General features: G+C 43.9%; 27 protein-coding genes across 29 annotated transcripts in view; 15 read left to right on the top strand and 12 right to left on the bottom strand.

The window, feature by feature from the left end:
• Window positions 1-346: 346 nt before the first annotated feature.
• l3mbtl1b (L3MBTL histone methyl-lysine binding protein 1b) lies at window positions 347-7,761 on the bottom strand. Its single transcript, XM_068756749.1, has 21 exons — window positions 7,633-7,761; window positions 6,870-7,065; window positions 6,577-6,763; window positions 6,369-6,498; window positions 6,113-6,164; window positions 5,696-5,790; window positions 5,506-5,610; window positions 5,290-5,425; window positions 5,121-5,212; window positions 4,887-5,038; window positions 4,524-4,627; window positions 4,172-4,257; window positions 3,962-4,072; window positions 3,758-3,872; window positions 3,250-3,349; window positions 2,540-2,734; window positions 2,324-2,407; window positions 2,174-2,238; window positions 1,911-2,083; window positions 1,693-1,755; window positions 347-475 (listed from the first exon to the last, which is right to left on the bottom strand). Exons 1-21 carry the CDS (start codon window positions 7,741-7,743, stop codon window positions 347-349), a joined length of 2,481 nt encoding a protein of 826 aa, XP_068612850.1. The 5' UTR covers window positions 7,744-7,761.
• Window positions 7,762-10,186: 2,425 nt separating this feature from the next.
• LOC137917804 (putative transmembrane protein 244) lies at window positions 10,187-12,423 on the top strand. Its single transcript, XM_068760539.1, has 6 exons — window positions 10,187-10,222; window positions 10,512-10,597; window positions 11,819-11,892; window positions 11,982-12,107; window positions 12,196-12,240; window positions 12,329-12,423. Exons 1-6 carry the CDS (start codon window positions 10,190-10,192, stop codon window positions 12,421-12,423), a joined length of 459 nt encoding a protein of 152 aa, XP_068616640.1. The 5' UTR covers window positions 10,187-10,189.
• A 1,640-nt stretch (window positions 12,424-14,063) lies between these two features.
• LOC137914618 (zinc finger protein ZFP2-like) lies at window positions 14,064-16,069 on the top strand. Its single transcript, XM_068758139.1, has 3 exons — window positions 14,064-14,235; window positions 14,547-15,099; window positions 15,187-16,069. The coding sequence occupies exons 1-3, from the start codon at window positions 14,064-14,066 to the stop codon at window positions 15,941-15,943; spliced, it is 1,482 nt and encodes a 493-aa protein (XP_068614240.1). The 3' UTR covers window positions 15,944-16,069.
• A 2,082-nt stretch (window positions 16,070-18,151) lies between these two features.
• On the top strand, window positions 18,152-31,082 carry ptpn3 (protein tyrosine phosphatase non-receptor type 3). Its single transcript, XM_068755022.1, has 26 exons — window positions 18,152-18,200; window positions 19,326-19,444; window positions 20,193-20,327; window positions 20,425-20,467; window positions 20,621-20,702; window positions 21,211-21,255; window positions 21,345-21,397; window positions 21,477-21,594; window positions 21,695-21,782; window positions 21,889-21,977; window positions 22,058-22,121; window positions 22,262-22,467; window positions 22,538-22,663; window positions 22,795-22,956; window positions 23,786-23,882; window positions 23,979-24,056; window positions 24,182-24,238; window positions 25,078-25,234; window positions 25,359-25,534; window positions 25,771-25,861; window positions 26,022-26,083; window positions 26,194-26,340; window positions 27,007-27,135; window positions 27,892-28,037; window positions 28,121-28,256; window positions 29,427-31,082. The coding sequence occupies exons 2-26, from the start codon at window positions 19,376-19,378 to the stop codon at window positions 29,499-29,501; spliced, it is 2,631 nt and encodes an 876-aa protein (XP_068611123.1). The 5' UTR covers window positions 18,152-18,200; window positions 19,326-19,375; the 3' UTR covers window positions 29,502-31,082.
• Window positions 31,083-31,904: 822 nt separating this feature from the next.
• epb41l4b (erythrocyte membrane protein band 4.1 like 4B) lies at window positions 31,905-47,757 on the top strand. The gene is made up of 23 exons (XM_068756321.1): window positions 31,905-32,183; window positions 34,528-34,632; window positions 34,714-34,756; window positions 35,246-35,324; window positions 35,579-35,623; window positions 37,443-37,495; window positions 38,126-38,246; window positions 38,807-38,894; window positions 38,978-39,066; window positions 39,718-39,787; window positions 39,879-40,048; window positions 40,903-41,012; window positions 41,594-41,627; window positions 41,920-41,953; window positions 42,085-42,188; window positions 43,738-43,874; window positions 44,553-44,674; window positions 44,767-44,880; window positions 44,959-45,014; window positions 45,087-45,239; window positions 45,351-45,471; window positions 45,604-45,740; window positions 46,486-47,757. Exons 1-23 carry the CDS (start codon window positions 31,905-31,907, stop codon window positions 46,547-46,549), a joined length of 2,328 nt encoding a protein of 775 aa, XP_068612422.1. The 3' UTR covers window positions 46,550-47,757.
• A 1,110-nt stretch (window positions 47,758-48,867) lies between these two features.
• On the bottom strand, window positions 48,868-58,875 carry esrp1 (epithelial splicing regulatory protein 1). Its single transcript, XM_068755750.1, has 16 exons — window positions 58,744-58,875; window positions 58,207-58,353; window positions 57,935-58,051; window positions 57,455-57,566; window positions 56,974-57,117; window positions 56,701-56,755; window positions 56,483-56,593; window positions 56,247-56,379; window positions 56,102-56,144; window positions 55,077-55,396; window positions 54,146-54,370; window positions 53,799-54,051; window positions 52,477-52,657; window positions 51,598-51,733; window positions 51,001-51,090; window positions 48,868-50,055 (listed from the first exon to the last, which is right to left on the bottom strand). Exons 1-16 carry the CDS (start codon window positions 58,873-58,875, stop codon window positions 49,921-49,923), a joined length of 2,334 nt encoding a protein of 777 aa, XP_068611851.1. The 3' UTR covers window positions 48,868-49,920.
• Window positions 58,876-59,665: 790 nt separating this feature from the next.
• Window positions 59,666-72,662, top strand: virma (vir like m6A methyltransferase associated). The gene is made up of 27 exons (XM_068759921.1): window positions 59,666-59,728; window positions 60,205-60,317; window positions 61,104-61,190; window positions 62,728-62,776; window positions 62,854-63,013; window positions 63,099-63,218; window positions 63,957-64,190; window positions 64,661-65,391; window positions 65,625-65,762; window positions 65,870-66,093; window positions 66,161-66,688; window positions 66,770-66,924; window positions 67,004-67,086; window positions 67,846-67,939; window positions 68,164-68,552; window positions 68,627-68,782; window positions 68,858-69,093; window positions 69,172-69,421; window positions 69,501-69,718; window positions 69,842-69,974; window positions 70,097-70,237; window positions 70,317-70,471; window positions 70,692-70,788; window positions 71,054-71,220; window positions 71,419-71,768; window positions 71,994-72,137; window positions 72,251-72,662. The coding sequence occupies exons 1-27, from the start codon at window positions 59,666-59,668 to the stop codon at window positions 72,439-72,441; spliced, it is 5,406 nt and encodes a 1,801-aa protein (XP_068616022.1). The 3' UTR covers window positions 72,442-72,662.
• A 571-nt stretch (window positions 72,663-73,233) lies between these two features.
• On the bottom strand, window positions 73,234-75,433 carry rnf41l (ring finger protein 41, like). Its single transcript, XM_068760580.1, has 5 exons — window positions 75,228-75,433; window positions 74,998-75,137; window positions 73,977-74,139; window positions 73,750-73,870; window positions 73,234-73,635 (listed from the first exon to the last, which is right to left on the bottom strand). The coding sequence occupies exons 1-5, from the start codon at window positions 75,431-75,433 to the stop codon at window positions 73,234-73,236; spliced, it is 1,032 nt and encodes a 343-aa protein (XP_068616681.1).
• A 1,810-nt stretch (window positions 75,434-77,243) lies between these two features.
• rad54b (RAD54 homolog B) lies at window positions 77,244-86,648 on the top strand. The gene is made up of 15 exons (XM_068759382.1): window positions 77,244-77,390; window positions 77,486-77,675; window positions 82,088-82,327; window positions 82,882-83,181; window positions 83,375-83,537; window positions 83,623-83,848; window positions 84,083-84,169; window positions 84,248-84,368; window positions 84,447-84,586; window positions 84,660-84,950; window positions 85,040-85,203; window positions 85,316-85,577; window positions 85,850-85,916; window positions 86,149-86,346; window positions 86,431-86,648. Exons 1-15 carry the CDS (start codon window positions 77,244-77,246, stop codon window positions 86,646-86,648), a joined length of 2,814 nt encoding a protein of 937 aa, XP_068615483.1.
• On the top strand, window positions 79,819-81,193 carry LOC137916345 (fibrinogen silencer-binding protein). Its single transcript, XM_068759393.1, has 2 exons — window positions 79,819-80,225; window positions 80,632-81,193. Exons 1-2 carry the CDS (start codon window positions 79,819-79,821, stop codon window positions 81,191-81,193), a joined length of 969 nt encoding a protein of 322 aa, XP_068615494.1.
• A 3,031-nt stretch (window positions 86,649-89,679) lies between the features above and the next one.
• On the top strand, window positions 89,680-91,048 carry gem (GTP binding protein overexpressed in skeletal muscle). Its single transcript, XM_068760386.1, has 4 exons — window positions 89,680-89,971; window positions 90,344-90,420; window positions 90,501-90,684; window positions 90,765-91,048. The coding sequence occupies exons 1-4, from the start codon at window positions 89,680-89,682 to the stop codon at window positions 91,046-91,048; spliced, it is 837 nt and encodes a 278-aa protein (XP_068616487.1).
• A 3,200-nt stretch (window positions 91,049-94,248) lies between these two features.
• On the top strand, window positions 94,249-102,904 carry cdh17 (cadherin 17, LI cadherin (liver-intestine)). Its single transcript, XM_068760130.1, has 18 exons — window positions 94,249-94,302; window positions 94,821-94,916; window positions 95,459-95,596; window positions 95,693-95,828; window positions 96,110-96,268; window positions 96,627-96,779; window positions 97,839-98,044; window positions 98,153-98,284; window positions 98,368-98,518; window positions 99,516-99,719; window positions 99,798-99,874; window positions 99,952-100,140; window positions 100,355-100,599; window positions 101,430-101,560; window positions 101,702-101,920; window positions 102,016-102,126; window positions 102,583-102,699; window positions 102,813-102,904. The coding sequence occupies exons 1-18, from the start codon at window positions 94,249-94,251 to the stop codon at window positions 102,902-102,904; spliced, it is 2,610 nt and encodes an 869-aa protein (XP_068616231.1).
• A 1,985-nt stretch (window positions 102,905-104,889) lies between these two features.
• Window positions 104,890-109,448, bottom strand: pdp1 (pyruvate dehydrogenase phosphatase catalytic subunit 1). The gene is made up of 8 exons (XM_068756355.1): window positions 109,215-109,448; window positions 108,959-109,126; window positions 108,049-108,260; window positions 107,853-107,934; window positions 107,367-107,461; window positions 107,082-107,250; window positions 106,788-107,006; window positions 104,890-106,221 (listed from the first exon to the last, which is right to left on the bottom strand). The coding sequence occupies exons 1-8, from the start codon at window positions 109,425-109,427 to the stop codon at window positions 105,841-105,843; spliced, it is 1,539 nt and encodes a 512-aa protein (XP_068612456.1). The 5' UTR covers window positions 109,428-109,448; the 3' UTR covers window positions 104,890-105,840.
• A 3,005-nt stretch (window positions 109,449-112,453) lies between these two features.
• On the bottom strand, window positions 112,454-121,676 carry tmem67 (transmembrane protein 67). Its single transcript, XM_068757153.1, has 28 exons — window positions 121,475-121,676; window positions 121,261-121,349; window positions 121,095-121,185; window positions 120,860-120,959; window positions 119,168-119,228; window positions 118,972-119,043; window positions 118,827-118,889; window positions 118,272-118,426; window positions 118,039-118,147; window positions 117,661-117,747; window positions 117,354-117,419; window positions 117,129-117,282; window positions 116,554-116,674; window positions 116,358-116,454; window positions 115,771-115,827; window positions 115,548-115,646; window positions 115,356-115,454; window positions 115,013-115,099; window positions 114,799-114,898; window positions 114,555-114,694; window positions 114,320-114,460; window positions 114,089-114,169; window positions 113,882-113,998; window positions 113,663-113,779; window positions 113,463-113,570; window positions 113,209-113,311; window positions 112,984-113,126; window positions 112,454-112,901 (listed from the first exon to the last, which is right to left on the bottom strand). The coding sequence occupies exons 1-28, from the start codon at window positions 121,674-121,676 to the stop codon at window positions 112,821-112,823; spliced, it is 2,940 nt and encodes a 979-aa protein (XP_068613254.1). The 3' UTR covers window positions 112,454-112,820.
• A 744-nt stretch (window positions 121,677-122,420) lies between these two features.
• On the top strand, window positions 122,421-123,770 carry rbm12ba (RNA binding motif protein 12Ba). The gene has a single exon (XM_068758148.1). It carries the CDS (start codon window positions 122,421-122,423, stop codon window positions 123,768-123,770), a length of 1,350 nt encoding a protein of 449 aa, XP_068614249.1.
• Window positions 123,771-124,110: 340 nt separating this feature from the next.
• si:ch211-197h24.6 (uncharacterized) lies at window positions 124,111-128,748 on the bottom strand. 2 transcript variants are annotated; one of them, XM_068760462.1, is made up of 11 exons: window positions 128,667-128,748; window positions 127,485-127,512; window positions 126,444-126,521; window positions 126,220-126,359; window positions 126,019-126,144; window positions 125,551-125,596; window positions 125,340-125,405; window positions 124,872-125,254; window positions 124,679-124,783; window positions 124,385-124,481; window positions 124,111-124,255 (listed from the first exon to the last, which is right to left on the bottom strand). In XM_068760462.1, exons 1-11 carry the CDS (start codon window positions 128,736-128,738, stop codon window positions 124,212-124,214), a joined length of 1,185 nt encoding a protein of 394 aa, XP_068616563.1. In that variant the 5' UTR covers window positions 128,739-128,748; the 3' UTR covers window positions 124,111-124,211. The 2 variants fall into 2 exon arrangements, with proteins under 2 accessions (XP_068616563.1, XP_068616564.1); XM_068760463.1 differs by lacking the exon at window positions 127,485-127,512 and having other exon boundaries at window positions 128,667-128,744.
• A 1,337-nt stretch (window positions 128,749-130,085) lies between these two features.
• Window positions 130,086-138,759, top strand: tex10 (testis expressed 10). The gene is made up of 15 exons (XM_068760351.1): window positions 130,086-130,268; window positions 130,368-130,555; window positions 130,661-130,987; window positions 131,069-131,260; window positions 131,402-131,654; window positions 131,756-131,868; window positions 132,598-132,848; window positions 133,029-133,164; window positions 134,162-134,331; window positions 135,258-135,435; window positions 136,266-136,488; window positions 137,621-137,701; window positions 137,779-137,963; window positions 138,041-138,251; window positions 138,359-138,759. The coding sequence occupies exons 1-15, from the start codon at window positions 130,086-130,088 to the stop codon at window positions 138,479-138,481; spliced, it is 2,814 nt and encodes a 937-aa protein (XP_068616452.1). The 3' UTR covers window positions 138,482-138,759.
• A 544-nt stretch (window positions 138,760-139,303) lies between these two features.
• invs (inversin) lies at window positions 139,304-150,408 on the bottom strand. The gene is made up of 18 exons (XM_068758158.1): window positions 150,337-150,408; window positions 149,270-149,369; window positions 148,850-149,016; window positions 147,490-147,663; window positions 146,748-146,915; window positions 146,465-146,645; window positions 146,017-146,126; window positions 145,456-145,627; window positions 144,691-144,846; window positions 144,469-144,590; window positions 143,982-144,089; window positions 143,786-143,892; window positions 143,492-143,701; window positions 142,363-142,574; window positions 141,658-142,219; window positions 140,959-141,110; window positions 139,505-139,591; window positions 139,304-139,432 (listed from the first exon to the last, which is right to left on the bottom strand). The coding sequence occupies exons 1-18, from the start codon at window positions 150,406-150,408 to the stop codon at window positions 139,317-139,319; spliced, it is 2,976 nt and encodes a 991-aa protein (XP_068614259.1). The 3' UTR covers window positions 139,304-139,316.
• A 4,945-nt stretch (window positions 150,409-155,353) lies between these two features.
• On the top strand, window positions 155,354-161,725 carry erp44 (endoplasmic reticulum protein 44). Its single transcript, XM_068756634.1, has 11 exons — window positions 155,354-155,470; window positions 157,386-157,458; window positions 157,912-157,951; window positions 158,250-158,365; window positions 159,028-159,212; window positions 159,320-159,435; window positions 159,525-159,699; window positions 159,844-159,955; window positions 160,046-160,187; window positions 161,389-161,491; window positions 161,587-161,725. Exons 1-11 carry the CDS (start codon window positions 155,411-155,413, stop codon window positions 161,695-161,697), a joined length of 1,233 nt encoding a protein of 410 aa, XP_068612735.1. The 5' UTR covers window positions 155,354-155,410; the 3' UTR covers window positions 161,698-161,725.
• Window positions 161,726-164,062: 2,337 nt separating this feature from the next.
• On the bottom strand, window positions 164,063-170,304 carry stx17 (syntaxin 17). The gene is made up of 7 exons (XM_068756636.1): window positions 170,189-170,304; window positions 169,547-169,716; window positions 169,391-169,456; window positions 167,582-167,902; window positions 167,192-167,242; window positions 165,921-166,007; window positions 164,063-164,327 (listed from the first exon to the last, which is right to left on the bottom strand). Exons 2-7 carry the CDS (start codon window positions 169,667-169,669, stop codon window positions 164,070-164,072), a joined length of 906 nt encoding a protein of 301 aa, XP_068612737.1. The 5' UTR covers window positions 169,670-169,716; window positions 170,189-170,304; the 3' UTR covers window positions 164,063-164,069.
• Window positions 170,305-172,631: 2,327 nt separating this feature from the next.
• On the bottom strand, window positions 172,632-188,291 carry nr4a3 (nuclear receptor subfamily 4, group A, member 3). Of its 2 annotated transcripts, none has more exons than XM_068755289.1 (7): window positions 188,174-188,291; window positions 183,829-184,658; window positions 179,547-179,676; window positions 178,871-179,034; window positions 178,575-178,774; window positions 175,947-176,125; window positions 172,632-174,429 (listed from the first exon to the last, which is right to left on the bottom strand). In XM_068755289.1, exons 2-7 carry the CDS (start codon window positions 184,654-184,656, stop codon window positions 174,167-174,169), a joined length of 1,764 nt encoding a protein of 587 aa, XP_068611390.1. In that variant the 5' UTR covers window positions 184,657-184,658; window positions 188,174-188,291; the 3' UTR covers window positions 172,632-174,166. The 2 variants fall into 2 exon arrangements, with proteins under 2 accessions (XP_068611390.1, XP_068611398.1); XM_068755297.1 differs by lacking the exon at window positions 188,174-188,291 and adding an exon at window positions 187,544-187,619.
• Window positions 188,292-236,763: 48,472 nt separating this feature from the next.
• On the bottom strand, window positions 236,764-240,300 carry sec61b (SEC61 translocon subunit beta). The gene is made up of 4 exons (XM_068760367.1): window positions 240,172-240,300; window positions 239,566-239,663; window positions 238,046-238,150; window positions 236,764-237,310 (listed from the first exon to the last, which is right to left on the bottom strand). Exons 1-4 carry the CDS (start codon window positions 240,172-240,174, stop codon window positions 237,223-237,225), a joined length of 294 nt encoding a protein of 97 aa, XP_068616468.1. The 5' UTR covers window positions 240,175-240,300; the 3' UTR covers window positions 236,764-237,222.
• Window positions 240,301-241,020: 720 nt separating this feature from the next.
• Window positions 241,021-243,082, top strand: alg2 (ALG2 alpha-1,3/1,6-mannosyltransferase). The gene is made up of 4 exons (XM_068758169.1): window positions 241,021-241,191; window positions 241,304-241,441; window positions 241,875-242,042; window positions 242,342-243,082. The coding sequence occupies exons 1-4, from the start codon at window positions 241,021-241,023 to the stop codon at window positions 243,080-243,082; spliced, it is 1,218 nt and encodes a 405-aa protein (XP_068614270.1).
• A 1,173-nt stretch (window positions 243,083-244,255) lies between these two features.
• Window positions 244,256-245,117, bottom strand: LOC137914671 (phospholipase A and acyltransferase 2-like). Its single transcript, XM_068758188.1, has 3 exons — window positions 245,103-245,117; window positions 244,679-244,802; window positions 244,256-244,581 (listed from the first exon to the last, which is right to left on the bottom strand). Exons 1-3 carry the CDS (start codon window positions 245,115-245,117, stop codon window positions 244,256-244,258), a joined length of 465 nt encoding a protein of 154 aa, XP_068614289.1.
• A 10,925-nt stretch (window positions 245,118-256,042) lies between these two features.
• Window positions 256,043-258,098, top strand: LOC137917732 (DOMON domain-containing protein FRRS1L). The gene is made up of 5 exons (XM_068760456.1): window positions 256,043-256,235; window positions 256,500-256,584; window positions 256,747-256,885; window positions 257,594-257,840; window positions 257,926-258,098. The coding sequence occupies exons 1-5, from the start codon at window positions 256,043-256,045 to the stop codon at window positions 258,096-258,098; spliced, it is 837 nt and encodes a 278-aa protein (XP_068616557.1).
• A 1,132-nt stretch (window positions 258,099-259,230) lies between these two features.
• tmem245 (transmembrane protein 245) lies at window positions 259,231-267,832 on the top strand. The gene is made up of 18 exons (XM_068759064.1): window positions 259,231-259,908; window positions 260,628-260,745; window positions 261,603-261,698; window positions 262,058-262,165; window positions 262,292-262,495; window positions 262,597-262,766; window positions 262,922-262,945; window positions 264,043-264,147; window positions 264,222-264,304; window positions 264,398-264,488; window positions 264,570-264,668; window positions 264,764-264,892; window positions 265,130-265,252; window positions 265,580-265,725; window positions 265,799-265,899; window positions 265,979-266,153; window positions 266,444-266,638; window positions 266,742-267,832. The coding sequence occupies exons 1-18, from the start codon at window positions 259,327-259,329 to the stop codon at window positions 266,788-266,790; spliced, it is 2,598 nt and encodes an 865-aa protein (XP_068615165.1). The 5' UTR covers window positions 259,231-259,326; the 3' UTR covers window positions 266,791-267,832.
• A 2,582-nt stretch (window positions 267,833-270,414) lies between these two features.
• galnt1 (UDP-N-acetyl-alpha-D-galactosamine:polypeptide N-acetylgalactosaminyltransferase 1) overlaps window positions 270,415-278,967 on the bottom strand; it is a 10,091-nt gene continuing 1,538 nt past the window's right edge. Inside the window, exons 3-12 of the mRNA XM_068756366.1 lie at window positions 276,721-276,887; window positions 275,965-276,092; window positions 275,788-275,867; window positions 275,242-275,412; window positions 273,522-273,639; window positions 273,033-273,213; window positions 271,575-271,714; window positions 271,308-271,406; window positions 271,015-271,149; window positions 270,415-270,561 (exon numbers count right to left, since the gene is read on the bottom strand). Coding sequence (XP_068612467.1) covers window positions 270,415-270,561; window positions 271,015-271,149; window positions 271,308-271,406; window positions 271,575-271,714; window positions 273,033-273,213; window positions 273,522-273,639; window positions 275,242-275,412; window positions 275,788-275,867; window positions 275,965-276,092; window positions 276,721-276,887 — 1,366 coding nt within the window. The remainder of the gene's footprint in view (window positions 270,562-271,014; window positions 271,150-271,307; window positions 271,407-271,574; window positions 271,715-273,032; window positions 273,214-273,521; window positions 273,640-275,241; window positions 275,413-275,787; window positions 275,868-275,964; window positions 276,093-276,720; window positions 276,888-278,967) is intronic.

Genomic DNA, 278,967 nt, shown 5'->3' on the forward strand with positions numbered 1-278,967 from the left:
AGCTCCAGCACCACTGCAGTCCAAACGACAGTCCAAGAATCAAGATCAAATCAGATTCTTGAACTGCAAACATTTTAAGAAGCATTGAAGGTGCCTGTAGTGTCGTTTTCGTATCGAGTAAACAATGCATTATCATGTTATTATGTGAAAGTCTCCCTCGGGGGGGTTGATCAGTACCATCCGTCATGGAGAAAGGAGCGATACGGGGGGGGGGGGGGCTTCTAGTTTCTTTTTGTCGCTGCAGAACTTTACAAGCAAAGCTTGTTGTTGAATTTCACCAAAGTATTTAGTGAACGAAACCAGAACCGAGGTGGGGGGGGGGGGGGATTCCTCACTGAGTCAGGTCCTACTCTTCATCCGCGTTCTTCAACATGAGGATGGAGTTGAAGATCTTGAGGGCGGGTCCCAACTTGATTGACAGAATTTTGACAATGTCTGCTTGGGTAAGCAACAGGAAGGCCTCGCCATCTATTTGCTAAAAGAAAAAACCAAACAAAGAATTCATTGAAGAACAAAGATCATTTCAACTGAAGCTTCTGATCACGGACTTTCTTCCTTCTCATGTTTTTCTCACAATCAACATCCAAATGGAAAACTTGATTAGCAGCGTAATGCTCCAGTATGTTCAACCAGCTAAATAAACTGTACCGTTGCACTTTTTTTTAACCAAACAGTTGAATGTAATCCTAATAAAACTGAATACACAAATTGTGAAAAGCCTTTCCAAAGGAAAAGGTCTGCTACTGCTGTACAACGTGATCGCTACGAACTCACTGACATTGGTGGCTGGCTAAGAGACGTCATGGAAAAGAATGAGCCCCCCCCCCAGATACCTCCCGTCTCCCACAGATGCCCTCACCAGATGATCTAGTGACCCACATCTGTCTCTGGGAGGAAACCCACCAGCTGTCCATAAATCTACTTTGGTGTACACAAAGACTTTGGCAAATAATGGGAACCCAACTGAACGACATGTTTTTTTTTAATTATAAACAGGAGTCATCTGGAGATGACGCGTTTTCCTGCCATTTCATGCTCAGGGGAAATAAAAACACATGCAGAGAGGTTTCAGGTCCCTTTTCAGAATACGCAAAGAGCGCTGCAAATACATGAATATTTAAATGATTGTGTCAGTGCTCGTCTGAGGCTGCTAGATATGTGCATGCATTATGTAGCAGTTTTTACTTTTAGCGCTCATCCGCTACACCAAAAATAGGGCTACATGCATGTCTTTTCTATTATTCACTCAGACAATAGAGAGCCTGTTCATTTATAATAAAAAAAAAAAAGGCATCTGACAGTTAGAACTCTGAACTACTGGACAGGCGACAGGTGATGGGCGGGGTCAGAATGGTTCTAGGTGGAGCTGCGTCGACCTCCATTGATCACACTGTTTTTGGGGGGGGGGGGGGGGGGGGGGCTTCGGGATTTTGATAGGCATAATCGGAAAAAGGTTTGTGCTCCGCTCAGCTAAACTGCTCCTATGTTTAAAACGCAAGTTCTTCTCACTGGGTTTGGGATTCTGTCTGGATTGAAACCATTTTAATATATAAATGTCCGATTCTTTTAATTGATAGACAGACCACTTGACACATTTAAACAGTATTGCACGTGCGCATACATAGACACGCGCACAGAAACATTTTGAACCCGAAGAACAGCACTGGTGAGGTAAAGTGATGAAGTGCTCACCTCCGTCTTGAATGTTGCAGCATGCTCTTTACATCCCGGGAATCCTTTGACAAAACCGGCCACCTAACGAACAAAGACAACTTAGCAAGGAGCTGCATGCAGGCCGTCCGACACAGACCCCCCCCCCCCGTGAGCCTGAACAACAAGACGCCTTCATGACGCGTGAATGGATGAGGAGCCGCGCCTGCTTTTCATGCGAGTGTGTGAGCACGTCTGACCTCCTCAGCGCTCCAAGTGGCCACTCTCTTGGCAGTCAGCCCCAGGACCTCGGGCAGCAGCTGGCAATGTTTGTCCCAGCAGAGGGCCACCCGGTGGGGGGGGGAGGCAGAGATGCCGGGGGAAAACACAGACTCGTGGAGGGCCTGCTGGAGGGAGATGGCTTCAGGAGAGACTGTGGGAGAGGGAGGAGGAATCCACAGTTAGCGTCACTGACCTTGTGACGTAGCGGCTCAACCTCACCTCACTTTAGATCAACGCACACCTTTGATATCATCCGTTTCCTCTTTGACGTAATGCATTTTCAGGTATTTGGGAACTGGAGCAGTCCTGAAAACGACAAAGGCAGGAATAAGTGTCCGGAACAGAATCTTCTGCGGTGAACTTTGTGCGAGCGACGGCTTCGCGACGGCACCGTTTCGGCCTTGCTCCATTCTGGTTCTGCTCAGCGGTTCCACCTGGCGGCTCCAGCTGTCCTGAACGGTTAGCCTCTGGTTTCCTAGCAACACAAAGTAACCAGCATTCAGGTACAAACACTGGAAATAAGAGTTGCGTGGAACAAACTGCGAGGAATTATCTGGGGGGGGTTGGTCGCTTTACGTGTGTGTCGATGCCGTCTTTAGAGACAGACCTGTTCTGGACGTCTTCGGCTCCTTCTGGCTGGTCCGGCGTCGACGTGGTTTGTGATGGAGTGTTTGCGTGAGGATCGGGGCGTCGTCCGCGGGGATGAGGCCCACTGAGGGCGAGGGGTCGTTCTCCGCTCAAGCGATCTGGCAGCAAACCCTCTTTGTTTAGATTAATCTCAGAGTAGGGGCAGCTCACCTGACTGCACGCACGCACACGCACACGCACACACACACACACACACACACACAGTGGGTATGACAAAGAGATCTGCTTTGTATTCAACTGCTGACAAAAAGAAGAAAAACATTTCTAAGACTTAAAAACACCAACAACACTTTTATGCCGTTGTCAGCATAAAAACATGAAAACACACAAAAACCTTGGGACTATTTCTTCAGAGTACAAATAGTCAAACACTGAAAAAAAAAAGTGATGCAATCAAACAATTCATTTTTCATTGGAGCAGCAATAAGGGCAGCAAAGAAGGAAAATAAGTGACGTTTTCACAGTTTCTAAACAGATCAGATTTCACTGATTTACATATTTTATAAACCAGCATTCACATTACCTGTAAGAGTACGGCATATTTACTGAGACAAAAACATGTGTGAAGTATTTGAAGTACTTAAATGCAAAATGACACAAAGATTTAGGACACACATTAAACTCAAAGTGAATTCATGAAATCAAAGCACAGCGCATGTGGCTACTGACGTGTAGTGGGTCCCATAGCGGGGTCCTCTGATGTGTCCAACCCCGTTGCATCCTGGGGTGGGACACCCTTGTCCTGGGGCAGCAAGTAAATCACTGGAGCCTGAAATAAACACACAAATAATCAAACAATAATAATCTAGTATATATGTCCACAGAAGCTGAAAGCAGCAGCAGAACACGAATGAAGAACAGGGGAAGCTTTTGTAACAGAAATCAAACGGCAGCGTTAATAATCGTTTAGAAAATGCTAATCTGATTAAGATAAACAGTTTTGTTGTGAAGTCTGTTTCTATTAATCTACCGGTAATAAAAGTATCCATCATCCATCATCCACACAACTTTAACATCCCTTGCGTAAAGGCTGTGTAATTTATTTGGGCTCACCTTCGAGGGAAACTTATATTATAACCCTGTCCTACTCCCTATTTTACAATTTGAAGATATGACTGGAAGTCCAAACGCAATCCTCCCAACAATGAATGCTCTCCAGCAGGACAGTGGGGCTCACCATTGGGGTATTGTAGCGGGTGTCCCGTTTTCTGACACCACCCCACAGGATGCAGATCAGGGCAGTCGGTCTCCACCCAATAATCGTACTCTGAACTCCAACCATCGAAATGAATCTAGCGAATAAAGAGAGGAGGGTTTTACTCAAAGCTGTGCACGGAGACATTCAAGCCATGCCGTTTGTGAGAGCGACACCTCCGCGTACCTTGAGTCGGTGGTCCTCTGTGTCTGCTATTGTTGCAGCACGGATGAGCATCGGGTTCCTCTTATCGACAGCTTCCACTTTCATCCCAACCTGGAAGCCATGTGGAGGTCGCTGTACACGCAGGGCAGAGGAGGAATCACGCTGCTATTGTAAATATAAAACAATGCATACTTGTACGTGTGTGTGTGTGTGTGTGCGTGTGAGTCGCACTGGTTTGAATGCCCGCGCTGGAGCGGCCTGTGTGCTCGTCTCCTCCAGGTATTTCTCCCATTGGAAACTCTGTGGCTGTTTATTTTCTGAGAACAAGGAATAAACATTAATCGGATCCCATCAGTCAATGCAGACAAACATGAAGACAATTCATCAAAAACCAGCCTCAGAACATGACAGGGTTATAAATGTCACCATTACTGCACTGAATATAGCTTGGATACATGTGTTTATAGAATCCCTATTATAAACATGACAAATGTGTCCTACAGGGGAAAAAAAAAAACATTTCGATGAGCATTTATTAGATCCTGCATCGTCCTACAATATATTTAAAATAATTTATACCTACCCATTTGTGTCTTGATCTGCGTCTTGCCAGCCGGGGTGGTCAACGTTAGCCCCGCCTCTTCACAGAAGCCCACGGGATGGATGTACGGACTGCTGGCGTCACACCTAGACAACATAACAACACATGGTAAACAACAACAGCCGCTTATGGTTGCAAAACGAATGGATGAGTTCTTTATTTACTGTCTAACTTCAGGTTGATTTAGTGAATTTGGAGCATTTAATGATGAGGCAAGTAAAAAAAAAAAAAAAAAAAGGTCATCAACAAACATGTTTTTGTCAAACTGCAGCTTCACTCAGTAGATTAAAAACAACAACAACAACAACAACTTGGGCAGAAAGAAACTTTAAGGCAGGCCCCTACCAATAATCGTAGGTGTCGTCCCAGGTGTCAAAATGAATAAGCAGTCTGTTATCGACAACGGCAGCGGTGGTCGCCACGCAGACCAAGGACGGGTTCTTCCTGTCGACTGCTTCCAGCTTCATCCCAGCTCTGAAGCCCGACGGAGTAACGGACTGAAAAAAAGAAAAAGACGCATCAAGCACATTCAGACCCCGAGCCGAGCGACGGACCTCCGAGGCCTTGATTAATGCTCACTGTGTTGAGGCTCTTGAAGAGATGTTTTGGGGCGAGTTGACCTCTGCAGTTCTTCACATACATGCTCCAATTAAACTCGCCATCCTTACAACCTGCAAGAAAACGCACTCGGTACGGCTGTTCGGTTTAGCTGCAGACCGATGACCTCCTTTCTGATGCGCGCGCCGACCTTTAGGCAGCAACAACTTGTGTCCGTTCTTCTCGCACCAACCGGCTGGTTTCATATCCCAGGAGTCGGCGTTAGCCCAGAAGTCGTAGCATTCGGGGTAACCATCGAAATGAAGCCTCACCCTATAACCTTGGATCTGGAAGAGACAGCGCGCGCGCGTGAAGGCGAAGCTTCCACGCGTGCGTTTACTGAAACCACGGCGACGAGCGGCCGCACCTCAGCGACGGTGAGCACGCAGAACAGAGACGGGTGAGACGGATCCAATCCCTCCAGCTTCATTCCGACCTTAAAACTGTTCCTGCTCTGAGGAAACGATTGATGCTACGAGGCAAAGGTGCAGAAGAGTCATGAATCGGCTGCTATTAGAGGGAGTCGAGAAAAGCCTCCGGCTCGGTTTAAGAAATACCTCTTTGAAGAGTTTAACAGGAGCAGCGACAGCCCTCTCCTCTTCCAGGTAGGCAGGCCAGCTCCACGCCCGCTTCTTATTGGGCGGAGCCGTCACTGAGGGGCGGGCAAAACAAATGCATATGGTTGGTGCATAATGAGAAAGCTACAAATGAAGATATCACTCGTCTCCATTTCTGATCATTAGATTTGATCAGTTTATGTGAAAGAGAGAACGGTGCCAGTCGAAGTTAGTTTAGAAGGTTTTAGGGCCTCAAAGTACAATCACGATAACAAACACGTGATTCGGCTTACAAAAATGGTGATCAACAGTCATATCGGTTCCTAAAGGGAAACTACAACTTTTTGTAGTCTTGCAAATCCATAAAATTATATATTTTTTAATGCGTCTGGAAACACTGCCCAGCAGCACTCGTACCCAGCCTGGACATTTTGCCACCTCTTCTGCCTTTGGTAGTCTTTGCCTTTTCCTAAAAGGAAAAAAAGAAAGTTTATATGTTAATAATCACAACAAGCAACTTGTGAGTTCTTGCGACCAAAATATGAAGAGAGAAATCCGAGATCAGGAATATTCCAGAAAAACACTTTGTTGTAAAACTTTAGTTTGTACAGAGAGGCAATGCGAGACTCTAGAGTGGCCTGCAGCTGGAGACAGATAGGATTGTCCTCCTGACCTCTGGTTCCTCTTGGTTTTCTTCCTCTTCATCACCAGAATCCATGTAGATCTTCCTCTTCTTGCGCACACGTTTGCCCAGCCTCTCGCCCTCAGCAGCCTGACACTCCCGAGCTTCACCCGGAGATGATCTTCCGGGGGAGAAAAAAAAAAGTTTTGAAATGAAACAAAGCAATAAAGAAGACTGTATCCAGACGTGTGGTTTGTACCTGCCGCTGGACGGCTGGGCACAAATAGAGCTGCAGAATTTGCCCTGAAAGAGGGCTTCCTGGAGAAGATGTCTACCACAGGCCCGGCACCTTGACAGCTCCCCATTTGGGACTGCGTCTGCACTGGAACCAACTTCAACACTGGGACCAACTTCTACGCTGGGGCCCTCCATACTGGGGGCCTCCTCTAAAGACAGAAGCACGGGAGCAGGAGCTGATGAAACAGAAAAGGGGGGGGGGCATGAAGCAAAAAGTCTTGACATGATGCTAATGCTGAGAGTGAGCTGACATACGTTTAGCTTGAGACAATTCAGGCTGACTCTGATTGGCTGGAGCTGCACCTGTGCTGCTCTGTGTTTGGCTCTCTGGCGGAGGGGTGGGCGTGTGCGACTGTGCCGGGTCCAAGGTCTTACATTTAGGTGCTGCCGGTTGCCCTTTGACCTCTAGGTCTGTGACAATCTCCAGAGTTCCAAACTCTGTCATGCGGAACTGAGACAGAGGGAAAAAAAAAGTGACATGCTAATTATTACGCTTTCTATCTCAAAAAAAAAAAACCCAGCTGAGGCAAAGTTGAACGTGACCCAAATCATTATTTATCTTAGCTCGTTTACACAGTAATCCAGTAATATCAGTACAACAACAACCCTTTTCTATCTATCCCGCATTTGTCCGACAACGCAACAGTAGCGTAACACACCATCAGCAAGAATGAGGTTTTTGCACGTGTGCTGGAACAAACCCTCTCTATATGACAAAACAACGTCACAACAATAATTTATTTTCCTTTTACACGGCTGCTAATCTCACACTCTGCTCGGAGGGTAAGGAGATCCCGCAGGCTACATGACAACCTAAATAACTGCAGCATCGATTAAATATGTTGCATACCATCTCGCTCACGCGCTTCCCCTTGAGACTAATGATATATATTTTTTAAATAATAATCAAGAATGATGTATTATTTCCCACCTCCGTCTGCCTGACATGACAAGAACTCCTGCTCTAATATTTGTATGTGATCAGAGATCCTGTAGACGTATACAAATATCTTCATACCCTGATATCACTCCCTGGCAGGGTTGCAATACCATCCTTCCAATCCAGAGCTCCCATCATGTCAAACTCAGCACCCTGAGAGGGGCCATCACTCGGCGGAGTGTCAGTCATTCCCACTCCTCTTATATCCCCTACCTGCAAATAAATAATAAACAGTGCCTCAAAGACAGCATCACTCATCGATGCTGTAAAAAGTTTTTTTTTTTTTTTTACAAAATACAAAGAAGGTTTGATAAAATACATCGTGATTGATTATCGGGATGAGAGAGAGACTCTTCTAGACGCAAACTGCTTCCAGAGACAAATTATGCTGTTTCTACCTGCGTGTAACGTAAACAGCAATTCCCCCAACATCACCGCTAGATGGCGACGGTGCGCTTTGTCTTACGAGACACACCATGCACTTCGATTTCAGCCCAAACAGTCAATAATAATATTGTTTTTTCTGGACAATAAACGGGGAAACGCGAGCGCAAGCGGTCCCAATAGAAAGAACCTTTAGCGCGATCAGTGACAAACATGAGGAAAGATGTCTCAACTTTAAGTTAACCACATAAGTTCACCTTTTCCTTGTTTTAAAAGTATCTCCGGCGTCGGGATGTTTGTGTGGCTGAGAACAAGGGAGGGGGTAATTCGTGCGTCAAATTAAATGATAACGCTGTTTTTTGCGCCGACTGACCAAACTTAGCGGCGTTTTAACCCGACTAATATTACGATATAACGTTTCGCTGTTGACGCACGTTCAGCGCTGAATTACGGTGATTTATCTGCTCGCATACGGGCCGTAATGTTGCGCAAAGTAAACAACACATCGAGCTAATAGAGCCTCCGTTAAGTTCGACCTCGCACTTAATACCCCCCCAGTTTTATTCTAACCATAAATAAAGTGCGAGAGCGCCCATGATTAGCATTCGCCTTATACAAAATGGCGGAGCACGGGAAGAGGCCACCAACACGTTTAAACTATGTAAATTACTCGAGTTAGCCGGTTAAACAAATCGTGCGACGCCGCTGCGCGTCGAACAAACGCAAACGCGTGCGGCGTAATTCACGGACTGATTGTTTTCTTTCACTCGGGCCGTTTTCTTCACTTTCCCCTTGTCACGGAATGTCAAGCCCCGGGGTTGCTAGCTAGCGCTGACGTGAAAGCTAGCAAGCCAGCTAGCCTCCACTCCGTTCAACTCAACTGCGGGTTGCTAGCCCAGCAGCTAGCCCAGCTAGCCTGCTAGCATTGCGGCTGGACGCAGCCAGCTAAGGGCGAGCTGTAATAAATAAGTTTCCCCGGTGAACAACAATAGGAAAACGCATTTATTCGTGCACCACATTATCACGCGCACTCACAATAAACACCGGGCGACTGTTACGCGCTTCAACGGTGTTCGCTTCATTTATTTATTCTGTAGAAACTTGAAAAGAAAAGAAGAAGAAGAAAAAACAAAAACACGATTTATCCTCGCCGTTTTAAATCAGATTTGAAATAACGTGAACTAATGCTAATAAGCGAGGCAAAGGACGGCTTGGGGAAAAATGTCGTCCCTGTTAATGACAATTAATAAGTGTTATCGGCGGTATTGTTTTTTTTAATAAAAATGTGGAACTCACCTCGTTTCTGTTTTAACTCTTATTTAGACGCTGGATCGGAGGATGCGCATGCGTGTGAGATGCGCTTCGCCGGACAACTTTGGGTCTCGGAAAAGTTCAGTTTACTATCGGTGGTCAATAACAGGCCTGTTAATACTTCAAACACGCCCCAAAAACTCAGTTCGGTATCGATATGACAAATAGTACCGATCGATTAGAGCCGCCGTCCCCCCCCCAGTGAGCAGGAGAGTATCGGAGGAGCGCCGCGTCGCATCCAGCGCAGAGGCCGTCATTAGTTTCTGCGTGCCGCTGCTGACTGTCCGATTATACACTCATCCGAATGCGTCGCTAACCAAAAAAATAAATAAAAGAAAAAGTCTGGAATGATTTTTAAATGCGCAAACAGTTAATTCGCAATATTTCTGCAAGAGCGTGTGAAATGAACGATTGTAAGTATATATATAATAAACCCGGTCGCCGAGACAACAACGCGATAAATTGTTATTTTTGCGTAGAGCCTGTCCTTGCGTGACACTCGAGCTTGGTTTATGTTTTGGGATTTAACTCCAAAGTTAATCGATTATTACTAGATTGATTTTTTTTTTTTTTTTTTTTACGATGCCAAACCCTCCCATATGCGGCGATTTTATTTTCTCCGGGGAAAATAAGACGATCTGAGCCGTTCGGGCAACACTTTCCGGGAAAAGACGCACCGTTGTGAATACAAATGGCTAAAGTGAACCACGAGGCTGCATTCTGATGCGCGCCATCAGACGCGCGTCGGAATAAATCTTCACTTCGATCAACAAAGGCCGGCTCGATATAGGAAGGTGACATGAGTCCACAAACAGCGACGCAGGTCTTCCGTTTGCCGCTAGAGGGCGACCAGTTCATTCGGGATTACGGGGGGGGGGGCGCGTATCGTGCTGCAGATCCGGATTATTCTGTAATACCACATTTAGTGCGAAACAATGAGATGGCATTCACAGGCAAAGCGGCGGACTCGAAGGTAGGAGAGCGGCCGACGCATCCCGATCCGATCCTTTATCACGTGCGGACAGTGCGGGTATATTCACGAACACGATACGAAGTCTTTCTGACGCAGACGTGAGCAAAGAGCGCGTACAAACGCAGAAAGACGCGTCGGCATCTGAGCAGCAGAAAGTCGCTGTCCTGGACGTAAAGCCGTGACGTCATCGCCTCCTCTGGCGCGTCTCTGGTCGCAGTTTAGGAACGTGGAACAACCATGAAGACGCATTGCTGTGTTCTAATCCCGCTGCTGTCTCTTAATCCCGCAGACCGTGCTCCTCAACTTGTTTCTGTGTCTGGTTATATTTTACTCTCTCTTTTACATGATCGGCAGCGTGTGCTTCGGTGCCTTCAGGTGAGTCTCTCACACGCATGCGCACAACAGAACAGCCGACCTTTCTGATATGTGCTGATTATACATGAAGGCTATTTAGAGTGTACTGTGTGGGATTTTACCTTTTGAAACTCAATGGATTTGTTAGGAATGTGTGAGCAATGTCTAACAATCGGAATGATGCAACAGATGAGAACATTCTCTAATTGAATTTATCTGATGATGATGAATATATTTATTGGGTAGAATGTTAGAGTACAAGTACAGTCAAACAGTAGCATGTATTACAGTACAAGTACAGTCAAACAGTAGCATGTATTACAGCAGCGGTCCCCAACCGTAAATTTAAAAAGAGGAATATAATCTTACCAATCAACTTTAGATTATGCACTTGCAATAACTATTAAATAAATAATTAATAGTTACACAATATCTACTCACCATAAATTGTGGTCCCAATAATTACTTCTGTCCTTCATGGTTTTTTGTTTCATAATTTCCATATTCTTATTTTTAATCCGGGTTCTTGTTTTTTAATCCGGGTTCTGGTCTCAATGTGCCGAAACAGGCTTGAACCCTTCATTGCTCGTTAACGGAGCGAATCAGCTGTTAATTCCCGTTTTAAGTCATTCCTGGTTTCTCTTCTTGGAGGTCGTCGGCGCCTCTTCTTCCTCCTTCTTCCTCCTCAGTTGGACTTTTCTCCTTAGCAAAGAAGCTCTCCAAATACTTTTGTTTCTTTTTATTAATTTTTGCGAGTTCACGGCTGTTTTTTTAGCAACGTATCAAGACGCGATTGTTACGTTGGAGAAAATCCGGTCGTTTTTCAAAATAAAACACCTTTTAGACGCTAATAATCGATACAACGGAATTTGTATACATTAGTTGTTCTTTCTTTGCGGCCCGGTAACAAATGCCTCACGGACCGGTACCGGGCCGCGGCCCGGTGGTTGGGGACCCCTGATTTACACGACGTCTTCAGGCTGATCGGAGCTGTCGGGTTCTACCTGACATGAAGCCTTCAAAATAAAAGTCTTGGTATTCTATTTGAATCGTATACTATAAAGGATCGATGCGGAGTTTGACGGAACGCCCACAGTTCTTTCAAACTGTTATTGCCTTTTAACAGTACAAATGTCACTAAATGGTCCTGTAGGTTAAAATGCCTGGTTACACTTCCTGTTGCTAAGAGATAAGGTACAGTATATCAATTATTTCCCCCCTCTTTTCTCATCCCTTCTTCAGGCTGGATCGCTTTGACGGACTGATTCCATTTGACTTCAAGACCAAACCTGCTGAATCCAACTCTAAATATTTGGGTGAGTTCACTAAATGCAACACGATGTTGAATAAGTCTGAACATTTTTCCACTTCCTGTATAGTTTTTTGCTGTATTGCTCCTTGTCAGTGAATCTCCTATCTTTGGAGCTCACCTACTTCTGCAGTGGCTTTTTGTTTGCTGGAGTGGTGCGGAGGCGGGTTTGGGACTATGGCTTCACCGTCACACTTCTACACGTGTTTATCACCAGTCTAGGTGAGCAGGAAACGAATACGTCACCCCCCCCCCCCCCCCCCCAGGGGTCACAAATGACGGAATGTGTTTGGAAACGTGTGTGTTGCAGTGATGCTGGAGTTTCCTATGGTGTGGCAGTGGTGGCTGGCTTTAGGTAATGCAGATATAAGTAATTGCACTCAACGCTTCGACCTCAGTTTGTTCTAATGCACTGGTTTGTTGTTGTTGTTGCTGTTACACAGGGAGCGGCTTGTTTCTGATGATCTGCAATGGTCAGCTGATTGCTTATTTCACCTGCCAGAGTGACCAAAGTTATGCCTCCTTCAGCATCTACTGACTGACAAACAGCCACTCTGAATAATTTCATGAAGACTTGCAGATTGTAGACCAACTTCATTTATTCATCTTGACGACGGGACAATTGTAATTGTCTCTCGTCAGGATCAAACCCGGGACCTTCTTGCTGCGGGGCAACAGCGCTACCCACTGTGCCACCATGCCTAACCATAAGATCAACTTAATCTGCCTTTTCTCATAAAAAAAAGAAAACTCCTCACCATTTGTCAGAGCTGAGTCCAATTTGTGTGTTTGATACAAAAAATGGGTGACAACAACTTTTTATGCAAATTCCAATGGCAGCGCTTCATTATGCAGGACTTTAAAGCATGCTATGAAGTCATTTCAGTACCTCAGTGAGATGGGAATGTCACAGGAGAATGGGCAAGTTGCAATATGTGTGTGTATATTTTAAAGATGTGAATTTAATATTTATTTTCAATAAAATGAAAATATGTTTAAAGTTGAGTTTTTCTTTTTTCATATTTGGCAATAATGTAGTGAAACAGTGATCAGTCTATTTTGAATTACTGAATGCAATAAAACATAAATATGTAAAATAATTTAATAATGTGACAAATGAATCATACATTATTTTGCAGCTACAGTCACAATAGCTTAGTCGAGTATTTAAAAATAGAGTTTGATTTCAATCATTTCTGACATTAGAAAATAGATATTTGACCAAATACGCTCCCAGAGGATTCAGCATTTTGAAAGCAGCTCCGGTGCCACATCCTCTACTGAACTCATGAGGGAGAATCCAGGGAAGGCCTCGCCGGTCACCCCCAGGCTGGCATCGCTCAGTCACTGAGGCTGGGTCGGGCTGCAATGTGAACTCAGGGTCGATGTTGGTGACGTGACAGGGACCAGTCTGGGCAGAAAGGGTGAAAGGAAATACAGTCGGTAACAATCTGCATCATTAAAAAAAAAAAAACACTTGTTCTTCGATTCTGTATCACTTTTGGGATGAAAGGGGGCTTGACTCTCCTTGCCAGGCGGTCATCCCGATTGATGGATGCAAAGAATCACCCCAAAGTGAACTGGTTTCGGCCAGTCTGGTGGGAGAAGAAGAAAGACCTGACTTCCTCATTTTGCTAAAAGCACAATTTATTTTTCATTTTGGTTTTGTAGGTTAAAGTGTTTTATATTTTGTGCTGCTGAGTTAATGTTGCTGATCAATTTTAATTTATTATTATTTATTGATGTTATTTAATTGTATAAATTGTAGTTTAAGGATTAAAAAAATGTCAGGCAAATTGATGCACTTCAAATATTTTCTGTTGCAGACCAAAAAAATTGCAATAAAGTTATTCTTTGTTGTAAGTTGATCTATATTTCTTTTTATATTAATAAGGATACAAGAGTGATTTTATTTGGGGGGGTCGCGACATGTTTTTTTCTTCCTAGGGGGGTCGTAACAGAAAATAATTTTGATTCCCTTCCATCAGTCGTCGTAGTTTTACCCTCAGCGACAGCGGAACAAAAAAAGCTTAGATGATTTCCGAGTCGGAGGTTATTGTGGGGGACAACAACCGGAAGTTAACAAATACTTTTTGTAGCGTTAGCTCTCTGCGCACGCACGATCAGTGAAAGGCGGTATTTTACTTGTTTCTCAAGTATTTCGTTCAGTTAACAAAAATGTCTTCACTTGAGTTCTTGGGAAATGTAGTTAAAAAGCGAGTAACAGCTCCCGAAGAGGATATTTTTGGAAAGTTTGATAAAACTCCCGCCAAGGACGAAGAAGCGTTAAATCGTCAGCACGGACTGCTGAGTCGCAGCCTGAGACCCGAATTGAAGTTACACAGGATAGGTAAACAAAAAGTCATTATACATTAATAAAACGGAAGATTTTATCCATATTTTATCAAACGGTAACTCTTGTCCTCGTGTATATATATATATTGTTTAAGGACTTTCAACGGAAACAAGACCGGAAGGGCTTTTTTGAAATGCTCATCTTACACAGGATGTTTGACTGTACTTGTACTGTAATACATGCTACTGTTTGGCTGTACTTGTACTGCTCTAACATTCTATCTAATGAATATATGCATCATCATTATCATCTACGTCTGTGTCATCACAATAGCGTCACACTCCTCTTGTTCTCTGCCCCTCCAGATCGCCCACAGCGTCGTGTCTGTAAGGAGGAGGAGGAAGAGGAAGAGGAGGAGGAGCTCCCTGCTGACCAGCAGCTCTGGAACCAGGAGGTGAAGTCCAGCATGAAGCAAGAGGACGCAGAGCTTCCTCACCTGAAAGAGGAACCGGAGGAACTCCCCACCAGTCAGGAGAGAGAGCAGCTTGTACTGAAGGAGGAGACTCATGTCGTCATGTTGACTCCAGCTCATGAGGAAAATGACCAGAGTGAAGATCAGACTCTCTACATGAAAGATGAAGATGGTGCAGCAGAGACCGAGTCTGTCGTCAACATGCCGATTATAATCTCTGTGGTTGGAGCAGCAGACGTTGACCTGCTGATCTCTAACAGCTCTCACGTATCTGTCAGCCATGATGAGGGAGGTGAAACGAGCAGAAGAGATGTTGAGATTGAGCCCCAGTTTCAATCCCAGGGAAGAAATAACGCAAGTAAGAAGCCATATGTTTGTACATTATGTAACAAGGGTTACACAACACGCAAGGGCCGGAAAGTCCACATGAGAATCCACACTGGTGAGATGCTCCATGAATGTAAAACATGTGGGAAACAATTCACACAAATAGCTAATTTGAATGTCCACATGAGAATCCACACTGGTGAGATGCTCCATGAATGTAAAACATGTGGGAAACAATTCACACAAATAGCTAATTTGAATGTCCACATGAGAATCCACACTGGTGAGGAGCCCCATGAATGTAAAACATGTGGGAAACAATTCATATACAAATTTCATTTGAATCTCCACATGAGAATCCACACTGGTGAGAAGCCCCATGAATGTAAAACATGTGGGAAACAATTCACACAAATATCTAATTTGAATGTCCACATGAGAATCCACACTGGTGAGAAGCCCCATGAATGTAAAACATGTGGGAAACAATTCACACAAATAGCTAATTTGAATGTCCACATGAGAATCCACACTGGTGAGAAGCCCCATGAATGTAAAACATGTGGGAAACAATTCATACAAAAATCTCATTTGAATGTCCACATGAGAATCCACACTGGTGAGAAGCCCCATGAATGTAAAACATGTGGGAAACAATTCACAGAAAAATCTAATTTGAATGTCCACATGAGAATCCACACTGGTGAGAAGCCCCATGAATGTAAAACATGTGGGAAACAATTCACAGAAAAATCTGCTTTGAATGTTCACATGAGAATCCACACTGGTGAGAAGCCCCATGAATGTAAAACATGCGGGAAACAATGCACACAAAAATCTGCTTTGAATGTTCACATGAGAATCCACACTGGTGAGACACCCTGTGAATGTAAAACATGTGGGAAACAATCCATACAAAAATCTGATTTAAATGTCCACATGAGACTCCACAATGATGGTTAAGCCTCATGATTGTCAGACATTTGGTGAACAATTCACACAAAATTCTAATTTGAAAAGGCACATGACAATAAAAACGGGAAAAGCCTCACAGTTTAAATGTGTGAAAAACCTTTCAGTCACGCCAATGTTTTGAAACGCCACATGAAATGTGTCCACCCTGGGGGGACGGCCTCCCTTTGACATATCTATGAAAAGATATATTTAGTATATGAAGCGACAATTGTTTTTTAGATTTTTGTAAGATGGAGCACAACGAGTTGGTCTCTTTCAGAAGGATTGCTGAGAATTGAACTTTGTCTTCGGGAACCTGTTATGTAGAAATGTTTGTTCTTGAAGGTTGATCGTGTTGAATACTTTATTCATGACTGTCATTCTGTATGAATATATTAAAAATCACTTTGTTTTCTGACTGCAGAGGCATTATTGAAAGTAGTCAGCAACCAGAAATGGAAGTTGTTGCAAAGGACATTCTTTTAAAGGGGACATATTATGAAAAACTCACTTTGATTTTGGGTCCTTATCAACAAACAGCTAAAAGAAAAGAAAAAGAAAGTTAAAGTTAGACAATAGAAATGATAAAACCAGGGTTTGCAGGGTTAGGCTTAGGGCTCCTGGAGACCAGAAGCCATCGCGTGATGCGGATTCAGTCTCACCGTGGATCTGAAGGTGCAGGTTGATGCTTTTCAGCGGGCAGGATGGTTTGCGGAGGACTCTGTTGCACCGCTCTCAACGTACTTTATGTCGTAAGTGTTTGATTCATTTAAATCTTTCTCGCTGATGGAAAGATAAGAACTTTAAGGCATCACGCAGCGGAACCCGTTTGTCTGACCGGGTTCCGTGTGTGAACACCGGCGACAGGTGTTCACACACGGAACAGGTAATAAATCCGGTTTATCAATAGTAGTATTGTTACTGCAGTGATAAGAACAGATGCTCTTTGTTAAATTTAATCTAAGCGATTTATGAATGTCTAAACATCTGAGAATTTAAGACCTCAGGGTTTCAGCCAAGAGACAAAATGATGCTGCGTTCGTGTCTCAATTAGAACGTAGGAAAATACCAAACTCTGTAGAGAGAAAATTAATTCAATCATTTTCTCTCAGTAAAGTTATTTACTGATCAATGTGCCACTTCTCATTAATCGACATGAGCATGATTGGCTATTGTTATGGCCGTCAGCTCATTCCTATGTTGTTTTCAGAGTTGATCACGTGACTGCACGTTCTTCAGTTTCTGTTGCCAAATTGGGATTAAGAAATGTAATTTAATGAATGAATTCGGGCATCAGTCGGCAAGTATCTAGAAAGTAAAATGCTGGTTTCTGATGCAAAAGTGAAATTAGGTGACCTATATCCTCGGATGGAAAACTGCCTTCAACACAGTAAAATGCAGTTTTAAGAATGAGAGGTTCCTCAATGGTTATGTAAGCAAAACGATTCCTAATAGCTGCCTACTCCTTGGGCAGTCAAGCAAATCTGTTGTGCTACAGTCTCTGGATAAATCTTGAAAGAGGGGCAGTTATCTAGCACAGGAGGGCAGGTTCAGACACGACCATATATAAGGGCATTACAGAGAAACCTCCCCGGCCGGTAACCCATCCAGGTAATTAAGTAGAGGTCTCCAATGAGCATAGAACCTGTCAGACGAACCTCTAAGTGAGAATTTAATCTTCTCCAGTTTCAGAAGACCTAATATATCATGGAGCCAGACTTTGATTAATGGCGGTTGGGAGGACTTCCATAATAAGATAATTCTTTTACGAGCAACAAGCGAGGCAGAGGCAATAAGGTCTCTCCGGATGGCTGTGATCTGGAGGTCATCTGGGGGCAAGCCGAAGATGCCGATATTTGGAGTTGGAGTTATATTTATGCCTAATATATCTGAAATTGTTTTAAAGAACAGTTTCCAGAACGTTTGAGAATTATTTAGTATAATAATAATAATCACTCAAACTTCACACTGAATAGGATTCCCAGAAACTTCTAGTCTACGTAATGAGATAATTAGATGCTAATTACACTTTTACTTGAGTCGTATTTCTCCCCCTGCTGTGCGCGCGCCCCCTAGTGCACGGATCCCGTCATGGGCGCGCGCAGCGTCAGGGGCGGGGCGGGGCCGCGCGGATTCAACCCAGCGCAGGGATGAGAGACTCGTCCCGGATATGTGCCGGATTTTACCTGCCAGCCTGAAAGACTTCCGCAGCGGACAGTCTGGGGGAGCATGACCCGCCCCGGACGCCGGACGCCGGACTACTGAGGTAGACCTCCCTTCATTTCCACTTTAAACCTTCTCTACGGAGAATGAGAACAGGAAAGTCGTAGCAACGAGCGCTGTCGGGAGTTGTAGGAAAGTTTGCCATTTGTTCCTCCTTCTGGGTGCAGCTGTAGCAAAGTAGATGTTGTCAACAAACAGGTTCCTTGTTCGTGTTCTGGGCACAAAGTCCGGCGGGGGGGGGGGGGGGGGGGGGGGGTCACGTCAGGGTCACCTCAGGGTTCATTGTTGGACAAACTGGGACCGTCGAACTCATGATCTGGCCTAATCTACTGAGATGGGCCCTGTTTATTAATGTTTAGTAAAGTGTAAGCTACATGCTAGGTGTGTCGTAATTCTTTGTGTGTGCAGCATCATAAACCAATATAAGCCGATTTGTTATCACCTGTGGTCGTTATGTGGGACATACCATGTCACATATCTGGAATAGCTGCACAGCAGCATCATCATCGTCATCATCATCATCATCATCATTTACTTGTAGATTCATCAGACCTCTGCCAGCGAGAGGTTTAGAACGGAGCAGCGCTGTGTTAATTTATGCAGAGTGAGTCCCTGTGTTCAAACATTAACTCCAAACCTTCAGAAACAGACCCATTAATCTGTTACCTGCAAACCAAATGTATGTGCACACACTCACACACACACATACACACGCACACACACACACACACACACGCCACAGAGTGGTAGCCATAGAACCTGCGTTGCTTCCAGCGCTCTGATCTTAAATCAGAGGGTTCTTGTTGCAGGTGGGCGTGGTCAGCTCTGAAAATATTTAACATTCTTATCATTCAGCTGCCCGCTAAGGCGGGGAGAGAGGGAGGGAGGGAGAGAGCGAGGGAGGGAGGGAGGGAGGGAGGACTGCAGGCAAAGGGAAGGGACATGTTCAGACCCAGGCCTAATAATAAGGAATTACACAAACACACACAAACACACGCACACACACACACACACACACGCACACACTCGCATTCACGGTGCATTACTCACTGCAGACTCACAATGTCATCCCTGAGGGAGGTGCTCTCATCTAAAGACACCGCCCAGGAACATCTGACACTGTTTTTGTGCTGTGTGTGTGTGTGTGTGTGTGTGTGTGTGTGTGTAGGTGTCCGCTCAGTGACCAGCAGAGGACAGGGTGTTGCTGTGGTAACAGACATGCCAAAACTGGACCTGCTCTGCTTGGTTCAGCTGCTGGACGGCACAATCGAGACCTTCAGAGTCGGCGTGCGTAACGTACACACACACACGCACACACACACACACACACACACACGCACACACACACACACACACGCTGTTTCTTCCCAAGGAGGTGGCTCATTGGTTCCTCCTTCGGGCTCTGCCAATGATTGCCAGTGCGTGATTCACTGACTGACTGCTCGTTCCTGTTCCCATTGATCTTTATGATCTTTATCACATGAAGGAAATTAATCACAAATGGCGCCCTCTTGGACCTCGCTCTGCAGCATGTCTGTGTGAACAGTGGGAGGGTGCTTTCAGTAGACATGACTTGCATTCGTTTGTATTTTTATACACATTTTTGCTAAAGAAATACAATTTTTCTTTATTCAGGAATAGTCATCTTCACCAGGTTTTTGTATCCACACGCGTCCAAAACGTTCTTGCTGCAAGAACACAGTGTTCACAGCAGCTTACTATAAACAAGGGAATGAAGTGTGACGTGAATCTGGAAACAGCAAGTGGGGAGAAACTGCAGATGGTCCTCAGAGTGATCAATAAAACAAGGAATAGTTTAGCTGCAGTGTTGAGCTGCAGATGGTGTTTTGGAAATGTTATTTTCACTAGAGTATTTGCATTATTTATTTCTTTTTCTCCTTTCAGCATTTTAACTTATAAAACAATGACGGAGAAAGTTAAATATATTCACCCATGTCTATGCGTGATATATAAATACATTTCACTCAGTCCTTTGGCTGGAAGTGATGCTTTTTGTTGTTTCCCCCTCTGTCAGAAGCAGGATGAAGGCGTGGTTCTGTTGGACCTGGTGTGCAGCCACCTGGGCCTGCAGGAGAGGCAGCTCTTCAATCTGCAGATCAGAGAATCTAACACGGCCATCGCCTCCATCACAGCCAACGCACACTCTCCTGTGAGCTGAGACTGTGTTTAGATGATGCTTTCTATTGGGCATACTTGCATGAATGTTTTTATTTAGTCATTATGCTAAATGGATTTCTCTGTCTCAGCGATGGTTGGAGCCGGAGAAACCCTTGAAGAAGCAGATTAAAGGTATCTGACCTTCTCTGGGCGGAGAGAATTCACTGTCCTCAGCTTCAAAAGCATTTCTCTAGGGCACAGACACATTGATGTTTTCACAGTGTTGTAATGCGTTTACGAATAGACGATGAGCGATCCAGTAGACAATGTGTTTGTTCTCTGTAGGTCTTGCTTCTCCCTTTTATTTGAACTTCAGAGTGCGATTCTTCATCTCTGATCCCAACTCTTTACAGCATGAACAGACGAGGTTCGTATACGTGTTCCAGGCTGTTCTGTGTGTAGCTGTGGCTAATGCTGTATGACTCACAGTGACTTTGTGGGGACTGTGGATGAATCAAAGCATTTACTGGTTGATTGCGACTTTTATTTTTATTTTTTTTCATTCGCTTTCTGTGTTTGACTTATAAATATATTTATTGTGATGCAGTGGCAAACCTAATAAAGGGTTAAACAGGAGCCGACGGCCACGCTTACTCTCCTCTGACAGGTTGTACTTAGGCACGGTGCTTTGAGGCTCTCTAAAGTTATTCCTCCTCCAAAGAAATGTCAGTAAAACCATCTGGTAGATTTCAACATGTATAAAAGTAAGGGTGTCATCAAATTTATAAGGAATTATTTTCACGCGTTATCTGGAGACTAGAATGCACTGAAGAGTCAGTGATGTCTTCCAGTTTTGATCCAATCAGCTGTCTGACTGATTCCCACTTGCGTGACTAAAAAGAGTGAATAAAGTCTTTGTGTTTTGTTTCCGGCAGGCACCTGTACTTCCTCCAGATTAGGAGTGACGTTAGGGAAGGACGGTGTGTAAATCATAAACACAACCCACCCGTCCCCCGGTACTCCGTTTGTATTTAGCTCTTGCCGTATATAATTATGGACGTGATTGCAGGTTGCAGTGCCCGCTGAGTGCAGCTGTAGTGTTGGCTTCTTACGCCGTGCAGGGTAAGTCCTCCGAAACAAACAAAGTGCTTAATAATAACGATGAGAAATGAGTCCTGTTCCTCGTCTCCATCGCCTGCAGCGGAGACGGGGGATCACTGTCCATCCCGGCTCCCTGGTTACCTCTCAAAGTGCCACTTCCTGCCTGAGCAAGATGAAGACTTCCTGTCGAAGGTGGAGGATCTTCATCCGCAGCACAAGTAATTTCATTCGATACACAACTGTCACAGGCAAACAGCTGGCTTGTTGTATAAAACTGTGTGTGTGTGTGTGTGTGTGTGTGTGTGTGTGTGTTCTCAGGGGGCTGAAGCAGAGTGACGCCGAGTTGTATTTCCTCAACACAGCACGAACCCTGGAGCTGTACGGAGTGGAACTGCACGATGCCGTGGTGGAATAATTCACTTGATTGATCTCTCGCCTGATATCACATATTTTTATTTAACAACTTCTCATTTGCAACACTTTCTCTCTCTCTCTCTCTCTCTCTCTCTCAGGATGCCAATAACGCCCCTCTGATGGTGGGTTTGGCCTCCAGTGGCGTTGCTATATTTTGTAATATGGTTTGTTCCAGTTTCTTCCCTTGGTGAGTTTTGCAGCCATAATATTAAAGGCATGTTTGTGTGTTTTCTGAGGTGGGCATCAAAATATATTGTTCACATGTAGGGGGAATATAATCAAGATTTCTTTCAAGAGGAAACGCTTTTTTATACATCTAAAACGTAAACACGTGAGTCCCTCTGTTCATTTTTATTTCATTGCTTTACACAGTTGAGTAGTGGAATCAATCCATCTATTACTACACTCGGCATAACCAAAATGTGTCCTTGATTATTAAATTCACATTATAATGCTTCGTATCTGTTGCAGGGGGAGACCCAGGATTGTGAGGTATCTCTGGGCCTTCCCTGTCCAAAGACCTGTAAGAACCTATGGAGGTCGTGCGTGGATCATCACTCTTTCTTCAGCGCCAGCCGGGCTGCCGGGAGCCTCAAACGCAACAACGACAGCACAATTCAGTCCTACAAAAAAATGATAACGCAACACCTGGGTCTCAGCAACAATAAAAATCAGAGGTGAGCCAGCACTGGTTCTCACTTTACATTCACTCATCCATACTGATGACTGAGTGAATGTCATTTGCAGTGGTCCAGTTTGCCAGCGTGTGGTGGGAGGGATGGTTTGGAACCCGGAGATACAGCGATCCATTTCATCAGAGCATCTTGAGACAAAGAGTCTGCCCTCTAGGTCACCTCCGTCCACCCCCAACTGGTACTACCTGCAGGATCCACCAAAACTTGAATGAGATACTGCAGCTTTTTTTTTAAGGCCTCGGCATCTCAGGTTGGTGTGTGTCCTGTCTTTTGGTAGAATCTTACACTCGCCTGATCTCTCTCCGGCAGGCGAAGTGCTCGGGTTCGCCATGGCATCCGAAAACATCGGCCCTCCTCCGTCGAATTGACCAATGACCTGAAAGACATGTCCGAAGGAGAGGATGTCTTCTACACGTACAGGGCATCTGTAAGCAGCAGTAAGGACAGTGAGGGGGACGCTTCACTGCATCAGTTAGTATCAGTTATAACATCAATATTTCTTATGTCCTATCTGTCTCTCAACTCGGTGGGCATACTTGGTCCATGTTAGGAGGGAAAGTAAGTAATCATTTGTCAAATTTGGATTTAGTGCAGTTTCATTAATGTCTTTCAAAAATGCCAGAGGTGAATGTTTTATTTTTATTGGTACTGTTACATGTCGATGAATTACGTACGAAGGACTCTCAATGGAAACAAGACCACAAGGGCTTTTTTTTTTTAAATACTCCTCTTAGACAGGATGTTTGACCGTACTTGTACTGTAATACACACTATTGTTTGACTGTACTTGTACTGCTCCAACATTCTCTCTAATAAATATTTCAATTTATAGGGGTGATGTATAACCTCAGCACATCTCTTGTGTCTCTGCAGAGTTCAGTGAGTGATTGTTAAAAGGCATGAAAAGTAGAGTAAGGGGAGATTGTGTACTTTCTTGGTCATTGACATACCTGAAAACCCCGTCCAATTAAAATCCATAAATGAGAAACATATTATGTGACTGTGTGCCAGAGTGAGGTGCGCAGGTACAAAATCAAAGTGGAAGGTATTTTTGATATATAAATGACTGTTTGGGGAAACATTTATTTTTATTAAAGAATCATGCTAAAACTACACAGATCATGTGATAGGCCTGTTCTTTAATTTATATTAAATAATTACTCAAAAAATAAAAGTATACTATTAGAAATAGAAAAAAAAAAGGTACGAGAGAAATTAGAATATATTATTGCCGGTAGTATGTTTGAAAGTCCAATAATCCCCAAATTAGGGTGGAAATAATCTCTTTCATCTCTTTCAGTTTTTCTGGCACTTCTGATTTGAGCGACGAGGGTCTTTTGCACACTGATGATAGTATTGGAGAGGACGATTATGACCAGACCTCAAACAACAATAAGGTTTACTATTTTGTAATCCACTCTAAATGGGTGTATTACTGTGTGTCCCTCTATGTATGTGCATTTGAGAGTTGTTTTTATTTGTCTTCCATGCAGGGCGTTCTGGGAGACGGCGACTTAATGCTCATACGTATTGTGCCTGATCACCAGGGCAAGTTTGGCTTCAATGTTAAAGTGGGTCTCACGCTCTCCTGAAACCTTCACATCGGTCAGAGTGTTGTTTGTATTTATTGAAATGAATTGCGTTTGTGCTTTCGCTGTTCTGCTGTTGGTCTACGTAATGTCTCGACTCCTCCCAGGGTGGAGTGGATCAGAAGATGCCCTTGGCCGTATCTCACGTTAAACCCGACTCTCCGGTAAGAGCTGCCTCGATGTGTTTGTGTGTTGATGGTTGGGTGTCTTCAGGTTGCATCAAGCAATCCTTCTTGGAGGAAGTGTGAGCACAATGTGGGCTGAATGACACACATTTAGCCAGAAGTACTGGACTAACAGCCTGCGACAATTTGTCAAATAATTAATTGGTTGTTTGACAGGAAATCACATACATCTACGGGCTTTGGGCTTTGGGACAGTTGTGATCCATAATAATAATAATCCGATCAATACATTTAGACTGATTAGTTGATTTGTATTTAATTAATTTAAGGCTAAAACTGACATTGGAAATTTCTGATTTTAAAAATTAAGATGTAATATAATACAATCTATTGCCAGATGCTAATTTAAAAAAAATCCCAAAATAAAAACAAACCGCTCTAATTGGACTATCCTGATTCGTTTGATTTGTGATAAATACAAAATTAGAAGAATGTTTTCACAATTTTCAAACAACTGATCTTTTTTTAGGAGGTTCAAAAAAATTGCAAGATGTAATAAATAAGGGAAGATTGTGAACACGCCTTGAAACTGATGGTTCTTCAGATCTTGTGTTGCTAAGTTGAGGAGGTTTTTAACTTCTTCACTGCAGCATCCACACTTATCATGCACCACCAGGGTTTAGTTGCTGTAATGCTTCAGGTGATTCGGCTTTAGAATCTACAGACTTGGATGAAACTGTAATTTGTCTGCAGGTACCTCAAATCTAGTTTCTTCATATTTACTGGCCAAGATCGAGGCTGAGGCCCATAAATCAGCAGTGTTGGTGTACGTTGTGGAGATAATCAGCTTTTGTTTTTTGACCCTGTGTCGTTCCCAGGCAGGTCAGTGCGAGCCCAAACTCTTGGAGGGAGATCTGGTCGTCCTCATCAATGGCCGGGACATTTCTGAGCATACACATGACCAGGTTGTCATGTTCATTAGAGCCAGCAGAGAGTCGCACACCAGAGAGCTCGCCTTGCTTATCAGACGTAAAGGTGTGTGTGTGTGCGTGTGTGTGTGGGTGTGTAACAAAAGAAGGGAAGTGCTGACGCGGCATGAGATCCAAATACAGTGACTGACTGAATATTTACACAGCATTGAACTGCCCTTGTTTTCCAGGTCCAGGCCGGGTGGCACCCCTGCTGCTGTTGCCCCCCGCCCTCACACTCACCGACCAATCGCAGGGCGAGAAAATGCAGCTGTCGGGCCAGTCAGAGAAGGTCACGACACTGGAAGAATCAGTCAGACAGCTGGAGAGGGGCATACAGTCTGGCACACTCTGTTTTCATTTTGAGGTATTTCAAGTGCAGGCAGGTGCTGAACAAAAGCTGCACTAGAATAAATCTCTGTTTTAATCAGGGTTTAGTTTGTTCAACTCAGTTATTTCAGAGATGATGCTGACCTGTATTTGTGCTGATTTTGGGACAGATGTTGGCCTTAATCTGTACTTGGACAGAAAAAAACACAAAGATGCCATGCTGGCTTCGTTTCTGTGTTTGTTTATGTGCATACGTATGCTTTTAATTTCTAGAACCTATACAGGAGGAAGCCGGGTCTCTTTCTAAACTGTGCTCGGCTCTCTGAGAACATGGACAAGAATCGCTATAGGGATGTTTTACCCTGTAAGTTATTTTGACTGTGTGTTTGTCTGTGCGCTCCTGTTTCTGGCTTCCTGTTCTTTTTTCTGCAGCTGTGGCTTCTCGTGAAATGTGATTGGTTGACCCTGCACTATGTCGAAGGCTCCATTACGGCCCTCTCATGCTGCTGTGTTGCTCTCCTCAGATGATTCTACCAGAGTCGTGCTCCAGGGCCAGGACGACTACATCAACGCCAGCCACATCACGGTGTGCATCACGGATATGGAAGCGTTTGTCTTGCGCCTGATGATATTAAATGTTATGACGTCTTTCTCTGTGTGTGTGTGTGTGTGTGTGTGTGTTTGTCCGTCTCTTAGGTGACGCCCCCAGTGTCTGGTGTGTGTTTGCACTACATCGCGGCTCAGGGTCCATTGCCACAGACCTGCACTCACTTTTGGCAGACTGTTTGGGAGCACCAGATACATACCATCATCATGCTAACAACTCTGACAGAGAGGGGACGGGTATACCAACACCCACACGTGCATGCTTTTACTCTGAAACAGGAATGTAAATGAGTGCAGAGAAAGGGCCTCGCTTGAAATCACACGGCTCAGTATCACTTCTGCACTAACGCGGTGATTACAGCAGCACTACTCGCATATTACACGCTGTTTCATGTATTATTCGAAACATGATTACTGTAATTACGCGTTTCAGTGCTGATGTTTGTGCCCAATATAATGAGTCGACCCAGTTGTGAGTGATTATGGGGTTTTGTGATGTAAAATGTGAGCAGGGAGGAAATGAGATTTCTCCTTTGATGGCGAAGATGAATACACGCAGAGGCAGCAAGCTATCAAGGTCCTGGTGAAAGTGGATGTCTCGCAGCTTTTCTGTTGCTTGGTAACGGGAAGCTTCCATTAATTGATTATTTTCAAAGTACTTTTGAGTTTTGCTGTACTTGAGGATCACACACACACACACACACACACACAGATAGACAATCACTTCAAATGCATCGCTCTTGTTCCTCGACTGCCTGGTGAAAGGTGCCAGACTTATAGAATATATGTTTGTTTTCATGAGAGCCCTGCGCGGCTGATGTAGCAGCAGGACTAAATTGTGTCCTGACCGATGACTCATGCCAGACGTAATGTCATTTGCCTGTTGATGTCATACAATTGCAGACAAAGTGCCACCAATATTGGCCACATCCGCCGGAAGCAAAGGATTATGGACACATGAGGGTCAAGTGTCACATGGAGGAATGTAACCTGGTGTATGTGACACGACAGTTCACCCTGACGCACGCACAGGTAGAGTAACAAAAGCAGAGCTTGTACCATATGTCACATGACAGAGCTCTCAGCAGGTGGCAGCCATTCCTGGGAAACGCTCTGTAGCCAACAGGCAGTCACGTTTGTGTGGGTGGTTCAGTCTTTTTGCGTGTGTGGGTAGGGGTTTGCATTAGTGTGTGTGTGTGTGTGTGTGTGTGTGGAGACATTTTAGCTCACTAATGTGCAGGACAGGCCTTTTCTGATAAGTTTATGCGGCAGACGTTCAGATTGGAGGAACTGCTCTTTGTACAGCGTCTTCCTACGAGAACAGGTGACTGAGATCATGCTCAAGGAGGCATGAAGTCTGAACGCACACATGCACGCACAGATACTGCTGTGTTGGGCCCATCTGCTCCTCTGGCAGAGCAAATGAATCCCTGCGTGGAGTCGCAGGCCACATGACTATCATAAACCCTAAACTCAGCTGTTCTCTCTGCCTTCTCTTTTTGTTTTCCAGCTTTGGTCTTTTTGTCTACCCTCTCCTTTCCGCCTGTTTTGCCGTTCTCGTCTTGCCGAGTCCCTCTTCGTTTGCTAACCTACTGTCACATGAAGGTCTGTTCTCCTCACCTGTTTTCGTTTCCTCACATCCTGAATATAGTACCTTGGTGTACTAATCTAATGTGGATTCTGGTTATACTGTATGTATCCCAGGGTTACATATTTATCTTTCTAAATACAGTCAATAATTTAATCCTCCCTCATCTTTTATTTTTGATTTTTGTGTGTTTGTGTTAGATGGGCGAGGAACGCGCCGTCACACACCTTCAGTACGTTGCTTGGCCGGACCACGGCGTACCCGATGACCCCTCAGACTTCCTCCTATTCGCCAACTCGATCAGGGGGAGGAGGAGAGGGGAGGAGCCACTCATGGTACACTGCAGGTAACGCACAAACACGCGGATCAAACACTGGCAGCACATACTGGGTCTGCCTCTGCTGTACACGTTGGGTTTGGCTCTTTCAGTGCTGGGATTGGACGGACAGGCGTTCTCATCACCATGGAGACGGCGCTGACTCTGTTGGAAAAGGGTCGGCCGGTGTTCCCGTTGGACATAGTCAAAACACTGAGAGATCAGCGAGCCATGATGGTCCAGACCACGGTACAGAAAAAAGTAGCAAAGATTAATGTATTAATGTATTAATTATGTGATCGCCGGCGTCTGTCTGTATGTTCATCCGTCCGTCTGTTAGCAAGATAGCTCAAAATGTTCTGGACGGATCTGGATTAAATTTCCAGGAAATAATGTGAATGTTACCGGAAACGGATGATTACATTTTGGTGACGATCCAGAAGAGATCTTGGATTCTGGATCACTTTTGAAATTTTTGGTAACATTGCAGTCAATGGTGTATAAAGATACCAATAACAATTTAGAACCTTTTGAACCGTGTGGATCGGCGTAAACCTAACTAGGAGGGGAATGAGCTGCTAGGCGGAGTTCTGTCTGGATGTTTGTCCAACATCCTAGCCACTTGAATCCTCTTGGCTCAATTCAGGCTGGTCAAATGCATATATTTGAAAATAATTCAATTAGAACATTGATAATTGATTAATAAGCCTGAAAGAGAGTGATCAACTCCTGGAATATTTTTTTGTTTTTGAATGCTTAGAGTTACTAAACTGGCAGTTTTGTGATATTAGGTGCGCTTTGGTGAAAAGGGGAACTGGAAATGTGGCAGCCCTCCAATCACAGGCCTGCTTCTAGTGCACCACCGCTACCACTATGAAATGAGATCCAGTCCCTCAGGCCTTTTCTCTTTGACGGTTTTGTGCTGATGTCACGCTTCCACAGGTTCTTTTCTCATGTGTCTGTGTCTCTGACAATAATGGAAAACTTCACTAGCCAGAGGACAAACCTTCATGCTAAGAATCCATTCGCAGTCCCACGACCGCAACCAACAATGGGTTTGCGGCATCGCGGTGCTTTTCAGCTTGCTTACTCAGTCTGTTAGTCTGAAATCAGTCTCACGCAATAGAATGATCTGGACCTTTAGAAATTACTGTGCAAATTTTCATCGGGCAACGCTGTCGCCACAAAAATGCTGTTTTATTTTTAGTGCTGGTAGCAGCACGACTATCGTCATCAGGTTGGTGACATTCATCATTTGTTGCAATTAAAGTTCGAAATAAGATGCATTGAAAACCTTTTATTTTCACGGCTTATGTTAATGATTTAAATTCATTGTTTCATATAATCCTAAATACTATTACCCTTTCAAAAAACAGCAGAGTTGTGTTTAATTAGCTCTTTGTATGTTGTGTTTTCCAGTGCCAGTTCCAGTTTGTGTGTGAGGCCATTATCCAAGTGTACAAACAGAAACAGGGCAGATCTACAACGGCGTAACCCAAACTGACAAAGGATCCCAACAGGACACATCGCTGCGGACGACTTCCAGAGCGCCAGTGGAGTAATCTGTCTTCGTCCATCGTCCTCGCTCACTTCTGAGGACAGCCGTCTGTGGCCCACCAGCTTGTCAGCCTGAGCTTTAAATGATAGAGCATTAAGCTTTTAGAGGCTGCAGTCTCCATAGAGACTGATGTGAGCCGCTCTTACTTTCTGTCCAGGAGGCCACTGAGGAATGTTTCCTCTACTTATAAAGCTGTGTGTGCCTTTGACTGACTCCCATTCGATGGATCAAACGGGGCAGGAGGGGCAGACTGGGATCGATATAAAGATTACGAGGCTTTAGATCACTACTGCAGATGGTCATGGTGAACTCTCCAGAGCATCAAACCTGCAGTTTAACACTATTAAATTATTGAGACACTAAATAAACACACTGATTATAAGAGCATGAGGAATTGACTGTTTATTTTCATCACAAATCAGTCTGGTTATGAGGAAAATGAAGTAAAAGTTGATGTAATAGTATCTGCAAGCTCGTATTTTGTATATTTATTTCAGCGCTGTGTGTGTGTGTGTGGCCTGTAGAATAAATGAGGTGAAACTACCCATCTAAGGGTTAAAGTTTCCTCATATATTCATCCTCAAACAGAAGATACCTCGAGAGACATTTTGTGAAGAAAAAAAAAAAAAAGAGGTTATTTTTTTTTTAAAGATGGTACGTGAGGAAGAGAGTCTCGCTGGATAAAAGGACTGATTTCCGTTTGCAAATATAAATAGTGATTGGGTCGATATGTTTTTATTCTTTCTCTCACAGAATAGTTATTTTTGGTCCCGGGTGCCGCCAGGGCTGACCGATGTTCCTCATGGATGGGTCACATGCAGAGAAGGATTTCTCCTCCAGGGATCAATAGAGTAAATAAAATAAAATAAAATCTAAAAATGTGATTAATTTTTTTCTCTTTGTTACTTCCACCAGAGTACAGTATGGTTTTACTTTCATCTATTTATCAGCAGGTTTGTGCAAAGCCACAGAACAGATTCCTACACTTGGTAGGAGGATAAGTTTTAGGGGTTTACTGTATCTGGAATTTTTTTAACCCTTTAATTTCTCAAGGAATTATTCATGTAGGGCGGCTCGGTGGCGCAGTGGTAAGCACTGTTGCCTCACAGCGAGATGGTCGCAGGTTCGTCTCCGGCTTGTGGCCATTCTGTGTGGAGTTTGCATGTTCTCCCCGTGCCTGCGTGGGTTCCCTCCGGGTTCTCCGGCTTCCTCCCACCACCAAAGACATGCAGCCTAGGCTGATTGGTGACCCTAAATTGTCCGTAGGTGTGAGTGTGTGTGTGGCTGGTTGTCTGTCTCTGTGTTGCCCTGCGATGAACTGGCGGCTTGTCCAGGGTGTACCCTGCCTCTCGCCCATTGACTGCTGGGATTGACTCCAGCTTGGCCCGTGACCCGATAGCGGAATAAGCGGTGAGAAATGAATTATTCATGTATGTCGATAGAACCAAAAATGTCTCATGATGGTGAGTGTGAGATCTTGTCTCATTCCAGATAAGGCTTAATTGAAATAAAAATATTTTTTGCCACGAACTGTATTTTTCCTGCTTCAGTTTGTTTTTTTCCCAAAATAAAAGTAGGCATATTCTAACGTTTTACATGCAATGACATTAAGTGACATTCAACCCCATGAAAAAGGCCAGATGTCTTTGGGAGATTGTAACATTTCGTACATGAAACTATGATTGAGCTAAATATTTATGAATAATCCAAACATTACTGCATACTCTTGGGATGGGACATCAATAAAAGTCACCATCATTATGTTGGGGACCTTTGGCCAGCTAGGTGGCGCTGGTTCGCTGCAACCGGCGCGTCGGCCGGCGCGCACAGAAGTTTGTTCTGCGCTGTGGTTTTACGCAGGCGCAGATCACACTGTTTGTCCAGTTTTCGCTGGTAGACTTTTTTACCTGTGAGGTACACGAGTTTCGCTTCCCCGGTGAGAACCAGCGAGCACGATCCCGAGTGGCCGTGGAGCTCCCGCTGCGGCGCATCGGACGGGATTCTTCCGTGTTTTTTTTTTAAGCTTCTGCGCGCAACAGCGAGTCTAAGCGGGGAGGCAGGTGCGCGGAGGACACGGGATTGCTCCTTCTATTTCCGCGAGCGAGTCCCGCCGTTCACCGAATCATTGGCGGTCGATTCGTGCTACTTTCGATTGGTATGCGGCTCGAGTCCCCGCAGCTGCAGCCGACATTCAGACTGGGAAGTGATCGGCAGTCCCGAAGTCTCCTCCGCGCCTGCTAAGTGACTCCTGTCCCCGGGGAGGCGGGCGAGGAGGAGGTGGGAGCAGCAGCAGGAGCAGCAGGAGCAGCCCGGCTCTCCTCGCCTTGTCGATCAGGAAGATGATGGGCTTTCTGCGCCGGACATTCAGCCTCCGCTCCCGGAGCCGCATCCAGACGAGGGAGAAGGATGAGCGGGATGGGGGGATGGGGGGAGAGGGAGGGGATGGAGGAGTAACCGGGAACCCCCTTCTCATGGCCCATCAGCAGCAGGTTGTACACGCGCCCGCCGTGGTCACCGGGGGGGTGTCGGTTCACATCCCAGCGGCCGGGACGGCGAGGACCACCATCACCTGCCGCGTCCTGCTGCTGGACGGCTCGGACGTCACCGTGGATCTGCCTGTGAGTGCACGGTGGAGGGCAAACATCCATGCGGGGCGGGCTCCAGGTGGTCCTTAATGGGGGGGGTGGGGGGGTTGATCGATTTAGCCTCATCCCAGGGTTGATCTCAATTTATATTCAACTTCTCAAATGTCAAATGTAAAAAAAGAATGTTCTGAGGTTGATCTCTGTAATGGTGAAATCGGAATTTAACACAAAACCATGTTGAATACGACGTAAAAGTTATTTTTGAAATGTATTTATCGCTTTTTCAGCCATCATCAAGAACAGTATATCAGTCATTATTTATGACCCCCCAGGTTTTGCCTCTCTGCTGTCCCACAGCGGCCCTTTACAGCGTCAGCATTGTTTGTGATTGTTGAGGTGCAGCTCCAGATGGTGTTATGATCAGTTCATCACAGTAATCCCAATCTGAGGGGGAATCTACAATAGCCCCGAAGCTGCCCCCTCCCATCCTTTCACTTTCTTTTCCTCTTCCTCCTCTTTGCCTTCATTTCATCTCCCTTGACTCCGCCTCCTCGTGTCATCTACCCCACTAATGATCTTTTGCGTTTCCTCGGTGGCCTTCAGCCATACTAATTTTCCTTCCCTCCTGCTCTCTATCAGTGTCCCATTGTCTTCTCCTCTTCCCCCGACCGCCTGATCTGGTTTACGAGTATAGGGACCCGGTGACACGAGTGTGTGTGAGGGTTAGGTAGGACGACGAGCAACTTGTGCGTGGGCTTTCATTCGTAAGTGGAGTGTTGTGAGATGTTTTCATGTGTCACCGAAGCTGTTGCGTACATGCATCATCTACTAAACGCTCGCGTTGTGAGTTATATCGGTAGAGCGCATTCAACAGATTGCAACAGCAGCACAAAGCCGCAGCCTTCGCTGAGCTGTTGCAGCTCCCACAAGCAAACGACACAGGGCTTGTCAAGCTGGCAGGTTAGTCACAGGTGCGTTGGAACAAGTTTGTTCACGTCAGGTGTCCCGAACGCAGTTGAAATCACTTATTAAAGCTTATTAGTCTGTCACTGCAGGCAAAGTGAAGACAAAAGCGCAAGGTTAAAAGGAAACTGTCAAATATTCTCCTCAGCGCATGTGACGCTCTGCGGGGTTTTTTGCGGCTGTGATAAAGGCTGTAAGTTCAACCGGCCTCTCTAAAACAAGCTGCAGAACGAACAAGAGCATTCTGGCAAAAAATGTTTTTTCTTTTCTGTCCCCAATCCTTTAATACCTCTGATTTCCTCACACATTCATGCACTCACCAGGAAGTTTAGATTTGTTATCAGGATCCAAAGTGCAAGGCTGTCATCTTTCCACACCCCCACTGTGTCTAATATGGGTCAGATTGTGGAGAGGTCTTCCCACGGGGCAGCCCTCGACTGTCCAGATGAACGACATGTTGCTACAGGAGTAGTTCTGAATAAGGGCTTTTCCCTTAAGTCAGTTAATATAATTTATGCTTCGTATAGCACGTTTAGATGCGTAACGGTTCACTCAAAGTGTTTTACAGGTGTAGCATTGAAGGTACAAAATCAAGTACGGCACACAATACAAATAGAGTTCGGCAAAGAGAGTGTAAAGATAAAGAAATGATAAAAAATATATATAAGATGATAGGAATATAAAAAAAGTATATAAGCTTTACAAGGGTAAAACACGGGATTGAAATAGATTATGTAAGAGACTAAAGATGATAAAACTGAATGATAAAAAGAATAAGAATGTAGATTTAAAAAATAAAACAATGGATAATTTATATATATAGGTATAGAAACATGAGACTAATATGTAGCTATTATATGCAGTTTCAAGAAACAGTCACATTTACTTAATTTATGTGAAAGTTGAAAAGTTATATTCTTGTAATTCTTTACACTGAATGATAAATATATGATTACGGATCTACTAAGTTGGTTTCCAGGGTCAAGTAATTGGGTTGTATAATTAATTTGGCATGAGACGGATCACAGTAAAATGATGTTTGTACTAGCATCACCTTAGTGTGTGCAATGATTCAACGATTATTTTATCACAGTTGTGGCGGCTCTCTCTGTGACCTCTCTGTGGTCTCTATGTGACCTCTCTGTGATCTCTATATGATCTCTCTGATCTTTATATGATCTCTATGTGATCTCTGATCGCTCTGTGATCTCTATGTGGTCTCTCTGTGATCTCTGATCTCTGTGTGATCTCTATGTGATTTCTCTGTGATCTCTCTGTGATCTCGATGTGACCTCTATGTGATCTCTCTGTGACCTCTTTGTGACCTCTCTGTGATCTCTACATGATCTCTGGTTTTACTTCTGTTGTGGATGCTCATCCAGCCGTAGACACTCAAATCTCTGTTATTTTGCAGAGTAAGTCCAAAGGCCAGGACCTTTTCGATCAGATTATGTATCACATAGATCTGGTTGAGACTGACTACTTCGGATTGCAGTTCATGGACACAGAACACGTCTCAGTGAGTAACAAGTAAGAGGCTCCTATTCTATCACAGAAGACCACAAACTGATGCCACTCACCTTCTTCTTATCTTTTATAGCACTGGTTGGACATGTCCAAGCTTATTAAGAAACAGCTCCCAGGTAAATTAATCTCATCGGTTTTCTCATGGGGCTTGCATGAGTTTTGTGTGCTGGAAAATGTGCAGTACATGTATGTGGAAACAAGTAAGTGGGGAGCAGGTGGCACATTATCTCACGTTGACATGGTGATTAGCGTGGACATTATAGGAGCCGTATACCCTTGTTTGCTCTTGAGCTTGTAGCAGGAGGATGAGTGATACAACAGGAGAGAGGAGAAATTGCTATGCTACTTGTTATTTTTTTTATCACTGTAGTTTTAGAGTCCTACGGAATAGCTGGCCAGTGAACAAAACAAAGAAATAGCAAAACAAGCCAGAAGAAATGTCGGTGAATAAAACCTTTATGGCCAGGCAGGTGGGGATGGGTGTAAAATCAAGCATTTTAATTTGATTCAATTAATTTCCGGCAATTGCTTCATCTCTCCACTTCATCTGTGTCTTCCATTCCTTCCTTTTTTATTAAGCTTTACACTCTCTTTACGTCTTTCAGATGGGCCTCCTTATAGACTATTCTTCAGGGTGAAGTTTTACTCTTCGGAGCCAAACAACCTGCGCGAGGAATTTACAAGGTAAAACTCTCACAGGCAAATCTAGATGCACACGTGAACGCAGGGTTTCCTCCGGAGCCCTGTGCGGCGGTCCAAAGGGAGCGTCTGGCTAATTACTTTGGTGCTGTGGGCAGATTCAAATCAAGGCCAAACGGATGAAGCCTTGTCAAAACAGATTGTGTCGGAGATTAGGAAAAGGCTGTGATGCACGGTTTGATTTGTAATCTTTTCCAGTCTTAACCTTGTGTTGTTGTTGTTGTTGTTTATACCAACAGGTATCTGTTTGTGTTGCAACTTCGACAAGATATTCTGTCTGGCAAGTAAGTTCCCGTGGAGCTGATAACACACATGCATGTAATGTGAACATTAAATTACTGGAGTAATTACCGGGGGTTCATACATATAATGTATGAACCCCGGTTCATACACTACACACATGTGCAGTTTATCGTACATGTGTTTTAGTAGTATCTGGAATATTCTCTTATTTCCTTGTAGCAGAGATTTTGTTCTGAAGACTGACACACCCTCGTTTCTGTATAATAAACATAAAACCTGTTCGAGTGGTTCAGAGTGGGAAGATTTCATGTAAATCTACATTGAACTTTGAAGTATTCTGCTTTATTAATATCACGTTGTAAACGGCAATGCAGATCCTAACTAACACGCTGAGACTTTACAGTAATGTACTAAAGTTAACAACAAAGCAACATGGGAAGGTAAAAAAAAAACAAGAACTAACAGTTGGGCATGAAACAAACGTGTTACAGCCTGCGCAGCCTTTTGACATCGGGGCAACCTCCACAAGTTACTGTTTTTATTGTCCCTTAACGTGTCAAACTGGAAAGGCCACATCAAGTTCCCTGTAAAAGTGTGTTAATTGAATTTAATTGTTTATTTTGAATACATAAATAAAATAACGAAAAAAAACATAATGAAATGAATATTCGAAAAAAAGTAAAGTAAAACTTATGTACTCCCACCCCTTGTCCTTAAGTAAATGGCATAATAAACTTCCTACTATCGCCTACATATTTACATAGGTACATACATGCATACATTCACACACACACACACACACACTATATGCATGAATACATATTAATAGTTTTTAACAGTTTTTAGTTCTCATCACAATTTTGGTCTTGATTGTTTATAATGTGAGTGAAAGCAGGTGGCGTGTTGTCTTGCGATTGTAGCCTCTGAACGGCTGAAAGCTGGCGTGTGCTGCAAAAGCACTTGGAGCGATGAGTCAGACAGAAGGACGTAATGGAATAATCACTCTTGCCATTTTAGTTGTAGTTTCGCAATCGCATTCTTTAAATCAATAGATACAGGACACATAATATAGCTTTAAATATAGTTGACATGTTGTAAACATACAGTCATTTCTGGTGACCTGTATTGTGTTGAAAATTTAAAAGAATACAATAATTATATGGGGCGGCTCGGTGGCGCAGTGGTTCTGGGTTCGAGTCCTCTCAGTGCTGAGTTTGTATGTTCTCCCCGTGTGTCTGTACTATTGCGACCATCTCGTTTACAAGGAAACGGATGATTTAGACTGTTTGGAAGCATAAAAATAAGGAACATACTCTGGTATTATTTATTTTTACAAATAGAGGCTCGTAGATGATAAACACAGTCATGAATAACTACAAATGAATTCATTTACATTTTGAAGCTATATGTCTAAATCTGAGCTCAGCTTCATGACTGACGAAAGCATTTATTCAATAAAACATTTTTCTCACTCCTCAAGAGTGTCAGTTGTGAATCATTAATGGGTAACTTCTCCTCAGGCTTCCTGCATAAACACACTCACCTGTGGGGTACGCACAAACAGATTGGGGGGGGACACCTGGACGGCTCTTTCTTAGACACAGACACACACTCAAACAGTGTGTCCCCCCCCCCCCATCTCTCTTTCTCCTGGTTCTATCTGGGTCATGGGTCCCTTGAGTCCAGTTCTATTATAATGCTCAGGAGATCAGGAACAGCAGAGGGCTACTTGATTTAGGACAAGGTTTCCTCTTTTACTCAGTAAGACACACACAAATGCACACACACACACGCTCTCACACATCACACTGTGGGTTGTGTATGAATGCTCTCTCACCAGTGTTTCTTTCCCTCGCTCAGATTGAAATGTCCGTATGACATCTCCGTAGAGCTGGCGACTTACTGTTTACAAAGTAAGTAGACTCCTGTTTGTTTAGATGCTGTGATTTAATTAGCGAGTTTTAACATCCGCATCTCAAAGGTCTGCTAGTTTTGCACATTTTATCCATTAGCTACAAATCACATGCGTATTTACATTACTGTTCTCAACATACTAGATTGATTTGTGATATACTATTGGGAAGCCAGTAATCTATTAATTTCAACGTGATAAGATCCAGTGAGCAAAATGTCATTCAGATCATGTCAAAATTCATGATTTTCAGACATCAAAAAAGATGTCCTCAGTTGAGCCAGAATGAAAATCAACTAATTCTGGTCATCAGTGGACGTCCAGATGTTGGCCTGGCCCAATGGAGGCGATATCAGTACACTTATGTATTTGGTCATTTCTTGGTTTTCTGATCAATAATTTGTGGTAAAGCATTTGTGAGCAGGGAATTGTTTCAGGACTCGTACTTCAATATCGAGGGACTGGAAAACGTCAAAAACATTTTGATTTGTGTCATCAGAAAATCAAACTGCCGATCGATGAAAAGAGGAGGGCAGTGTAAAATGACATGAAATCACTTTAAAGGCCTGCTACAAATTGAGGACTGTCATGCTTTGCTGATTCATCTGATAAAATATAATGTCAAATCCAGGTGAGCTCGGCGACTGCGATCCCTTGGAGCACTCTCCTGAGTTTGTGTCTGAGTTTCGCTTCAGTCCCAAGCAGAGCGAGGCCATGGAGGCGGATATCTTCAAAGTGTGGTTGGAGCTGAGGTGAGTGAGGTCCCCCCCCACACAGATGCGATTTATTGTAATTCATTTATTTGCTGATTTGGGTGTAATAACTGGGCAGAAAGCAGAAGCTGAGTAGCATTTAGCGGCAGAGGAAGTCCTTCTGCTTCTGCCTCTTGTTGCACTAGCGATCAGGGCGTCTAAATTTCGCTCCCTGCTTTCTCTCTTCCACTGGCTTGGCTTCACCCTCACTGGCATGTAAAGGGGGATTAAGGAATTAATCCCTGGAGGGTCTTGATTGATTATTTGACGCAGCACTGGTCGGATTGGTCCAACCTCAGATTAGATTACGTACACATATGCTACACCCCGCAGAGCCGGATGAACCGCACAAGGACAAACTCACTCACCCTGTTCAGTCATTCTAACACAGCAGGTCTGAGTCATGGATGCTGCATGGACTTAGTCATCTGCTATTTCCCTTTAATTACCAGTAGTGGTCAGGAAGTGTCTATTGATCATTTTATTTTTCAGATGGAGGCAGAGGTAAAATTGAGAATACTTGATGTTCTTTTTTTTTTCTTCCCCCGTTTAATCCTCAGGGGGAAGAGTCCGTCTCAAGCAGAGATTTCTTTTCTCAACAAATGCAAGTGGCTGGAGCTGTACGGAGTGGACATGCACTTTGTCAAGGTGTGTAAGTGTATTTTATAATCTTAAATATCACTATGCCACAGTGTGTTTGAGGACTAAATGTACACGTTGTGTGTCTTCAGGGCAGAGACGGAGGAGAGTATGCACTTGGTCTCACTCCTACTGGCATCTTAGTGTTTGAAGGCAACAACAAAATTGGCCTCTTCTTTTGGTAAGGTCATTGAACGCATCCCAATAATAGAGGTTCCCAAGGCAGCTGTTTTGGCACCTTGGGATGATTTAAGTATGGGCCCAGAGGTGCCGTAAAATCACAAACATATTGCATTTAATGAAAGAAATGAACAGCTAGTCAAAATCTCCTTATTTATCCATTTGAAACTAGAAAGCACTTAGAGCAAGCCTCCGCCAACGCCACTGTCAGATAATTATTTTCTTTTTTTTCTTCTCCTGTAAGAGCCTTGTCTGCAATTTCTGCCAGCATTTGAAATGAATGAAGAAATGTGCATTGTGTTAATGCTTACATTTGCGTTCTCATTTGCAGTAATTTTAATTAATAGAATCACTATTTTTGTTCACAAAAACTTAGCTTTAATGCCATCGTTTAAAGTGATCAAGCAAAGCTCTACTACATAGGACTTAGCATCTTCATGTGTGGACATCACTTTTCTCAGAAACTGCATCATGGTAAAAGATCATTCTTAGTTTTTACACTCATCAGGTCCCAATCAGCCAAAATAGCCAAGAAAAGTAAAAAGTGCATGTCGTGCATGAGTTTTTGGCCTTATGAGGTTAATGTAATATTGGTGCCGGTCTGATTGGATAACCTTAAAACGTAAAAAATATTTTGTTTGTGTTTAAAAAGGCCCAAAATCACTCGGTTGGACTTTAAAAAGAGTCGACTCACGTTGGTCGTGGTGGAGGACGACGATCAGGTTTGTAGTTCCTCACCAACGACACACACACACACGCACACGCACACACAGAAACATGTCATACATTGTTTGTTGTCTTCTGCCTGTTCAGGGTCGGGAACAGGAGCACACCTTTGTGTTCCAGCTGGCCAGTTCCAAGACCTGCAAGAACCTTTGGAAGTGTGCAGTGGAAAGCCACGCCTTCTTCCGGCTACGTCAGCCGACCACAGGAAAGGCCAGCCACAGCGACTTCACGCGACTCGGGTCACGGTTCAGGTTCAGGTACAGTGCAAACACGGACTCACCTGTGAAGGTTCAAATGAAGAATGATCATGTAATTTGGCTCATTCAGGTAGTTGTGGGCAGCTTGGATGTCAGGCATATGGGTAATAGTGCGTCAAATGAAAGAGAGCCGCTGTATCTATGGTTACAATGTATCTATGGTTACATGGATCCGTTCCTATTGCAACTGAGATATCCTCTTCATATTGTTTGTTTTCGTCTGGCTCTTTCGGAGATGGTCGTAGAAAATTCTCACACTTGAATTGCACTTCTTTTTATTCGATGAAGCAGCGGAACAAAGCAGCGCGGAGGCTGTTGTACATGCGCGTCATTCAATTAACAAGCTGCAGGCAGTGGAAGTAAAAAGAGGAACACAGGGTAATGTAAAAGAAGTACAATCTATAAATATACCAATGTCACTTATTAGGACCAAAAGATTTTTAATGAAAAACAGAACAGAAGCCTGAAGAATTTGATGCAGAAGTGAAGTAATCCAGAATCTGTCTTTGCAACCTGTATGTGCTCACCTCAAACATTTGTCGTCTCCTTCTTGGAACAAAATCCACCTTTACACACAATGTAGTTCTTTTTTTGAGAGATTAAAAAAAAAAAAAAACAACGAAACGATCCCATATTCACCTTTAACTGGAGGTAAATTGGAAGAAATTTCAGTAAAATATGTGCAATATTCTTTTAAATGTAAATTCCTTCTTTTTTTTTACTTGTGATATTTCTGTGCTTCCTCATGAAATGTCCAATCTGATTAAAAAAAAGTACGTTTTGGTCTTTATTCCCTGGGGTCAATTCTCAGCCTATATCATTTTAACTTTCTTCTATGTGCTTTTACATCTCAGCGGTAAAACAGAATATCAGGCCACTCATGGAAGCAGACTGAGGAGAGCCAGCACATTTGAGAGAAGGCCAAGCAAGAGATACCCGTCTCGCACGCAGTCACTCGGCAGAGGTGAGAATTATCCACTCGCTGAATGCTGAAAGCTGAAAGCACCTGTTTCATCCTTTGCAAGCTTCCACATGTTACCTACTTTTAGAAAACCTGATTCTGCTGTACAACATTAAATGTTTAACATAATACTTTTAAGGGAAAGTAAAATTGTCTTGCTTACAAAATAGTCAAAAAAATGACCAGGTTGTTGCACATAAATGTCACAGTTCTTCTTTGCCAAAAGCATCTCCAGTATACTTCACTCCTCCATATTTCCCTCTCTCTGCACACGAGCCTGTCTCACCGTGCTCTATTATGCATGAACGATCAAGGGCAGACTGCACGCTGCATTTGCTTCAGGACTGCGCTACCATCCACCCACCTTTTATTTATCGAATGCTTTGTCAGCTTGAAAATACAAATATGAATGAATGTTGAGGTGTTCTTAATAGCTCAGTGTGATAGCGTGTGCAAAGAGTGGACAGAAAAACAGCCTTGCATTAGGTAACTCCTTTTATCAAGTACAGATCAATGAGGATTGCGCGACACTCGTTTTCTCTCTACTTTTCCTCGCTAACGAAAATCATATTTTCCCCTGTCAGCTGCAATTTCCCCAGCCAAGCCGCCACATATCAGGTAAAAAGCAAAATCTACAAATGCATATCAAATACACGTGCGTATTTACTCTGAGGACATTGCATTGTTTATGTTCATTCTTTATCCTCCAACTTTGACCTTAATCCACTTAATTACCTGGATAATCTGAACTCTAGTATTAAAATACCCCTTTGTAATAGTAAAATATACTTCGCTTTGTATTTTTTAACCCATTTTTCCCATTGTCTGTTCTGAATGATCAAACAACATACTTCAGGGAGAACAAGGTTTTGGTTTTAGATCTGTAGTCATTAATGTCATTCTTTTCCAGCTCTCATGCCAGCCCTGATCCCAGCCTACGTCCAGTGAGTGACCTCCAATAACCCGCTACCACACACACACACACACACACACACGGAGCTGCCACTGATCTAGCTTCACCCTTGTGACATTTAATTTCAGTGCTGATCAATCTGCCTCCTCTGCTTCCCTCCAGTACCAGCATAACATTCCTATTGGTCATGAACCGTGGCACAGACCCCTCCCAGCTCTAACGCCGCCCGTTTACCTGCAGCCATCTGGACACACACCATCACACAGGTGAGGCAACCAATCACAAAGGACATAGGGAGCAGGGGTGAAGTGATGTTAGTGTCAGACTTAGGCACCCAGGAGTTTCTATTTTTAGCTGAAGGTCTCTGTCCAGCAGTTACGCTTCATTTCACTCGTCAACATCATATCCCGCTGTGTGTCTTGTCTGCCGCCGTTCTCATGTATGTGTGTGTGTGTGTGTGTGTGTGTGATCTTCCATCTCCTTGTCATGTTCAGGCCTACTGTTGAGGCTGCAAGTTCAGAGTCCAGTTTCCCCCCTGTTCCGGAGCGAACCTCCAGCACCCTCCCAGGATCCTTCATTGTGGTTCACAGGGACAAGGTCATGACTGCACTTTGACCCCTGTTTTACCCCAGGGATCTGTTTCAAAACTCAGATCCTTAAAGCCAAGATTTACAAAGACCAGTGTCCTAAAGGGGGAGAGGTTCTCTTCACCACCCTCGCGTCTGTCACCATCAGTTTGTTGCATCCCCTTGTGTGCTTCAGTGTGTTGCTTCATGAAATTCTCACCAGAAATGGGACAAAGGACATCATCATCTCGATGAAATGTTTTCAAACTGACTGTCAACGTCTTCTCAAAGAGGGATTAGGATAGATGAAAGCGAGGCATGCGGGGAGACAAGGAGAAGCATGAGGACAAAGATCTCACTCCTAAGGACATGTCCAACATGAACGCAGACATGAAACGTGTTTCTTTGAATTCAGTGTGACTTATTGACATCATTATGTGCAATGCCGGTTTCAGGTAATCCTTCTTTAAATCCACTTAGAGTTTCCAGCAAAGATTCTCCTTATAAATCATGGATAAGAATTTTCTTATTTACTTCACTGTCATTTTAGAGAATCTTCAATGTTAAACTTCCTGTTTCCAAGACAGAATATAAGACCTAAAAACGAATTATGACATCATCACTCATTATACATTCATGGAGCCTAGAAGACCCAACCTGGACACAAGTAATACAAAGAAAGGACAGCTTCGTGTTTTTCCTGTAGGCATTTTCACATTTTCATTTGCTTTAATCCTTCGACATGTTTGCTGCAAGGTCTCATTAACGTTTATCGTCATGCCTTAGGAATCCTTTGACGGTCGATTTCACTGTAACTTGAGTATGATGTGTTGAGTGTGTTACTTCTCGCCGGGTGGAAGTGGTAGAGCTGAGCACATTAAAAAGCTGGTTTAGGGATCAAGCTGCTTATAGTACATAGAAATTGAAGCATGAACTCAAAGCCTGCATCTATGGTGTTGTGGTTTTAAAGATGAGTATGGATATACATGATTTTGTTATTACATTGTTATTGTAGGTTATCAATTGCTCAAGGAAACAACTGTTTACAGAAATTGTTGCCAACGTTTTGTGTGCTGTATGATGAACTTGAATCATATGATGCCTTTAGGGATGTCGCCACATTGCTTTTCAAATAAACAAAATGTTTAAAATTGCAATTTCCGTTTGTTAAAAGACTAAGTGACATTTTCCAAGTGGAATATATATAATATATATGCATTATTTATTTTTGCTTACATGTCATCTTCAGTTTCCCCCTCAGTGATTCCACTTCCGATCAGTTCAGCATTGAAGAGAATGAGACTTTGTATTCTGGCAAAGTCCACCACCATCACCGCGGCCACACACACAGCCAGGACACGCTCTGCCACGCGCACACTAAGAACAGTGAGTACTCCCAGCTTGTGGAGGAGCTGTCCAAACCGCCGCGGGTCTGTCTGTAAATCTGTGAAACGTCTGTACGGTCAGTGATGATGTTCTTTTCATGCTCTTTGTTGTATGTTGGTCAGCATCCTGTAATTTGTTCTCATCCAATTATCACACAAAACACTTTAGCACTTGAACATTTTCTCAGTTCGTTTCAAGCTATTGTGAGAGGTTAGTTGTGGAAAATCAAGTTGTGGAAAATCAAGTGCATGTCTTTCGGCTGTTTCAGCTTTGAAAGTTGCCATTTAATTTATATGGAAAAAGAAGCCTCAAATTACATTCAGTTCAAAATTGGAATGCCTTTTGCACAGAATGGGGGTTATAAATATTTAGTATGCCCTCGTTTACATTGAAAGTGCATTATGTTTCTTATTAATAATAAACATTGCAGCAGATGTTTCTTGAAAGATATATCCTAAGAAATATCCACTGTTTGAACTTGTATCATAAGCAGAAACTTTAGTTCATCCTCCCTGATTGATCACAAAATCACAATGTCTGTTAAGAAATGGTTTTAGTACTCCAGCAGACAAACCAATCTGGGCTTCCTTTACTGAAATAAACGGCATATTTTTTTTGAATGAATGAATGAAAATAGATTGTAATTGTTTTATCTTCCTTTTTGTTTTCATGCATTAGAGCGGCGAGCGCCTCCCTGCCCTGCAGATGAGTTGGACATCTCTCAGTCTCTCCTAAAGCCTGTGGAGTCCGACAGTCATTTCCCCCCCTGGCCCTCTCTGCATGTCAACATGGACAACAAGGTCAGACACTTTCCCCAACATGCTGTCCCATTTCATTTCTCCATCATATTTTTCTTAAGTATTTCTACCCCCCCCCCCCCCCCCTCTGTCAGGGAGAGGAGAAGCAGCTGTCTGAAAAATCTCTGCACTCTCCTGCCTCTCCAGCAACGCTCCCCGACCGTCTCAAATGCAACATCCTCAAGGCCCAGATGGAAGCAGCCTTCAGGGTGGGTGTAGAAGTTCACTTTTAGATCCGAGCATTGTGTAGTGTAATTAACAGGAGTGTCCTCTCCTCCACGATGAAGAAGGAAGCTCCAACAACACCGAGAATGAAGAACTCCAACGAGGCTCTCAATGACAGGCATGTGCCCTTATATCTTCACAGACTTGCATGTGTTTCTGAACAAATTCACGTTATGACTCTGGTCTGCAGGTATCAGAACTCGTCCCAAGACTCGGCTGTTTCTAGCCTCACTGCCGACAAGGTGCCACATCGGCTAGACCGCAATCCAACACCAGAGGGTCTACAGTCCAAAGCAAACGCAAGCTCCAACCGGCGAAAACGGCTGGTCAGGCAGTTCAGTTTGTGAGTACCGTACCCATCACCTTTGATTGTCGCTCAGAAGATAGCTATCTATACTCTGGAAACTAATACTCAACAAATCATTTGGTCCATATTAAATTTGTTGCTGGTCAGTAACCACGAAGATGAAGATAATCTCCCAGAAGCCCTTGCTGCCATCTCCTCCCAGAGTACAAAGAGATTTGGATCTACCAGCTCATTGGACAGACAGATACAGCCCTCCATATACCCACAGGTGACACGCATGTCCACACACACACACACACCTTATAAAGCTGGGAAGAGTCTTTGTTTCGTGTGATAATCCACATTATCTGTAATTAAACAGGGATGCCTGTGTTTGTGTGTACACTGATGTGCATTCCAGGTGGATAATTTGCCATCACTGGAGCTGGGAAGTCCGAGCTATCCGTCTCCTTCGCCTTCTCCCCACCTCTCCCCTCCTTACTGCCATCGCTCCATTCCTCACTTGGTCCCTCATATTGCTGCCACCCTTAATGAAAGGTACTTAATTTGTACTTAATTTCAAATGTATATTTACATTTTCTCATTACAGTTTTAAATATTTAGGCATGACTCTTCCTTTCTGTCTTCTATTATCAATTATTCTGCTTTTTATTTCATCAGATAATTATGTGATTATGTTAGTTATGTGATCGCCGCGGTTTGTTTGACATCCGTCCATCTGTCTGTTAGCAAGATAACTCAAAAAGTTCTTGATGGCTCTTGATGACATTTTCGTTAACATTGCAGTCGATTTTGTTCCTCAATATCTCGATTGATTATTGACCAATATTTATGGTATTGACACAGTCATGTAGCGTGGGGACCTCTAGCTCACCACCGAATTTCATCCGGATCGGATACAGAATGACGTTAGGAACAAATATTACATTTTAATTTACGGATTCAAAAATCTGTTACAAATACACATCAACTCTGATTCACTTTTACTTTTCATGGTTTGTGTATAAAGATACCAAAAAAACATATAACCTTTTGATGATGATCCAGATCACCATGTAGACGGTATAAATCTGATTATGATGGGAATGAGCTGCTCGGTGGAGGTCTGCGCTCTCTGAGGGCTTTTCTAGTTCATTTATGAAATGCCTGTAGTAATGTCTGATGGTGAAAGGTTCACCTCTTTACCAAGATGCACATTCGGTCCAAACGCTAATAATAACTGTGCTGAAATGCATTTTTGAAGTTCTACTAATGTGAGGTTTTTGTCTTTTTCTGTTTGTAGCGGAGAAGACATGAGGGTGGACAGAGAGAAGATACGAAGAGCCCTCCTTATGACCAAGCTCTGAGACCTTGACCCCCGCGACATCAGCATTAAGTGACGGAAGTGGAAGCAGACATGTACATCAACATTTGCATAATACATTCAGCAGCTATATATATATATATATATATATTTGCACAAAGGCAATTGTTATACTTGCTTGTTATTTTAGAATGATGGTAATTTATATTGAGCAAACTGTAAAAAAAAACAACGCAACCAAAATGGATTGACTCACATAACGGACAGATGTGACTGGTGCTGCCTGTATGATGACTACATTACATTTATCTGACTTTATTTGGGGATTGATTGTGTGTGATTTCATCAACACTGTGTCCTTGCTGATGCCTAACAGCAACTTTTGGAGGCTTTGATTTGCACACTTGGAAAACCCACACGCTGAAGTGAAAGTCAATTTGCTATCAGGCCAGTTTGTTCAGAATGTAAATAGAGAGCGCGAATGACAAGCTGACGACGGAGCATGCAATTCTTACTTCCTCGTTTATATGGTATCTGTTCTGACACACCTAATCATTTACTGAAGGCGAGTTCTGACTGCAGCTGCAGTCGCCATGTACCCACTAGAAGGAGACAAAGCTGCAGACTCGGCTCTGTGGCAGCTGATCATATTCATGCCGTACTGTCATGAGAAACGCATGATTTAAAAGTTTTCATCTCAGGTCAAGATAGAGAGGTCATCTTATTTAATATTAGCTATTGTTTAAGGATGACCCTGCAGCTTAACGACTTCATTCCAGTGAATTTTTTATTTTATTTTTTGTCACATCTACAGCAGCATATGTGTTGGGGTCATATAATTATGCTGTTCATGCCATCATTTGGATCCTAATAAAAGCCAAATCATCCCTGTAACAACTGGCAGCATCATTAGTCTTTTTACTGCCGTGGGGGAATGTGGACTCGCCCCACCCTGCGTGCCTGCATGGTTTGCAAAGAAGCCCTCACCCACCCACTGGGGGAATGTTGCTGGAAAGAATACCGATGATTTATCTACGCTACACACCTATTAGGTAGTGTACCGTCAGCCTGTGATTGTTCGCGTAGATTAGTTTGCCTTTGATAGTTCGTCTTTGCTCCAAGGTGTACACAAAAGAAAGAAAGAAAGCTGAACCATTTGTTTAAAACTATCCTAAAAATCATCACAGAACATTAAAGATAATCTGGAATTATTGTTACGTGAAAGGCAACGTCGATGAATATACTGTGCAATACACACAATGGACAAATACATAAATTCTGTCTGACATCCGTCCACGAGTCCTCCATGTTTTGGTCTTAAAGTCTGCTGGCAGTAATCCATCCATTTTCTTGTAGATGAGACCACCTCAATTGTCTCGTCTACAGCCGCTTATCCCCCCCTTGCAGGTCACGGTTGTTGCTGGAGCCTATCCCAGCTGGCTACGGGCGAAAGGCAGGGTACACCCTGGATGAGACGCCAGCTCATTCCCGGGCGCTGGCAGTATTAATACTTTAACAGTTTTTAAATACCTACTTTCCTAGAAACAGAGGTGCCAGTGGTTTGTGGCTCATCCTAAAGTGCCTTCATAAATTATTTTGTAGATGCACTCTTAGATTGCAGAGACCCCTATTCAATCAGGAACCGAACCCTTGTTGACCTGGGTAAGAAGGAAGTTTGGCTACTTTCTTTTGATATATGCAATACTATGTATTCAACATCTTTTCCCTGTCATTTTCACATCACTTCATTGTAAATTCTAACTTGAAATGTAACATTGTCAACTAAGCCGAATGGCTGTTGGCACCGCTCGTGTGAAGAAGCAACACCACGTGTCCCATTTCAGGTAGCGTAAGTGATAAAACAAGTACTTTGGGCTTTGATAAATGTATTTTTCGTTGCATTCCGATGCTGCTTCAGACCATGTTTTCTACGAGTGGGAGAATCAGTGTGTTTAAAAGGGATCAAGTTGGGTGGAGTGCACAAGATTGTGTTACACAATGCCTTGAGGGAGCACGGACATTGTTTTGTGTCTTCCTTCTCTCTTCCCTCTTCCTGCGCTCTTAGTCCCTTTTCCACAGTCTTAAAAAAAACAAACCTCATCCCCACAGACAATGTGTTTAGTGTCTGTGTGACAATAGTTTCGTTGCACGGAATGAGAGTGTCTATTTGGTAATCGGTGAGGACAGTGTGAGGGAGTTCCCAGAGCTTTGCCTCCAGCCACATTCTGTCATCGAATGGCTCCACCTGTGTGTTTGCACTGCTGCACATCACACACCCATCCAGACTCCAGAAAAGAATACAGCAAGGTGGGGGTGAACACTCTGAAGGAAAATCTTAAAATCAAACAGCTGAAGGGCAGCAGACTTCATGTTTATTGGTTTATCCATCATTTCTGCAGGTGGACGTGCCGAACAGGAAGTCCTACTGTGGGACAGCAAAACGACATCCAAAAGGCAACTTTGTGAGGCACTAATGGCAAATAAACTCTTAGGATACAGGTCAGAGAAGTCCTTCTTTGTTGCCTTTCCTTCCAAACTTTCCATCTACCCTCCAAATGATTCAATTTGATAATTCCAAACATCAGTGTAGATGGTGGAGAGAAGACGAGGAAAGTGTGATGGACTGGTTAATATATTCTGCATAACATATGTAATAAAAAAAAAAAGTCTGAAGCTATCTCTGGCTTCTGAGACTCACTCAGTATGCTGAAAGCTTCCGACATGACCAAAAACAACATTGGCGTAACGCAACATGGAACTGGGGGCTTTTCTTTTTAATGTGAGATATTGCATTGTTGTAATTGAGGTCTGATGCAAAAATCAGACAACTTGACAAATTCACTGTAAAATCTATGATATCATTCAAAGACACTGCTAGCATAGTCAATAGTAGTCCTGTTGATTAGCAGTGCATTGATATTTGGCATTATGTAAACATCTTAATATTTTACCTACTAACTTCTTCATGCACAAAAAGCTTCCAATACAATCACTGTATCTGTATCAAATGTATATAAACACATAAAATGCATTGCATAAACAGGTTAAGTATTGAGACGTAACAACGCAGCCATAATACTCATTTCCAGCTCTTTCACACTCAAACACATTCACGCACACACGCTCACTCTTCACAGAGAAGCGTAAGGAAAAGATTTATCTTGATTTCTACTTGGTCATATCAAGGTTAAAAAGTCTATAATGCTTTTAAAATACACAGTGTGCAATATAAGACAAAACTGCTATTTCTGGCTATGGCCACAGTGATTTAGGTACAAAATACATTACTTTATGTTCTTATTGATATAAATAACATATCTAAAAAGTTTTTTTTTTATTCATTTAAACCTAACAATGCATTACAAGTCCTTGACATATAGCAAATTGTCACATGACCTTTGTATATTTATGACCCTACAGCAGGGTCAGGTCCATAAACTGCACCTCTGGCTTGGTCATGAGAGCAGGGAGAGACATGAGGGGAGTATCACCTCCACTGGACTGACCAATCAGACTGCTGTTCAGGAGAGAAACTGATTCCACAGGATTCTGGAGGGGAGGAGGAAGGAGAGTTAAAAAGGTAAGGACAAGGAAGATAGAAGAGTATGATCCACATATCAAACACGAAGCCCTTACACCAACACCAGCTGTTACCCATCACCTTCCCAACCACCTGAAGGCTAGACCCGTTATTATTAGCAGTTGTTGTTACACTACAACACACCAAATGACCTTTTGTGAAGCCCCCAAAACCCCTTAGCTACTATTGCATCTCAAGCTTTCCTTTAACACATTAAACACAGGGCTCGACTGTATTGAAGGGGTCTTGGCAGGTATACGCTCTCTTCCAAGTGCATTCCAGTTAATATTTCTATTTTCATATACTTATCCAAGTTTTAAAAAGACATTCTGATGTGGGTCAGATAACAAAAATGAACGGGATTAACTGTGGAAGAATGGGTTTCCCAAAAGGCCTCCTCCAATTAAACAACTCTATTGGCCCTTTGATTTGCCTTGTGTCTTACTGGTGCTTTATTTTTGGCGTATAGAGACATCTACAAATCTACAGTGCGGGATTAGGGCTGCTTAGCTATGCACTGGCCGACTGCTTTTCAATAGCAAGCTTTAGCAAATGGACAATTAGTCCTCTTCTGTTCTTCTAATGCAGTAACTGGACTTTGTGCAAACAGAAACAAGATTATGTAAACTCCAGAGACAAAGACAAACCCAAAGATTAAGAACTTTCCCCGAATCACTCAACGCAACCAAATGTTTTTCCATATTGTTGGTGGTGTGAGCGGTTAGTGAAAAAAGAAAAGTCCTTTCTACATAGGATGAGCTAGACAGGGATTGCTTTCATGTTGATCCCACTAATCCCCGGTGACCCGTCAAGACCCAAGCCGCAGCTACAACCCCTGTCTAAACTAAATCCACTTTGCAGAGTCTACCACCAATCCTTACCTTCCACCTGTCTCAGACATGTTAAATACACACCCATTCTTTGGGCTGCGTAATTAATGTCCCAGCTGGGTCTTGAGCATGAACGTGCCCGTGGGCGTGCATGAGAGCATCCTCGGGGGCATACTGTGGTGTGAGGAATGAGGAGGAATGAAAGGGAGACGGTGCTGAGAGACAAGCGACAACAAACGGCAACCTAAACGCTGCATGACCATGGAAACGCCAACATGGTGGTGAAAGGGGGGGGGGGACGGGGTTCATGGGGGGAAAACCCACTATATTCTCTCAGTGTGATATTTTCATTTTATATAGTATATATATAACTCTATATTACATCCCAGGGATTCATCGCTCTATTCTAAAATTACATGAGAGTATACTTGACTAGTTCCTGCAATTCAAGTCTAAGCAAGCAGGAGTGCTTGTGTGTTGAACATGGAGAGTAGACAGGATAAACTAGTTTGATAGCCTCGAGGCAAACACAGTGGATACCTGACTATACACACCCACAACAGAAAGAAAGTTGGATACTGAACTCAGATCCAACTGAAAGGTATGTGACGGTTTACAGCACACAGGATTTGCATGTCGAGGAGCAGTATGTATGGCTGGCTGTAGAAAACGGTCGGGTACCTGGTATCCCTGCACGGCATTCAGGAGGTCTTTGACTCCGTTGCTGTAGGTCAGACCTGGCATGCGCACCAACCCCGCTGGAGATGAAAGGGAGGGGGAGGGGAAGAAACCTACAGTGGTAGGTGAGCCAGGTGGACTGGAGAGAGGCAAGAGAGGGAATGCATAGAAAGACTGTTATCACGAAAATACCCCTTTAAAAAAAAAACACACACACACACGCAATGTGAATTATTTGAAAGCTGCAGGAAACAAAGCCAATATGAATCCTAAGACTGACAGAAGCTCTGGGTGTCATTTAGAAATGTCCTCTCAATGACTGGGGCTGACCAGGGCCAGGCAGAGGTCACTGACGTTTACCAAGTGTTCTCTGAGACCACAGTTTTCAGTTATTAACTACCCTTGTCCCAGTCTTTCCCCTTGGCAAGATGAATGGAACCAAGAACAGGCTGTTCCTCTTTTTACACCTCTGAACTAGTCTGTATGCATAGGCATACAGACAATAAACAGAGCAATGCAAACAATAAACCAGGTATAAAACCGTGCTATGCTTATGCTTCATCATTTTATTTGCAGACCAAACAGTAGAATTTGCAGCACCATCTTTTGCAAGTAGTTGGAAAAAGTTCAAAAATGCAAGTTGGTGATGGGGGAAAAAAAACGAGGACCACAAATTTACATGACAGAATTAGCTCCAGTGAAATGTTGAAATGTTTAAGTGCATTTGTGCTGAGGAGGTCGCCATGGTAATTCATATGCAAACATAAGGTCAGACAGCCAAACATTTAAACAATGCTGGTTTAGTTTTATTTGCCTACAAGTTAGCAATGTCTTCAGTTAGTGCCAGAACGTCCGTCACATTCTAATTTCACCTCTGCTCACCTGGGATAGTAGGCTGCGTAGTTCATGTACAGCTGAGCTGAAGCGGGGTAGTACGCGTGTCCCGGTGGCAGGGGGCGCGGGCTTAGCAACACCTGACCCATGGGAGGGTAGAGGGCAGCAGCAGCCTCGGCAGAAAGGACAGGTGGACCAGGGGCAAAGGAGAACGATGGTGGAGACAAACCTGGAGTGGAGGGAATGGACAAAGAAAAAAAGAATGTAAAAGAAAGAGACACACAAGGCCATGATGGCGAGGTCTGGTTATTGTTTGGTTCCGAGAGGCGCTCATGCAAACATGCAAACAAATGCCATCATATCTTAGTACCCGACACTAGATTCATTCTAATAGGGATGCCTTTGATTGTCGTGTAGCTCACCCAGTCTATTTTGCAGATCTGCGGCCAGGTGGGCAATGATCAAGTCTAAACCCCATCATCCTTTCTACATATCCATATGCCATCTACAATTTTTGGTGTTTTGGTCGCATGAAGACCGCTCAACTCTCCTCTTGTGACTAACGGTTGTGTCTTAACTTGGAAAATATTTTTTGCTTGAGAAGTTCAAAAAGGTAAACTTGTCTTAGTATGACTTCATCGCTGTCCACACATACGCGTTCTTGAATCACAAAGTTGTAAAAAAAAAAATCCCATTTAAATAATTTCACTGGAACGCTATCAAAACTATACCTCTCAGTAAAAACTAACAGTAGACCCGTGCACATAAAAGAAAAAAAGGCACAGAGAACGAAGCTTGTTTCTTTGTACCAAATCCTCTGCCCACCTTTCCCCACAGCTCCACCGATTTGAAAAGCACAGGAGACATTATGCGCCTGATGTGCATCAGCCCAAGGAGGCTAAATCCCACAACCACTACGACGATCTGATAAGACTGGAGAGTAGTAAGATTCTTTTGCATACCGGAGTAGCTGTTATGCTTACACTTCTCCATCCCCCTCAGATAGTCACAAAGTATTCAATCAGTGCTAAGTGAGTACAATTATGAATGAGTAACAAACATGCTGCTGAGAAAGATGAGCTACAATCAGAATGTGTGATCACACGTGAAAAGGTGTGTGTGTGTGGGGGGGGGGGGGGGGGGCAGTCAACACACGAGGTTCAGCAAAGCATGCAGATTGGCAACTTAATCACACTAAATTATAAAAGGTACCACACACGCACACAAAAGGTTTTTTAATCCACCCGTTTAGACCCGTCGTCCTCTCCCTCCCTCAGTACTCGATTGGAAGAAACCCAGCAACCCTGCCCCACGTAGGAGCCCACCTACCCTGCAGTCCCGAAGCAACCCCAGCTCCCAGCAGCACTTACGTCTGGACTTACATGGAGGCGGGCTGAGCCCTGTCCCACTCCTGGTCCGGGCATGTGCGAGTGTGTGTGTGTGTGTGAGCGAGCCGCCCATGAGCACCAGGCCCATCTCCTCAGCACTGCAGGAGAACACTTCCACGTAGCGGCTGTTGGTTCCGCGTTGACTGGACATGACGTGTTTGTGGAGCCGCTGCGAGGCTTGGATTGCCCGCTCTGCTGACGTCATCTGGATGAAGCAGTCACCCGATGGACGACCCTGGAAATGAGGCAGCACGGAATTTGGTACTCTGCAGCTTTAAATCACAAATCGTCAGAGTTCAGGGGTGTGTCGGCATGCTTAATTCATGTACCTGCTGGTTGAGGACCATGTGCACACCATGCGGTCTGATGTCATGTGTGAACTCGCCCAGGAAGTTGAGGATGTCCTCGATGCTCGCTGTGTATGGTAGACCCCTCATCCTCAGGCAGTCCCTCATACTACCAGGAGGAGGCAGGAGAGCCATTGCGGGCAGCATTGACACCAAGGGGGCAGGGGCAATTGGGATCAAAGGGGCCGAAGAGTACCGGTTCAACACCTAAAATGTAAATACACCAGTCAGGAATCAGAACTGAATCAAGCCTTTCGCAGATAATTTTCTGGTAAAAATCTAAAATAATACATAAAACATTGCGATGTACATACTAAATTCTAAAGTTTGTGGGTTTTTTGGTTTGGCTTTGTTTGTTCGACAACGCTAAAAACAGAGCATTGTCTCACTTTCAGCAAACAACTTGTAAATATCGGGACTGAAGACCGCAACATCAGCCAGAAATGGACTTTCTTGCATTTCTGGAGAGGACCATGAAAACTTCCTGTTCCGTCATGCATGAAAGCCTCAGCCCAGATATGAATGGGAATTGTGTATTGACAAGAAAATCATTCCATAGGTTGTTGTCCTATAAAGATGGAATACCCATGATAGAGACAGTGTCTAGTACCCTTTAAAAGAACAATTGTGTGTACATACATATATACTTAAGAGAAACACACACACACACAATCCATCTTTCTTTGCAGGTGCCCCGCCCTTAAGCTCTACTCAAATTTTTCCTGTAACTACCTGGGTGGAAAGCAAATACACCCACTAATTAGTGTCGTGCTCGTCCGTGTCTCACCCACACACAGAGAAAATAGATAGCAAGACACAAAACAGCCAAGCCCTGACTTTCAATAAAGGAAGAACAAATGTCGTCCTTGCTCATCCGAAGCACAACCGCATCCAGCCAGGCACCCTGACATACCTGTTGGACCTCTGCAGCAGTGCTTTTGAACAGCTCAATATATCTCCTCCCCAGGATTTCCTTATGTTTCTTCAGGGCACACTGGGCGTGGTCCTCACAGGCAAATAAAACAAAGGCATCGCCCGTAGGACGTCCGTCTGGGTACCGAACAAATAGGATTCCATCCTTCCCTCCGCTGACTGGGCAAGTCGACTTAAGGCCCTCCCCCGAGGAGAAGAAGGCGAGCACCTGCTCGTGCGTGGCGGTGAAAGGAAGGCCACGCATCCTCACGATGATCTGGTCCTCGCGGGACAGAAACATTGCTGCCTCATTTGAGGTACCTGGCACAAACGCATAAAGCAATGAATTCATCTTAGTCAAATCTTGTTATGCAGATTTCATAATCATTGGGTTTTACATCTGGAAGCAGCATTCTAGTGATTTGGGACAGTTTTTTGTTCTTCTACTTATTGATTCTCATCTTTACAACTGTGATTGATATAATCCAGTCCTTTGTTCTTATGATGATAAACATCAGAATCTTACACCAAAGAAGATAATTTCTGCTTTTTGTAAGGCTTTAAAATTGTTGTCAATTTAACAATTGGTCAGTTTGGTCACTCTGGTGCCTCTTTTTGTTCATGATCAGTGACCTGATGTAAATATTGTCAACTTGCAATTGCAAAAGTTCATATATGTGTACGTTTTTTATACATTCATATACAAATGTACAAATAAACACACTGTATAAACTACGTGTTTTGGAAGACCTCCTAATTAGGATGTGTAAAATTTAACTTAATTCCATCCAGTGTTTTTTTTAAGGGGCTTTGGTTTGACCGTACTTTTACAGTGAAACTAATAAACGGCTTCTTGTGGCAGAGGCATGAAAACATCATTTCCATTTAATAACGGGCTGATTGACATGATGGGAAATCAACTCTTGTGACTACGTATATTGTATAAAGAAACGCCTCAAATAATTGTACTCAAGTCCTTGTTTGCTGCTGGTAAGCTAAAAAATAAGATAAGTTTTATCTTCTCACCTCCTGCTATTTTCAGGAAGTCCTCTCCTGTTGCTTTGTAAACCTGCCATGTTAAATAAAACAGAAACCGTCGCTGTGAAAATGGAACAAGACACTGCAAAAGAATAGTTGTAGGTAGTCTGGTGGGTGGATCCAGACGGGTTACCTCTATGTATCTGTTGCCCATGTGGTGTTTGTGTCTCAGTAGCGCCAGGTCTCGATGTTCCTCACTGACAAAACGAACAAGGGCTTCTCCATTCCTTCTCCCCTGAGCGTTAAGGCACAATGCAGCCCCTCCTCTAAACAACACAGAGCATTATGAGGGATGCAAAGCCCGTGTCATCAGCAGGGTTCACTGCTTATGCTGTTGACTTATGGCTAGTACTATAATATACAACATACTTAGCAATGTTGAGTCCTCTGAAGAACCTTGCAATGTCCTGGTCAGACGACTGCCACGGCAAACCTCTGGCTCTGATCACCGTGTTGTCGCACACTTTCTCCATCTTACTGCTGCACCCACATAAAAATACAAATACTCTGTACACGCATATGACATCACATATGCAGTATATATATATATAGATACAGTACCTGAGCGAGGGAGGAACATTACTTACCAAGTGCCTGTCTCAAATTTCTCACTGACTCTCTCTGGGTTACAAAATGTGTGGCCTGTAATGAAAACTATTCAGTTAATGGCCTCAAAACCAGAGTCACAGTGATGTTGTTATCGAAATTGAGATCATTAAAATTTCAAAATAGTAAATAATAAATTATTTATGTTCTTAATTATCAGCGTCGCCATGCTCTTCCAGTAGACATATGTTAAAACTTAAAGAAACTTTCATTTTTCTGTTCACTTTTTAAAACCATGTATCTATCATACTCACAAAATGGCTGATCAAGTAGAGCAAGGACGATGCTGGACATGATGGGGACATGCTGGACTGCGATGTCTGCAGGTAATATCACTGATTGATCCAGAGGGGCCGAGGGATCCCACATGACTGGCACGTCAGCAGGTATACTAAGAGCTGAGGCGGAGAAAGTTAAGGAAAGAAGGGCCAAAAAAAAAAAAACAGTTCCACAGCTCATTCATGTATTTGTATGTTTGAGGTAATATGAAAATGAAAACATGAAAAAAAAAAACTCAAATTAATTCGACCTCAAGTAAAACAGTGGTTCTGTTCCAGCTGGTTTGCAGGGTTTGTCCTTTTGGCTAATCACACACCTGGATACTGCGCACCAAGGTAAGGTGCTGCCTTTTGTTTCCCTATTTGCATTTCAAAGCCTCCGTTCCTGCAGCCAACACCTGTGGCTCATAAGCATGTTACCTGTACAGGACCAATGCAAGGATTAAGGGAAGGATACACTCTGCCATGATGTGGACATTCACAGCCTTGAGGTCAGGTGTGGGGAAGTGCATCTTGAACTCTTTCCGGAGGTCAAAGAACGAGTAGAAACAGTCTGGAACCAGGATGTTCTGGAGAGGAAGGGATTAAATGAAAGGATGTGAGCATCAACAGGTGCCAGTTTATTGCCACCATAAGGCTGTTTACTCAAGGTAGCGGCCATTGTGTAACATTAAGACGTGTGGAAGAATTCAATCGGCTTCATTGTTTGGTGGCGTTTTACATGCACTCGTGTGATATGTGCATGGGTGTGTGTGTGTGTGTGTGTGTCATTAGACGGGTTGTTCAGTCGCGGATCGACTTTCACATTAAATACAACCAGGAGCACGGCGCTGACCCAACACATCCGACACGCATCCGACACGCTGAAGGTTCCTGCAGCAGTCAGGCAGCATCCGCCCCGGCTGCAACGTGTTCTTCACTGGATGAGCTTGCTCACCTTGCTCGTGGCCTCGGGGTGAATCACTTGGCGGATGTGGAGCTGCCCGTCTGTACACAAACACACCGACGTGCCCGCGCCTGCGCTGTTCACCTCATTTGTCAGCTGTAGATGAAACTGCAGAGACAGGTGAGAAACATTTGTAAAAGAAATACAAAAAAAAATTAAATATAAATATACAATTCAGAATCCAAGCTGAAGCATCTCCACCAGCAGAAATAATTATGATGTAATAACAACTTTATCTAACGACTAACGAGAGAGGTTATTACCAGGTTTAACGCCGTTTCAAGACTTGTGGCTGTGAAGACACAGTCTGCTTTGGATCCATTCTCCTCCTCCACATCCTCCTCCTCCTCTTTCTCCTCTGTCGAGTCTGAGAGGTCGTGCTTAATGAGGAGCTCATTCACCTTGCCCAACTGGTTTAGAGAAAGAAAGAAAAAAAAACTAGTCAGTCTCGAGACAAGCCTACACAGAAGCCCAAAGGCTGTCGGCTGGTTTACCAATATTGAATTGCTGTATCGTAGATCTTTATTCTATAATGAACACGTTATAAGACCAGAAGTCTGTTTAAAGCTACGCGTCCCTCTTAAAAGTCTACACTGAACTCAATTTTTAAAAATTTCTATAAATCTACACATTTGAAACGCACCTCGTGTACCAATTCCATTTATTATTCAAAAGTCATTTTAACATTCGTTTTATTTGAGGCTGGACGACTTCAGTTCCGTTCACCTGCACACTGGTACTTGCCATTATTACATTTCCTATTTTAGAATAACAACATTACGCAGTAATAAATCTTTTACCTTTTTGTTCTTTATATCCACCAGCTGCCAAACCAGCTGCAGGAGCTCCCTCTCGTCAGATCCCAGCAGCTCTCCGCTGGCGCCAGATGTGGTGGTAAAAAGCACCACCAGGTAGTCTACCTGCGCCGTCATCTGAACACAGGCACAGCCAAAAGTGCTACTCTAATAACCAAAGGTAAAGATCAGTAACTGAATATACACCGGAACGAAATCACAAACTGAAGGCGACAGGTACGAACGCCTTCACTTTGACAGCCGCGGCTCAAAGGTGAGCTCCGTAGTTGCAAGTTTCGTCGCTTGAGGAATTTTACACGAAGCCTCCCATAGTCACCATCGCGGAGTAATGGCTGAATGTTCCCTGGTTTTTGTAGTGCATCTACCTGTGTGACCACGTGACTCTCTACCTGCCCCTTTCCTTCTTCAGGCGGTTTACGGATTAGAACGTGGCGGAAAAATATCTGTTATTTTCTATGCAGCATATTTTAAAGGTATTTAAGAACGCCATTTTAGTATTTCTTTGTTTCCATGTCAAATGACATAAATGCGCGGAAGTGAAATAAGCAGGGCAACCAAAATTAAGTTTACCAGGAGCTCTAGTCAAGTATTTTGCAAGCATGCATTTATTTTATTTAACACAAATTGTCAATTTTATGTTGAATATCTGCAGAAAATTCTATTAAAAGTTTTAGATATGTTGAAAACGACAAACAAAGAAACCGAAACCCTTCAAATGTGTATTCTGTCGTCAGATAGAAAAAAGAATACGTGACGAAAATAATAATAATAATAATAATAATAATAATAATTTAATCATAATAATTATAATAATCATCATAATAATAATAATGTAATGTGACGTCACTTTATGCGCCGGAAGTATTTACTATCCCGGAAGTAGTAGACTACCGTGATTAGGACAGCGATGGCGGGGGATCCTTCAACGGAGCTTCTATTTCTCGATACGTTCAAGCACCAGAATGCGGAGGTGATGTTGATGATGCCCTGCCACCCTTTGTATATTTGTTTTTTCTCTGCCTCCGCTCAACACTCAAACTAGTCGCGTTCAGGAGTTTTGGAGAATGATGCTCAACTTCAAAGCTATCAGCTTTGCTAACATTAGCAGTTGCAACATTATCATGGTTGTGAGCATAGATAGCATAGCAATTATTTGCTTTTATCGTACATCGTAATTGCCTAATTGTATCAGTGATTGGCTAAACGCAGATGGCCTCGTATACATAATAGTATCAAATATGAACGCGGTTTTTGTCGTCCTTGCACACTTTGTTTGCTATTTAGCTAACTGGCAAATGCTAGCTGTATGATCTCAAACTTGGCCATGTTTACCTGAGAATCAACACACGAAGAGCAGATCTGTAGTGTAATTTCATCTTAGTATGTTATTCATTAGATTGCCTCTTTGTAGGGGTTGTGTTCATTTTAATTTTCTATGTATTTCAGTTAACCAATGTGGACGTGGTGCGGTTTCCATGCGGGGTGTTAATCACAGAGGTGCGGGTCATTCCCCCAGGGATCAAGGCGCACAGCAATTTACCTGACAAGCGAGCCTTTGGGTAAGCGCTCTATCACTGGCATGTAGGAAGTTTCCAGGTGGTTTGGACAACTAAGACAAAGCAAGTGTAATGAAAAAAAAACGTTTTCTGTAGTTGCTAAAACCTATCTAAAGAGTTTGTAGTCAAATTTATTGTTGCAAAATATCCCATGGCAGGATAATGCCACTATTAATAATCTTGTAAAATAGCTCCAACCCTAATCCACACGCACACAGTATTAATTAATCCCTTACCTTCCCCTCCATTTTCGGTTTCTCATATGTGACTATGGCACCATAACCGACAAACATTGAGCAGGTGTTCGTTATTATGTTATGTGTAAGTTAGTATTTCAGGTAGTTAAAATATGTACTTTGTTTTAAGGGATGAAAAAGATGCTGAGGTTCTCCTTGGGAGTGACCAGGTTGGATAAGATTAGAAATTAGGCATTAAGAGGGACAGTGAAGATTAGATACTTTTGGAGATCACTTCAGAGACTTCTCCCTATAATTGTCTAAAACAGGTGCATTATATTAAATATTTGTTTCTAGTAGTCTGACCCCCCCCCCGAATGTATATACATTGGAAAAAGAAGTTGAGTAAAACACCACATTTGAGTATTAACATTTCTGACACATTTTCTAAGACCATCTTTATGGCAGGGGTGGTTTATTAAATTGCAAATCATTGAGCAGGTATCTCAGATGAAAGAGGCTGATGATTATCCTTATATCATAAAGCCTTGTGTAGAAAAATAAATATGGTAATACTCTGCCTAATTGCTCTGTGTGTGTCCTTTTTTTCCAGGGAGACATCGCCTCATGCCTTCCAGTTGGAGCTGTTCTTTAACAATGTCGCCAAACCCAGCAACCCCTCATTTCACAGACTGGGCAGGTCAGCATTGTGTTCTTTCCACCTTCCTATCTCATTTTTGTGGATCCCTATAAACCCTCATCCGTTTCTCTATTTCCCGATCTAATGTCTTTGTGCTTCAGCTACAAATGTGTGACTTACCTGTTGAACCTGTTGCTGCATCATCTGAGCCCTGCTCTAAGAGGCCAGAGGGTTGTGTGTGCCCCCACCCATGTTCAGGTGTCTTTGTTCCCTTGCTGGTTAACCTGTCTCTCCAGAAACCCAACTCCAAGCACAACAGTCAATAAAGTGACACATAAACTTAGGGATCCCAGTGAAACAAATGAGTTGTGGATTGTCTGGCTCAATCAGTGTCTTTAATAGAAACACTAAACAGAGACATTCACAGTAGCACTATAGAGCATAAGTATATATTTAGGAGTGAGTACTATTTAAGGCTTGCTGTAAACAGTACAGCACACCCAAGTTACTATTTCTGGCAGGAATGTTGGTAGTAGATTTTATAACATGTCAAATTGTGTGTGTGTGTGTGTGTGTGTGTGTGTGTGTGTGTGATTATATTAAAAATCAACTTTCCTGGGTCTTGTGACTTTGTTTGGTCTATGCCAGGATCTTCCAACTGCTTTTCAGCAACCTATCCCGTTGTTTATCTGTCTGGAAAAATACTAAAGCAAGATGTAACATGAATACAATCAATTATTTTATTTCATTTAGTAAATATTTAAACAATTGGGGAAGAATTATATTGGTATTCTGTGAGGTTCTGGCTCTTGTTGTCAGACTGGTGAGCGCATTTGTGTAACCTTAATCTACAGCACTTGTTTAGGGATGAGAATACTTGACTGAAAGACTTGATGATCTTTGTCTTATTTTGAAATTATCTGCGCTACAACGGAGGACAGACACGTTCCTTGGCTTTAATAAAGTACCGGTATCATAAATACTGTTGTTCTGTTTTATATAATAAATCTTTGTTTGTGCCGCAGGATGTGATGACATGCCTTAAAAAAGCAGTGTACATAGTTTTACCCTCTTAATGGATAGCAAAAACCATAAATTAAGGAGTTATTTTCAGTCCATTTATCCATTTTCTGCTGCTTATCTCGGTCCTTACAGTGGGTTTAATTCTATCCAAAACAACTGAAGTAATAAAAATATGTGATGTAATAACAAACAATGCTCGATCATATCGTCCCTAGCGCTCATTGGCCAATATGATTGTGAAACAGGTTTTAAATTATATTCTATATAGCATTAAGAAGACCTTTTAAAAACTGATGAATTTGTCTCTGTGCAGAAACATTTTGCTCCTCCTTTGGCACAGTACAAGCGAGCTGAGGAGGAGGAGGGAGTTCGTTCTGGACATAATTACACAGTCATTTGGTGCTGGGTGGAAGGAGGTTAATCTAGGACACTAAATATTGCTGCTTAACCTCTTTTCATCCAAATTATATTTCTAATTTCTAAGCAATTGTGCAACAGAGTTAAAAACGTTTCCAATCTTGACGATGATTTCCCGCAATATTTTAATCTCCCCTGTCCTGCTTTCTACCTTCAGTCTGGAGTATGATGAGAACAAATCCATCGTGTTCAGACCCAGTGGAAAGGTAATCGTTTAAGATCTGCAGATGTATTTAGTGTTTTCTGTCGATTGGTGGATAACCAAAGGCAGTTGTCTGTGCAGGTAAACACGGATGGCCTGGTGCTGCGCGGCTGGTACACCAGTCTGACCGTAGCCGTGTACGGGACAGCAGAGCGCCCGCATGGACACGAACAAGGCTCGCCCCCTCCTCCACCCCCACCACCTCAGCAACCAGCTGGGAACAAGAGGATCGTTAAACAAGGTGCTCATCACTGAACTGGAACAAGCCAACGCTCTCGCGTTCACGCCCACGCCCTCTTCCTGAAGCTTGTTCTGCCTCTTTCCAGAGTGGGAAAAAGATGAGCAGTATAATGGCAGTCCACCCAGACCTGCACCCAGAGGACCTCGTACTCCGCCTGGGCCTCCGCCCCCAGATGATGATGATGAAGAGCCGGTCCAAGTAACTGGTCAGGATGGTACCGCTGCTTTATTTTAGATCACATTACTTCAAACATTATTAGGCCCTGATTTAGCAATAATGACAGACGGTCTTTCGACATCAGTTTGTTCTCATGAATTAGTCCTGAAGTTTATAACACAAGAAAATCTCTGTTATTCCACAAATGTGACACAAAATTCAGTTTTCTCACCCTCAGTTTTGTACATTCATTAAACCGCAGCAGGGCGGAATGAAATGTCTCCTGATGGCTTGATTGCTCAATGCCTCGGGTCATTTCATGTCGCCAAGAAAGTGATATTTGCTTTGATCTATCCAAAACAGTGAGCAGAAGGTTGCACAATATTTCTCTTGGCCTCCACTGTAAGCTAATGTGGCTGTAAATGTAAAGTCTGCTGATGTTGTAATGTAAAGGGAGCATTATGTTCATTGTGATGGGTTGTGTAGCCTAAGCAAGTCTCTACTCGCAGATGAATTCAATGTACTGAAACGAATGGCATCGAGTGGCTTCCTGCCTGGAGGACAAACGCATAAAAAGAGGATTCATGCTTTGCGCAGTCTTTTAAATTAAAGTAAATTGTGTAGAAGCATCGTGTTATGAATGTGCTCTAACATGCAAAAAACAAAACAAAAGAGTATGATTTCGTTATTTAAGTAGGCCTGTATGTTTAGATGAAGTTCTAGCGTTCATAATTAGGTCTGCTGAATAGGTATGTTGGCTAAATGGTGTCTGTTGTGATGTCTGCAGTGGGCGTGGTCAAAGACGAGCCGTGTCCGGGCCCCGACGACTACCTGGAGACCGTCTCACCCGAAAGACCGCCCCCAGCTGACGAAACGTACTCTGAGGCTGAACAAGAGGGAGAAGGTGAAGAGGGCGAAGAGGAGGTGCACGAGGAAGAGGATGCACGCACTGAGGGCAGCGCTCCAGAAGAGGAGGAGGAAGAAGAGGAGGGTGAGGACGAGGAAGAGGAGATGGAGGAAGGTAGGGGATTTATTCTGTGAGAGTAGGATAGTCTACAATCTCAAATGAACCCCTGGTGCTGCAAACTCACCAGACCTCCCGGGGGGGCAGCGGAAACGGGGGGGGGGTCCATTTGGGACTGCGTGAAGGCGGGAGAGAGAGTGTGTGCGCTCTGGCATGCTCCCTTCACATACGACCGCCGAACGCTCCAAACTCACAGCTAGCCAGCCGCAGGCTACTCAGAACGCCTAAATGTTCATAGGTCTGCTGCATCCCCACCGTCGTGGCTGCGCTGTAGTGACATCCTGCACGTGAAACTAACCCCGCATGCTGGGAGTGATGCTGTCATGTGAGAAAGCGAGGGAATGTGTAATAGTTGCTTTCCTCCTCATTTCCATTCCATTACACACATGTTTAATGAAATATCTGGAGTATTTTATTCAGCATGTGTGAGCGTTTGCCTAATTGTCTTGTCTCTTTCATATCTTCAGGCGACGACGGCTATGAGCAGATTTCCAGTGATGAGGATGATCTCGATAATGGTAGTTTCAAGTTGCCCACGTTTGACATAGACTACAATCCTGAGGACCTGGCATCTGTTCCACCAGTCCAGTATGACCCATATGAACGGGAACTCAGACCCCTGCTGTACTTCACCCCTCCGTTCAAGACCCGCTTTGACACACAGTTTGAGAAGGCCAGTGTAGAGGAGCCCGCGGACCCTGGTGGCACCGAAGGACCGGCAGGTGGAGATGAGGCTGAGGCTGTGACGCAGATGAAAGAGCTACTAGCAAGCATTGGAGAAGAAAGAGATGTCAACTGGATCACTGCTCTGGAAGAGGCGCCCGGACTACTGGCCAGAGGTCTGGCTTATTTAATCAAGCAAGGAGAAACAGAGCTGGGGGGTCACATTGAAATGTTGGCCCAATGGACACTTCAGGCGCTGAGTATGGAGATCGCTCTCACGCAGCCCATCGCTCTTAACCTTAGGCAGTTGAAAGCTGGTGCGAAGCTCGTGTCGTGCCTTGCAGAGTGCCCACAGGGCCTCACGGCGCTGCTGCAAGAAGGGGCCCTAAATGTGCTGCTGCAGCTGCTGAGCACAGACCACGTCTCATCCACACTGAAGCTTAGCATCCTTAAAGCGCTAGGCGCTCTCATCAATGCCCCCGTTGGAATGGAGGCTTTCGTGCACGCAGGAGAATCAGAGAAGAGCGGCTATCAGGTCAGCATTACCAAGACCACAGCTCGAAAATAAGTACAATACACTTTCACATTATAGTAAAATGTAAATCTATTTTTTTTTTTTTGTCATCATCTTAATGAGTCTGCCTGACAATTAAATAAAGCACACGTCTGACTCGGGGAATGTCCTTATACGTTTACAGAAAACAGCGATTAGTTCAACAACATGTTGACTTCTTGCTTCGTTCATCTGACGTTAGTTTCCGTTTGCAGCGTTTGGTCCAGCTGTTCCTGCGTGAGGAAACGGTGCGGGTCATCACGGCTGGAAACACCATATTGCAGAAAAGCCACGTGTATGAGCTGCTGGTCGATCTGCAGAATGCCGCAGCGACATTGAGTGAACAGCAGCAGGTAGACGGGGTCACAATCTCACACACAAACATGCACACTTCGTCTGACTTCAACTAATTCATAGAAATATTCTCTCATGGATAATATTGAGTCCGTATTTTTCTCAGGAGGAGATGGAGGACGCCGAGACCCCCATGGAGGAGGAGCCATCGATTTCTTCCCCTGTGAGTGAGGCCGAGCTCGACAGACTGGCAGGCGTTTTAGAAGAGTTGCACCACTTACTAGAGACGGCGCCGAACTGCATGGTGCAGCCGCCTGGGAAAGCTTTCCCCACTACTGCTAGGATAACGGGACCACAGGAACGGGACGATCCGTACCCAACGCTGTACAGGTAGCCATTTAAACTTGAATGTAATTGCAGCCCACTGATTGTTTAGTAATCCTTTTCTCCTTTATAGGTACATGCATGCTTCTCATGTCCTGGAGAGCGTGGCAGCGGTACTGTCAGCAGCTGCAGCCGCCGGCCACCTCGGTGTCACCCAAGCTGTGAGAGAGCTTCTCCGCTTCCTGTCACTCACCCAGTCAGGTCTGCTCTTCCTCCTTGCCCAGCCGACTCCAACTAACATCTTGCTGCGAGTCCTGGCATCAATGGCAGAGGCTGAGGGGGAGGACACCGCCTTCCCTGGGGCAGAGGGATGCCTCACGGGCCCAGGGTTCGGCGAAGAGGGCTTTGGTGTGTGGCTAATGCAGGCGCTGCATGCGCTTCAGGGTGTGTCTGAGCTCATGAGTCATGTGGCCACTCGGGGAGAAGGAGGAGCTGGGCTAGAGGAAGGCGACAACGCAGAGGTGCTGGGCATGCTCCATGCGCTCTATCTGATGACCTTCAGTCAGACCGGCCGCAGTGCTGTGGCCCATGTCTTCAGCCTGGAGAACAACCTGTCCTGTCTGGTGACTCTGCTCCAGCACCACAGCAAGGATGGACAGGGGTATGGCTCGCCTCCCTTTTTATAGGTCTATTTCTTTGAAACTATTTTATATATATGTTCATCTTTTCCTCCTTTTTTCAGTGAGGTCAAAGCTCGCAAAGCCGTCACCTATAATTATGCCTGCATGCTGGTGCTGCTGGTGGTGCAGACCTCTAATGAAGTGCGGATGATGGAACAACAAGCTGCTCCGCTACTCTGCATAGTCAAGGCTGATGAAACCAATGCTAAGTTGCAGGGTAAATCTCATCACACAGGACAATGTTGCTGGTTTTTACGCATGCTTTTCCTCATTGCAGTGTTTTCTTCCTACTTTAGAGCTCAGCAAATGGTTGGAGCCCCTGGAAAAACTTCACTTTGAAATAGTCAGCATTCCCTCCCTTATAGACTACATCAAACAGGTACAGATCTGCAGGGATCCTGCAAAGTGTACAAAAGCATGATATTGATTATAATTCATTTCTAGGTCTGGATAATTATGGAAAATACAAAAGCGTTTCTATTTGTGTTCCCAGGCTGTTGCCCCCCCCGATCCCTTTTTTAAATATGTAAAACTCGCAATTTATGAACGTTTATAAATGATGAAAGGCGATTATCTTTCTGGCATTCAGAGCAGGCAGGCACCACAGTCAAAATATTACCACAGTGTGGGCTAGAGCGAGCTTGATATTGTAAAAAAAAAAGAATGCATCAAAAATAACCAAATATCCAGTTTATTTATGCGGTGATGTTCGTCAGAGAGGAAAAATATTTTCTGCTGCGGAGAAAACATTGAGAATGCCAAATCATTTTGTGATTTTTGAAGGATCCTGATTCACTCCTCATACATACTTGCTGAGGTACAGCAATATTTCACTTATTTTTTTTATTCTCACTCTGAACGTTCTAATAATTCTGGAGTCATATGACAAGACAAATTCCAAAAACATCATCATCTAGAATTCTAAAGGTGGCTTCATGTTATTACAGGAAAACAATATGTGTTCACTACTTTAAAATACCTGTCAAATACCTTTACATCTAATTCTGTGTCTGAGAGACGCGAGATATTCTCCAGGAATCCAGCTTTACGGACCGATCAAATATAAACCTGCTCTATAATGTATTGGAGTTGAAGCTTGAGGTTGTGATTTTAAACTCATACCTACTCTTGACTTCAGAATGTGGAAAATGTCCTGGCTGCTGAAGGAACTGGAATGGTCACTGCTCTCAGGGTCCTTTGTCACATTGCCTGCCCCCCACATGCTGTAGAAGGTAAAGACTCCACACATGATTTTTCACACAGATGACAAACAAACCTAATAAACCTTGAATGTATTTTCTTCCTCATAAAACATTTGAAAAGTGGACTTTACCTACCACATCCTCGTTTACTGTTTTCTAATCTTACACCCTCCCTTTTGTGACTCTGCTCTTTTTCGTGGCCTTAACGCCAAACACAACAGTGGCCCACACCTTTGCTGTCCTTCATTTAACAGGACAGCAGAGAGATCTTAAATGGAGTCTCGCAGGAGTCCAGCTGTTCTCTGGAGAAGGTCTGGATACGTGTGTGCGTGTTCTGCAGCAACTGTGCAGCGTTTTGCTGCAGCCATGGCGCGTCCACGGACAGATGGGCCCTACGCCGCAGCGCTGCATGATCCTGAGTATATGCATCAGCACCCTGCGGTTGCTGCGCACCATGCTGATGGAGCTGCTGCGTGGAGGAGCGTTCCAGTTCAGGGATACTCGTGTGGCCAGTGTGCTGGTGACACTTCACATGATAGTCTGTTCCATCCCTGCGTCCGGACGTCTGGACGGAGAGGAGACCAGAGTGCAGGCGCTGATCGTTGATATACTGCTCACCTTCACGCAGGGGGTTAATGAAGAGGTTTGTGAATGAAGCGGCCCAGAAATATTGTGCAGAAAACGTCCTTTAATAATCTCCGTTTGTTTTCGGTGCAGGTTACTCACACAGAAGAGACCCTGGCCAGCAACACTTGGTCTCTGATGTTGAAGGAGGTCTTGAACTCACTGGTGAAAGCTCCTGAAGGTCTGTTCTCTGGTCTGACCTTGCTGTCTGAGCTTCTACCGCTTCCATTGCCAATCCTGAGCACTCAGGTAACCCACCTTTCTACTCTGCTTACTTTCTCTTTTATTGGATTCCTGTTTCAACAATCAGTTGTTTGTCCACAGGTAATATCAGTCCAAGATGTGGCTGTAGCCTTAAATACACGGAAGCTTTGGAGCATGCACGTACGGGCACAATGGAAAGTCTTTTCCGAGGCGTTGAAGTGTGTGTGCACAACCACCTGCCCTCCTCTCTTGGCTATGCTGAGGAGGATGTGCATTCAGCTGGCAGACCTGTCTTCGCCGAGCGCACTGCTCGTCATGAAGACCTTGCTCGAGATGCTGCTGGAGGAGCTGCAGCCGTAAGTTAAAAACACGCTCGTTTGTTTGAGTTTATGCTTGCGACCGTATTTGAATGACATTCGATGTGCTAACTGCAGGGCAGAAGGGAAGACGGTGTGCTCGGGCCAGGTGGTGCGTCTGCTTTCTTTGATGGACACGCTGGTGTCGCAGAAAGCATGCAAGAGCGCAGCGCTGCACTTGCTGTCCGGGTCCGTGTTTGCCGAAGAACAGCTGGCCGATCCGTTCCCGGTGTTGCTGTCTCTATTAGTCCCCCCAAGTGATCACTCCTTACAGCAGCAGCAATGCAGTGAACTAGTGGGGACAATATTACAGTCACTGTGTGACCAGGTAAGCAAGCAAAGATTTCATGATTCCTTACAGCGGAAGCAACAAATCCCTCAAAAGTATTCCTCTCTGTCTTCGCCAGGACATTTCACTGATGGTATCTCCACCTGGTGAAAGCTGTGTGTCAGAGCCTGAGCAGCTAGCAAATGCACTTCCAGCGCGAGAGATGATGTCATTAGTGTGCAAGGCCTTGTTGGATGTTTTGGGGCATTCGGAGAGCAGTGCCCCTCTCCTCCTCACCTGCATCAGGACGTTGACATTCCTCACAGAGCACGACTACGGACTCTACCACCTCAAAGTGTAATGTTCAATGCTATCTTGTTGGTTATAAGCAATTCTCCCTGTCTCTTAACAAAAATATTCCTAGAATTGCATCATTTTGTTTGTAAAACTAATGTTTTATTACACTTCATATTGTTGCAGTACTCTGAAGAAACATGGCGCGGGTCTGTGTTTGCTGTTGAAGAGACTGGCACTTCCCTTCAACAAGGACTCAGCAGATCCGCTCTCAGCTCTGCTTGACTTCCTCAGACAGATCGTCAGCACAGAAGTAATGGTGAGTTCTTACTGATTTAGCTGGTCCATCTTTCACAACTTGTAGTGGGGAGATGTGTACTTGCTGTGTATTGCACTTATAAAAAGTATTTTCATGGTTGTTTTTGCTGCGTTCCAATCTAGTGCACTGATGAGCCCCAGGGGTCCGGTGAGGAGTCCAGCTTCAGTGCTCCACGGTTCCTATCAGGCGCTGAGATGAAAGCTCTGCTGCAGTGGGAAGACTCTGAATCCCATCCACTTTCGACTTTAGAGACCCAAGTTGCGGTACAGATTTTTCACATGTGCGTACAGGTTTTGCTAACTGGCACTTCTGCTTTCACCTAACTCTCAACTGTGTCTGTAGAAACTGTGTAAGGAGGACGATACACTGGAGCCCATGTTGGAGAATGTGATTGTTTTGAGGCAGTTGCTGGAGATGGCCACAGATACAGCTCCTGCTGAAGATTCTGAGCCCACTCTTCCCCCACCTGAAGCACTTGGGGCTCAGTTTAATAACAGGTACAAAACATCATCCATCGATGTCTGTAGGTTCTCGGTCATCCAGGTCGAGGTAAATCAAGAAGAAGAAAAAAGGGTAAACTGGGCTTGCTTAAGTTTGGTTGAAGATGTTTCACCTCTCATCCAAGAGGCTTTTTCAGTTCTGACTTGACTCAGGAATCACTTTAGTGGATATTTAGAGACTATGGATGTAAGTTTTTTGGGGTTTTTTTATCTGCAGGACTGTGTTCATTTTATCAGAAGCACTGGATGAACAACTGAAGACTCTCTGGTTCTCTCCTTTCCAAACTGATGACATAGAGACAGACCTTGATATGGTAAGTGTGGTCAGTGCACATTTTGTTGCACAGTTGTTTATGCCCTACCAAAGGGAACATAGATTTCAGGGCTACCCTGTGTTCATACTTACTTCAATACTTGGGATTCACTTTATAAATGCTCAACAGAATTTAGTAGCAGTTCACATTCTTTGGAATGGCGCTACATGTGTGTGTGTCTGAGAACTGGTTTCTTTCATTTCCCCTTCATTATATACACACGATTACAGCAATGTGTTTGATTAGCGCTTTGTCTGCGTGGCAGGTGAAGGTGGACCTGCTGGGTCTGGCTCAGGAGTGTTGTCCAGAACTGGACCTTAAGGCAGAGCTGGAGCGCTCTATCCTTTCGGAGCCCTCCTCACCTGGTCACACAAAGGCTCCAAAAGGCTTCCGACTGGGTAAACACAAGCACGAGACATTCATCACATCAAGGTATAGTTCCCCTGTTTGTTTTCACGTTAATATATCCGCAGCATCAAAATTATGATCAACTTGCCCTTCTGTCCATCCTTCCATCCCTATGTTATCTTGTTTTTGTCCAGAGGACATCTCATATATTTTTCCACGACTCCCGTAATATATTTTGTTTTAGACATCTGACTGAGTGTCTCCTTGTACTTGCCTCTGCAGCGGGAAATCAGACTACACTGAGCCTGCAAAGAGAGCTCACATCATGGCTGCTCCTCGTGGCCGTGGGGGCCGTGGGGGCTTTGGACAGAATCTCTGCCGACCCCATGATATCTTCCGTCAGCGCAAACAGAACACTTCCCGTCCTCCCAGCATGCACGTGGATGACTTTGTGGCAGCCGAGTTTAAAGACATTACAACTCCCCTTGGACTTTTGCCGCCTAAGAGGCCCCTCAAAAGCTCCCCCAAACCCCCCACCAGAGGTCTGTTCGCTGGCAACAGAGGCAGAGCCACCTTCCACAGCCAGACTCGCTTTTTCACTCCACCACAGCCGAAAGGTGTACTGCTGTCCGGTAAGAACACACACACACACACACACACACACTCATCATTGGAGGAAACATTTCTTGTTGTCACATGATAAGCTAAGTGAACTCCCAAGTTAGTGATGTTTACTTTCAGCCTGAGATAATATTGACACAATACAACGCCTAGTAGTGATTGGGTATCTCTGCTATAGAACAATGCCACTTGTTGACCAGCAGGGGGAGATAAATCCTTTCTTTCTGATTGGTTAGGTAACTACGTCCGCAGAGAAGGAGGCCGTGGTTCTTCATGGGGTGGTCAAGTTCCGGCTGTCACTCACAGAGGAACCTACAGCGAAGCTCGAGGAGGCCAGAGCAACTTCACACGCGGGCCGCTGCCATCTCGACAACTCCCAAGTACGAAGTGTTCATGCACGCAGATACTGCAGAAATATATATTTCATACTGCCTTTCAAAGCCCCGAGCTAAAAATGTGTTGCTTTGTTCTCCTGCCCATCTTTATTTTCCAGGCGCATATCGTCTGGCTCCACGGGATCGAGCTCCGCGGGGAAGAGGAGGCGCCGGGTTGTCATGGCTTAGTGGCGGAGGCGGTGGCGGTGTGGGTGGGGGAGGCGGTAGAGGATCTCAGGGGAGCAAGTTTAGCGGTGGGGGAGGTAGTGGAGGGGGGCGGGGCAGACATGTCCGTTCTTTTACCAGGTAAATTCAGCTGGACAATGACTGCCACTGCACATGGCAACATATGGACCAATCGTTACGTATATGCTGTCTCCATGGAAACGTGGCGGGACGGCATCGCCTCAATGACATACAGACTCTGTGTTGATGTTGTGTTTAGAGAATAAAGGTCACATTAACTCGTTTTATTCAAACTCGTTTCAACCATCATAATATCAGAGAATATTTATTATTGATAGCTAAGGTTCCGACAATAACAGCAAGAAATAAGTTGAGGCATAAACTATACATTAACAGGAGAACGGCTACGAGTTGAATTGCATGCTTTGTTTTTCACGTTCAGACGACCAAATGTGAAATATTTGACGAGTTAAGTAAAAAAAATATTTGTGTTCCTATGGAATATTTTCTGATAATCTATAGGGAAAAAAAAGGTTATTACTAAAGCCAGCTCTAAGTGCTGCAATGAATTCGCTCCTGAGATCAAGAACCTTACTTGAACTGAAACCTGATGGATACAAGTAGATCAGACGATATCTGATATCTGATATATGGTCAGGTTTGAGTAGAAAATGAAGCACCGTTCACCTTCATATGAGCCTGAAAAGAAATCAGCACTTTTTTTATTGTGGATTTAAAAACCAAACCTGCATTTCAAACACAACATAGTTAACACCACTGCAGCTCATTTTTCTCCTAACTTTTCCAAAACAAGACTTCGAGTAGCAAAAAACTTATTTTCAGAAATGGCAAGGTGATAGAAAAAAAAGATTTTATCTTGTTCTAATTTGTGTAATATCCCATCAGGCCGGTCTCATCAGATCGCCGTTACCTCCCGGGTCTTCCTTTTGATGCAGTCTAGAGTCAGGCTTCCCGTTCCTCCCTTACGCGCCCCCCCTCCCAGCTGAGGAGATGGTTGACCTGAAATATTTATGGCCTGAGCTGGACGGAGAGCAACGTGGGGGGTAACCAAAGACCCCTCCCTCTGAAGCCGACTTGCAGGCTCGACGTGTTGGTTCCATTCAGGTGTCTCCTGATCTCCTTGATGCTGGTCCTTGGCTAACTGGTTGGCAGAATGCTGGCTCCTGATTGGCTGCAGGTCCTTGAGGAGTTCCAAAAGTTCCCTCTTCTCAAGTTCTGCTTCTGCCAGCTCGTGTCTTCTCAGACGCTCTGCTCCTAACAGGGTTCTCATGTCACACATCACAAGGGACAACTGACCCTGCTTGGAGAGGACACAAGAGTTACTGGACATGCGTCACTAGTTGCTGGTGGCTCTGGGTGGAACCCTTAAAAGCTGAAGAGTCGATTGCATGAGAGAGATTGACCGGGTCACCTTCAGCTCCTCCACCTCCATCTTCAGCTGTGACTCTTTCTGAACCATGTGTCTTCTCTGTGATTCCAAACGTGACTCCATCTCTCGTCTCACCTCCTCCACTTTGCACAGCATCTCTGCCCTGCAAAGAAAACGAAATAAATCACACCGTTATGATCTGAGCAAACCGATGCAAACAGCTCTGCATTCAGTATTAGAAGAAAGTGAAGACGGAAAGCGGTTCATGCCTGAGAATCTCCACTTCGGTGCGAAGCTCTGCCACACAGTTGTGCTGTGGTTGGTCAGCAGAAAGAAGGGCGTGCCCACAGCCCTTGGGACACTCCCTGCTGCGGAAGTTGCATTCGGACAGGTGAGCCTCCAGCCGCCACCTCTCTACCTGGACAGGGCAACCTGAGCAGACGGCAGTGCAGAGATGGACCGACCATTTCACAAGTCACAGTGTGCCCAGGAAACGGGTTATTCTAAATGCTTTTACTTGTTTGTTTGTTTTTGCAGATCGCATGCGTCTCCTATAACATCTCATATTCGTGTGTCTTCATTGTAAAGACACTTAAACAACTAACACCTCTGGTGCTTTTAAAACGTTCTGGCAAGTGTGTCTTTCTACACAAGCCTCAAAGTGTCTTACAAAGTTCATTACGCTGTCGAGTATGCTCAGAAGTTGTACCGGTAAATGAGTCGGAATATTTCAAGGATTATTCCTGAAGCATGCATCTTACACTTTGTGGAGGAAAAGTTGAATTGCTAATGTTAAATGTCTCTGCAACAATGGAAGGAAAATGATAATTCCCTTGTGGCGTAAAGGAAACCCTGGGATTGTACTAATGGTCTTCTCTGCAGACAACAGCATGCAGTTGTTGTACTCCACAAATATCTTTGAATTGTATTTCACTGTGTAGCATCATGACACTGCAAAACGCCCCACTGCATGCAGACACTCTGTGGCTGTACCTACCACAGTGGTAGCATATGTACTCTCCACCTGCCAACAACAGGTCACAGACACATTGTGAGCACAAAAACATATACTTTGTGTAGATGCATAGGCGGTTGCAAAGCGCTCATTAAAGAGTGATGGGAATTTGAGCCTCAATGCACTCTGAGGGCTGTCAAGTCCCATAGATGCACCAGGTAGGGACGCAGCCATGACAACAGGAGAACCACCTGCTGCTCCCACACACAGGTGTCAGATTACCCTCCCATGCGCCGCATCCGCCACACGGATAAGCATTTGAGATCGTTTCATACCTGCGTTAAAGCAGGAGGTGAACGCAAACTCGCACTCGTCCTCGTGCGCGTGCAGGCGCTCCAGGGAACAGACCACCTCGCAGCCTTGTCGCGCGTTCGCGCAGCGCATCTGCAGGCGGTGCAGGTCATTGCGCATGTACCTGCGTATAGGTGTGATCGCATCGATTATGGAATGTGACATGTTTAGAGTACAGCAATGGATGCAATGGTGAGACAGAGAATAGAGACACCTGGACAGCGGCTTCAGGCTCCCGGCGTCCAGCGGCAGCCTGTCCTCGGGGCAGGTCTGGTGGTTTACCAGCCAGCTGCTGATGCAGGCGCTGCAGTAGGCGTGTTCGCACGGCGCCTGCAGGGGACGCTCCAACACGTCTCGACACACGCAGCACAGGAGACCATCGTTGACGTAACCCACGAACCTCTCCAGATCATAGCCCATCCTGCAACGACGCGGATCCTACGAACAACATGCAACAAAGATGGGAAATAACGCATCAGCATGTTTTATTATGTTGTATTATTGCTGTCTGATAAACAATAAAAAAAACACAATATTATTTCCTTATGAATTACCTGTAACTTCATCCAAATCAGTCTTGTCCCCTTCTTTCCATCCCAGTTTTTTGTCTCCCTGTTATCTTCCAGCTACTGCCTGTCCTCCTTCATCCTTCCCCCTCTGACTTGTTGATAAGGGTCTCCTTCGACTCCTAACCCTCCCCTACCTCTGGGAGTGTGACTCCATGGAGAGGTATCCCTTACAATGAGACTCAGGAAGCAGGCAGCCAGCTGTCAAATGACATCATCAGAACAGAGAGACACACACTCTCAATTCGGGAGTGTTTTACTGCTGTCCTGTTTTAACGACAACAATCCAAGGTTTCTCTCTCACCCACTCTCTCTCTCTGTCTCTCTGTGGATTACCATGGATTACACTCTCTCACTCCCTGATTGGATTACGTACGACATGACATCATACCATATAAAACACAGAAATCAAAGAGCAATCCGTTATAACAGACTAATTCCAGCCTCTCTATATTCTTATATCACATATTCCTTTGTAACAGATTATTTCATTCTAATATATTCATAAAATGAAGACCTTTTCAGTAGTGGATCAATCAAGTGTTGTTATTCGTTTTAATTGTTTTTTATTGTTTAAATAAAACTTGAAACGTTCTAGTAATCTGATTTATTACATATACAAACCCAATCTGAACAAGCTAATGTAATCTGAACTTCAGATGCAACTCGAGATCAAGCGATATGAAATGAGACAATTTCCATGACATAATAAATCTATAATAGTGTTTATATGCTTTCAGCAGGAGTTCATATTTAATTGGTTGCCTGTTTAAAACTTTAAAACCCTCACGGGACAATTTATTAAATTTGCTATCATTTTGAATTATGCCTCTCTATGAAATTCAACCCAAGTACTTTTACAGTTTTTCCTCAGTTGGTAACACAAAAAAAAATTCTGCCATGTTGCTTTTGAACCAGCAAAATGAAACAAATCTTAAATCTAAGCAGCGACGTGACGTAATCTGACGTGGCGTTTTGGAACACGCCTACTGCAGGGATTCAACCAATCACGACTGTCCAACCCTTCAGCGGGATAATCTGAACAGCTCCCTTGAAGGAAAAAGACGCATAGTTTGTGAAATTCCATTTGCACAAAATATTTCCGTCTATCTTTTGTTTTGTTCGGGTAAGTTGTGGCCCGTTGTCGAATGTCAAACCCCAGAATACACCGGGCGGCTAACGGCGACTGTGTTTCTGCCCAAGCTAGCTAGCGAGCTAAAGCTACAGCAGGTCGGAAGCTACGGAAGTGTCTTCTCCTGCGTTAACGTCATCTAATATTACATTGTGGGTTAAAAAGACCATCAACACTACGATAGTCCGCAGTGCATGAAATAGAAGAAGTTCCGTTAGAGTTGTGTGCTTTTGATTGATTGATTGATTGATTCATTCATTGAGTTGTGTTTTTGATGGTAGCTTGGTAGTTTCCGGTAAGACAAGCGTCAGAAGGAGTTCTCATGCACGAAGCATCGAAACGTCAATAAGTTAATTTCTCATTAAATAATAACACAGCCAATACCGTGCTTACAAACCCGTGTGTGTTATCAAAGTCAACGTGAAGAATATAACTAATAACCTCTTCTGAGAGAGTTAAGCTATATTAGCACCTGATCTGCTGCTCATATTTCTGCATTGGTGTTCATTGTTCTTCATCTGTAGGAGACCGAATGCGTCGCTCAGGCGCTCCCAGCCAGCTCTCGGGCAATGCAGAGAAAAGGCCCCGCTTTGTGCCTCCTGGAGCTTCACCTCCATGTCCTGGCACTGAATCCAAGCCACTGAGCCCTCAATATGGTTTCGGTTACGCTCTGGAAAAGGTACGTTATTCCCAGAGTTTACACGCACAGTCGTTCGTTGCTTCAAACTTCTTGTTAGCTCGTACATGCTCTCTTGCCTTGCACCCATCCTCTAGGTTCAGAGAACGCTTTCATCTTCAGCTCAGAATGAAACGGGGTGCAGCGTTCAGCCCAAAGCTGCCCGGTCTGCTCCAGCGGCGTCGAGGGCTCTGGCTCGCGTGCTCAACGCGACCGAAAGTAAGGAAAATGAGGCTGGATGCAGTATCGGCGGTTTGGAAGAGCACATGAAGGACAACAGACGAGCAGGTGAGATATTTAATGGCCATAAGTAGTCTGTTATTCTGGAAGAGTTTGCAAAAACATGTTTAATGCATAAAGAGCCAACTGAAAGAGCATGAAAAGACAAAGTTCATTTAAAAACTGGATAGCGAGGAAGAGACTGCTGTTTCATTATCAAAGGTACAGTAGTGCATATTATGAGCTGAAATGTACAATATATAATTAAGAAATAGGATGTTGGGGCTTATACTATTGGAATTGCATCTCAGAATATCAGATGAATATTTTCTTGACAATTTAGAGTTTTAACCTGCGTACTAAGCACTAAAACTGCAGTAGGCCATTGTAAATCACAAAATACTTCAAGCACTGTTAGAGATAAATATTTATCAAAGGTCATTTGTCCTTTTCTGGACAGGTGAACATATTCAGGGGAAGTGTAACGGGGTAAATAGTTGGGGCAATTCCCCTTGTGCAATGCAGTGGAGACTTCTTTGGGGACTTCAACCATTTCAGTTGTTTTCTGAATTACAGTATATTGACGTAATCTTTTTAAATATCGACTCATTCAGGGTAAAAAAAGCGTCAAAACAATAGGTGATTCCAAACTCTAATGGTGATGCGTGCACACCTACATAAAAGTAACATGAACATTCATACAAGGAACGTAAACTTTAGTTTTTCTTCAAACAAATCAACCCCTTTTGAGGGATCCGGAGTAATTCATGCTTTTATTACCCTCGCCGGAGGGGAGGCGAGGGTAATGCAATTGGGTCTGTTTGTCTGTCTGTTTGTCTGTCTGCGCGCATAACTCAAAAACTAGTAGCCCAATCAACTTGAAATTGTTACACAAGCAAGGTTCTGTCCGTGGCTCGGTCCTCCCCGAGAATGGAGTTGATCTGGATCCAGATTCTAGAATTTTTTAAAGGATTCTTTAACATTTTTCTTAATTTCTTCAAAACGCATGGCGGTATGGATCTGAAAAAAATCACACACAAGTACTCCTTAAAGGTCTATGATCATGACTAATTTCGGCCGGATCACAATCCGGATCTGAGAGCTAATTTTTGTTCTAAAATCGGCATTAATTCAGGAGTCCATCCTGACCTCAATTCTGGAGCTAGAGACATCAAATTTGGTCATAGCTCATTCTAGTTTCATATATGAGCAGGTTTGGCCCCTCTGATCCGGAAGGCGAGGGTCTGCAATCTCTGGTTGTCTCTTGTTTTTAATTATGTCACATATAATTTGTGATCAGTAATCAGGAATAACATTCCAATTTTCTATATCTCTTACTCGATGCCACAACGTTTTGGAGCGCCTGACTATCCCTCTGTGCGTAATGACGCAGGCACGACTTGGACGGACGCTGAACGGCGGACTGAAGCTGAGTGACAGCAGGTCCAGCATTATGCAAATGAGCGCGGTAGTGCGGCGGCGGCGGCGGCGCGGACGGTCCTCGTTAAAGCAACTAGTGCCCCGGTCGTGCGTCCTGAGAACACGCGGCTCACTCCCCACGGACACGCGGGGGAAAAATGTCAGAAATCCGCGATTGAAGTGGTTATAAGCGCGCTGCTCGTACGGGCATGCGCAGCGCGCGCTCACAGACCGCCCCCCCCCCCCGACGCAGCTAAACCCTCGCCTTTTAAACACGTCACTCACGTTTAGAAAAGTAGACCCTTGACCCCTGTTTAGCTGTCCTGCCCTATTTCCAGGGTCGCCCCCCCCCCCCCCCCCCCCCCATTCGGCGGAGCCTCCGCCTGGTTGGGGCTTTAGAGAGACCGAACTGCAAGTAGGTCAGGCTGGGTTTAAGCGGCTTAGCTGCGTCAGCCTAAGCCGGGGAGGAATTCATCCGCGGTAGGCGGGGGCCTAAACGAGGCTGGCCTAGTTAAGCCTGATCCTTATTGTGTGCAGCCACAGCCTGGTTTTTTGTTGTGCAACGTAGCTGAGAGGAGGGAAACCGAGCAGTCGGATATGAACCCAGTCACATGTGAGACTCAGCTTTAGGAGGAAGGACAGAATGGAGATGAGACATGTGTGGGACTCGGATCCGTCCCGTCTTTAACCACGGTGGACCAGCCAAAGGCCCCAAAAAGAGACAGGGGGGGGTAGAGCGAGGAAGCTTTGTTTGATGGGTGACAGACTCAGGCCTGACCTGCTATGCTACAAGATGGCGTCCAGCGCCGTGTTCATGTCCAGCATGGTCGGGAAAGCTCGCTCCTCCAACTTCACTCTCTCTGAGAAGCTGGACCTGCTGAAACTGGTCCGTCCTCACATCCGCATCCTGGAGGAGCACACCAACAAGCACGCGGTCATCGTGGACAAGAACAAGTGTTGGGACACGGTGGCGGAGCAGTACAACGCCCTGGGGGGGGACAGGCCCCACCGCACCGCCCAGGGCCTCCGGACCCTCTACAAGAGGCTGAAGGAGTCCGCCAAACAGGAAGTGATGCAGCAAAGACACGCCCAGCCAGAGTACAGAGCGAGCATCTCTGAGCCAACCAGGAGAATCATGGACATGATCCCTCACCTGTTCCACCCGGTGCCCGTCCAGGACAAGGACCAGCCGCTGCGCAGGTACGGTGTCACGGTCAAACGTTTCCCCGCCCGTCGGACGGCAGCGTTCAGTGGACGAGCGTAGCGTTAGCGAGTTGAGACGAGTCGTTGGCGCGTACCACCAGATACTTATTCAAGTATATGTTCACGACTTTACTCTCGCTACTGATTGTTCAGTTTGGTGTTTAGACGGATTTATGGTTTGTGTTTGTTCTTCCTCACTGCGATGAAGCCAGCACGGAACTCGGTGGACCTGCGAGGCGGAACTTAAGGATGTTGTTGTTGTTGTTGTTTACTCTATTGATTTTGCATCATTTCAGATGAGACCGGACTGATTTTGAGTTTGTCTCCAACACGTTTCTCTTGTCTAACTCGATAATCCCTGTTTAAGAGCACCTTTTTTTTTTGTTCCTAATTCCATTTTTAGATTAATTTACATCAAGCACAGCTCTCCGGTCGAACATCCTGGCAGCAGCTCCTCCCTGGCGGGACTCCAGGATTACTCGGCAGCTGTTCCAAGTATTCCTCACGAGGTGGTCCAGCTGGACCCTGAAGAGGACGTTAAACCACCGCCAGATCTCCCCGTCCTCACTGCGCACGCTGGGCCGGCGCTGGACAGAGGCCAGGAGCAGCAGCAGGAGCAGGAGCAGGAGGAGGAGGAGCAGGACTTGGGTAGCAGTCCCGATTACGAAGCATCCGCGTCTCCCACCCCTTCCTCCGTTAACATCCCCCTCTCCGCCTCACCGCTGCCCTTGCGCCATGACCTCTATCCCCACCATGAGCGCGGCCGGTTTCTCCCCCTGCACCTGGCTAAAGAGGAGCATGACATGGTGCTGGCCAATCACAGGAAGGTTGCCATGTACCTGGAGGAGAAGAGGGAGGGGCTGAAGAGGAAACAGAAACTAGAGGAGGAACTTCTGAGAGCCAAGATCAAAGTGGAGAGACTCAGAGCGGCCCGACTGAGACGCGGCCTGCCGGCCCCTCTATAGCGAGCGCCATGTCAGAATCTCACATCGCAAGCTCTGATTGGCCAAAGTGGATTCAATTATCGTGAATAAATTCCACGTTTGAAGGGAATTTTGGTAGCAATGAATGACGTGTACCATTTTTATACATCACCAGGAGTTTTAGCAGCGTCCATGATCGTTATTCCCTCCGCCGAGGCGGCGGTTACGTGACCGTCCGTCCGTCCATCCGTCTGTCTGCAAGATAACTCAAAAGGTTCTGGACGGGTCTTGATGAAACTTTCAGGAATTTTTGGGAATGTTGGGAAGGTCTGCGCTCTGATTGCGTTTCTAGTTAAGAACGGAACGGAGGGGCGGCTTATTGAGTTGATCTGTAAAGGTGAGATGTGATAAACAAGGAGTAGCACTTCCTTACATCACTTTCAGGTGACGAAAGACGAGAGAGAATGAAAGAAGTCCAAAGAAGCAGCAATTTGGAAAATGATCAGATACCCGCTATTGATCCAGAAGTTCAACTTGGGAAGACCTTGAAGCATGAAGCTCGTGATGCTGCTGTTTTGTGAATGTAAATGACTCTCTGTTTGCCTCATGGGAGGAAGATGAGGATGTTATTTAATGTAATGTGCATGACTGCATCGTTGATTGTAATGTTCGTCGATGATTGTCGTCCGTTTCTTCTATGTCCATTTCTATAAAAAATAAAACTTTAAATTGATGTTCGACTGGTGTTATTTTTTTTACGTGTCAAACGGACATCACAGCTCATGATGACGAATGTTTCGCACCCTTTATTCTATCATCCCTGCCGTGAAGGTCAAGCATGTGACCTCTGCCTGGTGTGGTGCGAGTTGTGTGTGTTGTTATTATTTCTGTTGTGTTTTTTTTTTTCTCACTGTGGTGAGCCTGCGTGTGTTTCAGGAGCGAACAACTACCCCCAGTTGCTTCCGAGCTCCCCTCTGCCTTCTGGGGGGTCGGCCTGCGTCCCCGGAGCCGCGGGATCCGGCTCTGGCTGCAGTCGGGACGGAGTGCGTTGCTTCGGCGTGATGTGGTGTAAGGCCAGTAAGAAGAAACACAAGCGCTGGGAGGGCGACGCCGTCCTGGTGACACGAGGGCGCACGGCAACGCTGAAGGACATGGAGGGAAAGGATATCGGCAAAGGTGAGACGGGGGTGTTAGAATTTGTTTGTTGTTGCCGTCTGTTGACTGTTTGTTTGTTGGTTTGTTTCGTCATAAAAGAGAAACTTATAAATGCACCACTTTTATTGAGGGCATTCGGGCAACTTTACATCCAGCTGCCGATTTTTAAAAATGTATTCTTTCTCAGATGCTTAACTGAAAAAAACAACTGTAGAATATTTATTCTAAAGGAGGCGCCGCCTGACGGCTGAGGATTTTAAGCATCTTAACATTCAGACCATTAAATTTGTTTAAAATATGAGATCGACGGGGAACTTGTAAGTCTGAAGTGTCTTCTTGATGAGCATCGAGTATCCTGAGCATTATGAGCCTTTTTATTTAAATTCCTCATTTAAAAGGTTTTTTGATCACTTGGAGGCAGCAGAAATGAATTCTGTGAACAATATTATTCTTCATAATACATAGTTTCTATTTTATTTTTTAATTTTAAAACATTAAATTGGGGTTTGTGAAATAGCAGATGCAGAGCGACTCAAGGTTTCTGCTGATGCTCCGTTCGTTCACACATTTCGTAGGAAGTGGCTACAAGGTGTCCGTTCTGGCATCGCTGTCCGAGGGAGAGACCCTAATGATCGGAGGGAAGGAGGTGGAGGTGATGGGGGTCATCTCTGATGAGGACTACTCCAGGGGACGTTGTTTCCAAGAGGTCCAGGTGGAGAAAGAGGAGCCGCACGTGAATCCCGCCACACCTCTCTCTCGTCACTTGGCCCCCAAACCTTTCTGCCCCCCGACGATGCTGGGGGGGGCAGATCGTGTCAGGCCGAACTTGGTGGTGGAGCAGACCTGTAGACCTCGCTATAACCCCCTGGCTCCCGGTAAGGAGATTAAATCTCAATTCTATCGAATGTTTATTTTCATTCTGAAATGTCGTGCGTTTAATTACTTTTTCTGAGAAGTCCACGATTAAGGAATATGTTTATTTCATGATTTAACGCATTTGTTCAACAGTTTCTCCTGATGAAAAATCACACATTTCTATAATACATCCAAATTTTTATTTTTTTGCAGGTGCGCTGGTGATGCCCCGCCCCTCTCCTAACCACCAATGGTCGAACAACAAGTCGGGGCTTCCTGTGGTTGACGTTGTGGTTGACCCTCACCTGACCTCTCACCTGCGACCCCACCAGAGAGATGGCCTCCTTTTCCTCTATGAGTGCGTCATGGGTATGAGGTAATGGGAGCGGTTTATTCAGTCCATTGTAGCAGCTATATTTATATATATTTCATCTTGCTGTGTTTATCTGTGTGCGCTTCAGGGCCGCAGGACGTCACGGCGCTATCCTGGCTGATGAGATGGGTCTGGGGAAGACCCTCCAAAGTGTAGCGCTCTCCTGGACGCTGCTCAAACAGGGACCCTATGGTGGGAAACCAGCCGCTAAGCGTGTGCTTGTGGTCACGCCTGGCAGCCTCGTTCAAAACTGGGGCACGGAGTTCAACAAGTGGCTCGGTCGTGAACGCATCACCGTCTTCACCGTGGACCCGGTGAGGACCTCGAGCAGCCTGATGGCACCAAGTAAAGATTTCTATTAGAGCAGACGCGTCGGATTTCTCTTTTCCACCCAGTTTCATAATAATCATTTCGTTTAAGCGTAATTGGCAAAAGTGGGGGAAGAACTTCCTGGATCCACTCAGAAGTTGAACAGGTTCTTCCCTGTGATGTGTGTGTGTGTGTGTGTGTGTGTGATAAATATACACTATCTGTTGACGTGTTTTCAGGCCCACAGGATAGAGCAGTTTGTGTTATCCCCTCTGCACAGCGTGCTGGTGATCAGCTATGAAATGCTGCTGCGCTGCCTGGAGCAGGTATGTCCGCGTGTTTCCTCGCTGTCCACCGTGCTAACTGAATATTTTAGCTCGCGTCGTTCCTTTTGTTTTTTTCAGGTACAGACGGTAGATTTTGGTCTTATAATATGCGACGAGGGCCACAGATTAAAGAACAGCAGCATCAAGACGTCGTCGGCCCTCAGCAGCCTGAGCTGCGCTCGCCGAGTCATTCTGACAGGTACACACCAGATAGAGCAGCAAATCACTGACCGGCAAATTCTAATCAATAAATAATCCATCGTCTTTCTGTTTGAAGGCACCCCAGTACAGAACGACCTGCAGGAGTTTTATGCCATTATAGATTTTGTTAACCCGGGAATTCTTGGGTCATCCACTGCATATAGGAAAGTATATGAGGAGCCAATTCTACATTCCAGACAGCCCTCCTGCACAGAGGTAGCGCTAAAACTCTCAGAGCTGATGTCGTTACTTTATCGCATATCAAATCTGATGTTGAATCCGCTATCAGGAGGAGAGAGCCCTGGGCGAAGAGCGAGCGGCAGAGCTCTCTCGCCTGACCGGCATGTTCATTCTGAGGCGGACGCAGGAAATCATCAACTGCTACCTGCCTCCTCGCCTCGACTGGACGTTGTTCTGCAAACCGTCCCCTCTGCAGCGAGAGCTGTACAAGAGTCTGCTCTGCCACGGAGTCTTTAAAGCTTGCCTTCAGGGCTCCACACGAGCCCAGACTCACCTGGCCTGCATCACTGCGCTGAAGAAACTCTGCAACCATCCAAACCTGCTCCACTCCTCCGTCAAGGTCGGCCTTTGGACATGTCGAGCTTATCTGATAGTCTTGTGTTGCACTTCTGGAAATCGGGTCCTTCGTCTAACCGTGAGTGTTTTCAGGAAAGAACAGACTCCGGATCAGTGGAGAGTTCTCTGTATGAGGGCCTGGGTGAGATTCTCCCAGAATGCAACATTTCAGGTGAACTCAACGCTGCCGACTCTGGAAAACTCCAGGTTCTGGTGGACCTGGTGGAAGCCATCAGACAACTCAGTCCCTCAGACAGGTCAGCAGGGATGTTTCTGGCAGAAAGAGGCCCGGGGCAGTCTTCTGCTTTCTTTAGTATTTATTTAGTATTATTTAGTATCCATGCATACTGATGGTCCGTATCAATGCAGGGTGGTTATCGTGTCCAACTTCACCAAGACGCTGGACCTGCTCCAGACATTGTTCAGTCACATGGGCTGCACCTTCTGTCGGCTCGATGGACACACCCCCACTACTCAGAGACAGCGGCTGGTTGACCATTTCAACAGTCCCTACTCTCAGAACTTCCTGTTTCTCCTGAGCTCCAAAGCAGGCGGGGTGGGGCTTAACTTGGTGGGTGCTTCCCACCTGGTGCTGTATGATATTGACTGGAACCCAGCCAATGACATTCAGGTACGTCTCACTCACGGGTTTTTATATGTGCCTTTGTTTTTTGCTCTATTCTCTGTACACACACACACACACACACACACACACATTCAAATCCAATATATCTGGTTCGATTTAAAGAACTTTGTTTTATTTTAATTGTATATTCTGCTCTTCTTGTCTTGACCAAATGAATCAAACCGCCTCTGTTTTAACCAGCCTCATAAGATGCCTCTGATATTTGACCACCAGAGGGTGCTGAGTTCATGTCCCATTCTCTTCTGTCATGTTTCTAGGCCATGGCGCGAGTATGGAGAGATGGACAGAAGAAGACTGTGCACATCTATCGCCTCCTCACTGCAGGTCTGAATGCAGGATCACACAGCCTGAGGCAGAACATTCAGTAGATCATAAACTAGGGTGAAATACTAGCTAACGTTCCCTTTCGTGTGGAGAATGATATTATTGTTATTTATTTTTTGCAGACATTTTTAGTGTTTATTTAGTTGAGTGTACAAACGGGGAAGTCCTACCAGATCACACAACAGAAACTCGGGTATGGTTTTAGGCTTGAGTGCGTGTTGCTTCTTCACAGGCACGATTGAGGAGCGTATATTCCAGAGACAGGTAGCCAAACAGGGACTTTCTGGGACCGTGGTTGACCTGGGCAAAAGGACCGAACACACCAGCTTCTCCATCAGCGAACTGCGTGACCTTTTTAGCCTGACGGACACATCCTGTCTAACGCACGACCTGCTGAACTGCAGCTGCAGCATGGATGGCTCGGTTCAGGGTGGGCACATCGGATACCCGTTTATGCTGTTGCCAATATTTCACTCGGCTAAGAGAACTTTTTTTTTTTTTTTCCCCTTCTCAGGAGTCGTAGAGGAAGAGGAGCGGGTTTCTAATAGGTCGTGTCAGCTCGGTCGCCATAGCGACGGTGGGCGACTGGCTCAGAAGCACCTCAGCATGTCTGAACTGATGCAGTGGAGACATTTTTCCGGTGACACTTGCACCTTCTCAGACCCTTATCTTGATCTCGCCCGAAACCACATAACCTTTGCCTTCCAGACCACCATCGCTCACACGGCCTGATGAAGAGGCACAGAAAGCACGCACGCACACACACACACACATATACTGTACGTCGTCTACGTGTCTACGTGTTCCCAGCCTGCTTAGAGCCATTCAAGTTTTCACAGCATTGTATTATAGTGTTTATTTATTCGAGGAATTTTTACCGCATAACGACATTAAATGAAATGCATACAACAAAAAGTAGCAGATTCATTGTCATTCAGAGTCCGTCGTGTTTGACTGGCGGGTGTCTTTTGTGTTTTTTTACTGCATGCATGATAATTTTGTGTCCATGTAGAGTCATATGTGGTTACATCATCCAGAGCTGAATCCCCTGATGGAGCTACGTGACCGGTAGGTTTGCTGCTGCTGGCCGGCATGCAGGGACCGCGTGAACATGCAGGGTTTATCACGGTGGGCCGGACTCCGGTGTGCTGAAGAACCCTTTCCTGTTCACGCTCTTGAACCACTAAGCTGCTGCGTGGGCGTTATGTTTTCTGTGTATGTCTGCGCGTGCTCAGCAGTGTGATTTGGGTTCCGGTACAATGCATCTATTCAAAAGCAGGGTGATCATTATTTAGTGGATCCTCATCTAGTTTGTTGTGTAATAAGTGTGTCTCTTTAGTTGTAGTTCTGCTGCCTAACAGCACATGGTGGCGATCATGCCGGTCCCAAATGATGAGTTTTGTGCTCCGTGTGAAGCCTCTGTATCATGTTACAAAAAAATCTCAAACTGCTCCGTAATCAAAGATCTCTTCTGGATTATCACCAACGATTTAATCATCTGTTCCTGGTAACGTTTCCTGAAAATCTCAAGATCCTTCCAGACATTTTTGAGTTATCTTGCCAACAGACGGACAGACAAACGGCGGCGATCACACAAGCCCCGCCTCGGCGGAGGTAGTTAAAACTAAAGGGATCTCTGAATGAGTTGTTTTTGTTCCCTCTCCGGACAGTCACGTGTCAAGCTGCAGCTCTTTGGTGTTGATGTGGAACACGTGTCAGACAAGCCTCGCTCTCGTTCAAGAGGTAAATTGATCTGAATAATTTCCCCAATGATTACAGGCCATGTGCTGCATTTAGTCTGTCCGGGTAAAGTTCCTCCTGGCTGCGGCTGCTGCTGACCCGAATGCCAATCCCTCTTTAAGCCGGGGCGATCCAGCCCAAACGCTCAAAGGCCCCATGATGGATGCGAATGAATGACTTTCATCTGTTGAGAGATGCAGTTTTGGTTTTTAGAGCCGACCTTTGAGGTACATCTGAATTGTAGCTGTTGAGCCTGAATGGTGCGAGTCTGCAGTCCTGGGATCGTCCACATTCAGCTGCATGTTGTTAGTGGACAGTTCAGTAGATTCATCACTGGACCGTTTGAGATCGGTGTCAACTTTGGAGACAAGATCTTCCAGACTAGATCATGTTGAGTTTCAGCAGATCAATCAAGCTTTAAAATCACATTTGGAGTAGCGGTATTCAACCCCGGGTGCAGCTTTGCTTTTCGTGCTGTTGATTAACCCTGCTTTCGTAATGTTTCACAGACCAGATGAAAGGTGTGTTCTTTCTTAAGGTTAGAGTTTCTTCAGGGCTTCGTGCCTGAAGTCTTACACTGCTGTTGATCCGAAATCATAAGCAACGTTGACTCCAGTAACCGAAAGCCGTCTCGATAAGACGAAAGTTTTGGAATGCTACCGAAATGCCATCAAAAAAGTCTCCGGTGGGATTGGAATACCGAAGCATGTAAACTCATGCAGCAAAGCGGTCTCCAAAGTGTTAGAGGTGAAGGGGAAGCAGGAAGATGTTCCCAACATGGTGTGTGATCGGCTGAGGTGCATTCAGGTGCAGTAGGATTTGTCTGCCTTTCCTCAGGGGGTCTTTGAGCTTTTATCATGGATCTCAATGCTTTGACTGAATCTACCGTCTCCCCCTCTGAAGCAGAAGCAGTGCGGTGGAGGTGACGACAGCTAAAAGCTCACGGTCGTAACAACCTCGTCCTCAAACTCCAACTATAACTCACTTTGAACTGAGATTTAGGATCTCTCAATGGCACCATGTGTTTGTTTCACAAACACATGAAAGAGGGTCACACTCACTCCACTAGTCCCATCAACATGTTCCCTGCACCCCTCCCACCTCCAATCCATCCAGCCCCCCCCCCCCCTGATCTGGTCCTGCTCCAGCACTTAACAAGGATTTAATGTTGCCCAATCATCAGTCAGGCAGATGAGATCAGGACAAACACATGGCAGCATGTCCCACAGATGAGGCCGGGGAACGAAGCCCGGAAAAACAGCCGAAAAGCACCATAATCCCACAATCTCTCTCTCTCTCTGATATTTATACTGAGGGACTATGTGAGGTGATCCCAGGACTCTCTCTCTCTCTGCATTGTGTTATATCATCCACAAAATATCACTACGTTACATCCTGCTGAGACTCCATTACCCATACTGCCCCGACCCTTTACGCCCACCCAAGGGAGTAAATGTGTTCTCATTTGTATTATCTAAATTCTATATTAACCTGCAGTTTGTTTCCCCTCAAAACATAGAAATCCAGTCCCAGATTTAAATGATGGTCTGTCACAAATCGCTTCATTTACGGTTGCAGGATTAAGTTTGATTGTTTTGGATAAGGCTTGATTTGGACCATGGTCTGGCACACGCTTTGCTGAATAAACAGTAGCTACACTTGAATTTATTACCCATATGCGGCTCAAAACGTTTATTAAAGGAATAAATTACTAATCTGTCGATTTTAAATTCTGCAAAGAAAGACACTTGTGTTGATTTTTTTTTTTTTTATTACATAAACTCCCTTTATTCCAGTTGAACAATTCAAAGCCACATGTCTGCCCCCCCCCCCCCCCCCTCCCCTCCCCTCCCCTCCCCTCCCCTCCCCTCCCCTCCCTATATAAGGACACCTCCTGAGCGCGCTAGAGACTCATCTGAGTCTTTAACGTGGAACGTGCGTGTTCTGAAACGCTTCGTCCCGCGTGTAATGATTTAAACTGCACCGAGGACAGTTCATTCACCGCCGGGCTTCCTCCAGCGCGATGCTGTCCAGCGTGCGCCGCCACAGCCTCCGCCCGCAGACGGAGCTCCACCGGTGGAGCGTCTGCGACCCCGGCTTCCTGAGCCGGGTCCCCGCCTTCATCTCCCGGTCCAAGTCCTGCTCCGGCTCCGCAGACTCGGTCATCTCCACCGACTCCGCCGGAGACGCGGAGCCCGGCAGCCCGCTCCGTGTGGTGCTTTTAGGGGCCGGCGGAGTCGGGAAGACTTCCTTCGCCAGCATCCTCGCCGGGGCGGCGGACAGCATGGACAGCGATGATTCTGATCTCTATGAAGGCGAGTAACAGGAGATAACCACGTTCTGTTTATGAGAGTAAATGACAACGGGAGGGCGACTGGTTTAAACTGAACAAGCAGGAAAAAGGAAATCTGGCCATTTCACAGCGCGGCAGGAAGGAAGCGAAATGGAATGCAGCCCAAAGTTTAATTCAGTATTCTTTAGCCCAATAGCATAATTGCCTAAGTATAATAAATATACATATATATTAATATCTTTTTTTTTACTTGCAAGGAAGGTGATTTTGTCACCCAAAAACAACCAAAACTTATCCCTTTGTTGACGACAACTTATTGCCGTCAACAAAGGGACCGTAAGCCCGTAATCGATCTATTGACGATTCCTTGTGTTTGTTTTGTGTGTAATTTCAGATGAAATGTGTGAAAAGGACATTGAAGTTGACGGAGAGCCTGCAACTCTAATGTTGTTTGACACCGTGGACGAAGAGGTGAAAAGCAGTCTTCCTCCCCCCCCACACACACACACAACATGCTGAACATCTCGTATCTCCATGTGTGTTTGCCTCAGGGCCGCTACATGCAGACGGGTGATGCCTACCTGCTGCTGTACTCCGTCACTGACCGGGCCTCGTTCCTGCGAGCCTCGGAGCTCCGGATGACGCTGCGTCGCCTCTGTCCTGTCCAGCACGCACCCATCATCCTGGTGGGGAACAAATGTGACCTGGTGCGCCGCAGAGAGGTGTCAGTGAGCGGTGAGTGGATACACCCCCCCCCCCCCCCCGGACCTGTGTCTGTGGCCGCTAGACACTGAGTTCTTTGTCTCAATGCACAGAGGGCCGCGCCTGCGCTGCTGTCTTTGACTGCAAGTTCATCGAGACCTCAGCCGTCATGCAGCACAACGTCTGGGAGGCTTTTTACGGCATAGTGCGGCAACTGCGTCTGCGGCGTGAGGTCAAGGAGGCCAACGAGCGATGCAGGCACACAAACCGTGGCACCCGGCGTGAGAGCCTTCCTCTCAAGGCTAAACGTTTCCTCATGAAGGTGGCCACAAAGAACAATTCCAGCATGGCCTTCTGGCTCAAATCGAAGTCCTGCCATGATCTCTCCGTGCTGTAGGAGTGAAACCTTTGGGAAGATGAATAAGTGCCGCCCTGGAGGACTGAATATTCAGAAACGGAGCGCTTCTAAAGAGCCCAACGGGTGGACGGTTCCAACTGTGTCTGACGTGGGGTTTAAAGCCACCCTGTCCACAGCGAGCACGGTGGACAGAACCAGTCTGAGAGGACTGGGCCCAGTTAGTCACCACACACGAGGGACTGGACATTAGTGTTGAGTTACAGCCGGAACCAGTCTGAGAGGACTGGGCCCAGTTGGTCACCACACACAAGGGACAGAGGTTCATCACGTCTTTGGAGGATCGAGCTCAACTGATGCAGTGGGACAGAATTATGAGTTACTTATTTATTTCTGTTTTCCACTCTGTCCTTTTCGCCTTTCGCTCCTTCCTGCCAATGTGTTAATATTGCCAGTTGTAAGTTATTGATTATTAAGATCATAGTTTGAATGACAATCAGACTGCCATTACTTCATTCTTATTCAGATCATAATGTATTTTGTACTTACCTGTACATAGATTCCAGATGAATAAATATTGTGTATTTTGCTACTTGTATGCCATTTCATTTTTGGATTATTTAAATAAAGTGGCTTCGTCCCATTTGGAATTGGAAAATGATCACTTTAGCCTGTCTATGTAAACTGACTAATGAGAAACAATGCCCTGACAAAAAACTGAGTATCACAGCTGAGCTGATAAAAGATGAGTCAGGCAGTGACATTAAATCGTGGACAAACACAATTATTCTCCCGGGAGTGCAAGCAGCTGATTGAGTTCAGTGATGTGACTTCTCAGGGACTGATCAGAGAACAGTGCATCCTGCCCAGCTGCCTCTCCACACCTCTGTTTCATTAGAACAGTGCTAGGTAATCACTGAAAGCAGCTCAGCTATGTGAGGTTCAGGTACCCGGTGGCTAGGATATCTATCTACGGCCAGATGGACCTGTGCTTCACAAAGCGGAGCCACTTCCATCTGAATTGATGCGCTGACGCATCAACGCTGCAGGCGCACATTCTGGTTAAATAATCCTGTGAAACAGTGACTCAGTTGCAGCTCATTTTTTTCTTGCAGATTCATGTTTAGTCTCTGCAGCCCATGAAACTCGCTGCTTTAATCTGTGTGTGCCACAGGAAATATGGACAGTGATTCCAGCTACATGTGAGATTATGTGATGAAGGTAGAGAGGAATACTCCGAGTAATTTTTAATGCGCTTCTCCTCATGTATGTATACGATTACAATCTCGGGGCTGGAATCGAACCTTGCTTTATGATATATGAATCAGTGGGGTCTTTGATTCTCATTGTCTACACTTATGCTTCTTATCAGGCACTGCTGCTAATGGAACATCTGACAAGAAACAGTGCAGAGGTCAAAGTCTGGGAGTAAATACAAAACTTAAATGCATATTAACAGACTTGGATAATTTTTTCTGGGTTTCTCCCTCCTCCAAAAACATGCAGATGAATTTATCTCTCCAAATTGTCCGTGAGTGTGTGTGTTTGTTTTGTATTTTGTGTGGGCTTGCGATAACCTGGCATCTTGTCCAGTACAGTACCTGTATCCAGCTGAGATAGGCTGCAGCGGACCCGAGACCTGCAAGGTGGATGAGCACCTGTAGATGTGTATCATCTTGTCTACATGAAGATAGTTAGATTCTCAAAATATAAGCATGTCACCGTTCATGTAAAAATCAGAGACGATATTAAGAACATTAAAGTTGTATTTGTCTTTTACGATACAGTACCCATCATTATTCTGTCCTTCCTGTCTCCTTTCCTGTCTCTTGTCACCTACCTCTTTCATTGGCTATTTCAGCATGAGAGCAGGGTGATTGGACAATCATTAGATCCAATAAAACGTAGCCGGTTAACAGCTGGTTAACGTTTGACCAAACATTATGGGGCTTCTCAGATCACTCGGAAGTCTGACGAGTGACTTGCTCAAAGTCTCCGGCAAGGTAAGTGTCCCTTAGCTTCTGTCATCCACTTTGGGAAAAGTTGAGTTTTCAAATTGTATTTTGGGGGTGAAATGTGACACCACCTGGAGCCATCAAAAAAGGTTTGTGTTTTTTTTAAATCAAGGTTCAAATGCTTTCAGTTTCTTGCAGAAGAGCTGTGATCTTGACTTGACTTTGGCAGGGCCTTAACGTTGGGTGTTGGCATTTCAGACGGCAAACCTCACCTTCCTGCTTCCTGGGTTGTGGCAGGTGCCTGGCTTCGGGACATTTCTTATATTTATCTCTGATTTGGATCACCGTAGCTGAAATTTAGAATAACAAAGGTCACCAAGTCGGACAAAGAAGGAGCGATCGAGTGTATTCAACACCTGATTGTTGTGTCATATCGGTTTGCCTATCGATAATCAATCAAATATGTTTAAATCTGTAAAGCGTGTTCTTCAATGGAAGTCTGTTGAAACACTGAATACATGTTTGTGTTATTATACCCCCACCATGACATAAACATGGGGACAGAAATACTAATAACTGGAATACAATAGCTTTCGCTAATGTTAGTTGATCTGCATTCGGTTGAGAAGGACTGCAGCAGGGCAGTGACGTCAAAAACGTGCTACAATAAGGTCATTAGACACGAGTCAATGTCACCTTCACTTTCCTAAAGCAGCTGACTTAACCTCCTTTCTTCTTTTGCATGTTTCACGTCCAAAAAAAACTCCAATGTGGTCATTTCTAAATACATTGTCAATATATATTTGATTGTTTTGTATGGGTGCAAAACAATCAAATATATATTGACGTGCACATTTTAAACTTCAGGTCATATTGAGACTAACTAATGAAAAGCATGACGTTTAAAGCATGGGCTTTCATTGTCTCCTGTATGGTGGGGGTCACTGAAGCGGATGATTGACCAGTATGTGTGGATGGAGTCCCCATTCAGCTGAAAGAATAAAGCACAGATAGGTAACATGTCCATGTGTGGAAAACCGAGGCCAGGAGGCTGACGTTCTTTACGAAGCCGTTGTCTTTCTGGATCGGCTGGATCGTGAACGTGACATCGTGACGTCCACCGAGAGAAACGATTTAATGTTCTTTATATCTGCAGGCAGAGCATAAAGAGTCCAGTTTAAATCGCCTCTCTGCCTCCCCGACCCTCTGTTTTGTCCTTTAACACTTTTCTAACACATATATCCTTCTCCTCCTCCTCCTCCCCTCTTCCTCTTCCTTCTCAGGTTCATGATCATGACAGCAATGGTGCATCTGTTGTTGCTCCCACTCCTGTTCAGCATTGTGAGTGCATAATACTGACCAACTGCTGCGGCAGATCTTGTCTCGCATTCAGAGTAGATCGTTAAAAATACGGACCTGTTAAATAGAGTTCTTGTAAATTAACAGGTGTGTTTAAACAATTCTGGCACAAATTAAGTAAACATGTGCAGATATTTAATGTGTTTTAATCTTTCTGTAAAATAATTATGTTGGCAATTCTCTACAAGGTCAAAGACCTGCATGCAGGAAATTGTTGGTGACTTATTTATGATAATATGAGGACGTGTAATCATGACTAACATACACATTAGTCATTTTGCCTGTAGACTTTGCTCTTATCCTGCTGTGGGATGTAAGAATTCCTATTGTACTATAATTTTAGTTCAATAAATAACTGAGCTGTGAAAACCTTCCCTCAATATGTTACTACATTCAGCTACAGTATGGTGCTAAAGCAAACAGATCACCTGTAGCCCTTCGTGTGAGAGGTTTGGAGAATTTTCAATGAACTCTGACCTCCCACTTTCGTGCTCTAATAGGCTGCTGGGAAAGATTTGGAGGAAAAGAAAGGCCCGTTTGAGAACACAGAGCTGGATGTGCCCGAGGGGACGCCAGTGCCGTATCTCCTGTATCAGGTGTTACACCCACGAAAGCAGTGATGGAAACTACATTAATGCTCCTCAGATTAGTTCTGAAGTACTTGTATTTTTCTAGAGCATGACAATTTATGTCTTGTTATTAATCTACTCCACTAAACTGCATTAATCTGACTCTAGCATTTTGGTAATTATGAAGTCCTCTTTTTAGTTTTTTATTCATTTGTAAACTCCTCAGTTGTTTACTCTGAACTATATTTGTTAATTGTGTAGCAATGTGTTAAAACTAACTGGATCTGGACTAACAACAGAGAAATTCCATACACATATTGACGTATTAACAATCTGACCTTATTTCCCAGACACAGACTTTACTTTGTTTAGTATATTTTGTCAATTACAGTCAAGTGCTTTTATTTAGTTTTCAGTACTTCCTTCGCACCCAGCTAGAAAGCCACTGTTTCGTTTTCCTTTTTATTTATGTCAAATTAAATCATTATAAATGGCTATACATTAATCTGTCATTGTTTTCAAAGGCTTCCTCAGTTTTCTCAAACCTTCTCCCGTGTTTCATTCCACAGTTTCACGTGACCCATCCAGGTGTCAATAATTTCAGGCTGAGTGGAGAAGGAAAGCTCGATATTAAGATTTCAAACGAGGGCTGGTTGTATCTGGAAAGGCCTCTGGACTGGTCGCAAGAAAAACATTACGTCGTCATGGTGAGATGAAGCTCTGTTTCGTAACCACGGGACATTTGACTTTGTGCATTGCAGCTGAAATAAACGCATTCATACTCTCTGTGTGACTGAATCCAGGTTGAGGCGTTGGCAGATGGGGAAGTTGCGGATGGCCCAGTTTATGTGACCATAAATGTGGTGGATGTCAACAACAATGCTCCGTACTTCAACCAGAGCGCCTACACGGCTGTTGTTCGAGAAAACAGTCCTGCAGGTGTGTGAAATGTAATAGTGTCAGAGATATAATGGTGATTCTCGTTACGGGTGTTCACGCACACTACATGCAGGGAAACACCTGCATAATTAATGTCTGCTCCTGACTCTCCAACTGCAGTACTGTAGTATTGTACTGTAGTATTACATTGTCTAAAGCATATTGTGGCCGTCTTTAAAGGATTCGCGTCGTCTATGTTGATTAAGCAGTGCTGTGTGTCCTCTGTGTTCCAGTCATTACAAGCTTCATCTCATTAAATAAGGTTTTGTCTCTTGTTCCAGGCGTCCCTTTCACCCGTGTGTTTGCATTTGATCGGGATAACCCAGAGACTCCCAACGCTGATCTGAGCTACAGCCTGGTTAGCCAAATCCCCAAAACTCAAAACGTCATTCTGTTCCACATCGACCGTCAAACAGGAGAGATCTCCACCACAGAAGAAGGTTAAAACACACACAGACCTCAGACCAGACACTGGCATACAGAACTAGGTGTGCTGTCTACCAGAAAACCTGTAATCTGTCTGTTTCTGCCTGTAATCTGGCAGTATATTGCTGCTGTAAATCCGGATTACGCGTCTCATTTTATGTCCTCAAGATTAGCACTGGTTGAAGGCAGATTTCTTCAATGCGTCGTGTGATGTTGAGCTCAGATTACTTTGAGAGTATGTTTGACCATGTGAATGAATCTGTTTAGAAAAATTTACATCTGTGAGAGAAAGCTCAGCCAAGCATTTCTTCTTCATCAATTTGTAAGAAAACATTTTTGTGACATTTGGAAATTCTGACCCTTATTTCTCAGGGGAGCAGATGCTTAAGGCCAGAGAAGGAATCAAGTATGGGAGAGGAGAAGACGGAGACATCGACACTCTGAAGTCAAAGTTTGACGACTTCTGTCCGGAGCAGAAGGTCCCCTATGAGGAAAACCCCTTCTACACCTGTATGGAGAGAGCAGGTTTGTTTTCATAGAGATACATCTAAGTATTAAAGTTAATTAAAATGATCTGCATTGTGAGAATATATTCTTAAGAATAAAATGGGCTGGCTCATGCTTTTTAAACATATAGGAGATTGGTCCAAAGTGCCATTTATGTACTCCAAATAAAATACAGTATAGAAATTACAAGGATGAAAAATGTCAAATTCATATTTGTTTAGACCAAAAGACTTTTATGAGAATGTTAAAAGGTTTAAATTAATATTTGTGGTTTTATGACCGTAAAGTAGCCGTCTTTACAAAGCTGGTTTGAATGAAACAAAACACTTTTGGGCTCTTGTCATCTGTTTGAGTCGTTTTCTGACACTTTTAATGGAAATAATGAGCAGATTTATATATATTTTTTAAAAGATTTTTTTTGTGTGTGCTAAGTTCTTAAAAGATGGAATAGTGAACAATTACTATACTATGCATACTTCCCTTATTTTGTTTGTCTTCCATTCTAAGATGGTTTGGATCTCAGCTGCAGGATTCCTGATGCATAAAAGGCCTCAGCTGGTTTAGTGTAGATGAGATTGACTATAATGTCTGTTATCTATTACTTGTGTGATTTATTGGGTGTTATGTTAATAAAATTAGCCAGGAGTATTTAAGATATCACTGTTGTTTATGTTAGGACAATGAAGCATCTCAAATAGTCTTGTGAGTCAAGATGGACTGAAATATTCATTTATTCATTCATTTTCCGAACCGCTTTGTCCGTCACTGGTCCCGGGTCTGGAGCCTATCTCAATCGGCGAGAGGCGGGGTACACCCTGGACAAGCCGCCAGCTCGTCACAGGGCCACACACAGACAAACAATCATTCACACACACAGGAAGCTGGAGAACCCGGAGAGAACCCACACAGACACGGGGAGAACATGCAAACTCCTCACAGCAAGTTGGATTTGAACCTGTGACCTTCTTGCTAACCACTGGGCCACTGTGCTGCCAGACTGAAATGTTCTTTGTCTTATTTTTCTTTTTTTTTAAGTACAGTGTCTCTAATTGTAACCTTCATCTTCTATGGCATCAGAAATGAGGAGGAGGAATGCAAACCCCCTAGATGACCCAGACTTCACCCTGATCGTGCGCGTCCAGGACCTGGGAGGTGTGTCGGAGACCTCACTGAGTGGAAGTTCCAGAGTTCAAATTGTTGTTCAGCAAAACCTGTGGTTCAATCCTGGCCCAATAACTGTGACAGAACACTTGGAGGAAACGTATCCCCTCGTCATTGCAAAGGTACGGAAGAATTAAAATGCCTTCTACAAATCTTACAGATCAAAGACTTCCAGTAGTGATCCCTCTTTGGGCCCTTTCATCCCAATTTTTTATTTTTTTAAAATCTAGGTCCAGTCTAATGAACCTGATGCAATCTACACCTTAGCACAGAAAGAGAGAGAGATGAAATTCCCTTTCCAGATCACAGTAGATGGAGAGATTCAGCTGACAGAGGAGCTGGACAGGGAGGACAAGGACATGGTGCACAATTGTTCATGCTGCTCAGTACATTTTCATGTTGGGAATAACATTTTACAATGATTATTCTTGTGGATCTGTTTCAGTACATCCTGGTGGTGCTCGCAACAGATAAAAATGACAAGGAAGTGGATCCACCATTGGAAGTTCAGGTCTTGGTGGCGGATGTGAATGACAACAAACCGGTGTGTGAAAATGAGGAGAGTGTGTTTGAGTTGCAGGAGGATGAGCCTGTAGGTAAGATTTGTGTGTGCATGCATGAGTGTGTGTTGTTACGTCTTGATACACTCCTTTGATCGTCTCCTTTAGCGGCGGGTGCGGCTACACATTTGGCAAATAAACAATAATAATAGTAAACACTATAGAAGTGTTTTTTTGTATTTTTGAAGAAGGTCTTTAAATGTCTAAGACGATGTATAGACAACTGTCTTAGTGCGTTCAGTCCTGCAAATTCAAGGCTGGGCTTTGAATGAAGCCGTGCAGAAATCTGCTTGATAATAACATATAACTTAGTAGTAATGAATTATGATATAGAAATAACAATGTAATTTTCCAGCATGTAAGCAAACTGCTTGATGATCAGGTCTCAACAGTAACATTAAACAGTTGTGTAAAGAAACCGTGACACAGATTTACATTTAATCTGCCCTGTTATTTATTTTAGAAAATCCTTGCATTTTATTCAGTGATATTTACTGAAAAGAATTAACCTTTATTTTTTAATAATATAAAATCAACTACCGGTACTACTATATAACATGTAATTATAAATTAACTAATATATTATTATTTTATTGAAAAACATTTTTTTCTTTTTTTTTAACAATGCACAAAGTGCATAGGATTTATACTTATTGCTACTATTCAATTAATTTTTATTTCTATAGCGCCGGATCGTAACAAAGTTATAGTAAGGCATTTTACAGGTGTAGCAGGGAAAGATGGAACACAACTTGTCCCAAAAGAGCGAGCTCTTTTGCAACAGAGGCAAGGAAAATCTTCCCTTTAACAGGCAGAAACCTTGGACAGAACCTAAGACTCATAGTTAACGGTTATACCAGCAGTCTAGACCAATGCCAGCATATTGATAAGGATTAACTATAAGACTTGTTAAAGAGGAAAGTCTTTAGTCTACGCTTGAACCTTGAGATGGCTAGTCCCGACTAGCGACTTAAACACAGTCCTCCTCACTGCAGCACCGACGGTTAAATGTTCTGGTTCTTGTGCTTCCTAGGGAGCCTTGTTGGACAGCTGTCGGCCCATGATGCTGATGAGGAGGGGACCCTGAATGCACAGCTGACCTACACCATCCTGAATCCGGAAACAATATCGAATGCCTTCTCTATTGATGCTGCGTCCGGGAGAATCCAGGCATTACGCTCTCTGCAGCGGAAGGACCAGCAGGTGTATAACCTGCATGTCAGAGTTAGCGACCCAGGTAGCGCACACGGTGCGCGAGGTCACACGTCTCCTATGTAGAGGTCCACTTTTCATCGACTCGTGGTTTCTGTTTCAGTTTTCACCACAGAATGCAATGTCACCGTCAAGGTCATTGACGTGAACAATGAGATGCCTCTGTTCGAGAAGAACGATGCAAGTTTGTGTGCAACATGTCGCTTGTGTCTCACGCTGTTGGACAGATGACTTGATATTCATATATCTGTGTACAGTACGGCAGTCATACGTTAGCAGAAGACGCCGCTGTGGGACACACCGTGCAGACAATCAGAGCAACAGATGCCGATGATCCAAACAGTGGCAGCGCTCTCATTGAGTTCCACATCTCTGCTGGAAATGACGATGATGTTTTTGCGGTGGAAACTGACGGCCAAGGCTTTGGTCATCTGGTGATATCCAAAGTACGTCACCTCCACTCTCTTCATCTTCCACACAAACACACACATGATTTTATGGAACGCTTTGTCTTACTTTGTGAAGTATATCTTAAAAGGTTGCTATGATTCTATCATTTATATTGACTGATACAACCTGTCGTAGGTTACTAATGATACTTTTCACTATTGATTTATTTGTATTTCTTTTTTTCTGAACGTTCTGCTTGTCTCCTAACAGCCTCTGGACTTTGAGTCCTCTCCCACCTACAAACTCCAGATTGACGCTCGTAATCCAGAACCACTGATGAAAGGTTTGGAGTACGGCAAGGAATCCACAGCCTTTGTCTCTGTGTCTGTCACCGACGTAGACGAGCCTCCAGAGTTCAGTGTGGATGTCCTGGATGTGACTGTGCCTGAAAATACAACCAAGGGATCAGTGCTACTCAGTGTGGAGGCAAAGGATCCAGAGGGCAAAGAAATTGGGTAAACACACACAATCGAGTGTCATCCAATTCCATAAAGACCACTGAGGAACTGATTCCTGTAAGAAGCTTAATATTCACATGTTAAAGACAATGATGCTGTAAACGCTGTAAATTCTTAATGCGTTGACGTTATTAACCTTTGTCTGATGCATCCACACATCCCAACCAGATTCATTTTAGCCCAATCGTTCTGAAATACTACAAATAATGTTACAAAAAGCTTCATTTTAGTTTATTCTTCGGTTAATAAGAAGTACTGTTAGGTGATTGGGTATGTTTATGACATTTACTTTGAATATTTAAGGGTGTTTTAGTCCAGTTGTCAAGCTAACTGTTATTAGCTATTATACGACTACTAAACCTATTATAGATATACAGTATTAGTTTACAGTTTATTGGTTACATTAAGTTAGTTGGTGTAATGTATAATAATGAAAACAACAACAATATACACTTAAGTGCTTATCATTTGCTTTAAGTTCATTATTTTAATAGTTTATCCATCATCCTGGGCTCAATATTTATTGTTAATTTATCACTATCACTATATCACTATCACTTATTGTTTTAATAAATGTTTTTGTTTGAGCTAAACATCTTAAAGAATTATTTGAGCACAATATTTCAACTCATTATAACTTTGAACTTAATGTATACACTGAATATTGAACATTACTGCTCTTACTGCTGTTCATCCAATCCAAATTCATGTACCTTATTAATTTACTTTGACAACCATGGCCTTAATTCAGTGTCTTGTGTACCATGGACAAGTGTTTACTTGTGTGTTTACTTGTTTGTGTATAATTTTCTACATGTGTTGTGCAGTTTTAAGTTGGATGGTGACAACCAGGGCTGGTTGGAGATCGATGCTGCCACAGGACAGATCAAGACTAAAGCGCTGCTAGACAGAGAAGCCCTGGAGACGTTCGAAGTCACAGTTACTGCCTTTGAGAAGGGTGAGATAATAAACTCAAATCAAAGCATTGTTTTTATGTATATATACATGCAGGGTAGCTTACCACCACCTTATGGAGTCAATTATACACACACACACAATAATGTGAACATTTGTAATTCCCTCTGATTTCCTTCTGAAGCGAACCCAGAAATGTCTTCTGAGCGTGTGGTGTCCATAAGGCTGCTGGACGTCAACGACAACATTCCCAAACTAACAGAGACACAGGCCTTTATCTGTGTGAAGAAACCCGAACCTGTCCTCCTCAAGGCCGTGGATGGAGACGGCCCCCCCTTCTCCCAGCCCTTCACCTTCAGCTTGGGGAAAAAGTCTCCCAACTGGCAACTGATCGGAGTGGACGGTACGGAAGCTCATATGATATGTCAGAAGATGATGTCGTATCAAAAGCTGCAAAAGTTGTGTTTGGATCATTGCGTTGTTCTTGTTTCCCTTCAGGTACAACAGCTAAGCTGATACTGAGGAGGATGCCAACTGAAGATAGAACCATCACACTTGCCATTAACATTTTAGACAATCGGGGATTGGGAGTCAACCAGGCACTGTCAGGTGGGTCGATTCTTTACGCGGGCGTAGAAGGGACAATCATCTACCAGTGCTGTCTCTGCACCATTAAATTTGATTGTTGTCCAAAAATATTAATACACAATAATGTGCAGGTTTAAAGCCTATTTTTAAGCAAAAACTGGAAGAATAGATGTTACTATGGCAATAACTAATTTACATAATTTAGCTACCGGTAATCATTCCAATTATTTATCTCTTACTAAATGCTTCTACTTTTTTCTCTATTTTTTTAAAAGGAAGAATCTTGGCGTTTAGGTTTGATGTAATTTTCAGGAATGAGATAAGAGACTACTTGCTGGTGATAATTCCTTGTCGCTTTGTGTCTTTGCATGGGATTCATCCACACCCATTGAAGTTGAACAGGGACTGATTTTACTGCATCACACCTCAAATGAATGTTCAGTGAGTCTGTGTGTTCCTGTCTGCTCTGTCTACCAGTGAGAGTGTGCAACTGCACTCAGCTGGGCTACTGCTACATCGAACCAGAAAAACGTGGCCAGAGACTTGGGCTGGCATCCACCGTCGGGATCCTAGCTGGCATTATGGGATTCTGTGGTGAGTTTTTACAACCCTCGTAGAAATGGGTGTGTAACTTACACCGTGTACTCTAATGTGCTCAATTAAATGGATTTGCAATCGTGCTGATTAGATTTATCTTCTTGCTCCAGTTATTGTGTTCTTCGTAGTGGTCAAACGTGCTAAAAAGGAAGGAACAAAGAAAGCAATGACTGAAGAGGAAGAGAGGAACGCCATGATGTAGAGACTACACACACACACACACACATGCATGTATTTTTACTTCTATACTTGTGAACCCCCCCCCCCCCCATTGACATTATGTATTTTTGATCACCTGATCTTAACTGTCATATCCGCATGCCTAAGGTAAACCTTAAAACAATTTTTGGCCTTATTCTATTTAAATCTTTGACTTCTAGAAAGGCACAACAAAAGAAAAATAGACTTAAAAAAAGCCCCTCACCTTGGTATATTTTATTCAGAGAAACTTGAGCTTCATTAAATGTGGTGAATTATAATTTCAACTGTCAGGTGACCCCCCCCCCCCTGTTAATTGTAGATTTATAAAGCTTGTTAACATAATTTATTTAAAGTTCACGTCCAGACTCAGATTCTGTCATTACGATTTAACTTGTTGTCTCAGCTGTGAGCTTGTTTTGTTACGCATCTCTTATAGAATATAATAGCAAAGATCAATGTTTCATAATGACCAATTACTGCTGTTTCCCAATAAAAAAAAAAAAGAAACTGATAAACCACTGTGCTTTCCACATTGTCAGTGTGTGCGCCTGTCTGTGTGGGTGTGTGTGGGTGTTAGGACAGACGTGTGGTGCTGCAGGTGACTGATAATGGAAGACATGAGCGTCCACAGCAATACTTTTCCCACTTCTGTGCTTCGTATTTCTTAGAATTACACTGTGCTTACAATAAGCACTGATGCATCCGACCTTTTCTCCACCTCTGCACCATTCTATGTCTGAGCAGTCGAGACCACGGTGCTGCTGCAGAGTGCTGCTCTGAGTCATCTCCCTTTGACAGGGGGAGACAGCCAGCAGATCTTTAGTGGTGTTGAAAGGAGAACAACATAATTGTGGGCTTTTATTCGACACAGAGGCTGTAAAATGACAAATGCAAAAAATAAGACGTACACGGGAGAGCTGAACGTGTTGCCACATGTGCTGTTATGATCATATGGCGTCATCATCCTTCCAATCCATGTGCCATGTGAGTGGGCGCCTCCATGTGTGTGTCGTAAAGGTTGCAATGTTCAGAGTTTAATAGCACATGTTTTTTTCTATCAGTGCTGCATAGAAGTTATGACATCTAGCAGATAGAATTAAAATGTTAATATTGGAATCAAAACAGGCTTACACCAGTCCTGCCTATGACAAAGGAAAATATGAGGGTCGACGTTTATCCTCCTTTATCAGACAATTATATGTGATGCTGCAGCATCATCTAGCGGTACTTCAATGTCGCATGAAATAACTTGAGGATTTTATTTTGTTATGAGAATCCTATGAGAAGTATCACATAGGTAAAAAGACTCCTTTACAACTAGAAGTCCCAGATTCAAAGGTTACTGCAGTAAAGTATTTACGAGAAGATGCACTTAAAGTATAAAGACACAATATTACTCAATGCAAAAAGACCCCCGATTAATTTTAGATATATGATATATGATATATTTATCATTTATCATTTGATTGTCAATGGAGATATTTATTTTATAAAGTTGGGCCAAAGCAAAATTTCACTTTGGGTTGTAACTTGCTTTTTCTTTTTCTTTATAGATTACTGTGATTGTTTTTATTTTGTAAAATGCCAGAAAGTCAACAGTGAAGTCCTTGGAATTTTTCCATTTTTAATCATTAAAATCTGCAAAAAAAAACAAAACTTTGAGATGAAAATAATTCTGCATGAAAAATTAATCTCACAATAAATCAGATAGCAAAATACTATTCAAGCTCAAATTGCACATTTTAAAGCTCTCATTTATAAAAGTACATAGTATAAGACATATAATAAAGACTGATCTGTGAGGTAGTTTCAAATCGGAACCATTACCCAAACTCCACAATGCAGAAGAAAAAAAGTTCAGAAATGACTATCAGTGGTTTCCCACATTAGCAGCTATTGATTAGACCAATCAGGTGCCTGCAGGTTAGGATGTCATGTTGCATTCATTGGTGGGTCAACACACAACACTGTGCCAAGAGATCATTAGTCAATGTTTTATTCAAATAATACAAATACAAATCTTTACCCACATAAGTTACACTTTATAGAGCTAAAGGCAAGTAACACTGGTAAAGCTGAGTAAATAGTCCAATATTCAAACAGCTTCTCTACACATACAGTCTGTTCATTAAATATGTGGCCAATGACCGTTAGGGGGACAAAAAGTATCTGTTCATCTCATTGGCTTTGACATGACAATGATAGTTCCAGTAACTCGATACAATAATTACTCATCAATTATTTCTCTCTTTATTAAACATTGACGCCTCAGATTTTTCTTGGGGCTACAATGCAACAAAGCTTGATGTTACCCTTCATCCACATCAGATGCGCTTGTGTATCTCGGTATCTTTCATCCAATGTGGATGTTAATAAAGCACATCGTCAGCATCGGCGTAAACATCCATCATGCATCCAAATATTCACAGCCTGCAGAGTAAATACAGAACAATATGTGTACGATCATCAGTACTACAAACGTCTCATACACATGCAAAGCAGTAAAGACGGTTCTGTTGTAACATCGGCCTCCCAGATGGAAATGATCAAATCAAACAGCAGAGAGAGTGAGTAGTATCATAATGAAAAGAGTCAGAGTCTTTGTCACTGCCGTATTAACGAAGTTCATTCCTTCACCCTCTTTGGAACTTCATTTCAGCCCTGCAGAGTTTGTAACAGTGTCTATGCAGAAGTATGGAGGAAAGGTTGGACAGAGGACATTGGCTGCATAAATAAGTCACAGAGATATTGTCACTTCATAAGAAGCTGGATCTCCCTCCTGTACTGCATTCTGATATACAAATTATTTTAGTATATTTAAAAGAAATCGCTTTAGACTTAACAACAAATATTTTCTTATGTCCGCGGAGCATGCTTCTGTGGAACAGTGCTCAATGACACGAGTGTGTTTGTGTGTATTTCCTTGCGTGCAGCAGATCAGGACTGGCCTTCCTGTCTCTGCGCTCCAATCGCGTGAGGGTTGAACTGAGCGATGATAATGGTGATGTCATCGCGGTACATGCGAGCCAACTCCTCAGGCAGCGACAGCATTTTTGACAGCCTCTCGTGGTCTACGGTACCAAACTCATTGTTTCCCACTGCGTGGCGCATCAGGTGGGTAGCGGAGTTCTGATCCTCGAACGCTGAGGACACGCGAGCCTTTCTTTCTTCCAGGAGCCCCTGCATCTGCCCCAAGGTGACCCTGTAGCCTCCGACTTTGAGGGGCTGACGCTGGTGCACCCCTGTTAAATAGTCTCCAACAACACGAACGACTTCCTGTCTGTGGAGAGTCTCCCAAAGGCCATCAGAGCCAATCACCTGCATGGACAGAGAAAAGTACAAATTGCCACACCTTGTGTTAATCAGTGATTAAGATTTATAAAAAAAAACACACTTCATATGCTATTTGAGAAACTGCTCATGAAAAACTCTTCCTTCACAAACACAACCTTTCTCTTCAAAGACCATTGGAATAAAAAGGGCGCTCATATAAAGTGAGCAATAAGCAAATCAAAATTCCTCAAAGGAAAACTGCTTTTTATCTCCACCAATGAGAGTTGGGCATTATCTGATCGCCCTCATTTGCATCTTTATTCTGATATATGTATTGAAAAGTAACCAATGGGTTTATATGTAACATGTGCTGCTTCTTTTTAAAATTTTCAACTTAAAGAAACTTATTAGACAAAAGAATAGATCCTATTTTTCGTATTGATCACTTGTAAAATACTGACAATGAAAACAAACTTGAAGGAATTACATCTGATGTTGTTCATACTTTACATATAATGAAACATACTTGTTGTGTCCTCGATATACAACGTTTTGTTTGTTAAATACAGATGCAGAGCAGACGTCTGCGACTAAACGGACTCTTCTCTCACCATGAAGCGATCCTGCGGTCGTAACTTGTGATACGTGATCTCGGGCTCAGCAGTCAAGTAGGGGGGCGAGTGGTAGTTTGGAGGGATAAATTTGGTGTGCTCGTTTTCGTGGAGCTGATCGGGCCCCGACTCCAACACACTCTTCTGCAGTTCAATACTCCATTTGAACTTCACATCTCCGAAAGCGCGGAAAGGCATGAGAAGACCGAGCAGCCGGTCCTGAGAAACAGACAGAACAGGCTTCTAATGAATGCTGTTACACACAAAACTAATTATCGCGTGCGGCGCTTGCACCTGTCGTATGACTGTCTTCCCCTCCGATTCGGGGTGTTCGCTCCTTATCCGGGCCACCTCCTCCTCGTTCTGGGCACTGTGGTCATTAGAGAGTGTGTGAGCACTGAATGAACCGTCCTCCTCCTGCACGCCGAGCACTGCCCGAGCATCTCCTGCATTGGCGACAAACCTTTCGGAGGAAACACAGGAAGCTGAGAAACATCCATTATCTTTCTTAATCTTGGAAGACCAGCTATGCACTTCGACTCATTGACAAGAATGTGTGTGCATGTGTTTTCTCAGTACAGGTCTGATCCATCCACGTGAGCTACACAGGCCGTCGCTCCAGAAAAGGCCACTCTTAGGACCCAGTAGTGGAGGAAAGCATTTGGGTCACCAACCTGCGAGTCCAAACGACACTGAGTTAGTACAGGGTCAATTACATAGAGGCAACAACGCCTAAGCATCTCCTGAACCCAGAAACGTTTACATTTGGACGAGACAAAGAGCGCCGCTTTCCTGCACTCGGACCAAATCAATGATTTTGCACTGTCTGTCTGACAGCACAAAATGTTTGTTACAAGTTTAATGCGCCCGGATCTTCTAGCTCATCAGGAAGCATGAGATTATCTTGTTTTGAAAGTTATACACTTGTTACCGGTATGTTAAAAAAAAAACAATTAGATAGAATGGAAAATATTTTGAGTGAGTGGAAATACAAGGATGAGTAAGAAAAGTTGGTCTCTTAACACAAGGTGCTGCAGCAGCAGGACGAAAGCAGACAGTTCCCACCTGAGCCTCCAGAGAGATGTCATTGTCCAGCCTCTTAAAGGCATTTAGCAATGCCTCACGGGTCTCTGGAACTTCACCAGGACTGAAACAGAGATGGGGAAATCTACGTGAAGCAGACCAAGAGGACAGCACAGGTCCTCCCCTGTGCTCCCCTGTGCTCCCCTGTGCTCCCCTGTGCTCCCCCTGTGCTCCTCACCTGGTGAGATCTATTAACTCCTGCCAGTAGGTCCGGAGGCTGTTGAAGTAGAGCGTCTGAGCCTCCCTGCTGAAGTAGTCGTTGTGATGTTTGTGCCACTGCAGGATGGGGCTGATGGCCCTGCCGGCCTCCACAGCCGCCTCCAGCTCACACAGCGTGTTATGAGGGAGCAGCGATACTGCCATATAATAAAACAATCTCTCGCTCAGCGCCTGGAAGAGAACAGGAGGTTTGAAAAAACTAATAATTTCTATGAGAAAATAGTGTCAACGCAACCAAGCAGAGCGAAACGAGAGAACGAATCCTTGCATTAAATTAAATCTGCATCACCTTCACATACATTGTCTTTGTAAATAATAATAATAATGCATTGGCTGAATGGGCTCCATGTAATGATAGATTGGGAGATTACACATCTGTAGCCTGTAACTTCACAGAGCATGATAACATGTATTCTCAATTATAAATGACAATATTAAAAATGTCTTTAGATCGACTGATTTAAATCAGAGCCAAATACCTGATAAGACATTTTCCTCTGGATTTTGTTTCTCGCAGTTCAACGTTTCAGATCGACACAATAACAAAAAACAATCCAAGGAAACCGAAAACGCAACCTTTAAATGATTGTTCCATTCAGCGAAGTTCTGAGTCGTTCAAATTGTAAAGGTTTCTAATTAAATTATTCAAATGTGTCAGTTGTTTACATTTAGTTATTTATTTATTTATTTATTACAGGCAATGACAAAAAAGCAAACAAAGCAACCCGTGCCACATCGCACTAGCTACATTTATACAATAAATAATATGTCAATTCTGCCTGAAAGGGAGTGGGAAGAAGAAAACGTATTTATTTCAACGTACTAAATATCTGTGTTCAAATCATTCGTTCCGACAAAAGAATTGTTACCTGCGCACAGGCACAGCCAGCATGCCCGTCGAACACGCCCAGCAGCATTCCTCGCGTTTGGAGGCATGTGGCGGCACTTCGGCGGTCTTCTATCGGCGCGTTTGCTGGCAGCTGATTACTCTCGAAACCCATCACCGACGACACATTCTTCCCATCAAACTCTGGCACCTAAAATCACAACGAATAAAAATGTAACATGCACACTTAAAATGGCAAGACGTGTTTCTATTTGCAACACAACGGCATCCCGACTAACCTTGAAGCTGTACTCATTAGCTGTTAGGATCGAGTTGACCTGCGGGGGGGTGAGGATGTAGCTGCGAAGTACTGAGGTTGCCTGGTAGCCTCTTGAGAGCTGGCGGCGAGCGATGGCTCCAAGCTGGGACTGGTGTTGTGGGCAAACTAACAGACCAGAGGCCAAGACTTTGGAACGGGACAAACCCCTAAGCATCTGAGATGTCACAGGCATGCTTGATGGGACGCTGCAGGCATATACATAAATAACCTGTTGAAGAAGCATAGATGCTGGTTAAGAGAACATACTGACAGTTAGAGGACTGAAAACACCAAACAGGGGAAGGATCCTGTGTCTTCATAGCATAAAACCAGCGACTTCTGAAATGAAATCATAACACTTGGATTTTTTTTTTTAATGCTCTAATATTTGGCTTTTTTTCTGGAATCTTACTTTGCTGACCTTCTTCAATATACACTCCTCTTGAGCGATTTAAGTAGGCTTTTATTTAACTACACCGGAGAACCGGAAATCTCTTGGACACTTTCATGTCATTTTGCACTTACTGGATGGTAAACAGGCTAATCTTAAAAAACAAAAAAAAAAAAATCTATTAATTAAAACCATTAAAATTAATGGTGAAAAGGTGGAGAATGAAGAGACGGAAGGAAACGAGCGGCTGAGGGCATTAATAATAGTCAGCCTTTACATTTTTTTTGCAAATTCTGTCTGAAGATCATGGTCACTCAGCAGAGCTCCATACAACTCTTGAATTAAAACTTTAAAGTGCTGACATGCTCTATAATTTAGGATTTTCTCACCCCTAATGCAGAAATACAGCAAACAAATGGCTGATATTTATTTTGGTGCCCATGCAGCTCACTTTTAGGTCATAGCTCTTAATAAACTGTTTAAACAGCACCATGAGAGCAAATCTTCTCTGCAGGAACAGATCAGCTGAGCTGCACACCTTGCTAAAAATAGTTTGAGCAAGTATCTCAGCCTTGACATTCAGACCATGGAAAATAATATGTTCAGGTCACGATGACCGACTGAACTGGATCCTGACTCCGGATTAAAAGCACTAAGATCATGCATGCTTATGATTTAAATCTCATTTAACAGTCAAGTAAACAACAACAACAAAACATCTCCTAAGCCTGAAATAAACAGATCTCCGCTGCGCAAACATTTTAGTGAAAATATAATATCGGTAGTGACGATCTTAGCTGGAAGGACAAATATTATCTTAAACTCCTGAGTCAAATGAAGCGCAGACAGCCCGTCCCAGGAAGTTGCCATGTTTGTTGACGCTGCTAGCATCTCACATAGCTTGTAGCAAGGCAAGTCCACGAAAGCGGACTCGAAACAAGGACAGGAAAGAGAACACGGTCCCGAAAGGTGAAGAAAACAAACCGGGCCACAATATAATAATAACAACAATAATATGACGTAGCTTTATAGTGAATACCACGCACGTCGGGTCGACAGGGCAGCGTAACTAATTATGCTACAGCTAGAGGCGTCTGTGTCATTTTGCACTGATCTGTCCTCAAACTGCATATCTGTTATTTAATACCCGGAAAATGTCTAAATGACCGAAAGATGGAACGCGGCGCCAAATTCAGACTCGCCTTAACCGCTGGATGCGTGGAAGTTGATGCTTAACACTCCATTCATGTCTGAAGAGCGACCTCTCCGGTCTGTGACGTCATTGGTGCCGCACAGCACGTCGAACGTTGATTGGCTGATCGCTCACAGCCGCGTTGACGTCATCACATCTCATGTACACGCAAGCGGTTCGTGTTTAATGCTTCCGACAACTTCTTCCCCTAAATCTGCAAAATTGGAAGACATCTCATGGATGCTCACAAAACACGATTGTATATATTTAGATTTTTTTCCTGTCCTATTTATTTCCACTTAAGAGTAAGAGGGCCTTGAGTAGTAGTACTACAGTAGTTGTGGTACTTTTTTCAATGACATAAAACAACTTGAGATTAGTAACATGCTGTTTTACAGATCGATTAACTAATTAATTAATTAAAGCCATTACATAAATGACAGCTATTTTTATGTTTTATTAGCAGACAGCTTCTAATATATGGGCCCACAAGCTACTTTTATTTGATATGATTCGGGGAAACGAGTATTGATTTGAACATTCACTCCTCTTTCACAATGTAAAGAATGTTTGAGGGTTAAACTCTAATACTCTACAAAATGAACATTTAAAGTAATGATTGCTCCTGCGTATAACTAATATCTGATCAATTCAACTGCTTTTCTGCAGCACTAGGCAGCAATAATATATAATGATAATCTAACACAACTGCCACTTGACACTACCAAATACTCAGTAGAACAAACTTTTAACAGTAAAAATGAAGAAGCCTGTGAACAGAATATAATTAAATTCATCCCCACAATCTCAAATAATATACCGGTACATTTAATCTGCCCTGTTATTTATTTTAGAAAATCCTTGCATTTTATTCAGTGATATTTACTCTGAAAAGTAAAAGCACTGATGCATCCGACCTTTTCTCCACCTCTGCACCATTCTATGTCTGAGCAGTCGAGACCACGGTGCTGCTGCAGAGTGCTGCTCTGAGTCATCTCCCTTTGACAGGGGGAGACAGCCAGCAGATCTTTAGTGGTGTTGAAAGGAGAACAACATAATTGTGGGCTTTTATTCGACACAGAGGCTGTAAAATGACAAATGCAAAAAATAAGACGTACACGGGAGAGCTGAACGTGTTGCCACATGTGCTGTTATGATCATATGGCGTCGTCATCCTTCCAATCCATGTGCCATGTGAGTGGGCGCCTCCATGTGTGTGTGAGTGTTTTAAAGGTTGCAATATTCAGAGTTTAATAGCACATGTTTTTTTCTATCAGTGCTGCATAGAAGTTATGACATCTAGCAGATAGAATTAAAATGTTAATATTAGAATCAAAACAGGCTTACACCAGTCCTGCCTATGACAAAGGAAAATATGAGGGTCGACGTTTATCCTCCTTTATCAGACAATTTAATGTGATGCTGCAGCATCATCTAGCGGTACTTCACTGTAGCATGAAATAACTTGAGGATTTTATCTTGCTATGAGAATCCTATGAGAAGTATCACATAGGTAAAACGACTCCTTTACAATTAGAAGTCCCAGATTCAAAGGTTACTGCAGTAAAGTATTTACAAGAAGATGCACTTAAAGTATAAAGACACAATATTACTCAATGCAAAAAGATTAGTCAATGTTTTATTCAAATAATACAAATACAAATCTTTACCCACATAAGTTACACTTTATAGAGCTAAAGGCAAGTAACACTGGTAAAGCTGAGTAAATAGTCCAATATTCAAACAGCTTCTCTACACATACAGTCTGTTCATTAAATATGTGGCAAATGACCATTAGGGGGACAAAAATGCATAAACACCACGTTGTCAACACACATCCCTTTAAAAGCAACTACAAACTACTTCACAGACAGAGTTGAGTGGACGCCTTCCACAGACTATCATTTATTGGACTATGCAGTATCTGTTCACCATCTCATTGGCTTTGACATGACAATGATAGTTCCAGTAACTCAAGACAATAATTATTCACAGTAGGGATTTCAAATCAGAAATCTCTCATCCAGCAGACTCTTGCTGACAAGGTTCTTCCGTCCAAGAGTGTCACGGATCAAGCGAAATATCTGGAACAACTCAAATGGTTTCAATATATGTACCTTTTTAGCACATTGGCTGCAACACACTGTGCAGAGACCAACGACTTACCATTTGCTGTAAATACGTGAGCACAGCTGCAAGCACGAAGCTCTGAGATCCGAGGTCGACGACGCAGAAAAACAAAGTGTCAAAGATCAGCAGTGTGGCCTCGCTTCCATAAAACAGAACATCCCTGAAGGAGTGGTCCTTGTCTGCAGACGAAAAAGGCAAACAAGCATTATATACAAGAAAAATATGGAAGAAAAACCTGTAAATCACTACGTCTGTCATTACCATTGTAAAAGATGCTTCTGTCACTGGGTTCAAGGAACTCCATTCCTAATATCCTCTCAAACATCAGCTTGTCCTTCACGATGTACTCCATGTCCGGGTGGGCCTGAGGTGAGAGAAGGAATAAGTATGTCCGTCCAAACACAATGGAGATTAAGAAAAACGACGTGAAACTTTACAAACAAACTTGATACACAATCAAATTAAATTCTGCTGGGCTGAGTATTTATACTATATTTATGTGCATTTGTACGAACGCGGTCAATCATGGATTGCAGGAAGCGGTTCATGGTGTAGTAGGCTCTGGTTTTCTGCTCAAACTGGCTCGTTGAGCTTGTGTTCGCCCGCAATGAGAGCCCGCTCGTCTAGAAAGGAAGGCAACAAGCAATCTTTTCACTTCATGATAAAAGATATATCATTTTCTATTGGTTTGTTATTTATTAGAACAAGGACACACCCTGCTGAACAGCTCTCGTATCCTCCCGTGATGAGATGCCAGACAGCTGGTGATAGACACCTGAAAGGTCTGGATATCTGTGTCATGGAGCAGACCTCTCTGAGGACAACGAGATTCCTTGACCCAGGAAATAAAAATAACAATACAATTTTTTGTGAAATCAATATGAGGAAAATATGCGTCAACAAATAATAAGGTGTAGTCTGTTGTTCAACATACAGCCTCTCGCTTCAGATTATCGTTCATTTCCTCCATGTTGGTATCAGCAAATCCGTGTACCGAACGACCGTGGATGTAGTATCCAAAACAACGGTGAGTCAGCAGCATAATGGAAATCTGCACACGAACATGGGATACAATACATCAGGACATCCATGTAAAGCATTCCAGACAAACAACAACATAATAAGCTACGATTGCACTTACATTACTGACGGAGCAAAGATCTACAAACTGACGGATTTTGTCTTCCACAAAGCGCTCATGAAACACAGTGAAGTAAATCACCTGCAAAAATAAACAACTATTGTTTAAAGATGCACTTAAAACTTGATCGCATTGACTATTTCCATCATTTCTTGAAAGGACAATAAGAGGAGAAAGTCAAAGTAAAGAGAGGGAAAGTGGAGAGAAGACTAAACTTTCATTCAGTCCGACCTGCAGGAAACCGATGCAGAGCCACAGCGTGGCCGCCAGACCATAACGCAGAATCAGGCTGTATGGAGGAGTGTACGCCTGTGAGGGGCGCTCTAGAGTTGGCCAGGGATCCCTCAGAGCCAAGTTAGAGAATCCCAGGACCTAACAAATATAGGGTCATGAAGAAGAGGGGTACAGCAAAGGCTGCAAAGCTGTAAAAAAACAAACTGTGAGTATGTATTACTATGAGATGTACCTCAAGAAAGAAGAGCACAGCCATGACCTGAAACGTTGGGCTGATCTGGCGGATGGTCTGCATCTTGTTCCATTCATTTGCCACTTTGTAGGTTCTCCAGATGGTGACAGAAGAGGAGTCGTGTTTTGATTCAGCAGTAGCTGAAATAGGAAATGTAGTGAATATAATCAAACAGACTGATCAGTCAGACTGATTATTTCTGGCAGACATGACAAACTATACTGTTTACATAATATGTTCGAACCTGGCACAGTCCTTCTTCCACTGCTCCGAGGTCTCTCCCAGTCAATAAAGAAAATATCGACTGAGACTTGAAGTACCAGCTTGTGGAGAAACTGGATAGCCTTGATATGAAAACACAAAACAGTATTTTGTCAGTAATCTGAATAGGAGCGCACCATTTATCTTTCAAACACAATTACCCTCAGTAATGCAGCTGCTCACTATTGGTGGCTGACCTTGAGAGCAAAAGCACAACCGATGTACGTCACAAACTGATCCTCCTGAGAAGGAAGTGGCAGCATCACCGCTGCAAATATCTGACCCTGAAAATACACACAAGCAGATGAATCACACCTAAATGTAAGTATTAAAGAGAAAGAATGTAGAGAGGAAATAGTCTCTCTCTTAGCTTTAATGTCAAAGAGAGGAAAAAAATAGATTCACACAAAGACTATAGACTCTCTATTTGTGTTTGGAAAAGAAATGAAGTTGTGATGGTTGGTCTAAAGTCTAAACAGTGAGGCACAATGAAATTAAATGATGAATCCTATAAAAGGAAGTAAATATATATGTACTTACCTTGTACAAGATGAGCCAGTAAAGTCCACTTCCCACCGTAACAATGAAGAAAATATTAGCCAGATCTCCAGCATAAAATAACACAAACTTCAGCATAGTCTGAGGCAGAAGGGGGGGGGGGGAAGAGATGAACAACTTCTTCTAAACTTAACTTGAAAATGCTCAAAATGTGATATTTAAAAGATGCATTACCTCAACATCAATGAGCGGGGAGTCACTCCGCCTCTTCCAGCTGACCGTCTTCAGCAGAGAACAGAGCACGGCTAAACCACCCATCACACCGAGAGCGATCTGTGAACGCAACAACCTGGTCAGAGCCACAGTTCATGCTGTACCTCAACACGACTGGAAACTATCAGTGATGCGCATCCATGGCTCGAGTTCATCTGAGACCATTAAAATAACCGTTACTTACATCTGTCACTGTCCGAGTGTCACTCACATCCATCTCATATTCCACAGCAAACGTTGTCTAGAAACAGGAGTTCAACACATAAAGTATTGTATTGTATCATCAAGAACCACACAAGTTTCAGCACAACCTCAGCTATATAGCTCACACTTTTATACACTATTATAGGGGAAATTAGACCATTAATTAAATTGGAACTAAATTCAAACCCTCTTGCTGTGAGGCTGCAGTGGTACCCACTACACTCCTGTGCTACCAACATAATATACACACTATACATAATATTCTGCTTTGAACGCTGGATTTCTCCAGTTGACCCACAAACACAATAAGGGAATTTGATTCATTTGAAATCCATGATTCTGTAGTTTATTTAGAGAATAAATAGTCTCCTTTGGTTTAAGAGATATTGTGAAGCACTAAACACAAAGTGATATTTGGAAGTGTATACATCCACGTGTGTGTCCGAGATTAAATGAGGTTAAGGGACTGACTGAGGTATGGTGCATGGCTGTGCTGGTTATTAGGGGGAATCAGCTATAATATAAATACAGACAGAGTGAACACATATTTGTGCACTTCCTACTCACAGACACAGTTTGTGTTTTGACTGGTACATCTGTGTAGGTCACAGTCATTAGAGGGGGGAAAACCTTTCCTTCCTCGGCTCGAGGAACCAGCTGGAACCTAACAAACACAGACTTGATCAAAATCCTTCAAACTTCACAAAGCAGCTCTGAAAGGAATCTGAACTAGGTATTAATGAAATGCATGTCGGCCGTCCACCTTATTTTGACATTAGTGGCCACGCGAATAACTTTAGGCTGGGAGTTCATGTTCCGCTCTCGTCCACTCAGTGTGTCGACAACAAACATACGTCGAGAAAGGTACCAGTTCTTCATGCTCTCTGAAAATAGATCAATTGCATGTACACAAAAAAGCTCTAGCCAGCAAAATGTTGTGCACATCACCTGAAAAATACATTATTTCTGATATCTGGTTTTGTCCTCTGGATGCCCTCATTTGAGTCAGAATGAAAGTTATATATTTTTTGGAGGTTGCATTAATCATTTGTGTAACACTTCAGTTGAAGCATTCTTATCTCTGTCGTTCCGATCCTTTGACAGCTAAAATGCAAACACAAGATTGTTTCTTTTGTTTTGACGCACTGCTCTTCATATCTGTAATAAGAATGATTAAGCTGTTGTTACACAGCTGAATATGCTGCTCCATGTCAGACTGATAATGGTGACACTGCACTGTCATTCCCACTTTAATGCTGACGTCCAGACAGTGCTCCAAATATCCGGAAATCACATATATTTGACGTGGACATTTTTGCTCACAGGATGAAAGCCCACCTTGATTGATAAACTGTCCGTTGTACTGCTGGTTATAGACTAGTGTAGGCAGGGGGAGAAGTTTTCTGCTCTCTCCTCCACCAAGATCCATAAACACATCATAGAAAAGTGGCTCTGGATGGGTACTCAGCAGCTCTGCTACTGGAAGATCACACTAAACACACGGACAGTACATAACAGAGTACAGCGCACCGTCTCCCAACTGATTAGAGGAAAAACACTCACACTTTGTTGGTATGCAGTTCCAAAGCTGAACGCGGCTGCCCGTTTTGTTGCTGTTTCTGGACAAAGCTAAAAAAGAAAAAGAGGCATCTTTGGGAATATTTGACATGATCCAGTGTGTGTACTTTGTACGAATCATCTAACTGAGTTTGTTTCGTTGACATGCAAAAGGACAGTGATGATGACGATCTGGCCATAATAGCAAACTATGAAGGAAAACCATGCAGATTTATATGCATTATACAATACATTATACTGTTGTTACCTATTCAGATTAAAAATCTATTTGTATCATCAATCAATGTCCTACCTGTATATTTCCCCCTCCTACTTGTTCCCATCTGAGGAATTCTCCTTGAACATTATAGACTGCAGCAAGCAGCGTAATGTTGGTGTTCTGCCACATAAACATGTTGATTGTTAAACATGGTTGTACCAGATTAGGTTTACTACTCACCCTTCGATTTTCTTCTTGCTGAGACAATCATAGGGAGAACCTACACACTCCCCAGACAGGATTCAAACCCGGTACCGTTCCGCTGTGAGGCGACTGCGCTTCCTACTAAGCCACAAACCTTTACTACTCAATTTGTATTATATTTAAGAGCCTACTGTTGTCACGCTGCTATTCGTTTCCTTGACAGTTTTTTCATGCTTATTTTCATGGTAATAATTTCAGATTCAGCACCTTCTTTGGTCCTCTGAAATAGAACCCAGTTGGAACAGGTTCAGTCTGAAGCACTCGACTGGCCAGTCCTGGTTCGTCCCCATAGTAAAGCCACGGTAGATTAACTCTCCTGAAGAAAAAGCGACAAAAGCGCTTAATATCAAATATGGGTGAAATAAAATTACAGCACAGTAGAAGGAAACATGCATCGATTTCATAATCTATACACATTTGCTCATGATAGTGTTGACTACCAGTAGGAAATGTCCTGCGTTGAGCTCAAAGCAGCCCTGGATCTGAAGATGGTGTTGAAGAGACCACAGGCATCTGTGGACAAGCTGCTGAAGGAGTGCATGTTCATCACGCACATGTTCCCAAGCGCCTGACATGCCGTCAGGTTGGAGAAAACCTGACACACAAAACCTGTTTATGTACAGCAGCTGAAACGCTCAGAAAATGTTATCAATAGCCTATTGAGAGTCACTATAGAATACAGTCTCACTCGTTTGTTTTAAGCGATGCTTCAATTTCACAGTAATACTTTTTACATTCTTGAATTGCATTTGCTTTTTAACTGGATATAATTTATCTTAAATTATTTAATTATGGCTAAACATAAAAATAATCTGTTTATATCTATTTCTGTGATTTGTTATAAACATCAATAGTTATCCCATCATGTTAACACAACCTAAAAACCCCAAATTTCCTCTAGTGCCACAATAAGGATCTTGTTGCCTGCAGTGTGTGGCAGGGACAACAACTAGAACTGGTTTCCTGCAAGGTTTGATAAAGAAAACATAAATTACAAGACACGCTGCTGACGAGGAGTACATGTTTCTGGTGAACCAGGCAGACTGGAGGCTGAACTTCTGTAAGAGGATCAGAGCAGAAAAACGACTGTAAATCAAAAGCTATTTATATAAACAAGTGTAAATGACAGCGGAGACTCACCAACTGAGCATAGTTGACAATCGGATTCACATTGGTGGGGAGGCTGTTTGGAGGTAAACACAAACCTCCTGCCTGCAGAGTCACAAATCCATATCTGATAGTGTGCCTGCCACATAATGGCGTGTGTGTGTGTGTGTGTGTGTGTGAACGGTGTGTCTGGAAGACTGCATGTGGGTTGAAAGTCAGTTAAACTTACCAGGACATTAGGGGGGTTACACACACAGGTGTTAAAGAAGGTGGCTTGACATGCCTCACACCTGAAAGACAAACCCATACTTACATAATCTACCCTTTCTTTATACACTGAGAGCATTTGTTGAGGTTTAAGCATAGAAGGACATTCTTTAAGACTGTCTGGAAAAAACAGCTGCGAGAAAAGCTAGACAAGCACTCAGAGACCAAACCTCCGCCAGGCAGCTCATTCCCCTCGCAATTGGATTTACAACATCCACATCAAAAGGTTATCAATTGTTCTTGGTATCTTTATAAACTGACCATAAAAAGTAAAAGTGAATCAGAGTTGATTTTTGACTGATTTTTGAATCCATAAATGGGTTTTAAATGTTAAAATGTAATATTTTTCCTGACCTCATTCTGGATCAGACCCAGAAGACATTTTGCATGATAGGACCCCTTTATGACTGTGATTTTTGGTGTGTGAACTATTTTTTTGTATCCAGGCGGGTATCTGGATCACTCTCAAAATCTAATGTGATCTAAGTTAGATTCAAGATTCAAGATACTTTATTATCATTATGCGAACATAATAAAATCGTGTAATAAGGGAGACCAAGATCCATCCAGCAGTTTTTCTGTAATCCTGCTAACAGACAAACAAACACAGTCAAAAACACAACCTTCTTGTCGAAGGTATTCCGCTCCGATGCGGAATGGACTCAGCTATAAGGCACCGCTTGTTAGAAATCGGCCAAAACCAAGCGTACCCCCATTTTTCCAAAATATCTCGATAATACCCGCAATCCTGATCTGATCCGGATGATCAATAAATGCTGAAATCCCTTCACCAAGAACAGGAGGAGCAGTGGAGAGAAAGAAGATGACAGTTCTTTCCAGTGTAAGCATAAAAAAACCAAGATCATGGTATTAAAGAAAAATTCAGCTTTAAAAATCAAATGTAAACAATATGTGTTATGAGACGTGCTAATCATGAAATGCTTCAATGTTTTGATGAAAAAAAAAGATGAAAACGGAAGCAGGCGACAGGAAATGCTTCTTCTGTGAAAATAGAGAAGCAGGCGGTTTCGACACTCAGCCACAACCACAGAAGCAAGGCAAGGCAAGAGAAAAGAATATTCTCTAGGGCTAATCAAACGATCAATAACCACCCATGAGGAGGAGGCCTGAGCCCTGAACCAGGAAAAAACGACTATAAAATAGATGATCAGGAAGTTCCATTGAAGATTGTCGGGGAATGAATGAATTACTTCAAGCGACCACCTGGAGCGGTTCTCATTCAAAACTTTCATCTTTTTAAGGTACAGCTATTTTAATGATTTTATTTGAATGCTTTAATGGTTTTGTCTTTGTCTGTCTTTAAGCCGTACATCATGGCTGGCCTCACCACTGTCTTGTAGACCTTTCTTTAATGCTAAAATAAGTTAAACAAACTGGAGTTAAAGTAATTGTATGGTTATTAAATTTCCCTGTAACTGTTGAATGTATAGATTTTTTCAGCGATGCTTTTCCTGCTGTGAGTTTATCCTGATTTTCCAATTTTGACTTTAGAACTGTCACCGGAGAATTCAAGGTTGAGGCCCGACATTTAACTAAATATTTTATTTTAAACAAATTGTTTGGGTCAACTGGGTCAAGAGACATAAAAAACAGAAATATATTAGCTTTCCTATTATAGAGTATTAATATTTACTTTTCTCCACTGCTGCTTGGAACAGAGAGAGCAGAAGCGTTTCCATTGCACATCTCACACCTCGCTTCATCCAAAAGGTTTCCATGAACATCTCTTTCCACTAGAAACAAAAAAAACAGAACCATTCATAATTAAAACATACAAGTAATCTCTGTTTTAGTCAAATAGTTGTTTCCATTGTCAGCATTTATCATTTGTATATTTAACACAATTAGTGGCGCTACTGATGACTCACCCACAATATTGCCTGTTGGACACTGGCACTTCCCCTCAGCACTGAGACTGCCTGGACAGCGAATACACCCGAACCCATCTCTAGTTACTGCCTGTAAATAAAGACACGCTGTCAACAAAGCCTTGTTACAAACAGAAACAGTAAAATAAAGATAAATCACCCATACAGGCTTGTTGTTGGGACATTGTTGACAATTAATAGATGCCTTCTCAGTCATGAGAGTTTTGTACCCAGTTTTGCAAAGGCAGCTCAGTCCTGCAGACAAAGAGAGCAGTACTTTATACAGAGTACGCGTGTTAATTAATACTCCTCCTTGTTACGTTAGCAGCGCAGCGCCAGAATCATTAAATCACGGCTGTCTCCGGTTGATAGGAACCGACCTGTTGCGCTCCGTCGCTGATTCGGACCACATTTCACACACGAAAGACTCGAGATATCAAACAGTTCTTCATCGGTGCAATCTGACGGAGCCTTAAACGAGACGAGGAACTGTTCACAATTAAATGGATTGCCAAATATTAAAAGATAGAGTGTAAGACATATTACACGTCTTTTAAAACCAAATAGCGTCCTCGTCGCCATGGTAAGCAGCGGGGTTCGTTCATGTTTTGTTTTTGTTTTTTTTTACCCATAATCCTATTCTTTCTGCGTGATGACGTTGCGACCAAATGAATGCGTGCGTAACAAAATAAAAGCAAATTCTCAAAACGTGACGTACTATTTCCCGTATTCGTATTTGTTACATATTTCCAAAACAAGAGATTATCAGAAATGAAAGACATTTACCTTCATGAAAATAGGGAGTGCAAAATTATTCTGCTCCCGGTTTAAACGCGAGAGGGAACCAATCGAGTTATCTGAGATTTTAGAATGTAAAACTTTTATATATGTCAACGTTATTCATCAACAGGTAGATATGATATTGGGAGATCGATTGACAAAGCAAATAATGTTTATGCTCAGGATTTTGTAGTTTAACTGTGGATCAGAACATAAACATTACGTACGTCATTGCGATAGCTCGTCCACTCCAGTAGGTGGCGATACTGTCTTCGGTCGAGCTATTACGTAATAAAAGGGTGAAGAAACGCATTCTGGCGCCAGAACCACGTTTCAAGCGAGAAGACGTTCCCAAACACGCGTTAAATTTAGACATCGGATCCGATTGCATCTGTAAGTAACCAGGCGCATTTATTTGACGCAAACTGCGTCTTTTGTAGACTTTTCTCTTTGTTTAGTTTCCTGTGTAACATCCCCTTTATGTCCTCACCAACTTTTTTTTCTCTCACCAGTTTTCCATCATCTCAGCTGGCATAAAAAAAAAAAATGACCACAATCCTGCGTTTGCGAGGCCTTGATGAGAAGGCTGGAGCCGAAGACATACGGATGTTCTTTAAATGTCTTCACATTCCTACTGGTGGGATATACATTGTGGGAGGAAGTCTCAGAGAGGCTTTCATCGCGTTCAGCACGGAGAGAAATGCTCTGCGGGCTACGCGGTACTCTGGTAAATTGCTCAAAGGTTCTAAGGTGACTCTTAAACTAAGCAGCATGAAGGAAGTGGAGTATAAATTAAAGGTGCTGTTGAAGACAAAGAAAGTCTCCCCCGTGCACCTCACTGTAAAAAGCCCTGCGTCATCTCCGGAAGCAAAGCTGCCACGTCCAGAAGAAGAGCTTCATTCTCAAACTGCGTCCCCTGATACGTCATCACCATCTGACCCCTGGGGTGTAAAACGCGTTTCGACTCTTTGTACAGACGCAACAAATCCACGGCCTTCGAAAGAGCTTGATGCCTTCCTCCTCGGAACGTGGACTGGCCTTCAAAATCTGCAGTCGTCTCAAACAAAAGAAAGCAATGGCCACGCGCCACGGCTCGGTGACCTCAGGATTTGCAGCACAGATTCATCTAATAACAAAACGATGCCTGAAAACCCTCCAGGATTGACACCAGGTTACGTCAGGCTCTTCGGCCTGCCGCCCACGGCCACTAAACGGGTCATCGGCGGCTTTTTTAAAGGCTTGGCCATTATGGAAGCAATAGTAAATGTCAAGTTGGGACTCGGCTGTGGCTGCCTCGTGAAGTTTGCAAGCGAGCAGGAAGCCAGTGATGCTCTCCGTTTCAACCGGCAGCCTTTCGGCGCCTGCCGTTTGGATGTGCGTGGAGCCACTGAGAAAATGTGGCGCATGGCGAAGAAAGAGTGCGAGAATGCATGTGGTATTAGAGAAGGTGTAAAACGCGATGCAGGAAGTCACAAACGAAGATCATTCCGGAGGCCATCCGGCAACCGCTTGCCCCCCGACGCATCAAAAACCCCACGGTTTGACGGCGACACGACTTTGTCATCAGCCGTGGAATATAGAGTCATGATCCGAAATCTACCCAACACATTTACAAAGACAGAAATAAAAGCGCTGCTTAAACGTCCAGACACTCCCAGCAAAAATGTGCTGCATCTGCTCGACAAGAACGGTTTCAGGACGGATACGGCTTTTGTTTATTTTGACTGCGATGAGGATTATGACAATGCGATGAGTCTCAGTGGCTGCCATGCGGGCTCGAAGGCCATCGAGGTCTCGTCTATCACTGAGGAGAGCATGAGGGACATTATGGACAAAGCCTCTCCTTATAGATCAAACAAGACCTCTTTTGCAACTGCAGACTCGGGGAGGATATGATCCTGATGCTCGACGGGAATCGCTTGCGGCGCTGGCTCAAAGGGTCCGTGGTCAGGACTTCCTAGGGTCGACGTTGCGTGTTTCACCCATAGATGTGGAGCAGATGGATGAAAGCGTGGCAATAAATGTGCAGGTGGGACATCAGTGCTTGATTACACACACTGGGACCATCTGGATCAAATCCAACCCCCCCCCCCCCCCCGCGCCTACTTTTAATAGGAACTGGTCCAAGTTTATACATTTTTGATCAAAAATTGCTGAAGACATGCATATAATCTGTGGAAAACGGTCATTAAATCAAAGTAAGGATAAGAATGACGACCACTGGGGTGTCGTGGGAAAAGAAAACATTTATTTGCAGAGTCAAAAGACTCCTGGATCGTGATGACTGATGCACACAGCAGCAGGGAATGAAGAAGGAGGTGTCGCATCTGGTGGCTGTCATTTGTAGTACCTCGGCGGCCCGCCAGAGAACTTGGACGGACCTGCAGACACAAACAAAAGAAACTGCAACTCGCATTTTGACTGAAACATAATTTCAAATGAGCAACAGGAGTTCTGTTGACTCAAGTTTGGACTCTTGAATCAGAAACGGAGAACTGGTGCCGATCTACCTGAGAGACTGCTCGAGTATCGGCTGCTGCTGGGCAGTCTGGAGGGGGTCGAGGAGAAACTCGTGGAGCTCAGTGAAAAACTATTAAGACTCGAACCCTGAGGAAGAAACAAAGCGGTTAAGGAAGCGAGAATCCGTACAGGATTCTTTAAAAAAAATGTATTGATGGAATGCAGATAGAGCCCCCCCGGATACTTTATATTTTAACTATTTAATATATACAGTCAGAATGAAAGGAGGAAAACAAGCCAAAGTCTTTAAGACTTAAATATAATGGGATTGACAAGCTCCATACCGCGGACACGCTCCTCAGTCTGTACTCCATCAGCACGTCTGTCAGTTTCTGCGTCACCTTCAGCACCAGCTGTGCGTCACTTTCGTTCTCTATCCGGAAAGTATCCTAAAAACAACGTGAGAAGTTACTCAATTATCAAAGTAACTGCACGCTTTCTATATCACAAGGACATTTGTGTGAGACATGTACATACCAAGTAAGTTAGTAGTGTATTAGGAAGGCTGCTGCTTTCAGGAGCCGCTCCCATCAAACCCTGGCCCTCCATCGGCTTGTTCATCAAGGCACTCCCCGACTGGTTGCCCAGGAACTCATCTGGATACATTCTGCTCGGGCTGTCTCCAAGAAGACTGCTCCTTCCGTATCTACCTCTCCCACCGCCTCGTCCAAAGCCATCTCCAGCGGGGCGATGACAAGAATCATCGGGGAACGGTCTTTGATCCGTACCCGAGTCATGGAAGTCCTGCGTGAAGTAGCCTCCAAAGCCGGGCTCCTCCATTCCTCCCGTTGAGTAGTCGGAGAGAGGACCATCCTGGGAAGGGAAGTCCTCTGAAAACCTCTGACCAGAAAACCTGGGACCTGCAGAATGACTTGTTTATTTAATGAACACAGCAATATCACAGGGGGGGGGGGGAGTGTACAAAACATCACACAGATTTATCACCGAATGACGGTGGTCCCATTGAGCCCATCCCTGGTGGTGGAAATCTAACTTTAGGAGCAGCAGTACCTGTGAGGGAGCGAGAAGATGAGGCTTCTGTAACTCAGGAAACATTCATTGCTGCTTTTCTCTGTCTGGTTTAGCTGCTAAATGTTTGTCAGGCTTTTTCCTAATCATGCTGCATTACTCTAACAATTCAAGTCCATCAACTTACGGAGTCCTTTGAAAGCAGGTACGTCACATGGTTCTTTCAAAACCACCTTAAAAGCCAAAAGGAACAGAAAATAATGTAATACTTTTGTAAAATAAGTTATGTCACTGTTCAAATAAAAACATTTTAAAGAAAATAGAATTCTCCTCGTTATCAGTGAGCGACATTGCTTTAAAGAAATCACTGCCACCTTCGTTAAATGCAGGCGTATCCTGCAGAAGGCTTCGTCTGACGACCGCAATGCAAGCTTGCAAATACCAGCAATCGTGTGTACGTGATGGCTTTATGCAGAATTATTTATCACACGATTACTACTTCACCGGCCCAAATGGACCATATGCTGCAGCTGTGCCTTTCATTAGAAACTTTTTCAGTTTATTTCTTCCATAGCAACGACCTGCTTATTAAAAGAACGAGGTTTAAACAGGATAAAACACAACTACGCAATAAGGAAACGGGCCAGACGCTCACCCTAAGTTGTCCCCGCCCCTCCGTCTTCTCCACATCAGCTGCAACATCTTTAATGATCTTCCTTACAGCAGGGTCTTTGATTGCCTCGCCCTCATCCTGACTGATTTTGTCTGGGTAGACTTTTTTCTATATGCGAGTCATGGAAATACACAAATAAGTTTTCAATATGAAACCCGTTAGTAGACTAAAAACAACACTCACCAAGTATCTGAAGCAGTGTTTCCAGCCTCTCACGTGGGCAAGCATATCGTGCTGCAGACGGGTGACGGCGCACAGTTTGCACTGGTAGTGAGGTGGGACAGATTTACTGGGGCTACGGTACTCCCACACAAACTGAAGACCTGCACACATGCGTCCTGGGTTGATGAATTTCAATAACAGGAAGGACAGAGTGTAAAGAGATCCAGGCGAGGGATCAAGCTCACCGATGATACAATCTGTGACCGCCTTCAGCTGTTTGCTGAGAGAAGGCATGGTGTGGAGAGACGCTCCTTTGGTGAACACTGAGAAAATACAAAACTGGTCAGCATAGAGCAAAAGATTTAAAAAATGGTCCCAAACAAGTCAGATCACAAAGTTTACATCCAAGAAAGTCAGCAAGAATTATAGGCACGGGGAGAAACTAATCGTTGTAGAGGCTAAAGGAACGCGTCGTTTTCTGATACTAACTGCAGCACCTGCTCAACATTTAAGATTAGTATGTTTATATTATCTAAGCAATCATAAGAAACCCATAATCCTCGTGCGGTTTTGAAGACCCAGGGAAGAACAGGAACACGACTTCTCAGCTCAACCCCAGTTTGGCCCGAAATGGGCTGCGGGACACCAGCTCCAATAATGCATTGCTTCACACCGTGCCTCAAACACAGATGCATCACACTTCTGTGTTGCACTAATGAAGCGCCCCGACTGCAAACATGCAAGTCAATGCATCTTAGATACCTGTGAGATTAGAAAACATGAAGTGTACTTCGATTATGAAATAAGGGCCTTCATGCACAGGTAAGATCGTGTTCTGCAGTTTTCAAAAATACTTTATGGAAAAATCAGTGCGTCTACAACCATTACTGCACAAAAAGTGCAACCGTTGTAGATCCATGGCTGTATCACTGCATGTCACATTTTGAGACCATGTCTCAGAGCACTAAAGGAGCGTATGGTGCCGGTCTTCAATGCAGATGCATTTAAGCAGAATGGGTTGACTAGAATAAATATTTTTAAAACAATAAAAAAAATGTGCTTTTCTAAATATGAAATTCAGCAAAATACCGTATAATGTTCTGCAGGGAAAAAAAATGCAGATCCTTATAGATCAAAACCAAAGGCAGCACCTCGAAAGCAACCATCTCTGAGAGCGCGAGTCTCAAAATGGCGACAGGGTTAACTCCCATGGTGTGAAGCAGGGAAATTAAGACCTCAGCTTCAACTCCCAGCACTGGAAGTGGCGCTGTGCATCAAAGACTTACCTATGTCAGCAGAATGCTGCGGCTTTCTCTGTCAAAGGAGGGAGTAAACCCACATGAAGGAGAGAGAGACATACAGGCATTAGTGACAGGATGACAGCAGAGGACTGAACTCCCCATCCATATCTGCCATGACGTATATCCTCATCTGCCATGACCCCTGCACCACGCAGTGACAGTCATACAGGCAAAAATGGAGTTTGGAATCGTGTAGTCTGGTGATTGCTCTTCATTCTCATTAAATGAGAAAGCAAAACAACCACACTACATCTCTTGCGTATTATGGGAGGAAGAGAAAGGGTTAATACACCCTAAAACACAAAATGCTGCATATAAAGTAGTGCAGCTTCAGACAAAGTGTCTTCATTTTAGATACCTTTGCATGGTTTATGAGTTACTTGGTACAGGAAATATCTGAAGTTTAAAAATGTGACAAACGTAATTTTTTTTAAACTTAAAAAAACGTTTTTTACAAACAAATTCAGTTATTTTATATGGGAAAAATGGATTCGACATACGAGCTCGGTCCAGGAACAAATTATATTTGTATGTCAAGGTATTACTATATTTCACTTTCAATTGAATTCTGCAACCAAAACCCAAGAAGGGATTTTTTGAACACACATTTGAAAGTGATTCCCTCTAATGGCTTTGGTCAAATATTAGGCCATCTGATTTCAAATGTGATTTCACTCAGATGTAAAATCTGAGTAGGGCGGCCATCGGCTCAGAAAAGCAGCAGCACGTCACACTTTGGCTGAATGTCAAACCAGAGACGCACCATTTCTTGCACAGACCTAAGGCCGTTGCAGCGTGGATTACTCCCTGCGGCGGTGAAAAAGGAGCGACCACCAAGGGTTGAACCCACAGACATCGGGTTGAAGACATAATGGTTGAACCAAGACGTCCTCAATGAGAACTCAACGAACTGGAATTGGAAAAAAATAAAAATGGTGCGTGGAAAACCAGGCAGCATATGTGAGGCAATTGGGTCTTTTTGTTTTTGAACCCAACACTCCCCAGCCTGAGAGCACAGACTGGCACCAAGTCCATGGACTTCAGCCGCCTGGCTCGACACCAGGCATCACAGGGAAAAGGAAATCGCATGTCCTTCACGAAGAATCGAGATTCCTGGTGACAATCTGAACGTGACTGCGTTCACCCTAACCCTAACCCAATACTTACCTTGAAACTTTTCTTTTGATTCTTCTGCTCATTTTTGGCTTGAGGCTGGTAGACTGGAGCTGGAGCTTCCATTTTCAGTTTCTCAGCTGAGAAATAATCGAAATAAAACAAAATAAGACAATTCAAATAAAAAGATTAATTCAACACGTCAAGCAACTTCGCTTAAAGTTACAGAAACGTTGAAGGCAGAGTTTTATTGATCATGTTATTTATATAGATTAACAGAAGCAGAGGCCTAGACGAGCCTTATGTCAGAACACTTATTTGATCATTGCGCGATAGCTATGAAAAGAAATCTACATACATCGAATTACAATAATTAAATGTAGTTTTTAAATCTCAAAACATTGGACATAAAGATAAAAACACCTGCCTTATCGAGATAAATATACGTAAACTGCGTAAAGACGAACCAGTTCGGTCCTGAGACAATTCGCACATCCGCTTTGGATGACTGAGGAGCACTGTTTTTGCCATGATAAAAATGTGTCGATAGTTTATATTTATTCACACTCCGACGAAGCAAAATCATGTAACGTAATACAGATAATATATATAAGTAGTTAAAATGTTCGCAACAAATAGTTTTTTTGCGCTAACAGGAAGAAAAGTTAATTTTAGAATAAGGCATTATCTCGGTCAACTATGTGTTACGTTTATTTTGAACACCGCGCTTCGCCGTAATAGCATGCGGGACCTAAATAGCACATAGTATCGAAAAACATATGGTTTAAGGACAGTTTAACAGCATTTTGGGGGGTTTAATCACAGATGAGTGTATACAAAATTATTCTGGATCATTGGGGAAAAATATTCTGGTAGATTATTGTTGTTTTACATTGCTAGCCCTGCCGTCCACGAGCGACACATACCCAGCAAGGTTCTGTAGACACACTGAACGGCACGACATTGGTACGAGATTGAATAAATATTTTAATTTATATTAATTTTATCTCTGATATAGCTAGAGAATAGTGTATAGGGGCCAGCTTTAGCACGAGACAGTGGAAGAGTTTGGTGCTGTGCGAAACGTTTACGGTAGCAGGGCAAGCGGGTTTCTCTGTGGTAAGCAAATTAAATAACTTATGCTTTTCTAAACCAGGAACGATAGCTAGCCAACGTTACAACGCAAACTAAAACATATTGATTCATTTTATTTAACCTTAATTTCACTAGGCAGTTCCTAATGTAATAATATAACATCTCTAATATATAATATATGTGTAGCAGCTGTTATAGTTTCAATAGCTTCTGTAACAGCTTCCTGTCAGGTGCAAATATTGATATGCAGGCTTGTGGTACAAAACGTATTTCAATGCTTCAGCTGCCTTGTCCGGAGGTTTTGCCACGTTAATTCAATCCCATCCCACAATCTTCCCTGCACATCTGTTATTACCTGCAGCAGAATAGGCTGCAGAGATGAAGAACAAAAAGAAGAAGAGACAGGATGACTTCCAGAAGGTCAAATTAAAGGTGGGGAAGACAAAGCCCAAAGCTGATAATGCCACCAACACCAACTTCCGCACGAGGGGAATTAATCTGTCTGAGCAGCTGAAGAGAGACACGGCCGGGCCCACCACGCACAGACAGCTCGGCGTTAATGTAAGAGGCCCCCCTTTTCTCATGACGGCATACACAATCACATGTTTGGAATACCACAATTTATGTGTTTTCTTTCTTTCTGTCTTCCCATTTCGGCAGGACCTCATGTCTCAACTCCACCATTACAATGCCAATGTGAAAAATAGTGCCTTGTTGGGGCTGAGAGAGCTACTGTCCCTTAATCCCTCTCTGTTAGAGCAGCATCTCTCTCGCTTGCTTTCTGAAGTGGCAGCAGTTGTCACAGATAAGGATGGCAATGTTCGCGCTGGGGCAACACGTGTGCTGAAGTAAGTTAACCCCCCCCCCCCCCCCCAAAAAAATACACAACATGATAACCAAATCATAATGTTGTCTCTCAAATAGCATGGGCTAAACTTTGTCGTTGCTTCCAGGTTTATTGCACAATCTGTGCCTGCGGAACGAGTGGCTCCTTTTTTCCCCCTCCTTAGTGCCCACTTGTCTTGTGCCATGACCCACATTGACACAAGCATACAAGAGGATGCCATGAAGGTCCTTGATGTGTTGCTGGAGCACTACCCTGCTCTGTTGGCAGTGCGGCCCGAGGTGCTGCTCACTAACTTCTTGGAGTTGATATCTCACAGACAAAACGGCGGAGGAGCCAAAAAGGCCCAGGATGCTAAGGGACGAACATGGGCCCTGTCCGTCAACCTCGGCAGGACTTTGACCAGCCAGCAGTGGCGGCTCGCTGTGCTTCTCAGGTATGGAAGCCATATGTATGATTACAAATACAATTAGTTGTATTATTCTCGCTGCTTATTCTTTGTTGTATGTCATTCAAGGCTTGGGAGATTTCTGCAGGCAGTCGTCGAGGAAAGACCAGTGGAAGAAAGTGATATATTTGGCTCCAGTGAGGAAGGCAAGCTTAATCCTTTATACCTCAACTGGGAAGAGCTCACCTACAGCAAGGTCGGCGTTAAGGTGTATGAGCATTCTGGAGCGAAACCAACGCCATCGTCCACCTTTAGGCTCCGGTAGGAATAGACACCTTTTATAAATAATAGGAATTAGATACAGAATTTATAAGACAGTGTTATGCCTAAAAAAAAAAACATTTTGATTTGGATCATTGGAGTTCATGTTGACATATTCTTTATTTTAACCTCTTTGTATAGGCCAGAGGTGGACCCTGGACCTGCAGTGGGAGAGGGCCTTGACTCAGCTGAGACTATTCAAAGCTTTGCAGCCACTCTGGTGCCTCTCCTGCTAGAAGTGTGGGTCGAAGCCAGCACTGGCGACTGCCCTTGGACCAGCACGGAGGGCGCTCACCTGCTCACCCCAGATGCCATGTCAGTAATGTTTCAAGTGTTGTCTATTCTGCAGCTGCTGAGGAAACTGGCGCCACAGCAGGATCACCGGGATAGACTGGTAAAGATGAGGAGTAAACATGTATAGTAGGAGTACGTCATGTAGTGCTTGTTTTCTACATTTTTTATTACAAGAAAATGTTATTTTTTACTTTTTTGCAGGATGAATGGTTTTATAAAGAATACCTGGGTGATTTTAAGCTGCATTTCATGAAGAACTTTCCTTTTGGGGCACGGGACGCACCCAAACACAAGAAGAAAGTGGATCTCAAAAGGTAAGAAATATTAGTTTGAAGTGTCGACTAAATGTCCTTCACTCTACCTTTTTGTTCATGACTCAACCGTTTAAATGACAGTTAATTATATGATGTACCCTCTTAGCATTTGGTGCAGAGGAGTGTCAGGTTTTTTTTATGGTTTGTGTCGCCTTCTGGCAGTCGGGGTCAAATGATGACTGAAGGTAGCAGTTAGTAACAATTATTATCTTTTGTTGCGTTCACATGTCAGTGTATTACAGCTGGATAAATAATGAAGGCTATCATCGTTTAGGCATCTATGAATTTAGGGCTACATGTTGGACGGCGTTTGGTTCTGGCTCCCTCTTGGAACACAAACCAGTCTGATTGCTGGCTGGAATGGTTTTGGGGGTGGCAGTAGCTCAGTCCACAGGGACTGGGGCTTGAGCAAGCCACGTGGTCGCTCGTCACTGGAAGTGGCGCTGTGCATCTTTCTCAATCCCGTTTAACTAGAGACTCATGACTCTTTGTGTCCATGGAGGTGGACAGACATCTATATGCAAGAAGAAAATTGCCACACTCATTAATGTCATAGGTACTTGGAATTGGAACTGCAGTAAATTACCATTGTAATCCGTCAAAATGGTTTGATCCATTTCTCTTTAATATGGACACTCGTAGGTAAAAGCATGAGTCGGTGACTATCACTCCCAACTGCTGTTACAAAGGTGAGTTCTGTCTAGTCTAATCCCACCACTTGTCTTATAGGAGTAAGAAGACGACCTCAGCGGTCCAAGGATTGACGGTGGAGCCTCTGGCTCTTAACATCACAATTTGTCAGGTCATGGTGTATCTAAGTCAGAGGCAAGGAGTCGGCAGAGAGATGGACGGAGACTGGCTGACACCTCTCAGGACATTTGCCCGAGACACTCTGGGCAGTGGAGTGAAGCTAAGCTACAAGCAGCTCCACATGCTGCTGGGAACTGTATGGAAGATGGTTCTCACCCAGAGGAGCAAAAGTAAGTGTCTGATTTTTAATGAATTCAACAGTACTAAAGTTGTTCTCTGTTATTAATGTGGTCCACAGAACAGAACACACCCACAAAATACGAGATTAGAAACTGGTGCAGGGCGTAGTATATAAAATACACATTTCAGTCATTTCAACAATCTGTGTGTGTATGATTGTACTTTTGCAGCAGTGACAGATGACCTATTGGCAGCGGTGTATGTCTACTATAAGCAGAAGCATCTGACTCTACAGACGCGATCGCTGCTGCTGTCTTTCTACAGCAAGCTGTACCTGCAGGAGCAAGGACACGCCCACATAGCAAGGTAACATCAGTCCCTTTTCAACACGAGGCAAATTGGACACCACCGGTTCTTGAATGGAGAGAATGACGTAACCATGACCACAGCAGGAGCCCCACATTGTAGCGCACACATTTTAATTAGAAAATTAGATTTCTATGAATCATGAAAACACATTATCTTTGAACAATAGCGTAATTGCTATTCCATGTGACTTTTAGAAGCATGGAGATTTTTACAATGATTACTACAGTCTGCATATAACGACTTCTTACTCAAGCTAATTTGTCCAGTCCCCTCTAAACGAATAAATTGTATTTGTGCTTTTAAATACAGGCCAAAGCCACGTAACCCACTCAGCTGATTAACTTCCTTAATTTTATTTTTAAGGCCCGGCCTATTGAGTTGGCATCCGTTGAATCAGCGCTTCCCTTCACAAACCTCAAATAAGCCCTTTGATCATTTGTCATTTTTACGTCATTAGCTCATTTATTACTCGTGACTTTTGTTAAGTAGAGAAGCGCTCTTTATTTTATTAAGTTTTAACCAAGCATATGTAGGCAGAGTCAATAAAGGACAGCCCCCCCCCCCCAAAAAAATACAATGTGTTTTAATTAAGACGTGGATTTACTCTTCTATGCGTCACTTCTTACTGTTTTTCTTTATTTATGAACTAATTATGAAAACTAATGGAGTGAAGTGCATTGTTTTGACATGGTGAAATTCCTAGCTTTAAAAATTCAGATCAGATTAGACAAAGGAATGAAATAAGAAATGTAAATATATTAGCACTTTCCTTCCATGAAATGCGGTGATTGAATAGCTCTGACTTAAAGTGTGTAACAAAACCCATCTCTACACCTTTGTTTGTGCTTAGGTACAACAACAAGCCCGGCGAGACAAAGAAAAATTGAAACATTTGGAGTCTTTGTTCACAGAATATTGATTTATTTCATTGTTTTATCAGCATTTGTTTCATATGCACCTTTTTTATGTTGTCCCTCCCTCTGTCTATCCAAAGGAGTAAGGTGCTGTGCTGTTGGTTGGCATCACTTCCTGTACAGTTGTTCCAGCTGGGTCACCGTAATCCAGCCCTCTCTGCCCGACTCATCCGGTCCATCCAGGCTGCAGCATCTCGAGGACACAAAGACCTGCTTAACAGTCTGCAGACACACGCTTGCAGGCTCTATGGTACACACACCTGATTATTAGTGAGCAAAACAAAGACATATAATCATGGAAGGTGGAGCAACTCGTCAAAACCTATCCTGATTGTGCCTAAAAGTAGTTGTACCTTGCAGAGTTCAGAAACACGAGATTAATGCTGTGAAATGCTTCTATTCACATGAAAGCTGTGTTTGCTTTCATACATATTCATCAGTGATTAGAGATTATTTCTGTCACCTCTTTGGGGCTGTTTACACTTCTAAATTCCGCTCAAAGATGCTTTGTGAATACGAGCATTGTTTAAAGCGTGGGCAGCGGTGGAACATTTAAACAAAGTCAGTTGTATCTTGTCTAGGTTACCGAATATAATCCCATGCATCTCATGTATGTCTTTATTTAAGATTAATTAATTCATACCTTTGGAAAAAATACAACAATAATAATCCTTTTGAAATAAATAAATAGTCCAACCCAGAACAGAATAAAATAAAGAGTTACATCTTAGTTTGTCTAGGGGGCGTTGTTGCAGCTCAACGTTTGCCACCCTCGATGAACTTATCTGCAGCCCGGGGCATACAACGGTGAGGACCATGTCTAGTGCTCTGAGAATGTTCGGATAGTTACGATGCTGTGTTACAGAGGAGGGGGGGGGGGGGGTCAGCCAGCATTAGGACAGAAACTGACACAGAACCAGCAATTCACCATCACAAGACTCCTTTTGTCCGGGAGGGGGCTTCTGACATCAGCATGTGCGTCAGCAACAGACAGAGCACCACACACATTATCCGAGGCTATGCCTGTCTGCCTCTTTTTCTTTTTTTACACATAGCCTGGCCTTCCTGGTATTGCTTTCATTTTCTTAACTGCGCTTTATATTATATCCCTGGAGGGCACAGTGTGTTGATTTATCTGCCTCGTCACATGTGAACTTGTGCTTTGTGTTTGTGAAGATCCGCAGGAAGGAGTCGTTGGCCTGCTACCTGCTGAATCTCAGCAACGAATGGTGCAGCTGCTTTACTTCCTACCAAAGTTATTTCCGTCCCTCCTGGCCAATCTGAGCGGCTGCTGCTCTAGTGGACAAATCTCTGCTGGCCTGGCTGCTTCTCTGATTCGTATTGTGCACCTTAGGTGAGACTCAGAACCCCTGGACACAGTACTCTCAACAGCAACCATCAGAGGGCAGTGTTGCACCATTGTAGACGACTTCCTGACAGCTCATGTCTTACCTGTCTGTCGACAGGTGCTGCCGATGTGATGCCTTGAATATTTGACATGAAACTAGTGACAGAAAATATATATATATATATTTTTTTTACTCATCCACAGCGTACATTTGCTTGTAATGGTGTGTGTGTGTCCTCCAACATTTTGTTTTTATATACTTTTATTTATCAAATACAAGTCAGACGAAAAATGCGAACGTACAGTTACCTTTTTTTCTTTTTAAACAAACAACCAAATGAACACCCACCCACCCACCCCCCAACATAATAAACTAGAAATAACAAATAAGTATGAACAATACTCGTACATGTACACAGTGGTAATTTCAAAAGCAAACAAAAGAAGATAAAAATAAAAAACAAACTAACAATAAATACATTATATATATATACATATATACAACATACATACATTGACACAAGTGTTAGTGTGTCCAACATTTTGATTGGGTCAATGGAGCAGTGCACTACGAATTTGAGTGTAACGCTGAGATCATAAGGGATGGATTACGTGTGTAAAGGGAACGACACAAAGATCTCTTTGCCAAGCAGGAATGTAGCGTCATCGTGGAGTATTGAGAAGAGACTACTGTCTGCATGAGCCTCCCAGACTTCTTAAACTTATTAGTCACTCATATTTTCTACTTTTCGCAAATCTATCCTCCCAGACGACCTGGAACATTTCTGTGTATCCTAAATCATATTACGTGTATTTACATTTCCATTGTTCGCTAGGTCGTCCCTGAGTAGCTGGACTTCCGGAAGCCAAGAAGCGGCTGTGCAGGACGTGGACTTCATCAGCTTCCTGTTCTCCACCCTGATGGGCTTTTCTTCCGACAAGCTTGCGTCTCTACAAGAGGACTGTGACGAGTGTGCCCTGCCTCCCTCCTCTCTCTCGCCCCTCAGGCTCTACCCCACCCAGCTGGAGCAGTTCACCCACCACTGGGATGTCGTCGAGGTACGTTCGCAGCACCGTCCGTCCGATGATACTCCAAACATACACGCTCTTACTCCTAACTGATGCTGCTGCCAACCGCAAATACTTGAAAGTGACTTTGGAAGAAACAGAAAGCAGGAGGTCAAGACAAGACCTTGTTTTTAAAATTGGCAGGTGTTGATATTCTGGACACAGTTGTGGTCTTTCATTCCCCCCCCCCCCCCAGTCCCTCCCTGTCTCTCTTATAGAGCTAAGAGGGGTGGAAGCTTTATCGCGGCCCTCTGGATGAGAGGGGACCTTTATCGCGTTGCCCAGGTTGGAGATGCATGGTTATCGGGCATAGCGGATATGCATAAATGCTAATGAGAGCCCATGGCATGATGGGGGTGTGACATTTCTACACAGAAATTACAGTTAACGTAACTATGCCTTAGGGCGCGCGCGTGTGTGTGCAAGTAGGGGAGGGCTTATAATCACTAATTCAGCTCCTCAATTAAGCCCTCAGATCGTGCCTCTCTCATCTCCCTGTCTGAGTCAATCACAGGCAAGTGGTGGGAAGGGTGGATGGGTGGAAGGGGGGGGGGGGGGGGGGCGGCATTTAGAGACAGACTATGCCAACTCCGTTTCAACTAATGAGACGGGATTGTTTTTAATGATGGCCAGAATGCCAACAGGTGCAGCATTCTGACTCTCAGTGGCTCTCTCTCTCTTTCTCTCTCTCTCACACACACCTCAATTTGGATTGATATGAAGTTAATAAGGAAAAGCTGAGCATTGTTCCTCACTTTTAAAAACTTAATTCTTGAGCTCCTTTCCATCCAGACAAAAATGATTTTCCCCCCCATAAAGGCCGAACTTCTAAAGTAAGGGATGACTATTGACAGCGGTGTTTGTCTGACGACCTCAGCTAAAGAGGACAGTTCATTTCTCCTTTGAACCTACAGTGCTATTGATCAGGTGTTTGAGACTCATTTACTGCTGATTTTTTTTCTCCTCTGTTACTGAACATTATTTTCACTAGGGATGAGCATTTTGAGAATAATTAGGGTGAAATTATCTTATCACTGAATTCTATGGGGGGGGGGGGGGGGGGGGGGCTCATACTGTATGTTTGATATGAAATTGTTTTGCAAATATTATGTTTCATTGTCAGGAAGTTTGCCACTGCCTGGAAACCTTGAGTTCAAAGTCTCAGTGCTTCGACATCTTGCAAAATGGTATCTGTAAATACCTGGTGAGTGAAACTCCTCTAAAGGATTTATCAGTCGTAGTTCTACTTTCTAACAAAGTGGTTCTGACTACACATCCCAGACCAGGTTGGAGGTGGTCCCTGACAACATGGCGGCAGGGCTCCTCAGAGCCGTGTCCAGATTAGTGGACCTCTCCGTCCTGCCCATCGAGCCGATGCTGCGCTTCCTGTCTCAGTGCTGCCTCAGCTTGCTGGCTCTGCTCATCGCCCTGCAGCAGGACCTTCCTACTGAAACCAACCACAAAAGGTTTGAGAACAGAAGCGGTTCGCTTTAGGTCCGCGGCTTGGCCGCAACTGAGCTCAAACCCGTTTGTCACTTTTCAGGGAGGCAATGTGGAGTGCTTGCGCTTCAGCTTTGAGCGCTGTCCCTCGCCTGCTGCGGATGGTTCTGCAGTTGATGCGTGTTGGCGATTTTAACGAGGAGGAACTTCCCCAGCTCGGACAGATCCTGTCGATGCTGCTGCAGCACGTGCCGCTCCACAACCAGCTGCTGGCCAACGCCACCCTGCTGCAAGAGATCATCCAGCATCTCACGGTACCAAATGCTCACATCACTCCAATGGATTTGAAGGCTTCTGTACAGTTTGGCTGGAGTGGCGACGCCAACGCCTCATGGAGAATTTGTCTCTGCATGCGTTACAGCGGTATTCCAGGTCTGCAGCCAGGGAGCAGTGGTTGACGGACCTGCTCTACTATTACAGCGTCACCGTGGCTCACGGCTCTTCTGCTCGGCGGGGAAACCAGAGCCTTCGAGACGTGTACTGATTAACGCCGCACTCCAGGCTGACTCCATCCGTTCAGCAACAACTCTTAGCTCCTTTGAAAAATCAGCCATAGTGAGACTTTCAGATGGGAATAGTGTGGAGATGAGCTGAGTCAGGAAATCAGTGTTACATATTCTTGTTTTTGAGTTCTATTTTCCCCCTGTATATTAATTTCCATCATTTTTGCTTACATCTTAGGCTGCTAGTAGGCTGAGAACATTTTCAAGAGCTGACAGACACCTGCTGACTCGAGTAAAAAAAGAATGAAATAAAGTGAAATGACAGTTCACTGTGCCATTTTTTATTTAATAACAACATTTATGCCAGAAAACATTTGTACAAACATACACAATAGGGATTGTTTTAAAATGTAAAGACAAGATAACATTTCAAAAAACTGCATGGTTAAGACATACAAATACTGAGTTCTCTTGAGAGGGAAAGCATTTAGAGACCAGTCCATTGTGTGTGTGTGTGTGTGTGTGTCTCTCTCTCTGGCTGCAGGTGGGCTATCTGTATGACCGACTGTTGATAGACCGTCTCATTCTCCACAACCAGAGGAAAGGTTATCTTGGTGTGTGTGTGTGAGAGAGAGAGCGCAATGGCGAATGAGGGAGAGTCCGTGTTTCACAATGGATGAAAGGTTATCTTATACACGCACCGTTTCTGTAGACTTAACCCCCCACCCTGTGAGGTCATGGCTCTGATGTCATATGGCTTAATTTTAGAAAGCGTGGCGTATTGAGCGAACAGTGTGTGCAGTAATTCCATAGCGGTAAGGCGTCCAGCCAGCTGAGGAAAACATCAAAGGGTACGGAGATGCGCGTACTTTGATTTCAATGTTTCCCCCGGCCTCGAGACGCCTGTCCAGCAGTATGTGGTCTCAGGTGGTAAGAGTGCTGCTTGGCTTGACTCGCAGCATCAGTCAGGCGCACACAGTCCACACCGCTCACTGCAAAATAAGGGTATAACTTTTAGTATTTCACGTCACAAACTACACGCCTGTGTATAAAGACGCACTTACATTGGCTCTGGGCGCGCAGCGGCATTTCCAGGAGCAGCCGTGCTTGAGAGGCACGAAGTGAATGCCCTCGTTTGGACACAGAGTTGCCTAAAAGAGAGCAATTTCTTATTCCTTCAGAATAGGTTCATCATGTGCAAAGATTTAAGAAGCTAATGCCACATAAAACTTGTTATTTACCCTATTTATGGTATGAAGAGAGACGAACCAACTCTGTGGAAAAGTGCTCTTTGTAATTAACGAGTAACCTCAGTGGAGACGGAGTCTCCAGGATTTAGGTAAAATCAATCAAACATGCGTTCAGCAGTTCTTTGGTACATGTAGTTTTGTTATTTGTGATGCAAACATGTATTTTACTCTACTGTGCATGTAGCTACAGACACATTTATTGGAGCTAAATTAACAGAATGTAAAAATATTCATGATGATTAACAGAGATTTGTGAAACTGTCCGGCACTGTGCAAAATATCTGTCAAGCTATCGTAAAAAAAAGCAATGTGAGACTAAGTCTCATGAAATTGTGTGTGTGTGTTTAGCAGATTGTTCTATGCAAGTCGTCTGACATTCCCCCCTGACGGCACTGAACTTTTCAAAGTGCCAGAACTGTCAGAGAGCTAGGAGGAGAGGAGGAGGAGGGGGGGTGAGGTGAAAAGTGGGAGGGGAAAAGCACGTCAGGAGGTTGGGACAGGGCGAGGAGTCTCTGAGCGGGAATGGCGTACATGCTTGTATCTTTTGGCGCAGCAAGGTTTCTGCCTGTTCTCCCATCATCACCTGGTGATGTGTGATGAAGGTCAGGCCTGTCTGCGAGGCGAAACCCAACCAGGCTGATACTGTCCTAGTATGTAGATGAAGATGGAAACACCACCCAGACATTTACACGGGATCCTGATTGCAAAGCTCGTCCTTTAAAATGATGACAACCTTTTTGTTTTCACCTCCTTCCTTTAAAATCCTTCAATTGCCTTTCCAATTGCTCCCAAATTATGTCTTCGCTTGATGGACGAGTTATAAGAGAGCAACAAACAAGAGTCAAATTCCTGCTGTGTTTTCATCTCTGGTCCTTAAATCTGAACACAAAGAAGTTACAAATTCCAATATCAGTTTTTTCTTCCTTTTGCTGGTCCAGCATCAGAAAACAAAGCCACAATCTGTTCCGTTCCCAAGGCTCGAGTAATGACCAGAAAGGTGTGACCTCTGACCTTTGGGGGGGTCTCAGAATTAGTTAACACAACAAATAGCCGATCAATCGTACACCCTGCCAACAAGCATGATACACAACGACTATGAACTTAGGTAAATGTGCTGCTCAATGATATATACATTTATACATATTGTACGTGTATTGCCCGCTTTTGCATCCCCCTTGTGACCCAAATGGGTCAGAGTCGGTATCTCACTCTTTGAGGCCAGATGCACACAGATGTTCCGACCCGGTGAAGAGATGTTGTGCTCTTACCATAGATACTTTGCAGCACTGAGCTCTGACTCACTAGTGGCTTTGTGAGTGAAGCTCCGATTTCCATCTTCTTCCTGTTATAGCCTTGCTTTGATTCGCTCGGCTCTGCCTCCTCGTGGGCTTTTACTTCTCTCTGCCTGCGTGCATGAAACCTGCAGACACGCATTCATGCCAACGCATACATGTGCACCCGACTCAGTAAAAATAAAATCTCAAACAGCGTTCAAAGGTCTGAGAGCTGGCATGTCCTCACACTATAGCTCAGTGAGGATAAACAGGGTTTATTCTCGGCACTTAATGGGCAGCATATACAGAATATAATGGTGAAACTGAATGGAAACAGAGGGCCTCCCGTGGCGGACTGGCAGCCTCTAAGAGAAACGCAGGCCGCGGAAGCGGGAGGGAAAAACAAAGAGAGGATGCTGGTAGCTATTAGAGCAGTGCGGGTGAACTTTTAGCCTCTTGTTAAACCAGTATGAACGCTTCTGATTACAGCCCGTCTGTCCCCCTGCCTTCTTTCTTCACCCATCTCCCACGGCTCGAGTGCTGATGGCATCCAGATTTAATAAAAAGAGGAATGGGTTTGCATGTGAATGAGTGGGGGAACATGCGGGCATCGCATGGCGCTACATATCTGCAGCCAGATAAGCCTCAGCTCCCGAGTCCTTCAGAAACACAAACGCAGGCACGTAAACTCACCTTCGCCAAGCTTGTTGTATGACGCGTGCAGCCTCATCTTTGGTCCTGCACGGCTCTTTGTTGCGTTTCCTGTGTGCGCGTGTTGGCATGGGTACGTGTGCGGCTGATTTGGTCTTTCTTTTGAGGTCTAGAGAAGAACTTTTCCTGTCTGGGTGAGTTGGATCTTTGTTGGTGGCATTTTCTAAAGTTTGCTCCTTGTGATTTTGGTGCTTTTGTGCAGCGGCGTGGGCACCGGTCTTGCTGGGGGCGGTCTGCACAGTCATGAGATTGTCCCTCTTTTTTACAAGGACGCATTCTCTGGTAATGGTGTCGGTTAAGTCTGCTGTGGAAACACAAGAAGGAGGGAGGGAAGGACGTTCCCTGACTTTGGGCATGGAGGGGGATCTGTATTTGAGGCAGACTGGCTGGGTGCTGCGGGCAGCAGAGTGCAGTTCCTTCAGCCTGGCAGTCTGGGCTGCGCCGGGAACGTTGTCACCTGCCACGTGACGCTGGCGGCTCGCAGCATCAGGAAGCTCACGCGGTTCAGCGGCCCTAGATCTTCTGGATGATCTGTTCTTTTGGGCTAGTCACAGTGTAAGAAATGAAGAGAAATGAAGGTTACTAACCTTGAATGTGCAAATTATTTCGGCTTTATTTGTGTTTACTTGTTAATTTTCAGTAAAAAAAAATCTCACACGTCATAAGTTATCAATGAAACAGTGCTACCTTTGTGTCTCTCCTCTTTGATCTTATGGTGTTCAGCATCGGGTGATTTCTTTGTTTCCACTATTGAGTCATTCATGGATAAATCCTCAATAATGTTGACTAAGGAAATCCTTTCTTTCTCGGTTTTCATCAAAGGAACCTTCTGTTTTTCTGCAGGGGACATGGAGACTTGCTGCACAGCTTCCCGTCGCCGCTGTTCTTCCTCTCGTTTCCTGAACCCAAAGACAAGCAGTCAGATTCTAATTATGGTGAACAGAAATACAGCATGTCAACACAGTCCAGGAATATGTTTTACCTCTTGAACATGTCACTGTAACGTCTGAAACGTGTTCACGCCAACAGTTAATGAATGACATGTACTATATTTATCTACAACATTTAACATGTTCAAACAAACAAAATCAAACTTTTCATGATGGCAAGATGTGGTAGAATAGTCTAAATATTTTGTTGGGAAACGTTTATATACGTGAGACTACCCGATTCATTTTCCCTTTCAACGTTGCGGAGGCAAGTAAATGACAAAAGGAGAGCAAGCCAGACGGGAGAGACGGCAGGAAGACGTATGTGTGTGTACAGGGATGACAGAGACAAAGACAGATATGAAAAGAGTGTGACTTCCCATAAAGGTGAGAGAACGAAGACCGAGACAAAGAATGAACGCAGGATCGGGTGTGAGCGACGACCATGATACGTAGACGTGTGTGAAAAAGGGATGTTTATGAGCATGAAAATCAAATAATGGTGACGAAGGGCTCAGAATTTATGCAGCTCTGCATGCACACAAATATCCATCCATTTTCTTCTGTTTTTCTGCTTTGAGGGTCACAGGAGTTCCTGGAGCCAATCCCAGCTTGCTATGATGGGCGGGGCACATCCCGAATGTGTCGCCAGTGCATCGTGGGGCCACACAGAGGCTTTTGGAGGAATCAATTCACCTAAATTGCATGTTTTTGAAGGCGAGAATAAACTGGAGAACCCGGAGAAAACCCACGCAGACACGGGGAGAACTCCGCACATAGGACTCAAACCCGGTACCTTCTTACTGTGAAGCGACAGCGCCAACCACTACACCAGCGTGCCGCCGTGCACACACATAAATACGCGTTCATGTGTGCCCGTTTCTCACTTGGCAGCATCCTTGCGCAGCTGCTCGTGCCTCATGAGGAGCTGCTTTCTCTCCCTGAAAGCTTTGCGGACGGTGTAGCCCTTGTAGACAGCCTGGATGGAGGCAGCAGCAATGTCCTGGATGGCTGCTATGGACAGAGCACCATGCTCCAGCATGAACTGAGTCACCTCACTGTGCCCACCCAGCAGAGCGTAGTCCAAAGGCGTGTACCTGCACAACACGAACACCATTCATCCACCTACGAACCTCTACACCCCCATTTGGTTGCTCCTTCTGAACTAGCGCAGCCCTCACCGCTCCTCAGTGTGCTCCATGTGATTAGGGAAGGCGTTGTATCCCAGTAACAGTTTGACAGCATCCAGGTAGCCATTGTTACATGACCAGTGGACAGCAGTCCGCCCCTGCGCACAGACAAAAACAAGCACCCATTCAACCGCTAAACGCACAAGGGGACGTGGAATCATTCATGGACGTATGAGACGACTCTTACCTCTTTGTCCTGTATGTTTGGGTCAGCGTTGTTCTCCATGAGAACAGCCATGCAAGTGATGTAGCCGCCGTAAGCAGCGCACTGCAGCGGAGTCCGTCCTGCTTGGTCCTGCACAGGAGGAGTGGAATATTTAACAATTCAAACAATAAATCAGGATTTTAGTTTCAGATTCATTCGGGTTCAACACTTAAAGCTACACAAAGGACTTACTTTTCACACCCAGTAATTCATAACGAGTGCTGCAAATTGCTATTCTTGGGGGACAGAACAATGTTGAAAACGACTTACTTATTTGAAGTTACCTTTAATGTCATATTAGTGCTGTCTATACACCGGGAGTTCCTCTTGTGAGGTAGGGTAAAAGCTGTAAAGCTGGAGCTGTACAGCCCAGAGAATGTAAAACCTCTCCATTTTCCACGTGTGATTTAGACCATCTCGGGTGTCGTGTTCCACGTTCTGCATAGTTATTCAGTTTGTATATTCATACCTGCACATTGGGGCTAATCCCGTTTTCCATCAGTATCTGGCAGACCTCAGCATTCCCTCCCAGAGCGGCCCAGTGCAGAGCGGTGTGACCGTCCACGTCCACCAGGTCCACCTGTGCAGAACCTTGATTCATAACACGTGCATCTAAGTTGAGGCGCCGCACTGAGACATAGCACGTGTCATTAATGGAACGCTTTACACACATGCTACATATTATACCCACCTTTGATTAGTGTGAGTATCACATCTCTGTGTCCCATCTCACAAGCGCGAAACAATGGCGCGTGTTTCATCACGTCCAGAGAGTCGACCATGGCGCCCCTCTCCAACAGCAGCTTCACTGTGCCCACATGGCCCGACAGGGAGGCCGCATGGAGTGCTGTGTGAACACACACACACACACACAGCTGAAATAATTGAGCCGGACAATAAACAACCTGGCGACTCCTCGTTCATCTGCCTCCTCTTTGCTCATTCCACTCCAGGCTGGTCAATAGAGGGTTAAACAGACAGCAAGTTAATGAGGAGCACCACACTTAAGACTCCTCATGACCCCCCCCCACAGTACAGACTAGCTCCTCTACCTTTCGCACCGTCTCAGTCGTTGTTTATGAATGCATGAACAATGACAACCTGACAGAGGAGCCATCTCCATGGCGATTGCACATCCACAGCGCACTGGTGGTAAATGCGTAGCGTAAAGTCACGTGCACTTTCATGTGTAACGGTATACGTCAGAGGACAATGCTGGAAGTCAGTGAAGTGATTTCACTAACTGTAACTCTTCCCTCTCCCCGTCAGTCTCGTGGTCTTTCAGCCAACTTGGGGGGGGGGGGGGATCCCCTGTGACATCATCAGACTTAGACTAAATTAAGTGAGCAAAGACACAGGATTAAAGTGTGAGCCTTGGCGTGTCTGTACGATGTAATTTACCAGCACATTTATATCATCGAAGGATAGCCGCCATTCCTTCTTTTAACGTGCTCACCAGTGCCTCCATACTTGTCGGACATGTTGATGTCAATGTGCGGAATTTGGGCCAGCATGGTGCGGATGACATCATCACTGCCCTTCCCAGCTGCCCACATGAAGGCAGTCCTTCCCTCCAGATCAGGGTCATCTTTCACAGATGGGTGGGACAGGAACACGCCCACTGTCTCCTGCACACATTTGGATAAAGGAGTAGATGCATTCATTCTTTTTTTCTCTCTCTATCATTTTAAAATGAGGAGGGGGCTTACTTCACCGTTTTTATATATGATGCACAAACCACTTGACGGATGAATAGAGCAAAAGTAGAACCAGTGAATTTTGGGAGAAGACAGAAAACTGAGGGGAGAAAAGGGTATGCAGCAAAGATCACTGGTGGAAACTGAACCAGCAACATTGCAGCTCGTTGAGTTCAAGTTTACGCTAAATGATCAAGCATATCAACTGTTAAGTGCCTCCATTTTCAAATGGATGTATTCCGTTTTATTTAAGGGCTGACAGACGATGGCTGAGCAGTTTTCTCTTTGTCTCTCTTTGTGTAGAAGTACATACGACTCACCGCATTGTTGCTCTGAGCACCGTAGTGCAACGGTGTTGCTCCCTGGCTGTCTGACGGAATAGTGCCCGATGTATTCCTCTCCAGCAGCAGGTGAACAATTCTGGCGTGGCCTGGGAAACATTAGCTTACATTAGAGGGACAGTGACAAATGATGACAAAGACATATACAGGCTCTTAACGCTGATTAGACGGTTACTAAACGGCATTTTTGTGCACGGCTATTAAAAGAGGTGGAACTAGAAAAGTACTCCTTTTGTCTCCCCTATACCTCTGAGAGCACAAATCTCCTCCAAGCAGCTCATTCCCCTCATAATTAGATTTACACTGTCCACATGTTGATCTGGATCAGCACCAAAAGGTGCTAAATTGTTCTTGGTATCTTTATACACTGTCACTCAGCAGCACTGAAGGGTCCAGCGGGTCACGAGCAGGATGTGCGTTCACCCACCGAGCAGAGCAGCCCAGTGCAGCGGCGTTCTGAAGAGGTTGTCATACGCTGTCACATTACAGCCCTCGTAGGACGTCAGCACCTCCGCCACCGACTCGTTGCCGTCTGCGACAGCAAAGTGCAGCGGCGTCCGTCCCTCGTAGTCCTGCCAATTCAACAGGGACTCGGTGGGCGCCGCCTCCTTCACAGACACAATCACAAGAGATGATAAATGGACGTGGCCACTACCCTGTGAGGACGGAGGGTACTTGGGGACAGATTCAGAGTGCGTTATAGTGCATACCAGTATGCAGCGGACAGTCTGCGTGGCGCTGGCCTCCTGATTATTTGCTGCCCAGTGCAGAGGGATCTTGCCCTCGCTGTCTGGGATACCAATATTAGAGTCGTGTTTGATCAGAAGGCGAACATGTTCAGGCCGATTATAAAACGCTGACCAGTGGAGAGCAGTTTGCTGCACAGGGAGAAAGTTGAAAAGAGAAAAAGGAATGAAATTAGGTTTATTGCAACTCCAGGGTTTGAGTTTTCCTTTTATCATAAAAAATAAATAAAAATAAACTCCAGAGAAAAGGAAAACTGCGGCTATGCACAAGCACAATGTTCCTACTCAAGATCCAGCACGAGATAGCGAACCAGACACGTCTCCGTGACGGCTGCTGGTTATTGAGAGATCTGCCGAAACTACTGTCATCTGACATGATGATGCATATTGGAGCATTTCAAAAGGAGCTTCTGATGTCAGATACACATCAGCGCCAGCAGAGAGGAGACTGCGTGATTGCGGTTTTAGAAAAATAAGGAAGTACAAAGCCACAGATTGTTAAATTGTTCACTGCTGTGTGAGTGTGCGTCTTTGTGCGCATGACCTCAAATTCTTTACAAACGATCATCAGCCAGTGTCTTATCTCGTTGCAGTTTATTTGTCAGACGCCGAGTCTGGCTGGTTTCTGACCACAAGTGAACTGTGGATAGTTGGGCAGACAAGCAATCTTGACACAACTTCTTTCAATGAATCGGTAAAATGGCACCTTGTTCTTGTCTTGGGTGTCAACCTCCCCGGGTCCGATGTGTTTCAGCAGCAGGGCGAGGGCTTTTGGGGAGGGGTGTCGGGTGGCCAGGTGGAGGGGGGTCATCTCCTCTAAATCTTTCTGCAGCCAGTTAGCGCGCCTGGACAGCAACAGTTTCAGGAAGCGTACGTTGCCCTGCAACATAAAACTACTGTGGTAAACATCAGCAGCGACGCACACACACACACACACACACACACGCAGACACACACACACACACACACACACACACGCACACACAGACACACACACACACAGACACCCGAAGCTTTTAACGCTGTCGGATTCAATCCGCAAGCCATCCATCTTGGTTCGCTCCTCTTGCCTCTCCTTTCGAGGTCCAAGATGATCCGTTTAAGAGTAAACACCCCGGGTCTGTGCCCGCCGTCGCCTCCACAGCTCCGCCGCCCCTCCTGAACCAGCTGGTGGGCCGGTGAGTGATCATGCAACAGCTGTCGCCAGGCGCCAAGGTGTGTGTATTCATGGCAGCGCGACTGTGTGCACGTGCGTTTTGTATATTTGTCATGCTGTTACCACAAAGCCACAGTCTGACAGATCTATCTTGTGTGTGAGCACGCATCTCGACTGTGAACGTGTGTGTGCGTGTGTTCCCGTCCTCCCTATTCTCAGTCCAATTAGATCGGTAATCCCTGGCCTCTCTCCCCGTCTCAGCCATTTATTGATCAGATGTCAAAGAGACAGGCCTTCCCATCGCTAACATCCCCAAACACACACTCACACACTCACACACACGCTCCAGATCTATGAGACAGACTCCAATAACCTATTACCTCCTCTCTTTCTTCCGTGATATGATGATCCTGTACTAGCACACTCCCACAGAAGGTGGCTGTGAGAAAACAGATATTTAATCAGATATTAATATGATTACATCCCACTGGTGTCCTGACACACCTCTCACCCCAATAGCGTTCTCAGGTTTTATTCTATCCACGATCCTCGGTCAGGATTGAGGTGAAAAGAATGTAAAACTTTTCTTTTTCCTGTTTAATGGGTCAAAACGCTGGTTTTATTCACCCAGAATGATCCTTTATTTATAAGTGTGTGTTAGTGAAAGTAATAGCTATAAAGTCTATGAGGCATAATTGTAATCGGCAGATCCCCCCCCCCCCAATCAACCTTAAGCCATTAATACGACCACTAGGGGGCACTGGCTTCCTACTGACTGTCAGCCTGCAGAGATCTTTATACTTCAACATTAAAAACTCATCACTTCTCAATCCTTCAAATAATTATACGCCATCAACAGAGCTGAGACACGCGTGAAAGTCTAGATTTGTGCATTCGTGGCTGTCCGGACCTTCAGAGAGGCAAGGTGCAGAGCGGTGCGCTGACTGTGGTCAGTCTTGTTCACGGAGGCTCCGGCCTTCAACAGGATCTCGGCGCAATCCAGGCGGTCGGCCAGCACACAGTACATCAGGGGGGTCCGGCCGAACTGGTCTTCATGGTCCCGCAAGGAAGGATCTGCTACAGTACATACATAAAAGAGGAGTATCATGGGTCTGCTGGAGCCTAACTTCTTATATTTCTAATAGAAATCAATAAATCAACACATTACCGGTACTTTATTACACATTAATATCTAGAGAACCCCGTTTGTTGACATCGTCGTCGTCGAGTGGTTCAGAAATAGACACAATAAAGGCAATGTCCCAAATTTGGCGGCTGCTTGCTATACCTGAACAATGCATTTAATATAGCGAGCAAAGCTTCATGTTACCTGTGATGAGTTTCAGGAGGCTGCTCCTATCCCCATTGACAGCAGCAGCGTGAACCTGTGAGCCCAGAGACGCGGGTCCTGGGCTGGATGTCGCCGAGGCCTGCAATAAAAACCAGAGATTACAACTCCTGCAGCAACGGGCACTCGGCTCAGCATTCACGGGTTAAACACGGCGACGTTACGCTTCGTCTCACAACCGTCTTAACGCTTAACGTTGTAGTTAACCGCCACATCCACAAACGCCATTGAAATGTTAATCAACAGTTACGAATCAGGTTACATTTCCACCTCACATGGATTATTTTATGATTTCTTATTGTCAATAGGAAAGAGCATCGGTTTAAAATTAGAACTTTCCTATGGTGCATAGGAAACACCTGATGCTACGTTAGCGGACAGCCAAACAATGAAACTGATATATTTAGATGCTTCTTTACAATATGGCGATATGGCGTGTGCATGTGTGTGTGTGTGCGTGTGTGTGTGTGTGTGTGTGTGCTCCTGCTGAGGGGGCTAAATCTCTTCCTGGCCCCACTTAACCAAAGCCCAGTGAAAGCTGGGCAATCTGCAGACAGGAAGCAGCTGGGGAGGGGGAGACCCTGCGTGAGTGTGTGAGAGGGGGGGGGGGGGGGGTCTCTCTTCATGTCTTATTCATGTCTCATTAATACTGCAGTATGCCTGGCTGTGTGCGTGTGTGTGTGTGTGTGTGTGTGTGTGTGTGTTTGGTGGGGGGGGGGGGGGTGTCTTCGAGATGTGGGACAAGCCCCGTGGGCCACAACACAGAAATCAATTATTGCCCCTAAACACAGAAATGCTAGAGGCACAAACTGCTGGCACAATCTGAGATTTCTACAAGACATTTTCATTAACGGTCACATGATCACCTCCGGTTCACGACCTTGAGAACTTTCAGAGGGAAGAGGTTTTATACAACAGAAAGTATTCATTAAACATAGGAAGATTAATCCAGAGCTCTCTTCTAAGCTATTAAACTCTCAGGTATAAAAAAACTGAATAATCCAAAGGCATGAGAGAATACTCTGATGTTCTCCATTCTTCCCTCTCACCCCCCCGCCCCCCGCCATCACCTCATAAACAGTGCCCTTGTAGACACTGCGTGCAGCGTGGCAATTACCCATCATGCACACTGCTTTGTCACGCTCTGCCAAGCAGTGGCAGAGGTTCAACGCAGGTTAGTTAATGCATTTACTGTAAAGTAGGTAAAAGTGTGTGCATAACGGGAGGCAGGGAGGGAGGGAGGGGGGGGGGACTGTATGCGCTGCACCTGAAGGTGTGTGAGCGTCCGTGTGTGTTTGGCACATGTGCCTTGCCATGGGAAGCGATTTTCCGTGATAGAGAGTTTTTACAGGGGCTTTACAATCAACCACAAAAATCTCTAATTCACAATGATTACTCTGTCAGCAGCGCACGTGCATGCAAACAAACACGCAGTCTATAAATACTAATATCTAACATGTGCAGGAAGAGCAAAGTCCCCAGAATGAGTAATATCACGGCTTTGATGTTAAAGTCTTTGTACGCAGAAAAACTAAAAGAGAATGAGACACTTTATAATCTCAACAAAAACTATTTTCATACTTTCATTTTACTTTTGTTGACATAGTTTGAACTTTTATTTTTGCAATTTTGGAGTCAATTAGAAAAACCCACGGCAGCCACAATAAAAACATTAATTGATTCATGAATAATCTTAGGTGCAAGAAAAGTGCCTTTTTTTTTTTTCTACCTGAACGCTGACATGAGGGACACGAGTCGATATTTGAATCTATGCGTGGAGCTTTCTTGTCGCCAAGAGCAGCCAATTAGAGTTTCATGAGGATCCGAGTGTTTCGGAAACACCGACAGTGCATCCAAATTTGGCTAAAAAGACTTTTGTGATGCAGCGACTGAAATCAAACAAAAGAGGGTGTAAAAACAACATCAGGTCCCGTTGAGAGGCTTGGAGTGGTCTCATTTAGCCATTCATGCCACTTCCTCAGGGAGCACTCCACTTGTTATATCAAGACAATAACTCGTATTGATCGCGGCCTGAGATCCGGACCAAGCGATTGTGCATCTGTATAAGCATTGATTCATGCTGATGCTGACATTATTTAGTCTTTATTCATATTCGGCCTCGTATAACCGGAGTGGGTTTAACAAAGAATCCACACACACTCCCGCTAAAACCTTTCAGCACACAACAGGAGAGCTGCACACATCCACGCGATTGCCTCCTTAGACAAACACACCAGACACGTACTGTAACTAGCATTTGAATTAATGCTGTTGAGAGACAGGATGTGTGTGTGCGTGTAGATAGCCGACACACCCACACACGCGCGCACACACACACAGGGTATATTTCAGTTTATGAGGTTTAATAGAGTGGGTTTAAGTTTTTACAGGTACCACCTAAATGCCTTTGTGTGTGTGTGTGTGAGAGAGAGAGAGAGAGAGAGAGACAGAGAGGGGGGGCAGATGACAGGGATCATTCCCTGTGTTTTGAATGACAGGTATAAAGAGAGGAGAGATTATAATATCAACCCACAAGGATGCTCAGTCTGTAAAGTCTTTTTTCTGGGGACTTCCTGATTCCCAAAGGACCAATGAGCTGGCTCCCTCAGCTGGAGGCTGAGCCCTGGGGTACAGCAGGGCCAATCAGCAGGGGGGGAGAAGGCTGAGTGACACACAGATTGGCTAATTTACATCATTACTGCAATGCATCCTGACAAATGAGCCCCCAGGGTGTGAGCCAATCACTGGGGAGAATAATGCAATTAGGCGGGACCACATCTGTCAATCTCACAGCCATGGGGGTCAGGTAGTGACGCCCGTGGCTAAAACACCCCAGCCTGCCGCCCGTCGCTCACTCACACACACACACACACACACACACACACACACACACGCCATCGATACATGTGGACACATAGAGAGCGTGAACATGCAGATCAGTTGCACTGACGTGAAATGCAGCATGTATGAGTGCATTCAGGGTGCACAGCACAGCAGAGGCTGCTTCTCCATCCTCCTCCTGGGGGTGAAGGGGGGGGGGGGGCTGTGAGTGTGACTGCTCGAGGTAAGCAGAGATTGACTTCTGCTCTCCAGAGCATACGTGTGTTCATAGCCGCATACATTTGGGTATCTGTGTGTTTACCTTTGCCCATGTCTTTTTACCCACTGGGGGGCTCCCCCCCCCCCTGAGTTGTTTACGCTCTCACAATAAAATTTGAAAGCATAGGGCATAGGTGCAGCATTTGACTGGCATGCCAGCAAGCACTGCTGGTAACGGGGCTCGTCTTATTCTCATTAGGGTCTCACGCGGTACTAGCCGGCAGTTCTGCATAGCACGACATGATCTGTGGTGTGAGTGAGCCGATAGATGCTAACGCACACCGATCGGGCAGCGTTGGAGATTATAATCAGAGGCATTGATCACAACCAGACTCTGCTCCAATCACGGTTTAGGACCCTTCAATGACTTCAGCGCCAACCAAAAAAGAAAGACGAGTGTAAGACTTAATTAAATAACATCCCCAAAATACGCGCACAACTTCTGCAGCAGTGATCTGATCAAGTGGCCGCCACTGTCAGGCCACTGTTTGAGACAATGAGAGTAAGTGGAGCTGTGTGTTTTGTGTCATCCCATTATTTCCCTAATGAGCCGCCCCTCAGGAGGGGGGAGACGGCAGCACACACAGAAAAATACAGACCAAGAAAAAGACGAGCAAAAAGGAGGAGGGGGGGAGGGAGACAGAGACCAGCTCGGGGACTTTTTCCTCTTCTCCCCTCCTATCACTTTTCAACACCTCTGAGTCTAATTGGACTAAAACTGTGATCTAATTAAATGTCCAATTAAAGTGCAGAGAGCAATGTGCCCACCGGCGAATCAGAGTACAGGGACATAATCAGCTGGAAAAACAAACAAGAAAATCAATGTGGGCAATGCGAAATAGGGAGAGATGAAATCAGAGTGCAGGAGGAGGGCTGTGCACGTGTGCCACGTTCAGGGTGAAAGGACATTGCATTTCACCTGCAGACATGCTGCAAAGAAAAAAACAACACCGCGGCAACAAAGGCAAAGTGACTTTTCTCTAGTGACTCTTATTAGTCAGTCTAAAATGGAAAATATCTACAAATATTCTGTAGCCTTGTTGATGTAAGGTCGCGGGAGGGGTTGGAGCCTTATCTGGGTGATATTAGGCAAGAGGCAGGGTACACCCTGGACAAGTCTCCTCCACAAGTTATCAGTTCATCTACAGAAGGCCACGGAGAGACAAACAACCAATCACACTCACAGGCCATGTAGAGTCATCACTTTACCTATGCTGCATGCTTTGGATTCTGGGGGAAGGCCGGGGTATCCAGATATCAAGAACATGTAAAGTCTACTCAAAAAGGTCCCAGAGTTTGAACCCAGAAAATAAAAAATCTATTTCATCACTGTCAGACAAGCATGATTTTATATTTGCTAAGGGCTTGTCACATATCAGACTTTTTATTGGCTCTAGTGAGCTGTTATTAAAATATTATGGGGGGGGGTCTCTAGCCTGTCTCAGGGGACTTTGGGTCCTTAGTTCATTTTCCAATGGCACCGTGGCAATAGCGCATCACAGCCCTAATCAATCAACTCTCTCTCTACACACACATCTGTGTTTGAATTCACATTACCGTATAGCAAATTAATATTAAAAAATATTTAAATGTGTTTTTTTTTATAACAGTATTTATATCATGTTGCCAGATATTGTATAGATTTGATCTTATTTATTTTCATGAACGAGAACCTTCTGCTTTTTAGTCTCTCCATCACTCATGGGCGGGCAGCAAGAGATAAATATCTTCCTCTCACTCCATCTGCGAGCTGCTCACACACTGTGAACCCCCTACGGACAGCTTTAGCCCATGAAATATTAATGCTGGGATTCAATTCAACATTCCACCTTAATCTCACTGACAATTAAGCTGTTAACACGCATAATTAGATTTGTTAATGCAATCCCAATATTGACTGTAGCGAGATAAAAAAAAAATTACAAACCAGTGGTCCAGGGAAGGACAAACCAACAGATAACTATAGAAGATTAAACAGTTTGGGGATTTATAACACTTTATTAAATCTGGAAAGCTGCTCCGTGTGTTGGAGTCTTACCATAGCTGCGTTACGGGGGTGGGGTGGGGGGGGCACTTCAGCAGCTGTTTCTCTGTTCAGAGCATATTGCGCTCATGTGGATGCACGTCCAGGTCCCCTCCCTGCCCTGATCCTGGCCCATGCAGAGGCAGAGAAAGAGCATCACTCACACACTGAGACCGTCCAACCTGTTCACACAAATATCTGCCAGCCCAACACGGATTACTTTACTGATTACAGTAGAGGGCGGATGCCTCTGTGACATATGCTAATCTATATTTTAATTAATTAATGACACAAAACAATCTTCAGTGCTGTGGGTGCGTTGGTGGATTTAGTAGCAGCTAAATTAATCATTTTTGCTGGACTTCTGGAGAATATGTGCAGAAATCTTACAGAAAGTTGAGCATCAAAAGTTTTTTTTTTTTTTTTAAACCAAGAAAATTTGTACTACAAAATATCTTTTTGCGTTAGTAATGAAACGCATAGATGGATGGTTAGAATAGGACAAGTAGGGCATTGCAAAAAAGCATCCATTATGATGCAACTCCACCCCGTTCAAGAGAAATATCATCTAACGCTATTCATAAAGAAGCAAACAATTATAGAAAATAAACGTATCGTGACATATCGTGACGTAACGTGTCTGCAGATAAAAGTGTCATTTCTTCATTGGTCCTATATTACCGTTTGATGTCCTTCAGGTCGAAATCTCAGAAAGTTCTCTTCTGAGCAGTCTCGTTGAATCAACTACATCTCCCCCTTACTATTGTGAAGGAATATGTCGCCATAGTAAGAGTTCCCCACGTCATCGAAGCCAGCGGTTCAGCGATTTTTAACAACTACACTACCCGTAAGGCTAAGGGAATAACAGGAAGTGCAGCTCGTACTTCCGTGGTCACACCGAGGTTGGTTCGCCGTCGACTTCCTGCTGCGGTAAAAAGAGAGTCGTCGAGACAGAGTCAGACTGGGCAGATCAGAGAGCACCTCCAGAACGACATTATACAATGAGACCGCTTAGAATAGACCCCTCTCTTGATATCTGCTTCGCCACGGTCGTGTTGCTGGTAAGAATATGTATCACATCCTAGAAATACGCACGGCTGCTAGCTAACGGTCGCTAAATGACGTAAAACAATTCGCCGATGCACAGATAGCTGCTAGCTACGTGATGGCATGAGACGGTAAAGTGGTGCTAAAGGTGCTCGACGCGCATTGATTTAGTAGGATCACTAAAAAAACAACAACAACCTGCCGGCTAGATTTAATCTAAAGACTGCACAGCTAATCAAATGAAGCCGCTTGTTAGCCGGCAGCGCTGAGTGACGTTACGTGAAGCTAATGTTTTTACTGCCGGCCCAGGAATGTAACATTCACCTTCCTCTGGAGTTGTGATAACTTGGTCTGGGAGTGAAACACTCGGCGGCGTTAGGAGGACGGCGCGGAGAGAAGAGCTAATTGTTGACATGTTTTTCTGAAGGGTGTGGTTTGTTAAATTAGTTGTGCTTAATGTTCGCCATTCCACGGATGTACACATTCATTATCTGTGCCTATATCCGCGTTGGTCTCCGAATGGTGCTCTCTGGTTGGTGAGTTCCTCTGGTGTGTCTAATTTTCATTGGTCGACGACCCGGAAATAGACCCAGCGGAATATTTGCGCTACTGTGAAAGTTTAGCCCACATTGAGAAGTCAGATCGAGGAGATGTTCTAACTACAGCGGTGTTGTCATTACATTTGTGTCATTCTATATGGTTAAAAAGACACATTGACATTAATATATATATATATTTCTCAGGAAACTATTCTTAGAGCTGAACTGATCAGTCTATTAAATGATAAATCGACAAGTTGTTGGAAAATCAGCCAAAACTGTGCAGTCATAGTAAGTTAAATTAGAATGTTTTCTTTTGTCACCCTGGACTCTGAAACTTGCTGATAGGTATTTTGATCAGTATTTTAACATTTCAGGGATTAGATTATTGAAATCAAGTATGTTACTGAAAAATTATAGTTATAGTAGTTACCATCATGATGTTATATCAGGAAAGGCCGGTAGCGCTCGAGACTCTTAATCTCCGGGTTGTGGGTTCGAGCCCACACTCGGGCGCCCTGCAATGAGCTGGTGGCTTGTCCAGGGTGTAATCCCGCCTCTCGCCCGTTTGCTGCTGGGGTAGGCTCCCGCACGATCATGTTCTTATGATACCTGAATATTTGGGTATATGATAAAGAAGAATACATCACATTTTAGTGTGGATCTGTATGATGTATAATCCCACCCCCAAAATATATTATGTTTCTTTTGCATTGCAAAAAAGACCATGTAATCTGATGGCCTTTAAGTCAATGCCGCTCCGCTGTTACACATATGTTGCTTCTTGGAAAGTTGAAAGGAAAAAAGACGACATTTTGATTGACCATTATTAAGGCATAGATCAGATGCCTGATTAATATTTCAAAGCAACAGTATGTAGCATATATCGGTTAAATTTTGAGATATTTCTCCAGTATCCACACTATTATAATGAATATTTACCATTAGTTAGTCAGCTGATGATGGTAATCATCATGATGTAACCAAGGAATACGTGGAGTTAGAGTCCCTCTTGGGTTCGTCTCCCACAGGAGGCTCTTGATTTAAGTTCACGGTTAAAAGGATCTGCTGTTTGCGTATTGTGAGACTTGGAGTTGTGGTCTGTATTTAACGCTTCGATTGCTGGGGGTACCATAAAGCCAGTCTCATTGGTTCTTTCATTCTTTGCCCTCATTCACCTGTAATTTGGGATATAATTGATCAAATCAGTGCAAATTCAGTTTGTCCATTGGTAGACCACAAATGTTCTAGTTGGACCCGAAGTTCCCCTCTAGGCATCAGTAGAACTTAATTGATCATCATCTTTCTTTTCTCCTCTCCTGCGCTTAGTAGGATGATCTAAAGTGTCTGCTTCCTCACATGTTCCTCTCATCTTCCTCTGTGTCTCTAGGTGATGGGCCTCTCTACTCCCGGAAGAGCAGAAATCACAAGTTTGGAGTCTGGCAATATTGATGACGTCTTAAGTAAGCATCACGCTTTTCTTCAAAAATAGGCACACAATTATTTATATATTTTTGACATTGTGGCATATACAGGTGCTGGTTATAGAATTAAAATATCATGATTTTATTTCAGTAATGCCGTTCAAAAAGTGAAACTCGTATATTATATTCATTCATTACACACAGACTGATATATTTCAAATGTAGGACACATGTCCAGCATCAGGCTGGACATGTGTCCTTGTGTCCTGCTGTTAAGCAGAGCCTTCCGCTTTTAGATTTAATAGGCTGTCTTTTTAGAGGATGTATTGATTTGCTGGATTTTATGCATGTATTTAAAAAAAACTACTTATTATTGAGATTTATTATTGATAACATAATGCATGTTATTAGTCAGATTGTAAGACATTTGATTCTGATTAATTCTATTCACAAAACATTCCTACATTCACTTCCTGTTTATGTTTCTTGCAGATAATGCGGGAGTGGCATTAGTAAATTTTTACGCAGACTGGTAGGTGAATTTCCTCTCTTCCATAGTCGTTGGATCCGATCTGTACGACAAGGAGATTTAAATTAAAGTTCCGACATGACGAATTCTATGGAGGCTTAAATGCTGCAATATGTATATTCGGATTGTAGGAGTTTTATGTTGTGTTTCCTATTTAACTGTGTAGATTTTTGTGTTTTTGTCTAATTAATGGAGGCAAAGCTATTGTAAGCCGTAGTCAAATACTGCAAAACTTAGTAGATGTAAAAGTTCCATTTGATTTAGCCTCACAGCGCCCCCCCCCCCCCAACCTCCCCTACAGGTGCAGGTTCAGTCAGATGCTCCATCCAATTTTTGAGGAGGCGTCTAACATAGTGAGGGAGGAGTTCCCTGATACAAAGCAGGTGGTGTTCGCCCGCGTCGACTGTGACAAGCATTGTGAGTATTACTGATGTTTCTGTTCATATTGGAGAGACGGGTTCCAAACAAGCACATCCAGCATCCAGTACGTGAAAAAAGAGAAATGCCCATCACAAGGTGAACCATATATTATTTTAATTTGATCAACAGCAGTAGAATGTGGAAAAAAACCACACACAAACGTAAATAATTCTAAATGATACAGTGCTCTAATGCCTTAAACAATCCGTGCGTACAGAAACAGACACACACACTCCCTCCTCTCTGTCTCTCCCACTATATTTGATGCACATATGTCGACATCGATGCCCAGAACACCAAAGCACCGACACACAAACCGGCAGCCTCAGCCTTTAGAGATAAAGCAAATTAAATAGAATTATTGATGACCTGCAAACTGTTTGAAGACTAATGACAAAACTGCTGCTTCCTGTGAAGACGGGCGGCTTAGCGACCCCCCGCAGGGAGATTGACACCTGCCACGCGTGTGTGCAGAGAATGTTTGCTCCTGGCAGGGGGACTCTTTCATGTGTGAGATCAGAGATCTGAACAGACTGAGGTCTGAGCACCATCTCTGTCACCGCTCCGCTCCTCACCCATTCCCAGGAGTTTTTATTTTTATTTTTTTTTAATCGACTGCTTCCTCTTCAACTGATTTGTCCTTCTTAACTTCTGTGCAGCGTACATAGCCCAGCGGTACCGCATCGGTAAGTATCCAACGTTGAAGTTGTTCCGCAATGGGATGATGATGAAGAGGGAGTACAGGGGTCAGAGGTCAGTTACAGCCATCGCCGACTTCATCCGCCAGCAGCAGGTCGACCCTGTGAAAGAGATCACGTCCTTGGAAGAGGTCAATACGCTGGATGTAAGTAACAAACAACCTCTGTGTCAGCGACGCAACGCGACTTTACAGTCCTGAAATGAAGTGATATTTCTGGTCTCTTCGCTTTAATTGACCTTTTTATTCAACAGAGGAGCAAGAGAAACATCATCGGCTACTTTGCAGCGAAAGCCTCTGATAACTACCGCACGTATGAAAAAGTTGCCAACATCCTCCGGGACGATTGCACGTTCTTGGCAGCCTTCGGGTGCGATTCCATCTTTTGATCAATCATTCATGTGAAACCTGCGTGTAGTGAAATATTGGGCTCAGTGTCTGTTTAACTCTTACTCTCAGCGAGGTGTCTGACTCCGAGCGCTTCAGTGGAGACAATGTTATTCACAAGCCTGTGGGGGACAGTGTCCCGGACATGGTCTACCTCGGCTCCCTCACCAACTTCGACCTGACCTACGCTTGGACCCAGGACAAGTGCGTTCCTCTTGTCAGGGAGATCACCTTTGAAAATGGAGAGGTTGGTGCCCACATTGATCACGGCCTGCATCAGATATATTTACACGGAAGGAAGGGCCATTCATGGACTTTAGAGGAGGTCTTCCTGTCTGGCCGAACGGCGGCCTCGACTCACTGCGTCTTTGTGTGGGGGCGTGTTTTCCAGGAGCTGACTGAAGAAGGAATTCCCTTCCTCATCTTGTTCCGCGTTAAAGACGACACACGCAGCTTAGAGAAGTTCCAACAAGAAGTAGCTCGCCAGCTCATCAGCGAGAAAGGTGAGCAGGAGTTCATTTTAGTGGCATTATGTCCTCGTCATGGATGAGGACTTGAGCTTTGTGCAGCGGTGATGCGTGTCTCCTCCTCAGGGTCTATAAACTTCCTGCATGCAGACTGTGAGAAGTTCCGCCACCCTCTGCTCCATATTCAGAAAACTCCTGCAGATTGTCCTGTTATCGCTATAGACTCATTCAGACACATGTACGTCTTTCCCGACTTCAAAGACATCAGGTAAGGTCCACCTGTATGTAATTATTTAGTTCTTAATTCAGAAGCGCTGTGTGTGCAGTTGAGTTTAAAAAAATCAATAAAAAATAAGATGCACAATGTGATAAACACTGTTCTCGTTTATTTCCAGCATGTCTTTCTCTCCCATTTTGAATATTAGAAAAATATTTTCAGAAACGAAATTATATGTGTAAAAGGGTGTATCCAAGTATAAATGAGGACTCGTCTACCTGTAATGAACCAATCAATCACCCCACTTTATTCAGGCTGATATATTCAGCATTCTTTCTGACATTTTTGATCGAAAGAACAAGGTCTCCATAAATGAGATTAATTTCACGGAAGGCACACGTCGTCGTCGCCGTCGTCCGCTGGGCTCTCGCCGCCGCGGAAATGTCACACCTCCTAAAATCTGTCCTTTATGAATGGGCCGGGACACCGCAGCTAATGTGACATGATTTGGCACGTGCAATAAGTGCTAAACTAATTCAGTATAATCTAATTTGATCTTATTTATTCTGTCCCCCCCCCACCACCACCATTCTGCCTCCTCGGGTCCCCAATCAGAGTCTGATGAGATAAACAGACGCCCTGAGGACTGACCAGCCCTCCACAACCTAATTGCATCACATCAGCACTGCATGTGGTGCGCGGCTTATAATGACATTAGCACAGCGCTTGTTATATATGTATGTGCGTGTATGTGTCTCTTTGTCTGTGACACACAAGGTTAACTGCCAGCGTGACGGGACAACAGCTTGACCCGTCATTAATAAGCACACTTAACGGGGCAGCATTGATTATGGATTAATGCTGCTTCGTGACGCGTCTGCAGGCGCTAATGTTCTCTGCTGCTGCGGCGAGCCGCGTTGTGTCGGCTCTGACCTGCTCCGTTGCTCCATCAAGTCTGTTTTATTTCTTTTTGAGTTTGGGTGTAGGAATGTCTTCGCTAAATGCTCCAAATGAGAACAGCTTTGAGAACAATGACTGCATCTTTCATTATTTTTGTTGTAGCGTGAAACACGTCATTACATAAATAACGTACAAGGTCGTCTGCCTTCCACTCGTAAGGGGGGGGGAAACACAGTGGGGGCGGGGGCTTCCATTCAATTAATCGCAGAGTTGGTGGTTTGATCCGCTTGCATAAAAAAAAAAGAATATTTAATTGCATACTTTCCTCACTCTCGCGTTATGTCTTTTCTAGTGTCCATGGCAAGCTGAAACAGTTTGTGCTGGACCTTCATTCTGGAAGGCTACACAGAGAGTTTCACCATGGCCCTGACCCCACGGACAGCACGCCTGGGCAGGTCAGAGAGCAGCATTAGCATGCACCGCGTCCTCACCGGATGCTCGTTTTGCTGGTTCACGTGAAACTTCACTGAGCATGACTTTCGCCCCTCAGGAGGAGACGGGAGGAGAAGTAGCCAGCAGCCCTCCGGAGAGCTCCTTCCAGAAGCTGGCGCCCAGCGAGACTCGCTACACCATCCTCAGACGGGACCGCGATGAGCTGTGACCTCGACGGCCTTCCAGTGATCCTGTGACTCAATGACGCGCCCCGGGGTCAGGGAGGGGGTGGAGGGGGTGAGGGTTGGGACAGGCGAGCGGAACAGGACATTAACACCAAGAAGGAAACGTTTATGGGCAGGGGTTTGGGGCATTAGGACATCGATAGAAGTGTTTTTACGTTTATATTTTTTTGAGCTTGTAAATATGAATGTGCTACATGGGAGTCTCATTGTTGGTCTAAATTAAATGCAGTTTTCTTTTACGTCTTTACTTTTCATCACCCAGCTTTTTGTTTTTTTGTAGAAAACCCTGAACGGTTGCCTCAATCCAGTTGTTTGGTTCTTATTTGTGGGGTAGTCCAGTTCCGCCTGATAGGAGGTGCTTGTTTAGTCCCACTAACCTCATGGCTGCATCTCAATACGACTATCTCTAGTCTCTTTCATTTGTGTTGCACAAGTTATAACGCTATGCCTGTTTGAAGTAGTTTTATCTCTCTATCTTCTCCACACGCACTTGGAGAACTGAAGGAATGGGTTAATATTTTTTAAATACTCAGTAGAGGGAGTCAAACTCTTGGCTTATGATAAAAGATAAAGAGACAGAGCTGCTCCAGCCTATTGAGATGCACCCTTCTGTCCCTGGTACTAAATGGTTATAGATTGTTTGTTACAGTGCTTTTTAAAATGATCGCCTCTTTGCTCTTTTTTATAAAACATGTATTACTGTTTTACAACGCTAGGTCACAGTGGATCTAATTAGGATTTTGATTCAATAATCAACAGCAAATGCTAAAATGACAAATGTCACATTTTGGAACAAGCCTAACATTGTCCAACGCCGAGATTATGAAGCCTGGCGGCGGCAGCATCAAGTCGCGCTGAAGGTTCCCCACAGCGGGTCAGAGACAGCTTGTGACAGAGTTGAACTGATGCACGGAATAAAAACGGAAGAAGACAGAAGTACGTTTCACACAAGGCCACAGTGATATGAATGTCCCTAGGCAGGCCTTTCAGTGATCGGACTTCAGCACCGCCTCAGGTTCATCAGGAGGAAGGATATACGCTCGGGTGTGTAAAAGCTGCTCCAGACCTGCTGAAGTAGATCAAAGGTGCCTCTATTAACATTTTGTCTTATGCAATTACAAATTCTCTTCCCTTAAATCAATCTGTTAAAATAGAGATGTAAAATGATTGATTGCTGATATACCGAGATTGTAAAACAGTGAAACATTAAGAGCCAAAGCAGGCCTGATACCTTTTACTGGCACTGTAACACCCCTGAGTTGTGATCCTGGGAATCAAATAACAGGGGGGGGGGGGGTGAAATGGTGTACTTCCACATGGAATTTATGAAATGTTTGTTTTTGTTACTTGTGTCATCAAACTGGAGAAGAAAAGTGTTTCTCCCAGTGGAACACCTACGAGATTTAATCCGGCATTCATTTATGTCTGAGATTTTGGGACGAGTCTATATCCCTGATATCCACGGAGTGCGAATGAAATCAAAAGTGGGAACAGGATATTAAGCGTGTGGCCATTGTCAAGTCTCCTACATGTCCCGCCCTCCCATGGAAGCCAATGTGACACGTCGGCTCACACAGCAGAACAGGGGGGGGGGGGGGGGAGATGGGATACGATTCCTAAAACCATTCATGTTCGAGAGGAAGAAGAGTAAAAAAAAACTACAAAGAATCGTTTTTTTTAAATATATTAAAAACCATTTACAAGATATTGTGTTGTGTGATGCATTAACAGTCCGTCTCATGGATGTCACTGAGAGTTTACTGCCCATAAACTGAGACGCAACATATTCATGAAGGACACAGAGGCGGCGATGAAGGTCTGTCTTAAAAAGCTGCAGCAGTATCATCAGTAAACGGCAGTTTCTGACCCTCCCAGCCCCTGAAGTGATCTGGGTGGCAGCACTTTGGTGCTTTTTTTGTGTGCAATTGTCATTTCACACGTAGTAAATACAAGACTATCAAGCATATATTATATAAACAGAAAAAACAAAACCACACTGACCTGAGGCAAACAAAGAAAAACATTGTTCGTGCATCATTGTTGGGTCACCAGTTCAGCCGTTCACAAAGGAATATTTTTGATTTCTTCATAAGGGAAAGTGAGGCAAGATCACTTTTAAATGTAAATACTGTAGTGTTTATATATGTGAAATTTGACACCATTGATTTATTAATGAGCCACCTGCTACAGTCGTAAAGGGTTGATTAGCTGGGTTCAAACCGACTGTCCATCGTGCCGGTACGCATTCACACTGGAACATCACAGTAAGGCTGCTGTTGCGTAACTGTTCTACCACAGTGCTTGTTAGCATGTGTGTTCATTCAGTGGATTCTGATTGGCCAGCAGAGCTCCCAGATCATTTGACCTTGTCGGTCTCTGCTCCTGCTGATGGCTCTGGAGGTGGAGGTGCTGTCAGTTGTTTCATCCGGAGATCCACTCGGGCTTTGCGTTGTTTCAGGACCAGGTTCCCTCCTGCAAACCCCAGGGCTCCCCCTCCAAGAGCGGCAGCCACCCCTGCAGCTTTGAACCCGGCCAGAAGTCCGAGCGGACCTCCCAATACACCTCCCAGCAGCGCCCCAGCAATCGGCAACACCGTCAACTTGTAGCCTACAGCCTACAAAGACAGGAGGAAGACGCGTTTCAATGTATTCAACACACACACACACACACACACACACATTCAGTTTAAAACTGTTCAGTAGTTTAGAACTTTGTGGCTTCAAGACAGCCCCCCCCCCGTCAGAGTTTGGATGCGTCTGTCCTTTCATGATCACACATCAACCCACAAGAAGACGACACAAACAAGTCTGCAAACATTAATCGGCACCTCCGTGGCTGCACCGAAGCCTTTTCATCACCTCCGTTTCAGAGAAATCAGAGCGATGTCGGCTCTGCGTTATTACGGCTCTTATCATCAGACGGGAAGGTTTGCTTTTCTGATGACTCACACACACATTTAATGAACGCTTCATCATTAAATTAATCTAGTTCAAAAGCGAGCACCGTCTCCTCCTCTGTGGCAGTCGAGGGAATTTTAATTTCATCTGAGCCGAGTTAAAAGGACAGTGGGCACAGGTTGTGGAGGACAGGGGAAATTGGGCGTGTGTGTGTGTGTGTGTGTGTGTGTGTAATGCTATTTGACCTGATGACAGATTACAAGCTTTCAAACATGTTAGAACATCTGACATCCCTCTCATCTACTTTATCTCTCCAAACCACCCTTGTCTAATGTGCAGCCTGCAGCAACCTCACAGAGGTCAACCTTTGTTTGTACAGACCTTTTGGGTAAATACATTTCAAAAATTATTTTTATTATATGAGGTTTATGACCTAAATTTAAACTGGTAAAGGCCCAGACATATTTTCTCAAATATTTCTCCAAACAAAACTAAATTAGATTCTTTGATTTGATCAAATCTAGATTTGTTTTCATGCATACACACATTAAACGGCTCACGGTGATGCATTGTGTGAAATGCCAACTACATAATAAATGACACTCAGGTCTTTCTGTGAATGCTTCTGGAACTATTTTCTGGAAAAAAGAATTAGTCCCATAAAGGTTGTCTACTGTGTGCTCAGTAATGTGAACTCTATTTCTAGAAAGAGCTGTTGCGGTTTCATTCATTCATATATTCAGTAGAAGGAGAGACTAACTTTAATCTGGTTTTCTTATCTGATGAAACGCGACATTAAAATTCATCGCCTTTAGGATCTCAAATTAGAGTTTAATTACCTCCCTTTTTTTCCTAAAAGCGAGTATAGCAATTTAAGATAAACATTTCTTTCCTTTATTCTCAAACCAAAAATATATAAGATTTTTTTTTTCTGTGTTGTAGACTGACCGATCCTGTTTCAAGTGTGAAAGGCTCTTCCGTTGTTGGAATAAAATAATATAAAGTTACACTCAGTATGAACTGAATTGATAATGGAGGCCTGAATGCAAGTTGGAAAACCAGTCATTCAAACCTCTTCTCAACACACACACGTACACACGCACGCACGCACACGCACACACTTGTCTCACCCAACCTCTCTATCACTCTCCCTCCCTCCATTCCCCTCTATCCCTCTCTCTCTATTTCCTTAATTGCAGCTTTCCTCCGTATTCAAGTGGATCAATAGGGACAAACGCTGTGGAATGGCTGGGAGGCAAAGTGCCATCGATCTCCCCCATCTCCCAAACACTACACACACACACACACACCTTCCCCAGGCTCTTGGTCCCCTCCTCCACGTTGGCAGCGGCTGTGTTGACGTTGTCCTCTATGCTGTCAATCTTCTCCTGCTGGGACTGATGCACAGGAGTTAGACACACAAACAATATTAACACACACACCCTGCAGCAAGCAGTTTCACATGCACGCACACGCACACACACACACATATGCAAGAGCAACCACCTGTTGTGTATTATGCATATCTGCCCAAATTCTGTAGGTATACTAGAAGGAGATTTCAGGAGGGGTGGGGTCTTACAGGGTGTGTGCGTATACGTGTGTGATGCATTGTGTGTATCTCATGAAATATTCAGAGTGGCAGCTGCCTCTCTCCATGTGAAGGCTGGACAGACACAGTGACCAAACAACAACCATGACACTCTCCTCCTCTTCCTCCTCTTCCTCATCCTGAACTACAAAATCTTTTCTCACATTTTCCGGTCTGTCCCCGCCACTGGTTCTGTGACACAAATCAATGCAAATCTTCCCATTATTCCGTGACAGCGTGTAGATTTTAATCGGCCTGTGAGCAGACGCCGTTCTCCCAGCGTCACACATCACATCTTCTTCTCTCCTTTAACAGTCAAAGTTCAACCACAGCCCACATGGAACAGCAATGGGGATTTAAGGCTGTAACTAATCACGGATTCCATTATCAATTCATTGATTTTCAATGACAGATGAGTAAGAAAATAGTGAAAAATGCTACACCTGCTATCATTTTAACTTTAGTTTATCAGCTAACCATTGATAGAAGCCTGTACACTAATCACGTTGACGTGGTCACGTTCAGTATCTCCTGGGTTCAGGTGCTCACATGTTGGACCCACGATGTAGCACTAAAAATAAAAATAAATCAAATACGTGTGTCGATGACACAGTGACAAAAAAAACTGAGCTCCACTAATGAGTCCAGGTAAGAATGTTTGGCCTGAACTTCATGTCATTTCTTATGTTTTAAACTGAAATGATAATCAAATTCCGTTTGTTAGTTATGAGACACGTTTGACCCTCTTCATTCTGAATGGACATTTTAATAAATAAAAGAAATAATCAGGCACACTCAACAATAATTCAAACACCCTTTTAAAGGAGCCTTGAAAACACATTAAGAAACCGTCCTACGGAGCATGGGCTGCTAACCACACAACATGTTGTCCTGAGCTGAAAATGCTCTCAGAGGAGCCTTACTAGGCAACACACGGTCCAGAACGCACCACTGGATGTTAATGCTATTGGTGAGAGTGTTCGTACTCACATGAACCAGCAGGGAGAACTCTGTCACCAGGCCACTCAGCTCCTTCAGGTCCTGAGACAGAAACAGTCCCGTTCATTTCACGGTGACACTCGCCACACATACAGTCCAGTGCGTATGAGAATCTCACATTAAAGTGGCTCATTCTGTATATAAGCTTTGTGAAATCTCACAAGCACACACGCAGGTGAACAAGGTGTTTCCACACAGCAATGAGCGACAACAGGAGATCGGATTTACAAATCAAAGCTGTTCAACACCGCCTGATGGTCTATTTGCCTTTGAGAAATCAGTTTAAAAGAAATGTTTATGAGTCCCCGGTATGATGCCCAGGGCCTATGAGAGGGTTCTGTTCAAATCATGCAGGTCATGATCGGGCTCAGACGCACACACCTCTTCCAGGTTGTCCCAGGACTCAGTGGCACTCTCATCTAGGGGGATTTCTGGAAGGTAGAGTGACGTTTGCCTGCCAGACGTTGGCTCCTCACCCACACGGTCATCAGGAAGGTAACTGCTGGACACAGATCTGGACGGCTTTGCGGCTGCGGGTGGTGGCGGCTGAGATGCTGATCTAGAGTGTAAAAGCAGGAAGTCTTTGGCTGCGGCTGACGCCCTGTCTCTGACTGGCTTCACAAGCGCTTCCAGAGCGGCGGCGTCTTCAACACGAACCCGTGCACACAGCTTCTCCATCTCTCTGATGTTAGCTCTCAACTGCTGCAGGGAGACGGGGGGGGGGATGTTTGTTAATAAGATTGATCGTCGGGTATCAGAAAGGGGAGAGACAAGAAGTAAAGGAAATGCAAGTTAATGAGATGCTTAATTTGATTATAGGAGACTTGGGCAGGCTGAGGGACAAACCGCAGGATACAGAAACACAAGATGAGACAAAAAAAACAGCCGTTTCAGTGTGTGTGTGTGTGTGTGTGTGTGTGTGTGTGTGTGTGTATGTGTGTGTGTGTGTGCGTGTCTTTAATAAGGTTAAGATATGAGGGTGGGGAACTCCAGGGTCCCACATCCCACCATGGCCTGAGGGTGACAGGAGGATTACATCCCAGCCATCAGCCTTTCAGGTCGCAGCATGACCGGGGCTCGGGGGGGGTCAACAGACTGACGGTTACACATTCTGCTAATTACACAACATGAATAAACATACGTACACACCTCGTGTGTATAAAACACCCTGATTAACACAAAGACAGTTGAGTCAGGCGCCTGTCAGCCAGCAAATGAACCACAACCGTACGAGGATCACACACACACACAGGCACCAGCATCACTCCCCCCCCCCCCCCCCACATCCTGTGGTAAAGGTGGGGGTGGGGGTGGTGCTGCGTCTGCCTGTGCTTTAAGGGGGTCGGTAGGCAGCTATTGGGAGTCGGTGTCAATCATACAGGAACATGAGCAAACACACCGATCTGAAGCAGAGTAGCCTCGTCCATGCTCTAGTCTAGAGTCTGGATTAACCATGAAGACAAGGAAGAGCACTCTGTGTGTCCCCAAGGTTAGCAGGTTGACGGTGCGAGGATGGCTTTGGAGTTATTTCATCTTCAGAGACACGGTGGCTTCCAAGCAACAACCTTCCCAGAGGCATTTCACACCCAACATGTGAGCATGTACACACACACACACACACACACACACACACACACTAGTCACACACAGGGACATGGGTACATATGTCTTATGTGTTTCCGGCAAATGTGCACACACTTGCAGATATATGTGTGTGTGCTAAACTGGATCAAACCACCCCATTGGTATCCAACCACTGGTCTTCACTTGATTTCCAAAGACAAACGTGATAGTCAAAAATCAGGAAGCATTAACTTCCTACGAAACGAAACCTCCTACATGTCCATGCAAAATATACAATAATAATTGCAGGGTCACGCTTGAGCAAGAACTTTGAGAGACGATGGATTTAAATAACTTTACATTTACATTTCTGTCAGGCTCTGATTGAATAATGAAGTAAATGTGAAGCACTATTAGCAGCGGTTTTGCTACTTAAAGGTTGCTGCAGAGGTTCTGGCCTCCCCTTGTATTTTTTCACATGTATATATATATATATATATGCATGTGTGTAATCGTTTACCTTGTACTATGCTAAAAACATAATTCCGTTGTGTGTGTTTGTTGTGTCCAGCATGCCCATTATCAATGACAACAATAAAGCTTCTTCTTCTCCTCTTGAAGTTTTACCTGAACTGTTCTACTAGCGTTGATTTGCTCCTGATGAAGACGGTCCCATTGCTGGAAATGCTGGTACTGGGAACATAAAAGGGAAACTATGTGTTACCCGTCTGTGTTGCAGGTACTGTAACAGTGTAACTGAGAGGTTGTGATGCAAGGCGTCACCTTCTGGATGTTATTGTGGTGTCTCTGCAGCCTCTCCAGGTCTGTGGGCAGAACAACTTTAATGAACTTCTGGATCGGTACCTCCAGGCGCCTCAGAGTCAGCTTGTTGCCTTCCTCTGCCATGTGTCCTGCTCTCTGCTCTGGTTATCCAACAGCAGCCGTGGATGGGTCTAATAAAAATACAAATCAAACGATTCAACTTGTGACACATGTTGAATTGACTTCTCCATAAAGCCAATCATTTTAAGGAATGATTAAAGATTATTTACGTACATACAGATTAGCATCGTTCCCGAAACACATTTAAAGAACTATTTAGATGATTATTGACAGACAGAAATGCTAAATATTGAACACCTTTGGGTTTTGGCCCGTCATATTTCGCTGCTGGATAAAAACATTCTATCTATCGCGCCAGACTCAGTTTTTTCCTTCGTGTGGAAGTTTGCTTGAGAATAATTTATAATTTACGGTTGTTGCTTGTATCGGAGCTACATGAATGATCTAACACGCCTTTAGTTTGTTAGTCAAGCTTTATTCTTAATAGTTTTAGACCATAAAAGTTAGATGACGGATTGTAACAAGAAAAACCCAGAGTCGCCTGTTCATGGTCAAAAGACGAGGACAAACGGCGACACTTACCACATTCGGTGTAAAATACACATATACCCCCTAAAGATGGAAGCCGGCCTCCATGCCGATGAGAACATTAGTTAATAGCTACACCTGCTAATTTTGTGCGACGCTTTCAGTGTGTTTTCCCCCCCAGACTTGTTGTTTGTAAACAACTCTCTTCCCAGTGCGTCAATGAATGCGTTCCGGCCTCAACCAACGAGTACAATGAAAAAGGTTCCTCTTCGTTATCGCTTCTTACTGTAATAGCCTTAAATCTGATAAGAGAAGTCTCAGGTCTGTATTCATTATGCAAGAGAAACAAGTTGAGAAATAAATAATGGGGGAAATAAATATCTCGGTGTTTTCCTGGAGAATTACGAGATCAAGCTTGGAGAGATACATATAAAGATAATAGAAACAAACTGGGATGTTATTTAAAATAAATAAAATCACAAGTAGGTGGTGTTTGGAAGTGATTAGACTTAACGTCCTAGTGTGTTTTCAAACTTTTTACAACGGACGTGCAATGGGGTCAATATATTATTTTGGGCTCGCTATGTGTGTGGTAAGGTACTAACAACCATGCATAACAGCAAGACAGCCAAAATAACATGAATCTGATATAATTTCAGGCAGTGGGCAATATATCATTGCCAGGATAATTAAATAACACAGTAGTTAATATAACAATTATTATAATAATGTTGTTTTTAGAATGTTCATTTTCTTATTAAATAAATAGCAAATAAATTAGTGATTTAATTTAATCTGGCATATAGGCAAACGTTATTATTTTTGTTTCATTTTGCGTTTCGTAGATGGCTGCATATGTAAACACCTTCAGTGGTGCAGGAAGAGACATTCGGCATGATATTCATCATTATTGTGGTTGGAAGACAGACAAATAGACTGAATTGGGGTTCCCCCTCCTCTCCTCTGAGATCAGCCTGTGTGAGTGGGTCTATTGCATGTTTCCACTTCTCTTCTTCGGTACCTTTTACCTTTGACATTTAGGCCAACCCCCCACACACGCTTCCCTCAGCGGATGCTTCATGCATGGGGCCACAGTGTAACATTCCCCAGCTACAAGGGATTTCCCCTTACGCTGTGTGTGTGTGTGTGTGTGTGTGTGTGTGGGTGTGTGTGTAGGTGTGTACGTGTGCATGTGTGCCTGTTTCAGACTTAGGGGGAAGACTAAAAACAGAGCGAATTTCAAAACAGCAAAACATTCCAAATGTGTACTCCTGTTTGTGTGTGTGTGTGTGTAGGATCTTTAGCTGACATTTTAAACCAGGAAGTTTGACAGCAAAAGAAGAAGTCAGCAGGGAGCTCAGTTCACTTCTTACCTCCTCTCATTTTTTATTTTAAAAGCTGGTGACATCCACATCCTGATGCTCAGTCGTCTTTCTTCACAGCAGACATCTTGTAATTGTTTGAAAAAGCACAGGTGTTTTAATAATATCTATAATGGTTCAATTCTTAATCTGTACAACTTCACATTGAGCCGACGAAGCTAAATGGAATTCAGCCATCATTAACTTAATTGTTCACATCTCTGCTTCCCAAATCTTCAGATCAAATGTAACATCGTGTAAAGCTGCAGGTCTCTCTTCACGTGTTCTACAGCCAGCCTTAAATGGGACATTCGTTTCTGAAAGGATTAGAATATGCTATCCAACAGCGTGTGTGTGTGTGTGTGTGTGTGTGTGTGAGCGTGTGCGTGCCTATGCATGTACGTGTAAATATGTTCTAATGGGACTTCTAATTAAAACTCGGGGGTTTATCTGCTATCTGTCAGCGCTGATCGATTTGGCACGAGACCGACAGCTCTCTGTGTGCACGTAGGTCTGTGTGTGCACGTAGGTCTGTGTGTGCACATGCAAGTTTGAGTGTGTGTCTCGTGCATCAAGAACAGCTCTATGCTTCGTGCTCGTGTTATTTTTACTTGTCACTCAAACATGTCACTGTCTTAGAAAAAGGATTAACACATTTTCATTTGCACACACACACACACACACAGATAGACCCATTAACAATTTCACAACCCCAGTTGCTATCAATCACCTGGCTGTCTGAGAGAGGGAGTGTGTGTTAGTGCTCATGTTGTTGTGAAGGCGGGTGAGTGAGTGATGGCCGCGACAGTATAGACAGCATGTGCTGTGAAATGTCACCATGGCGATCGATGGTGTTTAACGAGGCTCGAGGCTGATCTGGACCTCATGCTAACATAAAGCTCTCCTCTTCTCCCTCTTCCTCCCCCTTCCCCACTCTTCTAATCCCCCCGTCTACTATCTGTGAGAACTCAAGGGACAAGACAGAGCTGGGCCTTTTACCTGTCAAGAGGATGTTGTGTCTGGTCTGAGACACAGACTCCCATTTTGTGTAATATCAAGTCCAACCAGTTCGAAACATTGCAATGTTTGGATTTCTTCATTTGGTGCTAAAGAAAATGAGGACACAGGACACACAGTCGGGCAGAATAATCATAACTAGTTTATGATTTCAAAGTGCTGAACAGAAAATCCAGTGAACCAAAAGAGAAAGAAAACAAAATGTACAGGAAACTCAAACCAAAGAGAGACATTGAAGAAAAAAAAAACAGTCACTTTTCTTTCTTTTTTTTTTCTCTTCTTCAGAAAACAATGCACAACTCGTACCACAATATTTGAAAAAGCTAAAAACACTCCAAAATATTAGTTTGTATATATATATTTATTTATATTTATATCTTTATAATTTGCTTTCTCATATTTCAAACTGCTGCCGTGAGTGTGCGAGTGGCTGTTGAAGGCCCAGGGACATCCCCATCGAGCTGCAGTCCGAGACACAAACACAGACTGAGCTGTTCTGACAAGCTACGGCAGCTCGACAGCTTAAAACACACCATGCATATGAACCTTGAAGTGTACACACAAGGACAGACGACGTCCTCCACGCTCTTACGTGGCCTCCGCTATAGAAATGAATAGAAAAAAAAAGAGCATGACTGCGGAATGTTTCACACCCAGACATACATCTGTTTGTCGAGCACCCTCCTCTTCCCGGCTCGCCGCTGGGCTGCAGGTAGGGTGTGTGTCTGTGCTTCTAAGCCCTTCTCAGGGTATAAGTGCTTCAAAAGCCAATTTCTGTCCATTTTCATTCCTCCGTACGCCACTTACGATTTAAAAATGTGTTAATAAAAACATACTAAAACGAGTCTGGGTGACTCGGTCATCGATAATTAGTGCACAGTATCTCCTCTGCTTCCTAAAGCGTTAATGGAGACTGTTTCTTTTAGCTACTGACAGTACAGGACAAGTCTTTGTATTGAAATAATTTTGAGTTAGAAATGAAACCATTCTCTGTCTGTTAAGCACTTAATAAATTGCACTTGGAATTAAGAGCCAACTCACCAGACCCTTCCATGTGTTTATGAAATGTCTGTGTCCTGCCTTGTAACCTTTCTGCATGTCTCTGGCTTGTGACCTTTCACATTGCAGCGCATTTCAGTATAAAAGAAGCCAGATTCCCTCAGTCAGCAGAAGGATCTAGAATACACAGTAACGCATGTTTCACTGGGACATCTTCAGCTTTGAGAACATTCGACACACCGACACCTTCACTAAGAAGAAGTCCTCAGACTGGATGAGCCAAGCCAAAACAGACAGTACAGTACTTATAAACCTTTCTTTTTAATCTCGCTGCATGAGATTCCACCCCAGACAGGGATAGGTCAGCAAAAAAGTCAATTATCTTTTGTCCACCTCGGCCCTGTCATCCTCCCCCCATATGAGAAAAACAGGAAGATCAAATAAAAAGTGATCAAATGTTTGCGTAATTGTCTTTTATACTGGTCAAGAGTGATTAGTTGGTTGTTTGTATGAGTGAAAAGCTTTTGATTGGGTCTTTGCCCTGCATCGGTCAGAGGGGAGTGGGTCTCTCTTGATGTGCGTGCGTGTTCCTCAAGGGGTAAAAGGCCTTAACAGGATGTGACGTGGGTTTTTCCTCTGTGGCCAACCGAAGCCTTCAGTAGGGCAGAGTGTCCAAGAACCTGTCAATCAATGGAGGAGGTGGTACCAGGTCCTCAAGCTTCAGGTAGAAGATTCGTTGAAGGCCCTGGGTCCTTTGGGAACGGAGCTCTGCCCTTAAACCCAAAATACGACTGAGGGGAGGTGCAGCCTTGGATGAGGAGGAAGAAGGGCCACAGCCCAGGTGGTCTCTGAGACAGCAAATCACTTTATTCTGCAGCTCCTCAACGCGCTTGGAGTCCTTCAGGCCAGGGACTTGTTCTGTGGATAGAAAGACAGAGATGTTGGGAGAACAAATCATTAAATGGTAAAAAAATGGAATCTATGGAAAAAAATAGACATAAACACATAAAGGCATCCATTCTGATTGTCATTCATTCAGCCAAAAGAACATTAGCAACATCTTCTATATTGAATTCCACCTCATTACCCACATGTCTAATGTTCTTAACAGGCCTTAACCCCTCTCACTCATTGCAGATCAATACCCACTCTAACATAATAAGCCCCCCACATACTGTGGCACACACACACACACACACACACACACAAAGTCTGTTTGTATATATATATATATAAAAGCAAGCAGACACACAAATTTAAGATGCTGACCTAAACAAAAATGCTCAACATTTAACTGATTTTTCGGTCCTGTGAGCGGTCAAATGAGATTAGAAACACACGCACACACACACAATGCTGCCCATAGCAACTCCTGCAGCACCCACTTAATGTGACACTAACTCATTCTGCAGAGTACAGCGTGTGCACCCCCCCACCACACACACACACACACACACACACACACACTGGAATGCACTAGCCAGTCTGTGCTGCAGGGAGGCTGTCACTAAGACCAGTCTCACTTTGAGGTATTCATTATCTGAAGCTTATTTATTGTTTGTTTATGTGACTCCTTTGTTTTTTCTGTTTGCTGCACCAGAGGCACTCCAGCCCTTCTTTCAACGTGGCTTTCAGACCCCTCACACGTTCTCTCGCTCCGCTCTCCCTATCCCTTCTTTCTCTATGTTAGCGAGCTCCTGGGGAGGGATCGAAGACCGCCTTTCTGCACAGGCCACTCTGAAGCGGTCGATGGCCCGGCAGCTCTGGCGACTCTGCCGTGACAGTGCGCTGTGTGCTTTGCTGAGGTGACAGAGCGCCGCTGAGAACAGCGTATATGTGTAGAGCCATGCTCCACGGTGGGCTGGTCGATCAGGCACAGCGTTAAGTGCTCCCCCAGAGAGCGAGGAAGGGGTTGGAGGGCTTAGATAGAGGACGAGAGGGTGGAAGAAGAGGAGGCGGTGGGGGGGGAAGGGGTAGGTAAGGAAGTGCACGGGGACGGGTTTTTATACCCATTACACATTTATACACTCTTTCCATCTTTGGCATGAAAAACAAGTGAACACTTCTGATTAAATTCTTCCTTTTCTGTCGTCTCAAGAGAGCTGTGGCGCTCCATTTTCACTGATGCATCCTGATTAGAAGGCCAGGTGTGTGGCAGGTGCAGCAGGTGCTCCCGGGTATCGGGTTCTAGTTTCAGGCTAAGATGCGTGAGAACATGCATGCACGTGCTCATCTTTGAGCCCATGTGTGACATTAGTGGGTATTTCTCTCTTTTCGCTGTCACATTGAATCACCCACCCAAATGAAAGAAAGGTGTGCTGCCGTGTTGACGCAAAAGTGCAGTTTAACTTTAAAATAACGCCATTTTTCGTGCTGGATTTGCGCAATTTATTTCGACTGATTGTAATTTTGAACTTTATCTCTTATAGCCTTACCGGTGAGCAGCACGAGGGCGGCCAGGCAGGAAAAGGCAGAGGCATCCAGGTGTAGGTTCTGGAGGTGAGTGGAGAAGTCACGGATGGAGTCCAGCCATTCCCCAAACCCCCGAAGGCACTGGAACCTGTGCAGCACCAAGCCGTTACAGAACACGAGTTTATCTTCCGACAACATCGACCTGAAACAACAGAGAAAATGTAAGACAACAGTTAGACGCCTCTTCCAATGAAATGCAGCATTTCCCCCCTTATTTATTGTAAATACAGTTTGAGACGCCAAGGCAAGGAAACAATCACAATAAAAACCAGTGAGAAAACCTGGCAGAATGCACGTTCACACACGAACACAATCAAAAGCAGGCACGCAGCGGATTAGAGTTGTGCTTTCCAAATTACAGCATTTTAAAACATTCCTGTGCTTCCTTCTGGTGGGGTGAACGGTTAAAGCCAAGGGTTGCTCTTTATTTAACGTTAGGTAAACTATTATGGCTTTAATGTGCCCGGACTGTGGCGTGCAATGGAAACACAAACACAAAGACTTAATGAGGAAATGGAAAGAGTTCAGAGATTATTCACGACGTACAACATCCCATTTCTTCACCGATGAGTGGGGGGGGGGGGGGGGGGGGGGGGGAGATAACAAGCAGTGAATGAAGGAGGGCTATGACTATTCTTTATTGGGGCCTACGAGACGAGTGTGGTTTGCTTTAGAGAGCTAGTAAAAGTATTTAGCTTTTAGATCTCGAGAAGACAACAAAGGGTCGTTGGAGGAGAGACGCAGGATGTCGGATGAGGGAGAAAGTATGTGTTTAGAGAGAACGAGGGGGGGGGCTCAACATGGGTTAAGCAATTATCAGGAGCAGATGAAATACCATGTATAACTAATTATACTTATTACAGTTCAAAAGATGTACTCCATCCACTCCATACAGAATACATGCACACAGATACTTGCACATCGCCATCTCTGTCAGGAATACGTTACGTTACAAAACTCACGGACACGCAAGCACGAAACGTGATCAGAAAGTCATCAGGGACAAAGTGGTCATCCATGCGGGTGTTGGGAGAGGCCGGAAGTGAGTTTGTTGACGTTTTGTGCGGTTTAAAGCTAAGACAATAGTTTAGTCTCAAATTTATGCCATTTTCTGGATTTGCCCTTTCTTTTTTTTCGAAGCAAAGCCAAAGCTTGATAGGGCATTGATTATATGGCTGCCCTTCAAATATATCATGAAGTAGTATTTATATTTGTAATCTTTAGAAAACAATAGTAGAGATTTAGATGCAGCAAGGTGGAATACATTAAACTGACATTTACGATATTTCTAAATAATAAATGGTCCTAGCAGATGAGCAAAACTGCTTTGACACACACAGACACACACACACACAGACATGCACAGCTGGATGTCTACCACACATTCCACTCAACCCTGACTACACTGTCGCCACGGTAATCAACCAATAACCACAGAAACTGTTTGGTAACAGGGTGCCGACAGCAACGCCGGCCCAGAAGACTGGAGCAAATTTACTCTCTACACACTGAACATGTCCTCACAATCACACAGACGCACACTTGAGGAGCCGCCTGCGAGGCGTCTGAGTTCAACACAGGGTCAACGCAGGACCGCGTCAACAACGAGGCAAGAGCGAGGGCCGCCACCTCGGCTCTCACGGAAAGCAGACAAGTGAAGATGCCGCTGTTTGTGTGTGTTTTCCTCGGTGCCGTGGGAGTTTGGCTGCTTGGAAGATGAGCAATGTGTGTGTGTGAACATGTGTGTGTGCGCGCTTGAAAGATCCCATATGAGTCCACAAGTTAGCGTGAGTCAAAGTCCTGGCCAGATCCCTCCCCTGCTGGGACTGTGATGCCACCACCCAATCCTCTACCCACCCTGCACCTGGACCTACACCAGGAGGAGGAGAGAACTTTGCTAGTCTACATCATCATCATCATCATCATCGCGGATGTGTGTGTGTGCTTGTGTGAGTAAGTGTGCTTGTGTGTATGACTGTGTTGGTTTTCTGCCCCAGACGACAGTGCAGACAAAAGGATGAGCTTGTAGCCCAATCCTCCATCCTCCTCCCCGTAAATTTAACTAGACGCATGCCTTGCAAGAGCAAACTGGTAACCCCGGGCGATTCTGAGGCAGAGATGGGCAGGGGCAGCCATAACGGCACCACGAGTATCCATGACTGAGACGCACATGCGCTTGCACACATGCATTATATAACAGTATATAATAAACATGAGGTAAATGTTTGACTACTTTTTTCCTTTGAAAACAGCCTTTTTCAGTTTGTCAGCTGACGGGCTTCTCTGCTGTACCGGTCCGTGATCCCATTAGTTCATCATGCTAGCACAGCTTCAGCCCACAGAACACACACAGGGTCCTCTGTGCGTCAGATATCAGACGAGCAAAGCAGAACTCTGTGGGTGTAGCTGCTGTCATAGCGACAGACGCCATTCACAATTTGGTTCATATGGCGATTACTCAGCTCCACTCCTACTCTGGAGAACCACTAACATAGCAATAAATAGTTTTGCCAGCACGGTTATACTCTGGTCTAGAATGTAATAGTGTGTGTCTGTGTGTGTGTGCACAGGCGGCCTTTTCTCTTTCTCACCTGTGAGCCAATCGCAGGACAAACAGCTCCAGGAAAGCAGAATCTATGAGCAGGTTCTGATCGTCGCGCTGAAGCTCAGAGAACCCGGGAAGCCGGTCAGCCCAGCAACGCGTGGTCTCCATGGAGAGGGTGAGGAGCCTATAGAAGAGCTGGATGTGCTCGGCATCTGAGGAGGAGGTCGGCGGATCGGCAGCACTGAACTGTGGAGGGGGGGGGGGGGGAAGAAACCAATGAACAAGTCCTATTTCTCATTTGTATTTCCTGACCTAACAGGAACAGGGGATTATTTGGGGTACCTGGTTGTAGTCGAGGTCGCGGGGCGTGCAGTGCGAATAAGCCCTGAGCAGAGCGGAGAGCAGGCTTAGGGGTGGAGAAGGAGGAGATGCTTCCGTCTGCAGGGGGCTCTTTGGTTTGGAAGGCAAGCGACCTCGGCGCCCCTTCAAGCTATCGGTGCGGACCACTAAAAACATAATATAAAAAAAAAGAATGAAGCATGTAAGAAGACAGCCAGCAAAACTTAGGAGGCTGTGCCGTTCAGTGACATCTCAACAAAATGCACAAAGAAAGATTTTCTCTAACTGCAAGTTGTCGGCAATGCGTAGAGGCAGAATTACAAATACAGAGTGGTTTGTATTTGCAGCGCTCCCAACATTCCCACAATCCCTTCACAGGAATCTATTTGCCAGCAGATGGCACTGGAGCAATTCAACGATGGGACTGCAGCCCTGTGAGGAGGACAGAGAAGTGTGTGTGTGTGTGTGTGTGTGTGTGAGTGTGTGGTTATGTTGGGGTTTATGTGTGTGTGAGAGAGACAGGTGACAAACCTCAAAGAAATGAGGACAATGTTAATACCACGCAACCGGGGACTTTACTAGACCCACTTTATTTGGCCATGTGTCCCAGTACTGCTGTGCCCTTGTACATATCCTGTGCAGGGTGTGTCAGGGGGGTATCAGGTGTGCCGTCTCTTACCTTCCTTCACCATGCCAACACTCAGACACTTCTGGAAGCGGCAGTACTGGCAGCGATTGCGTCTCCTCTTGTCCACAGGACAGTTCTTGCTGGCCAGGCAGACGTACTTGGCGTTTTTCTGCACAGTGCGCTGGAGAGAGAAGAAACGCACCAATAATCAGCCTCCAAACGCAATCAACAACCGAGTATTTGATTTGCTTAATTCAATTTCTGTTTGCCCCCTCCCCCCCTCCCACCCCCATCAAAGAATGGAAGCAGAAGCTCGCAGGTCATATTTTAATTACGTGCTGAAAGGCGGCAGTGACATCAGTATAATTAGATAAAATTAATTTTCCAACAAGCCTCGCCTGCAGGAGGAACAATTTTATTAGCGCCGGAACTGACAATGGGAAAGCGGGTCCCGCGAGACAGAGGGGGGGGGGGACACACAACGGCCATGAGGGCTGCGTGATGATCAGATTGTTTGTGAAGCTCGTGGGTCAGCTCGTGGCACCTCCGTGGACTCCCCGCATTGCGCCTCTCTCGGTGGTCCCCGCGGGAGCTGTTTTCAATGACCCTTATTAAAATGAACTCAGAAACGGGCCACGCAGGAGGTCACGCAGGAGGCCACGCAGGAGGTCACGCAGGAGGTCACGCAGGAGGTCACGCGCGCTCCCGCACAAGACAGTATAAGAACAGACACCGTATTGCAGAGCGAATGCGCTCCAGTGGGGGGGAATCCCGCGCGCGTGGGGCTGGATAAAGAACAGAAGTCGTCTGTTCTCGGCTTGGATAGTTCGGGTCACCGCCAGAAAGCAACATCCACGCTCACACACACACTAATAGATTCTGGTTTGGGAACCAGAGTTGCCGGTTCGCGACCGGATTGAGGCTGTTCAAGAACACTAAAGGCGTGAGGAGTGGGGACTGGTGGTTGGAGAGGTGCCGGTTTGACTCCTGAGCAATGCCCTTGTGCAAGGCACTGACCCCCCCAAAATTTGACCCTCACTCGACAATCTCTCTGTTAATTTGTATGTAAATTAAATTGAATGTCGGGTGGAAAAATAATTTCCCCACGCAGGATTAATAAAGGAAACTTCCTTCTTCTTCCTCTTTACAGGTGTCACGACATGACTCGAGAGGAGTTTGCGTGTTCTCCCTGCGTCTACGTGGGTTCTCTCCGGGATTCTCCGGCTTCCTCCCACCGCAAATTAGGTGAATTGGAGATTCTAAATAGTGCTTAATGTTAATTGTACACTGTCCCTGTAACTAACTAAATAACTGCAGTTTTCACGCAAGCAAAAATAGGCACAAACTGTAAATTAAACTAACAACACGTAGGTCGTGTCGCGGCATCTTCTCTTCTTCAACGCCTCAAGAACGCACACGCATAAAATGAAATCCAATTAGAACCCCCCCGCGTCACACATGATCTTGCCCGGGAGACCAATAACGCACCAATTACTGCATATGCTCCGGCGCGACTGCGCCACCGGCGCGTAATGTGAGCCGGCACAGGATGAGAGTTGTTGCCATGGCTCCGTGGATCGCTGTGGACGTGTCCCTGCCATTCCTTCAATGGTCAGTGACCCGTGAGCGCGACGATAAGTTAATTATGGTCATTAATGTGGTTGAGGGGAAACACCATCCGTTTATTGGGGACCCAAAACTCCATTGGAGAGGTTGGATGTAGCACAAATATATATATATATATTTTTATTAAACAAATCTCAACTCATTTTAAATATATTTCCACAACTTTAATTTACATATTTTCCATAAGTTGGTCTGAATTAAAGGGGTTGACTTTAAGGGGTTTTAAGATAACTGATTGGTTTTAAACCCTTTTTTCTCAATAAGAGTTTATGTTGTTTTTCTACTGAATAGAGTTCCGTGAAAAGAGTGAAACTTCTTCCCCTCACTGACATCATGGCATAATCTAATAAATAGCCGGCTCCATAAAAGCCTCAGTCTGAAATAATCAATTAAGGCTCTGATGAGAGCTCCTGACTAGATATTCTCAGTGGATGCCTCTGTATGATGGACAAAAACATGCACAGATATCAACATAATTATCAAATCTGAAGAGCCTTCTTGTGGTCTGTATGGTGCAACCTATAAAAGGTTTTTGTTATTGTGTTCTATTTCATTCATCTAATCTGTTTTGTAATTGGCTTGGTTGAATAAAAAAAAACTGAAATCACAGCAGGAATGTTTGCAACTGAGATGACTTAATTCAAGTGAAAAATACTTTGGAGACTGAGTTATATATGCCTAAATCACATTCACAAATGAACTCATACCCCCTTACAGATCATGCAGAGGTGCATATTCTTGACATGTAACATGTGCTAATAGCCTGGGCTTTAAATTGAAAGCCTTTAGGCTCGAAACAGATTGCTATTCATCACCCTTTCTACGTCTTGGGCATGCAGCATTAAAATCACACAGTGAACTAATGCATTTGACTAACTCATAGGCTACCTTTTATTTTGTTATGTCTAGCATAATGCTTTATCGTATTAGCGGAGGTCTTGCTTTTAATTGAAATAAAATTGCATACTGGCACAATAAATTAATGGAATCCAGTGAATGGACTGTATTACGCCACAGAATTAATAAAGAATGGGAAAACAAATGATTTGTTCAGGGGGTGAAAGTTAATTCACTTTCAAAATGTCTTTCAAATTGGACTAATGAAATAACAATATTTTACAGACAGACCCTGCTGTGCTCTAACACCTACCGGTAATAACTATTCAGGGATAAATGAATATAATCAGTATATATTAGCACACAGTAAAACACTAGGAGCAGGAGGAGGAGGAGGAGTGTCGGGGCACCTTTTTGATGCTGCATCTCGGAGTCGGTGTTTTGACAGAGGGCGACATGTGAACATGCTTCTTTGCTGCGTATGTCCTGTTTGCACCTTCGTGCATGTGTGAAGGAAACATTTGACAGACTGTGCGGCAGCTGAACGCTGTTGAAAGCAGACAGCCTGCGGCCTGCTACATCCAGACACTGCTTTCATTCATTATCAAATTAAAAACCAATAGTGAAACTAATTGAAAACAAGATGCATTACTCCCAGTCTCACATACGTCTGTGTTTGCACCCTACTTAATTTCACTCTTTTTTTTTTTCATACAAACAATAGAATCTCCAACAAATGCGTCAGAAAATGTTGGGGGTCACAAACTGTCCTGTCATTCCCTCAGGCTGAATTCATTGTAGCTTAATTTAAGTATTAAGTATACTACTGTGTTTCATGACTTGCACAAGGAAAGTGAGAAAACTGTCTGCGTAAAAAACCCATGTCTTGATATCACTAATCTAGGAGTTCTGTGTGGGAGCATGCGAGGTTACAGGGGATATGAGAGCATGAGCTGAGAGGCGTTCGACTGAATCATTTCACGAACTGAGTCGAAAGCTGATACATATGGATAGTATATTATGTCAGTGAATTGTGGTCAATATTCTGGCGCCGATGTCTTCAAAAATACCGAAAGGAAACTTTGATTTCAAGCATTGCTTTTCCAATATTAAAAAGTAATTTCCCCTGTATGTTTGATTGAGAATACATTTCACACACACACACACACACACACACACACACTCGTTTCCACTTGGCTGCTGGGAGAGATGACCCCTGTGGGTGAATAACTGTTATATCAGGACTTTACAAATAATCTAATTGAGAGTGAAGAATGGATGAGAGGCACATGGAAGAAATGACTGTGTGTTTGCGTGTGTGTGTGAAATTTATTCTCAATCACGGAAAATTACTTTATATCCGTGGAAAAGGAATGCATGAAATCCAAGTTTTAAAGTTTCATCATCAAGAAGAAGCACTTAAAAATAAAAGTGCTTCATCTAAAAAGAAAATATGAAAAAACCATCTCAAGTGACTAATTTAATATTTGATATAATATTAGATAACTTTAGTGATGCAGATTGATCATTGCGTCAGCATCATTTCCTGTTACTGCTCAGTGCGGAGTTATTTTAAATACAGCACTTATTCCAGTGGTTTTCAACCTATGCATGGTTTGGCCCCTTAATGTCTCCCAAAGTACATCCGAGGGGCCTTCAGATGATTTGTGGGAGAAAAAGAAGAAAACTTTAACTCTGTCTGCATTAAAAACGTTATTTATTTCCTGAGTTTATAGTATAAATCATATTTAATCCATATTTTAATCAGATAGGGTGTGAATCACTCCAAAAAAGGGCTGAATCTTTTCTGATAGTTTTAAAGTAAAATTTAAACTGCAAGAACATCCCTGTATGATTGAAGGATTATTACCTTGAAGAAGCCCTTGCAGCCCTCACATGTGCGCACGCCATAGTGCTGGCAGGCCGCATTGTCTCCACACACTGCACAGGCTCCTTCTCCTTGGGGGCCACGCTGGGGAGGCGAGGGCAGGCTGTCTCCTAGGAGTGGGCCACAGGGCCCCAGAGCCAGGGACCGGAAGGCGAGACTGCTGCCTCCAGCGCCACGGTGCAGCTGGTACATTGACTGCTCCAGAGGCTGACCGTGATGATGGGAGACCGAGGATGAGGAAGAGGAGGATGTGCGAACCAGTCCTCCCCCTATGTTCTCGTAGCCGCTGACATTGCTGCCGCTGTGGGGCGGTGAATGCTGGTAAAAGTGTGGGAATCGTGACGACTTGAGCGGACCCGCATCCATGCTTGAGCCCAGAGAGTGGGGGTGTGATGGAGGGGCCAGGGAGTGCTCGTCCCAGAGGAAAGAGGCACCAGGCTGGGCAGGTAGGGACGGGGTGGTGGGAGTGGAGGGGGGTGACTGTTTAAAGTACATGCTGGAGGAGGACATGGCCTCCAGTGGTGGAGCGGTTGGGTAGCTCTCCTCCTCCTTTTTAATGATGGGCCTGTGTGGAGGCATCTGGTAGAGACAGGACGACTTGGGCTCATAGCCCCCCTCCACAAAGACGTTGAAGCTCGGGAGGGAGGTGGTTGCAGCGGCAGCAGAGATCTCACCACCTCCCAGGTCTAACTTGGTGTAGTCAGGGGTCATGAGTTCAGAGCTGTAGCTGTCACCCTGGTAACTAAAGGACTGTCCAGAGTAGGCAGAGCCTGGAGGAGCAGGCCCGTACTGAGCCTGCACACAGGGCATGTCTGTCAGGGCACAGAACATATGACAACATTAGAAAGGTGAGCTACAACAGAAAGCACGTATTCCATTCACCTTTTCATTCTAAATGCATTTTTATGGTGTTAGTAGAGTACAGATCTCTGACAACAATCAGAAGTCAGTGAGCAACATTTAGTAGAACGCACATTTGGACAAAAATGCAGGCCAAAGAAGCAAACTTATACAGAACACAGGGACTCTGCTGGATGTGCACACATGACTAGTGAGAAACAGGGCTGAATACATAAAAGTGTCCACACAGCTCTATTGGAACAGGCAGTTGTTTCAGCTCTTAAGGGTGTCGGAAATATCTTTCCAAGAACTGAATTTCCACCAACACGTGTCACATTTCTACAGAAGCCCTAAAGTCCTTCCGATAAGGTGATTTTTAAAATGAAAATCTTGTGCATACAAGGTATTATCTGGCACTGCTAAGTAAAGGCCACTACTGACTGCATGGAATAAAGGCGTCATGACACCAGTATTAGAAAAGTAAAATCTTTAGAAAAGAAAAAGTCCTTAATCTGACAAGTTGTTTTTTTCTGTTATTTCAAACATTGTTTAATGATTGGTATCATCATATTTTTTTAATCTTGTAACCATAATACTGCATTATTGTAATGAAAATAAGCACATGGCAAATGTGAACCACATGTTGGTGGAAACGGGTTCTGTTGTGAACATTTTGATCACACTGATCAAGATGAGGTTTATGATATAATCATCATCCAAACTGAACTGGGGACTGAACTGATCTGAGATCTGGATAGTTCTCATAATTAATGTTTACAAGTCTACAAGTATCATGTGCACATGATAATTAAATAGTTTATATTGCATATTAACTTGTGCGCATTAGTTATTCTCTATACGCACCAGATAATAACTGGTGCGTATAGATAATTAACCTGTGCGTAAAAGTTATGATCTTTCCGAACTGCAGTTATTCAGTGCGCAATTCAGAGGCAGGGCAGTCAAACCAAAGATCCACGCTGAAATGTTATGCGTGTGTGTGCGCGCGCGCACGGATAGAGTGTGTGGGTTGGTTGCACACTGGTTAGTCAGATGGCAAAGCAGATGAGATAACATTAAATAATAATAATGGAACCCCATGGTGGTGCTGGATACTTGCTGCGCAACCCACGCGCGCACACACACGCACACACACACACACTTCCTGCAGCGGCTGCCAATATTTCTTATTCAAATCTGTCACACTGCCAGCATTGGAGGGCACAGCCTCATCATCATCGGTGCGTCTTATCAAACGCCTTATGTAATACAGCTCGCTTGCGTTTTCGTGCGTGCTTCTGTACGCGTACACGTAGAACGTGCACGGAAAAAACAGTCAGCGCAGCCCAGGGTTTATGGTATTTACTCGTCGCTCCAGAGTTGGAGAACTGTCAACACAGCGCCGTTCCCATTGACGCCCAGCGAGGTCGGCGCGCTGGGGTAAACGCACGCTTCCTCGCGCGTCATGCTCGTCTCATCAAATAAGGGACACGTCTGTCCTGTTGTTGTAAAATCACACCTTAAATACCTTCATCCTAACAGACACACTCAGGCCCAGCCGTGGAATTACGGACACATTTACAGTTGCATAAAATAAAATAAAATCTGATGTAAAATGAATCGGTGACGACTCCAATTTTTTTTAATGCAAATTAAGGGGGGGGGGGGGGGGGGGGTCCAAAAACAAAAGGATGACTCAAAGAGTACATTAGGAAATGCATACAAAAGGGGCCATTCATTTAATTCATCCATTTCCCTTTTTTTGTGTTCTTTAGATGAGTTATAACTAAAGAACAAACGGCGATGTCTGAGACTGGACATGGTGGGGAAATCATAATAATAAAAAAATATATACATTTAAAACAATGAGAATTACAACAAAAATCGTCCCCTATATTATATTATATTAAATATTCATTATTGTTCTCACAATTAACTAATAAAGTATCAGACACATGACTCAGAGACAGATCTCATGGCAACATTGTTTTTAAATTGAGGATGCGAGTCAAGCTGTGGGCCTGAGGTTGACGTCATCCTTTTTGATTTCTTTGAACAATTGACCCACGTGGAAAAACACACATCCAGTGTTGTGGGCGTCATCGGCCTGTCTGCAGTCATACCTCGTGATTTAACTGTTTAAGTGCTTGAGGAAGGAGAGAGTGATTCTAGGAGGACAGTAGTGACTGTGTCTCTGCGTCTCGGGCGCGTCCGGTGTTTATGGAGACATTACGCATATATTTAAATACAAGGAAGTGAGGTGAGAGACAAAAAGAGTGAAAGTGAAGTAAAGCAATTTTTTTTGCATAACAACACACGTATATAATCATAGATTTAACATTTTATTTGGGCTGTGATGTTTTCCTGAGTGTGAGGAAAGGATCGTTTGATGAGACGCACACCTACGCGCACACACACACACACACCCACACACCCACACACACATTTCCATCACTAAAGAGGTGGTAGATGTCAATATGAACCTGTGTATGTTCACTCTGCCAATAACATGCACCCTTATCTTGACAAGAACAAGTAAAACCGCTTCTCTCTGCAAACGTCTCGTCCTCTTTGTAGCTTTACATTTGGTGGCGAGTCCTTCACATAACACGCACACGCACACACCCACACCCACACCCACACACACACACACACACACACACACACACACACACGTGTGCATGCCCTGTCACTTATTGTAGATGTGCAACAGTATTTTTTATGTTGTTGTGAATCTGGAAACTTTCCATAGTCCAACACCACCACCAGATTGCCTTTATTAAACGTGCATGCGCGTGTTTGTGTGTGAAAGCAAAGACAAGTCGGTGCAGCGAGGCGAAGAGCAGCGATCTCTAACCTCGAGGTGAGCGTTTCAACTGGACAAACTGCAGCTGTTCCAATAACTGAGCACGCTTGTTCATTGTCAGAATGCCATAGATCTAACAAATAAAAACATGAAGTTGCAGACATAAATTTAAAAAACAGTTTTTTGTGTGTGTCCATGAATCATTAAGATTTTTCTTTTTGATTTCAGTGGCCTGTACAAAAAAAAATACTTTTCACATAAATCCACATGAAGGGAGGAGCCATAATCACACCGTTTATAAATGAAATATACTATTTAAGGTTTTTATAATAATGGACATTAAATATTTGTTTATGAATAAACAGAAATTAAACAAGCAGCAGAGAGATAGTGTTGTCTATTTTAGTTATCAAGGTCAAGTCTTTTGTACTTTACTTCGAATCATGTGTCTCATATTTCTGAAAGTCTGTTTTCATCTGTATAAAACGCCAATCAAACGCACCATAGGCACCAAAAACAGACCCGAGGCAGTGACAGCAGTCACACTTCTGCCAAGAGTTTCAGCTGTCAAAAAAGATCAGAGAAATAAAGTGAGGAAGAGCGACAGACGAAAGGACAGAATGGAAGAGAGAGAAAATAAAGGAACAGAGGAAAGGCAAAGGGAAGGTCTGGGGACCTTACCTGGTGAAAGAGCCTCGCGCTGAATGGTGCTGGGTGTCCGGGGCTGGGGGGTAGCGTGGCTGCGGCCGGGACAGGGCTCCTGGAGCAGGGAAGATTCGGCAGATGACGCGGGCGTGTCCGATCGCCGTGACTCGGAGCTCGGTTGGGCGCGCTCTTCCGACCCTCTGTCTGGGGGGGGCAGATATGTCTGAGTTACGGCCAGGCGGTATGATCACTTCAGATTTGGGTGCAGTTATCTCCACTCAGAGATCTTAAATCAGCTCACGCAAGACGCAACCTTTTTTTCCCCCGAGTCTGTGAGCACTGGCATCAAAACTTCATTTAGCATCTTTAAAGCTTAATATTCCTGACAATCCAACACATTTGAGCACAGATAAATGTGCAATTGTAATTTTTTTTTACTCAAAAGGAAAATATACTTGATAAAACTATATTCTGACAGATAAAAAAAACATATACTACTGTGTGAAGGAAGATTGCAGTATTTTAAAAGCGCATGCGTATAAGTTCAATTATGAATACCCACATGGAGGATGTCTAGTTTTCACATAAAATACACATCGACAAATGTTGGCCTTATATGTTACTGAAGCCATCGAGAAAATTCTGAACCACAACTGAGGACTTCAAGCTCATTTCAGGACTTCCACCCACGTGGACAAGTCTCATTCTAAGCTGTGGTTCCTTTATAAAAGTTGCCTTTTGCGCTACAAAAATACAAAGATCAAAACCACGCGTAACTTCTAGAAAACATACCTCAAAAAGTCACAACTTTCAAAAAGAAAAAAAGCAGTTAGTGCAGTGCCTTCAGGTCATCGCTTTTCTTGCCTCTGATCACTCCGGCAGGGTTCAAGAGGGAGAGAGCGGCTTTTAAGAGCCAGACCTAAAAGCAAACCAACGGACCCGTGCGCCGTGCGCCGTGCGCCTCTAACTCCCTTCACTGCAAAGGGAAGCACAGTGGCCGCCGGATTTCAAGGCTCAGAGTCTCTCTCTCTCTCTCTCTCTCTCTCAGCTGCCCTTGATTGCAGTCTACAGATCGATTTCACATGCTTCTTAATACTGTGATGACAATTCAAAGTCGTCACATCAAAGTCTATACGTTCTTCTCCTATCATCCACAGCTCAAACTCTACTCGGTATTGAACACATAATCGATACTTTCTCTCGCAGTTCCGAGACCCGATAAACCAAACCGCGTCGGGCTGTGTATAAAACTGATTGGATTAGGCTGGTTTCGAAACAATTAAGCCACTGTTGGTTGGTAAAAGCAGAAATGAGATTTTCTATTGCTAAAAGGCAAACCACTCAAGGAACTGCTGACGGTGTATAAATGCGCTTGTATAACTTTGTGAAAGGTTAACTGAGTTCAAATAAAATCAGGCAACTATTAAAAAACTAAATTCCGTAAAAGGTTATCTTTTTTTTTTTTCCAAATGAGCGCAGGTCTCTCTTTGTGCCTGTCGCCGAGGCTCTGCCCTGCGCGCACCGGTAACCAAGAGAACGACTAATAGCCGAAAAGCACGCGCCCCGGAGCGCCGGTGTCGCCCCCGTGTAGCCCCGGTAGCCCCTCTCACCAATAGCCTCGGGTAGCACGAAGCTTCCAGCAAACAGAGACAGAGAAAGGAGAGCGCAGAGAAATATGCGAGGATACTGTAAATCAGCCCTGAGAGGTGGAGTGCCAGAAGTTCTTGTGTGCGTCCGTGGATGCGCGCGCGCGTAAAGCATGAGTGTGTGAAAGTGAGAAATCAGCAAATCAGGCTCCTCAGGTGTCTCAACAGAGTTTCCCATCATTAACTGTGTCCACTCTTTCATATATAAACTCAGACCATGCATTACGATTCACCGTGAGTGAAAGGCATCTCATTCCCATGACAACCAAGGAAAATTACAATTGAATTCAGCTTCATTTGCTCTTCGAGGCAGAACACACACAGGGCATAGAGCATGCCGCGCGTAAACGGGACTGAGTACATTCTAATATTCTTATGTACGCGCACTTGATCTGGGCAATCAACAGGCTATAGACGCGCAAAGTTAGACGGACCAGATAAAGATGAAGATACAATCCTCACATAGGAGAATGAACGCGCAAACACACACCTGAGGGGTTGCCCATGTTAGTGGAATACTCATTCATTCATAGTTTACTCACTGCTTTGCTGTAGCGGTTCCGTCTTTACATGTGGCAATAACCTCGCATGAAGTATCCCAATTCCATCCAGAAGAATCACGAGTCGAACAAGAGGAAATAGTAAAGAAAAACTCTTGGTAATATTTTAGTGTAGCAAAAAAAAAAAAAAGTTTCTTTTTCTCCGATTTACTTTTTCTACAAAGTAGAAAATCAAAAAAATAAAGCTCCGGGTCGCGGGAGTGCGCCTGCCTGCCTCCGTTCTCCGTGAGCGGATAGTCGTGCCAGTACTGATGGCTGACATGCAAAGTGTGGAGTTGTAACGCGGGTTTGTTTATGTGCTCCGTCTGAGGGGAGAAAGTCAAACAGTCCATTTATGTGAGCTCTGATTCCACATAGGGCGGTTGGTATGCGCTACGTCAATGTGACGCCATGGGAGAGGTGACGTCACTCAAAGTAGAGCTCCCTCTCTCTCCGTTCGGCACCAGACGCATAAGCTTTGCGCGCAGTGCCAGAGAGGTGGAGAATGGATGACACAGAGAGAAAGACGGGCGGTTGGTTTGATGGTTGCCGTGCAGGAAGCAGAGGGGGATCCGGCAGGCGAGCTTGCTCAGTGGAGTCAGGAAACATAAATGTGTATTTATCAGGCTGTTTAATCCAGATTTTATTCTCATCACTATAATATATGGTCTAATTTGAATCTTAAAAAGATTGACAGTACAAATAGTAAAACAATTACATGTTTTCTGAGGGATATTTAAAACCACTCTCTATAAACACTTATCAAACCAAATAAAACTATGACTACAATACCGACTATGGTATTGTGTACTAATAGCGTAGGATAATTTAATTTACATATATATATATTCTTTTGAAATATAGAGGGTATAAACATACCCTTTTACAGTTTTAGATACTCAACCCAACTCATTCCAAGTGACTCGTTGCTGAAAATGCTGATTTTTTTATGGAATAGACACTTTTTGGCTCTTTTATATTGACTTTTCTTGAACGAACATTTAAATTCCTGACCAAAAAAGCAGTTTTTCACATTATAAAGTCCAAAAAGATGTTTTGTATTCTAATCCAGGTTTGATGATAGCACTACTTTTTAAGAAAAGACACATTATATAATTTCTTTTCTTACATTAGTTGGTAGTGTCCAGTCAATTTGTATTAAGACATGGGGAGTTTTCTCTTCTTCTTTCAAGCTGAGCTGTACAATTAAAAACACTTTGAAGGCAGATAATACCTGACCTAGTAATAGAATAGAAAGCCTGTATTGTCATTGCATAGTGGATATACAACGAGATTAGGACAAAAGTAAGATCGGTGTTGTGATAAAACACTTCATTTGCTCATATATTTACACTCCTCTCTTATAAAATGTGGTTCTTTTAACTCATTTTCACGAATTAACTAAACTGTAAAGAAAAATTGTAATCAAATAAGTAACACAGCAAGCGGGCATGAAGCGAAGGAGCCTTCCTTCGCGAGCAGCAACCTCAAAATTAAAACGCGCTCCACAGACGCCATGCGCAATAATTCATAACAGCCAATCATGAGGGACGCATTTTTTTTCTTTTTTTTTTTTTTTAGTCAACGTCCTAATTTTGACCAATGATGAGCTCCGAGGGGCGGGGGGAAGCCGTGACGCACTGAGGCTCGTGATTGACGCAAGCTTTGTTGCTAAATTTAGCGCCTGGCGGCCGCAGTTAGGGTTCTGGGAGGAAGCCCGTTCATCGTGGCGGGGCGGGGACGGCTGTTTCAGCGCTGTGATTGTGATCCAGCCAAGCCAAATATAGTCGTAGACAGGTATTTATAGCCGTAAAGTGCGTCCCCGCTTTCGTTTCGCCCAAGCGAACCGGCGTTAACGCGCAGCCGTTCAGGAGAGGGTAGCTGGACAGTCAGCTGATGTTGAGCATGCCCGGAGTGGAATAACTCTGAGGGCTGTCGCGAGGAAATCTCACGGCCACGAGTTTCCCCCTCGAGCATTAACCACGGGACGAGTTTGGGAAGGCGTGGAATGAAAAAGAGCATTTATCCGGGGACAAGCAGCCGGTCAGGCAGGGCAAACGCAACATCGCGCTGCGTCCTCAGCACAGAGGAGGAACAGCTGTAGTCGGATTACAGATTACACCGCGGATTGAAGCGAACACGTTTAAATTGAAGGTGACAATTAGCGATAACTGCGACGGATGGCGGATGCGCACAATTCCCAATGCTCAGGGCAGGTTAAAGTCTGTCCTCCGAAATCCACCCAGACACTCCGGAGATGCTGATACAGTATAAATGTGCGCAAATAGAGACACCCCCCCCCCCCCCGCCCCCGTTTGTCCATCAAAGCAGCAGGTCACCCAGACCCCCCCCCCCCCCCCCCCAGTTTTACATCATTCAAGTACGCAGTGAAATACGCAACATTCCAGCCAAGTAAACTTGTACCATGCCTGAGGAGTGACTTGTTGATAAATTCTATAATTCCAGGATTAGCTGCAGAGCATGCAGATCAGATGCTGCCAGGAATAAAAGAAGAATTATAGGACATATAATTGTGACTTACTTTAACTTTCCCTCTTTTTAACATTTCCACACAATTTAGGCTTGTGGAAGAAAGTTGCGAATAGTTTGTTTTATAAAGTTGAGAGTATTGCATACTACATGAATACTCTCAGCATTGGTATGTGATTTGTACTTGAATCTTTTATTTTGAATTAATTTCATCCTCATGGTTTTTTTAGGCCAAAATACAGTATATCCTATCGACTTACCGGTACGGTAGATAGCATGTTATTCGTGTCGTGCTGTTCTTCCTCTTGTCAAAGCAACGTTTGGGACGTCTGAGGAATCGTTTGGGTCATAAAATGAGATTTTGAGAATGTATTTACTAATGCATATATGTACGTATACGTGTTCCCCTTATCTGCCAATGCTTTGCTACATGGATCATAGTCTTTTAAACTCATCAGCTTCATTGTTTGTCTTGTTCTCCTTGTCCGTGTGTTCCACCTGGTCTCTCCTCTTCTCCTTGGCTGGCTAGAGTATCACCTGCCTCGGCTGTGACCTCACCATGGTGACGTGTAATCCAGATTAACCCGCTCTCTTATTCCACCAGACATGGAAGTGATTAGAGATTATGACCGTGTCCTTTTAATAGAATTGGACGTGTGGGTAATCAACCGTGTCCACCGGTGTTGCATCTCAGGTAACGACTTGTTCTTCACACACATCAATGCAAACACACCCATGAAGCACTTGTTGTTGTTGTTTTTTGTTTGTCTTTGAGAGGAATATTGTGTTGATTTACATTTATTTACTTGGAGCTTCATTACAATCCTTATAACTGTAGCCAATTCACGCTTAACCTCAACTTTAGTCGAACCCTAATTTAAACCAAAAACAACTAATAGGATTAGAATTTCCTAATAAAGTGAGGCCACTTTTAATAAAATGTAATATTTGAACATTTTAACTTTAGAAACCAAATAAAGTCGCTGAACTGAAGAGTACAAGTTCTATTAACTTTAGGACAATTAGTTCTGATTTAGAGGAGAATAAGAAATATTTCTCCATATACTTCTGTAAAATACTTTTGGAAGTTGTTTGCTGATCAACATCACTCAATGAGAACGCTTTGCTCTCTGTGCTCTCCATCCTTGTCCTCACTTGCCAGTCACTCTTTTGAGTTTGACACTTTCATTCTTCTGCTTTACAGTTGTTTAGTTTAAATGAATAAATCTCAAGGTCAATCCCATCTCTGCTGTTTTCCTTATTGTTCTTGCCAGTTATAATTCATAGTGACTAAGGACTGCAGATTTGAATCAAACACGCTGAATGAATGGTGAGTGAAGCTTTGGTATCACATATTTTCCAATTTTATAAATCAAATTCATGACTTTTTCTTTTTTCCCCCCTTCCTGACTCTAAAACTAATTATTCTGCTCTAAAATACTGCAGTAAAACTTTGGATCTGTTAAACTGCTGGAGGCTTGTCAGCGTTGTCAGATTTATTACAGGGGAAATTAGGCCCTTTTCACAGAAAGCACTTTGCTGCTGCTCTTTAGGAGCGCAGTTGTTACTTATGCTGCGGTCAAGAATCTTATAGGCGTGCTGTACAAAGCTGCCGACTATATGGTGGGCATATTGCAGCAAGACACTCTGGTTTATCACAAAGCAGAAGTGAAAAGTGATTGTGTCACTTTGAATGAGCTCTCTATGTCTACAGCCAAGGCACCAACACTGAGCACTCTGGTGACACGGGAGAAAGAGGAAAGCAGAAAGAGAGAAACAGAGGAAGGCTTTTATCTTCGTGTCACCAAATCTGCTCCGACTGTACGTCAGAGAGCAAGTAAGGACTGGAAGGGGCGGGGGGGTGAAAGGGAAAGGATTGCTGGCAGGGTGCTCAATGGTGGTATTCTTCCCTCTCCGTGCACACACACACACGGAGACGACACAACGCACGCACACACAGCCACACCAGGGGGGACTCCCCGCGGGAGTACCCAAGTGAGGTAATACAAGCCATCACTGCCTTATCACACCAGTGCCCAAAGACAGAAGAGAGGAGTGTAGAGACGCGTTTCCATGAACCTCGGCACAGGAGGGGCACTGTGTTTCACTTAGGGATTGTGGATCCATTATATAATGTTATCACGGTGTGTTTTTACAGTTGTTTCTTAAACATTTGTGTGTGTGTGTGTGTGTGTGTGTTAACAGGCAGAAAGGGGTAATGTGCAGCAGCTACTGCGTCATGTTCTGTGGTTTCCCTCACTTGTTTCATGGTAGATTTATCACCTCTCTTATTATGGCCCTGCAATGAAATTCAGCAGCGTGATTTACTGCATTGTGTAAATTTTAGAAGGTGTGTAAGTAAGAGCTAGTTTTCTCCATGTTTATGTATGGATTTATCTGTGTTCTTTAGTATGTGCTTTTATATGTGTGGGGATATTCATGCAATTTATTAACCCCCCATTGTAAATTGGGTTTAGTGCGAAACTATACTATTCATCAGCTGTTAATAAAATAACCGAATCATCAAGACCAGTTTAATGATGGCTCAGCACAGCAGATGTTACATGAATCTGTCCCATTCCTCAGAATGATTCATGATTCATTCATCTCTAGTCCTTTGTAGAGATGCTCCCGCTGCTTTGACCTGCTGCGAATGTGAGGCATCACGAAACACCAGCTTGTGGCAGCGGTACTTCCCAAGGAATCTTAGCTCATTCCTCATCGGTAATGGCCTCAAGATCTCGAATAATCGATTTTTGTTTTGACTCTACAATGTTCTAGGCCTAGAGCCTCTTCTAAAACCAAATTTTGGCAAGCTCTCAGGTCTGGATTGCAAAGACTAAGCTTTAGTTTCCTCGCAGGTTAAAAATGCATTTTATGCTATGATTATCTCATACTTGTTGGAATCAGGAAATCATATATGCACTACAGGTCTCCAGCCTCCGCAGAAGAAAGAAAGGAATCTTGAGTAAGCATCGCTTAGCCATCACTATGCCTCACTGTAGGCATTGCCTTTGTCCTTCTTTCTTCGTCCAGACAACCATCTAGACTACGTAACTCTTGTGTAAATATTGGCCTTAGAATAAAAACTGGATTGGCATTTTTTTTAATTGCATGTGAAGAAATCAATTTAATCGGTTCTTGGGTGAATTGATTGCAAACAGCTGATAATAGTATATGTTCATAAACTCACAATCTGGGTTTGGTGAAAGTGGCATTGTTGCCTCACAGTGAGAAGGTCCTGGATTCATATCCACCTGAGGATGTAGGACTCTTCCGTGTGGATTTTGCATGTTGTCCAGCTGTTTCTCCTGCACATGCATAAAGTCGGCGGTCACGGAGGAGGAGGGTTGGCAACGAGAGGTCAGTGGGTTTTCCTACAGAGGCTTTTACGATGCTGCAAATGAGATGAACAGTGTGTACAACTCTCACACACGCACACAGTCGTGAGACGCAGATGTGAGTCAGACAGGATCCGGCATGCAACAACACATGATAGCGTGCCCTAGTTCATTCCTTGTTAAGTGGATCATTATTTCACTGATGCCACTCCACTAGTTGGAAAAGTCAACTTTGAGACACATCCACAGAAGACAAAGTAATTTTATAATACAAATATATTTATGGAGTGGAATTAAAAATTTGTATTGTGTTTGTCAGGTTTTGTAACTTCATGCTGCTAGTCACTAAAACGATGTTTACTGCCCAAACAGTTATTGTAGTGACTTTTTAAAAGAAATGTTTAAATGTTTCATTTCTGGGTATGCATATGCAAGATTATTAGCAGTTATTTGCAGGGCATAACAATTACCAGTTGCCGAATGCAGACAAATGTGCTCGAAGAGACATTGTGGCCACAACAGATAAGCAAATAATAGTTAGGTTTGTTTTGGGAAATTGAAATACAGGTAGTTAAAAGATGGGTGTCATTTATGTCCGTTAAGCACAGATCAACCAGACCCTGAACAGCAAAGGTTCCATGTGGGTGATGGTGAAACTGTTGAAGTTACTTATCAGAATGCTTTTTTACATGCACACCTTATGTCTGTGTTAAAGATATATGCGACAACATTATTTTGGAATGCATTTGTGTGTGTGTGTGTCTGCTATGAAGTCTGTAAGTGGATTTGAAAGCTAAACTTGGAGTAAAAAAATAGTTAGCATTCTAAACCTTTAAATGGAGAAGGAGTAGCTGTATTAAAAAAAAAGCTTGAAACAGGAAACAAATGTGTCACTACTGTAGGTATTAAGGTTCACAACTTAACTAATAGTGGTAAATTTAAGTGTGGGGGTGTAATTTGTAAGATAGTGTGTTTGGTAATACGTGCATAGTGGGTGTATGAGTCACTGTTGGGTAGGCAGTTGTTTAAAGGCTATTATCTAGATGTCAGAAACAGGAACATGCATGATTCTCATGTGTGTGTGTGTGTGTGTGTGTGTGTGTGTGCGTGCGTGTGCGTGCGTGCTGTGATTGCTTCATTGGTAACATAGAAGGATACCCCCTCCGTGTTTTTAGATGAGCATTACAGACTAGCAGGCTGAATGCACAGCAGGTGTGAGTTATTAACCAAATATCTGAATGCAGTCTATAAATAAACTTAATATGAAAAACACTGGGGAGGAAATAATGCAGCTGATGTTATTTTTACAGCTTGGAAAATTTGGCTGCACATGTTTGTGAATTAAGTGCATGTGAGAAACATGCTTTTTACTCACACATGGGCCATGCTCTGATCAGTTTCACATCCCCTCATCAGCCACAATGTCTTCCTGAACACTTATAACTATACTCTTTTTTTTCTTTCTCAATGTACTGCATCTAAATCTGTATTTGGTGTTTGACATTCTGTTGTGGCTCAGAGTCTGGGTCACACACTGGGCTGCAGACGCACCCACACACCCACTCACAGACCAAAAAGCATTGGCGTTTCTGCGTGAGTCAGTCGTGGGTGGAGGTAAGGGGGGGGTTCCTCATTTGGACCATTCCCCTGTAATGACACTTCTAATACTTTTCAAAATATCTGCTGTTTTTCTATTTCTATTGCGAGTTGTAGAATGTGGCGCATTGCCGCAACTAACAGCAATTCAAACGTCTTCCTTTTCGCTCACTGACAGAAACACGTCCTGCACACACAGGCCGAGACAGCATATACTTTTCTTTCTTCGATTTAAATATAGCAGTGCAGCAGGATACTGCTAATAACTTAATAATGCTTTTCTGCTAATACAATTGCTACAATTACTACTATTACTTTTTGTATTGCTGACACAGCGTTTCGTGTCATGTTTTCTACATCCTCATACCACGTACCTTGTATGGTAAGTGCTGCTCCTTTTCAAGTCACTCCCCCCGGCAGACATCCTGACTTGCCAGAACAGTTATTACTAATAACGTTAATCATAGCTTTGTTCTCTTCAACTCTCAAATGTACCAGTAAACAGTGACAATGTCACAGTGAGTCACCAGGATCTTAGAACTGAAGCATGCATCATTCATTTTAGTGTTAAGAGCTGTAATATTTTTACTATGGTGCATCAAATAAGGTGGAAACGGCCCAGTGGTGTGTTTATTTTAAATGTTTCAGTGATGAAAGTAAAGAAATTATCATTAGATTGTAATTTTTTTTGTCATACTATAATGTAATTCATCTGTAATTCGCTAATCACAAAAACTGTTCACATGATCTATTTCAAACTTGCAGTGTGTTTTGATTTTGGCAAGTTCTTTCTTGACTTTGGTGCATTTGGTTATGTAACGTGCTCAACTTGAATTCATTTGGGATAGCAGGCGAGCCGGTCTCTGCTGCAACGGAGCAAGACAATGTGAAATGGTGGAGGCAGTGAAGCTCCAATTAGTAATAATTATCAGCTGATGATAACATTTTGTCAGTTGTGTTTCTTTGGTAATTATTAGTTCTTCCAGTATAAAATTAGGAATACTTCAACTGAGGCCTTTATTCCTTTACTTTTTTATTATAAATCAATTGATTCACACCGGCAAACAAGGCTACCAGCCGCGCTTCCATTCAATCTTTGGCACATATTGCATGAATGAAATGCACTGAAGGCAGTGCGGAGTGTCTATTGTTAATCAGACATAATTAGTTCACACCCCTTAATCTTCAGGATTGTGGCATAACTTTGAGAGAACGGCAAATTGAGGTTATTATAGAGCAGCTTGTCTCATCATGCAGGCCTTCACCTGCAGCAGTTCTCTGTGTGCCCATTTGGTATTCGTTTGTCTTTCTTTACAAGTTGATGCATTATGTGCGATTTGTCAAAACACATTATTTACCTCTTGATGTTTTGGTGGTGAGGGTGGATGGGATCAAAATGTTTCAAAAAAGTGTCACAGTTTTGCTTACTATTTTCTTTTTTACTTTTAATATATAAATCAAAGCCAGTTTATTCAGGAGTGACCCCGAAGAACCCCATTCAGTGGCTTTTATTGCGTATATCCATGTCATCAACCGCACTTCTTGTTCCATTTTCTTGTAATTAAAAGACATTGTGCTTCAATAACAGTTGCATCTTGGCTGAGTGTAACATTTCATTTGTGCAAGTAGACTTACTTTGCTATTTCCCTTGTCTTCTTCCCATCCTTGACCTTTTAGTTAGAAATCGTTCACCTCCTATGATTCATATCATCTCAACGCCGACATTTAAAATTTATCCCATTCTCACGACTGAAACTTGGCACTCCACAAATACCAACCTGAACATAAGCAACATCGTGTATCGTGCTGTGGGCATGAATTACCCATGTGCGCTATTGTGATCTTCCCAGAAGTCCGTGATGCAGAGTGAAAGACACGCCCCAGATATTTCCATGAGAAAGATTTCCTCTGGTGAAAGAGGAGTGGTAGGACTATCCCGCATACCTGAACAGAAAGTATTTACGCATGTCAGTCCCTATGACTGGAAGCGCTGACTTTGTTGTGTGGGAGTGTAATGGGCAAAAATGCTGACACAATTTACTGCTGATGCAAGGGATCAAAGGGATCTCCAGCGTCGTGTGTAATTTTCAGGAATATTGGAACCCAAAAACATGTTTTTATTGTAAGTACGCCTACTTCAACCACATTTATCCAACGCCCACCTGCTTGTGCAATTTTAACATAGAGTATTATAATTGGAAAAAAACAACTGGTTGCATCCTTTGAAGACTTGTGCTCAGTATTTGGCGGTTCACCACTCAGATGACACATAGAAAGCAAAACATGCTGAAGGATTTTGAAGCTGATGGCTTTGTCCAGCTTTAGACCACTGTGGTCCTGCTTTCTTTCTTAAATGATCATGAGTCACGCAAAATCATCTCCTGTCATTCACATAAAGGAGGATTTCAGTTCTGAGAGTGACTCACTTGGAGGTCTGGCAGATATGATCAAATCAAGCAACCAATTTGCTTCATCTGATTTTCAAAGGCAAATGACAGAGGTCAGTTTTGGGATGGCAGTATGGTCAGTGTGAGTGTTTTTTCTTTGTCGACTTAAAAGTTTTTAGAACAAACATTCATCGCAGTTCACCATTACTTGTAATATGTGACCGCATACAGGCAATAAATACTTCAGACAGATGATAAAGGATGGTCAGAATCAAAGAAGCACACAGTGTATGAACTAAAGAATCCTACAATTCCCATAATGCAACTCAGAATCCTTGTTAATATAATGAGTTAATCTTGCTCTGTCATAAATATTAAGTAAAGCCATATCTTTAAATGTTATTAATTTAATAGTGTTTTCTCTTTAAAACCTGCTTGTAATGTTCATTTGTAAAGTGTTAATTTGATGAACATTTTCCAGGTCACTGACATTCTTCCTTCTTACCTGTAAGAGGTGAGCTACCGATCAACACTAGGGGACCAGATGGTCAGTTAGGGTTTTACAACGCTGCAGCTCTGCACCGTGATCGGTATATGCTTCCTTCTTTGAGGGGAGGTCTGTCAGCACCTCCATGTCACCTGCTTCTCTTTTCTGCGTCATGCAATATTCCAACGCTTCCATTGTTTTTGCTTCTCTGCTTGAGCAAAGAAAGTAAAAAGGTTAGTATTACGGAGCATGCAGCTACCTGCACAGGTACATGCAGATGAATGTGTATTGATCAGGCTATATTGTGACCAATGTTTCTTTGAGAATGGATTGTGGCGTGTCATGGAACACCTATCTAGACTACATAGCTGGTAAAAATAAATAAATGGAAAAGTCAGATTGTTTTGCTTGGCTAGTATAAAGGGATGTTCATCGGAGCTGAAGGCGGTACATCCTACAGCTTTTTACCTGTTCAGTCTGACTACCACGCCCATTGTCACTCAGTGATAGACCAGGTGTGTGTGGAGGGGAGAAATTACTGAGGGATTAAAATTGCTTTCAACCTACGTGCGAGCGCTTCCGACTATTTCACAACACTAAGAATGCCTTTCGTGAGAGACTGAACATGGACTGCATTAACACCAAATCATAAACACAGCTACAACCGTTTATGTCCTCAGAGACAGTCAAAAGACACCTCGTGTGGACTAACCTTTACCCCGTCTTTATGTTTCTGTGCTTTGACCTTGTACTTCTTATGCCTTCTTTCACATGGTTATCTTTATGTTTCTGTGCTTTATGGCTTTCATGCACAAGACATTTACATCATCATCCTCTGCAGCCACTGCCCGGAATGTCTGTCAAGTTCCCTGTGTCCTGGATTTGTGTTAGGAAAGCATGCATTACATGTGAAAACTGGACCAAACCTCTCGAAAGGTTGCCCCACAGAACAGTGAGTGGTCTAAACCTGAGGGTACCTTTGATTTGTGCGTTCCATCTCAACGTGGCAGCATGAGGCAGAGAGACAGTTTGCAGACCGGACTCAGGTCAATGTCAGGTCATGACCTCAGAGTAGACTCAGTCTAGCCCCCCCCCCCCCCCCCCTGTTCCTCCCCCCACAACGCTATCAGTCTCTGCTGCTCTCACCTCTTCCCTAACCCTTTGCTCTGTCTTGTTGTCCCTGGATACACTCTCCTCTCTCAGTTGAACTCTCTTTAAACCTACCACTCACTCCTTCCTCTCCTCTTCCTTTCCTCCTTCTCTTCTTGTATTCCTTCGCTCCATGAGGGGGAACTTCCACTGCAGCTTCTGTCCAGGAACAGACTTCCACTGTGGAAACGCAGCTAATTAACACGGCTCCGCTTTGGTTTCCGCACCAATCAGGAGAAGTGGAACTGGGCTTCATGTCACTGCAGCCGCGCACACTGATACACACAAACGCAAAGCCTTGTATTCAAACGAATACAGCCTGGAGGACGCACCAATATTTTTTTCTTGTTCCCATATAAGTAATTCCAAGCAGAGTGACAGCACATGCGTTCACAGACACAGGAGAGAGATTCCGTTTTGTTACACCAGCCATCATTAATGTCACTCACACGGAAATAACAGATAAAGGTGCATGCAAATATATCTGTCACTGTGTGCATGTTAATGCTGATCGTCACCTGAAAGACAGCTGCTATTGTTGACCACTTATCATCTGTAACGGATTGACACGTAGGTAGGAACCTTTGGGAGGACACACCCCCAGGAAACGCCTATTCAAAGCAGACAGGAATAGAAATAGAATAGCTGAGGTAAACGCCATGGCATAAGCAGCCATTACAATGGCCCTAACCAAAAGCACTCATTGTGTGTGTGTCTGTGTGTGTGTGCGTGTGTGCGTGTGAGCCCGTGCGTGTGAAGGCATATGTGGCTGACAAAGGTTCTTTTTCCATAGTCAAGATATTCCTTTTCTCCAAGTACATATGTGGCCTTTATATTAGATTGGGCTGGAACTTACATAATTCCTGGCTTTAAAATTCTGTGTGCATCTGGAAAGCTGTGATTTTTGCATGTGTGTCCGTGACGCCTTGAAGGTTTCTTGGACATGGCTGTGGAAATGCTCCAGTACCCCACTCTGTTCAGTGTGGACGGTGATGGAGAGGTGAGTGGGCTCGATGGTTGGATGGAAGAATGGGGAGCATGGATTCTGATGGTTGGATGGAGAAGAGGAACTATGGCACTGCCAGGAAGAAAGTGGCAAAATGAGAGCGGAAAGTTGTGTTTACTTCAACCTTACGTGAACCACACTTTGTCTGCTTTTGCTTCACTGCAGGGTTTTTAACTTGATAAGTCATGTCGCCATCACGGTTCATTTTGTGTCGGTGTTGCCGCATGTGTAAATTGCAATACGGTGCCGTCTAAATAAAAATAAAATAAGAATTTTGAACTTCAAATACTTCTTTTTAAGAAACTCGATCCGGTCGGAGGGTTCTAAGAAGTTCCTCAGTCATCCAGGTCATGGTAGATCTCTGTGTTGAAAAAAGTCAGCTGGAATCTTAGGAGAAGCTTGAAGACTCCAGAACTGAACTGAATTTGTGCTTATGGTGGTGCTTTTACCATCTGAGACATCACAAAGCATTTGTGAAACATATAGACGAGTTAAAAACAATGCCAGGGATTTATCATTCACACACAAATAAAGGTGTACTGCAGGGAGACATTTTTGGTGACCTCTGTCTACAAAGGTTTTTAGGACCTTGTGTGCTCACAATATATTTTGAGATGTTATTGGTTCCTGATGAAATATTGACCAAAATGGATTTGTGTATGTTTGTGGATTCTGGATATTTTTTTTTTGCTCTTTCTTCAACCTGCACGATAAAGCTTTTTTCACGCAACTATGAACATTTTGATCCAGATTTGAAATACAATCTCTCAGAGTTCAGAGTATATTCATTCATTCATTCAATCACAAAGTTCTAATGCGTGTAGGGGGTTTTCCGGGATCAAGGAAATGATATCCGGTGAACAGTGTAGTTTGGTACAGATATCGATCGTCTGCAGAGGATAAACCATCCTCTGGATGGGCATCTATGATTCATGGTCAGAATATCCTACTGACTGATGCTACTGTACCTTTTCTCTCATGTCACAGGGAAAATCACATTTGAGTTTTTAGGTGAAATGTTGTGGGACTGTTATATTTCAGTCAGGAGGGACTAAAAAGAGGAACCAAGGAGAACAAGAGGAATAAGATTAAATTAGTAAAAAAGATTACATTTGCTGGGGATTTGCCATGGTTCCGATGTAGATCAAAGGGACGTCATCTGACAATATATTACGATTCGAGGCTGCCAGAATGAAAGACACTTCCGCACATGAATATTAAAACTGATGGTGGTGGTTAAAGCTTAATGTTAAGATGACTTCTTAAAGAAAGACTTCTTGTGGAGGATTTGATTGTACATGGCCAGGTGTCCCGAGCTGAGGTGGTGAAGGGAGGCTGTGAATCTTTCCATACTGTAAAGACAGCCGAATGACAGCAGAGAGATAGTGTTTATTTAAAGTTTGACAGGGATTGGATGAGAAGAGAATGAAGTACTGGAGCCTGAAATAGCAGCAAAATGCTTTTGATAACAGAGATAGTCTTTCTGAACTTCCTGAACCTTTGCTAAGCTTTATCTTTTGTCTATTGAAGGTACATCACCCTATGGTAAAGAAAATGATTTTCTGATCAACCGCCAGTCATCTGGTGGTTGTCTTTGTACATTTCATCCTCTGTCTAAAATTGTTTACATCATGCGCTGCTTTGAAGTCATGAAGGATGTCATGTGATATTTTCTTAATTTTTTATTTCGTTAGTCTTTTATCGTCTTTTGTCCAATGGCGATTGCCTTGAAACTATTGGTGTTCCCCTCAATCAGAGGAAATGTCCTTACTTTGCATCATGGGAAGTCCCTTTTGCAGCTGTTTCCTGCTTTGCACATGCATGTTCAATTCCCAATAACCTTTCTGGTTAAGTGCTCTTGTGCCACTCCTGTTGATTAATACATATTTAGGCTTTATAGGTATATCACAAAAGGTGCTAGCTAGCTCTCAGAGTGTTGTGCCTTTTTGAAACCCTTGTCTTCTGTTTTGTCTCCAATTGTACTTTTAATTTTAATTCATTCGGAGGGGTAGTGTGCATGTTTATCTCTAGTGGAAACTCTTTGGAAAACTGTGCCACGGAATCTCTGGGCACGATTCCCTCTTTTCCTCACTGGACTGGACCATTCACTCAAGACTACCCAATGTGCAATGTGAACATGGAGCTTAGCAAAGCATGGAAACGCATGTCTATCCCTGAGGACTTAGCCTTATTGCTCAGCTCATGTGGGCTTTCCTTTTGCGTTTGTCGAGTCTGCTATTTCCCCGAGTCAACCAGTCTTCTGAGTTCTTTGCTCTGACTCTCTGTTCCTCGTCGTCCTCCTTCACTGGAATGTTTAGTTTGACCTTGTGACTCATCTCTCCCACACTGACCACATCAGTGATGTTACAGACGCAGTACTGACCCAAACTCTCAAACAGCACAGCACATACTGTTGCGTCACCTTCCTGCCGTGTGGCCTCTAACTACTGGACAGCTGTTCCTGCTTAGCTGTCATATCATCCATGATGCCAGAGCTTTGTTGTCTGTGATTGGCTGCCATCAGAGTGTGTCCTGTGTATGGGGGAAATCCAATGCGGGAGACTCTCTTTCTTTGCGCCACAGGACAGTCATGGTTGAAATGGTCATCTGAGCTGCGACCTCTTGTCCTCCAATGAAGCACTCGTGGGTTTCTTCCTCATGGAGGCGAGATACAGCGCTCTGCTAAAGATACACTGGTGACACAGATACATGTGTGAAAACGTTTCATTTAAAGTTCAAACAAGAGCTGTCTGTTGTGTCAGAGATGAAAGTTCAGAACACAGGAGAGAAGGTCATTAGTGATGTGTTGGCTGTTATTTAAATCACACAAATGGGCCAAATGAGGGATTTCAAATCGATTGTTTGAATTTCTCAGTTCTCCAGATACCAACAACTTCTCTTTGCGGTTGTGTCATTGTCAAATGCAAAAATGATCAGTCAGATGAAGCAAGACTAGAGTTATTGGCTTTTTTCATCTTAAATCCCAACGCTTACTTTATTTCAATGTGGCTGAAGTGAATTGGTGGGAGCATGTGAATAGAAAATGCTGCAATGCTCTCAATAACCAGAGAGTGGTTAACTATAGTCCAGATCTAAAATAATATAAAATAAAAACTACAAAAACATCATAAATGTATAAAAAAATACGTGATTTCAAAGACAAATGACAAATAAAATTGTAATTCTGCAATAAAATAATAAAATAATTAGATCCAATCCAAAATAGAAAAGGTAGACTGGTGCATTAAATCCATTTGGATAATCTCAAAGTAGATTTTTTAGTAGTAGATTTCTTTACCCATACATGCCCAAAACCTGTTATAACAACAATGATCGCATTAAATCCAGAATAATTTGGATCTCTATATTTGTAGGAGCCGAGAGAAGCAGTTAAATCAAATGTTTAATTTAAGAGGTGTTCACCATGGTTTACAAATATCAGTAGATCCTCTAAACTGTATCAAGCAAAACTGTACTTCTTGTAAATGTATTAATTTGCACAGATTAAACTCTCTCTCTCCCTCTCTCTCTCTCCCCTGTGTGTGTGTTTGCACTTGTGTGAGTGAGTGTCCAGTCATAGTCGCCATGGTGAAGTCCTACTAAAAATCGTCATGACAACTCAAGCCATCGACAGCCATGTTGCAAGCCAAAAGACATAACTGTCTCCTACGCTTCAACACCATTCACACATGGCCTCGTGCACACGCTTGCACGTACACAGCAAAGACGCCCACACACACAATGACGTACAAGTCAGGTTTAAAACGGTCAAAACAGAGTTATTTGTTCATGAGATTAAATGTGTGTGTTTATGCTGCTCAGAGTGACGTAAGAAGTCACAGGTACTGAAATACAGTGACAACTTTTATAATGACCTTTTTTTTGCTCCATTTTTATCTAGAATTGCACATTTTTCAAATTTTGTCAGAAAATAAAAAGCTCCAACATTCAATATTTGTATTTCATCATTTTAGATACAACTGATGAAAGTTCTTAATATCACATTAAAGAAAGGACTAGCTCCATGTAGCTGTAGGTGATGTCACCCTAGGGACTCTTCCTCCCCCCCCCCCCCCCCCATGTACGTTGCTGGATGAATGAGCTCGAAGCCCCCACTCATCCGTTTCTGTATCTGACCCATTTTCCTGTGGACACTGTGGGTAGTTTTGCCACCCAGCCCTCCTTGTTTCCCCTGAGGTGGAAAAAGAGGGGAGGGGGTGGACAGGTCCAGTGGAGGACAAGCTTAAAGGAAGGTATCAGTGAGTGTGTGCATCCATCAACCCCCTCAAAGGTAAACCATGGGCTGGCCAGGAGTCTGGCCCTTTGTGTATAAGCTAAGACTGAGTCTGTGTTTGTGTATTTTTTGCTTATGATGGCTGGAGTTTCTATGAAAGCATTGATAACATTCCATTATCCCTCCTTTTTAAGTAGCCGTTTTATTATCTCACGAAAATAATTTAGATGGGATCCATTAGTCATCAAAGGAAACACTATCATCTTTGTTTTACTGCCCGTTGGGACATCTTCATGCTGTAAGGCGGCGCTGAATGATTTTAATTGGTGATGCATGTTGGGAACTCCAAATCCCAACATGTGATGCCATAAACAACCATTTCACAATCCACCGTGGCAGCGTGGTGGTCACCACTGTGGCCTTACGATTAGAAGGCTCTGGATCCTTAACCTAGCATCTTTCCACATGGAGTGCCATGTTCTCTCTGTGTCTCTGGGTGTACCAGCTTCCATGCAGTCTAAAAACACGCATACAGGCCCTACATTTTGTGACTGTGAGTGTGGATTGTTCTTTGTCTTTATTTGTGTCGGCCGTGTAATGAGCTGCCGACTTGTCCAAGGTGTCCTCAGCCTTTCAGCCAATGCCAGCTGTGATAGGCTCTTGCCCTCGCGACTCAAAATGTCTTTTCAACAGAAAGTTTAGCCGTATTACTTCTGATCCCAGCATTAAATGAAACCTCATAAGTTTGAGTGAAAAATGAAAAACAGGCACAGACTTAAGAATGTGGTGAATTCTATCAATGCTCACACTGTTCTGTTTGTACTGAACTGTGAGACTGGAATTGCACAACGTTCCATCTTTTCCCTGGAACCTTAGGTCACGTAACAGCTTTGTGGTCCAGTAATCAAGGTCATCACAATATCACCCACGCATATCTCGTATGATGGTTTCTTAGGGTTTCAACCCACCATGTGATTAGAGGAATCTCCCTCCCGCTAACAATCATATGACACCAGTATTGTATTAACACAGCTCTGCTGGTATTGGGAAGTAGCTGATTGGATGGTCAGGCGACACTGTTTTGAAACTGTGCGTGGGCGTGTCTTGTGTTTCTGTACATATGAAGTAAATTACTGAATCTTTATAGCATATTTGTAACATGTTGATGTTTTCTATCTGTAAAAGTTAGTACAAAACAAGATGAAATTATTTACAAACATACTGTGACTTTAAGCAAAAAAAAAAAAAAGAAATCCCCATTGCGATTTCATCCTCAACTGGTGACCTGTGAGCCAAACCTGGTCGGACAAAGCTTTGCACCCATACATCTGAATATATGTGAATTTATAAAATATGTCCATTTAATATCTTAAGTGGAAGAGGCACAGTCTGGTCTGAAAGTGATACCCTTGTGCATCATGTGGAAAATGTGTTAGGTTTTGTATTAAGGAAATGTGCACTTTCACTGAGCGCGTATTTGTGTGTGTGTGTGTGTGTACATATCTGTTACGTGCACCAATCCTGGAAAGAGAAGTGAGACACTTCTGCTGATTTCTAAAAATAAACCTTCCATTGCAACTTGCATCACTTCCTCTTTTTGACACACACACACACACACACACGTAACTTAACAACCCTTAACAATTTCCTTATCTGCCATTGCGTGGTAACCATGCTTTGAGTGAGTCTGATTGTGCGTCTGCCTGAGTGTGTGAGAGGAAAGTGCTTTGGTGTAATGGTACAATGTGTGGGATGGGAAACAGCTGGTGACTCCAGTTAAAGCATGGACGCATAAAATCCTGTGTAATAAAGTGCTGCGATATGTCTGTGATAGCACCCATGCGCTTTAACAATTCATTTACATGTATGTATGTGTGTGTGTGTGTGTGTGTGTGTGAGCGAGTGCTGATGTGTGTCATTGTTCGGTTTGATTTACTGAGTTGGAAAGTGTTGGTGTCTCACCACGTGACGTAGGCTTCTGGTGTTTTCCAAACCAAAGAAGTGGAACCAGCAGTGACGAGGATGTGATGTCATCACCAGGGTTTCTTTCTCGCCCTGACTGCAGCCGCATGTTTCACACTGCTCTTTTGTCACTTTTCGGTTTTGTTTGCCTATTTCCATCTCTCTTGTTTCTGTACAGTATGTGTTCCTCTCTTATGTCTCTCTTGTTACAGTAGGGGAGTAGGCGTTCGAGGGTTGTTTTAGTATTTTTTTTTATGAATTGGATGTGTTGTTTACTCTCTGACAGTGTCGATGATGAACACATTCAGTGTGACCACAGCACTTCCTCCTCGATCACCCTCCCTTCTGATTGGTCCAGGCTCTTCTCTCAATGGTAAAGGCTGTGCGTCTTTGAGGAGGATGCGTATGTGTGTGTTTTTTTTTTTTTGTGGGAGTAGTTGTGTATGTGCGCACACGCTTGAATGAGTGTTGAGGGGTCTCAGTGGGCCTGCATACGAGATATTTGATATAACATCCTGTTTCCAAGTGAGAGGGAAACACTTACTTAATTTTTTTCCTAAATGATGTCACACAGCCCACGCCAAATGTATATTTGACTGCAGTAGCTTCACAGTTAGGAAGTAATTTGCAACTTGTTTGATAAGATGGAACAGAATGAATGACAAACCAACAGCACACAACCACAAACAATAACCTAATTAACCACTTTTGCTTATGAGTGAATGCATTTCCCTACTTACTTTTTTTTTTCTTCGATTTTTCGTTTTCTTATTAATAAATGTAGATTTTTCATCGCAGCGAAACTGATTTTCTTTAGTTAAGATAAAGTTAAGTCCATATCTGAACCTGCAGCAACAAGATGCTGCTCCATCTCGAGTCAAGGCACCCAAGGCTTGTCTTCTACTACTGCGACAGCTTGTGCCGTGCATCTTCTCCTCACGCTGTTCCTATTGCAGTGCTTTAATTTTGCATATTAAAATAATTTAAAAAACGAATTTGTATTCATAGCATACATATTTATAACGATCTTAATGAAGCGTATTTCCTGTTTTCGTCCTTTGGTTCATCATTCAACCTGTTGCCAATGTTGGAATCATAAAATCTCAGTCCCGTGATTTGTGGCTTCTAGCTTTTTTGCTTCATCTGCTTACTCAAGTAGTTCTGTCAGAACATAAGGCGTTGTGGAAACTACTCAAGGGCTTAAGAAGCATTTTCACAAACAGTATATGCACATGCTTGTATGTAAGCAGTAAAGACAGGCAGTAGCTGAAAGGCATTTCTGCTCACATACCCCAGCATATTTATAAAAACTGACATACTCTTTGGAGTGAGAATATCATGGGACATGTGCGGTCCTGCTTTAGTACTCCTGGGCCGTAAATATGGATGAATTGTGTGTTCGTGTATTGGTGTGTGTTAGCAGCATGTGTGAGAGGTGAGGTTTGACTGATTTATGAACGAGCCAGTGGAGGACACTGGGGTCATGGCGACTTCCAAATAGATCACCTTGTAATGCCGCCTTGTTGAAATGCTATATGTAGAAAGTCTCAGCTTCATGTTTTAATACCCCGCGGTGTTCTGACAGTTCAGATGAAGCGCTGAATATTTAAAAAGCCTGCCATGAAAGATCTGTGTGAACAAGCCACATAGCTCATTTGAAAAACTCAAACACACAGGATGGATGTGTTTGACATGCCAATGAATGTAACAAGAAAACTGTTCCACCACCACTCAGTCTTGCTGCTAATTTTTCTCCGTGTCCATTTGAACATTAGACAATTACTGTACTCCATACTTCCACTAGTATACTCACATGCTGCATTTGAGCTCTGTGTTTCATGGGAAAAGGCATTTTGTTGCCGCTTGTACATATGTTGCTCTTGTTCTCTGCTGTAACCACAGTTTCCTTTGTCCCTATTTTTGCAAGCTCGAAAAATCTTGTAAGCCCCTCCCTTTTAAACTTTGTAGCCGTCACTCTACTCTCGGCAGGCCATCCGTGAAGCTGTAGTGTGTGAGGCTAGGTTGAGTATGGAAGTGTAAATATGTTTTATACACTGATGACTCGAGCCCTACTCATAGAGGTCTTTGGTAAAAACTCTCAACAGGATGATTTTGTAAATATTTCTCTCATTGGACATGCAAATGCTGCCGTGCCAACATATAATGCAAGGCAACAGCCAGATGAAGACTTCGTCAGCTGCTATTCATGTATCCGTCAGGGCACAGACGAGGGGAGGACCCGAAAACACGTCAGGAGAAGAGGAATCCCGAAACTGTTCTTTTTAATCACACCGGGTAGTCAGTCCAAACCAGCAGACAGATCCGAAGAGGCAGGCGAAGGGAAGGTCCAAGAAACAGGCAGCGTTCAGAAACCAGGCAATCCAGATCAACCGGACAGACGAATCCAACGGGTCAGGCACACAGGCAGAATCCACAAAACAGGCAGGTTCAGGAAGAGTGCTGGAAAGTAGGATCATGTCACTAAACAATCTGGCAAGGGTGTGGTGTCTGAGCTGAGTGTAGAGTCCGGGCTGATGACAGATTAGCTGCAGGTGTGCGTGGGAGCACAGGTGACCGGAATGAGCTGATTGCTGACAGGATCTGGAAGACAGGAGAAGTTAACGCAGGGAAAAGCATAGGCCCGTCTCAAGCTGTGACAGTGTCACTTTTCTTTCATAATCGTCTGCTTACATTTTGACTTTGACATGTTGTTCAAACAATGATTAGAATTTTCACTTTCTCTGAAGTTCTCTTTCTTGTGTTTCTTAAATTACCTTCTCTTTCTCTCTCTCAGCCTTGCAAAGCGGTTCTTTTGCTGAAATTCACAGACATCCTTGCTGTTTGTGTTGGTGCGTGCGTATGTGTGTTTGAATTGCAATGAGAACATTCAGTACGAGTGTTTCTCCTCCAATGCTCTTTCCGGTTGAGGAACAGGAGTTTTGTCTTTTGGTCGATGGGGCTTATGGATTTCCAAATTCAACATCCCTGCCCCCATTCACTCACCCACACATGCAAAAAAGATGGATTCAGCTCTGCTGTATTGATCAGTTATTCCAAATGGAATGGCAATAAACAGAATGAAAATTATACAATTAACTGAACCTTTTTGTTTTAGGAATATGTGAGAACGTGGAGCCCCTGGAAAGTACAGCATCTGTTCTCAATGAAATGACTAAACCACGAGGGTGCTGCGCGCTAATCCACGCTGATGCCAAAGGAAATATGATTCAATTAATTCAAAATGACAATGAATCTGTTTATTTCTTCCTTGTGACTCAAAGCAGAACATAACCGAGTTATGTAATGGCAGTAATCTGTTGCGTTTCACAGGTTTCCAGGGCTTCCCCATGCAGGAGGCTCCACCGTCATCCGTGAAAATTCAGACCTCATTGAGCACATCAGAGGCAACAGTCTATCAACAGCTTGCTGGATCGTCAGGTTAATGATTCTTCTCCTGTCTGTGTTTGCCCTCCTCACAGCGAGTGACGTCACGCGCGTGTCGCCGATGGAATCTCCTGTTTGATGTTGGCATTGCAGCAGGAAAATCCCACAACAGGGTCACAACAGAGACCGGAACTCTGCCTTAGAGCGTGACGTCACTTGCACGTCTTACTCTAGCAGCTTGCTCTACACACGGTAAGCCGGGGAAGCCCCCTACACACACACACACACACACTAATCCAATTATAACATGAGGTAGCAGTCTGGCTCAGGCCTCCTTGGACGCACGTTGATCCAGTTATTACTGGATGGATGGGCTAGGCAATCCCAGTGATTTCCTGCTCTAAGGTGCTTAAGTGGTATAATGCCACTGCGTCAGGAGGATACCTTGTACGCACAAAGGATCCCCTTTCTATTTTTGTGGACATACACGCCGCCTGTGGGGAGAGTCAACAATGACAGAGCGACAGCCAGTTTCTTAGACTCTGCACAGAGAGAACTCAGAACTCAACTGGGGTGAACGTCTGCTCTGTCTTCAACATACTACGTAAATCGGATACCAGGAATAATTTCGACAATCATCAGATGGGAAAAGAATGTTGGGATGCAGCTTTCAGCCACCAAAACAGTCACGCCATTCCCATGTGCTAGAAATCCAGTGATAGCATTTGTTGTGAGCGTGTGCATGAGGACATTTGTATATTTCTAAGAGCCTCTTCATAAACCCACACAACACAATGCAGCACACTCCAAACAAGGCCACAAGTCCATACAGAGGCTCTTGACACTCACATTGTAGTAAGGCTCTTCAGAGCTGTTATATTCTCTTTTACTCTGTTCAATACTTGATAAAATACACCCTGCATACTAACAGCGTAACTGAGGACAATGGTCGGTCCTCTTTTCACATGATGAACTGCGCTGTGAATGCTCAGGTCACACACTCAGAAAACAAATGGACGGGCAGTAACCATATGCTGCAGACAAGAATGAGATGCTATGGTTGCGGTGAATTGTCAGTCCAGTGTCATGTTGGCCCCTCATTTATGTTAATGCACCATTCATCTGATAATGACTCTCGGCACAGAGAGTCTTACTGAAGCGCTATTTGAACGCTCCAATGGTGGCTGTTGATCTCTCGCTACACCTCTGTTTCTACCTGTCTCTTTGCCTGTTTCTGTTTGTACGTCTCTCTTTCTGCCTGCCTGTGTCTTCCTATTTCTCTGTCTCCACCACTTCCCTGTTTACATTTGTCTCTTTTTTCTGTCTTTGCCTCCATTGCTCTGTTTTTTGTCTGCATGCCATATATTACACAGGCCAAATGTGGGCTATTATTCCCAGCATTCATCCAGGAGGCTGGATGAATGCTGTGACTCAGGTGATGAGAATCGGGGGTTTGTTTCTCAGCCTCTTTAATGGGCTTTTAACGCTAATAAGCTAATGAGCTAGTGAGCTAGTGATCCAAGTGTACTAACCAGCAAAATGATGGGCAGCAGCAAAGGAGCGGTTTGTCCAATGAGGTCTGCAGGTCACTGAGCAATGATCAGCCCACTAGTTGATTTCTGTAGTTTCTTGCGTCATATTTCAGTGGATTTGGTTGCGTTAATTGTTGACCTAATCAGAGCCACCATGAGTAAGATCCTTTACTCCACTCCAATGATGCTGGTGATGTGATGAAACCATTGACCTTGCACACCAAAGCACACAAACAACACAAGGTCCATACTTTTGTGACCTCACTGGGCCTGAGGTGCAATAATAATGAGTATGAACCTTATTAACTCTGGCGAAGCCTGTTTGCTTTTGTGACATTGGCGAGCACCAAAAACACTTCAAGTGCACGCGTTCTTTCACAGGGTATTCCAGTAAATATAGCAACCCCACAATATGGCAATTTGCATTTTTGGACATTTTTTTCACCCATTCTGTATATTTATATCTTACTATTTATTGAAATAAATGTGACAAATGAGAAAAAAAATACCATTTGCTGGACAGTCACTAATATTTTATTAGTATATGTTATTTTATTATTATTTTATTTTTTTTAGTGCACAGTCTTTCATATTTTCACTAATCTTTTCTACATTTTCATAAATAGATTTTTTAAGCTGAGCTGGTCAGAAGATAGAATTGTTTACTGTATCCTGATTGAAGTGTCTGTTTCAAAAAGGAAACAATAGGTTTTGTAGAAATGTATTGAGTCAAAAGGAAGTTAAATATTGCACTGCTTTAAAAAACAAAACAGGTAGTTTTACAGCCGTATGCATACTGCGTGTGCATATATGAGTGTAATGAAGTGTCTTATCTAGTCATGGACATCTCTTTGTGTTTCCCAGGTGAGCAGCATATGCTGGTAGTTGTCCAGTGTGAGTGGAAGGCCTGTCTGACATGGCAGAGGAGAAACTGAGGTTTCAGCTCGAGGGGATCTAGATGGATAGCACATAGCCCTTGAGAGGTTTAACGATTTACAATGCAAAGGGGACGTGTGTGTGTGTCTGTGTGTGTGTGTGTCTGCCTGCCTGCCTGCCTGCCTGCCTGAGGTGAACTAGAGGATGTTGACGCTGATGTGTTTTGATGGACTCTTAGACAGACACAGGCCCTGCCCGTGACTCACAGACGAGACGCACATATCCCTTGTGGAATAGCCTGGAGAATACACGCACGCACACGCACACGCACACGCACACGCACACGCACACACACGCTTGCCAGGTTGGATGTCTGCAGAAGGCACTCATGGACCTTGCACTTGCAGGAAAGAGGGATCATCAAGATGTTTGACTGCAAGTCTTCAGAGACAGAAGCTGCACTTGAATCTTCTCATTAAGTCTCTGTACACATTTTTCTGACATTAATTTCTCAGTGAATTTGTATTGTGATTTGTGGTTCATTGCTCACTTCTGGCTCAACCTTACATTGGCATAAAAGTGTGTTCCGTTCCGTTATTGCTTATAACGCTGGCCTTGAATGGTCTTTATTGAGTGACTGTGGGACTGTGAGGGAGTTTTCTGTGAGCACGGCTGACTTCTCTCAGGGCAGTGACCGCAAAGGTTTTGAAAACGACTGGAGGGTGTGGGCTTCATAAAGAATGATGAGGAGGCTGGACTACCAAAACGAGGCCGCACTGAAGTGGTAGCTTTGAGGCAAAGTCTTTGCCTCATTCTGTCCCTGAGTCACTGCACATAATCAGACATTAAAACATGAGTGAAACGCTCTCACTTGCCATCACAAGAAAACGTGCATGCACACATAGAAATGAACGTGTACAAAATACAGACAAAAGATGCAAACACACAATCTTTCAGACACAGAAAGAGCCAGCGGGTTGATATGAGCTGTGTGTGATGCCAACCATATGCTCGTTATAACAGCGCTGGGAGCCTCCAAGTGACAGATATCACACACATGCACACACACTTGGACACACAAATAGACAATGGTCATTTTGAGTTCAAAACATTCATCACAATTGACTGCCCATTTATTAGGAGAAGCAGACTAGGAATCGTTATCAGTGAAGTTAGTGTCCATCGAGCTCTTTGATTCACTGAAGCAGCGACGTCTCTGCTGGAGAAGAACGCAAAGATTCAGCATTGCAGTGTGAACTAACTTAATATGGTAGAGAGATAGACAGAGGTTACATTCAAACAGATGCAGAAAAAGAGTGGGCCGAGGGTTAAAAATGACCTTGTAGTTTCTTGATGTGACTCGGAATTTATTGCACATTAATTTAAGAATATCCCATAATCCCATTCCCAAGTTTCCAGTGCCAGCTATTCATACATGAATGCTTGTATTGTTCCTATTGGGCTCTCGTAGGTGAGCTGTGGGAAGTTTTATTTTCTTTTTGCTAGTACACTCTGGGTGGAAAAATGGATTTGACGGTGCCTGTCCTGAAAGAAAAGGAAAGGAAAAGAAAAGAAAAGCATCACAAAGTAGTGTAGTAGAATATCCGAGCACCACACAGCCAGCCGTAGAAGAGCATGCTCAGAAGTCCACACTGGGTCCACACACTGGGCCACAGTCCTGGATAGGTAGGCCTTCCCTGCATGGTCCTGGCTCTATAGGGAGGAACTTCCCAATTCCTGATACCTTGACTCATCAGACAGTTTTGCACTGCTGTCACTGTATTGTTATCTCATATCTCACGATTGTGTTGGTGTAAAACATGATAGTATTATATCATGGAAATGATGACTACACAGCTACAAAAAATGAGACAACAATCAGATCCTAAACTCAAATAATCCCAAAAGGCATGCTTTGGTAGTTTAACCTTCCTCTCTTTGATGGTAACGCACTGTACAGTTATGAGTTGACAAATGGGAACAGTGTAAAAGAAAGTCTATATGTCACTCGCCTGACAGATTCAACTTCTGTCCCTCCCTTTCCTTCCCTTTGCATTCCTTTCTTCTGCGGACCACTTTCCTTTCCCCCCCTACATGACTTCATGAGTGTAGTGGCCAATCATAGATTTAGTTTTATTGCGCCTTCAAGCTTCTATTAGGTAATTGTCTGCAACAGTCATCTAGTGAGGAATAAACCTGACCACTTTGGTATCTGAGGAATCCACAGTATCATCACATTCTGTTCTGATAACAGTGGAACAGCCTGATTCCTATCACCTGTGTGTGTGTGTGTGTGTGTGTGTGTGGGAGTGAGATGGTGTGTCTTCATACCATAATAGGCTTCTCTGAATAACTGTCCCATAATTCTAGTCGCGTGAGTAGATACAGCCGACTCTGGCCCCACAAGGAAGAGTGGGAGAAAGAGGGGAAGATAGTGGTAACTCTCTCTCTCTCTCTCTCACACACACACACAAACACACAATATGGACTCAAATTCACCCTCTATGTCAGACAGCAAGGTTTCCGGAAGGAATTCCAGGCATCTAGAGAATTATCTTCCTGATTCCTGAAGAATTACTATTTTGCTCATCCTCTTTAGCTCCTTTGCCAAGAAAATAACACACAAGTAGTCCAACAAATCCAGATATGCATTTGGAAAAACTGTTTTTAATGCCGTGACTAAGCTGCTGGGAATGCTGCTGAAATTTCAGAACAGGACTGATTAATTTCCATTGATGATGCTGTGCTGGCAAACACACATGGCATCACCTCATGGGTAATGGAGTATGATCAATATGTTGAGGAGATATTGGAGGAAGAGACACAGAAGGAGAAGGAGAGATGGATCACTTGTTGAAGGATAATGTCTCTCCTGAATTAAAAATGCATTGTAGGCCTGAGTTGACCAGAGTTCCTCTTCCCCTCATGCTACCCTCCTGCTTGCCCGTGTCAGACCAGGATGTGCTCAGGTTAATATTTGTACCATTATACAACAGGAAATATTCGACACAGCAAATATGGTGATAGTTGGAGGAGACTGTAAAAACCTGCCCTGTAAATTTGAAGTGGTAAAACGAGACATTTAATTAAAGCACAGGGGGGAAAAAAACAGCTTTTAAAATTTAGATATAAGTTGTTTCATAAACTCTGTTTTAAATTTAATTTTAGGCTACTACATTCCCTGTCCTTGAACAGCTTGGGTCACAAACGTCTAGTGACTTAAAATTAACAGATTTCAGAGATTTCATTGTTCAAGCTGAGGTCAACATACAAGAGCATGTGTTAGTTCTGTTGGTAACCAGTGACGCTGCACACTCAGACCTAACTTTCAACTTACGGTAATATCACAAGTCAAAAAGCGGTGCGTGGGTGAAATATGATCTTGATTCTGGGTTAAGAAGCAGGCAGATGTCAGGAAACCAGGCAGGCAGACAGTGAGAGGCAAGAACGCACAAGTTCAGGATAGGGGCTGGCAGAGGAAGCGGCTGGATCGCTTTGTGAAGAATGCACAAGAGGATTTGTCAGGCAACAACTGGAAATTGGCCAGTATGTCGTTTACGGATTGTGATGGAAGTGAGCCCAGATGATCAAACAGGTTATGGTTAATGGCAGGAACAATGCTGATTTCATGTCAGAAGGGTGCAGTAGCTTCACAAAAGGTCGAATACTGTGCAGCTAAATCAGCAGTTTAGGAGAGGAACATTCTGGTGCATAGCCATGTGAACTGAAATGACACCAAACTGTTGATCTGAGCTATTTTACCTTCAATCTCACCAGTCAGGTAAACACACGTTGCATTAGAGCTGTCTTTGGAGATTGCCAGTCGTCCAGGTCATGGTAGATTTCTGTGTTAAATAAAGTCAACTGGACTGCATCTTATCCAAGAGGCCAGAAACTGAATGGATGAGAGGTGAAATGTCTTCAAGCTTTTCCTACAAGTCCAGCTGACTTTATTCAACACCGAAAGAGGGAATATCTTTTAGAGGAGGTTTGTTTATCCCTCCAGTAGAGTGATGAAGACTTTTGGGGTTTATTCCAAGGAGCACTGAAGCTGGTCTAGCAGCTTTCTTAGACACTACTTTCGGCTTGTCCACTGAGGGGTCGCCACAGCAAATCAACTGTCTCCACTTCACCCTGTCCTTTGCATCGTCCTCCCCAACACCAGCGCCTTTCATGTCCTCCCTCACTACGTCCATGTATGTATTTTCAGCGCTTTGAGTGTGAACCATCCGAACATTATCAGAAATATTTCACACTCATTCAATTCCCACTTGTTCTTTCACTCAAATTTGAGATCTCGCACTCCATGGTGGACGACGGGTGAGTGAGTGCTTTGGAGTGTGCGTGAGTGTGCATTCGGTTGAGTGCTCTGTCCATGACAGACTCTTCCTACCCCACTCAGCAGGAGGAGGAGAGTGGGCTGCAATGGAACTGAGAACCCTCATCCCCTTTACGACAGTGGGAGTGAACCACTGGGTCTGTGCAAAGTGCTGCTGCAGGGCACTATTACGGTGAAAAGGACCCCTCTCCAGGGTGTCCTTTGAAGTGTCTGCTGAACAGGACCCGACTGAGAGCCACAGCAAACTGTCGCGTGAGTGAATGGGCCTGCGTGTGCGGGCCAGTATACCCTGTTGGTATAATGTGTTGCCGGGAAGGTTTGTGCAGCTGGAACCAAATCAGGTATGCGTGACATCCACTGCGTGACTGTGCATTTATAGAGCAGTGCGTGTGTGTGCCAGGATGCTGTATAAATAGATGCCAGTGTGTTTTTTTTTACAGGCCGCTGTTAGTTGAATGGCAGATATTGGCCTATCAGTTTCCATCACACTCTGTGGCGTGGAAGCGCCTGATTCAGCAGGTGTCCCCCTGGATGCCCTCACCCCTCGGAGAGTGTCTGAGTGTCCTGAGGAGGGTTTGCCTCACGATGAGGCCTCAACTGCCAAGAGTCTAGTCACACATAATATGTGAAACCAAAGAGAGATAGTTTGTAGTCAAAGGCTTATCACGTGACTCTCAATTAACCTTTTCATTTGTCAAATCTTGTGTCATTGATGCGTAACGTTGGGACCTTGTTGCGGCAAAGCTTTTCTAATCCGCTGCGAGAGGTCCCGCTGGGTATGATATGCGCTTCTTGAAAAAGTGCATACCCTCGAAATTCTCGGAACGGCGATGATTCATTTGCAACAGAAGTGGTTTTGGAGTAGAAGGTAAATTGAGAAGGGAACTTGAAGTTGGTAGAAAAAGATAATTAAGTGTGTCTTTGGTTGAGTGTTTCTCAATTGGTAAAACATGCCACAGTGAAGGGTCTCAATCCCAGTGTGGGCAGCCATGATAAACCTACCGTAAGTGTCGGTAGTTATTGCAGGTCATACCAGCCTTGTCGGGTGAAAAACGTCCATTTAGTTCGCTAAAATTCCAACTTGAAATTTTCCTGATGAACCTGAAGGAAGTATTCATATATTTTAGTTTCTTTGGCGTTGTTTCGTAGGTGAGGGGAAAACTAAGCTCAGATTTCTCCTAAAAAAAATTATTTAAAGAATCTGCCACAGAGTTTCAACTCTTTGCTTTCAGTCCTGTGTAGCATGTCTATATCATAACCTGTGCAATAAAAGCTTTTAATGCCAGCGCTATGAAAATGGTGAGTGCTGACAGGTTAGTGCTTGACGTTACACTGAAACTGAATGCTGATCCTGAACCCCTTCCAGGTCCTGTTCTGGCATGCTGTTGAAGGTATGGGGAGTATATCAAAAAATAAATCTATAAGAACAACCTCAACATATGAAAAGTTATGAAGACTCTGACTGTCTGTCCTATAACTTGTGAGGATCTTGTTTCTGTGCACAGCCATAAAGCGACAGGTGCCATGATCATGTTCACATCCAGGCATGCATGTGTATGTGTGTGTGTGTGTGTCATATACATGCGGGTGTTACACGAGCCGATAATTACACTGTCAGGAGGAGGCTGAGTGGAATTATGCACACATAAATACTGTACAGTTGTACAAAAGTGTACATACACACACAGCATCATGAGTTGGCAGGGGTCTCCTTTTCCCCCTCAGGTCAGGCTTAGTTCACACACAAAGAGCAAAGTGTGTGTGTGCGTGTGTGTGTGCGTGTGTGTGTGTGTGTGTGTGTGTGTGTCTATTTGGTAACCCTGCTCCAGTTTTATTTTTAAAGTGAGCTCAGACAAAGGCCTCCAGTCAGACTGCTCTGAGAACAGGATCTTGGGAACTTGACCAGTGACTGTTGCGTCACATAGTGTGTGTGTGTGTGTCTGTAGGTGCGTGTGTTTGTGTGTGAGACATTGAGAGGGAGTCATAGAGGATATGACATGTCTCTTGTAAAGAATCACTCGTTGAAGCTAGAAAGTAATGGAAAAATCTTAAAGAACCTTGCCAGATGTGCAACCACACACACACACACACACACACACACACTTATTTGCTTGGTAGGTTTGGGGGAAATTTCACAGACAAGCATTTATTTCTGTGAGTTTTAACATTATCCTAATCCCAGCCTACCTACCCTAAACCTGACCTAACCTAATCTGTAGACAATGATAACAATAATTTATCATTGATTAAAGGAAGGATTGGAGGATGGGGAATAGGAGAGATATGCGAGGAGAGGAAAAAGAGGAGTGTGAAAAAGAGGGGAAAACAGGATACAAATGGAGAAATAATGAAACAACAGAAGAGGAGTTAAGTGAAGCGGATTAAAGAGGAGAGTTACATGTAAGAATGGAGTTTATTCCAACAGAATGGAACAAGAGAGAAGTAAAGTAAGAAGTAAAAAGAAGACAAAGATGGATGGAAGGCTTATCATTCATGAGAGAAGAAGAAAGGAGAGAAGACAACCACCTCCTCAATATCTCTCCTGAGATACCTCAGGAGAAGTCGGAGAAACACGCACGCGCACGCGCACGCGCACGCGCACGCGCACACACCCATTACTGCGCTGCCAATTCGTCTTTCATTTCTTTCTTTTTTAATGTCTTTTAAGGCCTGTTTTCTTTTTTCCTATGTTCGTGACGCACTCCGGCATAATGAAACCGTTAAAGCGGAGCCCAGTGGAGGACTGGGCCGAAGACGAAGTAGGGCGGGGGTGTAAAGCGACACTACACCAGGGCACTATATTTACAACGTACCTCTTTAACACACGGCCTATTTATAGCTGCCAGATCCTTTCTCAGCGTTTGTTGCACATGGCCGTACCGGCACCAGTGCAGGCATCAGATAGCAGCAGTGGATTTACATGTGCCGCATTGCCAAAGGGAACACACCGTATCCTCTAGCCACACCTCGCGCTGCTCCAGCTGCCCTCCACCCATCACGTTGCATTGAGGACATTGCCTCCTCACCACGCAGTGTGCTTCCAGTCTTTTCTTTCCTCCCCTCACACTTTGCTGTTTGTTACTAAGATCAAAGGGGATAAAGCAATTGGCTCGGACAGGATGACAGGAAAAACAGGTGAGATAAGTGAAGGGGTTTGGATGTGTTTGAGGATTACGCAAGTCAAGTCAAGTCAGGTTTCTTTATAAAGCATCAGCTCACAACTGCATTAGCATCAAGGCCTTCACCGCAGAAGAGCAGGTTTAGAGTAATTCTTTATTCTACACAGAACAAACGATGTTCAATGAGATAGATGATGGAAATAGTGGCGATAACCTCATAAATAAAGCCGAAACCTCAAAGAAGAATCAGGGGAGGAAGAGAGCTGCTCAGTGCATTATGGGAAGTCCATCTGTTGTCTGAGTCTGCAGCAGCATAGCTAAGGGTTAGCTGAAGTTTAACTTAACCGTGCCACACCTTTGAATACAGCATTTTTAGCATGTACAAAAATCAACACACGCACACACACACACACACACACACACACAGACAATAAGCCTACTTACGCTATTGATTATTCTTCGTGAAGAAAAACAAAAAAACAGAAAAGAACTGCACCCTGTGCTTCGAGATACACTTCCACATCTGATTCTGATGAACTGAGTTTGCTGAGTTTTATAATCCTATCATGCTTCCCGTGTGGGAATATCATTTGGATACGCTCAAACTAAAAATATGTTTTTGCCTCAATAAACTCTTTTCATATTCAGTCGTTTCTGCTCATCTTGTCTGCAGTTCACTGACATTCATTGTTCGTTCCGTCGGGAATGGGTGTTTTTTTCTAAAGTTTGTTTTGTGTGGGTTTTAAAGACGTGCCAAAAAAAAAAAGAGATGTATAAATCTAAACTTCCTTTCTTTATTTAAAGCAATTACTATGCAGATAACCGTAACATCTTAACTATTCAAAGTGGTAGGAATGCACTGTGACCCTGCTGAGACTGATGCAGCTAATGACCGGTAAATCTATGAAGAATGATATGAGAATTAAACTATAGCCTAAGAACACAAATAAATTGTTTTCCTGACTACTGTAAATTTATGCTCACGCCTCATGAAATGTGTTGATTTTGTAATTAAATCACCAAATCCATAGATATATTTGGCACACACCTGCATATTGTGCATTCGAAAACTTGCACTGAGCAGGATGCCTCAACCATTTCTCAGAATGGACACAAGTTGTTTGGTTAAAATTTCTCTTACATTTCCTATTAAACTCCCATTCAATAATGGACGTAATGTAGATAAGAGTTAACTAATTAATCAAATTCAATTCAATTAAATCCTTTCTCAAAATTTTCTGGTCCTTTGCAAAGTAATTGTTCATTTCATTATATTTTAATTGGTCTCGCTAATGGCTAAAAACAGTTTTCCTGGTATTGCTTCGGGGTAGTTGTTATCTGTCTGTTCATCCATCCATCCCTACGACGGCTGGGGACAAACAGAAAAGCACCCGACAGGTGAAAGCATGGCTTCGACTGGCAAACAGGTTCAAGCTGTGGCTAAATATTAAGCAGGATCAATCAGTCTGATTTGTGACCGTTCTGAGTAAACAAAAGGTTAATCAAGTTGTAGTGATGTTGTGTTCATGTTTCCAGGTTTGTGTTACTTGAACAGTTTTAAGTTTTATTAGTGACGTAGCCAGCATTACTGAGACTCCTGATGGTAATGGAAGCGTTCACGAGTGCATGGCAGCTAAATATGTAGCATTTAGGGAAGAAAGACTCGGGTTCTGGGCAGTAATATCAAAGTCATGTCTCATGTGTCAGAATGTTGTCAGCACAATTCTCTGCCCGCTGAAGGTCTGAGTCTAGAACAACCCCTGTCAAAATGTGGTCATTAATTAACTATTTTAATTTATAAACATAGCTACAGTATTATTTATTTGGTGTGTTTTTGTGTTGTATGTTTTTGCTATTGGGTCTAGAGCAGGGGTGGGCAAACTTTTTGACTCGCGGGCCACAATAGGTTCTAAAATTTGACAGAGGGGCCGGACCAAGAACAGATGGATAGAGTATTTGTGTGAGCTAATATAAATGACACATGAAAGCTATTGCATTAAAGGATTTGGCCTTTTACAGGTAGCATTACAGGGAAAAGGTCAAATGAATGAGGTTTAATTATAGTACAATTTTATTTAATGTAATATAATTTGGACAAGTTTGGCGGGCCGGATTAAAAAGACCAACGGGCCGCATATGGCCCCCGGGCCTGGGTTTGCCCATGCCTGGTCTAGAGCCTGTAATAAAGTTTATATATATTATCCCAGAAACCTTAAGGCCTGTGGTCTTGCATGGGATTCAGTCAGTAGAAAAAACAGCAATGTTCTTTCAAAAGTACGTTTCCTGGTTTTCTTTTCTGGTCCTCAAATACACATGACTTAACTTGCAGACCAAGGAGGGAGTGGGATTATCTTTGCGTGACCTTTGTCTGGTTTTTCCCTGTGGGCCATGACAGTGAACTGTGTCGGCAATCAGCGGCTGTTAAACCATAATACAGGCGTGTGCTGTTGTGTTTCATGGCTGTCTGTGTGGAGGAGCTGTAGCGAAGATGCTCTGAACCCTGAACTGGCGCTGTTTGTTGGGCCTGCCGGCGTTAACCTGACAACTGTGGTCTGTGGACCAAAGGTGCTTATTGGAGAGTACCTGAGTGCTGATGGGCCTGTTGTATACGTGGCTGCACTGCTGCGAGTTAAAGTGTGTGTTTACTCAACAGGGTGTTAACGTCAGTCAAGGAAATTGATGTTTATCCTCGCACGTGTCAAGAGAGAAGCATGCGAGTGCATGCACATCACTTTGCTTTGCCATCATATGTCCACTGTCCCCAAACACACACAGTTACACACAAATACAGAGACTGTGTCCTGACTCAGCCTTTATTGAGCCAATGTAAGTCTGAATACCCCCCAGCTGGCTCGTGTAACGACAATGCTATGGTAGTTTTCCGCGTGTGTTGGAGGGCAGAGTGGGACACATTTACTTAAGAGCATGTTTTCTGAATATGTTAATATCTACAGTGGGTGGGGTTTAGTGCTGCACACACATACTAGCTGCTTTTGATTATGTACAATAATGAGTTACATAGAAAGAGCATCACAATACATGCACTGATAACATGCTGTAATCAGGGTCATCCCCTGCCTTTGAGTCCTGAGCGGGGAAGGACTGTGGCCGCTTTCCCAGCTATCCCATGGGAGGATGTTCCAGCTGCTGCAGCTCCACATGGTCCCAAACCTCCAAGCCCCACTTCCCTGACCACAACCGCAGCCTGTGTGTGTGTGTGTGTGTGTGTGTGTGCGTGTGTGTTAGTGTGTGTGTGTGACATCACTGTGCAGGCATTCACACACTGGCAGCTCACGCAAGCACACACGCACTCGAGCAGAGACGTCACAGCCACAACTGACACAAGGACACACTGATGTCTCCCTGTGGAAGTTGTAGTTCCCAGGGCCTTTTGAATTGTAGTTCTCATGGGTGAGCAGTAATGACTGCTCAATCTGGAGATATTTATGAGTTGCTAAGAAACGGCGATATGTTTGGCGAGAGATCTTATTGAAGGCAAATTAGTGTAAACTTTGTGAAGTGAGTTGGTTCTATATGAACACTTGAATGATTCTACTATTATTGGATGTCCATTTTCATTTGCAGGCATCAACTCAATCATCAGTATTTTATTCAACTCACAGGTAGAACAACAGTGACCCCCCCCCCATTCTACTTTTATAACTGTTATACATAACAGCAAGCCAAATAGACAGCACAGCAGTTCGCAGGCTACTGTCTCTCACCAGATGGCCTCTGCTGGCTGAACTCTTACTTCCTTGCAAAGCGGAAAAGTTCTCACAACACGTTGTAGAAATCAGAATTGTGATCTGAAAATAATCTTCTGAGATTTGCAGAGGAGGAAAGACGTATGGATCTCATGAACAATAGAGCTGCAGCACTCGTGTCCATCTTTTTTGTAGTCTATTAAAACGATGGATAATCCAGAATAATCTCACTTTGTTTTGTATCCAAAATGTCATTCTAAATTTAAGAAAACATGACTCTGTATCAAAGCTATCTCTCTGACTTCAAATCACTGACTCACAACAGAATCATTAATATAAAACAACCTCATAAAATAATCATTTCCCAGCTAAACAAAACTCTTGTTTCTCTGTTCCTCAATAATGCATAAAGACGCGGTTAAATCCTCAAAGCTAACACACGCGCGCTCGCTGTCCTGTTTACTTGTGTTTACAGTCTGTCCTCCTTCATCAGTCATTCACTGTGACAAATCTCTGTGAGAAAAATCTGCAACTGTGAATTTTCCTCCCCCCCAGCAGAATTTATCATTGGATTTTGTTTTACCTGCTCATCAAGTTATTCATGCAAGCAGCTGCCAAACATTAAGGAGGAAGAGGAGCCCAGGATGGATGAAGTGGAAGGAAGAGGAGCAAAAGGCCAGGGGTGTTGAAGTAATATCTACATTTAAGCACGTTCTGTACTTGGGTATAGTTTTGAGATAATTATACTTGACATTACAGCTCACATTATACTTCTACTCCACTGCTTGGGGGGGGGGGGCATCTACAGTTGTAGACCATTTAGATCTACAACTGTAAGTACTGCTTGCTTTTTATGTTTATGACTCTATATGATTTGTTCATAGATACAAACCTCTCCTGAAGATGGAAGCTGGAATCTAAAATTCAATGAAAAGAAAGTGAATGAACTGTGTGGGACTATAAACACTGGACAAGGGCATGCTTACTTCAAGAAACGGGAGGGCTGTAAGCTGGATAATAAATTCACTTGTGGTGGTCCTCCCTGGAAGCCTCTTGGGGCACAGCATAAGACCAAATCTTTTTTTTTCCTTGGGAAATGGGATGCAGAGTAACAGGCAGAACCTAGTGCATTAATAGTGTTGGTGCAGCCGGCTGGACGGCATTATCACCCAGTTCAACAACTGTACATGGTAAGACGCATCCGTGGACAGCTGCAGCGAGGAGCGCTAACAGCGCACCGCCTAAAACGGCTCTTCCTGTGCCTCTAACACGCACACCTTACCCCAAGGCCAATGAATAGGCCTGCTATTTTCTTATTATTCTCTATATGCTCCAGATCTTTGACATGTGCATCGTCACACACACACACTGCATGCATACTCATAGCCATAATTAAATCTTTTGACAGAGGTCTCTGCACAGACCTGCAGCATGTAGGCAGGTGGGCGGGCAAACGTTCACAGACATCCCAGGAGTATAGTACGGCATGCGCTCCTTCAGGGACCCGCAAGCACATTTTTGACACTCATAAAGAGACAGAAAGGGTTATGTAACCGGTCTGGAGGTTGAGTAAGTCAGGGCAGTAGGTCAAGCCTGTGGCTGCTTCCTGACAGGTCACAGCAAAGCGCTAACTATAGGTAGCACAGGGTTAGTGTAGTGCCGACTCTGCCTGCAGAGGAATTATGAATGAAAGCAGCCAAATTCAAAGGTTGCAGCAGTTCTGACACTGACTGTGGAGGAGTTGTGAATGAAAGCATACTTGGAAAAGAGATTAGACAAACATTCTTTGTGTCCACTTAGAGTCGTGCAAGGCCACAAGCAAAAGGCAAGAAATCCACAGGAAAATACCTTTATTCTTTGTAAATTTATACTTTTAACTGAGTTCCCCCCCCCCCCCCCCCCGGCTGCATATTAGGACTTGCATTGTACGACAGACAAGTTCACCTCAAGCACTTTGATTCCCTGATCACGTCATGCACATCCACCATTTTTTCTTTCTTGAAAATGATGGAACAAAACACTTCACCCAGATGAAACTGGGTGAGCAGTAGGATAACATTTATTCAGGTTAGCACGCAAAATCCAAACAGCCTGGTCTTAGCTAATAAGTGGGTTCAAAGTCACAACCTTCTCACTGTGTAGGAATCGTGCACATCACTACTGCAGCATTACCCTTCATGAAAATTATTGCAATTTGTCAACTGATGCCATTGTGTAATTAGGTCATACGGTCCTGCACAATGTACTATTTCAAAGTAGCATATAGTACCGTATTTTGACTTTGATAAATTACTTGTGCTACTAATAGAAATTTAATTGTTTAGCAAAGAAAAACACATCAATCGAAGGCATTAATGAATCTAAGATATGTAGCAATATAACAAATGTAGAAGTGCATAACCTTTGTCGCTATGTCATGAACATATGGTAGAATTTACAATGAAATTTACTTCGACCTTGCACTGACTGAGTGAACGTGTGGAAGCACATAATGGTTTAGGCAATTATGAAAATGGATACATTGTATATATGCAAGGAGGTTATGTATTCCCTTCTCTTTGTCTGTCAGCAGAATTGCAAAGCAACTGGGTAGTGTTGAAACTAAGTCGAGTGGTTGTGCATGTGACGGGGAAGACCTTAAGTTTTGAAGTGGATCTCGCTAAAAGAAGCATACTCGTGATTTTTTTAAATGTTTTTTTTCCTTTTCTTTACAGTTGTGAGAGAAGGTTTTTGACTTGTTACCTCGATGTCTTGTGTCTGTGATAATGGACAAACTGAGCTGTCCTGGCAGAGGTTTGTATTTGATTGAGTAACCTTCTAGTTTAATGAGTAATCTTTTGGTATAAGAGTCAGGTGATCTCGAGATTTACTGTACAACTCACCCACCTCCCCTTTGCTGTTGTCTGGGAGCGCTGCACAAGGAGTGGAAAATACAGTAACCTAAAAATACACTGCACACTTACAAACACATGATATAAAAACACACACACACACACACACCAAGTGTCTTTAATATTAGAAGGCGCAGGGCTGACATCTGAAACTGTGACCAGTGTGTCCCTGAGGGTCCAGTCTGAACCGCCCTGCAGCAGGCTCCCAGTGAGTTATTGGATTTAAAGTGGCGAGTGATTATGACGTCACCACGCAGGTGGTCCTACAAGTCACACGGCGCATCACCAGACCTGACGCAGCCACACTGCTGACACAGACACACACAAACTCACTCAGCCTTTAAACTTTGATTCTATTTGCTGTTTTCTCTGTGAAATGATCATTGTATCTGTTTTTTCTGATTTTCCGTTTAACGTAATCCTCGCTTTACTTGAGCCCACACATTGCTCCCCTCTTTTAAGTTGTTTGCATATCACTCTCTTTTGCTTTTCTCTCACCTTCAGCTATCTCCGCCTGTTTCCATCTTCCTGTAGATATTCATATCTCTCTCCAGCACCTCGTGCTTCTTCTATATCTTTGTCTCACCTTTATATTTCTTTCTTTACCCCTCTATGATCTATGTATTTGCCATTCTTTATTCCGCTGTTATTTCTAATCTGAATGTATTAGCTCTTGTGCGCTTGCTGCGAAGCATCTGACACTATTGTTTTTCCGTAATTTGCTCGAAATAATTAGTATACAACAAAGAAAAGATGCTTTGTAAATAGAAATCATTGCCGCTGCACACTGAGAGGTGTCAGAAACAGTGACGTTGTTGGAAGGACAGCTTATTAAAAAAAAGTTCAATTCAATTCAAACTTTGCTGAAACACACAATGGGTGGATGCAATAGAATGGAAATGTTTACAGTCCTGTAACCTCTAATCAGAATGATTGGATTTCAGACTGTTCATCTTTCATGAGAGAACCACGAGGTGAATGTGTGTCACATAGAGGATCAGAGTGACAGATGAGACACGGATGGTTGCAGGCTCAATCTTGGCTACGACACTACCTCGCTTATTTCTCACTGAAGTAGGGTCCAAGTCTAAAAAGATCAGAGCCTTCAGCTGACACACACACACACACACACACACACACACACACGCATGCACACACTATGTTCAGCTCCCTTTCACACTACTGACCCACAGACAGTTATATGGCAGCAACCATGTGCTTTGGATGGTGGAAAATGGAGTCGGATTATTTTACTGTGAACAAGTTCTCACCTCTAAGAGACCAGCTGTGTGAAGTGATCACTGACCATTAATAGAGTGTTGCACCAGTTCACTGCTATGCTACTAACTAAAATCAACAGGAGCACATATTGAAAGAGAATGTAAAATATTTAAACATAGAAAATGTGTACAGAATACCAAAATTTATTACGAAAACTATTATAAAAGGGTATATGTAAAGAGTTTTATTTTAAGAAATATCATTATGTAACCTGAATGCAAATGTTCCATTCATTCATTCATTCATTCATTCATTATCGTAACCGGTTAATCCGCAATCCTGGTTGGGGGATCTACTGGAGCCTATCTCTGCAGTATCTTAGCGAGAGGCGGGGTACACCCTGGACAAGCCGCCAGTTCAGCGCTGGACCACACACAGGCAGACACAGTGTGTGTGTGTGCTCATGCAAATAGGCATACGTCCATTGGTAGATCGATGGATGCAACGTTCACGTTATCCTGTTGATTTTAAATGAGGGGTAACCTGAGAATTTACACGCTTTGAAATGAACACTGTGACAGAAAAAAGGTTGAGAAACACTTGCAGGTTAAAAGTGTCCAAGTCAAACATAGGTTCACAAACATACTATAATCCACCTGTCCATCCAGGCATCCGATTCCTCCTGCTAGGGATATGGATGATTCGTACTTCAAGTCTCTCCTGAGTTTTCAGACTGTTTGCCAGAATTTCCTTGAAGACAACCAAAAGTTATTTTCCTTCAACTCCTTTGCTTCAGTGACTGTGGAAGCTGTAGCCATTCTGGCTGGGAGACCACTGGGCCAGCCAAGGTCTTCTTCTTCTTCTTCAGTTTGATGTCTTCCTTCCCTTTAGGTGTCCTTCAGTACTTTGTAAACTTACTGCCACTACAGGGCTTTTGACTGTAAAATGTTAGCGTTGGACATGGCCCAGTCAGATTCCATGCTTCCACGCAACCTCCCCTGAAACGCATGCATTCCTCTGAAAGTGGGAGTCGTCGACCTGTTGGAAAGCCTTCACTAGACATTCCCTGTTCACTCTTAGTACCATTTGGGTTTTCAAGGTCTGTCTGGCAGAATTTCCAATGATCCATTCCAAATTAAAACCAGGTGGTAAATAGTTGAACATGCTATCCCTTTTTCATGGTTTGGACACATAGCAGGTTCGATGATGTCACTGCAAAAGTGATTATCAGCCTCTGGGTATGGTGGGCTGTATATATGTGTATTAAGTACACTTATACTCTTATGATAAGACAACACGCAAGTTTGCAAATTCATTCATTCATTTTCTTAGACAGACATAGACAGGCAATCATCCACGCACACACTCACACCTACGGACAATTTAGTTTAGTGTATCCAATTCACCTAATTTGCATGTTTTTAGTGGTGGGAGGAAGCCGGAGAACCCGGAGAGAACCCACGGGGAGAACCCACAGGGAGAACATGCAAACTCCTCACAAAAAGGCCCCAAGCTAGATTTGAAACTGTGACTTACTTGGAGTGAGACAAGCGCGCTACACGCTGCACCACTGTGCTGCCGATTTGCAAATAGTTTTTTTTTTTCATTTTTCATTCACGTGAAGTTTGAGACATATATATATAACAACAGATAATTAAAAGTACAGGTTTATGGCAGAATATATCAATTCAATGGTAAAGTGTATTCACATCACCAACCAAGAGGACAGAAGTGTCCTTTGCAATATGACCGATCTGATCAGTTCAATGATGTTGTGGGAAGGACTAATCCGGGACCAGATGGCTTGTGAGAAGAAGTATTACATCATCTACAGGTTTTGGCTCTGATGCTCTGCAACCTCCTACAAGATAACAGGAATACATAAAGATCATGGGAGGAATGGGAGAGGTTGGCTGTTTGGCTGGAAGCCTTTTTGACACACTTGATAGCTGTTGGACATGGGACAGAGACGAGCGCCGATTGTCTGTCCTGCAGTTTTAAATGCGTTCTGCACGGAGCAGTGATTAGAGGGAGATAAATCGAGTTTGTCAGACTGCTGGGAATGGTGCCTCTGTAAAATGATGGTGATGGGTCAGATCAAGTTCATCTGAAGGGGATGAAGGGATTGTGGCTTTCTTGGTGATGCCCTTAGCGTTGGTGGACCTGGTCAAGGTGCCCACAATGTGCACTTGCTGGAAATGACTGCTGCTTACTCTCTCAGTAACACTTCCCCCCCGAATCATCAGCCCACTGTGACAGGTGCTCTGTACAGTCCTTGAATTTGCATTTGGTTATGTCATCCGGACCTGCAGCTTTGCCAGGGTAAATGACGGACAGGTCTCTCATCACACTAGCTGCAGTGCTTGGTTGTAAACATACGGTAGCACGATAGCGCCGTGGTCTGATGTAGGAGGGGGGATAAGACTTCATCCACTGTGTAGTTTCATGAAAAATGCATGATGGTGGCTTGTTTGTGCTTCACTGATGAAGTTGTGTTGCTCATTTCAAGGTTTCTTAGCATTAGCACTTGGGTGGGTATACACACAGTAGCAAAGATAATGCATGGAAACTCTCCAGACAAGGCAGAATGGCCAGCGCTTCAAACCCATAATCTCCACCAGTGTTTATAGAAAACAACAGCATCCTTTGTTGATATAAACACTCGGGCCAGCCCTGCAAGTCTTACTGGACCGAGTTGTAATTCTGTCCACCCTGTGGAGAGAAAGCTCTCTTAAAGATCTCTGTCAGATTATCCAACATAACCCTACAAGAACTGGGCTGCAAGTCTTTAACCAAGCTGGGCTGCCACTCTGCTTGCATCTCATTACCCATTGCTTGTGGTGCTTCTTCTCGCCAGCTGTAGATGCCGGCGAGGCCGCTGATGCAATGGCACACACGCCATCGATTCCCCCCGTCTGTGATGCTACATATTAGTATGCAGCGGTAGCCTTCCTTGTCTGGTGTATGTCTGCAGGAGACAGATGTACCTCTGGGCGACGACTCCTTGCGCTTTGCTTGACTGTGGCTGACTGTCCTGTGGTTAAATGGGATACCAGCAACTCATCCACTCACAAACGTGTCTCCAGAAGGGGCCCCAGGTTTTCCTTTTCCATGCAAGATTCTAAAGCTCATTTGTGATCTGTAGGGTTTTAGAATCAGGTGGTGGTTCTTTGAGGGGATGATGGATTCCCCTGCAGATTATCTTCCATGGAGTTTAAAGCACGGTCAGCTTTAGTCAGACGATACATAACTATGCAGCTTTTATCATTTAAACACATGAAGCATATTTTAAATGCTTTATTACTTACCTTTACTCGATTACATGGTCTAAACATGCATTCCACTGCTTTAACATATATTGCTATACAAATCATTGATACAGTTTTCTTAGAATTTAGGGGTGTACATCCAGTCACAGGTGTCTCCTGTGTCTCCCCTTAACTAACTCTCATTTTCTGGGACAGTCCTCAGGATTCACTCGGTCAGTGACTGTGGATCGATTCAGGCTGTCTGCCCATTCATTGCACGCTTTACCAACCGTGTGATCTGTTCAAAACTACATACACATACTGGACGTGGTGTGTCTGTGCATGACTGGGTCGAGAGAGAGAGAGAGAGAGAGAGAGAGCGAGAGAGAGTTCTTTGTCAACATGTGTGTGTGTGTGTGTGTGTAGGTGTGTGTGTGTGCATGTACATGCGCACCACTCTGTGAAAGAGACTCTCCCTTGTAAAAAAAAAACATGCGGCTTCCTCACAGGATATGTTTCTGGTGAAAAGATATGAAAAAGCTCTCAAGAAAGTTCATCTTCTTTCCTTCCTCCTCTTCTCTTTCTCTCCCCTCTTTCTTTCAGAAATACAAATATCATCTTTCATGTAGATGTTCTGGATGTTTTTTTGTACAATAGATAGATAAAACATGTCCTGTAAATCATGATTCACCCTGGAGAAATCATTTTTGATGTAAATATAGCAGACAGCTTTTATTTAATCATCTAGTTTGCAGGGTCTCTTGTGGATTCCACTGCCCACAGACGAGCAGCATTTTAACAACGGCCAAGCACTAAATTGTCCCCCTGTTTTATTACATGCCTTACTTAATGTAAAGATTATTTACAGTTATTTTCATTTCAATGTTGCTTTGGGTGCAATAATAACAAGCCAGCCAGTCTGTTTCCCCTGCATTAATTAATTAATTTGTCTTCTTGAAGACGAAACGACCGGATTCATCTACTTTAACAAACTGAACCTAAGAAAGTCCATCCACTTATTGATTTATACCATTTTACCAAGGTAAAAATATTTATGATAAAACCAAGCAGTCACTTAATTGACAAAAAAGTCTGCTAACTAGTACAGGTGGGTCAATTTATTGCTCTTGAAAATGTAAAAATATGTAGCAGAAATATATCTGCCAATCCAACCAAGCAAATATTTAAGTAGGTAACACTTAAGTGCTTATGCATTGAATGGATTAAGAACAGTTAATTAATGTGCTAAATGAGGACCTCCTTTCTAGGCCTTGATGAAAGGCGAAGTTGACTTACTGCTTATAGACGTGTCAAGAGGAGTTTGGAACTACAGGTTGCAGCTCTGTGGCGGTCTCAGCGCTCCACATGTTGGGCCTGTTGGACTCCCGAATGCTTAGAGGCAGCCTCGCCACAGCTCCTTCATATTTAATTGTTACGTTGAATTATTCTGGCACACTGCCGTGTTGTGCCACCATGAATTGGTCCAGGGAGTTTGTGAGTTTATCACAGTGTGTGTGTGTGTGTGTGTGTGTGTGTGTGTGTGTGTGTGTTGGACGAGGACGAGAGGGAGCGAGGGATGGGGCAGTGAGTGGCTTCATTTGCCACGAACACTGGAAGCCTCCGGGAAAGCTGAACCATAGCAACACAATGAATTAATGAACAGGATCCGAACGCTACGTTTAACACAAGGTACAAATGCACATAAATATTTGGAAGAAGCACAGGCCACGACAGCTGGTGCTTTCATATGCAACACAGATAATCTGGTGATGCAGCTTGGGTCAGAACTACTTAGAAAACCAAAGAACACCCAGACAGCCGATCACAGCAGCAGCTACGGTACCAAAAAATGTTGTACAAACTAACACACAATGTTTCCTTATGTCTACAAATGAGACCTAACCTGTTTATTATATTATTTCACAGAATCTGCATTATGTCCTGGTAGCTGAGTATATTTGCTCTACATCATATTATAATGATGTGATCAGTAAAAGAAACATCAACAAGAAAATACAATATGTTTATCATGAATTATCTTGATATCTGAGTCAGTAATTTTCAGAAAATAGTCTGCAGCGCCCCCCTCAGGAATAGAAAAGAATTGCACCTGGAAAAAGATAGAGACGTGCGTTTCAATTCAAGAATTGTAAAGGAAACCTGTGCTCACACGCAGATTGTTATGCCTTTGACGCAAATATGCCTTTGGATTAACATCAGCACAATTCAAGACATTTGTTCTGAATAAAAATTTTACAGATTTTTTTAGCAAATCATCTGATGCCGTGCTTTCTCAAAAAAAAAAAAAAAAAAAACTCATCTGATTACCTCCACCAAGGAGGTCTGGTTCTTGACAGCATTTGTCTGTTCGTTAGCAGGATTACGGACAAACTGCGGGATGGATCTTGAAAAATCTAAAGATGGGTCTTAGTCTAATTTAGATCCATTAAATTTTGAGAGTAATCCCGATACCCATCTGGATACAAAAAAAAAATCCAGATATTCCCTTACTTATAATGGAAGCTTTTTCAAAAAATCGCATCTTGTAAAATATTCACACATTCAATTCACTCACCAAAATGAATCATAAATGAATATGATATGAAGTAGTATGAAAAATGTCTTCTGGATCTGATCCAGAATGTTACATTTTAACATTGGACACTCCATTTACGGATTCAAAAATCAGTTAAAAATACACATCAACTCTGATTCACTTTTAATGGTTGGTGTATAAAGATATCAAGAACAATTTAGAACATTTTGATGATGATCCAGATAAACATGCGGATGGGGTAAATCCAATTATGGAAATATGGAATGAGCTGCTCGGCGGAGGTCTGCGCTCTCAGAGTGCTTGTTAGCGTGTACTTAGTATGCAACACTGAATCATACAATTACTGTTGTCCTGCATGTCATATCCCCTCTGGTATTACGGACACTTGCAATAATTCAGAAACTCATTTTACCTGTCTCCAATCAGAGAGCAGTAGAAAAGAAGCTTCAGAGCAGGTGGTGATAACAAACCCTCGAGGACCAATGTTGGAATCTGATGCCTCGAAACCTCAGAAGCAATAATCAGTCTGAAAAGTTAAGTCTCACCCAGTCAAGCTGGATCACATACTTCTAGACGAGTGTGTGCGTTTCTGTTCATACTGATAATATACCATGCAGTAAGGATATGATAATTAGGCGCCTCTAATTTGCTGGAATTTGTTTATTCTGTATTTGTTTTAAGTATTAGGCGAGCTGTCAATCACACTGATATGTAACATCTTTCAACGGCCTTCCTATCTGGAAGCTAAACCATCCAAAAATAAAAAAAAATCTTTTGTCTTTTGAGTTAAAATATGAAGCTCAATTTGGTGGTAGTTCTAGAATGCTCAAAGTAGAAAAATCTATTTTAGCATTAAATTAACAGACACAGTCAACTTGAAATGCCTCAAAACAAAGTTTTATCATTTCACAAAAAGGATTTCAACAGATTTTTATTATATTGTATTAGTACAATCACATTTGTACAAAAAAAAATACAATTCAGGCTACAAGAATAGTTTGCTGCGGCCCAAAATCAATGATGTCCTTTATTACTATACCTTCTGCAGCAATGACACGAACATGCGGCTGCTGCTTGGAGGGTGGGCCACAAACACACACAGACATCCTGCCTGAGATGCGCAAGCATGGCTTCCTTCAGTTCACAGTCAGATGTTAGAGAACAAAGAATGAGCAGAAGCAACACGGCGGGCACGGCTGCCAGTGCAGATGGAGAACGTGTTGAAAATAGTTGTATTAAAAAAATCCAGTTTGCATGTCTGTGTTGTGATACTGGAAAAAGAACTAAGGGATATAAGGTTGTTCATTTGTAGTTTGGTCCAGGGCTATCGGGTCAAGAAGGCGAGGCGCAGGATCAGAGGTCATCCGTTGGGGTTTAAGTGCGGGTGTACTTCCCCCAGATGTGCAGCATGAAGACTGAAGCAATGAAGAGCAGACTCATCACCAGCACAGGGACTGGACCGCTAGGAAACAAAGACGAGCTGATTAACACACAAACACAGAAAATCCCAACCGAGGCAGGTTTTCGCCGAGTGGCTGATTTTATTGATGAGATTCGGAAAACAAGGAGGGGCTCTCTTCATTGAAGGAGGGACTGAGTGGGGGGTGGGGTGAAGCGATACATCACTAAATAGCAGCATTGCCATGCCAACCATCTCTACAGCAGCCCCCTCCTCCCCCCCCCCGTGTCAGGAGGCTGTAATTGAGTTGACCTTTCAAAGTGGATCCTTTAATGAAGCTTTGAAGCTGGCGTCTAACGCGGGAACAAACATGCACTCGATATACAGCAGTGCATGGCGAAGCTGCCCTACTTCAACCGATGGAGAGACACTCAATAACCACCACAGCACCATCGATCAACCAGGGCCAGGAGACAGGACGTCTGTACCCATACTAAGGATGGGCATGCGGCAGAATGTAAGTTTATACATGTGCGTATAAAGACACAGACAATAAAGCTGGCCCACCGGAGACTAGTTGCTTTACTCCAGAGGCACGTCCGTCTAATTTCCTGCCATTAGTCACCTCTCCCAGTCTACCTTATGAACATAAATAACACTAACGATTGAAGAAGCGACGGAAATCCTGAGAAGTAATTTGTTGGTGGATGGAAGTTAAAATGTCACAGGTTAAGCTTGTCGGTGAATATATGGGGGGGGGGGGGGGGGGGGGTATGCACTTTTATAAACTGCACTTACACTTTGAGGCCAGGCGAGTCTTCTGTGTAAAAACGCCACATGCCACCGGTGCCTGCTGATCCTGTGGTCCTTCCGCCGCTGCGCGTACCACTGCTGGTAGCTTTCCTTTGGGAGACATACCCAAAAAAACATCCAAGATCAATCCAGCGGTTTTTCCATAATCCTGCTAACAAACAGTTAAAAACATAACCTCCGTGGCGGAGGTAATAATTTCATTATGAACTGTTAGTAATCATCGAATTATGATTTACACCTTTTATTCAGATTGTAACCATGTACAGAGGACGGTGATGAAAGAGTAGAGTGATTCATGGACGCTGCGCTCATGTGATGAGATTAAACAGAGGTTAATGAGGTAATGAAGAGGGCGATAGTAATGGGTAATAATGAGTGCGGCAACAGCGAGCCTCTGATTACACACAGATTCAGCCCACAGCATCGATCTCCCGCTTTAATCTACAGACAGCAAACAAAAATACAGGGAAGGCGTATCTGAAAATCATCATTAACTTTGCGCAGCCTAATGACAGGAGCAGGCAGATGCAATCATAAAAAAATAACAGAGCCCGTGTATAAGGGCCTTTAACGCATGACAGAAACAGTCAAAGAGTAAATCTCAAGGAGTCTGGTGTTGCCTCTCCCCACCGACACAAACCCACCACCTCTACTGCTACTTTATTATAGTAGTGGCCAACAAGCAGACATGCGGTTCATTAATAGAACCATAAAACGCTTCAAAATGCATTTCTGCATTCAATCAAGATCATTAGTTCCTAATGCGGCTTCAACGGTTCATCCTTTGTTTATTGGAGGAATGCCCAAAATGCCATAATGTCACTGCTTGTACTCCAGAAGACTCACACAGCCCACAGATGAAGACAGAAAGTGTGGTGCTGATGGTTCCTTGTGTTTAAAGACTAGAGCCTTGAGTCAAAAATAGAGAACACCACATGGGAGGATGGGGAAAATGAAAGCTAAGATGGGAAAATAAGGCTAAAGAAGACAGACTAAGAAGAACTCGGGTCAGATGTAAAGCAAGGGAAAAGAAAAGGGATGAAAATGCTTTTATTTATTTTAATCTTCTTTAAACTGTCACTGCAGTGCTACACGGTGGGCTGGTTTGCAGTGCATGTTCCTTAAAGCTTTCATGACGTCACACAGATAATTTAAGGAATTTGTTCACACAATCTTCAAACCCACGGGCTGCCACGCATGAAGTCAAGACTATTGCTTTATGAAAAGGCTGATATACAAGACAAAAAGCGCTGATAGATAAGGAGAACTTCATTCTATAGGGACTCTCTGCCAACTGATCCTTCCATTTTACTAACATATCAAACAATAATAAATGCAATATTGCCACTGCATGATGCAGGTGTCAACTTTAATTACACAATGAGTGCTTTCTTGTTATTATGTATACAATTATAACACGATTCCATGTTTCTCATGTCACCCATATAGTGTTAACGTGTGTGGCTGGATCATGTGTAGAAGTACGAGCTTAGCAGACTGCTCACCTCTGTCTGACTGTCGACCCGGCTGCACGGGGGGCCACCGACTTGCCGGGGGAACGACTAGACGCCCCAACATTGGTGGCACTTGCTGCTGGTCCAGGCTGAGGGAACAACATCAGAATAAATACGTGTACAGTACACACAATTCAGTTCCACTATACTCGCTTTCTGACAGTCCTGGTCACTCAGTCTCAGACACACATCATTATACTGCCAACGCATATAGAAAGAGTCAGACTGATTCTGGAACAGTTACCTTACATTTTAAACTGGACTGTACAGTATACTGTACTTAATTCAGAAAAGACTGACGACTGAAACCTTGACTAACGGTAAGTGGCTCTTCAGGTTTTGCTTGTAACCTTAGTAGAAACGCGGAGTCTCATCCTACTAATAAGACACATAACGCATAAAATAACGTGCTGGAGCCGCTAAGACTGCGTTTTGGGACATTTCGAGGAGCTCGGGAAAAGCCACGTCCACATATGACGAGCTAACGTTTAGCAAGCTAGCTAACAGAAAAACATTAGCTTGTTACTAATGTTGAATGAGTTGCTGTTAAGCTCAATCAATAGTAGATAACTGATTCAACTGATGTGAAGATCTCACCATTTTGCTTAAATTGTTCCGATGCGAGCTGCAAGCGACCGTCCGCGTCAAAAGAACAGCAGGCACTTGATGTTTGAATTGGTCGAACCTGAGAAGAGATCTCGCAAAGCTGACGCTTGTCTAAAAAGGACACGACTGCAAACACAAGACCTGCACAGTAGTCCGAGCAGAAGCCTGACCCGACCGATCGTCCCCACCGCTGTAACAATAGATCAATATATTTTAGAAAGTAAGTTGATGCTACAGTAATATAACACACTGTTAATAACGTACTTATTAATATCAATACAAATAATTTATATTTATTATTTGAATTTATTTTAAAGGCAAATAATTGGTCCACTTTGACTCTGACTCTGACGTGTCATACAGGAAGCGCTTTCGTTGAACGAAGGAAACAGGGGCCATTGTGGTTCAGCCAGGAAAGCTGGTTCGCTGGAACGCAAAGGCTAATTTGAGCCGACATGGCGTGACAAGCGTACAGTTTCATGGCTTTTCTTGAGCGTCTTCTGGGGTCTAAACGACTATAATCACATGTTTCTAATGCTGGAAAGGGAATCAAGTCAAGAGTTCCAGGTAAAGTTAACGGTATAACTGTGTCATGCTTGAATTGTGTGGAGATCTTGTGTTGTTTCCAGTTACAAAGACCATAAAGTCAGCTATCTTAAACTGGTCATAACTTCATTAGATGTATGGTGTAATAGCCATATTATTATCACTGTATGCTAGGATGCTAATAAATTAAATACACTTATACCGTCTAAACTAAATGCAGGTTATTGCTGTTAGTATGACATCTTCTTCAGTGCCTTTATAGGTTCCATCCCACTATTTGTTTTTTTGTGCAGCATGGTGCGAGTGGTGTTCCTCCATCCAGACCTTGGTATTGGTGGTGCAGAGCGGCTAGTGGTCGATGCTGCTGTAGCCCTGAAGTCCAAAGGATGTAGCGTTCAGATCTGGACGGCCCATTACGACCCAACGCACTGCTTCTCTGAGACTCTGGACCCACAGCTGCCTGTGGTACTATTTTAAAGATAGACCAAAAACAGAATTGTATATGTGAAGTACAGAATCCATTATAGTTTTTAAGAAGCATATAATTTTTGTCATCTTTATATTCTTCTTCTAATAGGTATGTGTTGGTGACTGGCTACCCACCAGTGTGTTTGGCTACCTACATGCGCTGTGTGCCTACCTGAGGATGATTTATGTGGCCCTCTACCTCGTCTTCTTCAGCGGGGTGGAATATGACGTCATCTTCTGTGATCAAGTGTGTTGTTCAGTATAGATTTCTAACTATCTTTCGCCTTCTGAGCTGTCTGTATCGCTCACTCTCTGAGATTAGCATCCATTGTTAACACTCCTTTGTTTATTTTCTAGTGTTTAGTCATTCTCACAAAGACGTACTAGTATAAGCGTCTTTCCATTCACAGAATTATTCTCCTGAGAAAAGTCATTCTTCATATCTTCTAGAAACGAGTCTCTCCTCCAAATCGACTAAATTGCAGTCAACCAACATTTGTGCGCATCATTTTATTTAAATGATGATATACATTAAATCTGTGTTTTCTGTTTATAAACTTAGAGATTGTTTATTTCCTTGCATTTTATTCATTTGTTTTGTGCTCTGGACATAATTGCTTCTGGTGAACCAGACAGAAAGAACGTTCTAGGGAAGATATTAGCATTTCATTCCACTCCAGGTGTCGGCGTGCATCCCGGTGCTGCGACTGTCCCGTCACAGAAAGAAGGTTTTGTTTTACTGCCACTTCCCTGACCAGCTGCTCACCCAGAGAAGATCGCCGCTTAAGAAGCTTTACCGCGCTTCCATTGACTGGGTGGAGGAACGCACCACCGGCATGGCTGATATGGTACATAACGGTGGAAAACTGTTGACGGTTGAATGAATTCACAGGTTGAGACTAGTGTCAGCGTCACCAATTTATTTTTATTTCAATGAGAAAAGCCAGTATATAAAGCATGGTGTTTAAAAATATTCAAAAGAGGTAAAAAATTAAGATACTTTTACTATTTTTGTAGCTTGAAATGCGTCTCTGGTCAACTGGTGGGCTGTCATAAGAGCTCAGTGCCCCGATAAAAAGGAACTGTATAGGAAATTCAAAGGGAATTAAAACACCTCGTGAACTAATCTCTGTGTGCTTCCTCATAGATTCTGGTAAACAGCAAGTTCACTGCAGGCGTCTTCCGGGAGACTTTTCTCAGTCTACGAGGAGTCCAGACAGATGTTCTCTATCCCTCCCTCAACACTCGTACCTTCGACCAGCCATCCGCTGAGGCAGACGGCCTGGAAGGCCTGCTTCCAGAGGGAACCGTCTGCCTGTTTCTCTCGCTAAATCGATATGAAAGGAAGAAGAATCTGGGGCTGGCTCTGGAGGCTCTTGCAGCCCTGAGGCGGAGCCTTCCTCCCGAGCAAAGAGTCGGCATTCACCTGGTGGTGGCTGGGGGCTATGATGCCAGAGTTCCTGAGAACGTTCAACACTATGCTGAACTGAAAAAACTAGTAGCACAACTCCACTTGAAGGACAGTGTTACCTTCCTGCGCTCGCCCTCTGATTCGCTGAAGGTGGCGCTGCTGCAGGGCAGCACAGCCGTGCTCTATACCCCGAGCAGGGAGCATTTTGGGATAGTACCTGTAGAGGCCATGTATTGCCGCTGCCCTGTTATCGCTGTGAACTCTGGGGGGCCCCTGGAGAGCGTAGCAGATGGGGAGACAGGCTTCCTGTGCGAGCCCACAGCAGAAGCCTTCTCTCGGGCCATGCAGAGGCTCGTGGGAGAGCCACAGCTCCGCAGGGACATGGGACAAGCTGGGAGGAGGAGGGTACAAGATAAATTCTCTCTTCAGGCCTTCTCAGACCAGTTGTACGGGTACATTGTCAGGCTGAACCATTAATGAGAAAGCTGGGGGGGGGGGGGGGGCATGAGACAAACGGTGAAATGGTGGAAAAATGAATCTCTACTGAACTGTAAATTGTCTGTCGGGGGGTCTGCAGAGAGTTGAAGTGAGTGCCTTCTAAAAGACGATGTATGTGCAGGGAGGTCAGGTTGGGGGTTATTATGAGGACAATCAAACAGCATTGCTGTGAAGGAAAAAAGGATGGAATCTCTATACCAATTAAGAAAAGAGTAACGAGTTTACCTACTCTATGTATGGGAAAATGCTGCCTGTGTGTGTGTGTGTGTTCTGTTCTATGCATTGCAGCAGACAATGAGTTCACTAAAGGATTGATTATTAGAGTGAAATGTTTCACACTGTTTATGCTTTGTTTCCTTCCTCCTCTACAGTAATGTTTTACTTTGTGGTTGTTTGTGGGATGAAGAGCGTTGTTACGACCGCTCGCCAGGCAGCGTGCAGATCCCAGATCGATAAACGAGATGCGTTCCACTGCTTCCTGTCCACCCAGATCTCTGTTCCCCTCCTCACATTCAGAAGATGCTGGCCTGTCCATGACTCTTGCTACCGAGTGGTGGTTATTAGAAGATGATAGCGAGTGTTTGGCTTTATTAGAGGCCTGGCTGATGGGCAGTGTGCCTTTGTCGGGGTCATTATCAACGAGGAGAATAGCAGAAGGTCATTGTGTCGGCTCACTGGCCTCCTCAGCCCTCCTGCAGTATAGAAATGCTCTTATTGACATTCCTGAAGTCTTAATAAACAGGAGGACACATAGTTTCCTGACTCTAATGGGGTTTCTTTTTTGGCCTTTTAATAGTGTTTGGATTTGTGAGCGAGCACGGAAGCACAGAAACATTGTCATTACTGTGCCATCCCTTGTTTCCTTTCATCGTGTAGCGAGTTGTTAAATGAAACCTCAGAAACTGTAGCAGGAAGTCTTTTATTTTTGCTCGGTAATGAAGTCGGTGTGACAGACGTGCACTAGAGGGAAGATTCTGTCTCCAACCGCTGCTGCATTATCATCTGCAGAGTTTCGGTCGTTTCCTTGTGCGCTTCATTTTTTTTCTGAAAGGGAATCTGAAAACAGGCAGGTTACAGTAATTAAAAAAAAAGAAATGGCTACCGGCCCGATAGAGCACCGTTCAAATATTAATTTCACTGCGCTGCGTTATTTTATGTGGGCGTTTTGGAACCTACCAGGTTGGACACAGCACAGCCATATCGAATAAATGTGGCAAAGTGCTCACTGTTGAAGTTCATCAAGTCGTATTTGAACTCCTGGTGTAGAAACATTTCACACCGGGTCCTTATCATCTCCTGTGGAGATGGAACCAGGTTGTGCTTGTTGTTGTTGACCCTGATGCAAGTTCCTGGAGGCAGCTTGATGTCTTTAATGCGCTGTGTGCAGATCCGGGTCTTCTTCAGAACACCGTCGCCTTTCGATTTTGGAGCCATTTGTTGGAGGAAGCTGCGGCAAGCTTTCTGTGTCATGTTTTCATCTTTGAATCAAGGGGAAGATCAGAAAATGAATAAAAGTTATGAAATGCCTACCCATTGAGTGCCTTAATTTCAAATCAATTCACCTAACTTTCATACCTCCCACTCCAAAATGGATAACAAGGCCATCTCCAATGTACACTCCCCAAAGACACAATCCTGACCATGGATATGCAAACTCAATCAAGTCGCCAATCTCTACTGAGGACAGACTCTGATCAAGCTAAAGGAAAACAAGGTGAGAGGCAGGTGATATTTAAATTCCTTTGATTCCCTCACTGAATTCAGATGAGAAGAGTAGATATTTGAAGAAGCGCATGGTTATAAAATGAAATCATAAAGGAAAGCACGATTGACAGTATTCATCGGCTTTACTGTAGCATTAGTGATGATGTGGAATTTAAAAAAACTTCATTGTATAAATTACCTGTTTGTATCACGTGATAGCAAACATGCACATACTGAAGTGTTTATGTACGACTGCATCAAGATAAATAAAATACAAAACAGTAGAGATTCTCACCTGTCGACTTGACATTTGGGGGAAATAATTGTTCAAATTTGTCCAATGGTCCATTGCTGTGAACTGAAGTCAACACAGACTTGAATGCGCGTTCAAATATTAGGACGCAGGTTGTGTAATAGTTGAAACGCCTTCATTAGATGCAGATAGTAGGTGGCTGTAAATGTTTCAGGGTGATAGGCAGCCTAATATGTTAACTATTAATCTCATAAAAGCCACATAAGTCTGTCAAGTTCAGACAGACACAGTGAGATGATCATTTTTTTTCTCATGTTTGTTTCTGTTTGTTTAGAATATGTGGTTTACCGCATCGAGTTTTCAATTCCCACCTCTCGTATTGATTCAGATATTTCTTCAGTCAATCTCAAAAGCTAAAATGCAAAGAAACCAACAGCTATAACGCTTGTTTTTCTGAACTGAAAATTATTTGTCCCTATAGATCCAATTAGTGCAGGTGGCCTCGGTTTAATTCAAAAGAGAGGCGATGGTTTGCATTTGCAATATCACAGTGACAGATAAGTCAGTTCGTATTCCTGATATTTTTTTTTATCAGTGTAAATAGATTTAAAAACATAGGCATTCATTTTAAAATTAAGGGTCTGCATGATCTCAGTTTGGTACATTTATAACTGACATTTTGCCTGGTAGTTGTTATGTATTCATTAATGGACAAGATAAATTGTTGATCTTTCACATTCAGAAAGGTTAAAGGTTAAAAAGAGATCTTTTATTGCTATGTTATATTTAAATTACTCACCTAATGATCACATTCAGACAAATGAAATAAAAACAAACATTTAAAACTATATATATAAGAAAGGTTGCACTTGTTTTGAAACTGCATGTAGATGTAAAATTAATGACCATTTGTGGCTCGGTGTCAAAAAATACAGCATATTCCTATTCCAACTCAATCCTAATGAAATCCACTTTTCGGTTTTAAGCAACCGCAAATTGCGTGATTTTGATTTTATATTAATGTGTTTTAAAACTAATTATATATTGCATGGGCATTTTTGACAGCACATAATGTACAGAGAATATATTTAATCCTCTGTTATTGTTTTTTCCGTCTGTCCATTTAATATATTTTGTCTGTGAGAAGTCAAAAAGTGCTGAATGAGTGAGATTCTTTCTTGAAGCACATTATAAACTGTGTATTCTGTCTGACAAATCGTTTACCTGGAATAACCTGAACTGTGTCATTTTCTTTCATTAAATTATGAGAATTTTTTTTTTGTGTGTTTACATGAACACAGTTTGATGTTGGATTTGGCCTCGGTATAGCATAATGCTTATTTCCAGAGCGTGTTATTATTCCTTTACTCATTTTTATAATTTTCATTATCACAATTTCTATTTTCACTTGTAATTGACTGCTAACCTGACAGTTTGAATTAATGCATATGTCATCTCCTGTCTTGTGTCAACAATAAAAAAGGAGAAATTAATCACACAAACTATTTACCCACAGCTTTAAAAATGAAACATGCTGCAAGAATGTAAGCAAAAAGCAGCTGAACGTGTGTGTGTGTATGTGTGTGTGTGTGTGACTAGCATTTTCTCATGCAGAGATATTAAGAGCAGATGATGAGGAGGGCGTTGCAGTGATTTAGGATCCCCAATAGGCAAGATGATAAAAGAAAAAGCCGGGCAGAACCGAAAAGAGATGGAAAGACAAGGACAAAAACACACAGGATGTGTAAATGTGTCCCATTTTACTGCCTACATGGGGAGACGGTGTCTGAATACTTTATATCTCCTCCCATTCTTCTTGCTCTTTGCAGAAACTCTCTACGTCAAAGTTGCGAAAGAATCGATGTCTCTTCCCTTCCTTCCACCCCCGTCTCGCCTGCCCCAGTGCCCTGTGGTGGGGTGGTTATTGAGATCACGGTGTGTCTGAAATGCAGTGATAACCGGTACCCAGGTGCCACTGGCACATGGCGTTTAATTAATTAATGAGACCGCGGGGTTGGTTTTCTAATTCCACCTAGCCAGCACTGGGGTGTGGGGGAGATAGCTGTAAAATGTTTAGGTGTGTGTTTTCAGGCGAGGAAAAAGAGATGTATGTAGGAGTGTGTGTGTGTGTGTGTGTGTGTTATGGGTATATATCTATTTTGTTGGCAGTTTGGGAGCTGGTTTCCTTATTAGTGGAATATTAAGTACGTATTGGATATTTTTGTTCTCACTTTTAATCACCCGTTATGAGTGGGAGTTAATCATGATCTAAATGAAGCTGCTGATGAGAGAAACACGGTTAGTGCTAATACATCAGTCTCACTGCACTACACTAACCAGGTCATGAACTCATCGCCCTGAAACAGAGTAATATGCATGCAATTTAAACAGCGTGCACGCATAGAATGATGTTTGTGGTAGAGTACAAGGTGTATTGGAAGTTATAAAGGCAATTAATCGGTAGTTTGGCTTTGGGATTGGCAGAAAATACTAAAAAAGAGACTTGTGTTGCATCTTTCATCTATTTTGTTTTAGTATGTATGATGCAAACAAGAATGGAAACAAAACCAGTTCTCCCAGTACCCCTCCTTTCCATTAAATTCCAGAAACCGGAGGGCAGGTAGAAGAAGTTATGATAAGGCCTGTATCAGAAATTGGGTAGTTGACCTTTGAATTACTAGATTGTACCAAGAGGACATGGCAAATTAATAAGAGTTGGTCCATCAGAATTAATCTAGTCCGATGGTTTATTATTTTCATATCATATTTTCCATGTTGTTGCATTCAAAGTTGTTTTGTTTACTTTAGGTATAATGGAATATAATCCATTAATTAGTCCATTCCATTTTACAGAAGAGTCACCTATATAAGAACATATATCACTACAATATAAATATATCGATAAATTAGCACAACTCCACCATTATTTTGATGTTTAAAACTGCATTTTAACATAATGTGAAATATACAGTTCCAGTCTTTGGATATGAGAGAGAAAGACTTTTGGTGTGTGCTTTTAATCAAATTTTTACAATACAAATATGCAAAGGTGACTTTGCTGCATTAAATGTTGTTTTAATCGATCATCACCTGGTTTTCAAATATATTCCTTAATTTTATGTAGATCCAATTTTATAGTGTTTGACAGTGCCTTCCATGTCAGACCTTGCTCAAGGGAGAGAGAGAGACAGAGAGAGACAGAGAGAGAGAGCGCGAGCATGTAAAATACATTTGTATTCACAGCTCATCTTTAAGAGCAGTTTTACATGGAGCATGTTAGCAAATTATGTATTTGACTCTTTACTGCTTTCATAAACTATTCAAATATATTAGCTTACGCATCATAAATGTTATCGCTGCACAAGTCTTATACTGACACAGACAAACAGTCTCATGAGCTGATGTCACAGAGGGAAGAAATGATTTACTAAAGCTACATAAAACTATTTTCTCTGTGGGAGATCACAATAAAACTTCTATAATCAGTGATAGTGGGATATTATAGATAGCCTCTATAAAAGCAGCTTTATGGACCAGGAAAGAGAAGCGTTACGACTTTTTATACCCTCTGTGTTGTGGTTTAATCCATCTTATAGCTCAAAGATAAATCAGACCAGGGATTTCACACATATGACATCATTTAAGTCACAGTAGACTTCTCCATAAAATGCACTGAGTCTTGTTTCAGATGTTATTTAGTAATGCCTGCCAGTGTTGTCGGTGGGCAGAAATAACACAAGACAACCCTGAGAATAAACAAAAGGCCTGATTTAATAGCAGTGTTTGACACAGATGCGGATAAGAGACAGCACAAAGTTTGCTTCTGGTGTACGCTGCTGATACGCCTTCACCCAGTGGTAGCGGTCATCTTTTCCGTAGCGTCCATCCAAAGCAATAAACATGATCCAATGTACATCTGTGGAATACAGGATATGCCGTTTACTGATGCATTTGTGGGATGTCAGGGAAAATGTTAAGCAGCTGAAATGGTCAAATAATTCCATGCTGCGCTCAAGCTAACGAGCTCATGTTTGCTTTATTAATATGAGAATGGTGGCCTGATTGGTTGAGATCGGAAACCACCGGAAGGTGAGATACATAATTGGTCGAGACAAGTCAAAAATAAAATCAACTAACATAAATGATGTGATAGACCAGGCTAATAAAATGCTAAAAAAGAAAAAAAGAATTGCCCACATCTTTGGAAGACTTTAACATTTTATTGATTTCTCAAAAACAAATTGAATTAAAATAATCTCCTTAATGTTTAGCAACACCTTTGAGGCAGGTCAAAGTGCTAAATAATTTAGATTTAAAACTTAAACTGTTAAAATCTGTTTTTGTTTATCCGCTTCCTTATAGTCACATCCCAGGTAGGCTTACGGCTTACATCGGAACACACACACACACACACACACACATCCTGGCTCCCTGGTTGCTCTTCCTGGAGCAGCAGGGTAAAAGCAGGAGGAGGAGGGGATTGAATGTGAAGGAGAAAGGAAGAGGCAACAGGAGAACGGACCTCCTGCTGAACTTGGCTCCCTCCCAGCGCTCCTTCACCCACTAATCAGCTGTGAGTCAGTCAGTCATACTGGCTTTAAACAAACACATTAACATTTGCGCTCACATCAGAGGAGAGCTCGCTTGGGGACACACAAACACATGCCGTTGTCACATTAAACACACACACACACACAGCCATGCACAGTTTAACACCGGGGGTGTTTCTCTGCTCTCTTGTGTGTTGTTCTGATTTGTCTGCCTTTTGACCTCACTAATTTGTTTTTACTACAAACTTTGACTGGAGGGTATTTCGCGGGTCGTTCCGGTTGTAGCAGGCAACCACCGGAAGGGCCCGTTGATGATGAGGACGGAGGGTTGAAATATACAGCAGATCAGCGTAACCTGATCACACTTTACCATCATCCACCCATGACCCAGGAGGAACTCGCAATCGCTATCGGCTACGATTCCCTGGTGCTGAGCAAGAGGGAGCTGTGCAGGCCCCCCACGCAGCTGGGGAGGATAACCTCTGGTGATTAAACTCACAGGGGTGAATGCCAATCACACTATTTGCCTGAATGCATGTCAACATGTCTGCATGCGAGAGACAAAGCCGCGCAACTGTGCTTTATGTACAGCTATGCAAACATAATGAGTGTGTGTGCCCAGTGCCCAGCGATGGCCCGTTAGATTGAGCTGTCAGTTGGCAGGCAGCAGATGAAGATTAATGGAGCACACAAACAATAAGAGGCTGGCAATGATCATAAATATGCTAATGGGCATTATCAATACACACTCACCGACATGCTTTCAAGTGTGTGTGTGTGTGTGTGTGTGAGCACAATATTCATGCAGTGACGATTTGGGATAGGAGGTGATTCGGGTTACTGAGTTAAAATCATTCTACCTCCCCACAGGATTCACACACACGCACGCACGCACGCACACACACACACACACATCTCGAACAGCAGTTTGTTAGCTGACTGATGGACGGGAGAGATGGGTTTCCCATGTGTTACGTTTGGGCCGTGGGCAACAAGAGGGATGGCAGGAGGGCTCATTGAGTAAATGGCATGATTGGTGTTGCATTAAAATGTGTTTATTTAGCATGTGTGTGTGTGTGTGTGTGTGTGTGTGAGTGATTGGGTGAGAGGGGCAGTGGATAGCGATGATGTCTGTGCCAAGCCTCTGATTAAGACTACAGGTTCAGCTAATGGTACAATGAGAGGCTGGGAAAGCGTTGGTGGAAAAATGAGAGCGGAGGAAGATAAAAGGGGTAGATAGACAGATCTATTCACCAAATTGATGATGGGGCTCTTTGTTGTCTCATCCCATTCCGTGGCTCTCTCGGGTCCTTCATGTGTCTGCGGCGTACATTCATTTTTTAATGAAAAACCTCTTTAACGCTTTCTTGCTCCCCCTCCTTTGTATTTCTCTCCCTAGCCGCCCATCTGGGTCACGCAACACAAAAGGGAAATAAAGGCCCCCCTAAACTTGAACCTGGTTGTCCGTTTTATCACCCTGAAACACACTTTTTAACCTTCCTCTGCCTACTTTTCACCTCCTCGTGGCTATTTTTTCTCTTCTCTACATGGTTCTGCAAACTCCACAGGGAAACATTGGGGGCTCGTGGGGCTCTCTGACCTTCTATGTCCTTTAAGCTCACATGCACTCTTGCAGTCACAGATGCACACACACCGTCCGCCCAATCCTGATGGAGCGTGTAATTTGTGTGTAGCATGGTGGCAATGGATGGAGCATGTAATATAGACATAGGGAAGTGGTTCTGATTGGGACTAATGAGCTCACAGGGGAGCTTAGATAGCGGGGTTGGCCAATGGTTGGCTTGGCTCAGATACACCTCTTCTGAGGGCCCCTGCTGAGCCCAGACCCTCGCAGCCCTGTGGGCTTCGGTTTGTGTGTGAGTGTGTTTGTGGCTCTGCAGCTCCCGTTTGAGAAGCCATTCTCCCTGGGGTTGTTACACTTGAGTCTGTTGAGCTAGTTATTATTGCACTCAATGGACGGGGGGTAGCTAAGCATTTATATGTTGACACAATTTCTCAAGTCAAGGTCACTGCTAACTGGTAATCAGAGCGCGACCTGCGTATGTTCGGAGTGCGATTGAGCATGTTGCAGGACAAACCCTTAAAACGCAGCGACTATTGCGAACTCTGCAGCAGTAAGAACGCAGAGTTCGTGTGAACAGGTGTGTGTGTGTCTCATTACCATGCATGGTGTGTCAGTGTTGTCCAGGAGGCTGAGCCTTCACACTGTGCTCCAGGGGAGAGTTATAGATTACTGGCTGGAACAGGTAGAGGCCAAGGGAGCCACTGGAGCCCAGACTCAAGAACTGTAGGCTGGACGCAGCTCTCAGCTCATCAGCATGTCTCTTGAGGATGAGGAAGCTTAACCTGGAGCAAGGCTCTGATTAACCAGACTAATGACGGTGCAGCCCCCAGCTCCCACTGCCCAACACCATAATCACTGCTTAAGGTCCTGGCCAGTCTGCACGTCTACAGAGAGCGCAGTGTCACAGCTTAGCCGATAATTCTACTGACAACAAGCACTTGAAGTGAGCCGTCAATACGGCCCCTTGAGAGTCTCTCGCATGACAGCAACCCTAAGTTTGAGGTTGGAATGACATCAAATACATGTAGCGCTTAAATGAAATGTATGGTTTGGTTTGTTAGTTGGATGTGTTCCTGGGAACGTACGACATGTTTGCATTCATGCTCATGTGTGTAACTGCAATAAAAGTTGTTTCATGTGTGTTACCTCATCTCTAAAGAAAACAATTTATCTGCACAATTGAATCTTTCAGGCTTTGGCACAGACAGAGACAAATTGTACAAACCAAACGATGTATGCAGATAAAGCAAAAACAGACTCTCAAAAATCACTCAGAACAAACTGTATGTGTCTATAGGAATGGAAGAGGAGGAGTAGAGCGGTGCATTTGCTCTGCAGAGAGAGGAACATGCCGATAGTGCTTCTTGTCCTCTGTGAGTAAAGTCATTTCTGACAACTCCTAAATGAAACCCTGGGGGGGGCACGGGCCCACAGCGCGATCACAGCTCAGCTTTTATGAATGCTGGTGTGTGTGAGGGTCCGAGGTAATAGCCTGGCGTTAAAACAGGTGCCGAGTCGATAAGTGATCTAATCTCTGTCAGGTTGGAAATGAGGCGGGTGGCAGCGTCATCGAGTGTGGACGCCAAAATATGACAAAAGCTGCAGGTTTATTTCTGAAGCCTGTGGAAGGAATACAATGAATGTAAGTTATAGTAATCGATCATATCAATATGTGGATCGATTATGAAGGAATGGAATATGGAATATCTCTATTGTGTGGACGTTATACTTGTTAAATACATCTTGCTGCACTAACTGCCCTACTGAAGCCACCCGTATTGTTGCTGATCCTTCTGTAACACTCAGGACTTATTGTGGCTGGACATACGCTCTGGGTGCCCAGATGTTTTATTAAAGTGTGCCTATGTATTTAGATCTACCTTTACAAGTTTCAGTTGATGGCAGAGCAGAGATCCAGACGTGAACTCACAGCTGCTGTGTTTCAGAATGCATCCAGTGACCATTGTTCCTCTGTCACCAACTCATCTCTCAGACCCAGGAGACTCACTGCTGACATTTACCAGAACCCCCACCTCACCCCACCTGCCTGCCTCACCCTCTCCTCATCTTTTCACTCCCTCCTCTCTCCTGTCGCTTTCTCCCGCTCGTTCCCTCTCTCCTTCTGTCACTCCATTTCTGTGATGTGTATGTGTGTGTGTGTGTGTATGTGACAGAGTGAGTGTTTGTGTTAATGAGTGGCCCTTTAAGGCTATTAAGATAAGATTGGTATGCCCAGAGTCCCTCATTACCCAGCAAGCATTGCCCCCCCCCACACACAGAATGGTAATTGGGAGGGAGAGAGGGAGACAAAGATGGTCCGGGTGGAAGTGGAAATAATAGGAGGATAAACGAGGGATAATTGGGCAGATGGAAAACAAGAGAAGCGATTGATCAAGCTGATGTGTGTCCGCAGAGAGTGATGAGTGTGATGAGAAGGGTTAAAGGTTACGCACACTTGTATGTACACACACGTATGTTCACTCACATGTGTGTTTTAGATTCATAAGAGGGTTTACTCCCAGCTTACAAATAGTCCAATGTAAAACATAAAAGCAGGGGTGCACAGATGATGGGACATGAATGGATGCAGAGGGGAAAAGCAATCACATTCCATGTGATTATATTTTTCTGGGCGTTCTATCAATTCCATCAAACTTTGTGGATACATTCATCAGAGCATGCTTTTTGGATTCTGAATAATAGTTGGTGAGTTTGTGAGTGAGAATATATAAGGAAGTCTGTCAGCCTTGAATCCCAATATCATTTTTATCTCTTAACAGGTTTCAGATTGTGTAGCAACAGCATCACCTAAAGGATGCAAACATGAACAGCAAAGCCTTGCTGCGATTCTCGACCTCGAATCTGCAGTTATCGGGAGGCTTCAACAGACACTGAGCAAAAGTAGACGTTTAAACAAACTGCTCTGTTTACAAAGAAAGGTGTGTAAATATAGGAAACATGGCAGTGCGCTTTCTGCCCAATCTGTAAAGTAACCATTTTAAAGTTCTGTATTTCAATGACTTGCCAATGCTGATTTTATTATTTCTAATATTCTAATTTATGTTAAGATTTTTCCGACATGTTTGTTAAGCTTGCAATCGATGTCCCAGTATTCATCAAATGGATGAATCAATGACAATTCAAAGCATCAGAGGAATTGACACAGATCAAGTGTGACGTTTTTAATTTGCTGCCACTATTTGTCTTATTAATATGAGCAGTGACCACAGGTTTCTTCTCTGAACTTTGGAGCTAAAGTAGTGCATTTATAATTTTTTAATGTAACTTTGCCATTTTCCTACACTTTCATTGTGTGAAGGGAAAAATATATATATATTAATGAGTCCATGTAAAAAAAAAAAGAATAGAGAAAAAAATGGCAGTAGAATTCTATTACCCAAGATTTATTATTTTATTATTTTGGCATGAACAGAATGTGGAAGAGTAACGCAAAAGTCAAATACGAAACTGAGTTGGAGATTAAGTTCACACCGTGGCTTTATATCGCCACCAAGTGGCAAGACTGTGTATAACCACTCAAATAATACCGAGTGGAGTTCAGGTAAACGAAGGAATATGGTTGGAAAATTCTTTCTTAGGACGATGCCCACTTTTTCACCCAGTATCAAGTAATTTAAGTGTAATTGGCAAAAAAAAAAAAAAGGTCAAAAAATCCATATAAAAAGAAATCTGTAAATACAAAAACAAAACACAAACAAAAACGGAATCTTTCGTCCATCCATCCATGATCCATTCACCTTCCACCGTTTCGGGTGAGGGAGGCAACAGGCTTGGCAACAATCCTTTTTGTAACACCCCGTTCCATAATTACACCTCCAATGTGGTACTTATTAAGCAAGAGCATTTAAGAGTTGTATTTTTCCACTGACCGGGGATTGCGCTCTGGATCATCAGTGCACGATGCAAGACAGGCTTATCACAGAGTGATTTATGACTTCAAATGCTTCATGGCCTTTAGATGACTTGAGGAGCACAGATCCACCCTGGTGATCTCTGAGTCAGGAGGGTCTCTGAGTCAACTAGAATGGGAATTTGGTTACTTTATTTACTTCAAATCCTGAACACAGACACAATTTTCCTGCGTTCATGTGGGTCTAAAGTGAAACAAATTTTTAAGTTTAGACAAAAATAACCTGACCAGTTTTAGAGCATGTAATGAGGCAGACTAAAAATCAAGAACTGTGGTATTCTCTTATTTAAAATGTTTTCTTGTTTCATTTTCCTTCCAAAAACAAACAACCTATTGAAACGCTCAAACATCCTTACGCAGAAACACAACGCGCGTTTTTATGTATTTAATCGTCACACATTTTACTCATTCAGGAAAATCCGGATACTTTATTGATCCCAGTGGGAAAGCATCAATCTGTCTGTGATTTTGGGACCGAACGTTCGATCGATTGATCGTGACGACAGCGCGTAGCGGCTCCTCATTGGACGTCACTCGCAACTGACTGAGGGAGGAAGAGAAGGGAGGTCGGGCGAAACCATTCCTCCAGATTGAGATTATTAACTCTGGCAGGCGTCTAGGTTTGGATTCCAAACAGGATTATGGCCGTGTTATCGGATTAAATCGTATAGTTTACAAACCTGGCTAATTTTGGTTTTGATTAGCCGATTCCTCACAGAGTCATGGGGGGGCTCAATCACCCCCACATCCCCGCCATTACGCAACTAAACGAGCAATTAGGATGCGGAGATGTTTGCGATGACGCTGCTGCTGCTAAATTACCCAAAAATGAAGCCATAATGAAATGTCGTTTTGATTCCAATCTGGTCTAGTCGGGTTTTTTTTAGTCGCTGCTGGTTCCTGAGTTGATCTGGTAATGATTTCCCTGCGGCTGTTGGCGCTTGTGCTCCACTGCGGATGGCGGGGTGTCGCGCCGAGCCCCACCGATGAGGGAGCGCTTCGGTCCGGCCACGCAGAGCACGGAGAGCCGGGGCACCAGGAGCCGCACAAGGACTCCTACAGCACCTTCGCCTCGGAGTTCCTGGAGTCCAAGTATCTGTCCGATGACGGTAAGGATGCACCAATAAAGGTCTTTAGTTCGGCCTACATTTCGTTGTCAATAAGCTCAGAACAGCTGAAATAATATAATCAGAAATAATGATTGAATATTGAAGCCACGTCCACGGTGTAACGTCTTTCAGCACCCTGGACAGCTCCCTGGGCTGCCCGGACACACAAACACGCACGCGCACAGACATTGGCCTGTAATTGTCTTGGAAGCGTTGGCTATTTTTTGTCTGGACCCAACCGACTTCTGATTTTGCATCTTGCAGGGTATCCCTTCCCCACAGCCCCACCAGTGGACCCTTTTGCAAGGATCAAAGTCAGCGACTGTGGAGTAACCAAAGGATGCATAAGGTGAGAGGAAGAACTATCATCATGCCAGCAACAGAGCAACAACCAGCGGCGTTTGCCCCAGGCCGCTTTGTTTTAGGTCTTATTTAAGGCTGGAGCCAAAAGGTCCAAAACTGTCTGTGTCTTTGGATGGGCCTTCCGTTACTATAGTAACCTATCCCACAGGTATGGGAAGCCAGGTTGTGACGCTGAGACATGCGATTACTTTCTGAGTTATCGCCGCATTGGGACGGATGTGGAGTACGAGATGAGCTCAGACACAGACGGCTGGGTGGCCGTCGGCTTCTCCTCTGACAAGAAGATGGTGAGTAGCTGCAGCATCTTTGACTGTTGACACTTGGATTATATGAATATCATACAATTAATGCACAATATGATAAAATATTTGAAGATAAATGGGACAGTCCCTCAGAATAAACTAGTCGCAGGTCCTGTTTATACTGAATCATAAACTCTGGTTTATGGGGTTTTATGAAAGCTTTGCTTTGTTGCATTTTCACGAAATAGAATTATTGAAAGGATATAAAACATACTTTATTTGTTTATTTCACTATGTGTTCAAGATAAAAAGTGACTAAGGATGGTCAAAAATGTATCTATTGTTTATAAAATCATGCTTATGAAGTTTTATTATTTATTCGTTTTAACAATTCGCAGCCTTTTAAATTTTTTTAAAGACATTCTCACAAGAATGACCTTTGACCTGACATGCACACTACTAAAGTAAATCACTGCTTGGTAGTTATTGTTGTCTATTTTTATTATAGTGTTAATTTTTTACAGAATAAAATTAGAACTCTTACTCGAGAGTGAAAATGCATATTGAGTCTCATTTAACATCATTGTGCGCTGGATGCTTGACAGAATACTGTCGGCTTACCTGTATGAACAATAACAGCATCGTGTCCATCCTACTTATTATATTTTTTTATTTTGCATCAATGTTCCCCTTTTTTCAATACGTTAATATCACAATGAAAAGAAGGTCTTTTGCTTGTCTGTATCCCACCAGGGAGGAGACGACGTTATGGGTTGTGTTCATGATGATAACGGACGTGTGCGGATTCATCACTTCTACAATGTTGGCCAGTGGGCGAAGGAAATAAAGAGGAACCCTGCTCGAGACGAAGAAGGCATTTTTGAGAACAACCGGGTAACCTGTCGTTTCAAACGGCCTTTATACGTCCCCAGAGAGGAAACCCTCGTGGACTTGCACCTGTCATGGTATTACCTGTTCGCATGGGGCCCTGCCATACAAGGTGATTGATCGAGTTTTAGCATCAAGTCTCCGGCTTCTCTTTTGGTCTTTTGTGACATCTTTCACTGTCTTGTGTTTCCCAACAGGCTCCATCACCAGACATGACATCGACAATCCGCCAGTCAGCGATCACATGATCAGTATTTATAAGTATGAGGACATCTTCATGCCCTCCACAGCCTACCAGACCTTCAACTCTCCCCTCTGCTTACTGCTCATTGTAGCTCTCACCTTCTATTTACTAATGGGAACACCGTAATGAAGCGTCCAGCGGAGCACATGGCACAAGGAAAGCCAGAGGAGTGAAGATGAAACGGCAGTAAAAGAAGTTTCTTTTTCTGAAGCCGCAGTCAAGTGTTTGCTTTGCACAAAGAGACACTGTATTAGATATATCAACAAAATAGGTATTTAAAAATACATCGTGCAACCAGGTCTGATAAGAGTGTAGTGTTATACTATGAAAGGGTAATTTTATTTTCTATATTCATAATGGCTTCTAGGTATTTAAATGTGAAGACTGTACATGCTAGTGAGTAAATACAACATATTTGGAATACTGCATGCACCAGGAAATCTGGGAACGATTTCCAAATCCCACTGTTCCATTGGAATGAGAAGACAGCGCTTCACGCTGGCCCTCGCTGAAGCCCAAACGTTTTCTGGGGAACAGAGGAAGCAGCTTAGTCGTTTGGACATACTCTTCCTGCCCATTAAACAAAACCAAAACATACAATAGCTGTTCATTCAGTGTGTCATACTCTGCAGAAATACAGATTCTGACTTCAAACAGTATGCGTATACCATGAGCAAGATAAGGATGTATGAGCGGGACTCTCTGGCATTTTGCATCCACCGGAGGGTCTTATGATGGACATGAGCCACCAGGAAAGCATCCTAACTCGATGCTGATTCGCTACAATGGCTGGCTTTCAACCTGACCGAGAACTCTTTGGGATATTCTGGAAAGTGTTGCAGGAGAGAGGATGCCTGGAATACCCTTCTTTACCTGCTGCCATCATGCTTAACTCTGGATATAAGCAAGATGTTTATGAATGGAGCTAAGAAACATTTGGCTCAATCTGCTTCTGTTTAAATTCCATTGTGAGTGTTTTCCTCAAACACAGCAGTTGTTGGGCTTTTTTTTCCATTGCTGTGGCACACAACACTAAAAACTGCATTGAACAGGGAGAGAGAGAGAGAGAGAGAGAGAGACTCCTGCTTTCGTTACTTTTGCCTTAAATAAGTAATAACACAGAACCGTAGCAAACTGAACAGGACTCCAGTCATGGAATAATGGTACTGTACATTATTATTATTAGATTTTATTAGTGATTTGATTTAAACCGTAATGTAATTTTTCATTATGAAAATAAAAGAAGGAAAGCGTTTGTTCGCGCCAACACTACATTGCCCATAGTGCCCGTGGTCATGTCGTCGGTGTGACGTCATGTGTTTTCCTCCCTCACGCTGGAGCGGAACCAGCGAACATGGCAGACGAAGAGGACCCCGCTGAGCCTCCCGCCGCCTCCCGCCCGGAGGGCCCTCGCAGCGGCTCGTTCCCTGACAGCGTCCCCCCGGCCGTCGGGATGGTGAACCAGCTGCTGACGCAACCGTCGTCCCTGAAGTTCGACAAAAACATCAAGCAGGCCTTCTACAACATGGGGGCGATGATCTTCGTGGCTATCTGCTGCGCAGCGACGGTGCTGGTCTACTTCATCCTGGAGGCGTTCCTCCGCCCGCTGCTCTGGGCGGTGCTCTGCGGCACGTTCCTGCACCCGTTCAAGCGCTCCCTGGCGCGGCTCGGCCGCTCGTGGCTGAGCGGCCTGCGGGACGCCGGGACGCCCATCGTGCTGGGGACCGTGCTGGTCCCGCTGCGGTGCGTGAACCACGGGGTGGAGGCGATGGGCACGCTGGTGCTGGAGCGGCTCACGGTGCTGCTGGTCGTCGGGGCGGGGGCGCCGCTGGTTTACTTCCTCTACCTGTTCTGGAGCGTCACTGGGATCCGGATGGTTCTGGAGCACGTCTGTTGGGGCGTTGGTGCCGTGCTGGACTGCTTCCACGCAGCGTGGGTGAGTGAACATGGCGCTCCGTGGATGCTACGGTATGTTGTTGTTGTTGACCCATACCATTTTCTGGATTAACCTGCTTTCCTCCTCAGGGATTACATTTCATAGTATTTGATTACAATCTTGTTTAAATGTTCTTGAATTATCCTGTTTGGAATCACAGACAAATATTCATATTTTTTTTATAAAATAAAGACCTTTTCAGTCGTGGAGTGAAATCGAGTGTTGTCGTGTTATTCATTGTGATTGTTTTTCATTGTTTAAATAAGACTTGAAATGTTCTAGTAATATTAATATATCTTATTACATAAACCAGCTGGTTTCAGTCTCCTGCACCAGGTTTAGTAACAATTCATAACATTATATTATATTATATTATAAGAACAATTTTCTAACATCACAATATCGTAAATGTTTGCAAAACCACAGCAGATAATGAATAAAATCAGAGCAACGTGCTGCGTTCTCACATTACGTGTTACAACTAGGGCTGTAGCTACTTACTATTTTTATTATTGAACACTGTTTAGATTATTTTCCTGATTAATTGGTCCATCAGGAACAGTGTGAAGTTAAGCTCTGTATGATCTCATTCTTTTATCTTGCAGAGTCCTTGTTAAACAATAATATAAAAACACTGAATCTGCTGTAACTCATTTGCAGTCCAGGTTAATATAAACGAGTCATAACAATAACTTCAGTAATGCTCCTTTGCCGCTCAGGTGTGCACTGTGGTGTTTGGCTACTTCCTGGTGGTTTGCTTCAAATGGGGTCCCCACTCCGAGCACTACCTGAGGGGCGTGGCGCTTCCAGTCTGGACTATCCTGCTGCTCTATATTGGTGAGTGAGTGTGTGTGTGTGTGGAGTGGATTGAAATGAGCATACAGTTATGCTCCTACGTTCTGTTTCTACATTTCATATACAGTTGTTGAACTTTTGGAACACATCTGGTCGCTGAGAAGAGCAATCGAGTGTAGATTCACAGATCTCCCTTTTATTTATCGTCTTAGACGACGTCATCGAGCAGCGGGAGCTGCAGCAGACACTGGAAGTTTGGTGTTCTCTAAATATGTAAAAACTGTACTTTGAGCTTTCACCAGAGAGAATTATAAGAAATAAATCAAATAAACAACAGCAGCTTAATTCTCATCCTGTTTAGACACGCTGGTTCTTGTTTGTGTTTTTCCTTCTTTCCTTCCGTCTTTGTCCCTGCCGAGATTTATCCAAGCTACTAACGGGAAACAGAATGTTACTAAATTGGCAGTAAATAGTTTTCTAGTGAGGATAAAGTGTTGTCTCTGCAGGCTCAAGCCTGCTGGAGTTCATGCAGGGTCACCGAGTAAGTATTTTTAACTCTTTAAGGCGTGCCCGAAAACAGGTGCTGACTTTTAGGGGTGAAATGTGTAAAGCAACTCGGCTCTATGAAGGAGAGGGCTGAGGTTGGAGCTGCTACATCACAGGCCTGCTGACAACAAGAAAACCTCCTAATCAACGGACAAAACGATCAATAGTATCAGTTATCGGCCTCATCTTTTGTAATGTAGGAATAAAACTGATTTAAATGTGTTCCAGCTAACTCCAGTCATAACGCACCAGAAGCATCACAACAACTGTATATTATTATATAAATTATAAGAACAGTGTGTTTACTACAAATAAAATATATATTGATCGTTTATATCTGGATCTGTTTTCAGTGTCTCTGACCGGACCCTGGAGAGTGCCCATATTTATTGTTGTTGTTACGCTGGTCATCGTGGGCTCCCAAGAGAAACCGCCGGTCCCTGGAAGAGGTGAACATTAATGGACACACACACGCACCCCTACACACACCCCTACACACACGCACACACACACACGTCGTCATGTAGATGATAAAACGAGTTCCGGTAAAGGCTGGGTTGGGGCGCCGGGTTTAGAGACAATGGTCAGAACCTTTATTTCTAACTTCACGCAGTGCTGATTTTGCATCAAATAAGAGGTTGATCGATGTAACCCCGGGGGGGGGGGGGCAAACAGCTGGCTCACAGCTGGCTCACAGCTGGCTCACAGCTGGCTCTGCACCTATCAAACACAAATGCTTGTGCTGCACTTCACACTTCTCCAGCTCGGGTTCTGCGTGGCTGTTTTAAACTTGGCTTCGCCTCTGCAGGAGAGCTGTCGGGGCAGGTTCTGTCGTTCGCCGCTAACACCATCTACATGGCGATCTCCTGCAGCAACATCCAGCTGAAGAGCGAGTCGAGTGAAAGCTCGGCTGAAGGTAAGGTGAAGCCGTGCCTTTTATGGATGGGTTTTTAGATCTGCTTTCCGGCTTCTTCATTGAGATGTGGCGTTTGGCCGATCTCCTTCTTGTTTCTTTGTCTTTTCCTTCTCTGGGTCTTTTAAGATGGGGTGCCGTCTGTGGAGCCCCTTCCTGTCACACCTGGGTTCCCTCGGGGCCCTCGATCGTTACCGGCCGGCCTCTTCCAGAGAGAGAAGAGCCCCCACAGAGCCAGTGATATCTATTTTATTTTCCTGCTCTGGGCCATTGTACTGGTTCAGGTCTGGCTCAACCTCTGGATCCTGCAGCTGCTGCCTATCCCTGTGGCTGGTAACACACACACACACACACACACACACACACACACACCCTTATCACGTGCTTCGTGTCACGTCTGTTCCACTCAGACTGATGCTGCATTGATACTTTAGTGTGGGTGCTGAAGAGGCTGGTGGTCCACTTTGGGCTGAAGAGCTTTGCAGAGCGGACTCTCGGCTCATGGTGGGCGGCGCTGGAGAAGCTGGGACGCGAGCGAGAAGAGGCTCTACTGCCAGGACCCATCAAAGGCTTGGCTCTGTTCCTGCTGCGTGTCGACCTTAAGGTGGGTGTAATCTCGACCCTGCCTGCCTTGCTCCTGGGTCCTCACTGCCTTGTATCCAGAGAGGTTGTGTTCTTGTTGCACGGGGACGTGTGATGTCGGCTGCACAGATCTTTTCAAAAATAATCTTCCTAATGTCTCTCTGTCTCCTCCACAAGCTCTGGCATTGGCTTAACAAGCAGGTAATGACTTGTGGGAGCTGAGAGAGAGCGAGAGAAAGACTGGTAGAAGTGTGTATGATTGGAAAAGCACAGTAAAAATGTGTGTGTGTGTGGGGGGGGGGAGGCGTGAGCACACCTTGATGTAGCTTGGACTGGCACCTACCCATCTACTGTGATCGTCCTCTCATCCTGTCTTACATCTGTCCCTCCTGCTGCTTTCCTGCTTCCTGCTTATATTTTGACAGGAAGCCACGGTCGGGGCGGCGGGACACTTTGGTCCTCCTCCAGCCCCCCCCCCCCCCCCCGTATCTTCCTCGCTGGGATCTGGTCTATTTAGCAGCTTTGACTTGTTTGATTTGAGCTGTATGCTTCTCTCTTTGCGTTGCTGTTATTAGAGATGTCATTCAGGCAACAATCCTGAGATGTCTGAAAAAACTTTATGCTCATCTGTGATTTCTTAAAGAAGCGAAACATCCGCTGTTTCACTGAACATCGCTCTGTTCCGTTTTGTGAACGACTCCCTTTAATCAGGATTCCATCATCCACCAGTTAACTTGTCTCCATTCAGCTGCTTTTACAGAATTCCACAATGTTCCCAGCCTTCAATTTCTTTTTGACTCCTTTTCCAATTTACTTGAAAGATGCCTCTAGCATAATATTCAGATTTGGAATATGTTTGCAAAAAAACCTCTTCCCTTGACTCCAGTAACTTTAACACTGCTCTGGTGATGCTAACGCAACACATTCAAATGGAGACCAACGCTGTTTAAGAGCGCCGACTTTCACCACCACCAAATGACGGAGAAGGCTTGCAGCAGCTTGAGTCAAAGATATCGACAGGAAAGCCGTGCACCGAAAACCCTGATGCTGTCACATGCGTGTTCTCCACGTTAAAGTGCAGGGACGTGTGCGTGCACGTGCACAGATAGGATAGTGCTTATCTACTGCGCTCAAGACCCAAAGGAGCAGCTTCACGATCCAACATGGCTGCTTCACATGGGACGGACTCAAGGTGTCTCCGTGTGTTGGATCTCTGTGTGGCTCCAGAGTCTTCAGAACTGACGTTGCCCCCCCCTCCCCCCTCCACCTCTTCCATCTCTTCCTCTCTGCGTCTGAAGATGATCGTGTGGTTGGAGAGGTCTCTGGATAAGATCATCAGCATCTTCATCATCTTCCTCCTGGTCACGGGGACCCTGCTCATGGCGCTGCTGCTCACCGCTATGGTACATATTTTATTCCCTCTCTCTATATTCTCAAGGCGCCGACACGTCTTTGAGCGTGAACTCTTATTTTCTAGGTTCACCATGAAAGCGCTCACATTATCGACGTGACCAGCAACCTGATCAACGAGACGGTGTCCAACCACCCGGAATGGGCCAAGTAGGACGCCTTCGTCCACGTTCACTTCTAGATTTGTCTTGTGAAGGTTAGAAAGTTCAAATCCGCCCGTTCTTCTGTTATCGATGCACCTAGTTGGCTTCCGGAGGCCCGGGTGGTGCAGAAAGCTCTGAATTCAGCTGCTACTAACGTCTACCAACATGGCAGAGAATGGATCACATACAAGGTATCAATGCTTACTGTCTGTCTATGTGTCTCCGGTGAACACTGCCGTGTCCTGACACGCTTGGAATGTGGTTTGTCGCAGCTTCATAAGATTCTAGGAGACAAGGCGAACCACACCGCTGTGATCGAGAAACAGGTTCTGGAGCTGTGGGACAGACTCTACCACTCCTGGTTCGTCAAGGTATTGCAAGGACAGCGTAGCTCAAACCAGTCCAGCGTTCTTACGCTGGATTTATGGCCTTAAAATACTCACAAAGTGTTTTATGCACCTCCCAGAACGTGACCCAACCCGGACGCCAGCGGGGGCCGAAGACGGTCCAGAGACAAAACAGCTGGCTGGGGGACATCTTGGACTGGAACGACATTGCTTCCTTCCTGCAAGAAAATATAGAGACTCTGCTGTCTGTGAGTTTTTCTTTGTTTGTAGAGGATTCAGATTTGCAATGCTTTACATGCGCCTCACGCACAATTAGAAATGTAGCTTCAGTGCTGCCAGATGTGTTTATCCTCTGAGGGTCAGAATAGATGCTGGTCCTGAGACTGACGGGTCCGCAGTCGGTGCTACAGCGACTGGACACATTAACAGCTGCACGTCCTGTTTTCCCGTGGCCGTCCTGTGCCGTTGACCCGTTTGTGCGTTAGATCCTGGAGTCCCTGTGGGCGGTGATGAGCAGAAACGTCGGCCTCCTCATCTCCACTACGACCACTCTCGTCACCGTCTTGTTCCACAGCGGCACGGCTCTGCTCAACTTCGCCTTGAGTCTGGTACGAAACACTGATGCCTGTGGAGCGTCCAGCAACATGATGGGGATGCTTTATTATTATTATTATTATTATGAGGAATTACCTGGCCCAGACGTGTTGCCCTATTCTTACTGCCCAACAACAAGCGTGTGTAATTTAGATATGAATCCTTGCATTAAAACAACAAATCCTGATAAATCCACATCCCCGACGGGCAATAGTTCTTAGTTGTGAAAGTGTGTGTGTAGATTTCTGAGTCTGCGTGGCCTAATGTGTTTTTCCGAGCATAAAGTACAGATTGAATAATCTGGATTAGTTCTACAAAAGCTTTCTCATCATGTTTTTCAGGTGATTTTTCTGACCACTCTCTTCTACCTGCTGAGCTCCAGTGACGAATACTACAAACCTGTAAAGTGGGTGATCAGCCTGACCCCCCTGTCCCAACCGGGACCCTCCTCAAACATCATAGGCCAGTCTGTAGAGGAGGCCATCAGGTAGTCCCACAAAGGCGTAACGCAATCCTGTGAAGGAGATTGTTTATGACCTTTGTGCTCTTTGCTCTTGCAGAGGGGTGTTTGACGCGTCCCTAAAAATGGCCGGCTTCTACGGCCTCTACACTTGGCTCACTCACACTATCTTCGGCATCAACATCATCTTCATCCCTTCTGGTGAGTCATCGCCTTCACAACAGATGGGGTCACAGCACGGTCGGCGTTGTCTCATTGTTGCTTCTGTCCCGGTCTGAAGCTCTGGCGGCCATCCTGGGTGCGGTGCCGTTCCTTGGGACCTACTGGGCGGCGGTACCGGCCGTGTGCGACCTGTGGCTGGTGCAGGGCGAAGGCGTCAAGGCGGTGCTGCTGCTGATCGGCCATCTGCTGCCAACGTATTTTGTAGACACAGCCATCTACTCTGATATATCTGGGTACGCGCGAGTGTCCCGCTGCCATTGTTGGACGTGATGCTCATGAACCAGCTGTCGATACAGGACCATCAACGGCGCGTGCATTAGCTTCGTAATTCAAGAACCATCGGATAACCAGTCCCAATATGTCCACCGCAGTTTCCAGTATTTCTCTTCAGCTCAGAGACACATTTGAAACTTCTCTGCCACGATTCATTCTCAATCCAATAATCAATGATTTCAAGCTGCCATAAAGATGCTAATGATCAACGCTGCTGAGTAGCTTCCGTTTCCCTGTCTCTTTGTCTCAGGGGCGGACACCCGTACCTGACTGGCCTGGCGGTGGCAGGCGGGGTCTTCTATCTGGGTCTGGAGGGCGCCATCATTGGGCCCATCCTCCTCTGCATCCTGGTGGTTGCGGCCAACATCTACAGCGCCATGCTGACGAGCCCCAGCTCTGCGGCTCCGACGCCGGTGCAGGCCAGCTGGCCGCTCCACCCCTTCAGGTAGGGATCAAATCCGAGAAGCATTCAGGAAAGCAGCGGAAAGCAACGGAAAAGGAAAGGAAAATGTGACCACACCTTTTTTTTGTTTTGACTTGTCACACAGGACATTCACAGACTCCACCCCCTCTGTCCTGAAGAACACTCGCGAGTGAGCGCAAAGGCGTGTATGTCACCTGGCTTCCTATTGGCTCACTCCTCAGGGGAAACACTCCCCCTCCTCTCCCTGCGCCGGCTAGCTCGGAACAAGTTGTCCTCCCGGAACCAAAAAGCAGTGGCGGCGCAGTGGCTGATTACCCACAATGCCATCTGCTTATCAGGCAACGTGGACCAGCATCGACACATTGGGCTTCACGGCCAGCTGCAGCGTCTCTGAATACGTAGTGCCTAAAAGGACTTTGTATTTAAACATTAATGTGACCTGAGAGATGGTTTGCCTACGAAGCCCATTATTTCCTCCCTACCTCGCTGCTCATGGAGGCTCCAGTCGAGTTTGCGGTGAAAGTTTGTTTGTGTTAAGATGAACACGACTTAGTTTACCTTTTTCAAAAAGTCATTCACGTTTTAGTGATTGTTTTAGAATTCTGTTTTGACAGGCTTGCTCCCCCCGCGCTGGGCTTCAGGTTTAGAGTGATGAAGGCTTGCTTTTAGTGGGACAGAGCAGACGTCCTGCTCTCTCGCCGTTTGCCTTGAATGCAGTTTGACGGAATTCCTAAGAGATTCTGTTTCTGTATTTTCTTTTTATTATTTTAAGTTTCCCTTCATCTTTTTGAGTGCGCACACCCACTTTTTATATTTTCATCCTCCTTGGCTCATACCATTAAAGTATGTTTATGCTCAGGAAACATTGATATTGACAAATATTGTGTCATCTTTCAAGTTTTCAAGTCATTTTATTTCACTTTTAACCTCACTACTCAAATCCTTTAAATGTTATATCTATTTTTTTATTCTCTGCTTGCTTAGACTGCAGCTGGAGCACTTTTCTTTACATTTTTTTTAGAGAGTATGACCCCGTTTACATCACCTGAAGCTTTAATAAACAAGTTGTTTACTGTATGTGACACATTTACGAAACATGGCTACAGTGTTAGCTGGTGGTTCGGAACAACGTTAACTACACCAACGTAAATTTAAGTTTGTTTGGTTTTACTTGACATGTACTGATTCAATAAACATGATTTAAACCGTTCTAAACCTCAATCTTCCTGGCCTGTACTGGGAAGCTCCCAGTTTGGATAATGGTGAACTGCGTAAAGACGGCTCCAAGCTTTCCCTCGAAACTTGTTTCAGTGTTTGTGTGATGCGAGTCAGACGGTGTCTCCTGCTGTGAGAAGGCTTTACAGATTGTCGACGTGTAATCGAGGCTTCGAGCAGATGGACTGAATAATGTCTCACCGACAAGCTGCAGAGCGGCTTCTAATGAAGCCAGACACCTTTCCAATGAATTCATCAGCGGACACAAATGATGGGAGGTTCAGATTAACAAGGAGCAGTAACTTTGTCCTACTTTGTAGAGGATTCTATTTTTTTTCAACGACTTACATTCATCATTGTAATGTTTAATTTGTTCTATTTGGATCAGACCTTCCAGGTGATGCGGAACATTTCTAGTCTACAGAAATCAAACAAGATATTGTTATAAATATTTCCCCACAGAGACTGCCTTACTTTCAGACCATGAATGTTACCCCTCAGTTGAAGATCCATGTCGACGCCGCCGGTGCTGCTGGTTCTCCGGTTCAGGTAAATGGGTTAAAACCAACGCTGTGATTGAGGAAATATGGACCTAATGGTAAAAAAATAAAATACAGATGGATTAAATCTGTAGCTGCAATTAAAAAAGCGTATTTATATATAAAAAAGAATTGACTGATGCCATTTTAAAACTCTCGAATTGGGATTTTACTTAAGATGTGTGAGACTTATGGGGGTGTGTGCAGACAAACGGACGCAGAAATCAACTCATGCTGTATTCTGTAAACTCTTCCTCCTTTATTTTCTAAATTTGGATCAGCTCAGTGTGGAAGCCCCCCCAAAAATCCAACGAATCGTTACCCTCCCCTGCCTCATCATCAAAGAAACGTTGACATCTTTCATCACAAAGTCACTCAGAAGTCACGCATGAAATCAGTCACGGACTCCCTCCCCATTACTGCCGCGTTCAAAAGGTGAGTCTGAAGCGTAAACCCCTCCCCCCACTGGAGGAAGCTGAAATGTTAAAACCTTAATGAATTCACCTCTCCTGACACACGGCTGCAAAGAAGACAGACATGATGATGGTTGTGATGATAGTGGTTGAAATGAGAATAACACTGTGACGTGGGTCTGGCAGCTAGTTGCGATACGAATGTAGGTGAGCTTGCAAAGTGAGATATGTAGCTACGGATTAAGATACGCCTGCGGCGGCTTCACTCCTTTCAGCTTTCTATAATTACTCTGTCCCTGATTAAGTCTCTGGCACGTCTTGACGTCCCTTTCCTAGTGTAGATAAATGTCTTAAGCAGAGAGCTGAGACAGACTTTAGAAAATAAAAGCATCTTTTTTTTTTTATGCTGATCTGCTGTCAGTCTACGCTACAGGCTCCGGCCGTCCAACAGGAAGGGAATGATGGGAGAACGGTTTGTTCCAGAGAGTAGGGAGCTGATGGACCGGGATTAATACTGCACACTCGCACTGATGCGTCCATCCACACACTTCACTGGAGGAAAGACGTCCTTGGAGTGTCTTTTTAAGAGATCAAGAGGATATGGATTTAAGTATCAAGACTTTTCCCTACATGAATATAGGGTGAATGAGTGTGTCTGATATGCTTTATGAGAGAGAGGCAGTGAGTATTAGTTACATATGCACAGTCCTCTGTGTGTGTGTGTGTGTGTTAGCTCTGCATTAAACTTCTTTCAAGACAACAGCCACAGCGCTACTGCTCTGCGGCTCTCTCACAGGACTAGAAACAGACAGAAGCATGTAAAAACTGGACAAACAAATCTCAGGATATCACAAACATCATATACGGAGGTCTCTAGATCTCTGCCGGGCCTCAGGATCAGTCCACGGGGTTTCTAAATGTGCAGTCCCTGGAAAAAATCCTCAGAGGCGGCGACCAAACTGGAAGAGGAAATGCCAAGGAGTAACACCAGGGGGAGACATTTCTGCGAGGTGGTGGGAGGGGCTTTGACACAAGCTTACATGACACACAAATACAAATACACACACACACACTCTTCTTCATCCAAGTTCACCAGAGCAATTTTTTTTATAATCCATTAAAAATTAAATAAAAAAAAGGAATTCGGCTCTCTTCTCAAAGCATACATTCATCTCAGAACACACACACACACACACACACACACAAATGATGAGTGCACGCACGCTCTCATAAGAGGCATTTGGTAAACGTTAAGTGATAATTTCAGGGGTGGACTTCTTCGTCCAGGAAAGCTGTAAGTGCAGGACTCGACTCCGAAGGCCAGCCTCATGTCCACGGCCAGGAATGAGCTACTCCACGCGGACTGAATCTCTTCAGGAAAACAACAAAAACGAATGTAAAAACAACAACCAGCGTCTCCTGGAGGGAGTCTTTTGTGGCATCTCGCTCAGAGCTGGGTCATCACTTTGACCACCGACGGAGGTAGTACCTTCCACTCTGTCCTCCGCTCTTCCCAAATCCTCTCATGAGAAGTCTTTCCTTTCCTGGAGCCCAATCTTAATAAACACCGTCCGTTCCTTTGACTGCGTACTCCGGGCCACTGTGTGTGAGTGTGCGTGCCGGAGCGCGGTCAGAAGACCTCTGGTAGAGTGACGTTGCGTAGCAGCCACTGCTGGGAGCGAGTGTGTGTGCAGTCTCTGACGCTCGGCACCTGGCTGTCCTCCTCGCTCGCCTTGTCCAGACACTGGTTGCTGTTGACGTGGATCAGGGTGAGCTTCTGCAGGGTGGGCAAACACAGAGGGACTGTGTGTGAGGGGATGCTAATCAGGACTTTAACTGGGTTTTATTCACAGGGGCATGTAAACTTAGCTCCGCCAGGGAGGTGCGCTGTGGCCGAGAAGGATAGCGTGTCAACGAGGAAATAAATATGCCATCATCAGGCATGACAGCTGCTCTTAAATATGTCGGCGTGCAGTGTGCAAACTGTGAATATGTTGGGTTTGTTATCTACAGTGAGTCAATCTGGGACTTAATTCATTCTATATTATATATAGATATATTAATTCATCATTAAAAAAGCTGTTCAGACCAGTCATTTGAAGAGTTTGTGTATTTGATGGTGAAAAAACAGACACAAACCCAAGGAAGCCTTAAATGAACTTCATTTTCCGCAACGTTAAAGTCAATTCCTTCAATCCACGGTAACGTTTGACCAGTTCTTCCCACTCACCACAGGGTCGTACTCCCAGAGCTGGTTTCCTTTGAGGTGATGGCACTTCAGCATCATGACAGGTCCGTTTAGTTTGGACACATCCAGACACAAGTCGTCCGTCCTGATCTCCTTATTGGCCGTGTAGGAGAAAACCTGCCAGCCACAAAACCAGAGTCCACATCTCAATGCAGTTCTTTCCCACCTTTCTCCTATTTTCTAATTCCACGTCTATTTTTAAATTTCCACTTTTTACTCTTTGAATCCGTAGAAGTGTCTTATTGTCCATCATTATTCTCCTGCTCCTCACATACCTGGTTGCCTCCCATGCCATGGCAGTTGAAGATGCCGACTTTCTCGTTCTCCTTCCGGGCCATGTTGTCCAGGCATTGGTTCGTCTCCACGTTACGGATCTGATCGGATTACAAAGTGAAGCCAGGGAGAGGAACACCGTCACTCTGTCATTGTTATCGCTGCTCGTACTTAAGGTGAATCTCAGATGTGTTTGTAGCTAATATTTAGTGAGTCAGACTGTGTGTGTGTGTGTGTGTGTGTGTGTGTGTGTGTGTGTGTGTGTGTACCTCTCCCAGGGAGTAGTAGTGCCTGGGGATCTGGGAGTCGGGGTAGACGTTCTCCAGGTACCAGCTGAATGGTTTACATTGAAGCTTCTGTCTAAGAGCTGAGCGAGCCGTGATGTCCCCGTAATCAACTTTGGTCACGCCTGTAGACGGCGACATACGCACGCGACAGTCAGCAGCTACGCCACCAACCACACTCATGCAGTGTTTGATGAATGGCTGCTAAACGACTCGTCATACGGAGATGTCGCCAGTCTAACGTGAAACAAGCTGAAGCTGGCTCCTTATCAGAGGGGTAGCGGCTGCGTTCTAATTAAAGATTCCACAACTTCGTGCATACACGCATTTAAAGCGAGTCTTGCAGGGTGATCCGCTTCTTCCTGGTCAGTAATGATGTATGGGTTTGCTGTAAACACAGAGCAGGGCGCGTCGATTCGGCCACGCTGGAGAAAGTTCCTGCTTCTCTACTGCTGACACGATGAATGTCATGCTTTGCATTCATGTGACACGCATGTGGTCAGACTCGTCCCTGCGTGGTTTATAACAACCCGTTTTCTCCACCCAGTGAAGAGCTAAGCAGCAAAGACGACGTCATCTTGTGCTACAGCGAGAAATCTGGTGAAAGATAATACGATACACAAGCTTACGTCTTCCTTCTGGGTGTGGGCGGTTCATTGTTAAAGGGACAGTTCAGGTTTTTTGAAGCAGAGATTTGCATGGTTGTTTTTCACAGTTAGTGGATTTCCTACTGCGGGTGGGTGCTGGCACGGCCCCCATTCTGAGAGGCTGACAGTATCGATACGGAAGGGAAGCAACATCTGCAGTTTAACACACTTTAACCACGGGCCAAACCTAAAAACATCAAGACCACCTTAAATGTCTGAGACATTTAGAATTTTATTCTGTACAAAGTACAACACAGAGGTTCTTGGTTCTTGGGCAAGTTAAAGGGATCAACCCTGGTCTGAACCAGCGGATGTGGCATTCACAGGTAAGATAGTTAATATCTAATGGTAGCAGTAAAACCTCCAAAACATTAGTTTTATTGCTGGACCCATTTCTGCAGCAATTCTGTGAGAACCCTCCTTCCTGCTTCCTGGGTCCAGCATCGTCTGCAGGTAAAACACTGATATGGTATCAGCACCACCAAAAAACAGTGCAAATGTTACTTTGAGCTGCAGCAGCCGTTGGCCTTTAAATAATATTTACATGTCTGAACTGCTGCTGCTTCGCTTTCCTGTAGAGCTAGATGAAACTGCATTGACGACTGAGAATAGCCCCTCCTTGTGGACAATCTGCAGCCAGCGAGAAAAAGTCTAAAAGTTTTCTGTGACTTTCAAGAAAAACATTTTCTCGATTAAAAGGTTTTTATGAAAGGTCATTGTGTCTTATTTACATGTGTGAACTGTATTTGTGAATCAAATTATCCCCCCCCCCCCCCCCACACACACACACACTCACCAGGAGAGATAATGTAGAAGAAGTTTTTGAATTCATCCATCCAGACTTCTGCTAGGCGTCGGTTGTTTTTGTTGATGATCTGTCCCGTTCCTCCAGGAAACGTGTAGGGCGTGGCCTTTCTGAACACGTGCCCAACGTGAGAGCACGTGACAATCTCCAACGTCCCGCCGCACTGCCAAATCTGCACAAACAACGCACATCGAAGCCATCACTCTTTACAGTACGTCTAGTAATGTAAAGCGTGATGGCTGAGGGAGCAGTGAACTCTGAACTCTGCTGGCGGATGGATGGTGCAGCTCGGTCCGTTCAGAATGACGCCAGAGAAAGTACCGGTCAAGTCAACAACTTAGAGAAGTCAGACTCACAAGTGTAATGTGCCAAAGTGTGTGTGTCTGACCCTGAGCAGACAGTCCTGAGAAGCTGCCAACGTATGGAAGAACACAGTCATGCCAGTCGGCTGTGTGTGTGTGTGTGTGTGTGTGAACTTACCCTGAAAGAGATTTCCAGGTTCTCTCCGCCCCAGATGTCCATTCCTGCGTCATATGTGCCGATCTCCTGGAAATAATCCCTGTCTATGGAGAACAAGCCGCCTGCCATAGTGGGAGTCCTGGAGGGAGACGAGGGTATATTAGGACTGAGGTGGGGGTACTTCCAATGAGACCGCTGATGGCAGGCTTCCTAAAGGTCACACAGTAAACACGGACCCTGTTTTCTATTTCAGTGTTTTCACAATGCTCTTTGCATTTTTCCTGTTCTCTGGTTTTTCTGCTCACTTTCCTGTTTGTGTGCTTTTATAACGGCGTCAGAACTCTCCCCTACTTCTCTCCCTCAGGGAACGACTCCTCCGGTCTAAATCCGTCTTATTTTCCTAACTGCCTGCTTTTGCTTTGATTCAAACACATCACAGTGACAGAAACAAAATCTATAATCAATTGTACTTGGAAGACATTTATCTAAAGAGTGAGTGTGTGCCACTTCCAGGGAGTCACATGAGAAGTATATACAACTTACACGACACCGTGACGCAGCAATAAACACAAACGCTGCTGCAACAACGTGTCGGATTTAATGTCCGGATGATTAGCTCATCTTTTTTTGACCTTAAAAAATCTACTTGAATCTACCCATTAATACGTTTTAAATACGTCTTTACACATTAAATACTGGTGGATTTTTTTTTTTTGTCGTCCGACAGCTGTAAACTTCAGACTTCTGCTGCACTAGCACAAATTATAAGGCAGACAACTCCTTAACAACCAGTTGAGCTGTTGAGGTTTCGCCTGTAACCATCATTGTATCAGGCCTGGAGCTTTCTATGACTGAGATGGAACAAATCACATTAAGGACAGTTTAAATCACACACGTTTAAGGTTCTCCTGCCTGTCTGATGCAATCACTGGCCGATCCAGAACATATGACCACTGCCTGGGTCGATTATATCTCACTATGTGAGCTTTACTGGGGGCTCGCCTGAACCTGAAGACACACATTTTAATTTGGAAGCATGTTCGTGTGCAACAGCTTTAAATTCTCAAGCAGGACACCAAACAGGAAAAGGTTTATGTAAATCAGGCCATTAAGTGTACTTCTTAATTTCCTGACCTGACACCACAACCCATTTCTGTTTTTTAGGCCACTCGCACCCTTAGGAACATTTTGTCATGCAGAGCTGTGAAAAACAACTGAAAAGCAGGGCGTTACGTAAGCTTTATTATGTGTGTGACCTTGAACAAGGATGTCAGACATGCTTGGAAACAAGAGCAGGAAGAAGAGATGATTGACAGGCAGAAATAAGCCGTTCATTTTACCTCCGAGGTCTGGCCCATTAAAAACGCTATCAGGAACAAAATGACAAAGAATCTTACGAAACCACCGTGACCTTAGGTACCACCATCTTGTTCCTGTTCCCGCAGTCTGCGGAACATTTTGTGAATATTAACCGAGGTAATTGAAATGGTGAATAGTGCATTTACTCTGCTTATCAGTCATAAATGACTGGCAGAGACGCCAAAGCTTAAAGGACACGAGTTCATTTAAACAGCTGAGCATGATTCATGTGGTATTTTAATAATGATTCCATCAGACCCTTGCAGGCAGATTCTCTTTACACTTGACTTGACGGAGAGATCGCATTCAGCTGCACAACAGCAGCCCCGGAGCTGCTGGGGATTTAATCTGATTGGACGGTTCATCCTGCTGCATCACCCACCTGACAGGAAGTGTGCGGTCTCCTTTGCGGCGGTCCATCTCTCTCTGGGGCACAGGGTACCAGCGGAAGTTGAGCTTCCAGTTGAAGCCCCCGTACGTCATGTCAGACCCTGCCATGTATTCAAACGTATCGTCGCTGATCACATCGATGATGGGGCACACGACCGTTCTCCTGCAGGAAACACAAACGCACTCATCAACCCGCGGTTCATAAACCCGAGCAGCTAATCCATCACAACAAAGTGCTCGCCTTTGAAGTGTGTCACCTCCATAACGAAAAGTGTTTAAACAAAAGGATCACGCTGTGACTTCCCATCAGTCAACACATCGCAGGTTATTCAAGCCCATATGAGTTGTTAATTATGCTGTTGTGTGTTTGTGTGTCGATGCGAGTACCGCTTTATGGGAATCAGCAGAACGGAGTGAATAATTAAGAATCAAATAAACACGAAGGCAATCCCCTGCAGGCTCAACAATTGTTTATTGATTTTTTTATTTACTTATGCTGAGATGCTGGTTTGTGTGTCTTCGTGTGTGCGTGTCTTACTTGTCCTGTTTGATGCGGGCGAGCAGAGGCTCCAGCCACCCTGTTGTGCATTCACAATGAGCATCTAGGAAGGTTATGACCTAGAATCAAGAGGGAGAAGCATCAGACAACAGTGCATGCACCATACGGCGACCAGGTCACTGAGTAATGTGTGTGTGTGTCTGCGAGGGCACACACCTGGCCTGTGGAGAGAGACGCTCCCTTAAGGCGAGCGCGAATGAGTCCGGACCGCTGCTCCATCCTCACCACCCTGACAGGGACTTCCAGTCTTCTGACGTACTGCTCCAACGGTCGCTTCAGGAAATCTTTAAAGAAATGTACAAACAAACAGGAAAGAACACAATAAACAAACAGGAAATAACACAATAAACAAACAGGAAAGAACACAATAAAAAAACAGGAAAGACAGACATAAACAGATCACAAAGTTGAACTATGAACAACTCCTCTAAAATATTAATTTGTAGAATCAGAGATTACATGATAAGCATGTGCTGTAGGTTTTTTTTCCTCCATGTGTAAATGGGGTTTAGCCCACCTGCTGACATCTTCTCTACCTGCGGCGCGCCCCTCCCTGCTTTTAGGGACACGCCCTCCGCCTTCCAACCTGAGGTCTCATAGGGAGAAGTGGTGCTGTGTGGTGGCGGATGGGATGGATTGAGGGTAATAACAGAGTGTAATCCCTACGGCTGGCGAATTAAGGACCTAATCTCCCCCAAACAGGGATTAGCAGCATTGCACAGGGAGGAATGGTGCGCACACGTGCACGTACGCACGCTTGTGCGCGATCACACACGATGCATGCTCGCTGGCTGCGGAGTATCGTGCAGACACACAAACAATTGTAAATCATACAGTACCTCTAGAAAATAGGCTAAACCTCAGCTGTGTGTGTGTATGTGTGTGTGTGCGTGTGTGTGTGTGTGTGTGTACCTCGCTCGCTGGCATCGTCCACCAGGACGATCTCTTCCAGCAGCGTGTGTGGGGAGCGGTCGATAACGGAGTGCACGGTTCGCAGCAGTGTGCTCCATGCCTCATTGTGAAAAACAATCACCACGCTGGTACGAGGAAGATTATCTGGGTATAATTTATTCTTGCACCTACAAACAGAGAATAAAACAGTGAGATTAAAGTATTTTATTCTGCTTGAATTGTAGGATTAACACTTAGTTGAACCACACAAGTGCACAAAAAGCAACTTTCCAAACATCCCGAAACTGAACAGGAAACGCGTCAAAATGTCGCAGCATCTAAGCCAGTGTCTGGATTGTATTGTTAAGCATTGACGGCCACACGGGCAGTTAGTAAAGTTGCACACTTTGAATGGAGACGAATCTGAACTGACAGATGGAGAGTCAAACTGTGTTAGTCAGATTAACCAGACGGTCATTTACGGCTTTGTCAAAAGTCATATTTGTATTGATTTCCAACAATGAGATCTGAAGCGAATAACGAGCCAGCACTTATTTCCAGATTTAGACGGAGACGGATGGACTTAGAGACGTAGTGACTCAGCATTATAGCTGTTGATTAATGATGCTAATTAGAGCCGGAGTCGTTAGATAGCCCTTTAAAATCTGTGTGAGAAAGAGAGGAGAGCAAACCCAGGTGGAAACAGATATTAGAGGAGTGAAGAGTGTCTGGGGCTCATTCATTCTCCCACAGAATTTGTCCCACACTTTAGTTTTGCAGGCGGAGAAAGAAAGTGTTCAATCAAAGTCTCTTTAATGTTGAGAGGTAATATTTTATTTCCTGCTTTCCTAGTTCTTGTGGATCTGACCGAGGACAGGAGTTAACAGGAGTGAATACCCAACAACGGAATGCGTCGCTGAATGACAGACCAATGGCAGGCCGGCGTTCACATCACGCTAACTTCCTCCTTTGGTCACACACACACCATTTCCTGTGGTACCGTTCGGACTGGGGGCTTAAATCTAGTCTCGTTCTGTGATTCGGTTTACTCTTATATGCCAAAGGAGGAAGAAGAAAAATAACAGGAAGATGCATCGAAGTTGTGTACGGTATTCCATGTTAGATCAGAGATGAAACCCAACAGGAAATCGGTGCCTTCCTCCTTTAACGTTACGTTAATATATCGTTAACGAACTTCGCCGGTATCGTTGACATGCCTGTCATTGTGATCCCATTTGTTATGCAATTCCTATGATTTATTAAATTCGGAATATGTCTCCTCTTCCACGACGTTCACGTCTCCCAGCCCTGCATTTTTTTTGCTTCCTCGCTTGCTTCTGGTAATTCTGACAGAATAAATGTAGCAGAAACAGAGGAGAGAAGGTCAAGAATATGCTCTATCTCACAGCTGCTTCTGGAAGACCTGACTAACACACACTTTTTGTGATTAGAAGTCTGCGCTCACATTCTATGTATAGAAGTGTAGTTAATGAGCACACAAGATGATTCATTCTAAAAACAGAGACACCCTTGGAATCTTCTCAGCTTTTCCAACATACTGAGTCTTTCTAGTTTTCAGACTTGATCTTCCATGTGCAGCTGATGATGGATAACAAGACCTTTGTGTGTGCGACAGAGAAGCATGCATTGACACGCAAAGGCAAACACAGACACATGGTGCGGTTGTGTGTCTGATAGGTCAGTGTGTTGGGGTGATATTTGGCAACAGCAGAGGATGGTAATCGGCTGCTGCTCCAGGGATGGTTGGATGGATGGAGATGATGGGCTCTAATGAAACCAACATTAACCGAATGCAGAGAGAGGCGCACACAAGTTCTCATAAAATCACTAGAGTCAGGGTCTGACTCAAGAAGAAGGGGAAAATGTCCGGTTTTCTTAAAGGTGTGGTCATGGAAAGTGTTTTCATATGTACACACACCCAATTACATGTAGACACACACACACACACACACACACACACACACACACACTTCTTCTATTTACATTCGATGACTGCATTGCTGACGACGATAATAATAAACGACTGAGGACTTTCCATTTCTAAATTTCAGCCTATGATGACTTGCATGATGAGTTCCTTCACTTTCACTAAACCTTCTGACACACACACACACACACACACTCAGGATTATATACAGCCACGTGCATGCCGACACACACAGTCACATTCACTTGCTTGATATTGACTCTGCCTTATCTCGTAATTGGAAAAGTAGATAGACTGAGAGAAGGCCGAGTGAAAACACA

This window comes from Brachionichthys hirsutus, chromosome 3 (genome assembly GCF_040956055.1).
Source record: "Brachionichthys hirsutus isolate HB-005 chromosome 3, CSIRO-AGI_Bhir_v1, whole genome shotgun sequence".
Lineage (NCBI taxonomy): Eukaryota > Metazoa > Chordata > Actinopteri > Lophiiformes > Brachionichthyidae > Brachionichthys > Brachionichthys hirsutus.

Bases quoted from the DNA above. Each gene is read 5' to 3' on its own strand.
- tex10 (XM_068760351.1), top strand. From the start codon at position 130,086: ATGAAGAACAAAAAGAAGAAGAGACAGGATGACTTCCAGAAGGTCAAA. The intron at 130,556-130,660 runs GTAAGTTAACCC...CGTTGCTTCCAG, and splicing joins GGGGCAACACGTGTGCTGAA to GTTTATTGCACAATCTGTGC. The intron at 131,261-131,401 runs GTAGGAATAGAC...CTCTTTGTATAG, and splicing joins TCGTCCACCTTTAGGCTCCG to GCCAGAGGTGGACCCTGGAC.
- tmem67 (XM_068757153.1), bottom strand. From the start codon at position 121,676: ATGGCGACGAGGACGCTATTTGGTTTTAAAAGACGTGTAATATGTCTT. The intron at 115,100-115,355 runs GTAAGTACATAT...GTGTATTTTCAG, and splicing joins ACTGGCTCATCTTGTACAAG to GGTCAGATATTTGCAGCGGT. The intron at 113,999-114,088 runs GTAAGTGCAATC...GTTCGTGTGCAG, and splicing joins ATCTTTGCTCCGTCAGTAAT to ATTTCCATTATGCTGCTGAC.
- si:ch211-197h24.6 (XM_068760462.1), bottom strand. From the start codon at position 128,738: ATGGAAGCTCCAGCTCCAGTCTACCAGCCTCAAGCCAAAAATGAGCAG. The intron at 125,406-125,550 runs GTAAGTTGATGG...GCTCCCTCACAG, and splicing joins ACCTGCTTTCAAAGGACTCC to GTACTGCTGCTCCTAAAGTT. The intron at 124,482-124,678 runs GTATGGAGCTTG...TTTCTTCCTCAG, and splicing joins GACTGAGGAGCGTGTCCGCG to GGTTCGAGTCTTAATAGTTT.
- gem (XM_068760386.1), top strand. From the start codon at position 89,680: ATGCTGTCCAGCGTGCGCCGCCACAGCCTCCGCCCGCAGACGGAGCTC. The intron at 89,972-90,343 runs GCGAGTAACAGG...GTGTAATTTCAG, and splicing joins TGATTCTGATCTCTATGAAG to ATGAAATGTGTGAAAAGGAC. The intron at 90,685-90,764 runs GTGAGTGGATAC...CTCAATGCACAG, and splicing joins CAGAGAGGTGTCAGTGAGCG to AGGGCCGCGCCTGCGCTGCT.
- tmem245 (XM_068759064.1), top strand. From the start codon at position 259,327: ATGGCAGACGAAGAGGACCCCGCTGAGCCTCCCGCCGCCTCCCGCCCG. The intron at 262,946-264,042 runs GTAATGACTTGT...CTGCGTCTGAAG, and splicing joins GGCATTGGCTTAACAAGCAG to ATGATCGTGTGGTTGGAGAG. The intron at 265,900-265,978 runs GTGAGTCATCGC...CCCGGTCTGAAG, and splicing joins CATCATCTTCATCCCTTCTG to CTCTGGCGGCCATCCTGGGT.
- stx17 (XM_068756636.1), bottom strand. From the start codon at position 169,669: ATGGCAGAGGAAGGCAACAAGCTGACTCTGAGGCGCCTGGAGGTACCG. The intron at 167,903-169,390 runs GTAAAACTTCAA...GTCTCCCTGCAG, and splicing joins ACGCTAGTAGAACAGTTCAG to CAGTTGAGAGCTAACATCAG. The intron at 167,243-167,581 runs GTGTGTGCGTCT...TTTCTGTCTCAG, and splicing joins CCTGGGACAACCTGGAAGAG to GACCTGAAGGAGCTGAGTGG.
- cdh17 (XM_068760130.1), top strand. From the start codon at position 94,249: ATGATCATGACAGCAATGGTGCATCTGTTGTTGCTCCCACTCCTGTTC. The intron at 100,600-101,429 runs GTAAACACACAC...TGTGTTGTGCAG, and splicing joins CCAGAGGGCAAAGAAATTGG to TTTTAAGTTGGATGGTGACA. The intron at 102,127-102,582 runs GTGGGTCGATTC...TCTGTCTACCAG, and splicing joins AGTCAACCAGGCACTGTCAG to TGAGAGTGTGCAACTGCACT.
- rad54b (XM_068759382.1), top strand. From the start codon at position 77,244: ATGCGTCGCTCAGGCGCTCCCAGCCAGCTCTCGGGCAATGCAGAGAAA. The intron at 82,328-82,881 runs GTGAGACGGGGG...CACATTTCGTAG, and splicing joins GGGAAAGGATATCGGCAAAG to GAAGTGGCTACAAGGTGTCC. The intron at 85,917-86,148 runs GTCTGAATGCAG...GCTTCTTCACAG, and splicing joins CTATCGCCTCCTCACTGCAG to GCACGATTGAGGAGCGTATA.
- nr4a3 (XM_068755297.1), bottom strand. From the start codon at position 187,607: ATGAACAAGCGTGCTCAGTTATTGGAACAGCTGCAGTTTGTCCAGTTG. The intron at 179,035-179,546 runs GTAAGAGACGGC...TTATGTTTTTAG, and splicing joins TGTTGGCATGGTGAAGGAAG to TGGTCCGCACCGATAGCTTG. The intron at 176,126-178,574 runs GTGAGAAAGAGA...CTGTTGTTTCAG, and splicing joins GTCCTGCGATTGGCTCACAG to GTCGATGTTGTCGGAAGATA.
- LOC137917804 (XM_068760539.1), top strand. From the start codon at position 10,190: ATGGCATTCACAGGCAAAGCGGCGGACTCGAAG. The intron at 10,223-10,511 runs GTAGGAGAGCGG...TTAATCCCGCAG, and splicing joins GCAAAGCGGCGGACTCGAAG to ACCGTGCTCCTCAACTTGTT. The intron at 12,241-12,328 runs GTAATGCAGATA...GCTGTTACACAG, and splicing joins GCAGTGGTGGCTGGCTTTAG to GGAGCGGCTTGTTTCTGATG.
- l3mbtl1b (XM_068756749.1), bottom strand. From the start codon at position 7,743: ATGACTGACACTCCGCCGAGTGATGGCCCCTCTCAGGGTGCTGAGTTT. The intron at 5,213-5,289 runs GTCGGCGCGCGC...GTTTTCTTGCAG, and splicing joins CAAGTTGTTGCTGCCTAAAG to GTTGTAAGGATGGCGAGTTT. The intron at 2,239-2,323 runs GTGCCGTCGCGA...TGTCGTTTTCAG, and splicing joins AATGGAGCAAGGCCGAAACG to GACTGCTCCAGTTCCCAAAT.
- rnf41l (XM_068760580.1), bottom strand. From the start codon at position 75,433: ATGGGCTATGATCTGGAGAGGTTCGTGGGTTACGTCAACGATGGTCTC. The intron at 74,140-74,997 runs GTATGAAACGAT...CCGTCTGCTCAG, and splicing joins CACCTCCTGCTTTAACGCAG to GTTGCCCTGTCCAGGTAGAG. The intron at 73,636-73,749 runs GTGACCCGGTCA...CTCTCCAAGCAG, and splicing joins TGGAGGTGGAGGAGCTGAAG to GGTCAGTTGTCCCTTGTGAT.
- ptpn3 (XM_068755022.1), top strand. From the start codon at position 19,376: ATGCCAAAACTGGACCTGCTCTGCTTGGTTCAGCTGCTGGACGGCACA. The intron at 20,703-21,210 runs GTTCGTATACGT...TGTTTCCGGCAG, and splicing joins TTACAGCATGAACAGACGAG to GCACCTGTACTTCCTCCAGA. The intron at 24,239-25,077 runs GTAAGAGCTGCC...TGTCGTTCCCAG, and splicing joins ACGTTAAACCCGACTCTCCG to GCAGGTCAGTGCGAGCCCAA.
- invs (XM_068758158.1), bottom strand. From the start codon at position 150,408: ATGGGTAATTGCCACGCTGCACGCAGTGTCTACAAGGGCACTGTTTAT. The intron at 146,127-146,464 runs GTGGGTGAACGC...AATGTTTCCCAG, and splicing joins GCACTGGGCTGCTCTGCTCG to GCCACGCCAGAATTGTTCAC. The intron at 139,592-140,958 runs GTAAGAGCACAA...GCTCTCTTTTAG, and splicing joins AGTGCTGCAAAGTATCTATG to GCAACTCTGTGTCCAAACGA.
- alg2 (XM_068758169.1), top strand. From the start codon at position 241,021: ATGGTGCGAGTGGTGTTCCTCCATCCAGACCTTGGTATTGGTGGTGCA. The intron at 241,192-241,303 runs GTACTATTTTAA...TTCTTCTAATAG, and splicing joins TGGACCCACAGCTGCCTGTG to GTATGTGTTGGTGACTGGCT. The intron at 241,442-241,874 runs GTGTGTTGTTCA...ATTCCACTCCAG, and splicing joins ACGTCATCTTCTGTGATCAA to GTGTCGGCGTGCATCCCGGT.
- erp44 (XM_068756634.1), top strand. From the start codon at position 155,411: ATGAGACCGCTTAGAATAGACCCCTCTCTTGATATCTGCTTCGCCACG. The intron at 155,471-157,385 runs GTAAGAATATGT...CTGTGTCTCTAG, and splicing joins TCGCCACGGTCGTGTTGCTG to GTGATGGGCCTCTCTACTCC. The intron at 159,956-160,045 runs GTGAGCAGGAGT...TCTCCTCCTCAG, and splicing joins CCAGCTCATCAGCGAGAAAG to GGTCTATAAACTTCCTGCAT.
- LOC137917732 (XM_068760456.1), top strand. From the start codon at position 256,043: ATGATTTCCCTGCGGCTGTTGGCGCTTGTGCTCCACTGCGGATGGCGG. The intron at 256,236-256,499 runs GTAAGGATGCAC...TGCATCTTGCAG, and splicing joins CAAGTATCTGTCCGATGACG to GGTATCCCTTCCCCACAGCC. The intron at 256,886-257,593 runs GTGAGTAGCTGC...GTATCCCACCAG, and splicing joins TCTCCTCTGACAAGAAGATG to GGAGGAGACGACGTTATGGG.
- epb41l4b (XM_068756321.1), top strand. From the start codon at position 31,905: ATGATGGGCTTTCTGCGCCGGACATTCAGCCTCCGCTCCCGGAGCCGC. The intron at 39,788-39,878 runs GTTTGTAGTTCC...CTGCCTGTTCAG, and splicing joins TGGTGGAGGACGACGATCAG to GGTCGGGAACAGGAGCACAC. The intron at 41,628-41,919 runs GTAAAAAGCAAA...ATTCTTTTCCAG, and splicing joins GCCAAGCCGCCACATATCAG to CTCTCATGCCAGCCCTGATC.
- LOC137916345 (XM_068759393.1), top strand. From the start codon at position 79,819: ATGGCGTCCAGCGCCGTGTTCATGTCCAGCATGGTCGGGAAAGCTCGC. The intron at 80,226-80,631 runs GTACGGTGTCAC...TTCCATTTTTAG, and splicing joins AAGGACCAGCCGCTGCGCAG to ATTAATTTACATCAAGCACA.
- LOC137914618 (XM_068758139.1), top strand. From the start codon at position 14,064: ATGTCTTCACTTGAGTTCTTGGGAAATGTAGTTAAAAAGCGAGTAACA. The intron at 14,236-14,546 runs GTAAACAAAAAG...CTGCCCCTCCAG, and splicing joins ATTGAAGTTACACAGGATAG to ATCGCCCACAGCGTCGTGTC. The intron at 15,100-15,186 runs GATGCTCCATGA...CACTGGTGAGAT, and splicing joins ATGAGAATCCACACTGGTGA to GCTCCATGAATGTAAAACAT.
- virma (XM_068759921.1), top strand. From the start codon at position 59,666: ATGGCGGGGGATCCTTCAACGGAGCTTCTATTTCTCGATACGTTCAAG. The intron at 67,087-67,845 runs GTACAGATCTGC...TCTTGACTTCAG, and splicing joins TTATAGACTACATCAAACAG to AATGTGGAAAATGTCCTGGC. The intron at 70,789-71,053 runs GTAAGTGTGGTC...TCTGCGTGGCAG, and splicing joins TAGAGACAGACCTTGATATG to GTGAAGGTGGACCTGCTGGG.
- esrp1 (XM_068755750.1), bottom strand. From the start codon at position 58,875: ATGACGGCGCAGGTAGACTACCTGGTGGTGCTTTTTACCACCACATCT. The intron at 58,354-58,743 runs GTAAAAGATTTA...TCTCTAAACCAG, and splicing joins TGGATATAAAGAACAAAAAG to TTGGGCAAGGTGAATGAGCT. The intron at 57,567-57,934 runs GTGAGCAAGCTC...CTTCCTCTCCAG, and splicing joins ACCCCGAGGCCACGAGCAAG to AACATCCTGGTTCCAGACTG.
- LOC137914671 (XM_068758188.1), bottom strand. The intron at 244,582-244,678 runs GTATGAAAGTTA...CTTGATTCAAAG, and splicing joins TATCCATTTTGGAGTGGGAG to ATGAAAACATGACACAGAAA.
- rbm12ba (XM_068758148.1), top strand. From the start codon at position 122,421: ATGACCACAATCCTGCGTTTGCGAGGCCTTGATGAGAAGGCTGGAGCC.
- pdp1 (XM_068756355.1), bottom strand. From the start codon at position 109,427: ATGCCTGTGACATCTCAGATGCTTAGGGGTTTGTCCCGTTCCAAAGTC. The intron at 109,127-109,214 runs GTTAGTCGGGAT...TTGTGATTTTAG, and splicing joins CTAATGAGTACAGCTTCAAG to GTGCCAGAGTTTGATGGGAA. The intron at 107,462-107,852 runs GTGGGAACTGTC...TTGGACTCGCAG, and splicing joins ACATCTCTCTGGAGGCTCAG to GTTGGTGACCCAAATGCTTT.
- sec61b (XM_068760367.1), bottom strand. The intron at 238,151-239,565 runs GTGAGCAGTCTG...TGTCTCCCAAAG, and splicing joins GGGTCGACAGTCAGACAGAG to GAAAGCTACCAGCAGTGGTA. The intron at 237,311-238,045 runs GTAAGTGCAGTT...TTTGTTTCCTAG, and splicing joins GACTCGCCTGGCCTCAAAGT to CGGTCCAGTCCCTGTGCTGG.